General features: G+C 43.2%; 4 protein-coding genes across 6 annotated transcripts in view; 1 reads left to right on the plus strand and 3 right to left on the minus strand.

Moving 5' to 3' along the window:
* The first annotated feature begins 8,775 nt into the window (after positions 1-8,775).
* Positions 8,776-42,017, plus strand: rtn4a (reticulon 4a). 3 transcript variants are annotated; one of them, XM_038991973.1, is made up of 7 exons: positions 8,776-9,405; positions 31,859-32,066; positions 35,249-35,387; positions 36,862-36,931; positions 37,686-37,732; positions 37,884-37,942; positions 41,113-42,017. In XM_038991973.1, exons 1-7 carry the CDS (start codon positions 8,940-8,942, stop codon positions 41,156-41,158), a joined length of 1,035 nt encoding a protein of 344 aa, XP_038847901.1. In that variant the 5' UTR covers positions 8,776-8,939; the 3' UTR covers positions 41,159-42,017. The 3 variants fall into 3 exon arrangements, with proteins under 3 accessions (XP_038847901.1, XP_038847902.1, XP_038847903.1); XM_038991974.1 differs by lacking the exon at positions 8,776-9,405 and adding an exon at positions 27,305-27,554; XM_038991975.1 differs by lacking the exon at positions 8,776-9,405 and adding an exon at positions 30,287-30,355.
* Positions 42,018-44,712: 2,695 nt separating this feature from the next.
* LOC120045650 (echinoderm microtubule-associated protein-like 6) lies at positions 44,713-129,215 on the minus strand. The gene is made up of 41 exons (XM_038990568.1): positions 129,019-129,215; positions 104,956-105,115; positions 102,961-103,059; positions 102,091-102,159; positions 100,854-101,039; positions 100,338-100,473; positions 87,830-88,031; positions 86,642-86,779; positions 82,354-82,610; positions 80,502-80,714; positions 80,151-80,321; positions 79,759-79,865; positions 77,833-77,951; positions 74,011-74,197; positions 73,770-73,875; positions 73,478-73,571; positions 72,956-73,056; positions 72,451-72,653; positions 68,339-68,450; positions 67,879-68,006; positions 64,325-64,466; positions 63,991-64,143; positions 63,656-63,787; positions 63,461-63,549; positions 63,135-63,311; positions 62,784-62,988; positions 62,496-62,622; positions 56,405-56,483; positions 56,112-56,241; positions 55,891-55,989; positions 55,072-55,245; positions 54,679-54,887; positions 54,360-54,517; positions 52,307-52,421; positions 51,471-51,659; positions 51,078-51,250; positions 49,987-50,149; positions 48,018-48,121; positions 46,742-46,895; positions 46,508-46,608; positions 44,713-44,737 (listed from the first exon to the last, which is right to left on the minus strand). Exons 1-41 carry the CDS (start codon positions 129,213-129,215, stop codon positions 44,713-44,715), a joined length of 5,883 nt encoding a protein of 1,960 aa, XP_038846496.1.
* A 4,835-nt stretch (positions 129,216-134,050) lies between these two features.
* LOC120046604 (spectrin beta chain, non-erythrocytic 1-like) lies at positions 134,051-212,758 on the minus strand. The gene is made up of 34 exons (XM_038991976.1): positions 212,200-212,758; positions 194,591-194,742; positions 187,174-187,347; positions 173,738-173,829; positions 165,030-165,226; positions 164,050-164,162; positions 163,669-163,856; positions 163,020-163,137; positions 162,442-162,600; positions 161,804-162,106; positions 161,441-161,594; positions 160,320-161,190; positions 159,320-159,457; positions 158,450-159,206; positions 155,537-155,739; positions 155,138-155,228; positions 154,709-154,855; positions 153,957-154,220; positions 148,595-148,819; positions 147,695-147,784; positions 147,222-147,506; positions 145,955-146,085; positions 145,320-145,524; positions 144,848-145,222; positions 144,430-144,674; positions 143,147-143,285; positions 142,867-142,951; positions 142,512-142,708; positions 141,765-141,865; positions 141,405-141,459; positions 137,086-137,288; positions 135,810-135,983; positions 135,649-135,691; positions 134,051-135,461 (listed from the first exon to the last, which is right to left on the minus strand). The coding sequence occupies exons 1-34, from the start codon at positions 212,402-212,404 to the stop codon at positions 135,258-135,260; spliced, it is 7,083 nt and encodes a 2,360-aa protein (XP_038847904.1). The 5' UTR covers positions 212,405-212,758; the 3' UTR covers positions 134,051-135,257.
* A 67,787-nt stretch (positions 212,759-280,545) lies between these two features.
* LOC120045917 (acylphosphatase-2-like) overlaps positions 280,546-288,358 on the minus strand; it is a 13,306-nt gene continuing 5,493 nt past the window's right edge. The window contains exon 4 of the mRNA XM_038990844.1: positions 280,546-280,660. Coding sequence (XP_038846772.1) covers positions 280,546-280,660 — 115 coding nt within the window. The remainder of the gene's footprint in view (positions 280,661-288,358) is intronic.

The following is a 288,358-nucleotide window of genomic DNA, read 5'->3' on the forward strand; positions in this document are numbered from 1 at the left end:
CACAGTGTCCAGATGTGAAACCGGGGGGCTCAGTCCGTGGCAGGGGGCTGCCCCTCTGGGGCCCAGGGGATAAAGGCAGGGATATGTGGGACAAGGATGCGGGAGCGGGGAATACAGTCCGTAGCTCCAGGGAACCACGCGGTGACACAGGGAGGGAGCTGCTCTCTGGTGAAGGTGTGGGCTATCTCCAGGCGGTCCTGGAGTCTCCGAGCATACTCCGGCCCCAGGGGAACAGGAGGGCTATCCAGAGGCTGACCAAACGTCATCTCCGCAGGGGTGCGGATCTCTCTCCCCAGCATGAGGAGGGCAGGCATGCAGGAGGTGGAATCTTGGCCAGTAGAGCGGCATGCCATGAGAACCATAGGCAGGTGCTTGTCCCAGTCACACTAGTGTTTGGAAGAGACGATAGCCAGCTGTTGTCCAAGCATTTTGTTGAAGCGCTCCACAAGGCCATTACTTTGAGGATGGAGAGGAGTAGTGCAGGTCTTGTGCATACCCAGCCTCTCATACATGGTGGCGAACACACGGGACTCAAAGTTTCTGCCTTGGTCACTGTGGATGGACTCCGCAGCTCCAAACCTACTGAACATCTACGCTGTCAGGGCGTTGACGATGGTTTCTGCCTCCTGGTTAGGCAAAGCATAGGCTTGACCTGGCTAGATCATAAAGGAATAATTGTCCAGACAGTGGTTTGAGTTTACGAATTTACGGTTTATTAACCCAACTCCACACAGGCTACTGTTTGGCAATAGCCCAAGCCAAATAAATGAAAGATACCCTATAAAACAACCATGACCTTCTCTTGTGAAGACCAGACGTAATAGAGAGAACTTCTTCTTCTATGAGGTTTAACGGCGGTTGGCATCCAATTTGTTGCATTACCGCCACCTATTAGACTGGAGTACATACCCTACCATCTAACACGACACTCACTAATTTAAAAATTATATAAAATAAAATGAACACCACCCTACTCCACTAATTAAATGTATTTATTCCAACCTCATGCCATCATCCTGAAAGGATGGGACATCACCACTTAACACACCCTGTAACTCTTCTGATGTCAAGTCTCGCACAACCAAATACCTCTTTGCAGCTGCCACCACAACCTCAATTTTCTAAGACTTCCAATCCATCCCTGAAGTACAATTGATAACCATTGCTATAAATGTTAAAAATCCAATCTTACTGAAACTTATATCACTTTTTGGCCTATCCCTCTGTACTGGTATGTCTCTACTACTCTCACCACTCCTCCCCCTTAATCCATCTTCCTCTACATTCTTCACTACCTCAGCATATGACAACTTCTGAACTACTCTAACCCTGGAGAACCTCAACCTGCCGCTCTCGCACGGGACATTTCTGATCCCCAGCTCCATGGGCATCCCTACAATTAATACATTCCACTACTTTCCCCAATACTAGACATTCCTTTGTCTCATGCCGTTCTGAACATTTCTCACACCTTGGACCCTCCCTCCTACACACTGCTGCCACATACCCATAAGCTTGACACCTGTAACATCGTAATGTATTTGGCACATAGGCTCGTATAGGATAACTTATTTATCCTAACTTCACTTTGTCAGGCAAAGACTCAACTTCAAAACTCAAAAGAACAGACAATGACTCTTCTGTTTCCCCACTCTCATCACCCTGCCTGCATCACATCAAACGCCGAGCTTCACATACACCGGGAATCTTTCCCCTCAGCTGGTCAACTTTTATATTTACTGCTACCTCTATTATCACTCCTTTCATTGGTGCCCTTTTCTAGAGAATGAAACAATTCACTTTTCCTGCCCCCATTCGTTTTACTCCAAGCCCTCTGCCCAACAGAAACACAAACAATTATCACTAGACCACTTCTGGTTACCCTCACCGATTCCACATGAGTCATGACCTAACTCTTTTTTCACCCACCGTGAAAGCACAAATGGATCAGCCAAAAGGCAAGAGTCCACTTTTTCCATAAACTTCACTCCTACTGTCACAGACTCTTCTTTTTCCCAATCCTCGGTGCATACCTCGGTCTCAGATAACTTCACCGCACCTACCACCTCTGATACTTCACCCTCATGCATGTCCATGTATCCTCCTGTCGTCAGCTACCGAGGTAAAGATAGTTTCAAGTTGAATATTTAACGGATTTTCGCGCTTTCAAACCTCAATAGCTTTCAAACCACTTAAGCCACAGACTCCAAATAAGTGTCATTATGTTGGAAAAATTGCGCACAACTTTGCACACGTCTTATTTTCACGATTTGGACATATATTCGCTTTCCAGTGCTAATAAACATGTGGAAATGTGAGCAGCATTTTGTATTACTAGTTGAATTAGTTAGGGACATTGTAGAGTAAACAGTGTAGGGAGAGTAAACAAAGTACAAACTTTTTTTTACATCCGACCTCAACTCTATCCTCCTGATTCCTGCTTACAAGAAAAAAATAATGCAGGAAGCACCAGTAACTTAGTATAAAAAAGTGGTCAGATGAAGCAGATGCTAAACTTTTTGCTATCACAGACTGGAACATGTTCTGGGATTCTTCCGATGGCATTGAGGAGTACACCACATCAGTCACTGGCTTTATCAATAAGTGCATCGAGGACGTCGTCCCTACAGTGATTGTACGTACATACCCCAACCAGAAGCCATGGATTACAGGCAACATTCGCACTGAGCTAAAGGGTAGAGCGGCCACTTTCAAGGTGCGGGACTCTAACCCGGAAGGTTACAAGAAATCCTGCTATGCCCTGCAACGAACCATCAAACAGACAAAGCGTCAATACAGGGCTAAGATTGAATCATACTACACAGGCTCCGACGCTCGTCTTATGTGGCAGGGCTTGCAAACTATTACAGACTACAAAGGGAAGCACAGCCGCGAGCTGCCCAGTGACACGAGCCTACCAGACGAGCTAAATCACTTCTATGCTCGCTTCGAGGCAAGCAACACTGAGGCATGCATGAGAGCATCAGCTGTTCCGGACGACTGTGTGATCACGCTTTCCGTAGCTGACGTGAGTAAGACCTTTAAACAGGTCAACATACACAAGGCTGCGTGGCCAGACGGATTACCAGGACGTGTGCTCCGGGCATGTGCTGACCAACTGGCAGGTGTCTTCACTGACATTTTCAACATGTCCCTGATTGAGTCTATAATACCAACATGTTTCAAGCAGACCACCATAGTCCCTGTGCCCAAAAACACAAAGGCAACCTGCCTAAATGACTACAGACCCGTAGCACTCACATCCGTAGCCATGAAGTGCTTTGAAAGGCTGGTCATGGCTCACATTAACACCATTATCCCAGAAACCCTAGACCCACTCCAATTTGCATACAGCCCAAACAGATCCACAGATGATGCAATCTCTATTGCACTCCACACTGCCCTTTCCCACCTGGACAAAAGGAACACCTATGTGAGAATGCTGTTCATTGACTACAGCTCAGCGTTCAACACCATAGTACCCTCAAAGCTCATCACTAAGCTAAGGATCCTGGGACTAAACACCTCCCTCTGCAACTGGATCCTGGACTTCCTGACGGACCGCCCCCAGGTGGTGAGGGTAGGTAGCAACACATCTGCCACGCTGATCCTCAACACTGGAGCTCCCCAGGGGTGCGTGCTCAGTCCCCTCCTGTACTCCCTGTTCACCCAGGACTGCATGGCCAGGCACGACTCCAACACCATCAATACGTTTGCAGACGACACAACAGTGATAGGCCTGATCACCGACAACGACGAGACAGCCTATAGGGAGGAGGTCAGAGACCTGGCCGGGTGGTGCCAGAATAACAACCTATCCCTCAACGTAACCAAGACTAAGGAGATGATTGTGGACTGCAGGAAAAGGAGGACCGAGCACGCCCCCATTCTCATCGACGGGACTGTAGTGGAGCAGGTTGAGAGCTTCAAGTTCCTTGGTGTCCACATCAACAACAAACTAGAATGGTCCAAACACACTAAGACAGTCGTGAAGAAGGCACGACAAAGACTATTCCCCCTCAGGAAACTAAAAAGATTTGGCATGGGTCATCAGATCCTCAAAAGGTTCTACAGCTGCAACATCGAGAGCATCCTGACTGGTTGCACCACTGCCTGGTACGGCAATTGCTCAGCCTCTGACCGCAAGGCACTACAGAGGGTAGTGCGTACGGCCCAGTACATCACTGGGGCTAAGCTGCCTGCCATCCAGGACCTCTACACCGGGCGGTGTCAGAGGAAGGCTCTAAAAATTGTCAAAGACCCCAGCCACCCCAGTCATAGACTGTTCTCTCTACTACCGCATGGCAAGCGGTACCAGAGTGCCAAGTCTAGGACAAAAAGGCTTCTCAACAGTTTTTTATCACGAAGCCATAAGACTCCTGAACAGGTAATCAAATGGCTACCCGGACTATTTACATTGTGTCCCACCCACCACCCGCCAACCCCCTCTTTTACGCTACTGCTACTCTCTGTTAATAATCATATATGTATAGTCACTTGAACCATATCTACACGTACATACTACCTCAATCAGCCTGACTAACTGTTGTCTGTATGTAGCCTCGCTAATTTTATAGCCTCGCTGGTGTATATAGCCTGGATTTTTACTGTTGTTTTATTTCTTTACCTATCATGACCTATTGTTCACCTATACCTTTTCTGCACTATTGGTTAGAGCCTGTAAGTAAGCATTTCACTGTAAGGTGAACACCTGTTGTATTCGGTGCACGTGACAAATAAACTTTGATTTGATTTGATTCAATAGCTCATTGGTCATGTGACCTACTTGACTCAAACAAGGTCCAGAATGTCCACTGACTACCCTTCAATATTGCACACCCTTTAGATTGTCCATTTTCGTCTCAAAAGATTTTACATACATTTTTCTAAATGTAATATTTCAATAGCTCCTTGGTCATGTGATCTAGTGACTTCAAACAAGGTTCAGAATGTCCACTGAGTGGGCCTACACATTGCACATCCTTTAGTTTGTCCATTTTCATCTCACAAGATTTTACATGAATTCTACAAAATGTAACATTTCAATAACTCCTTGGTCATGTGACCTTGTGACTTCAGCAAGGTTCAGAATGTCCACTGAGTGGGCCTACACATTGCACACCCTTTAGTTAGTCCATTTTCATCTCACAAGATTTTACATGAATTTTTCAAAATGTAAAATTTCAATAGCTCCTTGGTCATGTCAATTACACACCTAAGAAGCGTGCAGTGGATATACACCCATATTGCATAACCTCTAGTCATGTCTCTTCTATGTTGTTGTACATTAATATTAGTTTGACAAATAGGGGGTTCAGTCCAGTGTTGTGTTCACCCTTTATTTTAATATTTATCTACAATAAATGGTCGTTCTACGTACTTATTTTCCCTGCTTTTTATTAACAGCGGTACACAATAGGAGAGAGACAGATAATATCTCCTTTCGTCGTTAATATCAACCATAAGGGAAAAGGGCAAAGTACGAGTGTCATGCTGTTAGTTGTCCAATGCAGGGATGGAGAGTGAGCTAGTAAGGTAGGCTGCAGTGGGTTTACTGGTCCATACATATACTGAACATGTAACCACAGTAATGGTGGCCAGAAAATCAATTGATAAAAATGTAATATTGACAAATTAAACAGAAATTGTAGCCCTTTAATCTTTTCCAACATGTCAACAGACACTTAAATTCAAATAAGTATGAAACTTTTCACAGTGTTAGCTTTCTCTTTATCCCTGGTTGATGTACATTTCACAGCCTCTTCAGTGTGGATGGGGTATAGCATACATTTTCAACAACAAAGACTGCACTTCCAGTTTGTGTTCTTTACTCTATTGAGCTATTTTGTCTTCATTCCTAGTTACAGCACATGGAACCACCGTTGGCATGCAAAACATTCAATCTAAAACAAAACAAAGCATAACATGTTATAAATAATATCAAATATCAATGCAGTATGACAAATTAGCCATCCATTGTGTTATATCATAAATTGTCTTACATGCCGTCACTGCTGTCAAAAGATTATAAACATGTTAAATAACGTTACTAACCCAGTCAGTCTTTGGGCCACATCCAGGTTCTTTATCAGTGGCACACATGAAGCAGTTGTTGGCTTTGTTGAACTCTGAAATCATAGGCATGAACTGAACATATGGCTGTCCCACACAAATACATAAAAATAAAGAATTTACATTTACTTTTAATTAAATGTCATTACATACCAGACATTTTTAGTATATCCTCAGCCATTTCTTTTCGCAGTTGCTCCATGTGTTTTTGAAGGTTCCATATCAATTTGGGAGGGGATGTTGGGGAAGTTCTGCGCAACTTCCTTAGCCATCTACGCCAAAAAATAAAATGGAGTTTTGACCTAATTGTCACATAACAGCGAACCATTCATTTTTGAAAATATAACTATCAAACCTGCATTACAAAGACTCCGCAGCTGAAGGTGACCTGCTGCATGGTGTGAGTTATTTCCCTTCCTTTCCACTTTATGTCCACCCAGTCGTCTTTTCCATGGCAGGATCTTCTCATTTTGAAGTATTCTCCTTTTTATGTAAACATAATGGAATTCTGATTAGTTATAGGCAAATGAATACACAAGCCAAATTTGTATGCTGTTTTCCTTATCACTATAATCTAGTAGTAATTTAGTAGTAGAGGTAATTTCCTTTATGCCCCATTCTACACACAGCCTAAATTATAGGCACTGAACCATTTACAGGACAATAATAATAGTAGCATATAGGATTCAACCCTATCACAGAGTAAATAAATGTCAAGCGTTTGTAGACTTTAAGAAAAAATTATTAAGTGTCAGTTTCATCAGTACGTGCTGAAAGAAAGTCCTATCACAAAGATCACAGATGACAGTGCCCAAATCTATGATAATAGAGAATTAATTGTATGTTTGAAGTCATTAGGTCACATGACCAAGGAGCTATTGCAATTTTACATTTGGAAAAATTAATGTAAAAACGTGTGGACTGAAAATGGACAAACTAAAGGGTGTGCAATGTGTAGGCCCACTCAGTGGACATTCTGAACCTTGTTTGAAGTCATTAGGTCACATGACCAAGGAGCTATTGAAATTTTACATTTTGAAAAATTCATGTAAAATCTTGTGAGATGAAAATGGACTAACTAAAGGGTGTGCAATATAAAAGGGTAGTCAGTAGACATTCTGAACCTTGTTTGAAGTCCCTAGGTCACATGACCAAGGAGCTATTGAAATTGTACATTTTGAAAAATTCATGTAAAATCTTGTGAAATGAAAATGGACAAACTAAAGGGTGTGCAACATAGAAGGGTAGTCAGTGGACATTCTGGACCTTGTTTAAGTCCAGTAGGTCATATGACCAATGAGCTATTGAAATTCAAAAATGTAAATAAATAATTTGAAATAGTGTGAGATGTAAATCGACAAAAAATATATGTGTGCAATGTGTGTCTGTGCCATCGGGTTAGCTAGAACCAGTTTTGAAAGTTTTAGGAGTAATGGTTAAATAGCTATTGAAATGTGAAAAATTTGATTTGTCACTATGTTGACGGTTCCTTACTGCTGTTTGTGGACTTAAGGAAGACTACAGGCAAATATCCGTCGAATATCCAACCTGAAACTGTCTTTACCTCGGTTCTTCAGCTCCCTCTGCTTACACTTTCTACCATTCTTCTTCAACTCACCCTCTTCTTCCCCCTGTCTTAGACTTCTTCTCCCTCTCTTTCCCCCTCCGTTTTCCAAGTATACGTCTCCTTGAGATAATACTGCTGCCCAACTCCTGACACCCATCTTGTTCTTGCTTTCTCTAGGGACTCAATTTCCCTTCAAGAGAGAGAACAACGGGTAAACATGGTCTTAACTTGCAATGCTCATTCCTCCTGCCAACCCCCAGGATGCCCGGCATCAGAACATTCCCGTGACTTGCAGACAGCAGGTTGATTGGCATGTCGGACCCCGCGAACACTAGGTATTGGTAAGTACAACACAACCAACTAATAGTATAACACACAGCTGTCTGTGCAGGTCGCTACAATACGTTTGATAAATAAACGTATGCACTGCAACTGGCTCTGCTATGCAATGCTGGAAGGCAAACGTAGGGTTTCATTGGAAATTAATGTAATTCTGGTGTACCAAAATGCCAAGCGCTGTAGGTGTGTTCAAAGCGTAAGAAGGGTTCTGCAGCGCCCCCTGAAAGATCAGGGAAAATATATACATTACTAATTTTTAAAAAGTAGTACGTAATTAGTTCTAATTGTCATGAATTACAAATTGCTATAACTTATTATGTGGTTAGCCTACACAGGTGTTGTAAGATCTGTCATGTGTAAGCAATAAGCATAGGAAAGGGCCCCCAGGCTCTTTGCATAGAAGAAACGTTGCCTGCAAAATAGTAGGCAAGGCAACAATCTCTTACGTGCTTCACCTCTCTTTGTTTTCGCTGTGGGCTTTAAATGGGGCTCCTGGCTCACGCCTGGGAGGCAGCCCAGTTCCAAACGAATGCGTGAATTTTTCACCCAGTATAAACTCCTCATACACATAACCCGGGCCAGATAATCGAATCCCCTCACTGTGCCAGGGTTGTGAAAGGGGTGTTAACAAATGCAGCGATTCCCCAACACCTTATTGGTCACAGGTGGCATCGCTCAGGGTTATTCGGTAGTTATTGGTCACTCAACTCTTGCTTTTCTATTTCAACATTCTGGTGAAGGGGCTAGGTGTAGTAGGCGACTCACACGAGCTATTCGGTTGTTCCGTGGCAGTGGTCGAGTCGTTCTTCTGTAACAGTAGTTTATTCGGACCCAAAAAGCCCGAGGGAATTCAACGAGCTTATTTTGTTTGTTGTTTTTTTGTTGAGTGTTCGTAGTTATTCAGTCAACGTGCCCTGAAAAGTACGAACTTTATCCGCAGACAACCGGTAGTTAACGTTAGATGGACGACGGTGAGCAAGTCGTATCGTCCACAACCGAAGACGAAATGAGTAGATACAGTCAATACGGTAATCATTATGGCAACAACGAGGCCACAGCTACATTTGGCGACGATGATATTGTAGACTTAGTTGGCGGAGCACATGATGCTATTGAGAGGCACAAGGCTTCGTACCCCGAGGATATAATTAAATTTAGGAAGGACGAGGAAGCGCTACTGACCACCACTACAGAGCGTGCCACGGCACAACTGACACACGACGAGGTGATTCCAGATTCCACTCCATCAGAGGAAGAGTTGGCAGAAATAATTCCAGCACCAGTGATTCTCAATTGTTTGGATGCAGACTCTTTGCCAGAACTCATCAGACCATATCCCCCGGCAAAAGCAGCTCCAGAAGAAGCAGGTCCAGTACTAGAAGCAGCTCCAGAGGAAGAAGCGACTGCGGCTCCTCCAGCACCACCCCGTGAGTAGTCAATTTAAGTATTTTAAGGATCATCTGGTTTTTAAATCTGTCTCTTGGTAAAGCGTTATTAAAATAGACGTTTCAGTACTTACTTGCTAACTTAATTGGCAATAATGTTACCGTTGACTGGTTGGCTAACTCATTTTTGGTAATGTTAGCTAGCGTATGTGATTGTGGAATTGATGCGGCAACATTCATAAACCATTTTTTGGAAAATATGAAATTGTTGCGCACGGCTCGAGACTGCATTGGTAGCTAGATATAGTCAGATACTCCACACAGACAGGCAGTGGCAGGCTAGCTAACTAACCATTCCGAAGTCCCCCCCTAAAAAAAAAAGGATGGTTAACTAGATAGCTGGCTTTGTAAAGATGATGCGGACCACCTACTTGACACATCAGCAAGAAGCTAGTGAACTGGCAGAATTGTACCACCTATTTCGACAATTTATTTAAACGGATGCATCGGTGCTGATTATTACATAACATGTAATGCCAGAGTATTTTTTTTAAATCCAAGAAACTAACAAATTGGCTCATACTAGAATAATTCTGACTGTCATTTTCCGACCTGGTTTGTGGTTGCGCAAACCAAGCTAGCAAGCTCTGTTCTGACTCAGTCAAGATGGCTTGGATTAGTCACAACAAAGGAATCTCATCTACAGTCGTCCACTCCCCTGTTTTAGTTGTTTATCCCAAAATACCTTAAGTGAACGGTAGCTACCTCGTGGAAGCAAGCATTTTTTATGATGGGTAACATTTTTCATCGCACGAGAAATTGGGTTTTCACCCCTCAAATCTCCCGATCTGTCAACCATTCACGCTTTTGGATAATGACGTGTTTTTACCTCATTCGGGTGAAGACAGACATTGTTTGAGAGCATTGTTATTGTATAACTTGGTTAGCGCCTTAGCGCACACGAATTTAATTTAAAATTTTCTGTTAGTATAGCTAAGCACTTTCCCAGACATGCGAGGCCAGACGGGCAGGGCGGGGTTGGGAGACCATTACAAAGACCTGGTTGAGTGTCATTCCATTTAATCGCTTTAGGCCCGACTATTGCCTAAGGACTAATATAAGCATACTTGTCATTTTGTAAGGGCAGACATGCTTTATATTCTATTTCGGTTTCCTGCAATCATTTGGAATGCCTTCTTACTGCAGGATAGATGGTGTAAAGGAAATGGTCCTACTGGCTCTGACGGGCCTTGTGGGTTTGCTCCCTCTGTTTTTGCTGTGATGTCTATTCTCGCTATCCTAGGAAGGGCTAGATGAGCATGCTTAAGCGTGTATAAATACAATCACAGCTGGATTTAGCTGCTACTAATGCACTGTATCACTTCTGACTTTGTGTTGGTCTACTTTTTAAGTTGGAACGTTAACACAGTGCTGTAGTTGCTATATGGTGTACGGTTAACTAGGCCTCCGTTTCTCAATCACGTGCCACACTGACTGTCGTTAATGTTACACCTACAATACTGTGCACCGCTCTAGTTAATAACTGCACAACTATAATGTCCTAGAATGACCCCTTCTCATATTTCATATTGACTTGTGACTAGAGGTAACATGGCGTTCATTGCAGTCTGTGCCATTAGCTTTCTTTGCCTCAGACATATTACATTTCATGGGCAGGTGCTGGCCTACATTTTAGGTTCAACGAAAGTGTTCAAGCAAAGTCATTGACTACTAGCCTATGCAGAACCGGTGGACAGAATTCAAGCAACATGGATTTCATTATAGCTAATGTTAATTGTCTATGGTTCAATTTTAGATGTACTTCAATGCTGTAACCTAGACTAGAGAAGTAACCGGTCTTTAAACTGGTGTAATCTGAATAATCAGTACGGTAATAAATGCAATACAAAATGCATTTGTAATGTGATATTTCCTGGCTTTTGAGGAGTGGATGCTTTTATTCTTATTTTTTTGTATGATTGGACAATGGTATTCAGAACCATTGTACGTTGATGGCAACTAGTGATTTTCAATTGTTGTATTCTTAATCATTGAAAACATGTTTTGCTTCTGTCCTATTGAAATATTCCAAGACATCTTTTTTTAAATATTTTTTTTATTTTTTTATATAAATTTTATCCCATTTTCTCCCCAATTTTCGTGGTATCCAATCGCTAGTAATTACTATATTGTCTCATCGCTACAACTCCCGTACGGGCTCGGGAGAGACGAAGGTCGAAAGCCATGCGTCCTCCGAAGCACAACCCAACCAAGCCGCACTGCTTCTTAACACAGCGCGCCTCCAACCCGGAAGCCAGCCGCACCAATGTGTCGGAGGAAACACCGTGTACCTGGCCCCCTTGGTTAGCTTGCACTGCGCCCGGCCTGCCACAGGAGTCGCTGGAGCGCGATGAGACAAGGATATCCCTACCGGCCAAACCCTCCCTAACCCGGACGACGCTATGCCAATTGTGCGTCGCCCCACGGACCTCCCGGTCGCGGCCGGCTGCGACAGAGCCTGGGCGCGAACCCAGAGACTCTGGTGGCGCAGTTAGCACTGCGATGCAGTGCCCTAGACCACTGCGCCACCCGGGAGGCCCTTCCAAGACATCTTAATCTGCAGGTTATTGAGAATATTGTATAATTTTGGTGACTTGGCTAAAATGGAGCTCATAGCGTTCAAATTGGGAGATTTTTGCTATTAAACGTTTCACATTTTGTTTAGATGGTCTTGATTTGAATTTGTGCTCTTTCTCTCTCCCCTAATGCTCTGCTTGGGTGTCTGTCAAGCATATGTCTCAACCAGTTAGGCACAAAAGCTGGAATCAAGGATTGAAAGAGGGATTACTATTTTCAAATACGTTGTCTAGGCTATTATATCTTAGAAGAGCCTGAACCAAATTTTTGCTGCTTAACCTTTTGCGAATTGGAATTATTGATTAATTTAGTTCATTAACTTAAAAAAATGTCTACTTGGATCAGAAAATGACTGCTATGCCTAATTGTATCAGTTATTTTGCCTTTTAAAGGTTGATCTTCATGCTGCTACATTAAGAAGTAAATTCTTCAGTCATTCTGACACTAATGACCTTTTTCCCAGACTTTGTTACATGCCTGTAAGCTATTCCCATCTTGTATGCTATAAGCTGCCTGTCTTTGCAGAGGGTGTCAGCAATGTTGCACACTGGGTGGATTTACGTTAGTAAAATATGTCTAGTGATAACATCAGATTTCCAACTTTTCTGTTTACACTAGCCTTGGATATGGGTGCAGCTATTAGCATACCATAATACAACGGGCACCGACATTTTCAGAGTCTATCACTTTCGCAGTCAAAAAGAAAGCAGAGATCTACCCCTCAGAGGGGGGAGGGAAGGGATAAGTCAAATCATGATCACAGTGAGCTTCAGGTTGGATAATCAGTGCATTCAAGGAACTCAAGCTCAGAAGTCAACGATTTCCAAGTTCCCAGTTATTTTGAACACTGCATTAGTCTCAACTGAGGGAGAGGGCAGCAGAGCGTTCCATCTCACGGTCCCTGCTCTCTCCTTCCTTTCCCCTGGTGAGACTGGGGGCACTGTCTTCCACCTGATGGTGAAACTCGAGTCACACCGCATCTGCCTCATGCACAAATTCATGTTGTTCCTATGACCAGAGAAAGTGAGAAAATTATTTGATATTAAAATAGACATTACATTTTTACATTTAAGTCATTTAGCAGACGCTCTTATCCAGAGCGACTTACAAATTGGAAAGTTCATACATATTCATCCTGGTCCCCCCGTGGGAATTGAACCCTGGTCCCCCCGTGGGAATTGAACCCACAACCCTGGCGTTGCAAGCGCCATGCTCTACCAACTGAGCCACACGGGACATGACATGATATTAAAATAGCTACTAATAATAAAAATGCAGGGCTATCGATACACTTTGCTATTCATTGCGGCGTGAGTGGAAAGTAGGGAGAAGCGCCTTTTGTAATGGTGTTGAATATAAACAGTGGCGGTGTTGAATAAAAACTTAGACATGAACGCACTCCTAAAAACAGCATCTCTTTGCTGTATTCTTTGACAGTCTCACTCTGGTCAGGGTTTTAAAACTTTGCTGTGGCCGGGGTAGTGGAAGCTGTAGGCACAACGATTTGACCTATCCGATTGGCCGACACAGTAGGCACTTGATTAAGCCCCATATCTCCCAGTCCGCAGAGGTGTAGTTTGTCCAGATGTAAAGCTAAGCAAAAATGACAACTGAATAATTAAAATACAGAGCTGTATTGTATACATAAAAGGTGAAATTATTTTATACAATCGCTCAGAGAACAGGATTATTTGACACCCCTGTTTTCAATACCTCACCTTGTGAGGATAATGGCACTGAGGCTTTAAATAAAATATTGTATGAGTTGGAGAACACATTGGGAGCGATCTTAGACCATTCCTCCTTTCAGATCCTTTGTCTGCGCTTATGGATTGCCCTCTTAAATTCTACTGAGCTAACATATGGAATTGTTTTAAGATGGTTATACCAAGGATCAATTAGCTATTAGAATTTTAGGACCCCTTTTTAGGTATCAAATACATTATTGGATAAAAATATAGATTTTTTTTGCCTTTACTACTAAAGCCCATAGTAATGGATTGAATAACGCATTCATAGATGGCAAAGGACAGTCAAACACACATGAGAAACAAGGTTTTGAACTGGCCTAAATCTAGGAGAAACAAAAAACTACCAAACAGAAGTTGGCACATCAACAGTACCGACTTCAGCCGAGTCTCCTGAAACTTGTGGATAGGGATGCAAACTAGTCACCTTTTGACAAAGTTCGCCATTTTGAATCCAAAATAGGTTACCTACATGATTTGTGTAGCTCCAATGAGAAGTTTTGGGGGGGGGCGATGACTTTGGATCACTACTGGCTGTAAGCGAACGAGAGATTTGCATTTGGAGCAATACTGGCTGTATCCAAGGCTCAGCCAATCGTTCACATAACAGAAGCAGCACGCGACTGAAGAGACAACCAATTTGCTAGTTACGTCATCAGCGCACGCTCTGGGAAGACGGCGGGAGAGTGGAAAGGCAGTTTGTGCTTCCCCTGAACGATAACGACGAGGTAGGTGAGAAGCCTGACCACGGAGACGGGTGTGAGAAGGTGATGACGTGTACTCCATGAGCTGTAACTGAAAAACAACTGGCATTTGGAAAGTTTGAGGTGAGGGTGGTGGAACAAGTATTCTTAAGGATCTTGCTGGCTGGCTCGAATTCTCCGTTAGCTAGCCAGAGAAATGTTGAGCCACGTTAGCCAACTTATCTGATCAAATAATGTTGTTTATGGTGTGAAAAGTAGCTGGTTAATAAAGTCAGTTAGCGCATCTGATGTTGTAACGTTACCTAACGTTAGTAACCTAACCAGTTCGCTATTGTATTAACTGGTAATGTTATATGACTCCTTGCCGTTCCACAAGTTATAACGCGTTAGTTGATTACCGGACCCTGGCAATCTGTGTGAAATGTTATCTCTAACGAACTAACTACTATCTGTGAGCTAATGTTTTCCCTCTACAGTGTATGGTTAATTTTCAGAATGAGAGAACTAGGTGAAAATGAGGCGTTGCTTGTTAAACAGTTAAGTGTAGCTGGGCCTGGCTTAAGCTGGATGCCACTATAGAGGTGAAAGGAACACCACACAGTTTCCTTTCTCACTTTTTCAATACAGTGGATAAAAAGGGGTATGCTAGGTGCTCTCTCTGCCTGAAAGAGATCAATTATGCCAACAAAGGGTATCATGATCTGCTGGCACATTGTAGAACAGATGTCCACAGGCAGAAAGTGTATAATGTGCAGTGTAGCCCAAAGATATTGCTTTTGTTGTGTTGAACTTGACAGTAACACGTGAGGGGGGATTATTACATTTTTACTCAGTGAATGTTATTTTTGCACATATGTAGCATTGTGCATAGTGGCCACTATAATAGAGTAAAAAATAGAATGCCTGTTTGTTTCATTCCAGTTCTATGTAAGATGTTTCCCCCCCCCCCCCAAGTGCTCCATTTAGGTTGTGTGTGTGTGTGGAATGGCCGCAAGCATTCTATTGTAAAGGCTGTCCATGGCTAACTGCAATATTAGTGTATTTTTTTTTCTCAAGACTTGTCATTTTGCAGTGAAGTCTAGGCAACAAATAACATTGGATTGCTTTCTTTACATTTTTTAGCTGTGAGTTAGGTTCACATTAACCACGTTTTATTTTACACACAGAGACTGGTTACGTAGATCATATTCTATGTTAAAACCTGCATTTCCCCCTAGCAGGGATTTTCTTTTTTACATGTTTCAGTGTGGGAAAATAGTCACCTTTTTGGGCCCGCACCAGTTTGTATCCCTGGTGGGGGTCGTAGAGCAAAACGTAGAACACCATTATGTTCGTCAGTCTCCCCTTATAGTTTGTAAGTCAAACTGTTCGGAAGCTACAGACGTTTACGTGAGCAGAGTACTTGGCCATATACAAGGGGTACTGAGTCGACGTGCAGGGGTACAAGGTACTTGGGGTAGCTAGGTACATATAACTAGGAATAAAGTGACCGAAAATGCATATGCTGCTACTGTTTACTGAGTCAAAGCTAGTACAAAAGGGTCAATGCAGATAGGCCGGGTAGTGTAGTACTATAGAGCTACTGTAGAAATTGTTCAGGTTCCAGACTTGGTCCATCGGTACTGCTTGCCGTGCGGTAGCAGAGAGCAGTCTGACTTGGGTGACTGGAGTCAATTGACAGGTTTTGGGCTTTCCTCAAATTGAAGAGGGCAGTCTAAGTGTAGACTAAGGGTTCTGTAGGGCGGAATGGTCTAAGATCATTCCCAATGTGTTCTCCAACTCATTAAACATTTTAGAAAAAGGCTGTGCCATTGTCCTCGGAAGGTGAGGTATTGACAACAGGGTTGTGAATAATTTTGACCTCTACCTTTTTTGTTGTTGAAAAAAATGACTTGTTAAACACAACCTCTTTCTTTGTATTAGTATTTTAGTATACAATATAGCTCCGTATTTGAAATATTTATTTTAGTCATTTTTGTTCATCTTTGACAAAGGTATCAATAGTTTCGGAACCCACTATGTGGGTGTAGATGTTCCCCCCACTATCTCCGGAGGTTGTGTGGCAGATCTCTTCAAGAGATTTGAATCTAGATCCATCTGTTTACACTACAGAAGCATCTCTCCTGGACCTAGTTTGTTGTCAAAGTAGTGTAGAGGCCCCATGTTAGGGTCTGTTTCACACTGTTGAAGTGTTAATTGTTTTCTCAGCTGCTGGCATTGTCCACTTCACACTGTGCTACTGTCTCTTTTTCAGATGACAATTTTCTTCCTTCTGCTGCGCCTCAACCTCTGATGCAATTCCCAAAAGGCAAGTTCTTTTTCCTGGCTGCCTTTGCCCTCCTGCATCTTCTCTTTAATTTCATGCCTTTTATACCTTAATTACATTTTGGCTGATATGCATGCGAAGTTTGTTAAAGGCCCAAATGCAGCTATTTTTATAGTAATGTCAAATTTCTTGGTAGCAATTATGTACCTTACTGTAATAGTTTCCAATTGTAAAAAAATAAATAAACCAATTGCCTTTTTAGCTACATTTACCACCTGGGGATGTCACCAGGCAAGCTGAAATTCCACCCATGATTAGAAGGTCCTGTGTAAATCGTTTATTCAACCAGCAACTATCAGGAAATAACACTGATCAAATTTGTTCACACTTTTACAGTGTTCATTTTTATCAGCTATTGTACAATATGATATAAAACACAGGATAACTGCACTTGGCCTTTAATAATATTTTACATTGCTTTTGCATTTAAGTAATTTAAAAGAAAGACTAACATTGTTTGTATGATCCTATAATGTGAATCCCTGTGATAAGTCCACTTACAGTAGAGAAGATAGAAGACTAACTTTACAGTTAAAAGTTTAGGTGATGATTCCCCTCATTGATTGCTCCCATAATTGGTTTAGCATCTTTTGGCATGCCAGTTGATAACTCTGAGATCACTGATGGGAAACACCACCTCAACTCTGCAGACTGCTGGCAGGGCATGCCAGGCATGGCTTGCTAGCGCTGAAGGAATGGAGTGTGTCTTGATGTATTGCATTTTCCCTCTTTACTCAAGAACTTGGGCAGAAGGGTGATTCCCCTGCTCCCATCTTCCCCCTCTCTCGCCTTCACTCTCCCGACTCTCTGGAAGACCTCTCTTTGTCAGAGAGTCCAAATCCAACATCTGCTCCATTGGGCTTCTCTTCTTGGCCTTCTACTGAGCCCCCCAAAATACTGACCAAGGATATGCCTTGGGATGAAGAGGGTAACACCAGATTAGGATTTAGTAAGAGTGATGAGGATATTGTGAAAGGGTTAGAAACTGCTACCTACACTCAAAGTAAATATAAAAAAAATTGCCCTGAGAGCGATGTAGGGTCCAAGTCTCTGTGTGGAGACAGTGGAGTGGTCTCTCCTGAAGAGCAGCTTTGTAGCTCAGTCAGGTCTACTACTCCTTCCCAGTCCCCCAATAATCCCCTGATGACTCCTGAATCTGACATTGCACCTGCCTCCTCTAACCCAACAGAGCACTGGGATTCTCCATTCTTAGCTTCTCAAGACAACCCCAGGGCCTCCATGGATACGTTTACCAAAGACTCAGCATCCAGAGGCTCCTCTGGGTATGAGCCAGATATGCTTGGCCAATCAGATGATGACTTAATGTTTAAGGTGAAGAAGAATCCATTCCAGGGCTTCTCCCCTGTAGCAGATGCTGGGTTCTCCCATCTTGGGGATATGACCTCTGACAGCCAGGCAGCTAAAATGTCTGAGTCCCACCCCAGACCTGGTTCAGTATGGCCGGGCTGAAGACTCACAAGATGGCAGCCCACCATCATATTATGATGAAACAAAAACGTATGAGTCTGTCAAGATGGCTGCGGACTCGCTCATGGAGCCATTCAATCAGTTCTCAACCACCCCAAAAGAGAGCGTGGACTCTACACTTCCATCTCTTCCAGATATCTTAAAGCCCTTCCCTCTGAACCCTGACAAAGTGGACTCGGGCTCTTCTGAAGGAAGCACTGAGCCAAGCCCTGCTCCTATCCGGAAGATGGTTGAGTCACCCACTGTCCCTGTGTCGGCCACAAATCCCTTTGCTTTCGATTCCAAAGCTTTACTGCTGAAGGAGCTGACTGAGGAGACTGAAGCAAGGCTAGCTGTGAAGGTGAAGGCTGAAGATGAAGGCTTTAGTGCCTTTGACCTCGTAAAGGAGGCAGAGCCTACACCCCATAGCAAAGCACCTGTCCAGATAGAACAAAAAGATTGGATGTTTTCCAGTCAAGATTCACCTCAAATTGTGAACAAATTAGAGCCTCTTAATTTCCAGACAAGAAAGACCCCTGAAGATTCTGATTCTGAGAGTCCGTCAGCAGACTCCCTGTCCCCTGTTCTGGAGGCAATGGCCAAGAATCCTGCAAGTTTCCAGGTGGAGTCTGAGAAGAATGACATGAAAGTGGAAGAGGCAGCAGAGGATATCTCTGAGCCGGAAGTGTCCTCTGAAGAGTTTGAGTTCATCGAGAGGCCCCTCAGGGGTGTAATCGATGAGTTTCTAGAAGCATTAGATAGCTCCAAGTTTGCGAAGGCAACAGAGTTTAGCATGGATGAAAATGACATGTGCTTAGGGCTGACGGATGTGGCGTCTGCAAATCTAGTCCCAGAAGTTCAGGAAGAATCTCCTAGTCAGCGCTCTTACCTCCTACTCACCCAGAAGGTTAAGTCAGACCTGGAGAAGGATGATACCAAAGGTCCCACCTCAAAGGCCCCTCTCATCCACTCACCTGTTCGCAAACCGGAGTTGCTCGCTAAGGACACAGGACCGGAGTTGCTCGCTAAGGACAAAATGGATCAGATGCCCAACCTGAGTGCTGAAGCAGGTAATTTCCACATGGAAGTTCACCAACAGTTTTTTGTTTTTGTTTTTATTGGTGCATCATTTTACTCTCCTTGGTTGTCATTTCCCTTTTTCCCCCCATAAGTTTTCACTTTTTCATCACCTTTCTCCTCTGCATTGTCCCTATTTTTATAGCATAAAAAAAAAAACATTTACAATTGGGTGCATGTGTTGGCATGATTTTGTTTTCATGATATTGGTTTTCATATTTTCTTAATTTTTGTGTTTTTGAATCCATCCTATTGATGTAGTAAGTAATGAATTTCTCTTGACTTCTCTGTGCAGAAACATAATACAAATGTGCAATGGGGGGGTGTTACAAAGAGATTATGTTAAAATTACATTGACACCACACAGTCCATTTTATAGGAAGTGACCTAGCAATGTATAATCCCATACCTCATTAAGCTATACAGTGCCTTCAAAGTATTCACACCCCTTGACTTTTCCCACATTTTGTTACAGCCTGAATAAACAATTTATTAAATAGAGATTTTATTTGTCACTGACCTACACACAATGACCCATAATGTCAAAGTGGAATTATTCTTTTTGAAATGTATACTTATTAATAGAAAATTAGGCTGAAATATCTTGAGTCAATAAGTATTCAAGCCCTTTTATGTCAACCCTAAATAAGTTCAGGAGTACTATTTTGCTTAAGTTGCGTGTTTAACATGATTTTTGAATGACTACCTTCTATCTGTACCCCATACATACAATTATCTGTAAGGTCCCTCTGTCGAGCAAGGAATTTCACACAGATTCAACCATAAAGACCAGGGAGGTTTTCACATGCCTCGCAAAGAAGTGTACTTATTGGTAGATGGGTAAAAATAAAAAAGCAGACATTGAATATCCCCTTGAGCATGGTGAAGTTATTAATTACACTTTAGATGGTGTCGCAATACAACCAGTCACTACAAAAATACAGACGTCCTTCCAAACTCCATTGCCGGAGATGAACAAAACCACTCAGGGATTTCACCATGAGAACAGTGATGAGGATGGATCAACAAGTGTTTACACTCCACAATACTAACCTAATTGACAGTGACAAGGAAGCCTGTAAAGAATATAAATATTCAAAAACATGCATCCTGTTAGCAACATGGTACTAACGTAATATTGCAAAAAATGTGGCTCAACTATTCACTTTTTGTTGTGAATACAAAGTTATGTTTAGGGCAAATACAATGCATTACTGAGTACGACTCCATATTTTCAAGCATAGTGGAGGCTGCCTCATGATATGGGTATGCATGTAATCGTTAAGGACTGGGGAGTTTTTCAGGATAAAAAAGAAAGGGAATGGAGTTAAGCACAGGCAAAGTCTTAGAGGTAAACCTAGTTGTCTGCTTTCCACCAGACACTTTCAGCAGGACAATAACCTAAAACACAAGGCCAAATCTAGTCTGGAGTTGCTTACCAAGAAGACAGTGAATGTTGCAGAGTTAACGTTTTGACTTAAATCTACTTGAAATCTATGGCAAGACCAATGATCAACAACCAATTTGACAGAGCTTGAAGAATTTAGAAAATAATAATGGGCAAATGTTGCACAATCCAGGTGTGGAAAGCTCTTAGAGACTTACCCAGAAAGACTCTCAGCTGTAATTTCTGCCAAAGGTGCTTCTACGAAGTATTGACACAGGGTTCTGTATGTAAATGAGATTTAGTTTTCAATACATCTGCTAAAATGTCTAAACATGTTTTCACTTTGTCATTATGGTATTGTGTGTAGATGGGTGAGGATCTATTTCATCCATTTTGAATTCCGGCTGTAACGCAACTAAATGTGGAGTAAGTCCAGGGGTTTTGTGCTTACATTTCAGCCGTGTAGTAATATTTAAATGCCTATCATTATTCATAGACATGCAGTATATCTTATGAACACCCTTTTTCTTTTTTTTCATAATACGCCTGGCTAGAAAATTAGCTGATCTACAATTAAATGTTTGATTCTTGCCAATTGGTTTGAATGGTACCACAGGGCCTGGTAAAAACTGCCTCCCATAGGAACAGTGTGGCAGTTAGCAGGCCTGACTGTCTTGCTTACACCCACAGTGATTTTAGTTTGCTCAGAGTTTTTCTTTATGGAATTAGATTATCTCTGTAAACTGTGGATTGCTGATGCTGTGTGTTGCCCAATGAGAGGGTTTGAAGCCACTGGTCGGCCATATTGGCACTCCCCAGAAGAAACATTCCTCCATAGAAATTAATGTAATTCTAGTGTTTCAATTCAATGTCTCAATGACACAATTACATGTATTTAAGTGGGGACAGTAAATCAAATTGAATTTGTCATTTTTATTTCACTTTTATTTAACCAGGTTGAGAATAAGTTCTCATTTACAATTGCGACCTGGCCAAGATAAAGCAAAGCAGTTCGACACATACAACAACAGAGTTACACATGGAGTAAAACAAACATACAGTCAATAATACAGTAGAAAAATATGTCTCTATACAATGTGAGCAAATGAGGTAAGGGAGGTAAAGCAAAAAAAAAGGCCATGGTGGTGAAGTAAATACAATATAGCAAGTAAAACACTGGAGTGGAAGAATGTGCAAAGTAGAAATAATGGGGTGCAAAGGAGCTAAATAAATAAATACAGTAGGGGAAGAGGTAGTTGTTTGGGCAAAATTATAGATGGGCTATGTACAGGTGCAGTAATCTGTGAGCTGCTCTGACAGCTGGTGCTTAAAGCTAGTGAGGGATATAAGTGTTTCCAGTTTCAGAAATTTTTGTAGTTCGTTCCAGTCATTGGCAGCAGAGAACTGGAAGGAGAGGCGGCCAAAGGAGGAATTGGCTTTGGGGGTGACCAGAGAGCTATACCTGCTGGAGCGCGTGCTACAGGTGGGTGCTGCTATGGTGACCAGCGAGCTGAGATAAGGGGGGACTTTACCTAGCAGGGTCTTGTAGATGACCTGGAGCCAGTGGGTCTGGCGACGAATATGAAGCGTGGCCCAGCCAACGAGACCGTATAGGTCGCAGTGGTGGGTAGTATATGGGGCTTTGGTGACAAAACGGATGGCACTGTGATAGACTGCATCCAATTTATTGAGTAGGGTATTGGAGGCTATTTTGTATCCTCGTCGAGGATCGGTAGGATGGTCAGTTTTACGAGGGTATGTTTGGCAGCATGAGTGAAGGATGCTTTGTTGCGAAATAGGAATCCAATTCTAGATTTAACTTTGGATTGGAGATGTTTGATGTGAGTCTGGAAGGAGAGTTTACAGTCTAACCAGACACCTAGAATATGTGGACAACTACAAATACCTAAGTCAGAACTGTCCAGAGTAGTGATGCTGGATGGGCGGGCAGTTGCAGGCAGCGATCAGTTGAATAGCATGCATTTAGTTTTACTTGTATTTAAGAGCAGTTGGAGGCCACGGAAGGAGAGTTGTATGGCATTGAGGCTCGTCTCGAGGGTTGATAAGTGTCCAAAGAAGGGCCAGAAGTATACAGAATGGTGTCGTCTGCGTAGAGGTGGATCAGAGACTGACCTGCAGCGAGAGCGACATCATTGATGTATACAGAGAAGAGAGTCGGCCTAAGAATTTAACCCTGTGGCACCCCCATAGAGACTGCCAGAGGCCCGGACAACAGGCCCTCCGATTTGACACACTGAACTCAGAAGTAGTTGGTGAACCAGGCGAGGCAATCATTTGAGAAACCAAGGTTATCGAGTCTGCCGATGAGGATGTGGTGATTGACAGAGTCGAAAGCCTTGGCCAGGTCAATGAATACAGCTGCACAGTAATGTTTCTTATCGATGGCGGTTAAGATATCGTTTAGGACCTTAAGCGTGGCTGAGGTGCACCCATGACCAGCTCTGAAACCAGATTGCATAGCGGAGAAGGTGCGGTGGGATTCGAAATGGTCGGTAATCTGTTTGTTGACTTGGCTTTCCAAGACCTTAGAAAGGCAGGGTAGGATAGATATAGGTCTGTAGCAGTTTGGGTCAAGCGTGTCCCCCCCTTTGAAGAGGGGGATGACCGCAGCTGCTTTCCAATCTTTGGGAATCTCAGACGACAAGAAAGAGGATGAACAGGCTAGTAATAGGGGTTGCAACAATTTCGGCAGATCATTTTTAGAAAGAAAGGGTCCAGATTGTCTAGCCCGGCTGATTTGTAGGGGTCCAGATTTTGCAGCTCTTTCAGAACATCAGCTGATTGGATTTGGGAGAAGGAGAAATGGGGAAGGCTTGGGCGAGTTGCTGTGGGGGGCGCAGTGCTGTTGACCGGGGTAGGCAGGTGGAAAGCATGGCCAGCCGTAGAAAAATGCTTATTGAAATTCTCAATTATAGTGGATTTATCGGTGGTGACAGTGTTTCCTGTCCTCAGTGCTGGGAGGAGGTGTTCTTATTCTCCATGGACTTTACAGTGTCCCAGAACTTTTTTGAGTTTGTGTTGCAGGAAGCAAATTTCTGCTTGAAAAAGCTAGCCTTGGCTTTTCTAACTGCCTGTGTATTTTGGTTTCTAACTTCCCTGAAAAGTTGCATATCACGGGGGCTGTTCGATGCTTATGCAGAACGCCATAGGATGTTTTTGTGTTGGTTAAGGGCAGTCAGGTCTGGAGAGAACCAAGGGCTATATCTGTTCCGGGTTCTAAATTTCTTGAATGGGGCATGCTTATTTAAGATGGTGGGGAAGGCATTTAAAAAAATTAAATATCAAGCATCCTCTACTGACGGGATGAGGTCAATATCCTTCCAGGATACCCGGGCCAGGTCGATTAGAAAGGCCTGCTCGCTGACGTGTTTCAGGGAGCGTTTGACAGTGATGAGTGGAGGTCGTTTGACCGCTGACCCATTACGGATGCAGGCAATGAGGCAGTGATCGCTGAGATCTTGGTTGAAAACAGCAGAGGTGTATTTAGAGGGCAAGTTGGTTAGGATGATATCTATGAGGGTGCCCGTGTTTACGGCTTTGGGGTGGTACATGGTAGGTTCATTGATAATTTGTGTGAGATTGAGGGCATCAAGCTTAGATTGTATGATGGCTGGGGTGTTAAGCATGTCCCAGTTTAGGTCACCTAGCAGTACGAGCTCTGAAGATAGATGGGGGGGCAATCAGTTCACATATGGTGTCCAGAGCACAGCTGGGGGCAGTGGCTGGTCTATAGCAGGCGGCAACGGTGAGACTTGTTTTTAGAGGTGGATTTTTAAAAGTAGACGTTAAAATTGTTTGGGTACAGACCTGGATAGTAGGACAGAACTCTGCAGGCTATCTCTGCAGTAGATTGCAACACCGCCCCCTTTGGGCATTCTATCTTGTCTGAAAATGTTGTAGTTAGGGATGGAGATTTCAGCGTTTTTGGTGGTCTTCCTAAGCCAGGATTCAGACACGGCCGGGTTGGCGGAGTGTGCTAAAGCAGTGAATAAAACAAACTTAGGGAGGAGTCTTCTTATGTTAACATGCATGAAACCAAGGCTTTTACTGTTACATAAGTCATCAAAAGAGCGCCTGGGGAATAGGAGTGGAACTAGGCACTGCAGGGCCTGGATTCACCTCTGCATCACCAGCTATGAGAATTGGTCGTCTAGGACGTCTGGAACAGAATAAAAGGAGCAGGTTTTTGGGGCGATTTAAAATAGCTTCAAGGTATGGTAGGATGTGAATACAGTGGAGGTAAACCTAGGCATTGAGTGATGAGAGAGAGATTGTCTCTAGAAACATCATTGAAACCAGGTGATGTCATCGCATGTGTGTATTTATATATATATATATATCAAGACAAGACAAGACAAGACAAGACAAGACCAAAGGACGTCTGACTGCTATGCCATCTTGGAAATGTAAAGGACGTCTGACTGCTATGCCATCTTGGAAATGTAAAGTGCTGAATACAACAAGTGTAGACCTGGGGGGGGGGGGGCAGCAAATGCAAATATTCTGGGTAGCCATTTTATTAGATGTTCAAGAGTCATATGGCTTGGGGGTAGAAGCTGTTTAGAAGCCTCTTGGACCTAGACTTGGTGCTCCGGTACCGCTTGCTGTGCGGTAGCAGAGAGAACAGTCTATGACTATGGTGGCTGGAGTCTTTGACAATTGTTAGGGCCTTCCTCTGACACTGCCTGGTATAGAGGTGGATAACAGGAAGCTTGGCCCAGTGATATACTGGGCTGCACGCTCTACCCTCTAGTGCCTTGCGGTCGGAGGCCGAGCAGTTGCCATACCAGGCAGTGACGCAACCAGTCAGGATGCTCTCGATGGTGCACTTGAAGAACCTTTTGAGGATCTGAGGACCCATGCCAAACATTTAGATCTTTCAAAATTATACTTTAAGGAAAATGTTTTAATGTACTATTTACAAATATGCATTAAGGCGTCTAATGGAGTGAATGTGGCAAAAACTGTGTGTACATACATACATACATACATACATGTGTGTATATACACATCTTCCCCTCCCTGGGTCCATTTATTTAGTTTTTGTTAAAAAAAATCCTAGCACTGCACAGCTGACTCAATTAACCAGCTCATCAAGCTTTTGATTATTTGAATCAGCTGTGTAGTGCTAGGGCAAAAACAATACATGCACCCATGAAGTTTGGGAAACCCTGATGGTGTGTCATTGATATCACCAAACTCTACTGTCTGGTTTTAGCCCTGGCTGAAAATAACAACTAGAGATATGAAACTGTACACCACCTTGTAGGCCCCATTTGCCTTTTGAGTTCCCATGTCCAGATAAACCTTACCCAGCTCAGTGAAAAGGGCAGTGTTGTAGCGAAAAATGTCCATATGTTTGGAAGGCTTACTGCACTGGGGCAGTGGCCTTCAGATTTAGTGTTTTATTTTGGTATTTTTGCATGACTGTTAGGTTAAAGGCTTTCATTTTAAGTATTTTTACAATGAATGGCTTAGTTTTACCTTGCTGGTTATTCACACCGAGGCACATCAGTAGAGTGCAGATATTTATCTGATTGGGACATTCCTTTGAGCAAGGCTGGCTGACACACAGACAGTGTGTGAGGAATCGCCCAATAAAAAGGCTCTGCCTGCATTGCGACACCAGCCGATGAAGAATAGAGCTTGTCAGCAAGTGTTCCCTTATTTGTTCGACTCGAAATGCAATACCATCAAACATCACCCCTGCCCTATCTCATTCGCAAAACCCCCTTAGTGAGATTGCAGGTTGTTTTGAATCCACAGAACTGTAGTAACTGACCACTGTATAATTAATTAGTCACCCATAGTCTTCAGTAGGACTACACCCATATGCTACAAAATGTACCTTGCACGGTACCTCCCATTTATCTAAATGACTCCAGCTGTAGTTCTGAGTGAATATACTTTTGTCAACTCTCTAAATAACTTGCTGAAAACACTTAACGCAATATAAATTATTTGAAACAAGAATGAGGAAACCTAGGCAGACTTAAGTGAAATTAGTGAGGTGCCCTCTAGTGGACTAATACAACAATCACCATTTTCTTATGCGATTTAAGACTGACTACTGATGAGGGTTGATTTGGTGACGACCAAATCATAATTGTTTGGCTGATTTTGATATGGTACACTGTTTGTGAAGATGGATTTTGACTCTGATCAACAGAATAATATTACATTCATAATTTAAGCGCAGTAATGGTCCGATTGGATGTCTGATGCTTTCCAGAGCATGGAGGTTAGATTTGAGGTTTTTGTTTTAATGTTACTTACCAACTTTTGGAGGCAATTCAGAGGGCATTTAAAATTAAGTCACAGTACACACTAGTGTCATTTTAAAGGTAGTGGGATAGTCTGTACTTGTAGTTCCTACAGAGACCGTTGGGTGGAGTCACCTACTCGCTGCTTTGTCATCCATGTGGGGATGAGAGGGAGGGGAAAAGCACATGTACATTTGCGCAAGGGGAGGGGGAGTATCAGACGGAGGTAGGGGGAGTGAGTTAGATGGGGAAGTTGCTGCGTCAGTGCTTTAGCCGTTCTAGGTGCCAGCAGACAGTCAGCTGACCTCAGTCCTACAGCCTGAGAGGAAGAGAAAAGGGGGAGGGAGGTAGAGAGAGCAGTAGTACTGCAGTCATCTCACAGGAGGAAGGTTTGGTTGTCCACTATCTTCTACCTCGGTCCCCGCACCCCACCCGCCTCCAGCCAAACACACCGCATGCTGTCTGGAATGCCCTGCTGATACCTACACAGTGGCTCTATCATGGAAAACGGGAAAACGGAAAATGGAGACACCCAGCCTCCACCACAGTGGAAAGACAAGGGTATTCCTCTTATTTTACTGTTATTTTTTTGTAGTTATTGCTGGGTTCTCTAGATGTATGTGAAATTAAAAGTAGTCCATTTGTTTTTAGAGGGTGGTTATTAAACAATGCACAGGTATTGTGGACATTCATAGTATGTAATTGGTAATCACTCTGGTAGTTGAGTGGGTTGTTTTGATATTGCTTGTCCCATCCAGCCATGCATGCCATTTGCTCTGAATGTGTAGCCATCCGTAAATTAATAAGATTGTTGGTAACCAGTGAAACTGTTAATGCCACACAAAAAAATCTAAAAGTTTCTCTGGATTTCTAATGTGTAATACACTATCCTAGCAGAAACTTTGGTAAGGGTAGCACTGACAGGAGGAAGTCTGTCCAAAGGTGCATGGTGGGAGGGGTGTTGGGCTAAAGTGACAAGTGTAATAGATGTCTAATGATTCCATGCTGCCTGGAGTTGACTCACGACTGCCTGGTCCGGTGCACCAGGGGTCTCTAACCCCTGTGACAAATTCTGCTGAATGCAGGACCAACCTTCAGCCCTACAGTCTGCTGACTAGGCTTTATAAAGGTGTATAAGTCCATTGTTCAGCATGTGCAAAAAAAAGTGTGTGCATAGTGGTTAAGAGCGTTGGGCAAGTAACCGAATGGTCGCTGGTTTGTATCCCTGAGTTGACTAGGTGAAAAATCTCTGTGCCCTTTAGTAAGGCACTTAACCCTAATTGCTCCTATAAGTCGTTCTGGATAAGCATGTCTGCTAAATTACAAATGTGTGTATGTATGGATTCACACTGAGCCTATGGCAAGCACCAGAGGAGCCATGTGGCTTATGGCAGAAGAGGTCTTCTGGTGTTTTCCAGGCCCAGTTGTAGCCATCTGCTTTCAGCTCAGACGGGACATTGTGAGGCTCAGGCAACCAATGGCACTGCTGGGACATCCTGCTGATTTGTCATGTGTGCTATTGCCGTTGCATCATTCTGGGATGCAGCATGGCAATTGGCACACATTGCAACAAAGGGCATTGTGCTTAAAGGGCCCCTGTCAACTTTATTTGACTAAATGGTATGTCATCCATTTCAGCAACTACCATCTGGCTGAGTGCTCCGTTGAGCATGACCGGCACTTGGATAGGGTATGGGTGTAGTAGACTACCAGCCTGAGTCACTCCAGTGACTAAGCAGTATTGGGCTGAGAGATTGTCTACATTAGTCTGTAACATTATGTATTAAAACATTAAAGGATGAGGGGCAGATGGCAGTGACATAACACTAAAGGGGCCAAAAAAAGTGTATAGCTGGGCAATGATGATGAAGTAGGATGTTTTCTGGCGTGCCCCATAATTAGTTTTAACAGGTAAGCATATTGTTAGATTATTTTAACTGGACATGATATGATGCATGGATTTCCATCCGACATGTGTTCTGATGTAAGAGTTTGAAGAGGACTCTTTCTGGCTAGGGCATTAAGGCTATGAACTCACTACCAGACAATTGTATTGGTTAAATATTGACCTACAGCTTCACATGGCTGTATGAAAGGCTTCCAATACATTGCAAATTGCCTGTGGTGGTCAGTTTACATTTGTTGGAATTGATATTTATTAAAATGTCTTTGTAATAAACTCCTGATTTTAGATTTGACCAGTTGTCAGTCATAATGATGCACTGTTGTGTTATATTGGTTAAGCTGGTCAACATTTGCAGTTAACGTTATGACTAACATTTTCCACACCACCTACTCCCCCATTTCCAATATTTTCATTCCGTTTTGAAACCAAATGACTATTACTACAAAGCTCTACCAGTCTTCCCACGAATAGTAGAAAAGCTCATTCTCATATTTGCATTGGGCACGTATTGAAACTTAAAACATAATTAGAAAGGGCTGAGGCGCTGCGCATAACGCTTCGAACACACCGACTGCGTCATTGCATCACTGCTGCATAACATTTTGCGCAGCTAGGCAACTATACTGATGCAGGTACCTTTTGCAAATGGTCGCATGCGGTTGGACACATGGAGGAGAGAATCATTTTCGCAGTATCCTCAAAACCGTGTCTTTTTGACACAACTGCTGACAGCTACAGGGACATAAACACAAAAAATGCTGCTTGGAGACAAGTGTCCACGATAGTAGGATTGCCAGGTCAGTTTAGTAGTGAGCTTGTGCTAGATGTGGCTAGTTAGCGTTAGCTAGCTAGCTAACCTAGCCAATGAGGTGTGTGTGAAAGAAATAGTCATACCACCTTCCTCAACGTTGGTCTCATTGTTGAAAGAGCCTACTCTGCCTATCTTGACTATTTATTATTGCATTTCGCTCCAAAACTGCATTTTGGAGGGAAATTATATTATAGGCTCTCACAATTAATTTGAGGATGTCATCGAATAAATAATATACTTGGCAAATAAATGAATAAAAAATGTAAAGAAATTATGCAATCAAACTGTTTTTATGTAATCCCAAATTTTTACTGAATGTGTGCAAAAAAAAAATCTACATTAATATTTTGCTACTTTCTGTCAAGTCCACTCATACAATTTGATGCATACGTTCGATTTATCGAACGTATGCACCACACAGAACGCACTGCAACTGCCTCTGCAACGCAATGCTGCAAGGCAAATGCAGCGTTCCATTGGAAATGAATGTACTTCTGGTGTATCGAAACGCAATGACGCAGTCGGTGTGTTCGAAGCGTTAATGAGTGGATCTTAAATGTACCTAGCAGGAAGTGAACACCCTTTCGCGCAGCTGAGCTAGTTAAGTGCTGGATGCTAGGAGGCTCAAGATGGATGCCGAACGGGGTAAGTGTTGTCATTCTCATGTGTACGATGCTGCCTTTACATATCACATTTATATTCGATTGTATCGCCTTTGAATTAACCAATTTGCCTTACCGACGTTACGGTGTGAGGCGAATGGGTAGGAATTGAGCTGTGCATGGCGCTATGCAGAGGCCCAGCTAGGTCAAACTGGACATTTTATCGTGATGGGGCTACGCTGAGAACTACATGGCGTCAGACTCATGTACGATTCAGTCATTTTCCTGTTTATCCATCTACCCCCGTGGATATTAAAGTGTTTACATGAAGGAGATGTATACGGAAGGACATTATTAAAACATGCCATGTTATTAGCTAACTATATGATGAGATTAGCGCAGTTGATATGCCTGGGCTATTTTTAGTTCCCACACATGCTAGTTCATGCTTACCATATGTACCGTAGACAGACTGAAAGGACGACCCCACCCCCTTCACGGTTGCACGTTAGTTATTATTGCTAGCAACATTTTAAACAAAGGGTCCTGGTGACGCAAATGTTGGGGCTAGCTATTAGTAACTGGCTAATATGCTAGCGAACTACCTATATTTAAACGCGATGTAGCCGAGCTATCCAGTTAAGCTAGCAGCTAACATTGGCGTTTGGGAGAAATTAAAAGCTTAGCGTCACCGCCTAAAAAGACACCCCACGAGCGTGGTCCATAAAGGGTCTGACATGATTCCTCACGAGAAGCATTCTTGTGATTTGACAGTGAAGTGTGTCCCTAGGCTGGCTAAAATGGCTTATGCTTCTTTTGATTCTGCTCCTGCGGTGCCTTTAGGCATTTTACCTGTTAACTATATGATCATCAATCACAATAATGCATCAGTCGTTGCTTTGGTATGAATCGCTTGATACGATTATCTATTTGGCAGAAACCTGTACAATTTTGGTTTTCAACTATATAAGCTCATTCATTACTTAAGCAATTTGAAATCTGGTAGCCTGCCAAGTCATTGCACATTGAAGACTCGAGCAATGCCCGCTTGCTGGCTAGCCTACGTTTTGAAATGCGTCTGCCAGTAGGAAATGGATGTCTCACATCTAATATTGTACACTGACGTGCTAGGAATTGCTGGTGAAACACAAGCATGGGTCTGTCCTGCCCCTAGCTGTCTGTGACCGGGTGGGGGTTGGCTAACGATCTTAAAAAATAACAGGTTTTAGGCCCGTGCCATGGCTATGAATGGACCTGGACCTAGGTGCATTACCTGCAGTGGTATACTGGTATTCCAACAGTAAACGAAACATGTCAGCTGTAGGGAACACCAGGGATTCCCGTTTTAGTGAAGTAGTGTGGCTAGTAGCTAATTATCTGCAGACAAATAATTAAGCAAATTAAATCGTTAATTTTTTCATAGTTTTATCCCTTCTCATTCCACCCCCACATCACCACCATAATCTCTTATTTTAATGTGTTGAAAAGAAGCACACTTAGTTTTTGTGTCCTGCAGCTATCTGACCCTGTTCTCTCTCTCCTGCAGTGGTAGAGCTCCTGTACTGGCGTGATGTCAAGACTTCTGGCGTGGTGTTTGGCGCTGGCCTCTCTCTGCTGCTCTCCCTGACACTTTGCAGCATTGTCAGCGTCTCGTCCTACATCGCTCTGGCGCTCCTCTCCGTCACCATTTGCTTCAGGATATACAAGGGGATCCTGCAGGCCATCCAGAAGTCTGATGAAGGGCACCCATTCAAGTTAGTAACCCACTTCTTAACATCAGTGGTGGAAAAAGTACCCAATTGTCATACTTGAGTAAAAGTAAATATACCTGAATAGAAAATTAGTTGTGACAGTCACCAAGTAAAGTACTACTTGAGTAAAATTATGAAAGTATTTGGGTTTAAATATACTTCATCCAAAGTAAAATGTAATTGCAAAAATATACTAAAGTATAAATGTCAAACCAAACGGCACAATTTTCTTTCTTTTTTGAGTCAACGGCACACTCAAACATTAAAACATTATTTACAAATTATCGTTTGTTTAGTGAGTCTACCAAATCAGAGGCGGTATGGATGACCAGTGGTCTGCTCTTGCTGAAAGTGTGTGAATTGGACCATTTTCCTGTCCAATTAGGCATTCAAAATGTAGGAAGTACTTTTGGGTGTCAGGGAAAATGTATGGAGTAAAAGGTACATTTATTTTCTTTAGGAATGTGGTGAAGTAAAAGATGTCAAATATAAATAGTGAAGTACAGATACTTTAAACTGCTAAAGTGGTATTTTTGCTTAAGTACGTTACACCACTGCTCAACATACACCATGATGTATTGCAGAAAAAATCCATATATTCTATTATATACATCATGCATGCATTAGCCTCAGCTGCTCTCTGGACTATCTCTTGTTCCAAAATCGCAGATTAAGATTCCTATACAGCAGAGTAACCTTGGCATCTCACATACAATTCCAATAGCCCAGCCATGTGGGCCAGTAGAAGAATGTAAGGCCATGGAACAGTGATCACTGTTCCAAGGCAGTGTTCCTGAAGTGTGCATCTTTTTTGCGATTATTCCATTTAGTCACTTCAGGAATTGAATTGAAGATAAATGACTGAATTGAAACTACACATGTTTTATCAATCATGCAATTTGAACATGATTATCCAGCTACTGGCTAATTTAAATTGGAGTAAAATATTGGCCTGATTAGACGATTGGGTTGCAGAAGTAGATGTATTCCCAGTCAAGGAGGGAGAAAGGGACATGTCTCTTATTTGAGTAAACATTGTGACTCTGTCGCACATAGAGCTGCTACTCTGGTTATCCCCATTCCTGGCAGTGGCTTAAAGCCTTATGAATTCTCACTAACCACTCATTAACATTGAATTATCTTGGTTTAAGATTACAGGGAATGTGACTGGTTCTCAGAAAATCATAACTAAGCCGGTCAAGCGTGGTTCTTGGCTTTGCTTTCTAAGAAATCAATCTGACGTGCAAAAAGGCCATCCACTCTCCTCGACAACCTGTAGGCTTCAGAGGGTATTGTAGACCCCTCGCCCATGTTTTGTGAATAACCTCGACACTAAGAAACAATTTAATTGTATTTGTTGCGTATACATTTTGCCGATGTTGCAGGTATGGCGAAACACTTATGTTCCTAGCTCTAACAGTGCACTAATAACAATACATGCAAATAAAAAAAGAATAGAAATATTAGAACAAGCAATGTCAGTCTGTAATGTATATGATGGTGTGTAGACATTATGGACACTATATTAATAGAAAAGAGGTGTACAGCAGTAGTTTAGGATGAGCCTTGACTAGAATAGTGTCGTGACTTTACTTTCATTAATCTGATGACTGTTATCTAATCAACTATGTTTAATTGTTACCCGGTTAAATTAATAATTTAACAATTAACTCATTAGGATATGGGGCACCACGGGAGCGGCTCTTTAAAGAGTTACAATCTCCCGAATCAACTCTAAAGGTCTTTACCTATCACATCCATAAACAGTTAACTTATTAATCATAACCTCGTATCATATCATCATTCTGAACAGTCGTAACCTTGCATCTGCAAAAACCCCAGCCTTATGATTCAGTACTACATAAATTGGTTTATTTACGAACTAAATGATAACACAGGATAAACATACACACTTAATACATTAGAAACGTGTCCCTAGCAGACTGACAACAAAATGGCTGCTTGTTACAAAAGACATGGAGGTCGAGAGAGGGACAGACATTTAACATTGTTACATTTAGAAACTACTCTCACTTATACTTTGCACACAACGCCACCCGCTTGGAGTAAAAAATCATGAATGTATTTACGTGAAAATCCTTGGTTTCTCTCGGTAGACAGGGCCTTGGAAAGGATGTTGGACCTCTTCGCTTGTAAGGCTCTGATTGTGCGAAAGGGGTCCCCACCAGTCTTCTACTGTTCTCCTCTGCAGTCGTCCGATATCCGGTGACTTGTCGTGTAATCCTGAACAGAACTACAGATTTTATTCTACTTCCATTCGCTCTGGAAGATGTTTCTTTGAAGATAATTCCAATGGGGTGATGAGAGTAGTGTAATACGATGATTTGAACACAGTAATGGAATGGTCCCACTTAAATGTGCTTTTCTAGATACTTTACTGAGGATAAGCTAATCAGCCGTACCAGTGATTGTCCGGGAGGTGACTATCGTCTCTACCTTGTGTTGAGATTGAGTTCCAACCACTTTAAATGTGAGCTGCAGCGCCACGTCTCTCTGGTCTGATGTGTAAATTCTTAACCCATTTTATACAGTTTATTCAAAAGGCCGGGTCTGTCAGGCTGACACGTTCTCTGACCTCACTCATGGGTGTGGCTAGTCACTGCAAAGTTGATGTAGAACTCTATGGCTCCTAAAATCATGTCCCTCAACAAACACACTTTTCATATTTCATGCACAACACAAGATGGACACTTCAGTGTATACTTTTCAAGTTACAGTATTTCCTTTAACAATTTTAATGACATCACAAAATAACTGAAACGTCACCAGTGTTCTCCAGATCGCCTCTGACCATTCCCCACGTTCTTTGTTAGAAATATTGTTCCAGTATTCGCTTTAGAATGTGTTAGTTTCCTCTGGAAAAGGTCTGTAACAGGCTCTTTCCTGTGGTGAAAATTGGAGAGGGAGATGCTGAAAGTTCTCCTTGATTTACAACCGGGTGTGAGGTGTTAACCCCCCACCCCCCCTTATGTGGCTGAAAGGGTCTGGTTGGAATTGTTCATTGCAACGCTGATCTGACCTATTTGGATCCTCACAGGACAGTCATGACAACAGTTTATACATATGTGGGTTAACTCCATTGTTGAATGATAACACACCTTGTTTAGATTCAGGATTTGTCTTGCAATATACATAGGCCCAGCTCATGTTTTGTGGTGTTGCAGGCTGTACCTGGATCAGGATGTGGGTCTGTCAGAGGAAACTGTCCATAAGTACAGCGACTGTGCTCTGGCACGGTTCAACACAACAGTCATAGAGCTACGTCGCCTCTTTCTTGTTGAAGACCTGGTGGATTCCCTCAAGGTAAGAATGCAAATGAAGATTTAAGCATGTAGGCTAACCTCCTGCATGGAAATATGGTGCTTGTTTAGGATAGGCTACATATTTTAGTATTAATTATATATTTTTAGTTGCTATTACTCAGTCTAGGGGGAATTTGACTTAACCTTATGGGAATGTTCAGGTTCAACCCCCCTAATAGCTACTGAAAACATTTGCCCTTAATTCTATGGTTGCGTACACATGTAAAAAGTTTGAGCCTTTCATTTTGTCCATGTACAGTCAGGCAGAAGTAGGTGACCCTCATTGTCTTAAGGGGGAAACAGCCTTGTAGAGAAGAGCAGCTGTTGAGAGCTATGAAGTTTCTACATGTCTGTCAACACCTTCCAGTTCAACCCCTGCCCTGTCTACTGCTAAGGCCACTCCAGACCCCTCCTCCCTGCATGCCCTGGCCCCTCTCTCTCCCCTCCCTCTTTGGTTCTAGCCTGGCCTCTTTTGTTAGAGGGTACAGTAAATTAGACCTCTGCCCATTCAAGAGCCATCAGCTACATTGATTTAGGATTATTAAGATTCATCAAGAGTGTCATCTATTTAGTCTGTGCCCTGTGGGCGGAGTGAAATGGTGACCTGGTGAACTTCTGCCAAATGTCGCAAATATACCAAATAAGGCACCACCATTGCCTTATTTATACATTTGGGACAAGGCTATAAATGGTTGTTGATATTTTGATTCCAGGTCAGATTCTGTTTCTTTACTAATTGATAATTGTCTGTCTACCTTGGATATCACTGTATAAGGATGCATGTGATCCTGGATTACAACTGCGGAGTGCCTAACATGTGAACATACCTAAGCTCCGTAGGAAGGAAAATGCAACATTTTGAGTGAAATTGTCATAGAACGGCTTTGCACCTCTGTCACTCGGTTGCCATAGTTCTCAGCGTTCTACAGATGCCTCAGCATATTGATGTCTGACAGATGGTTAATGCCAAGTCTTTCAGAACAGCGGCTTATGACTTCGTCAAATCTACGCGAATGGTCTGTAAATACGTTGACATTGCTAAAGTAGACTAATTAGTAGAAAACAACTTTGCCATCATGATGTCGTTAAGTTTACGATAGATGGCAATGTTGCCATGCGCTAGCAGAGCTCATCAGAAATGGCTAACAATGCCAACATTAGCTAGGTAGAATGTCGGCGCTCTCCCCTCAATCTTAGCTGAAGTTGTACTGCATCTAAAGTCTCTGGAGACATCACAATGATTACAGAAGCTTGTCTTACTAATTATTTGCCTACATTTTGAAATGTCATCGTGTTTCCAAGCCACAGTAATGCACTTCAGATAATCTTAATCGGCACCAATTGAGACTTGAGTAGTATGGTCAGCTGGTCTTAAAACGAATGTTCACAACAATATTGTGACAACATGCAACCCATGAATAGGCCTAGTGTTCTGAACAGACTGAAATAAAACCTGTCATTCTTCTCTCATCCAGTTTGCTGTGTTGATGTGGATTCTCACCTATGTTGGTGCCTTGTTCAACGGACTCGACCTCCTTATTCTAGGTAAGATACTTTTTGAAAAAGTTGAAAATTGGAAACTTAAGCATAAAGGCTTTTTGTGACATTTTTGACACTTCACTTCCACTCTTGCCTGGCTGGGCAGAGTTGCAGTTTAAACTATATATGTATTTTTATTTTTTTGTAATGGGCAGGCTTAGGTTTAGGCAATAACCCAATCAAAACAAAAAGCTCCTTGAATGTGGGAGTATGCCAGGCATATTGGGGTTATCAATTATGGCCTATTGTATAGATAGTAGAACAAAAATGAACGTTTAAGATCAGACTTAGTTTATAAATACTTTGCTACCATGACACACACCGACCCACTTTGTTCCCTGTTAGCATGTGCACATAGTAAGTACACAATCATGCTTTTGGGATACGTGTCTTTCCAGATTCCACAATTCTTCTTTAGTTGAGGACACTACATCAGTGCACTCCCTCTTGGTCCTTATCTTTGTAAGTCACCTTGATTTAGCACGTGTTTTATCAGTTTCTTTATTAAAATATTTAGCTAACTCTGACAGCAGGTAAAGCAAGGGGCTTTAGCAGCACACAAGTAGACTACAAATGCATGCTGGGCCGGGTTACCCTGACCTCGTGACGTGAGCGAAATTGGAGCGTGCGAGAAGGCAGACCCTCCAGCCTTTGGGAATTTCGCTCCAGTCAAATTGGGTGCTCTGCTCGCATACTCTGGTCTGTATACAGACATAGTGGCTGACTGACAGAGGTGTCAACCCTCTCCCCCTCTCTCCAGGTCTGGTTGGACTGTTCAGTTTCCCCATCATCTATGAGAAGTACAAGGTATGAGCCGTTATTTGCTGATAATGTATGAAAAATGTTAGAACTTTCACACCTCTACTGAAATGTTGATCAATTGACTTCAAAGTGAAGTGGAAGTTTAATGTTGTACCTACGCTTTTCACTAGAGTGATTTTTGTTTTGTGTATTTTAGGTACAGATTGACCATTATGTGGGGATGGCCAACAAGCAGGTCAAAGACATTATTGCAACGTAAGTAAATACTAGTTGACAAAATGTGACTAACTTGGCAGTGTTGTAATGCAAAGAAAAAATGTATAGGAAGTAGGTATCCAAAAATCTCTTTGAACAACCAGGTCAATTGCAGTCCTAAAAAGCTGTTGAAAAGTAAATTGTGGTGGATGAAATTGAAATATCTTGGCAGTGATGTAATGAGAGATGCATCTTCCAAATATTCGTGGGCGGCAGGTAGCCTAGTGGTTAGAGCGTTGGTAACCGAAACTAGTAACCGAAAGGTTGTGAGATCGAATCCCGAGCTGACAAGGTAAAAATCTGTTCTGCCCCTGAACAAGGCAGTTAACCCACTGTTCCTAGCCCTCATTGAAAATAAGAATTTGTTCTTAACTGACCTGCCTATCTAAATAAATAAAGGTAAAATATATAACAAATTCAAAAGTACAGTGCATTCGGAAAGTATTCAGACCCCTTCCCTTTTTCCACATTTTGTTACGTTACAGCCTTATTCTAAAATGGATGAAAAAAAATCCCTCATCAATCTACACACCATAATGACAAACCGAAAACAGGTTTTCAGATATTTTTGAAAATTAATAATAAATATTTTTGCTATGAGACTTGAAATTAAGCTCAGGCACATCCTGTTTCCATTGATCATCATTGATGTTTCTACAACTTGATTGGAGTCCACCTGTGGTAGATTCAATTGATTGGGAATGATTTGGTAATGAGCGCACACACCTGTCTATATATGGTCCCACAGGTGACATTGCATGTCAGAGCAAAAACCATGAGTCATGAGGTCGTCCGTAGAGCGCCGAGACAGCATTGTGTTGAGGCACAAATCTGGGGAAGGGTACCAAAAAGCGAGGTATGGACCTCGGGAGCCCGAACCATGAAAAACAGCCCCAGACCATTATACCTCCTCCTGACAGTCAAATCCACTAATCTTAAGGGGTGTCCACAACATTTGTATACATAGTGCATGTGTTGGGAATGGGACAGTGTTTGGCATGAACTGTTAAGTTCCAATGTCTCTCTGGCCATCAGAAAAATACAGAAATGAAAAAGCTTATTTTACATATCTACCTAGTTTTCAAATTTGACAGTATTTTATGTTTTGGAATAATTGGTTATGAATTTGCTTTGAATAGTTAATGAGCCTAGGGTGGCAACGTATACATTCTAAGTGATTTCAATGGGTCTTTCATCATTCAGATATTTTATACTGTTCAATTCAACGTCACCCCGATACTACGTTAAAAAAAAGGCATACTAGCCAAAGTCACAATGGCACGTGATCCAGACAGGCCTTTTAAAGTTCAATTGTTTTTTGCCAAATTGATTGTATAATGTATTAATTAATGCATACATTAAAATCAACCTATATAACAATGATTTATTTGAATGGTAAATCTCTATTGATAAACTGGGTAAATTAATCTAGCCTAGGCATATTCACAATACAGGTGAATGTATATTCAATAGGATGTGCATGCATTGAGTTATTTAGCTTGTTTTGGCTGATTTTCCATGGGGTGACAGAATGTTTCCCTTCCGTTTGGGACTTATTTTATTATACTCAACATTTGCGTAGAATAGCATTAGTCTTTTTATAAATGTGTACGCTGTGTCTTTTTAAGACCCATGACATTTACACACACCGCTCGAGGAAATATCTTGACTGGGAGAGATGAGGCGGGGTAGACTAAATTCATTTTTGGTGACGATCCGCTTCGAATTTGACAATATTTTGCATTATGATTTCAAGCAAGGTACTACTGGTATCTTTTTGCATTGTAAAGTGGTCTAAGGCACTGCAGTGCTAGCTGTGCCGCCAGAGATTCTGGGTTCAAGCCCAGGCTCCGTCGCAGCCAGCCGCGACCGGGAGGCCCATGGGGCGATGCACAATTGGCCCAGCGTCGTCTGGGTTAGGGAGGGTTTGGCCAGGAGGGATATCCTTGTCTCGTCGCGCACTTGCGACTCCTGTGGCGGGCCTGGCGCAGTACACGCTGACCAGGTCGCCAGGTGTACGGTGTTTCCTCCGACACATTGGTGTGGCTGGCTTCCGGGTTGGATGTGCATTGCGTCAAGAAGCAGTGCGGCTAGGTTGGGTTGTGTTTCGGAGGACGCATTACACTCGGCCTTCGCCTCCCGAGTCCGTACGGGAGTTGCAGCGATGAGACAAGACTGTAACTACTACCAATTGGATACCACGAAATGTGGGAGAAAAAAGGGGGGTAAACATTTTTTTTATTTTTAATAAGTGGTAACGTAGCCCAGACTCCCAGTGAGTGCAGTGGTTCCTCAGGACAGGCTAGAGCTAGCAATGAGTAAGTGCCCTGCACAGGGAAAGTTTGGGGCATGGCTAGAATTGAAACAGGATGCACTAAAGCTCAATTTCCAGTCTCATGGCAAAGGGTCTGAATACTTATGTAAAGGTGTTATATAAAAGTAAATTAGCTAAATTTTCGAACCGTTTTTGCTTTGTCATTATGTATTGTGTGTAGATTAAGGAAACATGAATTGAATCCATTTTAGACTAACGATGTGGGGAAGGGGTCTCAATACTGCCGAATGCGCTGTATAGCAGACTAATTCCGACTTGATCGTTTAAAATCCTGTGCCAACAAAGCAAGGAAATTATCTAATAGTTTTGAAAAAATGAATCTCCAATTGATGACAAATTATTGAAATCCCTCTGTTATACCACTGATTTAAACATTTTATTCACATTTTTATCAGACACGTATTGCATCATTTTACCATTAAAAGGTTCTGCAAGAATTCAATTGTATTATAAATAATTTACACAACATGCATACAGGAAGAACCCACCCCTTGTATTCAGAATGACTTTTCATTCAGAACCAGAATTTAATTACCCAAACACATAGCCACTTTATATTTATTTTTATGTACTTTGTAATATCTTCTAGGAACCTTTGGCTGGATTTGTATTATTACGGTTTTTTAAACTATTGGTGATGTCGTCGTACGTTATTTTTACACGTCTGCACTCCTGCCTACATAATTGACCCTTGTATGATAAAGTAGGCCCTATGTTGAATTGAGGTGTTTGTAGAAGGGTGTTTTACTCAGAATGAGCTCTTTCATTTTAGTGTTTTTTTTGTAAGCATATCAACATGGTTTAACTAAAGCTTTGTGCTTCTTTCCACTTTCAGGGTCCAGGCCAAAGTCCCTGGACTGAAGCGTGTGAAGGCTGACTGAAGAAAGAAATGCCGGTCAGTCCCTGAAGTCCTTTAAGAGGGTGGGAGGCACTGGGCGGGGGTGGTGTGTTTAAGGTGGTATGCAGCACTATTTTCAGAATTCCTTGTGTTCCCTGAAACACCCTGGATTATCAGTATTCTATAGCTCAAGTATTGCCACCTTTTGATGAACTAATTTGACTATACCACTATGCTATCTGGCTCAAAATGCTAGTTGGAATATGTTAAAAAAAATATATATATTTTAATCTTGCACTTGGACATTACCAGTGATGGATGTTGAAAGGAAATTGTGTTCCATGGGCTGGTTCATTTGTTCTTCGACGCAGTGTTCAGACAATTGGAATTGCTATGTCTTTCTCTTTTTTTTTGTAAGAGGGAGAACTTTGGAAACCTGAGTTTTTTTTGATTAAGTTGGTGGTGTTTGTGATTTTACTGTTTTATTGATTGTAGTTTCACAAAGCTTCTAGATCTCTTCAGTGGCTCTTGAGTGTGCTTGACACGATGTGTGTCATTGTGCTTGGCGATGGTCTAATACCAGCAGGGCGCTATTCCATAGCACTTCATGCTTCTGAGTATTTCTAGTTAGAAACATTTAGAACTTTAAAAAATTAGAGCATTTAATGATCATTTCAACTCATGCAGCTGCCTAGTTAAACTCTAACACGTTTACAAACAACTTAAGATGAAAAAAATGAAACTGTCTGTGGACCCTATCTAAAGCTGCAAAATTATGTAACTAACTTCAAGCATTGTTTATGCAAGTAATTGTGAATGTTACTTCATACAATTGTAATGTACTCTTCTGTTTGTGGAATGCATTGTGAAATATAAACAATTACAATAAAGCTTCTAGATGAATTACTGTGTTTATTTCTCAGTAGGCAAGATGGAGGGTATAGAAAAGTTAAAAAGCAAACACTTGCAGAAACTATAGCTCTGCCTGAACACAACCCTATCCAGGGCATGTTTTAAGTGCTTGGATGTCAACCTTTTTTGTTGAATAGGAATTTACAGTATACTCAATGCTTTTCTAACTAGCATGTAGGATGTTAGTACATAATGAATTGTCATTGTCTCAACCTAGTCTGAAATTACATTTTGTACATTTGAGTGATTTTAGCGGATGGTCTTATTCAGTGACTTAGTCCGTGCATTCATCTTAAAGGTAAAAGTGAAATGAAGAAGTCCTCAACTGGGGGCAGAGACGCTCAATATGCCTTTTGAGTGATGCCCCCTTCTAACCATTTGAGGTCTAATTATTCAACTTTCATTGGACAAATGATTACGATTTTTGTATACAGTCATTTAATCTTTCCATATACGTTACATCTATGTTGGCACACCATCACTTACAATAAATTGGTATAAAACAACCATTGTCATTCATACAATAATCTTGCCTCACTCTACAAAGATGTAATTTTGATTAAAAAATAAATTCATGCATTTGAGCATATTTTAGTAATTTACAATATGAAACAATATCTAGACAATCAGTCTTGTACAAAAATGAAATGACAAATGGGAACAGGAATCCATACTTTAAAGAATGCACATAGTAACAATATTGAGATATTGCTGCCACACTACTAGCTAAACGTTACAGTGAGATTGACTGACTAAATACAGCAAGGTGAGGCAAAGAGCTCAACAGCAGACGAACACCGAAGAATGGAAAGATGACCAGGGCTTGAGTAAGACTGCATAGTTGGCTTTGGTGTGACAGGTCACTCCTAGACTGTCTAATTTCACTTCACCTTAAAGCCACCCATTGAAGTACCACTGAAATCCCTTACTGGAAGTGAATCTTGATTAAAACAGTATTCTTCAGTGTATTAGATCTGAACATTCTTTTCACTATGGTTACATGGAAAAACATTTCACAAAGTGTAAGTAACATTGACAAAATAAGAATGCTCAATGCCATGTGACGTTCACAAGCTGAAAATTGAACGTCAGATCACTGAGTAACATTTAATATTTTCATTAGAGCTATTAACATACTATATTACATGTCATCATACTTTGGATGTTTATGCATTAACTTAAACAGCAAAGCAATGCCCTTTTCTGCATATTGAATGAGTAAAACTTTACAATCTAATAGCACCAGACATGTACAAAAATGATTTCAACTGAAATTGCAAAAAAATATAAGACCAGTAGAAATATTCAGAAAGGCACTTAAGTTTGATAATGTTCAACAATGGAAAAGGCTCTTTCAAATAAATTATGGGAAAACATTTTTTTTGCTCTACATTGGCTGGGATTCAATTCTTGAAGCGCTGTTGACAATGCAGAATTTAACCAAGCCTACAATTTCCGCGCACTGGAAATTCTTACTAACATAAAAAAAATCCACATCAAAATCCGTCTGTTTAATTAAACTAGATTTTTTGCATTCGTTGCGTCTCAATCCGCCGATATCGCCCTTCCGCATCTGCGGTGAAAGGTCGCAGAGCTAGAACGGTGTTGTCAGACCATGAGACATCCCGAAAATCATTCTCACAAAACGAAAATGTCTAGCGTCCGAACGGTTTAACCTACAAACTATTATGACCACTCTATTGAAAGTTGAGACAAAGGATGGTTTTCTCCGTTTTGCTTTAGGACGCTCACAAGACTCGTCTGAAGGACCCCGGTACCAGTTACAAAAATTAATGGAAGTATATATGGAGATAGTTTAGTGCCTAAAATAAGGGGGATAAATACATGTAAAAAATCATAATATATATATATATTGTTTCCTGATCTTTATGTCTCAGATTTTGGTCAGACACTTCAAAACAATCTTCCTTTAGATTTTTTGGGGACTATTTGTTGTTCACATTATTAAATGTGTTTGTTGGCAAATAGCAGTAATGCCAAATTCAATGTTTCATCCAATTTTTGTATATATTGTTTGGATACCTTAATGGGTCTTAAAATTAAAAATCTAATAGCTAAATAATCCTTGGTATTACCATATTAAAACAATTCCATATGCTATCCCCGGCTTAGACAGAGTTTAGACTTGAGGTTTTAAAGGTAATTTCAGCTTGAGCTGACATCTGCAGCGTTTACTGTGAATGAAATCTCCGCAAGCGCGGGAACATTGCCTTTAAAAGCCCCCTTGTCGACAATACGCAATCGGATTGAATCCCAGCCATTATCAATGGTTTAAATAAATCAATAGCTGGCGTGGCAACCTGTTTTCATGTGTCCTTCATTACAAGCAGATGAGAATGTAAACACAAATGGTAATTTCTTGTTTGGACAGAAAATCCACCATTTTCTAGTGGCAAAAAATCTGCTTCAAAGTAATTTCCTGTTAGAAAAGGAGCTACCTGCTCTGCCTAATGCTTAGACTTAATAGTACAGTGATTAGCGTATTGCACCCCATTCTCCCCCACAGGTGGATGGGGAGACATAGTTGCAGCATGTCAGGCAAAAGATTGACCGTAGCCAGACACTTGAGGCATTGGGATCCTGGCTGCATTCTTGTCAGAATCCAAGACTTACTGCGTTAGGCTAAGGAGTCTGAATGCATGGTTGTGGAGAAAAGACTCTGGTTTATAGGCATTTCCACACAAAGACACTGAAAAAGAGGGAGACAATACAGCAATCAGTCAAACAAAAAATCATAACTGAATCAGACCTGTCTGAAATCAGTTTAATGCAACTACTCATTGTAGAGTATCTACAGTTGAAGTCGGAAGTTTACATACACCTTAGCCAAATACATTTAAACTCAGTTCTTCACAATTCCTGACATGTAATCCGAGTAAAAATTCCCTGTCTTAGGTCAGTTAGGATCACCACTTTATTTTAAGAATGTGAAATGTCAGAATAATAGTAGCGAGAATGATTTATTTCTTTCATCACATTCCCAGTGGGTCAGAAGTTTACATGCACTCCATTAGTATTTGGTAGCATTGCCTTTAAATTGTTTAACTTGGGTCAAACGTTTTGGGTAGCCTTCCACAAGCTTCCCACAATAAGTTGGATGAATTTTGGCCCATTCCTCCTGACAGAGCTGGTGTAACTGAGTCAGGTTTGTAGGCCTCCTTGCTCCTACACGCTTTTTCAGTTCTGCCCACACATTTTCTATAGGATTGAGGTCAGGGATTTGTGATGGCCACTCCAATACCTTGACTTTGTTGTCCTTCAACCATTTTGCCACAACTTTAGAAGTATACTTGGGGTCATTGTCCATTTGGAAGACCCATTTGCGACCAAGCTTTAACTTCCTAACCAATGTCTTGAAATGTTGCTTCAATATATCTACATACTTTTCTTTCCTCAGGATGCCATCTATTTTGAGAAGTGCACCAGTCCCTCCTGCAGCAAAGCACCCCCACAACATGATGCTGCCGCCCCCGTGCTTCACGGTTGGGATGGTGTGCTTCGGCTTGCAAGCCTCCCCCTTTTTCCTCCAAACATAACAATGATCATTATGGCCAAACAGTTCTATTTTTGTTTCATCAGACCAGAGGACAACCTTTGTCCCCATGTGCAGTTGCAAACCGTTGTCTGGCTTTTTCATGGCGGTTTTAGAGCAGTGGCTTCTTCCTTGCTGAGTGGCCTTTCAGATTACGTCGATATAGGACTAGTTTTACTGTGGATATAGATACTTTTGTACCTGTTGTTTCCTCCAGCATCTTCACAAGGTTCTTTGCTGTTGCTCTGGGATTGATTTGCACTTTTCGCACCAAAGTACATTCATCTCTAGGAGACAGAACGCATCTTATTCCTGAGCGGTATGACGGCTGCGTGGTCCCATGGTGTTCATACTTGCGTACTATTATTTGTACAGATTAACGTGGTACCTTCAGGCATTTGGAAATTGCTCCCAATGATGAACCAGACTTGTGGAGGTCTACAATTTTTTTCTGAGGTCTTGGCTGATTTCTTTTGATTTTCCCATGATGTCAAGCAAAGAGGCACTGAGTTTGAAGGTAGGCCTTGAAATACATCCACAGGTACACCTCCAAATCCCTCAAATGATGTCAATTAGCCTATCAGAAGCTTCTAAAGCCATGACATAATTTTCTGGAGTTTTCCAAGCTGTTTAAAGGCACAGTCAACTTAGTGTATGTAAACTTCTGACCCACTAGAATTGTGATACAGTGAATTATAAGTGAAATAATCTGTCTGTAAACAATTGTTGGAAAAATTACTTGTGTCATGCACAAAGTAGATGTCCTAACCAACTTGTCAAAACTATAGTTTGTTAACAAGAAATTTGTGGAGTGGTTGAAAAATTAGTTTTAATGACTCCAACCTAAGTTTATGTAATCTTCCGACTTCAACTGTATAACGTAATTCATCTGACACGTGGTTAAGCCTTAACACAAGCTCTGCATACCTGGAGTCATGTCCTCCAGTGCTGATCACATATTTATCATCATAGGAGAAGCGAATGTTGGTCACGTGTGCCGAGTGCCCAAAGTAACGCTTGTGTTTGGCCTGCAGAGGATCAAAAGATGTATTAAACATTTGGAGCAGCCACAGCCAACAATGTCTGCTCTATGGATTCAGTAACTACATAGCTTAAAAAATATATCACAGTGATATTGTTGAGAGGAAGTGAAGCACTCACAAATTTCTCAGTGCATGGGAAGTCAAAGAGCTTGACCAGCCCAAAGTCGTCCCCGGTGACCACGTTGAGTCCGGTGTGGGAGACACAGGCACAGTTGACGTCAGCCTTATCAGCATTCCGTGGCCAGATACCCAGCACCTCATCTCCCAGGATACTGAGAAGAAATGAGGGAGAGGAGCCATGCTCAGACTGAAGAATATGCTGCACAAAACCACAGGCCTGCCAGTAAAATACTGAGATAACATTGTTCCACCACAGAATAGCCATTTTTGAGTTTCATCCAAGTCAATTGAATTACTATAGTAAATTTCTCTCCTCAGTAGTAAAACATATGTATACTATAGAAAGAAAAAAAAGGATTCCTGCATACTACTAAAGATCTCAACCAGACATTAGCTTGTTTCCCATTACAATGTGGTCTCAGGGCAATTTGTATTATTATGTACGTAAAGCAGTGAGACTTATTATGATATATTACGTTACATTATGGCGGTTAGGGGAACTAATGACAAAGGTTAGGATAACTTCCATAAAATGTTAGAATTTACGTAGCAGGTTAGGTGAATTGGGTTAAGTTTAGAATAAGGGTTAGCTAAAATGCTACAGTTGTCCCCGATGCGACTCGGAACGAATAGCCTTTGGATTGCTAGACGGTCGCGGATTACGCCCATCCATCCTCTCCAACCAACCTCCCTACTTTTGTTTCTGTCTAAAGTAACTATACTATTAGTAGATATCATACGTCTTGGAAGTGCTCAGAAATATGTAAAGTATGTTTCGTATGGCTCTGAGACCAGGCTGCCTAATAAGTATGCTACTGCTTATATGCAGAATCTATTTTTAACCCATTAACCTTGGGAAGACTGATGTTAGAGGGAGTTTGGGGTCTATTCATGAGAAGTGGACAGTGACAGCTGTGCTGCAGACAGTATTGATTGACCCCTATTATTCCATTGATCAATAACAGACACCCAAACACAACTACAAAACAACATGTCTGGGTGTGCCCCACATCCGTACGCAAACGTGCCCAGATGGCTTCAACGAGCCTAAAGCTCAAAAAAGTTGAACCAGCAATGTATTTGTATTGCTTTGGCTTCCCATATTGCAATGTCCCTACCAGAGTGAGCTGTTATGTGTAGCTCCCATTGTTGACGCAATCTCAATAGTGTTACCGTGCAGTGCTTGCGTTCTTTACTGAATATGGAGCTCAGTTTTGATTTTAGAGAGTATGTGGGTTTGATTGAATTCCAGTGACTACAACTAATCTTTCTACCTGGTCCAGGTGGCCCAGGTGATCCTGTCAATCACAGTCTGTTCTGTCACAATTTTCCCAGAAGGCATCTCATGCACCTGGCGCTTATAGTTTCCTGTGGACACCTGTAGACACACAGCCAGTGACACGTCAGAACACACACTCATGCATATGCACACACAACCTCTATCAGATGTCGTCATATTATATCACTCTGAAATCAATCAATCAGTCATCTATCTACCAGCACTGTCTGCACAGCTCAGTCTGCACAGCTAGGAAGGAAGAAAAATGTATGAACCAAAACATGGATTTAGGCTGTGATTCAATCAGACCGTGGGTTTTCGACAATGATTGAGCCGACAGATGCAGGGTTTACTGTAAAATCTGTGAACCCGGGGACATTGCCGCATTGTCAAAAACCCACAGTCGGATTGAATCCCGGCCTTACAATGAAATCGTAATGAGCTTAGTCCATTATATAACTTCAAATGGACTGGGAGGACCTTGGCCAACTATACTGGTCCCTCCCCTTCTGTGTCCTGCCTCTGTCCCTTCAAGCCACAGACACATTTGTACTTGTAATTGTACGCTGAGGTCAGGTTAAATTTAGCAGGCCAAGTCACCATCTTACCCTGTTTCTGATCATGTGCCAGTCACATCAACATTTCAGAAAAGGTGCAAGGGTCTCCATAACAGCAAGGAATGAGTCTATAGAAATACCTCAGATAGGGTTACTTTGTAGCATAATGATGCGTGAGGTTACTCTAGAGCAGCTCCAGACTACTGTTAAAGGTGCTACTCACAGGTTGGAATCTTTTTGTTGCATTGTTTTTCAGAAAATTTCCATAATATATCTGCCGCTAATAGTGGAATGATAGTGTTTCACAGTATTACTTACCCACCAGTGTTGTGATTGGCTGTGATGTTCGCCACTTGATTTCTCCCGCCAGAGCAGCATCTGTTGTCAAACTGGGAAAGCAGTTCTGACTTTGTGGCTGTGTTATCTAGTGGAAATCGCTCTGTCAATTCCAGGTTGCTAAAATTCGCTCAATTTCAGTTTATATGAGAAAACAAGCATTGAATTGTTTAGGGAATCATCATACCATCTAAATCGCTGTGAAATATATTTTCTATAGCAAAAAATATTGTTTTAAAGCTATTTGAACCTGGTGGACCAAAACCGTAGATACTTCCGGTTTTGGTCCACCAGCCTCAAACAGCAGTTTTGGTCCATCAGCTTCAAACAGCTGTAAAAACTATATTTTGTTATTGAAAATATATTTCACAGCGATTTAGATGATACAATGATTTCCTACACTATTCAAGTGGTAAAACTGTAGAATTTTTCCAAACAGGAGTGATTTTCACTAGATAACAAAGCCAAAAAGGCAGAACAGGTATCTCAGTTTGACAACAGATGCCGCTCCAGCGGGAGAAATCCATAGGTGAATATGACAGCCAATCACAACACTGGCAGGTAAGTAATACTGTGAAAACACCGTCATTCCACTATTTAGGGCAGATATTTTATGGACATTTCAAAAATTAAAATGTAACAATTAAAAAAATAAATCCTGTGTGTAGTACCTTTAACTAGAAGGGCACTTGGCTAACATGCCTGCCATACATGTGTGTCTAAATATAGGTTTTTCCACATTCAGTATGCTTTGAAATGGATATATGAGTGTCCATCATGGTGAGAACACACTGTGCAACATGATCAAATGGTCAAGAGTGCTGTATTAAACACAACATAGGTTGTAGATTTAGCTCAATTGGTTTCCACAATAATCAAATAATATATTGGTTTTTTTTACCATTCGAACATAATGACCTTGACAGCAAAATAACATTTAACTCATTCCACTATCTATTTTGTGTGGTTTTAGGACACATGTAGTGTCTATCGTTTATTTAACAACAACAGCTCTCAAGTGAATTATCATATTCAGCCTGTTTTTAAACTATCATGGTCAGTGTAGCATACCTCAATGAACATGCTGTCTGCAGAGAAGTCCATCTGGATAACAAAGCTGGAGATGTCCTTACAGTAGCCCACACGGTTTAGCGAGGGGCCCAAGGTAAGGTCGTAGAGGTCAACCGTACTCTCCACTGAGCCCACTGCCAGGAGGTGTTTGTCTGGACTGAACCTGAGAGGGTCACACAATAGACATAATATATATATAGACAGACATCCTCAGAGTTCAATGGTCATTGACTGGCCTTTAACTGAACCAATGTCATTTCAAATGAGTTTACTTCCCTTTTTTAGTGAAATCAGAATTTGAAAAATCCCTTTAATGTTGCTTAGTTTTTTCCTTGGTTGTAACCAAGGGTTAAATTGGGAATTCAGTGGTGGGGGGAGTCATATTTGGGTTGAGCCAGGGTTAAACAAAAATCTATGGTTTGAGTTATGCCAAGATTAAGCTTAGGGTTATGCCAAATCAGGGTTGTGGCTGAGGCAAGGGTTAAGGTTAAACCTAGGAGAGGGGGTGACCTCGACAATTTATTGTTAAAACATGAGGCTGCCTGGATCTTTAATTTAAAGACCCTTGCTCCCCTCGGTCTCAACGTTTATAGACACCTGTGTGTGTCCTTTGACACTAAATAAACTAGTGATCCGCAGTGTTTGTCATTATACCCTGATGAAGACAGCTTGTCTGTTGAAACGTTGGATATTAGGTTATTCAATTATTTCATCTGAGCTCCTAGAGTGTGCGGCTCTCCTATTATTTCTCAAGTGAACCGGGGTGTGGACATGAAGATAGGGTTAATTAAGGTAGTGGTTGAGGCTAGGGTTCAACTGGGATGTGTACATTAAGCATGGTCAGGGTTGTGGTTGAGGCTAGGTTTGAACATGGATGTGGACATGAAGCTAGGGTTAGAGTTGTGTTTGATGCTAGGGTTAGGGTTAGAGTTGTGTTTGATGCTAGGGTTAGCGTTACTGCCAGGATGTGGACATGAAGCTAGGGATAGGTATCTGGTTCAGGGTTAGGGTTGAGTCAGGAAGTAGACAATGGTCTAGTCAAAGTGCAAGAGCCCAGCTCCAGGTGGCTCCTATCTCTCCTCAGTTCTTGCCTGATGTCCTGTATGGCAGCACTGCGGTCTCGTTTCTTGGCCCACATCTTAAGTGAGTTGGTGAGGAGGATGATGAACTCCCCATTCTTCATGCCCACAGACACCATCTCCCCATCAGGACTGTAGCTGGCACACTTGGCTGGGTGGCCCAGGCTCACTTTGTTCAGCAGTTTCTATCAAGGAAACAGACAGCAGGGTTGAAGATAACAAAACATGAGACATAGGATGGTATGTGGCCATTCTAAGGCTAACTAAATACAGGTGCAAAGGAAACCAAGAACACAAATAAACTAATTTGAGATTCAAAAAAGTTTTCAGCGAATAAATTATGAAAGACATTCAATGTAAGTGCAAATGCAACTCAGCAGACCATAGTGTTTCTCTGTGCTGTACCTTGTCGGCCAGGTCCCATATGCGGATGGTTCCGTCGTCACTGGCGGAGATGAACAGGTCTTTAGAGGGGTGGGTGGCCAGGCCCCATATCTCGCCCTGCATGTGACTGTTGATCAGGATGTTGGACGCAGCGTTTTTCTCCCCCACCTCAATGATCTCACCATCCTTTGTGCCTACCAATATCTTACCCTGGTAGACAGGCACACAAGAAGGTTACTGTTTTTGACCCTTCAAAAACCCTAGTTGAAGCTATAGACGTAAAATAAACTTAACTTGACGTGAAAGACTGGTTCAAATAACATGTCACATCTCCCATAATACTACCGTAAAGGTGGCTAAAGCTGCTGGGTAGGCTATGAGCTTCTGAAGGTTGCCACAGTATGGGAAGAAAGCCAGCAAAGCCATTTCCAAACAAATGACTCAGCTATCTTTTTTCGATTGAAAAAATAAGTGATTTTATTCGCTGCATTAATACCTTCTCTGACCTTGAATATCCCAACTCTGTAACAAAATGTATGTTCTGTTGCAGTGCAATAAACAAGGAGCAAGTGTGTATGAAAGAGCACCAAATAGATTGTGCAGTTATAAAGGCCCAAAAATTCTGACTCAAAACCAAGTCTTATCTAATGTCTAATCATCAGTCTATCCAATGAGAAGATATTTGTAGCTGCAGATGAGAAGGTACCATTCTGTTTTTTAAATAATATAGCTAGCTAGTGTACTGTATATTTATTTCCAAAGGGAACTTTCAGGGAGTTATTTTCAGGTTTAACATTTGCTGTATGCATACTTATAGTCTTTCCCACTGGGGTGTGTGCTGGCTGTGCTGAACTCACCTTGCCTCGGCAAACGGACCTCACACACTCAACAGTCTGTCCCGTCTCAAGCTGGAACGCTCGGCAACGTTTCATCTCCTGGTCCCACAGTTTCACTGCACCGCCCTCCTTTGTACTGAGAAAGCATGTGCCGTGCACACACACACACATTTTACTAACCTTGTGGACACAATTGATTCCTGTTCAAAATCCTATTTTCCCTAACCCCTAACCCTAAACTGGGTCTGTGCCCCAACTTGGCCACCCCATTCAAAATGTTCTGGACACACCACTGAATATACAGTTGAAGTCAGAAGTTTACATACACTTAGGTTGGAGTCATTAAAACTCGTTTTTCAACCACTCCACAAATTTCTTGTTAACAAACTATAGTTTTGGCAAGTCGGTTAGGACATCTACTTTGTGCATGACACAAGTCATTTTTCCAACAATTGTTTACAGACATATTATTTCACTTATAATTCACTGTATCACAATTCCAGTGGGTCAGAAGTATACATACACTAAATTGACTGTGCTTTTAAACAGCTTGGAAAATTCCAGAAAATGTCATGGCTTTAGAAGCTTCTGATAGGCTAATTGACATCATTAGAGTGATTTGGAGGTGTACCCCGGGATGTATTTCAAGGCCTACCTTCAAACTCAGTGCCTCTTTGCTTGACATGATGGGAAAATCAAAAGAAATCAGCCAAGACCTCAGAAAAACAATTGTAGACCTCCACAAGTCTGGTTCATCCTTGGGAGCAATTTCCAAACGCCTGAAGGTACCACGTTCATCTGTACAAACAATAGTACGCAAGTATAAACACCATGGGACCACGCAGCCGTCATACCGCTCAGGAAGGAGACGCGTTCTGTCTCCTAGAGGTGAACGCACTTTGGTGTGAAAAGTGCAAATCATTCCCAGAACAGCAGCAAAGGACCATGTGAAGATGCTGGAGGAAACAGTAAAACGAATCCTATATCGACATAACCTGAAAGGCCACTCAGCAAGGAAGAAGCCACTGCTCCAAAACCGCCATAAAAAAGCCAGACTACGGTTTGCAAATGCACATGGGGACAAAGATCATACTTTTAGGAGAAATGTCCTCTGGTCTGATGAAACAAAAATAGAACTGTTTGGCCATAATGACCATTGTTATGTTTGGAGGAAAAAGGGGGATGCTTGCAACCCGAAGAACACCATCCCAACCGTGAAGCACGGGGGTGGCAGCATCATGTTGTGGGGGTGCTTTGCTGCAGAAGGGACTGGTGCACTTCACAAAATAGATGGTATCATGAAGCAGGAAAATTATGTGGATACATTGAAGCAACATTTCAAGACATCAGTTCGTAAGTTAAAGATTGGTCGCAAATGGGTCTTCCAAATGGACAATGACCCCAAGCATACTTCCAAAGTTGTGGCAAAATGGCTTAAGGACAACAAAGTCAAGGTATTGGAGTGGCCTGCACAAAGCCCTGACCTCAATCCTATAGAAAATCTGTGGGCAGAACTGAAAAAGCATGTACGAGCAAGGAGGACTACAAAACTGACTCAGTTACACCAGCTCTGTCAGGAGGAATGGGCCAAAATTCACCCAACTTATTGTGGGAAGCTTGTGGAAGGCTGCCCGAAACATTTGACCCAAGTTAAACAATTTTAAGGCAATGCTACCAAATACTAATGGAGTGTATGTAAACTTCTGACCCACTGGGAATGTGATGAAAGAAATAAAAGCTGAAATAAATCATTCTCTCTACTATTATTCTGACATTTCACATTCTTAAAATAAAGTGGTGATCCTAACTGACCTAAGACAGGGAATTTTTACTCGGATTACATGTCAGGAATTGTGAAAAACTGAGTTTAAATGTATTTGGCTAAGGTGTATGTAAACTTCCAACTTCAACTGTATCATCATCATCATGGACACAAGAGGAGAGTGTTAGCCAGTGGAATTCCAGATGTGATTTTGGTGCTATTTTGTGTTGTTGTTTTGGTTTGATAAGGAATGGTGTTTTAAGAGGATCATTGAGTGGGTCATCAGTGGTCATGCAGCAGTGCGGTACTCACGGCCTCTCCTTGCCCCCTGTGACGATGAGGCCGTCTCTCAGTGTGGTGTACATGGTGAACACTGGCCCGGTGTGGGCTTTAGCCACGACACGAAGCAGGAAGTGATCTCTCCACACGTACACATCCCCGTTTATGGCACCTGTGAATGTTAGGTTATTCTGGAGGAAGAGAAACCACACAGATAGGATCACAAAACTTCAAATGTATCTCAAATTAATCACAGAAAACATGGTTGATTATATTAGCCCATTAGTCTAGGGTAAATCAAATCCATTAGGGCAAATTAAAGAGTTTAGTTAAAAATTCTGTCAATACTCACAGCACCGAAGGCCACAGACAACATGGTCTGCATCCTGCCATCCTCCACTGAGCCCACCACTCCCTTTTTATACATGAGAGAGCCTCCAGCCAGTGTCCAGAACTTGATGTGTTTGATGCCAACAGACACAAACTGAGAATCGGAGTCTGGCCGGAACTCCACTACAAAGATCCTGTCTGGATGGCCTCCTTTACTGGTCACTTTAGCACCTGGACAGGGGAACACACACACAAGCACAAACACACTTCTAAGACCTGCTATTTACAGTTTACTGAATGATATCTAACAACATTGTTACGATTAATTATCACAAAAAATCCACTTATCACAGACCAATCTAAGCTGTAGCCTACCACCATCTCAGTGTATATTACCAGGGTCAGAATGGCTCACCTTCCTGCCAGCGCCACACAGTGATGGTGTGTTCAGGCTCCACCCCCACAGAGAGCAGCAGCTTGCCTGTGGCGCTGAAGTTGACGTAGCCCACCCCCTTAGTGTGAGAGCAGCGCAGGATGGACAGTGTCTGTTTACTCATTGCGTCCCACACGTGGATGGAGGGAGTGGTGCCTGCAGTACAGAGAAAAAGATCATACTCTGATCAAGTATATAGGGATGCAGCATGGAGCAATAAAGGCCAAATAATTGTCTGTAGTAGATAGAATGTCTCGGCAGAGTCTAGGTTGAATCAATATGGAACAATACAGAGGAATAATTACTGGACAAACTAAGGATAGAAAACAGAGGACAGCCCACTGGGAAAACTGTAGGAGAACAGCAAGGAAAGGGTAAACCTATAGGGTAAAACTGTAGAACACATCAGTACAAGGGGCAATCTGGAAGGCGTTTTACCTGGTAGGTCTGTCACTTCACCTGTGGTGTGTGAGCGATGGGAAATTAGGCAGCAAAATTACAATTGAAATCTAAAGTGAGTGCTTTATCAGATGCTGCTGAGGACATTATGATATAAAGCACCAATACAACTAATTTTAGCACCAAACAAAATGAAAATGTGCCAATGCAGACTGAACCGGTCACCAAAAATGGCCCAGAAAAATGAAAAGATGATAAGGCATTCAATATCTAGCTCTTTCTCTCATGTGCACACATTCAGCCCACGCACGAATGCTACGAATAAGTACATGCAAAGTACATAAACACAACCACAATCAAAATTAAATTAAACACGCTCATTCACAGCAGTACAGGACATACCAATCTGTCCTGTAGCGATTACATTTTTGTATTTTGGATGTTGATTGACGGTCAAACAGAGGATATCATCTGTATGTTCCAAGTAGAAACTCTGAGTCCCTGAGGAGAAATAGCATTAAACACAGAGTTCATCTTCATCTTATCATGTATATTCCTATATATCACAAGCCCTGAAGTTAATGTTGAGTATGGTATCCAAAAGTGTGGCCATGTAGCTGTACCGGTGGTGAGGCTGTGCACCATAGCCGTGGCTGCTGTGTGGAAGACAATGTCGGCGCCGTCGTTGAGGTAGTGAAGGTTGTTGCGACAATCAAAGCCCCTGAACCCAAACACGTGGTCCAGCACCAGGTCCTGAAAGTACACACATCACTGACCAATCACATCCCACTGTGCACCAAACCTTCCCAACACTGTTTCATAACAAACAGTGAAAATGTAACATGAACATGTAAAATAGGATGAGTACGACGTCAGAGTTATTCAGAGTTCACTTTAAAACCACTGTGAGACAAACCTCAACAAGCTTCTTCTTTTTGGTGATATTGTTCTTCTGTAGCTTCTCTGGTTGGGGAGCAGCTCGGCTAACAGGAGGCCTGCAGAGAGTAAACAGGTAGAACTGCCTCACACAGCTGATATATTGGACAAATATATTATCATGTTTACCACAGATCTTCAAAAAAAAAAACATTTCATTATAGGACACAGCAATGGCACATAAAGGATAGATTAGGCCACGTTCTAAAGAGGCTGTCTGGTCTGACATGAGGCAGATAGAAACAAAGAGAGGAAGAAATATAAAAGAGGGCACGTGAGAAAAAAAATAGGACCTATGGAGTAAACTGCAGCTTGAGCAACTCAGAGAACAAAACAGCTGCAATCAGTCATATCACTCTGAATAGAAACATTGTTAAGCAGTGCTACAGTATATCATTGCTTGTTCATCACTCATAATAACCTTACTGCTTATAAATACACAAACATTCAGTGTGCCCCATGACACTATAGATACTACACAATGTCTACAGACAGATTCAGTGCTACATACTGTATGGAATAAATTGCATACATCAAATTAAATTGTCCCATTACATTTTCCACATGTATGAATTTTGGCCAGCCGCTGCACACACACATATCACCAAGGTGACACATCACATTCACAACATCAACAAGCGTCAACTTTCACATAAGGATTACACTAATAATGACACATCACACCAGTTGGCTGAGGTTACATTTAACATGTATGGCAATGAGCCACAGAATGAAATTCCACTCAGTCAGTCTAGGAGCTCTGCACTGCCGCCTGCAGCACATGTACATCTGCCTCTCGGTGAGGCTTCCCTGTATTTCCCTCTCTCTCTGTCACCCCCCTTACTGTGATTGTTTTCAATAAATGTTTTATAAAATAAACAAAATCGCTTCATAGCAAAGACCAATTTCTCAAGTAAGAATTTTGCTAGGACTGTCTGGGAGTGGTCTGAGTGAGGAGGGGAAAACTGAAAACTAGCTGTTACTGGCAGAGAGGTTTGGAACTCTTTCTTATTGGTCTATTAACTAATTTACCAACTGGTGATGTCACCTGGCAGGCCAAAACTCCATCCCAACACAACAGGCTTAAACATTCAGGTGGTTTTTCAAACAGCTCTTACACTGAACGGGCATTAACATAATTTTCACAATATTATTACAATCGCAAAATGTGGAAATACAGTATATAGAAAACAGGAAAATCACTTGGTTGACTGCACTGGGCCTTTAAGGTGAGTGGAATTCCACCCTCCTTAAAAATTAAGTTATGGGATGTGTTGTAAAATTAGATTTCCTAGATGGTGTTGGTTACCACAGTGATGTGGCCTTGCTGAGACCTGAGGTCCATGGTCACACTTAGGGTTTAGCAGACTGACCGTGTTAAACATCTGACTTATATTGGGGTGTCAGGTAGCCTAGTGGTTAGAGCGTTGGTCTAGTAACCGAAAGGTTGCAAGATCGAATCCCCGAGCTGACAAGGTAAAAATCTGTCGTTCTGCTCCTGAGCAAGGTAGTTACCCCACTGTTCCTAGGCCGTCATTGAAAATAAGAATTTGTTCTTAACTGACTTGCTTAGTTAAATAAAAGGTAAAAATATCAATACTATTGATATCTGACACAAAAACACAGGGCCATTAGAGGAAGAATAGAAGTTATTGCTCCTAAACATTGGTTGTCAAAGGTTCACGGAAATCTGTACATGCTTCCGTGCGCACAGACAGAGAGTCTACAAATTAACAGAGAAACACATATTAAAGTAGACGTTGAGGTTAAAATCCCACAGGAGGTTGAACAGTGCAATGACGATGCAGAAGGATTAGTTATACAGCACCACCACTGTATGCATTTTGTATTTGATTTATTTATTAAGGATCCACATTAGCTGCTGCCAAGAGGTATTGATATGTTTAAACCACCGAGCTGTCTATTTAAATGACTAGCACACAGCTCAGACACCCATGCGTACCCCACAAGACATGCCACCAGGGGTCTCTTCACGCAGTTGTATTGTATAACTACAACCGTGTCAAACAGTTGCACAAGACAAGGTTCCAGGTCACTGGTAAAGCACTATAGCCCAAAGGTGATAGCTGTGATCACATACATACATAGTTTACACTCCTTACAGCTGACAGACACTACCGTTCTTCTCTGTCTGAACAGCACTTTATAAGCATTGTCTGGATGACCTTGCATGACAGGGAGTTAATATTTCCATCATTTACTTTCTCCGGTTTCATTCTGAAATCAGACTCCCTCTTCCCCATATGTTTTAACAATATTTTTGGTGACGGTGTCTACGTGCTCTGAAATGAGTTCAATCAGCATATCAGAGTGTAGCGTTGCCACATAACACCACAGATTGAATATCTGTACAAGTGTAGTAACTAACTCCTGCGGACTGATTGCAACATTTTTCATGCTGAGACAGGATTGTATGATCATACAGTGACATGAGTTTGGGACGTTGTCTAATTCCATGTCTCTATCTGAACAGAAAAAAAAGAAGATGACAAGAAGAATCCGCCCCCTGGGTGTGAAACTCTGCAGTCTGGATGCAGAGATGCAGTTGTGATCAGATGGGAACGAGATGAGCCGACTGTCACCATGCAGGACAAACATACAGAACAACAGAACATCACAGAGAAACAGAGACACACTTGGACCTGGAGCCACAGTTTACACACAGTGTGATAGACACAAGTAGCTCACTTTACCTGGATCCCCTTGAGAGCAGTGGACAGAACCAAGTGAAAGGTTTAGAGGACACAGGTCGGAGCCCGAGGGGACTCACTATACTACAGTATAGCTATAAGGCTCATGCAACAAGCAACCTGGAGAGCTATTTGACTGTCATTTTTGCCTGCTGCAAACCATGCTCTGACTGTTAGCATACTGTCAGCATGCCAGAAAGAGAGAGAGACTGCTCAGAGGAGAGGTGTGGAATGAGAGAGTGTCCCAGTCTAAAGAGCAATAAGGGGAGGGGGTCATACCCTGGGGTCCCTGTGCAAACTGTGCAATAGCACTCCTATGAGAGGGGGGAGGAGGGGCACAGGGAGAGAGAAATGCATCAGTGCCTCTCTCATCACCCAAGGGGTTATGGGAAAACAAGGTCCTGCGATGTCTGGGGCCCCACAAGAGGGAGTGAGGAAGAGAGGGGGAGAGACAGAATCAGAAAGAAAGGTCTCCTCCAGCACCACTTGGTAGATCATTACTGTACTCTTAGTGCTCTCTACACCCTAAAACAAAATATATTATTGTGATACAAACGACACAAAAATGAGAATCTGAAATAAAATGTGTTATTCATGCAATTCCCATGGCTTCATGATACTCAGAATTTGAGGAGTTTGAGCAAGCTGAGTGATATGAGGACCCATAGGCTATGGGAGGTTATGCCCATGGTCCAAATAAATATATGACTACAAAATGTTTCAGACCTGCCTCCTGTAGTACCATTATAGGACATAAATGAATAAACAAACACTTTTAAATTTACAGGTACATAGGTTAAAAAGGAATAATAAAACACAGATTTCTTTTTCTTCCATTCTGTTGAAATAACAACACCATACTCTATTGAATGTTAGATATTTTAGCTTCTGCCCACTCTACTACTATCCTTGTCCTGCCCATCTAAAGCCCTGTTAATAAACCTGGTTCTAAAATGCTTCCTTCGTCCTGCTCTTGTCCGTTTACACTTTACAATCAGATCACAATGTGTCTTTTAATCATCTACACCAGTCTAACAATGTGGGCACAATCAGAATGTGGACAAGATCAGGACAAAGGACGCGTGTTAGCACCAGGTATAAATGGGACTTAATGTATGGGAATACCACCCACATCCACATCCCATAGCTAGCACAGAATGTATGCATTAGGTCATACTTACTTGACAATGCCCTGCCTCCAAAGGAATGCAAGTTAAAACACAAGAGATATTAGGTGTTTCTGCAGACAGAAGTGTGCCCCAGAGTCATGGGGATCACAGATAGTAAGGTTGAGGGGACAAATCAGCATGTTACCATGGAGCTGACTAACCCCAGAGAATACAATCTGTTATACATTCATCAAGGACTAGGAACGCACTACTGAACACTCAACTCTAATGGTGTAGTAGACAATGGAGGCCATAGGGCAACAATTGACCCTATTAGCTATAATATCAGGGTTTGTAGTAACTGCATATCATTATATGCAATTACTGTTTATTGGTGGCTATAGAGAGAATATCTAGCTACAGTACTGCTTAATGGGGTTAGTACTGTACAAACATGCAACTTGCTGAATTAAGTGTACACAAATTATAAAGGGATTGATAAAATAATCATACAATTTAATTGTAAATCATGCAAAGTGTATACTGCATTGGATTTTTCACAACAATACTTCTACTTATTGTACATACCACACACACACAGTAGAGTATATACTCTATACAGTCTCAAAGCAACTGAGATCATACCAATGATACTGTTATGTATAGACCACATATCGGTATCATAGCAACATATATCACACAGAAGCGCCAGAGAGCACACCTGCTATACATGCACATAACATTATGCAATACATTGACTAGATTTCTACACAAGCCACAAATACATGCAATCTCATACTGTAAAACCACATAGATTATGATCCAAACACGTACATCCAACAATCCACAAATAGATGGACAACATATAAAACATGCACACAGCATACAATATCAACGGGCTACACCCACAATACATGCCCAGGACAATCCATCGTATCATAGCAACAGAGCTGACTAATATAGAGAGAGTATTGGAGAGAGAGGACACACATACACTCATACAGTGCAGAAAGATTACATGGAAATGGTGATAAAGATCTTTATATGTGCATAGAATAATGTCTCTTTTTGTAAAAAAATATGTTGGGTTAAGTAGTACAGATAGGTAGAGTAGTCTATAATGTCTATCAAATGATTAAATCAGGCCTCATACTCCATTTGAAATAGCCAAACATGGAAAAACACCCCAAGCAGCCTTCCCTTACTCTGCAAATGATGTCAGCTAAGCACTAAAAAGTCAACTCACTCTGTATCATAAAAAGCAAGACCAAATTCTATATCCATGTCAATCCTACAATGACCACCTCTGAGGCTTTACAAAAGGATAAATACAGTAGATGTCAGTTATACTCAAACAACACCAAGATGTATATTGATAGGTAGGAGGTAACTAAAGTTGTATCAAATGACAAAAAAAACAGGTGCAGTTTCCGTTTCTGACACCAGAGGGCTCTATAAGCATTCCTTTAAGCAATAAGGCCTGAGGAGGTGTGGTATGTGGCTAATATACCACGGCTAAGGGCTGTTCTTTAAGCACGACGCAACGAGGAGTGCCTGGACACAGCCCTTAGCCGTGGTATATTGGCTATATACAACAAACCCCCGATGTGCCTTATTGTTATTATATTATTTTAGGGCTCCTGAGTGGCGCAGTGGTCTAAGGCATTGCATCGCAGTGCTAGAGGTGTCACTACAGACTCTGGTTCGATTCCAGGCTGTATCACAACTGGCCGTGATTTGGAGTCCTATAGGGTGGCACACAATTGGCCCAGCATCGTCTGGGTTAGGGTTTGGCCAGGGTAGGCTGTCATTGTAAATAAGAATTCTTAACTGACTTGCATAGTTAAATAAAGGTGAAATAAATAAAAATATATAAACTGGTCACCAACGTAATTAGAGCAGTAAAAATAAATGTTTCGTCATACCCATGGTATATGGTCTGATATATCACAGCTGTCAGCCAATCAGCACTCAGGGCTTGAACCACCCAGTTTCTAATTAGAGATAATCATGGTGTTGGCTGCTGATGGCAGCCTGATTAGGATCAAGACATTAATACAGTCTTTTGAGGCCTAAAACAGCTAAAACTTGACAGTTTTTTAAAATTGTCACTGCTTCAGACTTTTTAAATTGTTTTAAATCTATACACTCAACACAACAGTCAGGAGCCAAGACACTCTCTAATGTTTAAGCTCTATCACTTTGAGTGACAACAACCAGTCCAAACACAGAAGCTGGCATGGGGGTGTACCTTTCCTCTGCCGACACCTCCTTCAGTTGCTGGTGGGGTTTGATGCCACACATGTCCCGGATGCTGACAGCATAGATCTTAGTGGTGTAGTCAATGCTCTTCTCCCTCGCCACATCACTGTCATACCCTACAGACACGCCCACAGGAATAGACTCAACCAATTAGAGCAGTTTGTGAAAAGTAGGATTTGATCAAGATAGCTTTGTATGTGTTTGTTGAGAATGTTGTATTAGAGTTTTGAGAGAAGATTGTACTGTATGGATCAGTAGTCTAAAGGCTGGCGTTTACCTCCGTCCTCCTCAATGTCATCGTCTGACTCCTCACTGTCCACAGGGTTCTCCCTGTGACACTCTCCGGTTCTCTCCAGGGCCCAGATCATCAGCGCTGTGTCAGCTCCGCCGAGCGTCAGTAGCATGGCATCATCTTGTCCCCATCGAACATTGGTTACATGGGCACTGTGACCCATGTACTTCTTGAAGCGGGCATACTGACCCTGAGGAGGGAGCAGACAGAGCCCACGAAAAAACAAGAGACAACATTCGACTTGAATCAACAACAGAGTCATGTACCAGCGTTGGGGTCAATTCCATTTCAGTTCAAGAGAGTAAAATTGAATTGAACATCTAGTGCCTGTCTCACCCTGGTTGGATAGCTGAAGAGCTTGAGGAAGCCAAAGTCATCTCCGGTAGCAAGCAGCTTCTTGTCTTTGGTGAGCGAGGCGGCGTTGACGTCTGTGATGTCACTGTGGGTGGGCCAGATCCCCTCACAGGTGGGGCCCAGGACACACGTCCAGGTAGCCCACTCCATCTTCTCTATCTGACAGGCGGAAACAGAAACATGAATGCACACACACACACACACACAGTGTTAAACACTGCCAAATGCTTTTATGGGATGTCAATTAATATTTGATGTCTAGCTGGGAAAAATTACAAGAAAATTGCAATCTCAGTTGGGTCTCTTACCTCAGCATTTCGTATGGTTTGTCTCTTCCCTCTTGGGGCTTCAAAGAATAATTGCTCTTTGGCACCTGAATTTACTTGCAGCAATTTACCTATAGAAAAAATAACAATCTCAGAATCAAAAGACAAAATAGAACTTGTGTCTACAGAGTACTAATGGGAATCCATGCTCTGCTTCCAATTACACCATAAACTCACCACGAGAGTCCCAGTCTATATGAGTGATATAGCTGGAAGCTCCTTTGCAGATTCCCACCCTCTTGCTGGACAGCACATTGTAGATATCCACAAAGTTATCATGAGAGGCCACAGCGAGGTATTTACCAGCATCTGAGGAGGAAGCCATAGAACAAATAATTAATACCTCAGCCAGGTGGGCGAAAATGCTATTCTGTGAAACCTCACTTCATATTTTAGAAAAGTTTAACTCAAATGAACCTTACTAATAAAATACCTATGCAAAATAGCAGTGTTATGAAATACAGACAACAATGAATGGACATTTTAATGATAAGTCAGTTGTCAAAGGTTACCTTGTGAAAACCTGACGTCAGAGATGGACTCCTTCCTGTGATGGAAGGACACCAGGTCCTCCAGGGTGTCAGAGTTCACCACCAGAAAACTACCATCATTGAGGCCCACCGCTAAGGCTTTCCCATCAGGGGAGAAGGCACAGCATCTTCCACCTGATACACACACACAACGCACACACACTTATACACTTCCAAAATGGAGATACAGACATAGACTGACAGACACAGAAACAGAAGGTGACACTGGAGTGCCTTATGTTTGTTGATGATCATGGGAATTAATGACTCGCTTAATGACTCATTAGTTGATGAAGATATCAACATTCAGCAGTACCTTTTTTAAGTTTGCGAACGGCCACCATGCGGTGGTTGGTGGAGAGCTCCCATATCCGCAGGGTTTTGTCGTCACTCACTGTGGCACATATGGGGAGCAGGGGGTGAGCAGCAAGACCCCACACCTCGCCTTCCATGTGACCCTGTATCCATAGCAACAGACGGACACAATCAGCTGTCAGTCAGTCAGTTGACATGCCCTGACCTACACCTAATCCATTTGACACACCTGTCACCCACAAAATCACTCGCCATTTTTCTCAGTACAATACATTGTGCTCATATTGAAGTGGGGTTTGAGTGAGAGACGGTACTTTTGAGACAAAACAAAAGCCCAATCGATCGCATCTCAGATAGCTGCAGTCATTTTACCCAACAACACATCCATACTGATCCTTCATAACCCATCCCTATCAGCTCTGTTCACCATGGCAACAGAGCACAGGTACCTGACCGCTAGGGAGTCTGGAAGGCTCTGACTCTGAGCTTTAAGAGTTGGGCCACACCCATAGGAGGGAACTACCACAGAGATACACTGACAGTCAGAAACACTCATACACACAGGTGTACACACACACACGTAGTCATTATACAAACTACAGTAACTGTCATCTACAATGCAGCACTACAGAGCAGGGATGGGAAGTTCTGCTCTTTTTACTGAATCAGATCTTTTCGTCTTGTTCAGTCAAAAGAACAAATCTTTCGACTCATTTTGTTCATTTGAGTCAGTAATGCCCAGAGCACGCAGGACCCGCTACCTGCGAACGATGAACTGAAAACTCGAAAGAGTCATGATTCTACAAGCTGTCATTTGTGACTGAGACTTATAAAAGCGTGCTTTAAACAATGTACATTTGTTGATTGCTAGGCATACAAACAAGAGCATTTCTTGATACATTTGAAACGAGGTCTAGTTGTGGCCGCAACTGGACTAGACTGTGAACGAGATCTTGGCAGAATGCATTGCTTGACTGCCGTGAGGGTGATAAGCAGAATATCGTTCGCGAACTGCAGCACCCAAGCAGCCCCCAGGCAGCACACCAAATGATTTGTTCTTGAGTGGAGTTTGTTGAGCAGAGGCTGTGTGTATGTTTTGGATCTACGAAGCTGTGTCCATCATAACATTTATTCATCAACTGATTGCATTCATTATTGCACCATGTGATCAATTAACAGTTCTAAACTTGTCTTTTTCTCAAATCTTATTGGTCACATGCTTCGTAAACAACAGGTGTAGACAAATAGTGAAATGCTTACTTACAGGCCCTTCACAACAATGCAGAGAGACAGAAAATAGAGAAACAATTGAAAAGTAAAACACGTAATAATAAAAGTGCGAGCATTGGTTTGTGGTGGTAAATAGACAGCTACGAAAAATACAGATGAAAACTCTCTTGGTAAATAGTATAGCCTACAACTCACCATGAGGTATTCTAACTCAGGCGAGCAGAACCTCGAGACGTCCTTAATATTAGAGATTGTGCACCAGCTGTCGTTAACAGACACACCCCTCCCCCCTAACCTTACCCAACGCTGCTGTAAAGTCTTGATGCATAGAAAAACCAGCTAGATGTATATTATCCATGTTCTTGTTCAGCCACAAAACATATGATATTTTCTTCAGGTCCCGTTGATAGGATAGTCTCGAACGGAGCTCGTCCAGTTTGTTCTCCAGTGATTGTATGTTTGCCAATAGAACGGAGGTGTCACGCCCTGATCTGTTTCACCTGTTCTTGTGATTGTCTCCACCTCCTCCAAGTGTTGCTTATTTTCCCCAGTGTATTTATCTCTGTGTTTCCTGTCTCTCTGTGCCAGTTCGTCTTGTAAGTTTTCAAGTCAACCAGTGTGTTTTTCCTGTGCTCCTGTTTTCTATTCTCTTTTTCTAGTCTTCCCGGTTTTGACCCTTGCCTGTTTTTCTGGACTCCGTACCCGCCTGCCTGACCCTTCTGCCTGCCCTGGCATCGAGCGAGTCTGCCACTCTTTACTTCTTGGACTCAGAATCTGGTTTTGACCTTTTGCCTGTCCATGACCATTCTCTTGCCTACTCCTTTTGGATATTAATAAACAACAAAGACTCTAACCATCTGCCTCTTGTGTCTGCATCTGGGTCTCTTATCTTATGTGCCCTTATAGTACGAACTGGCCATGACAGACCCAGCAGACTTGGATCAGCTCTGCCACGCTGTCTCCCTGCAGGGAGCCACTATTGGGAGACATGACAAGCTGTTACAGGACCTTCTGGAAGGGCTCCGTTCCTTGACGGAACGCCACGACCAAGGGTTTAAGGATATAATGGAGCAAATCAGGGAGTTAGCTCAGAGGCTGCCTGCCACCTCTGAGAAACCCCAACCACCCAGTATTTTTTTCCTATTAGTGGTGAGCTTGTACAGCCTATTAGTGGTGAGCTTGTACAGCCTATTAGTGGTGAGCTTGTACAGCCTACCCCGGCTCCCCGAGAACCCCGCCTGCCTGACCCTTCTGCCTGCCCTGACATCGAGCCTGTCTGCCACTCTTTACCTCTTTGACTCAGAATCTGGTTTTGACCTTTTGCCTGTCCACGACCATTGTCTTGCGTACTCCTTTTGGATATTAATTAACAGAGACTCTGCACCTGTGTCTGGCCTTGTGCCCTTATAGGAGGGTAGAGGCAGATTATTTATTCGCCTCTCTTACGCCGTCTTTTCCTTTTCCAAGTCTCTGGGATTAGGGCCTGGTCCAGGGTGAGCAGTATGTCCTGCGCCGCCGACTCGTTGAAGTACAAATACTAATCCAAATCGAAGTTAGTGATCACTGCTCTGATGTCCAGAAGTGTTTTTCGGTCATAGGAAACAATAGCGGAAACATTATGCACAATTTTTTTAAAGATCAGTGCAAAAAAAACACAAAATGGTCAGGAGCCAGTAAAACAGCAGGTATCCATTGCAGCACCATTCTTGGGTTGTTGGTTGGAGCAGGTCTCCTGAGCCGGAGGACTGCGTATTAACCCTGCTGTAGAATTAATTGCGGCCAGCAAGTCAAACGAACGACTAAAAGTCTCTCAGAAAAACGAATCATGACTCTCAAGTCAGTAAAACGAATTGTTCGCAAACTGCACATTACTACTACAGAGGCCATACACAAGCCTTGTGCACACAGGCAAGGAAAAAACTGTGACAGGTTTGACAATAATAAGGAAGAAGGTATTGAGATATTAAGCTATGAACTATTCCTCAACTGGGCTGGATAATCCAGAGGGGGAACACAGAGCTTTTCGGAGCCAGCCAAGCGGCAAACTGTTAATGCCTGCCTCAGATATGCAAAGATATATTTCCGACTGCAGTCCCTGAGTGGAGAACACAAGAAATAGGGAAGAAGCCAACAAATCCAGAAGCCTGAGTAGGTGGAGAACAGACAACACTTGAGGGCTGCTGTTTTACTGCAGGATGCTGCTGTAAAAATGTCTCTAACCCAAATTGGGAAAACCAAGTAGAATAAGTAAAACACACCACCCTAGGTGTTTCAGCTGTATGCACACACGCAGGCACAGGCACACACAAACAAACACACACACACCTGGACCAGCAAGGTCATGGGTCCACTCTTGTCGATTTCAAGTATTTCTCCGTTCTTGGTTCCCACCAGGATGTGTCCGTGTCCCAGAGTTATGGCACGGATGGAGGGGTTGTCCTCCAGGAGTAGCCCTGGGGGACGCACACAAATAGCACTGTAAAGACTTACAGTGCTAAGTCCTCCCAGATCGATAGCAGCAGATCCATGTGAAATATAACTGCAATTCCACATGAGGCCAAGAGATGGCAACACTAAATGTAGGAGGCAAAAGTGGTCAATGATGGTTACAGTATCTATTGAATGTTTATGGTCAAATTTCAAACACATGATGCTTCCTGATACAGGTATGTGCTTTACATGGTCAGTGTGAGCTTCAAGAGAGAACTACAGCACTTCTCAGACAGTGTTTCTGTATCTGTCATAGACTCTTTCAGTTACTGTAGGGCAGAGAGTGTTATCCTACCTTTAGATCCCGGGGAGAGGGCTGCTCTCTTGATGGCGTAGGTCTTTAGGCACCTCTCAAACATGTCGTCCCACAACTCCACCACTCCGTCCTTCCCACCTGTCACAAAGCCCTGGAGGGAACAACAGCAGAGGGACGTCACCCAGTGTACTCCAACTCTGACAACCACACTGAGGAAAACTTTCAGTGATGAGGGCCGGATGAGACAGGGGCTCTGACCTACACTAATCTTCTGCCTGACATCTTCTCAAGAGGTCTGTCTGAACTGCTGAAGTATGCTAGGGGGTCAGTTTGTCTTGAAACTGAGAATATAGTGTTGGATGATGAAGTGCATGAGGAAAGTATGGATGGAGGGAAGACAAATAAAAAATACTGTCTTTCTCTGACATCTTTCCCAACACACAGAAGCAGCTGGGAATTACAATTACTATTCTATTAGCAGGCAGGGCCTGTCAAGGATTTGAAGCAGCAGCAGCAACAACAACACATCAGGAATTCAGCGGAGGTCTCTACCAGGAATGGTCTCCCACATCCTCCTTAAGGCTACTTCTCTGATGAAAGGTTTCGGGAAAAGCATCACATATACAGTACCAGTCAAAAGTTTGGACACACCTACTCATTCAAGGGCTTTTCTTTATTTTTACAATTTTCTACATTGTAGAATAATAGTGAAGACATCAAAACTATGAAATAACACATATGGAATCAAGTAGTAACCAAAAAAGTGTTAATCAAATCAATATATATTTTATATGGTATATTCTTCAAATTAGCCACCCTTTGCCTTGATGACAGCTTTGCACACTCTTGGCATTCTCTCAACCAGCTTCACAAGGAATGCTTTTCCAACAGTCTTGAAGAAGTTCCCACATATGCTGAGCACTTGTTGGCTGGTAAAGCAGCCAACAAAAAAAGTGCCAAGGGAAGCCAGCTTGGATTTTGGCATCACTCCTATCAAATCCCATTGAGAGCATACATCATTGACAGAAAAACTTGAATTGTTGCATCTCTCTGTGTTGTTGTCCTCCGGTGTCTTGCTAGCTAAAATCGTCCCTTTCCTAAATTAGATGGAGATAGAGATTTGGACTTGTGATTTTACTTAATTCTCCATACTGGCCAATGATTATAACAGCGATTCTGATCCAACCATGAATTCATACATTGTTGTGCCCCTGGCCTGAGAGGATGGAAGTTCAATATGTAGCTAGATGTAGAAGGCTAATGTTAACTAGCTAACGCTGCCCATGAATGGAAGTTAGGCTAGCGAGCAAGCATTTTAGCCAGGTAGCCTTGGACAACAAAAAATAAAAGCGTGTACTGTATGACAGAGTGATAAACTGTTTCATTAACATGAAAGAGAGGAGGATGGCATTGGCGTTTCTCTACAAGTAGGGTGAGTCAGCAACACACACATACACACAGAAATCAGAACCATGGACAGCCACATGATATTTAGCTTACGTTGGTTGGACTAAATTGTTTTTTGTATCTTTAAGTTGTCCCTGTATTAAACTAAGCAGAGGTGATTAGATGATGTTGAAATGTTGAAGTTGAAATGGTGCTGGCATAGTGAAGGCAGCTTCTGTTGTCTTTGTGATCAATCAGCCTATGATATTATTGACCATTACCTGTTGTTGAAAAAACGTATGTGTTATGGCTTTTCAACCTCTGCCATATCGTGGATTCAGAGCTATCTATCTAATAGAACTCAAAGGGTTTTCTTTAATGGAAGCTTCTCTAATGTCAAACATGTAAAGTGTGGTGTACCGCAGGGCAGCTCTCTAGGTCTTCTACTCTTTTCTATTTTTACCAATGACCTGCCACTGGCATTAAACAAAGCATGTGTGTTCATGTATGCTGATGATTCAACCATATACGCATCAGCAACCTCAACTAATGAAATCACTGAAACCTTTAACAAAGAGTTGAGGTCTGTTTTGGAATGGGTGGCCAGTAATAAACTGGTCCTGAACATCTCTAAAACTAAGAGCATTGTATTTGGTACAAATAATTCCCTAAGTTCTAGACCTCAGCTGAATCTGGTAATGAATGGTGTGGCTGTTGAACAAGTTGAGGAGACTAAATTATTTGGCGTTACCTTAGATTGTAAACTGTCATGGTAAAAACATATAGATTCAATGGTTGTAAAGACGGGGAGAGGTCTGTCCGTCATAAAGAGATGCTATGCTTTTTTGACACCACACTCCAAAAAACGGGTTAAGCTGTAGCTGGCCCAAACAGAGCAGCACGTCTTGCTCTTCATTTTAATCAGAGGGCTGAGGTAAATACTATAAATACTATGCATGCCAGTCTCTCTTGGTCAAACAGATGGTTTCCAGGTGTTTGATGCCATTCCATTTTCTCCATTCCGGTCATTATTATGAGCCTTTCTCCCCTCAGCAGCCTCCACTGGGGCCCCTCCACCTATTCGGGATGCACTGTTTCAGTTTGAAATGACTCAATATTTTGGACAAAAATTGGACCAATGTAACTAAGGCTGAGAATGTCAATACAATAAAACTAGCAAGGGCAATGATCACAAGTCAGTCATGCTCATAACGTGGCTAATAGGTTAGTGTATCTATTTATGTAGCTATTTATTTAGCAAGCTAAAAACACAGAGCCTACCGTTAGCTAGCTAGCTGCTGGGAGGATGTCATGTCATTGGAGGAGTGGGTGAGTGATCAACTTTTTACCCTCATTGTTTTTCGGTGGCTACAGCTAGAGATGCAGGTGTCATTTGGTTAGCTAGCAAGAAATGAGAATCGTTTTGCTAGCTAGATAGCTATGCTGAACTGTCTGTCTCTATGACATTTACAATATTGTATCAATATTCAAATTCGATCTCCAGCTGTCCCATAGTAATGAACGTGTCGGGAGTCGGGATGAGACAGATTGGCAGGCAGTTTTTACCAGCCAGTCGAAATCATGAATCAGCATTATTTTTATGGATATATACAAAGAACTATCAATCGCAAACAGGTCAAACGGAACAAAGTGCAGCTAGTTTGCAGTCTTTTCAGCTTCAGTTCGAATGGATTGTGTTAGCTGTGTTGTTGGCTAGCTCCTCTGAATAACAGTGTCCTGACGAGAACGCACATTTTCTACACCAGGCGAAATCGCGCATCATTAGCACAATGTCATGGATGTATCCAAATAAATGTCACTAGAAAACAGCTTAAACAAACGCAAATGCTGACTTGACTGTAAGTTGGCCGTAGTTGGCTCGCTAGCAAGCAAGGTATAAGAACATTACCAGCCAGTATGGCTATGGAACATTGAGAATGAACGACTGGCTGGCGTCCATAGATATAGAACAAAAAGACTGAACGACTGGGTCGCGTCTCTGTCAACCGAACCGATTGAACGAACGACCAGCCGGCTTTGCTAGCAACCCTAGATTTGTGTCGGGACTGTATCTTGTGGAAGGATGAAATAGTATATATAAATTCATCAAAATAAAGTTTTTAATGAAAATATGTCAATCATTATTTGAATATGTTGGTAACCCGTTGTATTTAAGTGATAATGCCCTTGAAGCCGGTGTCTGGAGGATATATTGGCATGTTAGGCCAGAGACGAAGTCATGGGCCGGCAAACCGTGCCAATATATCCTCAAAACACCGGCTTCGAAGGCATTATTATTTTAGTCTGGGTTTCTGTACAGCACTTTGATATATCAGCTGATGTAAGAAGGGCTATATAAATACATTTGATTTGATTTGATTATCACTATTATTGTAATGTGAGATAATGTCTAGATGCTTTTTATAGTGGAGATTAAGTTTATAAATTGCCTGGCTGGGCTGATGAGACAGTGGATTGCACAGTCAGATGGAACAGAGTAAATAGGAATTTTAACGTCATAGATTTAGCCGGTGGTAACTTGTGGAATAGACACCGGCTGAAATATTTACACTAAGTGGGTGTTGGGAAGCCACTGAGTACAATATAGAGACGTTCCCAATTGTTATTGGTCAAAATGACCATGCAATAAAGATGATGATCTTATGATTATATTATGGTTATTGAGATCATGATTATAAGATTAGCAGAAACTAGTTGACCAACAGTTTGTTGATAGCAGACAGGGCTGATATCCAGTACAGAACCTTGTCTAGGGAGTACATGGCGAAAACAGGTCCGTCGTGGGCCTTGATGGTCTTCAGCAGCATGGGTTCCTTCCAGACATATATGTCCCCTGTGGCGGCTCCAGAGAATACCAGCTCGTCTGTCCGACCATAACACACGGACATCATCGTCTCCAGCTTCCCCAGGCTCCCAAAGATGCCTCGCTTGAACATAAGCCCCCCACCTTTAGAGACAGCACACCATTAGAAACTCAGGCATACATTAATTGATTTCAATAAACGTACCATGCCTGACAAGCTAAATAGTTGTTCATAAGAAGAATTACAGGGCGGATCACTTTCCTAAAGATAAAATAATTGTGTGAAAACACCTATGGAACTATATTTTTCTTAAGGGTAGCTTTAGTGTAGCTGATTTTTTCTAGTGTGAAGTAATTGGTAGCTTGGTAAACTATATTTTCAGAGTAGCTTCCCCAACACTGCTGATGGTATGAGAGAGACAGTCAGGGAGAACAGGAGGGCACACCTGTATGCTGCCAGAACTTGATGTGTTTGATTCCCACTGTGACCAGCTTGTCCATGAGGATAGGATTACACTTCACCACAAACAGCTTGTCTTTGTGTCCCCTGGGAATAACAGAGACAGAATTTCCACTTCACATTCTGTCAGCTCAAATACATAGAGCCCTAAGTTTTTCCTGGTCATGTAATGTGGTCAGGAAAAAACTCCTAACTGATTCTACACATGTGTTATCATTAAGACAACAAACCTGAGTCCAAGTAGAATTTGATTTCTTTCAAATACTTTGAGCACTTGATTGAGCCTGGATGGTCAGACTTTGAGGACTATACCATAAGTTCCATTGTGCCAGGTAAGCTCAATCAAGCGCAGCTAAAGTATTTGAAAGAAAAAATTACAATTTGAATCCAGCTTAGCTGAACTATTCTATAAAACCCTGTTTTTTAAATAACTCTAAATGTATAAATGCACACCCCCACTGATCACACAAATAGTAGCTATCAGCCGGTGTGAAAAAGCTTTTAGTACCTTGCGGTGGCCAGCTTCTCCCCCTTCCTCCAATCCCACACGATGATAGAGTGGTGTTCATCAATGCCCACTGAGACCAGGCTCTTCCCATCCGCTGCACAGAAACAACAAGCTACTCTTAGTTTGACATCTTAACAGACATAGGGACAGAACACCCATGGACAACACATTTACAAAATATTTTTAAAAAACTTAGGAAGCATTGTGGGCTTTGATCATTCAATAGGCTGGTATTGATATTACATTCTGATAATGACATAAGTTACATGCCCAGGACAATACATAGCCATACCAGAGAAATCAAGGGCACAAACTCCTTTCTGGTGAAAGCCCTTGAGCAGGGAGAAGCACTTCAGGGTTTGGATGTCCCACACATGGATGGCTGGGTCCCTGCCAACCTGGATTCATTCACAAAGAGGTGATTAAGATCAGTGTGAGAGAGAGAGAGAGAGAGAGAGAGAGAGAGAGAGAGAGAGAGAGAGAGAGAGAGGGGGAGGGAGAGAGAGAGAGAGAGTGTGATTGTACATGTGTACCTGTCCAGTGGCTGCATAGTCTTTGAGTGGGTGTACGGTCAGGCTGATGATGTCATCATCGTGGCCCAGGTAAAACCTCTGACTGTGTTGCTCTCTGTTGTAGACCACGCCCACCGCCGCCACATGGTACACCACCTCCCCCGCCTGGGTGTAGAACAGGTTGTTTCTGCAGTCGTAGCCGCGGTACCTACACACACACACAGACACACACACACACACACACACACACACACACACACACACACACACACACACACACACACACACACACACACACACACACACACACACACACACACACACACACACACACACACACACACACACACACACACACACACACACACAATTCTACTATATTAAGGGAAAAGCCACTTACAGTGCATTCGGAAAGTATTTAGAACCCTTCCCCTTTACCACATTTTGTTACGTTACAGCCTTATTCTAAAATGTATTAAAAAAATGTTTTTCCTCATCAATCTACACACAAAACCCCATTATGACAAACTGAAAACAGATTTTTTTTTTAAATTACCAACTGAAATACCTTATTTACATAAATATTCAGACTCTATGCTATGAGACTCGAAATTGAGCTCAGGTGCATCCTGTTTCCATGTTTCCTTGAGATGTTTCTGAAACTTGATTGGAGTCCACCTGAGGTAAACTCAATTGGTAGGACATGATTTAGAAAGTCACACACCTGTCTACATAAGGTCTCACAGCTAACAGTGCAAAAACCAAGGTATGAGGTCAAAGGAATTGTCCGTAGACCTCTGAGACAGGATTGTGTCGAGGCACAGATCTGGGGAAGGGTACCAAAACATTTCTGCAGCATTGAAGGTACCCAAGAACACAGTGGCCTCCATCATTCTTAAATGGAAGACGTTTGTAACCACCAAGACTAGAGCTGGCCGCCCGGCCAAACTGAGCAATCAGGGGAGAAGGGCCTTGGTCAGGGAGGTGACCAAGAACCCAATGGTCACTCTGACAGCGCTCCAGAGTTCCTCTGTGGAGATGGGAGAACCTTCCAGAAGGACAACCATCTCTGCAGCACTCCAGCAATCAGGCCTTTATGGTAGAGTGGCCAGACAGAAGCCACTCCTCAGTAAAAGTCACATGACAGCCCGCTTGGTGTTTGCCAAAAGGCACCTAAAGGACTCTCAGACCATGAGAAACAAGATTCTCTGGTCTGACGAAACCAAAATTGAACTCTTTGGCCTGAATGCCAAGCGTCACGTCTGGAGGAAACATGACACCATCCCTACGGTGAAGCATGGTGTTGGCAGCATCATGCTGTGGGAATATTTTTCAGCAGCAGAGACTGGAAAACTAGTCAGGATAGAGGAAAAGATGAACGGAGCAAAGTACAGAGAGATACTTGATGAAAACGTGCTCCAGAGCGCTCAGCACCTCAGACTGGGGAAAAAGTTCACCTTCCAACAGCACATCCCTAGACGCGTCCTCAGATCATGCGCAGACCAGCTGGCTGGTGTGTTTACGGACATATTCAATCTCTCCCTATCCCAGTCTGCTGTCCGCACATGCTTCAAGTTGGCTACCATTGTTCCTGTGCTCAAGAAGGCAAAGGTAACTGAACTGAATGACTATCGCCCCGTAGCACTCACTTCTGTCATCATGAAGTGCTTTGAGAGACTAGTCAAGGATCATATCACCTCCACCTTAACTGTCACCCTAGCCCCACTGCAATTTGCAAACCGCCCCAATAGGTCCACAGACAATGCAATTGCCATCACACTGCACACTGCCATATCCCATCTGGACAAGAGGAATACCTATATAAGAATGCTGTTCATTGACTACAGCTCAGCATTCAACACCATAGTACCCTCCAAGCTCATCATTAAGCTTGAGGCCCTGGGTCTCAACCCCGCCCTGTGCGATTGGGTCCTGGACTTCCTGACGGGTGGGCCCGAGGTGGTGAATGTAGGATACAACATCTACACTTCCCTGAGCCCCATCCTGTACTCCCTGTTCACCCATGACTGCGTGGCCATGCACGCCTCCAACTCGATCATCAAGTTTGCAGACAACACAACAGTAGTAGGCTTGATCACCATCAACGACAAGACAGCCTATAGGCAGGAGGTGAGGGCACTCGGGGTGTGGTGTAAGGAAAACAACCTCTCACTCGCCAAAAAGATCATCGAGGACAACATCCACCCGAGCCACTGCCTGTTCATCCCACTACCATCCAGAAGGCGAGGTCAGTGCATCAAAGCTGGGACCGAGAGACTGAAAAATAGCTTCTATCTCAAGGCCATCAAACTGTTAAACAGCCATCACTAACACAGAGAGGCTGCTGCCTAGATACAGACTTGAAATCATTGGCCACTCTAACAAATTTACTTTATTTATGCCACTTTAATAATGATGTTTACATATCTTGCACTACTCATCACAGATGTATATACTGTATTTTATATTTTATATTTATATGTACATATTCTTATTCCATCCCTTTACTTAGATTTGTGTGTATTAGGTATTTGTTGTGGAATTGTTCGATTACTTGTTAGATATTGCTGCACTGTCGGAACTAGAAGCACAAGCATTTCGCTACACTCGCAATAACATCTGCTAACCATGTGTATGTGACCAATAAAATTTGATTGGATTTGATTTGAAGCACACAGCCAAGACAATGTAGGAATGGCTGCGGGACAAGTCTTTGAATGTCCTTGAGTGGCCCAGCCAGAGCCCAGACCTGAACCCGATCGAAGATCTCTGAAGACCTGAAAATAGTTGTGCAGCAACGCTCCCCATCCAACCTGACAGAGCTTGAGAGGATCTGCAGAGAAGAATGGGAGAAAACTCCCCAAATAAAGGTGTGCCAAGCTTGTAGCGTCATACCTAAGAAGACTTGAGGCTATAATCGCTGCCAAAGGTGCTTCAACAAAGTACTGAGTAGAGGGTCTGAATACTTTTGTAAATGTGATATTTCAGTTTTTTTAATACATTTGCAAAAATGTCTAAAAACCTGTTTTTGCTTTGTCATTATGGGGTATTGTGTGTAGACGTATTCCATTTTAGAATAAGGCTGTAACGTTACAAAATGTGGAAAAAGTCAAGGGGTCTGAATACTTTCCGGAATGCACTGTATACTGAAACAAAAATGTCAATTCATTCCTTGACTGAGTGTCTGGGTGTTTCTGTAAAGCTGACAAGGGAAAATTACATATTAAGATAAGACGGCTATTGTTCTGAAACTGTGAAGGTATGATCCTTATCTAAAAGGTACTCCAAATAAAAGCACAGTTCATATGCTGTCTCTCCCCTACATGGCCTATATAAGAGAGTCTAATAAACCCTGCGTGGGGAATTTTAATCAAATGTGCGGCATTTATTTCATCGCTCAAACACTGAAAGACTTCTGCCTCCCCCACTGTGAGGTCTTTAAGTTTTACAAAAAGGAAAGGACACTGAGGGAGTATTAGAGCTGCTACAGGGAAGTATTTCATGTATCAGTAATGTTAACTGCTTCACACATCTTGAACATTTTTAGCAAAAATGATTTAAATACTACAGATTTGAAAAGGGATTTGCATATTCCAACAGCTGACACAGACAGGCCAATTTCAGAGAGAGAGAGAGATTGTTTCATCGCGATGGAAACACACGATTTCCTCTCAATTCAAGACATCTGTCCTTATCACGTCATTTCAAATGGTGGAGTGTCATCTCAACCAATTTGACATTGAAAAGATGACACCTAAAACACACGTGTGAGTATTTTTCTGATGAACACTCAGTAACACAGTCAAAATGAGACCCATAAGACCTGTCATAAGAACCCATTACCCGTGGACAAACTTTAGACGAAGAGCTTCATCTGGGCCTCTCTGGCGCTTCAGGGAGCCGACCTGCTGCTTCTTCTCTCTGCTCTGCTGCCTCAGCTGGGGAAGGTCCTCCTTATACACCTGAAACAACCACACACAGTCGTCCTTCTACACCTGTAACAACAACAGTCCCTCATATTGTACATCATGTCAACCTGCTATCAACCACTTTCCCCACAATCCCAAGCAGCTAAGGGTGACTAAATAACATGAATGGTGATCATGTTGACTTCATGCTCCTACAACACATTATATGTTTTACCGAACCATGATATGAAATACTACCAATGACAAACAATCAACAAATGCAAAGTGTTGCATGAGGACAAAAATTAAGTCTTAAGAGATGCAGGGACAATAATATTTTTACCCCACACTTGAAATTTTAAACAGGCAACTCATTGATCTGTCATGAAGCAATGTATCTCCAGAGCACACATGGCAGCGCTCCGTGTGGCACCAACCTGCATCGTCACGGCAACAAATGCAGATCCAGCTGCCAGTGGAGATAAGGTATGTGATGGATGCCATGGCAACCCAGGCGTTTTCCGACAAATAAAGTCTCAGTCAGCGCTGATCCCATACAAAGCCGCTGATAGGAGCACTCTGCTATTTGAATATATTATCTCCCCTTCCGTCCGCCTCGCTGCCTCTCTCTGCTAACATCAATCAATATCAGAATATCTCCACTCGGCACCTTCATTGACTTTCAGGATGCCTCAGGATCCTCGTATATGGCTGGAGCCATTCTGACTAACAACGGGCCATTCCAATTCAGATTACACTGACTAATGTGGGTTGTTCAAACAATTTATTCTCTCTCTGCCTCATCTACTGTAGGGTATTTAAACAGGGTACTGTTTAAGCCTTGAGTAGTGTGTTCTCTTGTCTCTCATGTTTTTTCCCGAACACCAGTTTAAATGGGGCATATTCTCCTCTCATCTCATTCAACTGTCATTCTCATATATAGATATAGTATCTTCATTCTCATATATAGATATAGTATCTTCATTCTCATATATAGATATAGTATCTTCATTCTCATATATAGATATAGTATCTTCATTCTCATATATAGATATAGTATCTTCATTCTCATATATAGATATAGTATCTTCATTCTCATATATAGATATAGTATCTTCATTCTCATATATAGATATAGTATCTTCATTCTCATATATAGATATAGTATCTTCATTCTCATATATAGATATAGTATCTTCATTCTCATATATAGATATAGTATCTTCATTCTCATATATAGATATAGTATCTTCATTCTCATATATAGATATAGTATCTTCATTCTCATATATAGATATAGTATCTTCATTCTCATATATAGATATAGTATCTTCATTCTCATATATAGATATAGTATCTTCATTCTCATATATAGATATAGTATCTTCATTCTCATATATAGATATAGTATCTTCATTCTCATATATAGATATAGTATCTTCATTCTCATATATAGATATAGTATCTTCATTTGATTACCCTGTTGTCGCAGATCATTTCCCTGTGCCGCAGGAAATTTAAATGAGCCTCGTGATTTACATAAATTCCCTAAAAACCCACAGTTCTCTTTTTCTCTCTAGATCTCACAACTAAACTATAGTCTATCAAAACAAATTTCTGATAAGAAATTATAACTTTTTAAATGATTTTATTATTTTATTACTGCGAACAAACTGGTCAAATTAAGATCCCACAACTGTACTGACACTCATTCTACATCATGTAAGACACTCTCACTGTTCCTCATATGGAACTTTCTCAATGTCCCTCATATCGTGTATCATCTTCAACCTGATTTTACCCACTTTCTGTCTGACCCATATAGGACTCCCTCCAGTGTCTGTAAGCTCCACACACCCACCTGTCGGTCGTAGTTGATCTGTGTCTCCTGCTCAATATCAGAGTCCAGCTCCGGGACATCAGACACGTCAGAGTCAGACTCCTCACTGTTCGAGTCTGCATGGCCATCTAGAGGGAACCGATACCAGGAGACAGTGGCAGCAAGCAAACGGATTTCACTGCTGCAACAATCACTCACATAGTCATTACATTGGCTTTTGACAAGAGCATGGCTATTGTGTACTGTAGTCACTCTAAGGTAGATTAATCATATGAAATAATATTTCATACACAAATCTACCCAAGAACAGTTCAGCACCAGCTCAACATGACAATATGGGGTCTCTCATTAGAACCATACAATACATTCTTAAATCAAACCTCCAGGTTCCTCAGGCTAAATACTGTACGTACCTTGTGGTATATTGGTCTCCAGTCCTCCGTTCATGACGCCCTCAGGCAGGAACTTCCACTGGAACACAGAGTGGTCAGCCCCGCCGGTGGTCAACACCCACTGCAGGTCGTGAGACCAGTGTACGTTGGTCACGTGGGCAGAGTGGCCAATGTACTTCTTGAATTTTGCCCCTGTTCACAACATCAGGGAAAGAAAAACTAGTCAAAATGAAATGAGAGAAGGGGAGTGTGTTCAACATAATTCCCTATCTCATCATTCTATATTTGCATGGGTACACATGTATTTTTTATTGTAATGACTCCAAAGTAAAAATGGCATGTTGCATATTCAGAACAAAGACATTTACTGACCTTTCTTTAGGCAGGGGAAGCGGAACAGTTTGACCAGACCAAAGTCGTCTCCAGTAACCAGCACAGCACTGCTGTAGTTGGCGTCCACAGAGTTGACGTCACTGATGTTGGTGTACTTGGGCCAGATCCCACTCACCTCTGGACCAATCACACTTGTCCACGAGCTCCAGTGGATCCCTTTTACCTCCTCCTTAGTGGTCAGGTGCTTCCCAACTTCAGGGGAGAAAAACAGGATGGAAGACAAACATTGGCAGGATGCATGTATCTTGTAAAACCAGCTTGTTGTGCGTAAATAATAGCACCTTTAAATAATGTTGACTATGTCACAACTCTACTAACCTAGCTGCTAAGGTTCTTAGCTAGAACTAAAAGGCAATAAGTTTACTCAACAAGTAGGCAAAGGTTACATAAACATGAGACTGAAGGTGTTAACAAACAAACACCCTGTTCCTGTGTTAATGAGGGGTTTAATTGGTGCAAGAAATAAACCAAATAGCAACGTAAACAAAGCCTAGAGCCGGGAGCCCTTTTCTGTCCGAAGCTTGCATCACTTGTGGAGCTCCTTTTTTAATTAGGGTCCTCAGCATGAATATTTGTGTATGTGTGTGTGTGTGTGTGTGTGTGTGTGTGTGTGTGTGTGTCAGTGCATGTGCATGCACGTGGTTTGTTAGTCTAACCCCCAGGGAAGAGGGAGCTATCTAGAATCCCTATGGGACAAGTGAAATTAGAAAATCTACCATGCTTCAACACTCGATTGACGTCATTCTATTATCGTAATTAATTGACTTTCTAAGAGAATATTCCCCTTGGCTTTTATAATTGCAAAATAATGCAATGTTAAAAAGACAGATAAGTGAAGCAGGAAACACAAATAAATAAACACATTGAGGTAATATGTTTGAGGTAAATGTAAGAAAGTACCAATTGATGTCAAATATTTTCCCTAATAAATAATAGGAAAATGTAGCAACCAAACAATGTTTTCCCCTCTCTCCTGTCTTCTCTGCAGCATCACCTGTTGCCCTCCTGACTGTCAGTCTAGACAGTCTGTCTGCTGACACTAAACACCCTGGAGCAACGCTGAGTCACTCACTCTGACAGGGCTTTTCACACAGCTCTCCAAAAACATAGTGTAGTTTGAGAGAGAGGTGTTTGTGCGTGCGTGTGTGTGTGTGTGTGTTTGTGCGTGTGTGTGCGTGTGCGTGTGCGTGTTTGTGCGTGCGTGCGTGCGTGCGTGCGTGCGTGCGTGCGTGCGTGCGTGTGCAGACAGTGGTTATGTAGTGACTGTGAGGTTTGTGTAGCTGTCTAGAGTTTTAGACAGTGCCACCTAGAAAGCAGCCTTGCCTGGGAAGAGCCTTGCCTTCAGACAGAACAGACAGAAGAGACAAATAAGAAGAAACCACATCGACGTTAAAGCCGGATGTGATGTGGTGATTGCTGCTGCTGGTGTGTGTGTAAGAAGGGCTTGTTTGGCGTGGCGCTAAGCTAGCTGTGATCCACCTTCGATTCATGGACCTAATTACTGTTTACTGTCAAGCTGATTGCTGTGTGATCTGTTTACGTGCCTTCTCCCAACAAGGAAACAAGAAACAGCTACATCAGATTCAATCACGGATAGTGTTCCCAGTAAGCTGAGATAATAGGAGTTATACCATGGTTATCATGGCCTAGTTCAGAGAGACACAGGGACAATTTTAAGTCATTATGAAGCGTTGCTTTTCTGCAAAGTGAGTCAATCTCAAAGTGACAGCAGAATCTGTCAAAAGCAAAGTCAAGCTGCCAAAGCACAACATTGTCACAACGTTGCCAAAACGTGGTGGCGGCTGGCGGCTGGTGGCGGTGATTCACTCACTTGGCATCCTGTAGAAGAGGCGTTCTCCCGCACCGTCGTTGCTCTGGAGGAACTTGCTGTCGATGGACCAGTCCAGGTGGGTGATGAAGCTGGAGGACTTGTTGCACTCGCCCACCTTCTTGTAGCGCTGTGCCACAGCATACACATCCACCAGGCCGTCATTGGAGCCCACGGCCAGGTAGCTGCCATCCGGAGAGAACTTCATCTCATGGATCACCTCCTTCCTGTCTTTAATGTGCACCACCTCCGTCATGTCCCTGGAAGGGAGAGAGGAGGGGGGAAGGAGGACGCGAAGGGGAGAGAGAGGGAGGAAGGATGAGAGGGAGGGAGGGAGGGAAGAGAGATGGAGGGGGGGAGAGAGAGAAAAGAAGAGTGAATCCCTTAGCTCTAGGCAGGAGGCTGGCTGGCTAGCTCATCTATCTAACCAACAGTGAGCAGCAGCAGATGGACTGGGCCCATTCATTGTCATAATGACTCTGAGGCCAGCTGAAACACTGAGAGGGAGCCTCGCCACTAAACTCATCTTCCTGCTGTCTCTCTCTGAGGAGTACGCATTACAATGAACCACCACAGTCTTATCACACCTGCTGCGCCCACCCAAAAGCAATTCCCAGACTTGATTAACTCATTTTTCATGGGTAATTTTAGATCGGGACATAATTATGTTTTTCTGTCTAAATTGCTCTCTGGTAATGTTAATGTTGGTACGATCACAAAAAGGGGAAGGAAGTATGTAATCACAGGACGTATAGACAGTGTGGCTTCGTATTCTTATAATGTGCTGTAATTGTGAATCATAGTGCCAGTGATGTTTGTCCCTTATCCTGACAAACTCCTAACGATTAGATATGGTGAACAGTAATCATAGGGAATAACCTATGGGGAATATCAATGCATACAGTGCAGTGTGTCTCAAACAGCTATATCCAACGATGAGGTAGATAAAAAGTAAAAGTAACACGTCAAACCCTTTTAAACGCACCAGCTCTCAGTCAAAATCATACAGCACAACACAGCCCCAGGCAACATAAATTCATCCAATCATAAAAAGCTGCTCCTAATGCTGTAAACCCGTTCTTTTCCGATAGACTAAATGCAAATCAGGAGCACTGTTCACTTCAAAGTGCAGCGTGAGGATTAGCCACTTCAAACCATATTGATTAACAGCACTGCGGACCAATTTACTATAACCTAATGGAAAGTGCCAGCATACCAACTGAATCTGCTGGGGAGTAAATTAAACTGGGGCCTTCAGTCAGGCTTTAAGTGATGAATTCAGCATCTCATTTGAAGGCTGTTAAAACCAGAGGTTTTGGCCCATGGCGCCACTGCAGGCTAGGTTGCATAACTTTATGGCCCTTCTTTACAAGATGTATCTGAAGAGTTTGATGCTGGAAATACTTTTGCCAGCTTTGCTATAATGCAAGTATTTATGAAAGCTAACTAACCAAAGTAAAAACGTTCCTTAATTTTCCTAAATTAAATTATCTTCCTAAATGGCCATTCGACCACTCTGTGAGCTTCCACTGGGGGAAAAAGCACTTAAGGTAAATTCACACGCTAGTGTTGCAATGTCATTTTTTGTCACAAAATCGGCGGCTCCTTGTAATACGCTCCGGGATTTAACAAGCTTTTGTATTACCTGAAAATTGAGATGCCCCGTATCATTCCTTCCGCAGCCGTGGGGGCAATGTAGTCGCTTGGTTCCTTGATCTGATCTATAGGCTATATAGGCTATTCATCAAAGTAGCCTATTTTGCATTGGTAACCAAATATAATCTCAGCGACTGTTCAAACAGTAAACCAAACAACACAAATCCACCCAAAAGGGTATTTTGTTTATAGGTAATAACAAGTGATTCCAGGCTATTGTGAAATGGTAGAAACTGCTGTAGCCAACTAGCTAGCCATGTGCTTTTTCTCCATGACCAAAACATGATGTTCTATTTTTAGCTGATATCATAATGAATACAACAGCAGCATATCAAACTGGGATACTGTTTTAGGTTACACCAGCAAGTATAAGAATATACACCACCGGTCAAAAGTTTTAGAACACCTACTCATTCAAGGGTTTTTCTTTATTTTTACTAGTTTCTACATTGTAGAATAATAGTGAAGACATCATACCTATGAAATAACACATATGGAATCATGTAGTAACCAAAAAAGTGTTAAACAAATCAAAATATATTTTATATTTCAGATTCTTCAAAGTAGCCACCTTAATGACATCTTTGCATGCTCTTGGCATTCTCTCAACCAGCTTCATGCGGTAGTCACCTGGAATGCATTTCAATTAACAGGTGTGCCTTCTTAAAATGTAATTTGTGGAATTTCTTTCCTTCTTAATGCGTTTGGGTCAATCAGTTGTGTTGTGACAAGGTAGGGGGGTATATAAAAGATAGCACTATTTCGTTAAAGACCAAGTCCATATTATGGCAAGAACAGCTCAAATAAGCAAAGAGAAACAATCATTACTTTAAGACTTGAAGGTCAGTCAACAAGGAAAATGTCAAGAACTTTGAAAGTTTCTTCAAGTGCAGTTGCAAAAACCATCAAGTGCTATGATGAAACTGGTTCTCATGAGGACCAGAGTATTGAAAGACCAAGAGTTACCTTCTGCTGCAGAGGATAAGTTCATTAAGAGTTACCAGCCTCAGAAATGGCAGCCTAAATAAATGCTTCACAGAGTTCAAGTAACAGACACATCTCAACATCAACTGTTCAGAGGAGACAGTGTGAATCAGGCCTTCATGGTCCAATTGCTGCAAAGAAACCACTATTAAAGGACACCAATAAGAAGAAGAGACTTGCTTGGGCCAAGAAACGCGAGCAATGGACATTAGACCGGTGGAAATTTGTCCTTTGGTCTGGAGTTCAAATGTGAGATTTTTGGTTCCAACCGCCGTGTCTTTGTGAGACGCGGTGAGGGTGAACGGAGGATCTCCACATGTGTATTTTCCACCATAAAGCATGGAGGAGGAGGTATTATGGTGTGGGGGTGCTTTGCTGGTGACATTGTCTGTCTGTCAATTCAAGGCACACTTAACCAGCATGGCTACCATAGCATTCTGCAGCGCTACGCCATCCCATCTGGTTTGGGCTTTAGTGGGACTATCATTTGTTTTTAAACAGGACAATGACCCAACACACCTCCAGGCTGTGTAAGGGCTATTTTACCAAGAAGGAGCGTGATAGAGTGCTGCATCAGATGACCTGGCCTCCACAATCCCCCAACCTCAACCAAATTGAGATGGTTTGGGATGAGTCGGAGCGCAGAGTGAAGGAAAAGCAGCCAACAAGTGCTCTGCATATGTGGGAACTCCCTTCAAGACTGTTGAAGAGAATGCAAAGTGTGTGCAAAGCTGTCATCAAGGCAAAGGGTGGCAACTTTGAAGAATCTGAAATATAACACTTTTTTGGTTACTACATGATTCCATATGTGTTATTTCATAGTTTTGAGGTCTTCACATTTATTCTACAATGTAGAAAATAGTAACAAAATTAAGAAAAACCCTTGAATGAGTAGGTGTTCTAAAACTTTTGACCAGTAGTGTATATATATATTTTATTATTATAACTCAGATTATTTCACATGCAGATGTGGGAAGCTAAAAAACTTAGCTAGCTTGCTATGTTTTTAGACAGGTTAAAGCCTGCTTGCCAGGCTGCCAGCTAGCTACTACTAGCAAGGGAAGATTACTTTTCCTTGCTATCACAAAATTTAAAAAAGTTAAATATGTAAATAATATGCTATCACCTATCACCTATCACCCCCTTGTGAATGGGAGTGGGACTGGTGAGGATATTATGTTACCAAAAGGTGTCTGCTGCTCCAAAAATCCCACTCCACCGACACGCGCACCCACGCACTAGATCAACGGAGTGAAGCTTGTAGTAACCTTTATGGTGGGTAATAGGAGATGCGTGAACTTGTAGCAGTAAAGGGGGGAGGTGATGGTCCTATACCCGATAGGAGAGTCTGTACTGAACACTGAGCTCTAAAGCAGATTGTGAAAGGAGTGCTTGTTGTACTAAAGATTAGTCTAGGGACTACAGGTGTGGTAAGTGGTGCCTGTATTTGGGAACTAAATGTGCAAGACAGTGCGTGCTGTACTGCACTTGCCTCTTGGGACTAAAGGAGGTAGTGATATGGAAGGTGGGAGTTTGTTGTACCTGACACTCGAACCTAAAAGTGTTTGTTTGTGGATGTTTTCTGTAACTGTGAGCTACAAACTGACTCTAGGGACTAAAGGTAGGTAGTGAAGGTACATTTTAGCAGTACCTGACTCGGAGCACGGTGAAGGAGCCGTCCTTCATGCCCAGAGCGAGCTGAGAGCCATCGTTGCTGAAGGCCACACTGCGGACTGCCTCCTCCATGTTACAGCGAGCTATCAGGGCATGGTCCGCCAGGCTCCACAACCTGAGAACACCACACATGCAGGCAGCCACGCATGCGCGTGCACACACACACACACACACACACACACACACACACACACACACACACACACACACACACACACACACACACACACACACACACACACACACACACACACACACACACACACACACACACACACACATGCACAAACACACAAAGGCACAAACACACACACACACGCACAAACACACACACACACACACAGTCATAACCAATCAGCACAGTTTCAGCTATGAACATGGCTTCTGTAGCCACACCCATTAGAAAGTATTAAGTGAAGAATATATCAGTAGCAGCTAAGTGACTAAGACAGATAGTTAGTTACTGCTGCAGGGTGAGGGCTTGAATTAAGGGTTACACTTTATTTTAACAGTCCGTAATAAACCATGTATAAAGCATTTACAAAAAGATTACATAACGGTTACGGTTGGGTTAGGTTATGTTAAGGGTTAGGGTTAGATAGCGCTCACTTTAGATTAGGGACTGCAAAAATACTTTACTTATGATTAATAGATGGTTTATAAATGTGGGCGTAATGATTAATGTATGGTTTATTAGGGACCGTTAAAATAAAGTGTTACCAGGCCCACAGAGAACTCTGTCTCTCCTGGTAGAAAGGGGTTGTGTGGCGTCATTATCAAGTATCTGTCCCCTGCACAGGCTGGCACTGTGACTTTTCTATAGCTAGCGCTGAACTCTGGGCTAGAACTGTCCCGGTTAGAAATGTGTAGAACAGTGTCTGACAAACTAAGGGCTGTCTGAAGGAGAGGAGAACCAGTGAACCAAGAAGGACGAGTAGTACTGCTGGTCAGGGTTCACTGAGTGTATGTAATTAAGATGAAAAGTCTGGATGAAGTGGTACATTAAAATAGAATGAACAGGGATGGTGGCCTGGGTAAACTGAGAAAGGATAAATTAGGGAAGAAAGCTCTGATGATAACTACTGGGTCTATAAAGATGTTAGTGTAAAGATGCTTCTGAGGGAGCTGATGTACGAGCTAAATTACTGCTGGAGTTAAGACTGACCGTACAGATCGGTCATCACTGCCGGTCACAGCAAGCGGTTTCTTGGGGTGGACGTCCAGAGCCCAGAGCTCTCCCTCACAGTGACCCTGCATGATGAGCAGAGGCTTGTCTCTGTCCCGAACCATCACCTCAAAGATCTCACTGTCCTGCGTCCCCGCCAGGATGCGGTCTGCCCTCCAACACACACTACGAATAGACAGCCCTTAGAGAGAAAGAGAGGGAAGAGGGAGGGGGAGGGATGGAGGGAGAGAAAAAAAGAAAGAGGGATAGAGAGAGACAGCGGATGAGAAAGACACCGCAAATAATGAATGCGCTGTCATGTAAAACAAAAGGGGATTGAATACAATCACACCCGTTCTTCAGCAGGTGATGAAGGGTAGCATCTAATCCATTTCATTGTGTATTACACTTCAATCCAGAGATAGAAACTATTACGTTCAGACAACTTTCAGGTGGCATGTTTTTCACAGAGTGATGTGTGACTAATACAGGTAGACTTTCATTTCAGGGGAGAGAAATGAAGTAGACAACTCTAGAGGGAGGAACAGATTGAGCTGCTACAGTGAAGGCATTTCAAGCAACAAGACATCAGCAAGACATCACCCAATGCCCCTCATTAATACTAAATTAATACATAAATAGTCTCTAACTCAGTCAGGAAAAGCACAGCTACAAATCCTCAGGCTCTTCCTAAAACAACACCTCACTAACATCACACGATATGAAAAATATATATAAAAATACATGGCAACCAGAAACCAGCTACAGCCAATATACAGATGTAGGATCTTAATTTTAGCCAGTTTGCTACAGCAGGAAAATAATCCTGTAGCAACAGGTAATGTGAATTATTATGTGAATTACAATTAATGTACATTTTTGTAGGGGTTGATAAATGTTTTGTTAGGGCAAATCAAGTCTGAAATTTCAAAATGGCAATTACAAATTTTAGAAGCCTTTTTAAAACTCAAATACACTACAAAAGTGATCAATTAAGATCCTACATCTGTATAGGCTAACGAAATACCTGGCAACCGAAACCAGTCTCATAATCTGTGTGTATGGACAGAATCCCTGGCAACCGGAGTAACATGAACTAGAGTTAATTGGCTGCACAATACACTTCAGCTTTGACACCCTGGGGGAAAAACCGTTTCTAAAAAGTAATTAATGTGGATTCTTATTTCAGATTTACTCTCACTAAAACTGATCCATAGTTAGGAATCAAACCTTCACTGGGACTCAAAACTTTCAAGAACAGAAGTAGGAAATCCCTTAACACGGAGGATACAAAAATCATTGGGAGCACTTTCTAATCTAGAGCCACAAGCTGTTACGAAGGTTTTTGGCATGTCTACTAATTTCTCAGATTTGGTCCTGCTGTACATACCTACACGTACACTACGGTCACAAGACGCAGGCCTTCTTATTGTCCCTAGAATATCTAAGCAATCAGCTGGAGGCAGGGCTTTCTCCTATAGAGCTACATTTTTATGGAATTATCTGCCTATCCGGTGGAGGAGATCTTCGTGGGATATACTCAGCCTTGTCTCATGGTACTAAGTTGGTGGTCTGTTGATATCCCTCTAGTGGTGTGGGTGCTGTGCTTTGGCAAAGTGGGTGGTGTTATATGCTGCCTGGTTTGCCCTGTCTGGGGGTATCGTCGGATGGGGCCACAGTCTCCCCCGACCCACCCCTGTCTCAAATTCTATGCTGCAATAGTCTATGTGCCGGGGGGCTAAGGTCAGTCTGTTACATCTGGTGTAATTCTCCTGTCTTATCAGGTGTCCTGTGTGAATTTAATTCTCTCTCTCTCCCTCCCCTCCCGGAGGACCTGAGCCCTAGGATCATGCCTCAGGACTACCTGGCTTGATGACTCCTGGCTGTCCCCAGGCCACCTGGTCGTGCTGCTGCTCCAGTTTCAACTGTTCTGACTGCGGCTAGGGAACCCTGACCTGTTCACCGGACATGCTTCCGTGTCCCGGACCTGCTGCTATTGACTCTCTCTCTCTTTACCGCATCTGCTGTCTTGACCTCTGAATGCTCGGCTATGAAAAGCCAACAGACATTTACTCCTGAGGTACTGACCCTGCTGGTCATCTATGAACGTTTGAACATCTTGAAGAACAATCTGGCTTTAAATGGCCATGTACTCTTATAATTTCTACCCGGCACAGCCAGAAGAGGACTGGCAACCCCTCAGAGCCTGGTTCCTCTCTAGGTTTCTTACTAAGTGTCTGCCTTTCTAGGGAGTTTTTCCTAGCCACCGTGCTTCTACATTTGCATTGCTTGCTGTTTGGAGTTTTAGGCTGGGTTTCTGTGTAGCACTGTAAAAAGGGCATTATTGTCACGTTCGTTGACGGAAGAATCAGACCAAGTACATCATTTTATTTGATGAACACTAAAAAAAAACAATAAACTACAACCGAACGTGAAGCTACATGCAGTGCAGAACGCAACTACACACAAACAAGATCCCACTAAAGGCTGCCTAAGTATGATCCCCAATCAGAGACAACGATAGACAGCTGCCTCTGATTGGGAACCATACCCGGCCAACAAAGAAATAGAAAAACTAGAATGCTCACCCTAATCACACCCCGACCTAACCAAATAGAGAAATAAAAAGGCTCTCTAAGGTCAGGGCGTGACAATTATAAAGACATTTGATTGACTTGTGTTTGGAAAAGATGGGTTGCCTGTTTTGCATGTTATTTTGACATTAATACGGGTCACATATCACTTTGCAAACAATGTAAATAAATAAATAATAGAGTTAATAAAGCTGCGTACAAACTTGGTCTTTTTTGCTTTCTTGAGTAAGGCAGCTCCAAAATGCAGGTGTTTCAGCCTAGCTCAGTGATTTCTGTGGTGGTGGGCAGCCAGCGGAAAATACGGAGCATAGCGGTTGGTAATGTTCTCTAGTTGCGCCGTGATTGGGTAATGTTCTCTAGCTGCGCCGTGATTGGCTCAGTGTTCTGTCACTCATGGGGACACTATGTCCCTGGCAAATCTAAGGGTAGAGCTCGAAAATTCAAGCCCCTTGAGTGCTACCATAGAGTTACATTAGAAGTGTCCATCCAAGAAGTCTCAAGGTCATTGGCCACAGATAAAATGATGTCAAATCATGTTATATCTACAGCAGCTTTGATTTGACTGTTTATATCAACATCATACTTTCACAAGTCATCATGAATCAAGTAGACAATCTACTGGCAAATGCTTTTTAATCCTTGTCATATGAAGAGAAATAATGAAGAGAAATCTATTGGTGCTCATTGGCCATTGGACATAAACACTACACAACAAGTTGGAAATCGCAAATTCAACAGTGAGTAATTTAGAAGGAATCAGTTGCTAACTGCAAGCATCACAAAGCAATCACTGGTCTGCTACTCAGTGGAGTAGGTATGTGGTCCCAAGTCTGAAAAAGCTTAAAAACATTAAACATTGGCCATGCTGTCAATCCAGCATGACTTCTGCCACGCTCAAAACAACTGGAAACTCAGAAATTAGAAATCTGACTTCAGTGAGTTCAAGACAACTGGGAACTCTGAAAATATGTTTTGAACGTCCATCCAACTCGGAATTGCAAGTCGGGAACTCTGGCCTCTTTCTAGAGCTCTGACCTGAAGATCACTGACTTAATCATGATTCAACCTTGTTTTTTCCCGAGTTCCCAGTTGTCTTGAAAGCACCATAAATCCAGAGAATGCCAGACTTTGATGACAAAGTTTGATGACAAAATTTGTCCATGAAGGACCGCCGCGCCACCTTCCTATTCAAGTGAGCACAGCACAACAAGGTGAGTCCAAAAATGTCTTGTATGCTGCTGCATAAATTATGTTATATGCCAGGGAGATATGTATACTCTAGCTAAGAAAGTAATACTACGTGTATGTTATGTAGTAAGATGTTAGTAGCCCATGTGCCTCACCCTAATAATTTGGTCCCTTTCCCCTCTTAATTTAGCCTGCTGTTCTGACTTGGTGGTGCACATGTAGCCTATAGCCTGTTTTAGAGAAATGTAATCATTGAATATTGTAATCATCATTGTCTGCTTATATGCCCCCTTTATTTATCCTACGGTTCTGAGTTGATGTACAGAGAGAATACTGTAAGAACGGCCATTGTTCTGAATTCTGTCGCTGTACATTTCAAAAGTGCTGAACAAATAGAGCGGCACGTTTTGCTCTTAATTGTAATCAGAGGGTTCATATAAATACTATGCATGCCAGTCTCTCTTCGCTAAGAGTTGAGGAGAGACTGACTGCATCACTTCTTTTTATAAGAAACATTAATGTGTAAAAAATCCCAAATTGTTTGCATAGTCAACTTACACACAGCTCTGACACACACACTTATCCCACCAGACATGCCACCAGGGGTCTTTTCACAGTCCCCAAATCCAGAACAAATTCAAGAAAGCGTACAGTATTATATGGAGCCCTAATTGCATGGAACTTCCTATCTCATATTGCTCAAATTAACAGCACACCGGGTTTAAAACCTGTTGAGGATAGAGGGCGCTATTTACACTTTGGGGGAAAATCGTGCCCAATTTAAACGGCCTCGTACTCTATTCTTGCTCGTACAATATGCATATTATTATTACTATTGGATAGAAAACACTCTCTAGTTTCTAAAACCGTTTGAATTTTGTCTGTGAGTAAAACAGAACTCATTTGGCAGCACACTTTCTGACCAGGAAGTGGAAAGTCTGAAAATGATGCTCTGTTCAAGGGCCTGCCTATAAATGGGCATGATACGTATGAGTATACATGCACGCCATACACCTTCCCCTAGATGTCAAGATGAAGTGAGAGAAGAAATGAAGTGTTTATCTTGGTCTGAGGTGGAATATATCCTCTTGGCACGACGAGTCATCCATTTCCTGTTTTCTGGAAAGCGCGAAGATGGACCTGGAATTGCCTTCTGAAAAGCCGTCGTTATAGGCGACTACTATCTCCGGCTTTGATTTTATTTGATACATGTCACAATATCATCGTAAAGTATGTTTTTTCAATATAGTTTTATTAGATTTTTGAAATTTATTCGGGACGTTAGGCGTGTTGCGTTGTGTGCCTTTGTTCAGAAAGAAGAGCTTCGTGCCACTTGGCCAGTGTGCTTGCTAATTCAAGAGGGAAAAACGATGTTCTAAATCCAAACAACGACTGTTCTGGACAAAGGACCCCTTGTCCAACATTCTGATGGAAGATCACCAAAAGTAGGACCCATTTTGTGATGCTATTTCATATATCTGTCGAACTGTATACTAGTAGTTTTGCGCCCAGGTTTTGGCCATTCTCTCGCTATAACATAAGCCTTATGTCGTAATGAAGATATTTTTAGAATTATAACACTGCGATTGCATTAAGAACTAGTGTATCTATCATTTCCTATACAACATGTATTTTTTTGTAATGTTTATGAATAGCTATTTGGTCAGAATAGGTGAGAGTCTAATAGAAATATCCGCACATTCTGGGAAAAAGAAGCTACGTTAGCATAATGGATAACCACTGATTTCAGCTCTAAATATGCACATTTTCGAACAAAACATAAGTGTATGTATAACCTGATGTCATAGGACTGTCATCTGAGGAAGGTTTATGAAGGTTAGTGAAAATAATATCTTTTGCTGGTTTATTCGCTAACGCTAACGTGCCTATTGCTATCGCTAACGTGCCTTGATGAATGAATGCGGAAGTGTGGTAGGCTATTGTAGTAAGCTAATATAATGCTATATTGTGTTTTCGCTGTAAAACACTTAAAAAATCTGAAATATTGGCTGGATTCACAAGATGCTTGTCTTTCATTTGCTGTACACGATGCATTTTTCAGAAATGTTTTATGATGAGTATTTAGGTATTCCACGTTGGTCTCTATAATTACTCTGGCTGCTTCGGTGCTATTTTTGACGGTAGCTGTGATGGTAGCTGCAATGTAAAACTGATTTATACCTCAAATATGCACATTTTTCGAACAAAACATAGATTTATTGTGTAACATGTTATAAGACTGTCATCTGATGAAGTTGTTTCTTGGTTAGTTTGGTTGGTTCTTGGTTAGTTAGGTTGGCTTTGTGCATGCTACCTGTGCTGTGAAAAATGTCTGTCCTTCTTTGTATTTGGTGGTGAGCTAACATAAATATACGTGCTGTTTTCGCTGTAAAACATTTTAAAAAATCGGACATGTTGACTGGATTCACAAGATGTGTATCTTTCATTTGCTGTATTGGACTTGTTAATGTGTGAAAGTTAAATATTTCTAAAAAATATTTTTTGAATTTCGCGCTCTGCCTTTTCAGTGGAATGTGGGAGGAGTTCCGCTAGCGGAACGCCTCGGCCAGACAGGTTAAAAAAAGAGATAAAGCAACACCTCACGGCACAACGCCTCTCCCCTATTTGACCTAGATAGTTTGTGTGTATGCATTGATATGTAGGCTACATGTGCCTTTTACATTTTCTTTAATGTAGTTCTGTCCTTGAGGTGTTCTTGTCTATTGATGTTCCTTATTATGTCATTCTGTATTATGTTTCATGTTTTGTGTTGACCCCAGGAAGAGTAGCTGCTGCTTTTGCAACAGCTAATGGGGATCCTAATTAAATACCAAATACCAAATTGTTGTATTGACTACGTCTGTCCTAGCACTCTCATTAATGTCTTAATCCAAATTACGTATTGCCTCTTATCCGCTCGTAGTTCCCTTCTGCCATTGTTTGTACATCTCAATTGTCAGTAGAAACCACATTTTGATTAAGCAAGTCAGCCATATCAGCAATGTTTTTTTAAAGGCTGTAAATGAGGCTGAATGAACTATTTCGCTACAAGACAAGGCTCCGCTGATAGCCAGGTGTAGCAGTGGTAAGGTGTTGAGACTGCTGTTGGGACAGCTTTATGTAGGCCCTAACAGTTTGTGGGCACCAATATACTGTTATTAATCAAATCAAAGTTTATTTGTCACGTGCACCGAATACAACAGGTGTAGACCTTACAGTGAAATGCTTACTTACAGGCTCTAACCAATAGTGAAAAAAAGGTATTAGGTGAACAATAGGTAGGTAAAGAAATAAAACAACAGTAAAAGACAGGCTATATACAGTAGCGAGGCTATAGAAGTAGCAAGGCTACATACAGACACCGGTTAGTCAGGCTGATTGAGGTAGTATGTACATGTAGATATGGTTAAAGTGACTATGCATACATGATGAACAGAGAGTAGTGTATTGTTTAGTGTTGTGTAGTGATGTGTAGTGGCTTTAAAAAAAATGTTTTTGCTCCACCAACATTTACATGTTAAAATTGCCACTGGTTACAATACTTTGACTGGCCAACAAACACCCAACAATGCCATTATCTAATCCCAGGGTGTACATGGTGTCTGTGGGGCTTTCAGATATTAGTATGCTCCACAGAGCTTTTCTCTGCTTTAACCACAGTGTAACGTTCGTTCTCCTCCTCGTCTGAGGAGGAACAAGGATCGGACCAATATGCAGCGAGGTATGATGACATAATGATTTATTTACAGAAAGACGAAGACGGAAAAACTCTTAAACAAACTACAAAACAATAAACGACGTTAACAGACCTGAACTTGTGAACATAAAACAATGAACGCACGAACAGGAAAGAACGGACGAAACGAAACAGTACCGTGTGGTGCAACAGACACAGACACAGCAACAATCACCCACAAACAAACGGTGTGAACAGCCTACCTTAATATGGTTCTCAATCAGAGGAAACATCAAACACCTGCCCCTGATTGAGAACCATATAAGGCTAATTAACAAATGAACCTAAACATAGAAACACATAACATAGACTGCCCACCCAGCTCACGTCCTGACCAACTAAACACAGCTAAACAAAGGAAAATAAGGTCAGGAACGTGACAGTACCCCCCCCCCCCCCCCCAAGATGCGGACTCCGGCCGCAAAACTGAACCTATAGGGGAGGTTCTGGGTGGGCATCTGTCCACGGTGGCGGCTCTGGCTCTGGACGTTGTCCCCACCCCACCATAGTCAATCCCCGCTTCCGTAGCCTCCGTAGCCACCCTCCAAATTAACCCACCTGGATTAAGGGACAGCACCGGACTAAGGGGCAGCTCCGGACTGAGGGGCAGCTCCGGACTGAGGGGCACCTCCGGACTGAGGGGCAGCTCCGGACTGTCTAATGGCTCTGGCTGGTCATGGTTTGCTGACGGCTCTGGCTGGTCATGGCTGGCTGACGGCTCTGGCTGCTCATGGCTGGCTGACGGCTCTGGCTGCTCATGGCTGGCTGACGGCTCTGGCTGCTCATGGCTGGCGGGCGGCTCTGGCTGCTCATGGCTGGCGGGCGGCTCTGGCTGCTCATGGCTGGCGGGCGGCTCTGGCTGCTCATGGCTGGCGGGCGGCTCTGGCTGCTCATGGCTGGCGGGCGGCTCTGGCTGCTCATGGCTGGCGGAAGGCTCAGGCTGCTCCTGTCTGGCGGAAGGCTCTGGCTGCTCCAGTCTGGCGGAAGGCTCTGGCTGCTCCTGTCTGGCGGAAGGCTCTAGCGGCTCCTATCTGGCGGAAGGCTCTAGCGGCTCCTGTCTGGCAGACGGCTCTAGCGGCTCCTGTCTGGCGGACGGCTCTAGCGGCTCCTGTCTGGCGGACGGCTCTAGCGGCTCCTGTCTGGCGGACGGCTCTAGCGGCTCCTGTCTGGCGGGCGGCTCTGAAGGCTCAGGACAGACGGGCAGCTTTGAAGGCTCAGGACAGACGGGCGGCTCTGAAGGCTCAGGACAGACGGGCGGCTTTGAAGGCTCAGGACAGACGGGCGGCTTTGAAGGCTCAGTACAGACGGGCAGCGCAGGCGGCGCTTGGCAGACGGACAGCTCAGACGGCGTTGGGCAGACGGGCAGTTCAGGCGCCGCTGGGCAGACGGCAGACTCTGGCCGGCTGAGGCGCACTGTAGGCCTGGTGCGTAGTGCCGGAATTGGAGGTACCGGGCTAAGGACACGCACCATAGGGCTAGTGCGTGGAGGAGGAACAGGGCTCTGGAGACGCACAGGAAGCCTGGTGCGTGGTGTTGGCACTGGTGGTACTGGGCTGGGGCGGGGAGGTGGCGCCGGATATACCGGACCGTGCAGGCGTACTGGCTCCCTTGAGCACCGAGCCTGCCCAACCTTAACTGGTTGTATGCTCCCCGTAGCCCGACCAGTGCGGGGAGGTGGAATAACCCGCACTGGGCTGTGTTGGCGAACCGGGGACACCATGCGTAAGGCTGGTGCCATGTATGCCGGCCCGAGGAGACGCACTGGAGACCAGACGCGTTGAGCCGGCTTCATGGCACCTGGCTCAATGCCCAATCTAGCCCTACCAGTGCGGGGAGGTGGAATAACCCGCACCGGGCTATGCACACGTACAGGAGACACCGTGCGCTTTACCGCATAACACGGTGTCTGCCCGTACTCTCGCTCTCCACGGTAAAATCGGGAAGTGGGCGCAGGTCTCCTACCTGACTTCGCCACACTACTCTTTAGACCCCCCCCCCAAGAAATCTTTGGGCTTGACTCACAGGCTTCCGTGCTAGCCGCGTACCTTCATAACGCAGGTTCCTCTCTCCGGTTGCCTCTGCTCTCCTAACTGCCTCCAGCTGTTCCCATGGGAGGCGATCTTTTCCAGCCAGGATTTCCTCCCATGTGTAGCAACCCTTGCCGTCCAAAACGTCCTCCCATGTCCATTCCTCCTTCGTGCGCTGCTGCTGCTTTTTCCACCGCTGCTTGGTCCTTGGTTGGTGGGTGATTCTGTGACGTTCGTTCTCCTCCTCGTCTGAGGAGGAACAAGGATCGGACCAATATGCAGCGAGGTATGATGACATAATGATTTATTTACAGAAAGACGAAAAAAACTCTTAAACAAACTACAAAACAATAAATGACGTTAACAGACCTGAACTTGTGAACATAAAATAATGAACGCACAAACAGACGAAACGAAACAGTACCGTGTGGTGCAACAGACACAGACACAGACACAGCAACAATCACCCACAAACAAACGGTGTGAGCAGCCTACCTTAATATGGTTCTCAATCAGAGGAAACGTCAAACACCTGCCCCTGATTGAGAACCATATAAGGCTAATTAACAAATGAACCTAAACATAGAAACACATAACATAGACTGCCCACCCAGCTCACGTCCTGACCAACTAAACACAGCTAAACAAAGGAAAATAAGGTCAGGAACGTGACACACAGACAGCCAGGCAGCCACTGCTCAGAACAGAGAATGAGAGGAGAACAGAGGAGCAGAGGAAGGAAAGAGAGAAGAACCTCATTGATTATACATGTGCCACTGATGGTTTCCTCAATTTAACAGGAGGCATAGAGCAAAAGGAATCCACATGATAATGCTATGAAGAAGGGGAGTTTACTAAATGTCATCTGTCAAAGGTTTAGATTTTTTTTTGCTATCTTAACTTCTCTATTCTGTTTTATCCATACCTCACAGTCAGACTCTCTCAGGCCCCTAGAATATAACCATCTTTTGTTTCTCTGTCTGATTGGACTAACATGGCCTGCTCTGGCTCAGATGAATGGAAATGGATGAGTGGCATATTTGATCTTAGCGGTCTCTCTCTCTGTCGGTCTCTCTCTGTCCTCTGTATCTGTTCCAAGTCAACAGATGTCAATGATACATCCACAGGGCCAGGCTAATAAATCATCATGGCAGGGCTCTCAATGAGCTAAACACACATCGGCCTCTATTAGGCAGCACAAACACACTGACTGAAGTGAACTACACATTATCCCTGGTTACAGTATTTTAACCCCTGTACAAATACATCAGTGTCTGGATCGACCTACTCACACACCTCTGCAACAGAAGCGTGGACTCTGACCCTTAAATCCATAGACAGCACAGTGCACACACAACCCTGTGTGCTTAGATGGATCTCCTCATAAGGACGTGCCTCTCATCCTCTGTCTCTCCATCACCCAGCTACCCTAATTACCCATCATACCCCAGGGACAAGCACAAACATGCAGACTATGACACGGTTTGATCAGCTGTGGCCCCGTGTTACTCTGACGTCCCCCACGAGCATGTGAAGGGCCGGCCTGCAAATGCACACAGCTTAGATTGTTTGTTTAATTGATGAGAGGGCTAACACTCACCAGCCATTTAGCCCCATGCTACCTTCACACCTGCTCCTGTCTGTATCAGTTAAAGTATCGAATACAGAATAGGGCTGGAAATTGCCAGGGAGCTCACGATACGATATTGTCACGATACATAGATGCCGATACGACATGTATTGCGATTTTTTCTATTCTATAATTGTGTTCGTTGTCCGTAGCTTATGCCTGCCCATACCATAACCCCAGAACTATGACAACAGTAAACCGCTCACCCACACAATGCCATACACGCTGCCTGCCATCTGCCTGGTACAGTTGAAACCGGGATTCATCCGTGAAGAGCACACTTCTCCAGCATGCCAGTGGCTATTGAAGGTGAGCATTTGCCACTGACGTCAGTTACGATGCCAAACTGCAGTCAGGTCAAGACCCTGGTGAGGACGATGAGGCACGCAGTAGAGCTTCCCTTAGATGGTTTGTGATAGTTTGTGCAGAAAGTATTTGGTTGTGTACACCCACAGTTTCATCAGATTTCAGAGTGGCTGGTCTCAGACCATCCCGCAGATGAAGATGGCTGATGTGGAGGTCCTGGGCTGGCATGGTTACACATGGTTTTGCGGTTATGAGGCCGGTTGGATGTACTGCCAAATTTTCTAAAACGACGTTGGAGGCAGCTTATGGTAGAGAAATGAACATTACATTTTCTGGCAACATCTCTAGTGGACATTCCTGCAGTCAGCATGCAATTGCACGCTCGCTCAAAACTTGAGACATCTGTGGCATTGTGTTGTGTGACAAAACCGCACATTTTAGAGTGGCCTTTTCTGGTCCCCAGCACAAGTGGCACATGTTTAATGATTATGCTGTTTAATCTTGATATGCCACACCTATCAGGTGGATGGATTATCTTGGCAAAGTAGAAATGCTCACTAACAGGGATGGAAACAAATTTGTGCACAACATTTGAGAGAAATAAACTATTTGTGCGTTTGGAAAATATCGGGGATTTTTTATTTCAACTCATAAAACACTTTACATGTTGTGTTTATATTTTTGTTCAGTATAATATCGTCCAAAATAATATTGCGATATGTTACTGTATGATCATGCATCACAGGTAGAGCGAACCAACATGGACATATCACATTTCATCTGTATGCAGTCGGGGTTACAAACTGCATAAGCACATTTTGACAAGCATGCAAGAAAGAGGTGAATACCAGAAAGAAATACCCCAAATAAATTGCAACTTTTCATGAGGCCATTGACTTTAAAGCCTCGTTGTTTGTAAGTCTTGCACTAACTTTAGCATCATTAGCTTATGCAATTGGCTTTTTAATTAGAACCATTATATATTATCACCAAGAGCTGGTAGTAAAACCAGGTTCCTGAGGCCTACCTTTATACCCCTGCTCAGCCTCCCGAAGGTCGATCTTGGTGATAGGCTTGAAGTCCAGATCCCAAAGCCTGACACAACCGTCACGTCCCCCCGTGGCGAAGCCCTCCTCACAGGCATACATGCTGAAGATCCCAGCCTACACACAGTGCAGTCAACTTTAGTCATCGGCAGGGGGATTATCAAACTGTTCTGTGCATAGAAAAAGGTACTTGGAAAGGAATATGATTTCAATAGGAATGTGGGTCATAAGTCTATTTCCGTATTGGAGACACAAAAAGGGGGCAAAATCATTATTTTCAATGCTTTTAAAGGCCTTAGAGATTTACAAAGAAGGTTTCAGGGTAGGGATGCAGAGGGAGGGAAGGGGAATTGAGTAAGAGGAATTGAGTTGCTTCAGTGTAGGGTGTAAGCGATTATAGGCATGAGAGGGATGGGGTTTAGCTGGAGCGGGTGTTTGGATGTCTGGAAGTGTACAATCAATGGGTCTTGAGAATTAGAGTGACATATTTCACTCACTCCATGAGCGGCTTGCACCGTGCGTAAAAGGTTCAGTCCTTTCCACACGTAGATATCCCCATTCAATGCCCCAGAGTATGTGACATCATCTTTAGCTGATGCCACACACAAAATGGTCTGTAGATCCCCCGTCTTCCCGAATATCCCCCGTTTGGGCGTCAACGCATTGCCACAGAGAGCCCAGAACTAGAGACATGGAGAGGGGGAAGCGAGTGAAAGAAGAAGGAGAGATGAGACAGGAAATGAGAGAGATGTGCAAGTAGGCATAGGTAGGGGAAGGAAAGGCCAAGCAAGATAATTAGAGAGGTGAAGAGAAAAGTGGATAAAAAAGACAATGGGAGGAGAGGTAGAGAGAGGAAAGAAAAAAGAACATAAGGTGGATAATGACAGGAAAGGATAGAGGGTAGAGAGAGAGAACATGAGCTCAGAGATCAGCTGCTGTCACAGTGCGTTTGGAGAACCGTTGCTCTAAATCACGACTGTTCATTTGCCAGCCTGATCACCTCAGGGTTGATAGCATGGGGCTTATTTCTAATAAAGCTCACAGCGGTCAGTTAAGAAGATTCCCTGTCCATGAAAGCTGTTTTATGGCCAAAAGGCACAATAGGCTCAACTATTTAGTTCTCATACCATAACTGGATATACATAAATATATTGATATATATATACAAACAAAACAACAAGAAAACCGATTGTCCATTGCTACTGTTTGTGAGGCATATGTATTTACATATTTATTGTAAACTGAGAGCTCTTCTGTAAGTTCAGTGTTGTGTGTTTTTTTGTGCGTGTGTGTGTGTGTTTGTGTGCTTGTGTGTACAGTAGGAGACAGCCCTTCCGGAGGGGAATGACAGAACAGATTACTGCTTTTGACTGAATAGAAACTGGCGTCCTCCAACTGCTCTTCACGCGTACCCATTGAAAACAATATGCCCCAGTCCCCCTAACACCACTTTCTCATTCTACTGCTAGAATATCTGATAGCGCCTACTTACTCCTCCACTGACAACATGTCATATTGTTTATGAGGTTGTTCCAAAAGCAGCTTTTAACAACAACCATATAAACGTATTACATGTTAAATAACTTGAATAGACTGATGCCGGCTGCACTGGGTCAGGGTAACCCATCTCAACATTGATAGCTCCTCATATGTTATTTTTGAACTTGGCTCAAAGGTAATGTATGGACTGACTGGACAGCACAGAGCATACTGTGTTGTTATTGTGAAGCTCACCTTTATGTGCTTTACCCCACAGCTCACCAGCCGGTTCTGCTGAAAGGGATCCCAAGATATATCGAAGATCTGAAAGACAGCCAAGCCATTAACACACATACATTTCCTCTCCTTCACACAGAGAGTCATGTCGCACACACACTGTGTACTCACATGTGTACTCACTACAACTGAATCAATACACAACACACACACTGTGTACTCACATGTGTACTCACTACACCTGAATCAATACACAACACACACACTGTGTACTCACATGTGTACTCACTACACCTGAATCAATACACAACACACACACTGTGTACTCACATGTGTACTCACTACACCTGAATCAATACACAACACACACACTGTGTACTCACATGTGTACTCACTACACCTGAATCAATACACAACACACACACTGTGTACTCACATGTGTACTCACTGCACCTGAATCAATACACAACACACACACTGTGTACTCACATGTGTACTCACTACAACTGAATCAATACACAACACACACACTGTGTACTCACATGTGTACTCACTACAACTGAATCAATACACAACACACACACTGTGTACTCACATGTGTACTCACTACAACTGAATCAATACACAACACACACACTGTGTACTCACATGTGTACTCACTACAACTGAATCAATACACAACACACACACTGTGTACTCACATGTGTACTCACTACAACTGAATCAATACACAACACACACACTGTGTACTCACATGTGTACTCACTACAACTGAATCAATACACAACACACACACTGTGTACTCACATGTGTACTCACTACAACTGAATCAATACACAACACACACACCCAAACGCCAACATGCACACAGCACACACAAACGCTTACCCTGTCTGAATGTCCTGTCGCAGTGGCCAGAACCTTTCCTTTCTTCCAGTCCCAAACAGACACTGTATTTTTGGCATCCAGCCCCACAGAAGCCAGCCGCTGAAAATTAGAAAAAGTGGAAACTATTCATTAATCTGCAAATAAAGGAGAGAGACTGTTTCTATTCAATGGATGAAGATGAATAAATCTTAATGAATGTACTGTAAATGGAGGCAAATAGTCATATTTTCATAATCAATTCATTTCTATGACGGGACATATGACAGAATTGTTCTATGTGACAGCTGCAGAGACGCAGTTCACAGGCAGTGCAGACATTTGCAGATAATACAATAAGACCTTAAAACAGCACTATCTAAAAAGCCTTCTGTATTTTATCACACTGGCTGTAGAAAGGAAAGGAATGCAAATTGTTTCCAATTAGTCTGGCGTCAATTACCATTCAGCGAGTTAATTGTTAATTACCCATTTTATGACTTAGACAAAGGAGCTAGGCCTTTAGGAACATTTGGACAACTGTCTCCGGGTGAATATTGGGATGACAATGAAACATTAGATAGAAAATAAATTAGACCTAAATGTAGGGATATTTCAGATTTGATGCTCCAATATAAAATAAGTATGGGCCATTCTACTGAGTACAAAAGAGAGGAGATGAATGCCAAATGTTAGTTGACCTAATGTGCTGTTGACTTTACAATGAAACGGTAATGTGTGTTTCCATTAATCAATACATTTCAGTGATAGAGAATACATTCTCTTTTCTTCAGGAAAACATGTTTTGTCATATTTGTGGTTTGCCACAACCATTCATCCACAAACCCATTTAAATCCCAACCAAACAAGACATCCATCTGTGTTATATGACATCACCCAGAGTTGTTTACCCGCTCTGCCCACAGGGGTTTCCAAGAAAACAGCCATCTAATGCATTTCAGAATGGAGCTAATAAAATGATAAGGCCTAAATGTCTTTATGATTGACTAAGGGTCTGAGGTAAACCTTGTTTACTGCCCCTCCCTGGTTGGTCTTCATTACAGTGTAGCAGTAATGTAGACTGGTGGCCAGTGGCAGGAGGTGATAAGACTTGTTGCATTAGTCCTGGTAGCATTAGCCATGGCTCTCCTCACCCACCCTTCCTCTTCCTCCCCCTCCCTCTCCATCCCAGACACATTCTTCACCAGCCGCAGCCTCCTCTGACGTGGCATTGCATTTGTCAACTCCAAAACCACAATGAAGGCAATGACAACAGCAGCCATTCCTCCTTCCTTCCTGCCCTTCCTTCCCTCCCTCCATCCCCTCCCTTTCCCCTTCCATCTTTCCTGGGTGTAGCCTACTGGTCTTGTATGGGGGACGTCAACAGGCTGCTGCTGCTGTAGGAGACTCTCATGGAGCCCCATACATCAAGCTAAAGGTCATAGGAGACTGGTGCTGTCCCAGCATTCCCCCCAGTAAACATGGGCCATCATGATTCATGGCAGAGCCGTATATCATCCCCAGCCTGCACAGTTACCCAGTAGGCTTCACTTCTCAGCAACCCACCACAACAATACCATTCCCATGGCTATATGCTATGTGAGATATAAGGCACATTTACATATGATATAATTAGGAGAAATCTATTAATTATGACCCTTCAATCTCGCAAATGATGGAGCATTCACATTGCTGTGTGTCAGAGTATTGTTGTTTTTCAGTCAGACTCAGATCATCAAACAGATTTGCCTTGGTAATAGGGTGATAGTACAGGAACCCATCCACTCAGAGAAAAGGTGGATGAGAGGTGTGCATGTGTGCCTGTATGCGTGAGGTGAAGTGTGTGTGTGAAGTGGTGCGTGCTTGGCTGTGTGTGTGTGTGTGTGTGTGTGTGTGTGTGTGTGTGTGTGTGTGTGTGTGTGTGTGTGTGTGTGTGTGTGTGTGTGTGTGTGTGTGTGTGTGTGTGTACGTCGTGGAAGCTTGCGGGCATGAGGTGGTGTGTGCGGGTTTGTGTCTCACCTGTCCATCTGCGCTGAAAGCCAGGCAGGCCACCCCATGGGAGTGTCCGTCCTTGAGGATAGAGATGGTCTGTACAGTGAAGGTGTCCCACACACAGATGTAGGGCTCCTTCCCCACCTGACCTGTTGCCACCAGTGACCTCTCAGGATGAACGGCAAGGCTGGAGAAACAGGAGAGGAGACATAACAGGAAATACCAACGCAAGAAATGTGGATTAAATATGTATATAACCTGTTGCTCTTTCTGGTTAAACCATGTGCTTGACTCATTGTTGACATTAATAATCATGTCAGTATACACAGTGTTTGATACTTTGTCGATAACCATTTTCAGCCATATGTGTACAATCTGAAACTCATAGGTTACAGACACCACAGTGGGTCATTGGTAGCTCCAGGCGCCAACCTGCCTCCCTCGTTCCCTTTCTCCATCTTTCTCTCTATCCTTCCCTCTCTCCACATGTTCCTCATTATCTCTCTCTCTATCTCCCCTCTCTCTTTCCCCCTTTCTCTCTCTGCCACCCCTCTCTCTTTATATCTTCATCTCTCTTTCTCTCTCTAGGGAGAGAAGGGTCCTGCTGAAGAGTACCCACAGGTCATTGTGCTCCTTTATGAAAGGTGCCCCGGTGTTCTATAAATACATGAGGTTAATGGCATCATTACTGGGGCCTGCCCGAGCGTCAGACATTAGTGTGTTAGTTGCATCAGCCACACAGGGTCAGGGATCATCACACCACCAATGGACTGGGGAGAATAGCGTGCTCAGTTCCGCTCAACACGGTGAGCCCTCTGTGACCTTGACCATGGACACCGTACAGAGGACAAGCGGTAGCCTACCAAACCGAGCCTTGGCATTGAAAATAGTCCAATCGTAAAAATGGGTGTAAAATTACAATTTCTATCAAGAGAAATAACCTGACACTACAAAGCAGACATGGTAGTACACACTACAAAGCACACATGGTAGTATACACTACAAAGCAGACATGGTAATACACACTGCAAAGCACATTTGCATGTCTTGCTTTCTCTTTCTCTTTCAACGCTTTCTCAGTCCGTGAATATCTTTCTCTCTCTCTCTGTGCTCAGTCTGACTGTCTCAGACTCTTTCATCTCAAAGCCTCTTTCTGCATGAAGCTCATGGCTGTAAATCTGGGCTTGGAGCTCTGCCTGGAGCTGAGGCTCAGCAGAGGAGAGAATGAGGAAGTAGAGAGGGAGGAAGAAGGGATAAATAAAGGCTGTGAGAAAAGCAATGGAGGTAGGGGGAGAAATGGAGAAATCCTCATGCAATTTGAGTGAGAGAAAGACAGAATGAGAGAGAGAGAGAGTTCAGCTCTACTCAGCTGACTGTCGGGAGGTTTCCCACACAGTATGGAAGCATGCATTCCCAGACAGTCAACATCCCAGCTGGCCCTAATATAGCACATGGGGATGAGCAGAAGTGCAACGCTAGCTGATGGAGATGGAGAGACTACGACATGAGGGCAGATTTGCCGGCTCATGTGTTTCAATGGGCTGTTGGGTTGCCAGGGTCAGGAGCAGGAGCAGAGGGAGTGCACGTGAAGAGATGCATCAGAAGATGCTCCATTCATGCAGTGTGTGATGGCAGCCCAGCCAGCCTGAGAGGAACTCACTGTACTGTGACTGTACTGTCACTGAAGGATGAACCTTCTGATTTATTGACAGCTACAATCATGATGAATGTGTTCGGGGTATTTAATGTTATGCATACAGTACTGTGCGGTTTTCAATACATTCTTTGATAAGTATGTACACTATGCCTTTACCAGTGGTTAGATTACATAAACAACATGAGCCAGAAAGAAAAATATGTATTTTAAAGAGATACCAACTTGTATTTTTTTCACTCCATAAAATAACATATGTAAAATCATTATGCATACAAATTATATCATTGATGAGATCATTTATTGTACTAATGCATTATTCAAAATGCTAGTGAAGGACACAGAGTCAGTCCCAGTGGGACCGGACTGCAGTATCGGACTCCCGTCACACAAACAAACAGTAATGTGACACTCCTCTCCTCTGCAGTGGCACAGGGAGTTCCCCAGGGGAAGGAAATCAGAGCCAGGCATCACTGCTGCCACAATAAAGGGATATTTAAAAAAAAATGAGGCAAAGCAATTAACTTTTTGTCCTGAATACAAAGTGTTATGTTTGGTCATTGTGGTGGCTAAGCACAGGCAAAATCCTAGAGGAAAACTTGCTTCAGTCGGCTTTCCACCAGACACTGGGAGACTAATTTACCTTTCAGCAGGACCGTAACCTAAAACACAAGGCCAAATCTACACTGGAGTTGCAAACCAAGAAGACAGTGAATGTTCCTGAGATGCAGAGTTACAGTTTTGACTTAAATCTACTTGAAAATCTACGACAAGACCTTAAAATGGTTGTCTAGCAATGATCAACAACCAATTCGACAGAGCTTGAAGAATTTTGAAATGAATAATGGGAAAATATTGCACAATCCAGGTGTGGAAAGCTCTGAGAAACGTACCCAGAAAGGGGTGTAAATGGTTACAGTGCATTCGGAAAGTATTCAGACCCCTTGACTTTTTCCACATTTTGTTACTTTACAGCCTTACTCTAAAATTGATTAAATCGTTTTTTCCCCCTCATTAATCTAAACACAATACCCCATAACGACAAAGCAAAAAGAGTTTTTAGAAATTTTAGCAAATGTATTAAAAATAAAAAAACATAAATATCTCATTTACATAAGAATTCAGACCCTTTCCCCAGTACTTCGTTGAAGCACCTTTGGAAACGATTACAGCCTCAAGTCTTCTTGGGTATGACACTATAAGCTTGGCACACCTGTATATGGAGAGTTTCTCCAATTATTCTCTGCAGATCCTCTCAAGCTCTGTCAGGTTAGATGGGGAATGTCGCTGCACAGCTATTTTCAGGTCTCTCCAGAGATGTTCGATCGGGTTCAAGTCTGGGCTCTGACTGGGCCACTCAAGGACATTCAGAGACTTGTCCTGAAGCCACTCCTACGTTGTCTTGGCTGTGTGCTTTAGGTCGTTGTCCTGTTGGAATGTGAACCTTCGCCCAAGTCTGAGGTCCCGAATGCTCTGGAGCAGGTTTTCATCAAGGATCTCTCTGTACATTGCTCCATTAATCTTTCCCTTGATCCTGACTAGTCTCCAAGTCCCTGCAGCTGAAAAATATTCCCACAGCATGATGCTGCCACCACCATGCTTCACCGTATGGATGGAGCCAGGTTTCCTCCAGACGTGACGCTTGGCATTCAGGCCAAAGAGTTCGATCTTGGTTTCATCAGACATAGAATCTTATTTCTCATGGTCTGAAAGCCTTTTAGGTGCCTTTTGACAAACTCCAAGCGGGCTGTCATGTTCCTTTTACTGAGGAAAGGCTTCCGTCTGGCCACTCTACCATAAAGGCCTGATTGGTGGAGTGCTGCAGAGATGGCTGTCCTTCTGGAAGGTTCTCCCATCTCCACAGAGGAACTCAGGAGCTCTGTCGGAGTGGCCATCAGGTTCTTGGTCACCTCTCTGACCAAGGCCCTTCTCCCCCGATTGCTCAGTATGGCCAGGCAGCCAGCTCTAGGAAGAGTCTTGGTGGTTCGAAAGTTCTTCAATTTAAGAATGATGGAAGCCACTATGTTCTTGGGGACCTTCAATGCTGTAGACATTTTTTGGTACCCTTCCCCAGATCTGTGTCTCGACACAATCCTGTCTGGGAGCTCTACGGACAATTCCTTCGACCTCATGGCTTGGTTTTTGCTCTGACATGCACTGCCAACTGTGGGACCTTATATAGACAGGTGTGTGCCTTTTCGAAACCATGTCCAATCAATTCAACTTACTCTAAACAAGTTGTAGAAACATCTCAAGGATGATCAATGGAAACAGGAGCTCAATTTCAAATTGCATAGCAAATGGTCTGAATACTTATGTAAATAAGGTATTTCTGGGTTGTTGTTTTGCTATAAATTTGCAAAAAAATGTATAAAGCTGTTTTTGCTTTGTCGTTATGGGGTATTATGTGTAGATTGATGAGGAAAAAAAATATTTCATCAATTTTAGAATAAGGCTGTAACGTAACTAAATGTGGAAAAAGTCAAGGGGTCTGAATACTTTGGTAATGCAATGTATGTAAATGTAATATTTTTGTATTTCATTTTCAATAAATGTGTAAAAATAAAAAGTCCAATGCCCGCCGGCGCCATATGTGAACAGTATGAGCTAATGTGAGCCAATATGTCTGATCTAACACACAATTCACTAACAACAACCAACCTGCTGACAGCATGGTTGCCTTGACAACTGGACAGCCAAGGACACAGGAATCAAGATTAAGAATGAAAGTCTAACTAGAGGTGAAATATCAGCAGACGTACACAACAAACCTCACCTACACATGAGCAAACCATCCTCAACCAACAAAATGTCCTACAAAATATATCCTTATGTAGCATACTGTTTTCTGTTAAGAACACAATATTGTGATAAATTGAAGAAGGGTAGGGTGAAGGTATTCATACCCCTTCACTTATTCCACATTTTGTTGCATTACACCCTGAATTCAAAATGGATTACATATTTTTTTCCACCTATTTCCACACAATACCTCATAATGACGAATTGAGAACATGTTTTTAGAAATTTGTGCAAATGTATTAAAAATGAAATTCAGAAATATCTCATAAATCTCAATACTTTGTAGAAGCACCTTTGGCTGTGACTACAGCTTTGAATCATCTTGGGTATGTCTGTATCAGTTTTGCACATCTGCATTTGGCATTTTCTTCCTTGCAGATTTTCTCAAGCTCTGTTAAGTTAGATGGGAGAGTGGCGGTGAACAAATCCTTCAAGTCTTTTCACAGATTTTCAATGAGATTCAAATCTGGACTTTGGCTTGGCCACTCAAGGACTTTCTGTTGGAATGTAAATCTTCGCCCCAAGTCTAAGGTTGTGTGCATTCTGAAGCAGGTTCTCAAAGATTTGCATGTATTTGGCTCCATTCATTGTTCTCTCTATCCTTACCAGTCTCCCAGTCCCTTCCGCTGAAAAGCATCCCCATAACATGATGCTGCCACCACCATGCTTTTATGGTAGATGGGTAATGAGCTGTGCCTGGTTTTCTCCAGACATAGCACTTTGCATTCAGGCCAAAGTGTTACATTTTTGTTTCATCAGACCACAGAATCTTTTGCCTTATGATCTCAGAGTTTTTCATGCGCCCTTTTTTCAAACTCCAGGTGTGCTATCATGTGCATTTTTCTCAGGAGTGGCTTTCATCTGGCCACTCTCCCATAAGCCCAGATTGGTGAAGTGCTGTAGTCGACGGTTGTCCTTCTGGCAGGTTCTCCCATCTCAGCCAAGGAACTCTGTAGTTCTGTCAGAGTGGCCATCCGGTTCTTGGTCAACTCCCTGACCAAGGTCCTTCTTGCCCAGTTGCTCAGTTTGGTCAGATGGCCAGCTCTAGGCAGAGTCTGGGCAGTTACATATTTTTTCAATTTCCCAATGAGACCACTATGCTCTTGGAAACACTCTAGAAGTTGTTTTATACCCTTCCCCAGATATATGCTTTATCACAATTCTATCTAACAGACAGTTCCTTGGACTTCGTGGTACAGTTTCTGCTCAGACATGCACTGTCAACTGTGGGTCCTTATATAGACAGGTGTGTTTCTTTCTAAATCATGTCCAAACAATTGAATTGGCCACAGGTGGACTCTAATCAAATTGTAGTGACATCTCAAGGATGATCAAAGGAAATTGGATGCACTTGAGCTCACACCTGTGCTCACTTTGTCATTATGGGGTATTTTTATTTATTTATTTATTTCACCTTTATTTAACCAGGTAGGCCAGTTGAGAACAGGTTCTCATTTACAACTGCGACCTGGCCAAGAAAAAGCAAAGCAGTTCGACACATACAACAACACAGATTTACACATGGAATAAACAAACATACAGTCAATAATACAGTAGGAAAAAAAGTATATATACATTGTGTGCAAATGAGGTAAGGGAGGTAAGGTAGTTGGATGGGCTATTTACAGATGGGCTATGCACAGGTGCAATGATCTGTGAGCTGCTCTGACAGCTGGTGCTTGAAGTAAGTGAGGGAGATAAGAGTCTCCAGCTCAGCAATGTTTGCAGTTTGTTCCAGTCATTGGCAGCAGAGAACTTGAAGGAAAGTGGCCAAAGGAGGAATTGTCTTTGGGGGTGACCAGTGAAATATACCTGCTGGAGCGCGTGCTACGGGTGGGTGCTGCTATGGTGACCAGTGAACTGAGATAAGGCGGGGCTTTACTTAGCAAAGACTTGTAGATGACCTGGAGCCAGTGGGTTTGGCGACGAGTATGAAGCGAGGGCCAGCCAACGAGAGCGTACAGGTCGCAGTGGTGGGTAGTATATGGGGCTTTGGTGACAAAACGGATAGCACTTTGATAGACTGCATCCAATTTGTTGAGTAGAGTGTTGGAGGCTATTTTGTAAATGACATCGCCGAAGTCAAGGCTCGGTAGGATAGTCAGTTTTACGAAGGTATGTTTGGCAGCATGAGTGAAGGATGCTTTGTTGCGAAATAGGTGATTCTAGATTTAATTTTGGATTGGAGATGCTTAATGTGGGTCTGGAAGGAGAGTTTACAGTCTAACCAGACACCTAGGTATTTGTAGTTGTCCACATATTATAGGTCAGAACCATCCAGAGTAGTGATGCTGGACGGGCGGGCAGGTGCGGGCAGCTATCGGTTGAAGAGCATCCATTTAGTTTTACTTGCATTTAAGAGCAGTTGGAGGCCACGGAAGGAGTGTTGTATGGCATTGAAGCTCATCTGGAGGTTAGTTAGCACAGTGTCCAAAGAAGGGCCAGAGGTATACAGAATGGTGTCATCTGCGTAGAGGTGGATCAGAGAATCACCAGCAGCAAGAGCGACATCATTGATGTATACAGAGAAGAGAGTCGGCCCGAGAATTGAACCCTGTGGCACCCCCATAGAGACTGCCAGAGGTCCGGACAACAGGCCCTCCGATTTGACACACTGAACTCTATCAGAGAAGTAGTTGGTGAACCAGGTGATGCAGTTATTTGAGAAACCAAGGCTGTTGAGTCTGCCGATAAGAATGTGGTGATTGACAGTCGAAAGCCTTGGCCAGGTCGATGAATACGGCTGCACAGTAATGTCTCTTATCGATGGCAGTTATGATATCGTTTAGGACCTTGAGCGTGGCTGAGGTGCACCCATGACCAGCTCGGAAGCCAGATTGCATAGCGGAGAAGGTACGGTGGGATTCGAAATGGTCGGTGATCTGTTTGTTAACTTGGCTTTCGAAGAAAGGCAGGGTAGGATAGATATAGGTCTGTAGCAGTTTGGGTCTAGAGTGTCTCCCCCTTTGAAGAGGGGGATGACCGCAGCAGCTTTCCAATCTTTGGGGATCTCAGACGATACGAAAGAGAGGTTGAACAGGCTAGTAATAGGGGTTGCAACAATTTCGGCAGATAATTTTAGAAAGAGAGGGTCCAGATTGTCTATCCCGGCTGATTTGTAGGGGTCCAGATTTTGCAGCTCTTTAAGAACATCAGCTATCTGGATTTGGGTGAAGGAGAAATGGGAGAGGCTTGGGCGAGTTGCTTTGGGGGTTGCAGGGTAGTTGACCGGGTTAGGGGTAGCCAGGTATTGTGTGTAGATGGGTGAGAAACAAAAGGTATATTTAATCAATTTTGAATTCAGGCAGTAACACAACTAAATGTAAAATAGGTCAAGGGGTATGAATACTTTCTGAAGGCTCTGTACACTATGGAAAGAGGCAATAATATAGTCAAGTGGTTGATGTGGCATCTCCAGTTTTTCAGAATTCTAAAAGGTTCTTGAAACATATGAGTCCTGCAGATGTGTCCCTTTCATAGCACACAGCAAATGGGCACATGTTAACTAGTGTTGATTTTTCTAGTGTTGATTCGAGAGTTAAATTAACACTCAGTGGTGTAAAAGAAACTACACATCACTTTGCAAGCCAGCATAATGTGACTGTATTGGGGTAAAACTAGGCCGCATCAAAAGAAGACCTTATGAAATATGTATTGTATTGTCTTAAATAATGTAATTGTAATGAAGTTATATTCACTCAGGATCTTGAAGGCAACAGGACCAAAAATGAATGAATGCAACAACCATGTCTCTGTCACTAGCAAACACAGTCATAGGTGGTACTGGTAACTCTAAAATCCACTCAAAAGGCACCACGGGAAATATGCAAATAAGGCATAAAACCCTACAGCAGGGCTATTCAATTCCGGTCCTGGAGGGCCTAAACATTTCCGGTTTAGAATTTTTGTATGGTTCTTCAAAGAACCATCCCATTTATGGTTCTTCAGACACCCTAAAACGGTTCCCCTATGGCATCGCTCTCAAGAAACTTATTTGGTTCCTACTTGCATCTTTATTTGGTTGTACCACACCACAGATCCAACCAGTTCTAACAGAGAAATATAAGTAACATTTTTTGAAGAGTTTCATTCAAAAACGAGATAAACATTTTCAGAAATGTTGGTAAATTGACATTAATAAAAAAATATATATTGTGAAAGAGATAGAGCTATTATTTTTTCATCTTACCATGACATGGGCTAGTGAAAAGACAGACATAATCTTGTTAGAAATATATTGGAAGATCATTTTATTTTAGAGAGACAAATAATCGTGTTTTGCCAATTCAAACAACAGAACTCCAATATAAAAAGTATCCCATTTCGGTTTTAAACAGTTACATGTAATAAAGTATCGATACATAAATAATTATACAAATATTCAATTTGATCAACATTATTGTGCAAATATCACATAGCCAATGTATTGTAGCCTATGCAGAGGGTGAGCAGTGTATAAAATGTTTTCTTTTTGGTAATTTAAGCAATTTTTTGAACAATTTTATGGGGGGTTACAGGTTTTTTGTTAGGATAAATCAAGGGAAGCTTTTTGAGTTTGATTATATACACTTTAGGTAATGATTTAAGGACTAATAAGGATATTGAAAGTCTGTCAGAATTAATTTGCCGGTCAAGGATGGATTTATTCCTATTGTTGGAGTGACACAGCCCGCTGTATGTTTGCAGCCGGTAGACTATTAGCCTAGGTTGTTTCCCTTCACCTGAGTGTCGCTGGATCTCTCCTTGTTTAGAATTGTTCCTCTTTAGTCCAACAGGAACAGATATCACAGGCTCCAATAAACTGTCAAAAGGATCCATACTCAAAAGTTCCACGACACACACGCGCACAAAGCCTAACATGACGCTAGCTAGCCAGCACAAACAGCTGAGAGTGGCAGCTGTCAATCAACACATCCGGCTGACTAAGCCAGGGGTTAAATGAATAAAATAGGGATCTGATTACGTTCCTAAGTGTGGAAAAAATATTTAGAGAAACTTACAATTGAACAGTCATAGAATGTTGCAGTGTCATGTAAATGTATCATAATGCAGAAACCTCAATAGCCCAACTCTCTAAATACATGGCTCTGGATATAGTGCATTTTAGTATGAAACAAGTGTCGGATATCACTTTTAGCAACAAAAAAACACACATTTTAAAGCACATCTAAAGTCAAATGTTTTAAAAGCATGAGAACAGCCATGATTCATACACATAGAAAGGGACCAATGAGCATTCATTTCAGATGAAAAAATGCAAATGTACCAAAATTGCGTATAAACTCTTCAATTTTCACTGATGTGATAACCTACAATCTCTTAATGACCTAAACAATAACCCTACATCTCACTGCAACCGCTCACCCCCCTCTAACAGGCACCTAGGTCTACTTAGCATTCACCTTAACACTCATCCAACCTACACTGCTAATGCATTACCCATCCACTCTACAACCGTACCACTCCTTCTTTCCTCTGACCCTTCCCTGACCCCCCACCCTGCTCGTGATGTCAGTCTGACTCTCCTGTAATCTTGCCCTCTCATAATTAGTGTGAGTTCCTCTCCTGGAAGCCTGTGTCCCCGGGACAACCACCATCTGCTCCACTAAAACAATAGCAATATCACCCCGGCTATTCATAGCTGCCACAAAATCAGCTCAGGCTAAAAACAGCAGAAAGGGACTCTGCCAAGAGGCTGGTTTTCACGGTAAAAAGCAATAACCCCATTTATAAATGATTCAATAGGGTTTGGAGGGCAGAGGGGAGATAAACAGAAGAAAATGAAATGATGCTTTGTTTGTGTTTCCTCAGAAGATTCAATACATCCCTCTGCTCCTGAGGAAGATGTTTGCCTTACAGCGATAGCTCAGTCAAGAGACAAAAAGACTCAAGAAACATAGCTAGACAAACTCATTGTGAAAAGGTATTCATTGAGCGTCATTCGTTGAGCACTGTACTAATGGCTACATAATAAAGAGTGCTGCTGCACGGGTACTGACCAAGACCAGACGGAGAGCACACATTACACCGGTTTTAAGGTCTTTGCATCGGCTGCCTGTGAGTTTCTATTGGTTTTTAAATCAATCCACGATTGTGCACCCCAATACACGTCAGACATGCTTTTAAGTTATGTACCCAGTAGGTCCCTTAGGTCCTCTGTCACTGGCCTTTTAACTACCCCAAAGCCTAGGACCAAGAGGCATGGAGAGGCAGCCTTTAGTTACAGTATTATGGCCCCAGCCTCTGGAATAGCCTGCCAGAGAACATAAGGGGGGGGGGCGAAACTTTGGACATATTTAAAAGAGACATTAAAACACCTTTTTAGCGTTGCTTTTCCTTAGGGTGTTTTTTTGTCGTTTTGTTTTTGTCAGTATTTTGTTTATTATCTTATGTTTGTTGTGTAGTAAATATTTCAGCTTTTATTTTCATTTTTTTTTTTTTTCGTTTTTTTTCTGTGAAGCACATTGAGTTGCATTCCATGTTTGAAATGTGCTGTAAAAATAAAGCTTGATTTGATTTGATACAGCATATTTTATACGAGGAGCAGGAAATATAACCGATTATCAATGGAAATTCTGCAATAAGGGGCATAATCTAAAACATTCATAGTCTCAGTTAATCTATAACGAGCACAATTCCTCCTTCGAACATTTTAAATCACTTAATGAATAATAGAACAATAAGTGTCTGCCACCACAGTGTTGGAAGGAGTACTGTAATTACACTGATATTATAGAGCTGTCAAGTTAGACAGAGCAAAGGAAAACAGAGGATCAGTCATTCTAACAAGACTCTCAGAAAACATTCATCTCAATACTGTATGTGATTACAGTATCTATGGAAAAAACCTGGGCTGTTATGACCGGCATGTTACAGACGTTTATAATGAATGGATCACACCACCTGCAAAGTGGATAGGATTCCCTATTAGATGTCACACCTAAGGTATCCAGTGAATATTCTAGTACTAGTGGAACATTCCTGATGGAAATACAGTCCTGTATAGCCTATTATTCTGTGCAATTTCAGCACAGCAAGATAAGCATCTCTGTCAGAGTGCTCAGGGAAGAACAGACACATTAGGATTTTCATGATCAAAGACCTACTTAGATGGTCTGTACTGTAGTTTGCTGGGAATGTCAACGTCAAGATTTGCCATGTACAAACCAACTGGAACCCAAGCTACTCCTCAGACACTCACTTAGGTATATTCACCTACTGTCCGGAATTCCGACCCGAGTTAAGCCTGTGTAAATGGAACGTAATTCCCCTTTTATGCACTTTCTCTCTCTATGCATATTCTGACCTTGAATTTAAGCATGAGATTAGCATGCTATTCACCCACTACTCGTTTGGTGTGGAGATCAAATAAATGAAGTGGCAGAGTTGTGTCTACAGATACGCCATATTCTGACCTTAACTTAATTTCCTCTGGTGTCATTATCCTGTGACAGGTATTCACAAGGCTGATCAGACTACATGCTTGAATAGGGCTTTTGACATCCTGTTACAGTACCTAATGAAATCCTACATACTTCAACACTATTACAAAAAGACGACTATCTCCATTGCTTGACCTCAGAGGCACGAAAGTTCAGTTTCCTCAACATCCTACAGCTTTTAACGAGTTACGACGGCTCCTTCGCTCAACCGTGAACACGCATCTTACACACGTGAATACCTTTAGATAAGCCAGAGCTTCTATATACAATACTTCATTATCTCATCATGGTCCTTTCTCATGGTGAGAGATCTGAAGTGCTAGTAGGATGGTCACTAGTATGCCCCCTGACAGACCACTCACTGTCTAACAACCATCCAAGGCCTACTGTTCTAATATCTAGGGCCTAGAGGGGCCCAGGGATATTTCTGACCTTGTGACCTGCCCAGGACAAATTGTAATTAGGGCCCTGAGATTTTCCTGGGTCATGTGGTCAGGAAGAATTCCCTTCATATTGTCAATAAAAAACTGGGCCAACACCATGAAATCACCGAGAGATACAGAGCCTTCAGAAGGTGTTCACAGCCCTTGACTTGTGTTACAGCCTGAATTCAAAATAGATTAAATAAATGTTTTCCACCACCTATCTATACACAATACCCCATAATAAAAGTGAAAACATATTTTTAGAAATATCTCATTCACAAAGTATTCACACCCCTGAGTCAATGCCCTGTAGAAGCACCTTTTGCAGCCAATTATTTATTTAAACAAGGCAAGTCAGTTAAGAACAAATTATTATTTACAATGACGGCCTACCCCGGCGAAACCCTAACCACACTGGGCCAATTGGGCGCCGCCCTATGTGACTCCCAATCACAGCCGGTTGGTATACAGCCTGGAATTGAACCAGGGTCTCTAGTGACACCTCTAGCACTGAGATGCAGTGCCATAGACCACTGCACCACTTGGGAGGCCATCACAGCTGTGATTCTTTCTGGGTAAGTCTCTAAGAGCATCCCATACCTGGATGGTGCAACATTTGCTGATATTCTTTTCAAAATTCTTCAAGTTCTGTGAAATTGGTTGTTTGATCATTGCTAGACAACCATTTTCAGGTCTTGCCATAGATTTTCAAGTAGGTTTCAGTCAAAGCTGTAACTCTCCCACTCAGGAACATTCACTGTCTTCTTGGTAAGCAACTCCAGGTTTAGATTTGGCCTTGTGTTTTAGGTTATTGTTCTACTGAAAGGTGAATTAATCTCCCAATGTCGGGTGGAAAGCAGAATTTCCCAGGTTTTCCTTTAGGATTTTGCCTGTGCTTAGCTCCATTTGATGTATTATTTTTTATCTTGAAACTCCCCAGTTCTTATGATTACAAGCATATTGATAACATGATGCAGCCACTGCTATGCTTGAAAATATGGAGAGTGGTAATCAGTAATTTGTTGTATTGGATTTGCCCCAAACATAAGACGTTGAATTCAGGACAAATAGTTAATTGCTTTTCCAAATTTTTGCCATATTACTTTAGTGCCTGGTGGCAAACAGGATGCATGTTTTGGAATATTTTTATTCTGCACATTTCCATCTTTTCACTCTGTCAATTAGGTTAGTATTGTGGAGTAACTACAATGTTGTTGATCCATCATCAGTTTTCTCCTATCAGTGACATTCATCAAGAAATCCCTTAGCGGTTTCCTTCCTTTCCAGAAACTGTGTGGGGTACAGAGATGAGGTAGTCTTTCAAAAAATTGCACACAGAGTGAGTCCATGCAACTTATTATGTGACTTGTTAAGCAAATGTTTACTCAATGTATTTAGGCTTGCCATAACAAAGGGGTTGAATGCTTATTGACTCAATACATTTCAGCTTTTCATTTTTTTACTCATTTGTAAAAATGTTGAAAAACATAATTCCACTTTGACATTATGGGGTATTGTGTGTAGGCCAGTGACAAAAAAAAGTAAAGGGGTGTGAATACTTTCTGAAGGCACTGCAGTGACATGATCTACAGTAAGCCTGTCTGAGATGGTGCATGAGCATGAATGAGATGCAAATTAAGAGTTTCATTCCAAAATGCTATATATCCATTTTCAGAAATGTTGGTAAATTAGCTTTATTTGTTTAAAGAAATTATGAAAGAGATTGGTGTGTTATTTCACTATCTAATCATTTCAAAGGGTTGTTCAATGAAAGACATGTATTTGTTTAAATATATAACTTCAGGAATATTAGCGTTTTGCAAAAAAACACATTTTGTAAAACCCATGAATTATAAATCTGAGAACAGTAATATTTTACATACATGAAGGTACCCATAAGCAATAATTTCTGATGAAAAACACAAATGTGAAAAATGTATGGATATAACGTTTTGCTAATAAACTCTTCAAATATTGAACAGGATATATTTGTATTTATTATGGACGTGTATGTATAGTGCGTGTGTTGTCATGTGTATGTATGAATATGTCTGTGTAGTACTGTGCGCCTCCCATAGTCTGTTCTGGACTTGGGGACTGTGAAGAGACCTCTGGTGGCCTGTCTTGTGGGATATGCATGGGTGTCTGAGCTGTGTGCTAGTCATTTAAACAGACAGCTCAGTGCTTTCAACATGTCAATACTTCTCACAAATACAAGTAGTGATGAAGTCAATCTCTCCTCCACTTTCAGCCAGGAGAGATTGACATGCATATTATTAATGTTTGCTCTCTGTCTACATCCAAAGGCCAGCCGTGCTGCCCTGTTCTGAGCCAATTGCAATTTTCCTGTCACTCTTTGTGGCACCTGACCACACGACTGAACAGTAGTCCAGGTGCGACAAAACTAGAGCCTGTAGGACGTGCCTTGTTGATAGTTCTGTTAAGGTAGCGCGGCGCTTTATTATGGACAGACTTCTCCCCATCTTAGTTACTATTGTATCAATATTTTTTGACCATGACAGTTTAGAATCCAGGGTTACTCCAAGCAGTTTATTCACCTCAACTTGCTCAATTTCCACATTATTAATTACACGATTTAGTTGAGGGTTAGGGTTTAGTGAATGATTTGTCCCAAATACAATGCTTTTAGTTTTTGAAATATTTAGGACTAACTTATTCCTTGCCACCCATTCTGAAATAAACTGTAGCTCTGTGTTAAGTGTTGCAGTCATTTCAGTTGCTGTAGTAATTGACGTGTATAGAGTTGAGTCATCTGCATACATAGACACACCGGCTTTACTCAAAGCCAGTGGCATGTCGTTAGTAAAAATTGAAAAAAGTAAGGGACCTAGACAGCTGCCCTGGAGAATTCCTGATTCTACCTGGATTATGTTGGAGAGGCTTCCATTAAAGAACACCCTCTGTTCTGTTAGACAGGTAACTCTTTATCCACAATATAGCAGGGGGTGTAAAGCCATAACACATATGTTTTTCCAGCAGCAGACTATGATTGATAATGTCAAAAGTCGCACTGAAGTCTAACAAAACCGCCCCCAAAATATTTTTAGCATCAATTTCTCTCAGCCAATTATCAGTAATTTGTGTAAGTGCTGTGCTTGTTGAATGTCCTTCCCTATAAGCATGCTTGTTACGCTGGTATAAAGGTTTTGGAGACAGGTGCAGGAATACATCATCTGGGTTTTTAATACACCCAAAACAAACATGGGTGCATGTTTATTAGTAACTGGGATAAGCAATTTCATAAATGTGTCAAGTGCAACGTCTGTTTGCTCCTCATTACACACCATGGACCAACAAATATTCTTTACATCAACAACATAGGAATCCCTACAAAACTTATTGTATTACCTCTTATACACTATATTAGGCCCAGCCTTTGACACATTGTTTTTCCTAGATATGGCCACTATATTGTGATCACTACTTCCAATGGATCTAGATACTGCTTTCAAGCATATTTATGCAGCATTAGTAAAGACGTGATCAATAAATGTTGATGATTTCATTTCTGTGCTGTTTGTACCTACCCTGGTAGGTTGACTGATAACCTGAACCAGGTTGCAGGCACTGGTTACAGTTTGAAGCTTTTTCTTTAGTGGGCAGCTTGATGAAAGCCAGTCAATATTTAAATCATCCAGAAAATATACTCTCTGTTGATATCACATACATTATCAAACATATCACACATGTTATCCAGATACTGACTGTTAGCACTTGGTGGTCTATAACAGCTTCCCACCGGAATGGGCATCAGGTGAGGCAGATGAACCTGTAGCCATATGATATGAATGTGTGTCTTGGCGGAGCAGTGTGTCAACAAGACAATCTATGTGTCAACAAAGTACATCATCGATGTGTCATCAACGCAATCAATGTTGTCATAATCACCCATGCAGTTACAATGTGTGTTTGTGAGACAGCTGGGCCCAGCTACACAGACAACCAATGGAATATCCCAGCACCTTTTATTAAATCATGTTTTAATATACTGTAACATTACCAATCATTATCAAGTCCAATTAACATAAAAGAAAACATGCATTACCACTGAGAGAAAATTCTATGACTACACATTTTCTTTCCCTATCCACCCACCTATTTTTCAAAGGACTCCATATTCTAGAGAGGCAGAGAGATGAGCCAGTAAAGGTCAGCAGCTCATTTGAAGTCTTCAGCTCCGTGAAATCAGGAGCACTTAGAGCCCAGCCTGGTGTTAATGGAGCATCATGGGAGCAGCTATCCGTCCGCCTCTGATCCAGTCATTAACCCTGATTAATGACACCCCCCCCCCCCCCCCCCCCCCCCCCCCACCCCCCACACACACAAAGACACACACCATCGGCAATCCGTGCCCATCTCCCAAACTCAGCATGCTCTTTCTAATAAAGCTGATATTGTGGTGTCCCAGTCAGCCTCAGTAATGTATGCAAAGGTCATGAGGAGGAGACAGGATGGGGCAGTGGTGGGAGAGAGGTTGACGGGTTCTTTGTATTTTCACTACTAGCCTTTTCAATCAGTGATACGACATAAAACAAATGTAATCACCCATGTCATTGCACTAGCGTAATTGAATGACGTCCTGGTGTAAGATTCCAGCTGGTTGATAAGTTGTAAAATAGTTGCAATAGCTTTTGACTAGGCTATATAAACATTTGGCAAAAAAAAAAAAAAAAAAGTCAATAATGATTGTCACATACACCAGATAGATGCAATGAAATGTGTTGTTTTACAGGTTCAGCCATAGTAGTACAGCACACCTGTAGCAAATTAGGGTTAAGTGCCTTGCTCAAGGGCACATCGGCAGATTTTCCACCATGTCGGCTCAGATAGTTGAACCAGCAACCCTTTGGTTCTAGCCCAACACTCTAACCACTAGGCTACCAGCCACCCTTCAAGACTAGACTGTGGAGTGTGTGAATGTAAAGGTCTAGTTTAAAGACTTGCTTGTCTGAGCATGAAAGGGCTGTATGAAAGTGTGGTTGTGACCCGGTTCTTCCTACTTCTGTCTGGCTGGCAGTGACAGATGCATCCGGAGCCGGGTTCTGCCCTGCAGCACTGACGGAAATGGGACAGCAGAGGGAGGACAGAGAACCAGAGCATGAGAGGAAGCAGTGGCACAGCCCGTCCAGGGCCAGGCAGGGGACGCCAGCCAAGGGTACGACACTGTGAAACACACCAGCCAGGGTCACAAGCACCAGTGACTTCCAGACAGAAAGACACATAAGAATAACTCACAACTGAACCTGTGAGTTTAGCAAGAGCTTTTTTTCTTCCCTTTTTTGATTGCCCTTTTGTATCTGCCAAGGGCATGCATGTCTGTATGTAGCCTCGCTACTTTTATAGCCTCGCTACTGTATATAGCCTGTCTTTTTACTGTTGTTTTATTTCCTTACCTACCTATTGTTCACCTAATACCTTTTTTGCACTATTGGTTAGAGCCTGTAAGTAAGCATTTCACTGTAAGGTCTACCTACACCTGTTGTATTCGGTGCACGTGACAAATAAACTTTGATTTGATTTGATCTCCATACGTTGGTATTACCTTAAGGATACAGCTGTTTAGATGGAGAGCATTCAAGAACCTGTTGACCTTAAAACCACTGTAATTATACATCATTTTGTACTGTGCCCATCACTGACTCCAACACTGGGTGTCTCTGTGTCACATCATACACAGTACCACAGCATGAGGGTAAAGGTAATCTCGGTTAACACGGAACTAAAATCTGTCGTAATTTGGTCAGATGTGTTTACGTAGTCTGTCCACAAGAGATTTGGATAAAGCCAACTACAATGGTGACTATTTTGTTGCAAGGGTACATGGGGAAAAGGAGATTAGGTCTGAAATAGTACTGAAAGTGGCTGAGTAATTCTAAAGCCTCTCATAGAGGACACTGGAGTGTGTCCTCTTGAAAATAAGAGTCCTGAGGTAGGGGTTAACTTGAGACCACGTAGCCAATCACAGTGTGAGGACCAGACTTCAATTCAACTTCAATTAGAGTAGGCAGCAGACAGACAGCAGCACATCCCTACACCAAGAAATAATAACGTTGAGCTCAAATTGGAAAAAGGAAACGACCTTAAGGTGCTGTGTGTATGTACTGTGATATTGAGAATGCATGTGACGTGTACAAGCCATGGAGCAGGGGATACATTATTGGTATTCCTATAATGACTCCCTAACCATCCTTCTGCAAAAACTTATCTGCCTGCATGGACACACACAAATGCACAGATGTGGAAACACAGGCAGGAGTATAGACACCATCTGCATGCACACACATAGACAATGACACAGGGACACACATACATGAACCTCATCACCCCCACCCACAAGCCATCTTTTCAACAGCCTGATACATTTCACTTTCAGATGCACTCAATGCAAACGGGTCAATCAATAAATCCAATCTATTTTATGTCCTTTTTATATCAGCAGTTGTCACAAAGTGCTTTACCGATACCCAGCCTCAGACCCCAAAGAACAAACAATGCAGATGTAGAAGCACAGTGGCTTGGAAAAACTCCTTAGAAGGCAGGAACCTAGGAAGAAACCTAGAGAGGAACCAGGCACCGAGGGGTGGCCAGTCCTCTTCTGGCTGTTATGGGTGGAGATTTAAGAGGCCATTAAGGCCTGTTTCAAGACGATGGTCCCACAGGATAATAACACTCATTTATTTACCTGTACATGTCAATCATATAAGCTCAATGCTTTCTCTTCCTCTTCATATTCATAGTTGAAAGCAATCAAAGTCAGTGGGGAGACTTCTGCCTCTGTTGAGATGATGCCAGAGGGTACTTCTAAAATAACTGCACCCTGTGTGAGTTCAAGATAGTCAAACTCCGGAAACTTGTGACTGTGTAAACCCCTTCAGCCTTCATGGAGCTGTGGCACAAAGTAGGTCTGATTTAATGACATCTTAACTCACTCTGGGTGAAGAGGATGTTGATCTTGAGAATGTCTTAGCAAAGTAACACCAAGGACAACATGAAAATGTTTCTTTACCTAACTGTAAAGAAGGCGTAGAGCAGGTATTCCCAAACCCCCAGGGGTACGCGCAATGCCATCGGAGGTACGCCAAATAAAAACGTGATTCATATTTCCTCAGCCACAGTGTGTTATATGTGCAAAAGTAATATCTCACAACTCGATGAAACCTTCACTCTTTCGCAGACATTTAGAAACAAAACATGCCAATTTGAAAAATAAGTCACTGGAGTTTTTTGAGCGAGAATTATGATGACTTTCGAGTAGTAAGCCATGTATAAAAGCCACAGATAATGTACCATTAATAAGAAGGGACTAGAAGCGTCTTATATGGTGAGCTACCGAGTAGCTAGGACAGGCAAGCCCCATACTATTGTGGAAGACTTCATTCTTCCTGCTGCCACGGATATGGCTGGGACAATGCTGGGGGAAAAGGCCAAAAAAACTATACAGACAATGCCTCCATCAAACAACACTGTTTCACGACGCATCAGTGACATGGCAGGAGTTGTTTTGAAACAATTAATGGCGCAAAAGCCATGACAGGGAGACATAGTGGAGTGGTAACGTGCGTGCAAGCAGTTGCTCCCGACGCCACTTGGGTACACTGCAGCATCCACCGAGAGGCTCTTGCTGCCAAGGAAATGCCTGACAGCTTGAAAGACGTTTTGGACACTACAGTGAAAAAATGGTTAACTTTGTTAAAGCAAGGCCCCTGAACTCTTGTGTATTTTCTGCACTATGCAATGATATGGGCAGTGACCATGTAACACTTTTACAACATACAGAAGTGCGCTGGTTATCAAGGGAGAAAGTATTGACATGTTTTTTTAAATTGAGAGACGAGCTTAAAGTTTTCTTTACTGACCATAATTTTCACTTGTCTGGCCGCTTGCATGATGACGAGTTTCTCACACGACTGGCCCATCTGGGTGATGTTTTTTCTCGCCTGAATGATCAGAATCTAGGATTTCAGGGAGTCTCCGCAACTATATTCAATGTGCGGGACAGAATTGAGGCTATGATTAAGAAGTTGGAGCTCTTCTCTGTCTGCATTAACAAAGACAACACACAGGTCTTTCCATCGTATGATTTTTTTGTGTGCAAATTAACTCAAGCTTACAATGTCAAATGTGATATAGCGAAGCACCTGAGTGAGTTGTGTGCACAATTACGCAGGTACTTTCCTGAAACGGATTACACAAACAACTGGATTCGTTATGTCTTTCATGCCCTGCCTCCAGTTCACTTACCGATATCTGAACAAGAGAAATTGCAATAAGCTATTCTGTGAAAATTGAATTTAATCAGAAGCCACTGCCAGTTTTATGGATTGGGCTGCGCTCAGAGTATCCTGCTATGGCAAATCGCACTGTTAAGACACTGATGCCCTTTGCAACCACATACCTATGTGAGAGTGGATTCTCGGGCCATCACTAGCATGAAAACTAAATACAGGCACAGACTGTGTGTGGAAAATGATTTAAGCCTGAGACTTTCTCCAATACAACCCAACATTGCAGAGTTATGTGCATCCTTTCAAGCACACCCTTCTCATTAATCTGTGGTGAGTTATTCACAATTTTCGATTAACAAATAAGGTTTTATATGTGAGATGGTTAAATAATGAGCAAAATTATTGATTATTATTATATTACTATTTGTGCCTTGGTCCTATAAGAGCTCATTGTCACTTCCCACAAGCCGGGCTGTGACAAAAACACACACTCATTCTTATGTTTAATAAATGTATCGTTTAGTGTGTGTGTGGCAGGCTTACAATTATGGCAAAAAACAACAATTGAGAGTGCGCTGACTCTGGTGCTAGAAGGGGTATGCAGCTGGAGGTTGAATGCTTGAAGGGGTAAGGGACTATAAAAAGTTTGGGGACCATTGGTCTAGAGCACAGAAAATCCATGTAGTAAAAGACCAGAAAATGGCCATTGACACACCACAGGGAAAGCTCTGATAGGCCCTTGTGACAAAGCCAAGCCAGTCCAGAGTAGATAATGTAATATGCTGTAATCACATTACAACTACATCCTGCAATTTACTGACGCATGGCGACATTGGTTAAATGGGTAGCTCAACTTGAAGGTAGTCTTAATGATGCTAGGTGCTAATTGTGTTCTTTCTTTCCTGTTAAACATTTTTCGGGGTATTTTGCCCACTTTTTCTCCCCAATTTCATGATATCCAATTACGATATCCAATTCTTGTCTCATCACCTCAACTCCCCAACGGGCTCGGGAGAGGCAAAGGTCAAGTCAAGCGTCCTCCGAAACATGACCCTCCAAACCGCACTTCTTTACACCCGCCCGCTTAACCCAGAAGCCAGCCGCAGCAATGTGCCAGAGGAAACACCGTTCAACTGACGACTGAAGTTAGCCTGCAGGCGCCCGGCTCACCACAAGGAGTCGGTAGTGATGCCTCATGCCTCAAGCAGTGCCTTAGACCGCTGCGCCACTCGTGAGGCCCCGTTTGGAGAAATCCGCAATACTTGTATATCACTCACATATTTTGCGATAAAACTTAAAGTATTTTAGGCTACATGGAAATAACATGAAGTAGCACATTTAACATGGTACATCAAAATAGGCTTTCCAGCTCTTTCCGAAACATGGGAAAGGTACCAACACTTCTGTGTAGATGAAGTTGATCTCTATACTGGATGTTATAATTAATCACATCCATTGATCATGCAATGGGGTCTCTCTGAGTTCAGGTTCTGGCTGTTTCAATGGTTTCCCAGAGCATCTGGGTCCAGTGCTCCAGCTACCCTCAATATTGAGTGACTGACATGTATGACTAGAGAATGTGTAACAGGCATAAACAAGTTTTAATGAACTATTCAATAAAAGTGCCTCACTAAACAAATCCACTATATCTAGATCTATATATTTCTGAAGGGGAGTAGGCCCAATTGTGTTACAAATCACAGGTTTTTTTATGTTCAGTCCTGGCCATGGAGACATGTAATAACTGTTCAACAGCAGGGAGTGTCCACTGAAAAGGCCTTTTATCAGAAATTATAGGCCCAACATGGATTTAATTAATCAATATGACTGGCGCAATTACAGACCTAATCCATCAATACAACGACTGTGATAATGTGTCTGCAGTAGAATGATTCCCTGACAGAGTGGAGAGAAATAACAGTGCACTATTTAAAACCTTTTCAACAAGGCTGGTAGCCTAGCGGTTAGGAACGTTGGGCCAGTAACCGAAATGTCACTATTTAGAATCCATGAGCCGACTAGGTGAAAAATATGTCGAAGTGCCCTTGAGCAAGGCACTTAACCCTGATTGCTCCTGTAAGTCGCCCTGGATAAGAGCGTCTGCTAAATGACTAAAATGTTATTGTAACCAAAGTGGATGGGGATGGATTGGTGTTACAATCTCACCAGTACTGTAGGCCTCAACCAGTTTGATTGTGCTCTGTGACCTGAGGAGGACTTTGCATTGACTAGCTAAGAACAGTGGCTTTGCAGTGAGCCTTGTAGTTTCAAGCATGACTGAGGACAACTACAGACCAGGGATGATCATGTTTGTGTTTGGGTTGTTACTGTGGTTTGCTGGCACCAGCTTGGCTTGCTATCGCTGAGCCACAACAAAGACCATCTGCACTGCCAGCTCATGCTCTCAAAAATACTATATTTGCATACAGAACCAAGAACTATACATTTCACACATCCCCCAGCCTCAACCTCTCTCCAGTGTGTGCTTTTACAGGGGGCACTGCTGCTGTAGTTGCAGGCATCCAAGGGAGACAAGAGCTTTTAAGGGACTTTTTGGCACTTGAATAACTATTGGAGTGAGGAACTGTGGGCCAGCTCCATGCTTTCAAATCATCATGGTGGCTGACTCAATGAGCAAGGAGCTGTCCACCAACTGGTGGCACTGAAATGGCTGTTTTGACATAGGTAGACGTGATGAGAGATCTAAGGAAAGTCATAGTACAAATAGTATGATCTCTGTGAATAGAATTCTTGCAATGACTCCCTCAGGTTATAGGCTCTCTGGACAGGCGAGGCTACACATTACATCTGCACAGTGACGGCTCACATGGCCACTGGACAGAGCAACACTGGAGTGATGCCATGAGTCAATTTATTGCTTTAATTAAGCAATTCATTGAGATCCACAGATTCAATAAAATGTGGATGTGATTTTGATAACTGACTAAGAGAGGGACCGAGGAAATGTTATGTTTTAAAGTTGATCAGCTATGTGAACCGTAGTCACTTAGCAACCAGCAGGTACTCTACCTTGCACCTTAGAGACTGCTGCCCTATGTACATAGTCAATGAACACTGGTCATTTTAATAATGTTAACATACTGTTTTACCCATTTTATATGTATATACTGTATTCTAGTCATGGATCCTCCTATATAACTACTGCTGTACACACCTTTTCTATTCATATAATATCCATACAGTCTTTACACACCATTATATATATAGGACTATATTTTTACTCTGGACACTGACATTGTTCATTCTGATATTTCTTAATTTCTTTCTTTTTACTTTTTGTATTATGTGTGTATTGTTTTGTATTGCTATGCATTACTGCACTTTTGGAGCTAGAAGCATCTAGCTGCACCTGCGATAACATCTGCAAATCTGTGTATGCGACAAAAACTTTGATTTGAATTTACACATATTTTACATTTGTGCGCATTTTGTACGCATTTTATATACTTGTTGGTGTTCTTTGACTGTAGGTAAAGCGATACATTCCAAGTAACACTCACCTTATAATGTCATCGTTGTGACCCAGGTAAAACTTCTGAGTGTGTTCTCTGGTATTGTAAACCACGCCGACTCCAGCCACGAAATAGACCACTTCTTTCCCAGCGGTGTAGTACAGGTTGTTTCGGCATTGATGCCCTCTGTACCCGTAGATCCATTCTAATCTCAATTGGCAACGCGGAGCAGTCCGATCCGCCATTATATTTGACAACTTGTTTGTTTTGTGAATTATTCCACTCTAAAGTAGGCTACACGACAACACGGACCGCAGACATGCATATGCAAAGTTCATGGAAAACTCACTGATAAAATTAGAAAAATCCTAACAGATGACATTTTCCTGTAGTCTAGGCTATCGATTTTAAAATGAATTCCCGCATTCTACAGCAGATGTGCACATTGCGTTTTGAAGAAACACCAGCAAGGACACGACACCACACACCTCAGATCTATTCATAATTTTTGCTTTTAAAAACTGTGTTGCCTGAATGGTTACTATGTTAGGCTACTCTTAGAGACTGCGAATTAATGCATTATTTTCATCATCATAAAAATAAAAAAAATCACTCTTACCATTATGTCTTACTAAAGTTAATTTACTCCACATTAAATGCTATTTTATATGTATTTAAAATGGGTTCCTTTTCAAATGACAACGAAAACAGAAGAACTGGCCAAATAAACAAACAGCAAATGAACACAACTGCTAGAGGATTCGGCTGCTGCTGAAATATAATCCGGACACTAATCCTCAACTGTAACACCAGCCATAGTTACTACGGTTTTATACAATTCCCAAGACAATAACTAACAACTAAACATTTTTATCAAACAAACACGTAGAAAAATAGGGCGAACATGCAATCTGTCTGTCGTCAATTGACAAATCTGGTTGAAGTAAATCCAAGAGTCGAAGTATTGTGAGGAATTACGGATTTTCACTGCAAATCACTCCGACAAGGTGCAAACTGTCTGACAGCCACAGCTGGTTCGCCGCTGTCAGAGTGAAGGCGCCCCAAAATGCTATTTATATGATAACTTCCGTGCAGAGGCAAACAATCTATGGGTTTCAAAACACAGTCGCTCACTGCGCGACTCCGTCGCATCTCCCGCATCTCAAATGGATTGATGAAAATAGGGATTCCGGGCGGCAAGCGACAGAAGCCTATTACTCATATGGGCGAATGACAGGCGATGCCTATGATAAACCGGGGTGGAAAACTGAGCAGAGGTCTAGTACTGTGTTATTCATTCCGTATTAATATTAATGTAGTAACGTAATGGAGACTTTCCCCATCAAGTATTTAGCGTAATATTTTTCAGAACAGCCCCTCTCTATTTTCGAAATGCTATTACCACGTCGCTCTGCGAGCCACCCCTGCCCTGCCGCCGACGTTAAGCGGCCAGCTGCACGGGTTTATGGGTATTGATGTATTTATGTCTGTGGCATCCCCTCTCTCATTGGTCCAAAACATTGAAAACTACAACTACCAGTCAGCAGTGCTAAAGCGCTATCCAAGGTCCTGAAGACCTAAAGAAACAACAATACATCGGTTAGCTATGAAAACAGAATGGCAGCTCTACGATCAGCAATAATTGAGTAAATTCATATGATAGAAATTTACTTTGATTTAATCATGAACATTTTAGGCCCTAATTAAAATAAAGGCATTACACTGAATAGGAACTGACTGAATCAAATAACAACTGATACATGTTTTTTTGTAACAAGTTGGATAGTAGATGATATTGGAGTTCAATCGCGAATAGGAAACTAAATTGGATGTAATAATTTAGCTTGAATAATATTAATATCAGGATTTATCAAATTGGAGAGAGTTGAACCAAAGGGAGTTCTCAACACACATGTGATACTTCAGATCATAGACAGATGCATTCTAGAACGGAATATCTATTGGATCCATGGCTCTCAAAACTGAACACCAGTAGCCTATGCTATATTTCTGTAAAAGGTTTAACAACCATAACCCCTTACTTATTATTCATATGCCCCTCTTTGACTGGGGCAGCAGGTAGCCTTGTGGTTAGAGTGTTGGGCCAGTAACAGAAAGGTTGCTGGATTGAATCCCCAAGCTGACAAGGTAAAAATCTTTAATTCTGCCCCTAAACAAGGCAGTAGGCCATCATTGTAAATACGAATTTGTTCTTAACTGACTTGCCTAGTTAAATAAAGGTTTAAAAAAAAAATCCCTTACATGTTTATATATGGAACAAGAGGTCTTTCTAGATGGAAGCTGGACTCTTGGAATGGATGTTATGTAGATTGTTCTCAAATGCTAAGTAGAGCATGCCATTGCCAGCCCCTTAGACAGCACGGAACGGTGACAGACTTTACTGGAGAGCCAGCGCAATCTACCGTGCCATTCTTAGGGCCTCACATAAGGGCTCTCTGTGAATATGTTGCGAGTGAGAGGAGGTGGCTGAATTAATATTCTTCTAGCACGCTAACAGTCATGTTCACAAAGACCTTGACTGACAACTCCCATGGGACTCTAGCAGCCTACCGATTCCTCAACATAGCAACTGCTCAAGGTTTGTATTACTGCTCCACCCAACCCAAGATCTGCTTGTGCTTAGCCAACTCCTCTGACATTTGTTGCCATGCACGCCATCAAGCATGGATGGTATGAGAATTATTGATTGGATAAAGCACAAAAGGAACTGGCTATACCCTATATACAGTAAGGTCCATTATTGGCACCCTTGATAAAGATGAGCAAAATATACTATATTAATAATTACAATACAAATACTGAGCTATATTGTATGCTAAAAAAAGGTACAATTATATTATTTTATACTAATACAATTGCTATTATTCATTTTATACAGTCTTTTTTCTCAGCTTTATCAAGGGTGCCAATAATTTGATCTGACTGTATACCATACTATGCCCCAACCAGCCTGACCATAGCAACAGAATAAGCTTCTATATCACTGCCAAGCCTAATCTAACGATGACAACTGTTCATGTTGTCATGGTGCTGGGAGGGAGACAAAGCACTTGTTATACTTCCTTATGGTTTATAATTTGGTTGATGGCCTAATGTTACTTTGTTATAATACATAATCCCCTCCCTCACTCCTCTAACCAGGGCATGCTGGGTGAGTCTGTAAAAACAAGAGATGTTCTATGTTTGTGGTTTATTTAATGCACTGTTTATGTGCAATCAAGCATCTAATTAAGTATTAGACAAGACTACTGTCTTGAATCCTGCCTCATATTCCTTGTGACTAGTAAAATATAAAATACTACAGATGCACAAAGTAATTGCATGTCACTGTTTGAATTGATGCAGTGGATAACTAGTTTCAAACTGTATTGATTTGTTGAGCACATGAATCCAAATGTGTATTCTTGCAGTGCAAGGTTTTTGATTGACAGGAGAAACTTGGTTGTCAGGGTTGATAGAATAGACCTATCTACACAGTGCGCAAAACATTAGGAACACCTTCCTAATATTGAGTTGCACCCCCTTTTGCCCTCAGAACAGCCTCAATTTCTACGGGGCATGGACTTTACAAGGTGTTGAAAGCGTTCCACAGGGATGCTGGCCCATGTTGACTCCATTGCGTCCCACAGTTGTGTCAAGTTGACTGGAATTCCTTTAGGTGGTAGACCATTCTCGATACACACAGGAAACTGTTGACCGGTGTGCCTGGCACCTACTATGATACCATGTTCAAAGCCACTTCAATCTTTTGTCTTGCCCATTCACCCTCTGAATGGCATACATACACAATCCATGTCTCAATTGTCTCAAAGCGTAAAACTTATTCTTTAACCTGTCTCCCCTTCCTCTACACTGATTGAAGTGAATTTAACAGGTGACATTAATAAAGGATCTTAGCTTTCACTTGGATTCACCTGGTCAGTCTGTCGTGGAAAGAGCAGTTCCTAATAATTTGTACACTCAGTGTACAATGAATGTCCTTGTGTGAAGGGCAGTCTGAGTTCTCAGTTTACTGGTACTCTTGCGCCCTCTTGTGATAGAATTGCTGACGGAAACGTCACTGCTCTCTCCAATACGAGAGACACGGGCGCATAGTCAAACTAATAACCTAAAAGACAAACAAATATATATATCCCATACTCCTGTCCCCTCAGGTTGGCTGTTAGATTACTCAGAGGTGATAGAAAACTCTGCCAATGGGGTTACTTTGATGTTTAGTAGCCAAATTATAATCTGTAAACACTTTGAGTCTTCTTTGTGGTCTCCTTTCCTTCATGGTCTAAGAAATATTTCTAAATTAAAGCAAAATGGTTAAGAACTATGGTCCGATTCTTTTACTCTCAGTTTTCATCATAGAGGATTCTCAAGCCTCACCCTAGCTAGTCTTGCAAGGTCAAACACGGTATTCTCACATTCGTTTAGAGGCAAGCTTCCCCCAAAACAGACAAACCTAAATCCTGATGTTTCTAGAGGGGGATAGAAGTGGTCAATTTAACAGGCCACCTGTAATCTCAATAATCTATGCCATTTTGAGTTTTAACATACCCGAAAATCAAAATCGGCACGCTAAGCCATTTTACCAAACTGTTGCCAATAGTGTTCTTTCGTCTCATATTAGAACAAATTAAAATGGCGTATTTGTATTTTTCCAGTGATATATTGTTTAGTTTTCTGCTAGCCTCTTACCCAGGCGCAAGGTGTCTGAGAACGAGATACGCGTTCTGCAGAAATGTTCAACACTGGCTGCAAAATCTCCATAACGCCACTAGATGCTGCACACATTTAGGGGCAGTCAAAAATCTATGTTGCCTAAATGAAGTGAAAGGACACATGATTTATTCTGCCATTAATTTCATTGTTACATAGAAATAGCTCTGTAATTGCTTGGTAATAGTGTTGTGTTTTTTGTTGTTGTTGTAATGAATGAGAATATAGTGCTTGCACTGAATGAGGCATGATTTCATTAAAATGTATTCAATGGTATAGAAGCAGTAATGACATGAGGAAATGTTGCTGATTTGGTGTGAAGCTGTAGTACTGAAAACACAAGAGACAGACGTCATCTTAAAAGCAATTTAATGGATTTGCACATATTTAACAGAGAGGGCAAAAGTCTACGGGTGCAGTTCCATCTACCTGTGACAATGGTCCATATTAAACTACATACCTAGAGGCGTCGCTATGGCAAACAAGCTTTCTCCCATCGTGGCATTGTTGATTGTGCAATATGAAGAAATATTTCATTACAATAGTTACAGTGACAGAGAAATGCACACTATTTATCAAATAGCTAGAGAATGTAGCAAAATAATAATATGCGGTGCTATAGCCAACAAGCAAGCGACCTTATTCCAGTATTTGCCTTAGAATCCACTTTTCTACTTAACAACAATGCTTAGTGTTTATTGTTTTGTACATCTAATTTTTATACTTTGTACTAAATATATTTTAAACATACATTATAATGCAACTCAAATACATAGGAAAACAATGTTTAATAATGTTTTGAAAAATTACAGAAATAAACCTTAATCTGTGTTGTAGTTCTTCATGGATATCCAACATTCTGACTGGTTTTAGTAATTTCTTTAGCCCGAGTAGGTATAGGATTACATTTTACAATATTATGATCTGTTCATTCAAATTAATGTCATACTATGTTTTCGGGGAAAAAAGTTAGACTATATTGAAGCTTATAATGGTTGTAGGGCTTGTTTATTAGTAAGTGAAATTAAACTGTTTTTTAATAGTTTGTTATACACAAGTTATACACACAGTTCAAAGCACCGCTGACTTTGCTTTTCAACTGCAGAAGAATGCAAGTCATCTTTCAAAGATAGCCTCACAAAACTGAGGACAGACCCTAGAAACTACATAGGATTACAAAAAGAACTGGGAAAAAACAACAAAAGCAACAAGTGAAAAGCAGAGATGAAAGCAGGAAAAGAGAGAGAGAAAATACAAAGAAATCTTAACTGGAAACCCTGTCTTGTTTTTCAGCGGCGATTTCTGGATGGTTTACAATGGCAGCTGCCCAAAGCATCAAATCTACCTTAACATAATTGTTCGTCTTTTTTTTTGTTCCTTATCTTAAAAAAGAAAACACCATACTGTGGTTGACCTCTGAGCCCGGCTGTTGGATTGTCAGGCACAGAGTGTGGAGTTTTGGCTCTGAGCTTGCATGCTGGAGTCTCGCTTTAAGAGGAACAGGAGCAGGGGAGAGAAGAGAGAAGAGGAATGGCATTGAAGGGGCTGGGGAGGAGGATCTACTTCTTTTTGCTGAAAAGGCTGAAGCGTTTTTCTTTGTCTTTCTCGCGCTTGCCTGGGCTGGATTCGGTTGCCAGGGCAACAGAGGCGGGCAAGGTCTGGGCTCGGCTGGAGGCGGGGGTGCTATGGCTGCTGGGGGTCATCTCGGTCTTATCAGAGGACGCAGCACTGGAGATGGCCTGCATCCACGAGTTCATCTCCTCCTGCGGCCCAGACGAGGATTTATCAGGACACACAACACAGGTCACACCAATACATCAACACTCAGACACCCACGCGATCCTCATAAGAGACAGGGACTAAAGACAGCAAAGGATACACAACATTCACAGGAGGAAGATAATCAGTCATTCATGCACAATGTACAAATTAAAAGCTAAGCAAGCTTACGTCATCTTTGGCTTGGAAGAGATACTCATTCCCATCTGTAGCTCTGTAAAAGGAAAATAAAAACTTGAGTAATAAGTCAAGCTAACTACTGTACTGTATGCAAGATCTCATCTTCTGATAATACAAGACACATAGGGAGCTATACAGCAAATAGTGCTCACTTCAGTTTGAACACATGCTTCTTCTTCTTGTAATCGAGGGCGATCTCACACGCAGCGTCCTTCAGGCTGATGGGGATCTCGTTGTGATAGGGGATGCCCTGGCTGGCACTCTTAATGTCTTTGTAGAAGCCCATTTCCCAGTTGTTGATCACACAATACACATTGTGCCAGGATCTGAAACCATAGGAAACACAGTTATCAGAGTCTGTTCAGCTAAATAAAATGTTGGCATTATTGTCAGGGGAAAGAATTTGGCTGCATGCTCCAACTTGCATGAATATGTCCAGTAAGCATACATGTTGACTCCCCAACGTATTTATTTGGACAGGGAAGCTAAAACTTTTAATTTGGCTCATTACTCCATCGTTTTGGATTTGAGATTAAATGTTTTATGAAGCGACAGTACAGAATGTCACCTTTTATTTAATGGTGTTTTCATATCTGTTTAGAAATGAAAGCACTTTATGTACTGTATCTAGTTCCCTCACTTGAAGGTGCATAAGTATTTGGACAAATGCACTTATAGTGTATCAAATTTAGTCAAAAGTTGAGTATTTATTCCCATATTCCTAGCACACAATGACATCAAGCTTGTGACTCTACAAATTTGTTGGATGCATTTGCAGTTTGTTTTGGTTGTGTTTCGGATTATGTCGTGCCCAATAGAAATGAATGGTAAATAATGTATTGCAAATGTTATTGTAAATAAGAAATGAGGATGGTACCATGATTATGGATAATCATGAATGAATTGTGAATAATGATGAGTGAGAAAGTTACAGATGCACAAAGATCATGCCCCCATGGTAGCATCCACATTAATGTAGAAGTGCTCAGAAACATATTCTATTCTTATTTACAATAAGCGACTCCAAAATTACACATTACATTATTTACCATTCATTTATATTGGGCAAAACATCCGAAACACAACCAAAACAAACTGCAAATGCATCCAACAAGTTTGTAGAGTCACAAGCTCAATGTAGTCAATGCGTGCTAGGAATATGGGACCACATACTAAACTTTTGACTACATTTAATACACTATAAGTGAATTTGACTATGTATCACCTTCAAATGGGGGGACTAGATACATAAAGTGCTTTCATTTCTAAACCGTGAAACAGATATGAAAATACCCTCAAATAAAAGGTGGCATTCTGTATTGTCGCCTCTCAAATCCAAAATGCTGGAGTATAGAGCCAAATTAAAAGATTTAGCTTCGCTGTCCAAATAAATGCTAAGGGGAGTGAATGTGAATTGTGTGTGTGTACCTGCTGGATGCCTTCTTGTTGTGACCCTCCCACTCATGTTTGCGGTGCAGGAGGCCTTCCATCTGGTTGGCTGGGGTTGAGTCCAGGGACTTGGCCGGGAGCGTGGCAGCCTGGCTGGGCTTGCCCTTGCGTACTGCACTGGGCGACCCGCCTGGGCTGGGCTCCGCCACCCCATTTACAATGTCACTTCCCTCCCCATTGTCCTGAGGTAGACAGAAACTAGTATTAGAGAAAGCTGGGGCTTGGTAGACAAAACACACAGTGGCGCTGGAAATCAGAGAGTTGGCTTCATGCATAGCAGGATCAGAGGCTGTGTAGAAACATTCAGTACTTTCCCTTTGATTGCTATATTATATCACAATGGCTTTAAGACAAGTAAAGTTAAGTAGAAAGGGATATTCTATACGACTAGGCCTACTCTATTGTAAATGATACCAAAATACATATTTTCATCCCAATATGTTTCCTCATTTCCATTTGATGAGTAAAAGAGCCTCTGGGTAGGTATTTGTATAAATCAAAACAATGCCATTACACCAGCCTCAAATTTTTAAATGTGCCTCAATTTCACAATTATAGCCCAGCTTCATCATAAGATGAATGGCACACACTGAACCCCAGAAGTGAGTGTTTGTACTATTCTTACATTATGTCTCAATCTCTGTGTCACCCACAGTGTCTCAGGTCTTAAGGTTCAGTGCCTGGAGTGAAACTTATCAAGTGTTTAACTCCATCTCAGTCTCTTTCTCACTCCTATCTCTAACCCTCTCACTCCATTTCTCCAACATCGAGTGCCATCTACTTGGGACAGTTGATTTTTGTGACTTCTACACTAACTTGACTCTGATCAAACGACTCAATCCGACTGATTCATCATGAACCTCTCTGACTCAATCCGAATCTTGAGACGAACAGCCTCTAAAATGACTCACAGTTGGATTCACTCTCACTTATAATAACTCACTGTTTGACTAACTCAGATTCCGACCCATCTAAGCATGGTTAGGCGGAGACTTTGCAGATGCAGTAAAAATCAATTTATATAGATTCTGAGAAAAGCTGGGACCCTACAGATTTAAAAGAGCTTTGGTTTATGGGATTGGTTAAAATGGGACCGGAGTCCAGCCGAGACAGCGAGAGAGAAAATTTCAAAGACATGCACAGATCAGGAGTTAAGACATGCACACCACATTGTCACACCCACACAAAATATTGTTGGAGAGAAAGAGAAAGCCAGCAAAAGGGAGATAAAGTCCAAAATAAAATCCCAAACAATTAACACAATTGCTTGAACTCATTATTCATTTTACGGTATCATTATTGTAAAGTGAAGGGGAATGCAAAATTGGCCAGTTAAAAGATTTTATCACAACACACCCACTCCAATTTGTCACTTATTACCCATTACTGAGCTCTTCAAGGCTGGACCAATCGTGGACACTTTAACTGAGAGCTTGCCAGACGATGGACAAATCCTGGATGCTTATACAGAGATCCTGCCATTGGTTGGACCACCAATACTGGACACGAAGGACTGCATCGCTGCCAGGTTTTGCACTGTTCGATTGGTGTAACATGGGACTGATATTTCTCACCACCTCTTTGTTAAATGTTCAGGGTAAAAGCTAAAATAGTTTTCGCTTGGGCTAACACTCATATAGGTAATCATATTATCAATGGTCACATCTGCACCCTCATTTTATCTCAAATATACTCTCCAAGCTTATAATATGAATCCAGTTACCTCCACATAAATACGTAAAGAAGTCTGATCATCTCAAAGTTTGATTACCCTGAAGGAGGATCACTTTGATAGCAGTAACTGTAGTTACCTTAGAAATTACCGTTATGCAGAACTACAAACACTAAACTTAGAATTGCTCAAACATTGATCTCTCAGTTTGGATGGGTGCCTTTTTACACCAAAGCAAAATACTGGAGATTTATTGTCAGAAGTCTACTGGATAAATTATATCTACAAGACAATTAAATTAAAAAAATAGTATGAAAAATCAATTACACTTTACTTGACACCCATGGTCATAACCATAACCACAGCTGACATAACCTGTCATAATATGGTCATAACACTTATGACAAGTGATTATGACTGCGTGTTATGACGCTGGGTGTCAAGAAAAGTGTTACCGAAAAATCTTTGAAAAAGTATTGTACATCAATGTGTATTAAACCACCCCAGGATGAAAACATAGAAAATACACAGAGAAAAACACAAAAACAGTGGGCACTGAAAGTGAAAGGTGATTACCAACATGTTAATGACATGCAAAACAATATAACCAACATAAGACATGAGGACAAAAACAGTGTTATTTTGTAGACGGCACAAGGACAACAAAAACCGGACATACATGGGGAGTGATTGACTAACAATGTTTTATTGGGGAATGTGCGTTAGTGGGTTGGGGATGCTGAAATGACTCAACGTGCAACATAACCAGGAATAAAATGAGGATCTGATGCACAGAGCTAACATGAAGAATGATATGAGAACAAGAAGGTAGGTACCATAGAACTACTGAGACCCAATGACCGGAATAAATTGGAATGTGCTTACACCCCTCTACACACACACGCCATGACTGGAACAACCATACAAACATAATTACGACAGTGAAGCATAGTGAAATGGTATTTGAGATGGTACTGTCTGACAGTGGTATAACATGTGTGGTATGGATGTGCAGGTCATGTAAATGGATGCATATCTGGGGCAGATAGCTACTTAATACTTTTGATTTCCTATTCTCTTGAATTTTATTTAACCTTTATTTATTCAGGCAAGTAATTGAGATAAAATCTAGTTTGCAAGAGACCTGGTTGATTTGATCTGGGGCAACTTGAAACCTGAGACTAAAGACGATTTAACTGCATTACTGAGGCAACGATTAAGCCATGTATTTTGTCTGTCAGTTATTCAGGTTCCACATGGTAAGTTTGTAAATAATAACGTACACAAAGAGTAATATCATCAGGGATGGAGATAGGAGGAGAGGAGTGTTGGGCTGAGAGGCGGAAGAGAAGAAAAACAGGGATAGAAGAGAGAAGGGAGAGAGAAAGAGGGGAAAGGAAAAATAGGGAATAAAGACTAAAACCTGACAGTACAGGGAAAAAAAAGTTTTCTATAAAGAAAAGATACGAGTGGTGGGGGGGGGGGGGGGGGGGGGGGGGGGGGAAGGAGGGCGTGTTCTTCTTTGTTCCCTTTGACACACACTTATATACACACCCACACACAAACACACTCATGCTGTGCTCATTCTCATTCTAGACTACGTAGTGCTGTAGTGCTTATGTGTCCCATACTGCGTTTCTCTGGTGTCAATAGGTCAATAGATCATGTCAATCTACTGTGAATACAATTAAATAACTTATTTTTTGGACCTTTTGCTCAAATCTCAAAATGTTCATTTTGGAAATGTTGTACTGCTTCTGAAATAGGGTTGCCTAACTCAAAAACGGTTTCATCTTCTTTCTACTTTCTCATTTGATCTCGGCCCAGCTTACATCTAATCAGTAAATACTACAGTATTTAGCTGCAGCAGTGGAGGCTGCTGAGGGGAGAACGGCTCATAATAACGGCCAGAACGGAGCAAATGGAATGGTATCAAACACCTGGAAACCATATGTTTGATGTATTTGATATCATTCCACTGATTCCGCTCCAGTCATTACCATGATCCCGTTCTCCCAAATTAAGGTGCCACCAGCCTCCTGTGAGCTGCAGCTAGCATTTATCAGCCGTCCTCAGTGGAGTGTTCGATCAGTATCAATAAAGGTACCAGTCCGTTTGAAGGAATATGAAGGTAAAAAGATGAAAGCATAAATAACTATACGATTGGACCAATTATTTTTTATCTAGTACCCTGCTACTGTTCATCTATGTTCAGTCCTGCAACATCCATGTGATAAAATAAGACAAGGTGAATAAAAACGACAATAAATGAAACTGCAATCAGCAAAGCTAATTTCCATTAAAATGCATTATGCAAATAAAAAATAAAAAGGAATAATCAAGATAGAATTAGTATAGTCTCCTGTAATGGAATTAGGATACAGCTAAATGGTAAATGAGGAATAAGTGTGACTAACTAACTGTCAGAACCATTGGTGGGGTGGGGGGGTGGGGGTCAGGGGTGGAGGGGTGTACAGTCCTCTCCCTGTGGTGGGGGCAGGGGGTTCAAAGGGCAAGGGAGGCATTGGGGGGTCACGGTCCAGCCCGCCCGCCTTTCTCGCCCAGTCCCAGTCCTGCGGGTTTGAAAGCTGGTGTACTTTTGGTAGGCTGGGGAGCGGTAACTAACCCGAGGGGAGTCCTGGTCCGATGGCAGTCCATTCAGAGACACCTGCTCACCCTCCCTGTAGGGACAACACACAGAGACACAACAGTAAGTCTCAAACATAGTGCAGGATAAACACACTGGGACAGTCATAACATACAGTATAGAGACAACAGTCAGTCTCCAACGCTGTACTCCAGTATCTATAAACACACACAGAAAGCTGTCAGCCTCAAACACTGTACTTAAGTCTTAATAAACACACTGGGTTAGTCATAATACCAGAATACAGCATGCCTGCTCAGTCTAAACACAGACACAGAGCAGACACACAAACAGACCAAACACATTATTTCAGTATGGTGCTCCAGGCTCATATCTTACTTCTGCTGTGGCGATGCAGTGTCCGTCTGGGACTCTGCAGGTGGGGGATTTCTCCTCCTCTCCTCCTCCTCTTGCTGTCTTCTCACTTCCAGTAACTCCATCTGCATCACGAACAGACACACATTAATGACAAACAGAATTTGTCCAATTGAAATGTAAACATTAAGTAATTTCATTAAAGGTGCAGTCAAAAACATGATTTTTCTGTGTTTTATATATATTTCCGCACTATGAGATTGGAATTATACTGTGAAATTGTGAAAATTATGATAATTCCCTTTTAGTGTAAGAGCTGTTTGAAAAGGTCGCCTGAAATTTCAGCTTGTTTGGCTGGGTGGATGTTTTGAATTGCCTGGTGACATCACCAGGCAGCAGTATACATTCATAGACCAATAACAAAGAGAGTTTGCCCTCCTCTCTGACAAACAGCTAGTTCAGGTTACACATCCTTCTCATTCGACTCCTCTCTCAGAACACTCCCAGACAGTCCTAGCAAAAGTCTTGCTTGAGAAATTGCATTTTGCTAAGAAGCTATTTTTGTTAGTTTTTTACAATTTGAATTGAAAACAATCACAGCAAGGTACTTCATTGCATTGGACCTTTACGTCACGATTTGACTGACAGACAAATGGGATGAGAGCATTGCAGATGGATGTCTAATCTAATTAAAAACAAAATTGATAGAGTTATTGGATGAATGGTTTAACTGACAGCCCAGTGAGTTGTGAACACCCCCCGTCCTCTCACCGTAGTCAGCCGTTCCAGCGCAGAGAACCGCTCTTCCCAGGTGGCAGCTGACTTCTCAAAGGCCTCGTGTCTCTTGATGAGTTTCTCCACTTCATCCACATTCTGACCCATCTCCCTGCTGGACAGGTACGGCTCCTGTCCCAGGAGCCACGACTCGGCCACACCCGCGTCCCTTCCAAACTGGTGCACCTCCAGAACTGGGCAGAAACACAGCTAGTCACACACCACGGCAGTAAAAAGTAATGGTGATACCTCTGGAAATACCAAGGGACTGTGGGATAATGCTCGGTGAGCCCCAAGGCACTACTCTTAGCTAATACTGTGCAACAGACTGAAAACGATTTGATAGAATTACCCAATCTAAGCCACTCCCATCTGTCCTCCCACTTGTCAATCATGTCTTTCCTCTTGTCTGTCAACTGTAGTAACTTCTCTTTGATCTGAAAATGGAAGGAAATTAAGTTAAACGAGTCTAAAAACACCATATATTTAATGACGCAACACAAAACCAGAGGGAGCCACATTTCCATCCGGAGACTGAAAGAAGGAGAATGGGGGTGAAGAAAGAAACAGAGAGCGGAGTAGAGAAGGAGGTACGAATCTGTGAGGGTGTTATGAAATTGTTGGCCCCTCACCTCCTCTAATGCGTAGTGTTTCCGTGCCAACAGGGACTTTCCCAGCTCGATGCAGTTGGTAAAGCTGTCGTTACGGGCGTCGATCTCAGCCTTGATGCCCTGGTGGTTGTTCATCAGGAGCTCCACAGATGACACGTCCCTTCAAGACACAACAATAACCCAGTTACACACACTGAACACACCAAGGTCCTAATGTCCTTTGGTTAGGTTACCTGGCGTTTAAATTACCCAAGAAATGCTGCTTACGTTGCTACTTACGATGCTAGCATATGTTTTCTAAAACCACATGTACATACAATCCAGACAGGATGCTGACACCCAGCGTATTTCAGTGGACTACAGCCTTCAACATAATGATGTTACAGGGTGGGTACCTGGGACCATGCTGTTATCAAACTAAACACTAGTCAGGATAGGGTGTCGTTCTCTCAGACAGTGGAAACAGAGCAATGCAATTGCTGACACAAACCAAGTCTCTCTCTCTCAATTCCCCTCGCCCACCCGCTTTTTTCCTCCTTCACCCCATTAGCCATCCATCTTTCTTCCCCCCTTTCTTTTCCTCCAGTATCTTTTTTTCCACTTCCCCTTACATCATCATTAGCCCCCTATGTCTGTCTGTCTTTCTCTTATCTTTTCTATTTCTGTCTCCTCCTATCTCTCTCCCCCTCTCTCTTCCTCTCTCCCTCTTCATCCGTCTCCATGGTAAGCTGCTGCCTGAGATTCAGCTGAGAGGCGCAGATAATGAAGGCCTTGTCGACCCTGGTGATTATCACAATTACAGCTGAAACCAGAGCCAGATAAGGGCTTGGTGTGCTGCTGTCTCCCTGAGAGGAGAAGACATCCTGGGACATTCATCGAGTATTGATACATTGAGTATTCACAATTTTCTGCAGCTGCATCTTCAATGGTTATAAAAAGGACCATCCGTGGGTGGCAATACATTCAGCTGAGCCTTCAGTTGAAAACCTGAGCTACACTACAGTGCCAGAGCTACAGCATTCATACAGAGGGTTGTTTCGGGTGAGCTAGTGAGGATAACTTCGTAAATAACAACAATCGGAACATTGAGGATTAGAAACATAAATCCAGACCTGAGAAAGTGTGATTACAGCGTAAGCTGCAGACCAAAAGCTGCTTACAGAAAACTACAGAGATTACTCACACCTTCTTTTCTGGCTTTTGTTGGGGAGTCGGTAGGAGAAAAAAAATGTGTACTGCAATAATGCCAAACTATTAAAAGAACCAGCCTGAGGCAAAACCGCTTCCCATCAGGTTCACGGTACCTGGGCTTCTCCTGAGCCTCGATTAGGCGGATGACGTCCTCCATCCAGAGCATGAGGTCTCGGACCATGCTGAAGAAACGGAACTTGTCGCCGGTGTCGAGCAGTCTGACCCTGCGGCCGTCACAGGCCTCCAGCAGTGTTCTCCAGGCCTCCAAAACCTCACCCTCTCTCTTTTGGATGTCATCAGCCTTGTCTCCGGCATAGGCAGACTGCAGGCGCACAGCATCCTCCTGCAACATCCTCACCTGGGGAGGAAAAGGGAGAAATATGGGTAGGCAGATACTAAATGTTGAGAAGTCTTGTATATGATCTGTGAGAGATTCACCTTATAGCTGCACATTTTGTTAAGGCTGTAGTCTAAAATCTGTTTTAGGCATTTTGGCTTTCTGGCTACGTCTCTCTGGTGTCATTGTCATACCTGTGTCCCCAGGGCTTGGATGTCGTGTTCAAAGGTGGTGTGCATCCTCTGCAGGGTCTCCACTGTGTTCTGGTCTCGGCCCAGCTCCTCAGGCAGCTTCTTGTGTTTGTCCAGGATGCGGTTGAGGATTTCCTTGGCGTCGTGGTAGAATTTATGCAGCTCGAAGGACGCCGCCAGGATCTGCGTGCGTGTGTCAATCAGCTCCAGCAGGTCGGCCCACGCCTCATTCAGCCCGTCCTTCCACTCGGCGATGGTAGCCGCGTCGGCGTGGCCCGAGTTGATGAGCTCGTCCGCCAGCTGGTTGACAGTGTCCACACGCTCTTGACCAATGTTGCCCGTGTCGCGAGCAAACTCACGGAAACGCTCCTGAAGCATCTGTAGAGGGAGATTATCACAGCAAAGTCTGAATGGACATATTCCGCAAGATACTCTGGCAACAAAGGAACATGGGTGGCAGGGTGGCACTACATACCGTGACATGTTCATAGTCCTGTCCCAACTCATGTGACCCAGCCACCACCTCCCTTTCAGCGATCCACTGCTCCAGGTCATCCACCTCCCTGTTGAGCTGAAAAAGACGGAACCTCTCGTCCAGCTTCCCCCTCCTCTCCTCCGACAGGTCCTTGAGCCCCGCGTACAGCTTATCCACCTGGGACTGACGCATGCCGATCCGTTCACTACACAGCAGGAGGAGGGAGGAGGAGGCAGAGAAGGAGGGGGTTAGGATATAGGAACTACATTATCCTATCCTCACTCTCTTCTGGGATGCTAAACTGTCAAGTGTTAAACCTCTGGGTGGTTAAATCCTACTTCAACTCAGCAGGAGTGGAGCTTAACCTTACACTGATCTAATGTTAGTTGTCTGGTACTGACTGACCACTCTGGGTTTAAAGGGATAGTTAGGATTGGCTCGCAAAACTACCTCTAACTTCCTTCATACTGTACGCGGAGACATAAAAATGGCATTCACGAGTTCATTGCCAAAATCCTGAACTATCCCTTTAACGTTCTTTAGTCTGAAATTGGTGAATAGGATCATGGATTCAACTTTCAATTTTCACTGGAGGGGATTGTTAACCCTGAGGATAAGCCCCTGAGGCCCCTCACCTTTCCGGGTGTCCGGCGGCCGTCAGGCCCCTGCTGGTCTTGGAGAGCTGGTGGACAGTCTCAGCATAGTCTTCCACAGCCTGCTCCAGGATCTGGTGCTTCTTCAGCATGGCCACGGAGCTCTGCTCATCCTACACAGAGAGAGTGACAGAGTCAAGGTACAGACGCAGACAGTGAGTATGAACAGGCACATACAATCAGTGTAGAGGACACAGTATTGACTAGAAATAGACTAGTCTCACAGAGATCCAGTCCTGTAGAAGGGGAATGTTAAGGAGTCAAGGACAAATGAAATGATGGCCTGGAAGACTTCTCTCTGCCTACTCACCTTTCACATCCAATACCACACAGCCCTCGCTGAATCTCAAATCATCCCCCCGCCCTTACCAACTCGCTCAGACGTCCCTCCATTGTCACGTGTTGCTAACACAACTCCCGAGAGTGGCGAAGGGATCAATAAACCCATCAACTTCGGGACACACTCCTGACTTGAATGATGCAATTCATGTTCCACTTTTAAATAACAAAACAAGCATGAAATTCAAATGAACAAATCCCTCAGTAACAGTTGAACATTTCATTTGGGAGGTATTTTGTTTGTTTTGTGTGTCATGTCTTGTAATCAGACACAAACAAACGCATGTGTCATATAATTAGGCACGTCTCTCAACTATTTTGTCTTTTGTTGGGAGCTCTGGAGCCTGCAACCTCGCTGGCTTGGTCAAAGAGGCTATCAGAAGTCTTAATTAGCTCCTATACCCTCTATATTTTTCACTCCTTCAGTTTTGGGACACTTATGCAAATGGAGGGCAAAGCATCAAGGAAAAGGGGAAGAATTGGGATTCAGCCTGTTTGCCCAAGTCACCCTCCACTGACTTCCTCATTTCACCTCGTGACAATGACCCACTTCTGCCTGGTAAACCAACAACTTACTGGGCAATGGTCATAGACCTAACTCTACCAAGTGCAGCAATACCCCTGGTACAGTATCAACCAGCCCTCCTATCCAGCAGCTTTGCCCTGTTACAAAAAAGCAGCTTGCCCTGTAACCAAACCCAATTTCCTATTCAACTTTGCCCCTACAAATGATCCATCCCAACAAAATACTGGAGCGCAACCCACCAGTCCTAACCAAAAGCCACTTTGTATCTCTAACGGCTTGCTACTCATCCTATCAGGTCCAATCACCCTCCTACTTCACATTCAAACCCCATTCTGATTGCTTATGAATAGCAATTTTAGCTTTCTGACCCACTGCACCCCTCACCTTGGCTTTCTCCTCTGACATCATGTAGAGCTCCTGCTCGCTCATCCAGGCCTCAGCCTCGGCAGCATCAAAGTAGTACTGCTGGGCCTTGTGGGCCTCCTCCAGGCGTCCATGGCGTTTGGCCGTCTCCTCCAGGATCTGGGCCCACAGGCGCCGCAGGTCGGCCAGCCGCTGGCGGATCCCCTCGCCGCTGGGGCTGTTGTCGTCATCCTTCAGCACCTGCTGACTCCGCTCAAAGATGTCATCACAGCGCGGCTGGTGGCCCTGGATCTCCTTTTGCAGGGTCTGGTGGGGGAGAGGTCAAAGGGCAGCAGGTCAGAATGATATCAGCTGCTTTAAAAGTACAGTGGTTATCTGGTACAGAAATAGATCTGTCACTGGATTCTAATGGTAGTACTGTAAATGCTAGGAGCTAATATTCTATGGATGGAAATACTGTTCAAGGTTCAAACTGATGGGAGTTTGTTTCTTACCTGGTTCTTCTTGATGAGTAACTGGACTGTTTGCAGGTTGTTTCCGTGGTCTGTAGATGTTGCCAGTGGCATTCTCTCTTCAACCCAGAGCTAAGAGGAAAACACAGAAATAGGTAGGAATACTTTTCGTGAAGACTGATGCATTGATGTAGCAAATGCAATGACAGAAATTAAACTTAACAACAACTAACCACTTGAAAAGCATGATTTGTGCAAAGAGTTCTTTTCTAAGCATTTTAAATGCAGTTGATGACATACACAGATGAGACACATCAGTTCCATTCAGAGACCCAAACCATTCATTTCAAAACACGTGGCCTGCTCCTTCTTGCCTGTATGAAAGGAGTCAATACAGTCATTAGAATAATAAACAGACCCTCACAGCTATGAAAGCATGCACCTGCTGCTACTCTTGGTGGCTGCCTTCCCTCAAAAGAGGAGAAAAAAAGACAATATCACTTAAATCACAAGGGAACTGCTCTGCTGTTCAGCTTCTGCTGCTATTCCACACTACCATAAGGGCAGGGATTTCACACAAGCACAAACATACTGTAGCCTATACACATTTGCATAAAAATACAATTAACATTTGCACAAGTAGGTTTACAGTACATCATCTCTTTTACTCGTTCTCTGAAACACACACGCGCACGCCCACACTGAGACAGACACACAGGCAGACAGACAGCCACACAGACAGACACAGACAGGCAGACACGCATACAGACAGACAGACAGGCAGACACACACACAGACAGACACAGGCAGACAGACAGCCACGCAGACAGACACAGACAGGCAGACACACACACACACACAGACAGAAATGGATCACAGAATCAGACAGACAGAAACAGACAGACACACGACTAGGCTAGATTAAAGGTTTAATGTACTTACGATCTCGTCCTCCACGTCTCTGTTGAACTGGTGGATCTCGCGGGAGGCCATGAGGTTTCCCTTCCTCTTCTTCAGTGGGTCTAGCAGCTGCTGGAACTTCTTCTCCACGATGCGGCGCTGGCCGTCCACCTCATCTGTGTCCTTCCCCTCCTGGCTGAGGACCTGGGCCTGGCTCTGCAGCTCCTCCACCTCCTTCTGACGCACCTCCACCTGGCTCTCCAGCATCTAAGGATGCCACACCAGGAGGAGTGGAGAGGAGAGAGACAGTCATAGCATGCTCTTTCTAGCTCCCTCTCTGGTCAACCCCCTAGCATGCGTTCCAGAGTTCTCCGTCTCGTTTGTGCTCTAGGAGTTTCCGGTCTCTCTCTCACAGATCGAACAAACTGTGGAAATGCACTCCCTCTCTCACATGCACACATTTTAGGTCTGGGTTACACAAAGGATACCATGGGTACACAATCTTTAATTACACAGTTATCCAATAAGGCACAGGGGGTGTGGTATATGGCCAATATACCACGTCTAAGGGCTGTTCTTAGGCACGACCCATCGCGCAGTGCCTGGTATATTGGCCATATACCACAAAACCCAGAGGTACCTTATTGCTATTATAAACTGGTTACCATCGTAATTAGAGCAGTAAAAATAGATGTTTTGACATACGTGGTATACGGTCTGATATACCATGGCTGTCAGCCAATAAGCATTCAGGGCTCAAACCACCCAGTTTATAATTGCTAATATACAATCAATATTCTCGACTGTATTTCTACCAAGTGCTCTCTGTTCCGCTCCATTTCTCTCTCTGTTTTACTCTGTCTCTCTCACACACTACACATCTCACAGACACCGAGCTGGCTCCTCCACACATCATGGCGAGGGAGAGATAACATAAGGGGGTGGGGGGGTGTATGTGAGAAGCATGGGTTGTTACATAACGTGGTTTGTCTGCTCACTACAGCGCCACTCGCTAGTATGAATAAACTATCTGCATAATAAACTATGAGCCAACACGGCATATGTGTGCGGTGTAGCTTATGCTGCAATTTTCCTAATTAAAGGAAAAGAGAAAACCTAATATCAGGCTTAACATTTCGCTCATCGTTTGGCTATGCAAGAGAATTTATCCTCAGGTCAATTATTGACATTGTACTTTTACCTAATATGAAACCATGATGTAAAATTATACAGAAATGTACCATTTACCTACACACCAATCAAAGGGAGAGGAAAAGAGCGCAGTCCTATATGGTGACATAACATAACCGTGGGAGACATACAATATTTCAAGCTCCAGCAGTACCAAGCTATACAGAGGATGCACTAGCAAACAAACAGCAGAGACCTGAGGACACCATTCCAACCTGGAGCTGAGCTCCCAGGCTTGAAAGGACAGACCAGGTACAAATTCAATTTGCACTAATGTGTGACGTAAAAGGGCTTTTGGCCCAACAAGCGTCCTCTGAAGCCCCCTCCTGCTGTTCAAAGACCATTCACTGGCATTTTCTACAAGAAATCTGCCTCCAGAAATAAAAGCTTCTCCCAAGTGGGTGTGACACCTACTCCCTTTGCCTGCTGCACTGCTGCTTGGATTCCACCTGGAGATCTGTTCACCGTCTGCCCTGGTTGTCTCCCACTGTCTGGTACAGGTAACTCCACCACACTCACCTCTCTCTCCCGAGCTTTCGCTCGCCTCCAGCACACACACACTGTTGGGGCGAGTGACTCTGAATTTAAAATGGCTGGACCCAAGTCGTTATATATTTTATTTTTTTCTTGTGCATTTTGCTATTTGCCTCATGACTCCTGCATACTTTGTTGACTACAAACTTTCTTTACCCAACCACAGACTGTTTGTTTCCACACTCGGGACTCTGACTCTCTATTGGTTACACAGACTTTTGGCCTCCCATCCTATTCTAACCACCTCTCGCCGGCTTTGTATTCATGTTACCTGATGAAATTGCTGTACAATATGACCTTGTTGCCATCTGATGCACATTCAGATGTCATAAATCAGCACTGCAGATCTCTCCCTGTTCTATGCCGTGCCTTGATTGTATTACTGTTGATGATATCTAGAAATGTGCGTGTACACCCTGACCCATCTACAGTTGCTACTCCCAATTCTGACTTGTGCTCTGATATCTGCTTCACTGATTTCTGCTTTCGTAAAAGCCTGGGTTTTCTGCATGTTAACCCTAGAAGCTTGGATCAATTGAAAGTGTGGGTTCACAGCTCCAATCCAGACGTTGGTCATTACTGAGACGTGGTTAAGGAAGAGTGTTTTGAATACTGATGTTAACCTTTCTGATTATAACCTTTTTCAGCAAGACAGATCTTCCAAAGGTGGGGGAGTGGTAATCTTTACCACCTTCAGTGCTCGGTTGTCTCTACCAAGTCTGTCCCCAAACAATTTGATTTGCTGGTTTTAAGCATTAAACTTTCAAATAGCTCTTTGTTGACTGTTGCTGGGTGCTATCGTCCTCCATCAGCACCGGCCTGTACCCTACCTGCCCTAAACTCTCTCCTGGCCCCTTACACTAAGTCTGAATTTGTCCTGCTAGGTGACCTAAACTGTGACATGCTTAAACCACCTGACCAAGTCCTAAAGCAATGGGACTCCCTAAATCTTTCTCAGATAATCACCAATCCCACAAGGTATGACTCCAAACACCCAGAAAATGCTACTCTCCTCGATGTTATCCTCACAAATAATCCTGATAAGTATCAGGATTAGGTGTTTTCTGTAATGACCTTAGTGATCACTGTTTTACAGCCTGTGTTCGTAATGGCTGCTCAGTGAAATGACCTGTCCAGATTTGTCATAGATGCTTGCTAAAAAACTTGAATGAGCAAGCCTTCCTTCATGAACTGGCCTCTGTAAAATGGTAAAGAATCAGCTTGATCCTCTCTGTCGAAGATGCTTGGACCTTCTTTTTTATATTTTCAGTGGTATTGTTAACAAACAAGCCCCCATAAAGAAAATTATAATTAAAAACAGGTTCAGCCCCTGGTTCGACCGTAATCTTGCAGAGTTACTCCACCTCAAGAATTGCATTTGGTGAAAGGCTCGGCACATGCATGCTCAGACTGACTGGCTCTCGTTCAGGCAAATGAGAAATAAGTGCACTCAGGCTATCCGGAAGTGCAAAGTTAGTTACTTTAAGGAGCAGTTCTCTCTCTGTGGGTCTAACTCCAAGAAGTTCTGGAAAACGGTTAAAGACCTGGAGAATAAACCCTCCTCCTCACAGCTGCCCATGTCGCTTAAAGTTGATGATGTGGTTGTTACTGACAAGAAGCACACGGCTGAGCTCTTTAAAATCACCACTTCATTTAATCAGGATTCCTATTTGACTCAGCCATGCCTCCTTGCCCGTCCAGCATTTCCTTATCTCCCACCCTTCTAATGCGACTATCCCTGATGCTTCTTCCTCTTTTTCCCTGCCCCGCTACAAAGTTTCTCCCTGCAGGCAGTCACTGAGTCCCAGGTCCTAAAGGAGCTCCTTAAACTTGACCCCAAAAAAACATCTGGGCCAGATGGTTTAGACCCTTTCTTCTTTAAGGTTGCTGCTCCTATCATTGTAAAGCCTGTCTCTCCTTTCTGGGGAGGTTCCCATTGCTTGGAAGGCAGCCACAGTTCATCCTTTATTTAAAGGGGGAGATCAAGCGATCCTAACTGTTATAGGCCTATTTCTATTTTGCCCTGTTTATCAAAAGTGTTGGAAAAACTTGTCACTAATCAACTGACTGGCTTTCTTGATGTCTATTGTATTCTCTCGGGTATGCAATCTGGTTTCCGCTCAAGTTATGCAACCTTAAAGGTCCTCAATGATGTCACCATTGCCCTTGATTCTAAGCAATATTGTGCTGCTATTTCTATTGACTTGGCCAAAGCTTCTGATACGGTAGACCATTCCATTCTTGTGGGCTGGCTAAGGAGTATTGGTGTCTCTGAGTGGTCTTTGGCCTGGTTTGCTAACTACCTCTCTCAAAGAGTACAGTGTATAAAGTCAGAAAATCTGCTGTCTCAACCACTGCCTGTCACCAAGGGAGTACCCCAAGGCTCAAACCTAGGCCCCACGCTCTTCTCAATTTACATCAACAACATAGTTCAGGCAGTAGGAAGCTCTCTCATCCATTTATATGCAGATGATAGTCTTATACTCAGCTGGCCCCTCCCCAGATTTTGTGTTAAATGCTCTACAACAAAGCTTTCTTAGAGTCCAACAAGCTTTCTCTACCCTTAACCTTGTTCTGAACACCTCCAAAACAAAGGTCATGTGGTTTGGTAAGAAGAATGCCCCTCTTCCCACAGGTGTTATTACTACCTCTGAGGGTTTAGAGCTTGAAGTAGTCACCTCATACAAGTACTTGGGAGTATAGCTAGATGGTGCACTGTCCTTCTCTCAGCACATATCAAAGCTGCAGGCTAAAGTTAAATCTAGACTTGGTTTCCTCTATCGTAATCGCTCCTCTTTCACCCCAGCTGCCAAACTAACCCTGATTCAGATGACTATCCAACCCATGCTAGATTACGGAGACATAATTTATAGATCGGCAGGTAAGGGTGCTCTCGAGCGGCTAGATGTTCTTTACCATTCGGCCATCAGATCTGCCACCAATGTTCCTTATAGGACACATCACTGAACTCTATACTCCCATGAAAACTGGTCATATCTGTATACCCGTCTCAAGACCCACTGGTTGATGCTTATTTATAAAAACCCTCTTAGGCCTCACTCCCCCCTATCTGAGATATCTACTGCATACCTCATTCTCCACATACAACAGCTGTTCTGCCAGTCACATTCTGTTAAAGGTCCCCAAAGCACACACATCCCTGGGTCGCTCCTCTTTTCAGTTCGCTGCAGCTAGCGACTGGAACGAGCTGCAAAAAACACTCAAACTGGACAGTTTTATCTCAATCTCTTCATTCAAAGACTCAATCATGGACACTCTTACTGACAGTTGTGGCTGCTTTGCATGATGTATTGTTGTCTCTACCTGTTTGACCTTTGTGCTGTTGACTTTGTCCAATAATGTTTGTACCATGTTTTTGTGCTGCTACCATGTTGTGTTGCTACCATGTAGTTATCATGTTGTGTTGCTCCCATGCTGTGTTGTCATGTTCTCCTGCCTTGTTATGCTGTTGTCTTAGGTCTCTCTTTATGTAGTGTTGTGTCTCTCTTGTTGTGATGTATGTTTTGTCCTATATTGATATTGTATTTTTTTAATCCCAGACCCCCGTCCCCGCAGGAGGCCTTTTGCATTTTGGTAGGCCGTCATTGTAAATAATAATTTGTTCTTAACTGACTTGCCTAGTTAAATAAATGTTACATAAAAAATAAAAGTACAATACCTGTTGTTTCTTGAGCAGGATGTTGACGCTGGTCAGATCTTTGCCGTAGTCGTCTGATTGGATTTGTCCATCCACTCCCACCAGCCACTTGTCCAGGTCGGCACAGCTCTGGGTGAACAGCTCGGCCTTGTTGGCGTCAAACAGACACTTGGCCTTAGTCTGGGTGGTGGACTCAAGGTCATCCCACATCTTATGGAGTGCTGCCAGCTTTTCCTTCACCATGGCCTCGGTCTCCGGCTTCTCAGCTATCAGCTGCATCCCGTCCTGGGATTGGGTGGGAGAAAACCATGTTAGGACATTATGGAGATAAATAGATCTACACTAATATCATTCAGAAAGGAATACACTGGAAATTCTTTCAATCTGACCTGAGCAATGTGACTCTGCCCACAATCACTCATGTATACAAGCATCAATACTGAACTTTCAAACTACTAGTTCTAGTCTGCAGAGCTATTGCGCTGATTCTGCTGAAAGCTTGTTTTGAAATTAATTCCACTGAACACGAATATAATAATAGCCAACGTGGTTGTTATGACTTAATCTCTCTGTATTTAGGACTAAAATATCCACAGGAGAGGGCTGTGCTCATCAGACTGGAGTGTTTTGGGGGGCATAAGCATCTTTACACAGGGGAAAAACACACCCACACACAGAGCTTAAGGGCACAGCGCACTCACGAAACATAAACAGGGAGAAGGCATGCAACGAAATTGTCAAAAAGATCAGACACCCATCATTTAGTCACTGACCTTCTCGATCTTGTCCAGCCACTCCTTGTTGGACTGCAGCTCGGCCATGAAGGCCTGGTGTTTGAGCCATTTGCTGTGGAGGTTCCTGGCTTCGTCGTACGACATGTCCTGAGCCGTGAGCATCTTCTCATTGATCCACAGGGACAGCTGCACACACCAGAGAGCCAATCAGTGAGACAGATGGACATACACAGACTCATCCACACAACCACAGCTTGGCACCATCCACAATTACTATAAATTCCACCTACAGTACTGTACTCTATAGAGCTGGTGGGAGGAATCAGTGGGTGTTCGGGTTTCCTTGTGTGTGAATGAAGTGCGGGGGCAGCCCTAGCTGGCAGATATGGGTGTTGTGCAGTGGGGGGCTGGGGGGAGTAAGTGAGGGGTGTGTTGTAAGGGTTTGGTAGGGGGCAGGTGGCAGCTCACCTCTTGGCAGTCCTGAAGGAACTTCTGTAGGTCTCTGTTATCCTTCAGCTTACAGAGAAGCTCACTGGCCGCCAAGCGGTTCTTCTTATGTCTACACAAACAGAAGGACAGGGGTTAACACGTGATGGATTTAGCACAGAGAGGTAACGGCTCAGAAACATATTTTTTGTGTATTGGTAATATTAACACCTAGACAAGTACTATACATACAATTTATTATATGCATGTAAATCTTCATTTTATGCATGTAATTCAGTTTAATCTAAGCACATAATATCGCTGCCATAATTATCACTGGAGTAAAACACATTCACAAGATGGCTACCACAAAATCAGCCCCAGTTCTCCAAATACAGAATAAATCTAAATGTATAGCGCTTTTTACAAAGCATTCAATACCTCTCATCGATAGAGTCCACTTTCTCCTGGATGCGGTCAGCGTTGATGTTTTTGTCACTGACCAGCCTGCGTCCGGTGTCCACCACGGCATTGATCTTCTCCTCGTTGGCGTCCATAGTGGTCATGAAGTCCTCCTGCTTCTTAATGGCTCCCTCTGCCCCCTCCAGAGTCGTGGGCATCTCAGTATGGGCCAGCACGTACTCCTGAGAGAGAGAGAGAGAGAGAGAGAGAGAGAGAGAGAGAGAGAGAGAGAGAGAGAGAGAGAGAGAGAGAGAGAGAGAGAGAGAGAGAGAGAGAGAGAGAGAGAGAGAGAGAGAGAGAGAGAGAGAGAGAGAGAGAGAGAGAGAGAGAGAGAGAGAGAGAGAGAGAGAGAGAGAGAGAGAGAGAGAGAGAGAGAGAGAGAGGGAGAGGGAGAGAAGGAGAGGGTAGTAGAGGTGTTAGTGAGTGTGCCATTCGACACTTGATCAAGAACAAGCAGGTGACTCTCGTATACTGTAGCCTACTTGTAGCATAGTAACAGCTGACATGGTGTTTCTCTCAGAAATCCTTCCAGAGGACTGAGCCCACAGAGGGTGTGTGCGTCTGATTGGCTCTGATGTGAGCGGCATTGCTGAACAGGGCGGTGATGTCCAGTCAGACAATGATCTGACTAATAGAGCCGTCTGCCTCTGTTAGCATCACACTAATAATGAGAGCGGGGTTCAATCCCTCGGCTAAACCACACAGGAACGCACGCACACCCTGACACATGCGAACACACACACCCACTTTCTTTAACAATTTGCATGAGAAGGAGGACATTATTTCACCAAAGTTGAGTAAACTCCAACAGTGTAATGCATGTGACGCAATCACTAGTCGCAGTATAAATCAAATGCTATTGGTCACATACACATATTCAGCAAATGTTATTGCGGGTGTAGCGAAATGCTTGTGTTCCTAGCTCCAACAGTGTAGTAGTATCTAACAACTCACAACAATACACAAAGTAAAAGAATGGAATAAAGAAATATGTAAATATTAGGACACGCAATGTCGGAGTGGCATTGACTAAAATACAGTATATACATATGTGAGATGAGTAAAGCAATATGTAAACATTATTAAAGTTACCAGTGATTCCATGTCTATGTATATAGGGCAGCAGCCTCTAAGGTTCAGGGTTGAGTAGTCGGGTGGTAGCCGGCTAGTGATGGCTATTTAACAGTCTGATGGCCTTGAGATAGAAGCTGTTTTTCAGTCTCTCGTCCCAGCTTTGACGCACATGTACTGACCTCGCCATCTGGATGATAGAGGGGTGAACAGGCAGTGGCTCGGGTGGTTGATGGCCTTGATGACCTTTTTGGCCTTCCTGTGACATCGGGTGCTGTAGGTGTCCTGGAGGGCAGGCAGGCAGTGTGCCCCCGGTGATGCGTTAGGCAGACCCTACCACCCTCTTGAGAGCCCTGCGGTAGCGTGCGGTGCAGTTGCCGTACCAGGCGGTGGGTAATACAGCCCGACAGGATGCTCTCAATTGTACATCTGTAAAAGTTTTTGAGGGTCTTAGGGGCCAAGCTTCACCACACTGTCTGTGTGGGTGGACCATTTCAGATCGTCAGTGATGTGTACGCCGAGGATCTTGAAGCTTTCTACCTTCTCTACTGCGGTCCCGTTAATGTGGATAGGGGCGTTTTGTTGACGTTGACGGAGAGGTTCATTTCCTGGCACCACTCCGCCAGGGCCCTCACCTCCTCTCTGTAGGCTGTCTCGTCTTTGTTGGTAATCAGGCCTACTATGGTTGTGTCGTCTGCAAACTTGATGATTGAGTTGGAGGCGTGCGTGGCCACGCAGTCATGGCTAAACAGGGAGTACAGGATGGGGCTGAGCCTGCACCCTTGTGGGGCCACTGTGTTGAGGATGGAGTTTCCTACCTTCACCACCTTTAGGCAGCCCATCAGGAAGTCCAGGACCCAGTTGCACAGGGCCGGGTTCAGACTCAGGGACCCGATCTTAATGATAAGCTTGGAGAGTACTACGGTGTTGAAGGCTGAGCTATAGTCAATGAACAGCATTCTGACATAGGTATTCCTCCTGTCCAGATGGGATAGGGCAGTTTTCAGTGCGATGGTGATTGCATCATCTGTGGATCTATTGGGGCGGTAAGCAAATTGAAGTGGGTCTAGGGTGTCAGGTAAGGTGGAGGTGATATGATCCTTGACTAGCCTCTCAAAGCACTTCATGATGACAGAAGTGAGTTCTACGGGGCGACAGTCATTTAGTTCAGTTACCTTTGCTTTCTTGCGTACAGGAACAATGGTAGACATCGTGAACAAGTGGGGACAGCAGACTGGGATAGGGAGAGATTGAATATGTCTGTAAACCCTCTAGCCAGCTGCTCTGCGCATTCTCTGAGGACCCGGCTAGGGATGCCGTCTGGGCCGGCAGCTTTGCGAGGGTTAAAACGCTTAAATATCTTACTCACGCCGACCACAGAGAACGAGAGCCCACAGTCCTTGGGAGCGGGCCGCATCGGTGGCACTGTGTTATCCTCAAAACAGGCGAAGAAGGTGTTTAGCTTGTCCGGAAGCAAGACGCCGTAGTCCGCGACGTGGCTGGTTTTCCCTTTGTAGTCCGTGATTGTCTGTAGATCCTGCCATATAAGTCTCGTATCTGAGCCGTTGAATTGCAACTTCACTTTGTCTTTATACTGACATTTTGTCTGTTTGATTGCCTTACGGAGTGAATAACTACACTGTTTGTATTCAACCATATTCCCAGTCACCTTACCAGGGTTAAATGTGGTGGTACGTGCTTTCAGAAGTCGCCTTGGACACTGTGCCACCCAGTCTATCCAACATATTATTTTGCTTAGTTCTCACTAACATGTGTGTGAGCCAAATGGAGTCTGTACTGTGTAATGTAATGTGATGTTACCTGGTTGTTGAGGAAGGCTTCAGCCTGCTTGGTATCCCTGAGGAACAGCTGGTGGGCATGGGACTGGGACAGCAGGTTCTGACGGTTCTCCCACATCTTGTGCAGCTCGTTCCAGCCTGTGTCCAGGGCCTGCAGCCTCTGCCTTAGGAACATGTACTGGGCGTCCGTCTGGCCCTGGGTCACCATTTCCCCCATGTCCCTCATCTTCTGGTAGTCCACTTCATAGTTTCGGATCTCGTTCTTGATGCCCTCGTGCTGCGCTAGCAGCTTTTCGGCCTCCGTCAGTGTGTTGGGCATGTCTTCTGAAGCGATGGCCGTCTGTGTCTTGGACAGCCATGACTGGAAGTCATCCAGCTCCCGGAGGAACTGCTGCAGCTTGCTTGCCTCGCCCAGGGACTCCTCACGGTTCTTCAGGGTGCCCTTCATCTCGTCCCACACTCCTGTGATCTCCCCCAGACGACCCATGATGCCCTGGGCCTGGTCAGGGTGCTCGGCTGCAAGGCGCTCCCCCTCCTTCCCCAGTTCTCCTAGCTTGTCCTCGATGGCGGTCAGGTCACGCTCCATGCCGGTGAGTTTGCGCTGCAGGGCCATGACCCCGGCCAGGTCATTGCCCAGCTCCTGGGTGGACTCGATCACCTTGGTCTTCTCGCGGATCCACGACTTGGTCTCGTTACATTCCAGGTGGTAGTTCTGTACACCCAGAGCTGAGTTGAGGGAGTCTTTCTTCAGGTCAACTAGGTCACGGAACTGGCTCCATCTAGAGAGATGTAGAAACACACACACAGTCAGGGAACAGTACTTTCCCACTAGAGGTTATTAACTGAGGTTAACTGTAGTTGGTGTTGAGGTTGATGTAGGGTGTTACTATACCTGGTGTTGAGTTTGTCCTGTTGGGCTTTGATCTCCTTTTCACTGGGGTGACCACTGTGGATGAGTTGCCTAGCAATCTGGTTCACCACGGCAACGCGGGAGGCTTGGCTGTTCATCTCTGGCTCCAGACTTTCAAACCTGCGAGGGAAGAGGGGGTAGAAAAGGGGAAGGAAGAGGAGGGGGAGGAATAGAGGGAGGGGGAGGGGGAGGATGATGGTGTAGAGAGGGGGAGTTAGAGAGGGAGAGGTAGAGGATTAAAGGTAGAAACGGTAGAGGTGGTAGAGGGAATGAGTGTACTGTACATAAACATATGGAAACAATGTAATCTTAATGTAAATCTCGTTAACATGCTTTGTTTCCAGCTGAACTATAATGTCATGTTCCAGTTGCCAGTATATCACACAGAAGCAAAGGCAATGAAACAGGAGTCTGGGAATGATTCCATGCGGCGCATTGTGAGTAAACAGTGTGGAGGGGGAGAGATCATTTCAGAGCAAAGACACACGTTAGAGTAAACAAGCCATTGAACCGCTGTCCAAAACACTTAGCAAACTGAGGACAAGTGCCTGTTTCTTCTCAGTGTGGGAAGACTTTAGAATGATTGGCTTTAAAACATTGTGGGCTCTGTTGTTAAGTGGAAAGTGAATTATAGGAGTCTAGTTCCCACACATTACACTAGCGGCCCACCCGTGCTTGCATAAAAAGTGTTAGTTTCACACATCCCTTTCACTGTGCTACATTCCAATGGCCAATCAAACCGCCGGGAGAACATTCATTTCATTCTAGCTGTGACAAACATACAAAGTTACTGCAAACATGATGGGAAATATTCTTACAACTCCTTTCCTTTTCAAAGTGGTTTCACTGAGGGAGTTATATGTCTACACAGTCTGCCTCAAGAGAATGGGTTGTCCTGAAATGATAACAGCAAATCTCCAAATATATCAACTGACATAATGCATCTGGACTGAATAAGCATGGTTAGGCTGAGTGTCTTTACCTGTGCTGAACCACTTCCAGATCCTCCAGTTTCTCTGGTATCTCCATACTGTTGAGCCACTGCTCCTTCTCATCGATCCACACCTCACAGGCGTCCGCCTCGCTGAACATCTTGTAGAGGGCCAGGGCATCCTGTAGGGCCTGCTTCCTCAGCCGGGTCAGCTCAGCCACCTCCTTATAGCGCTCCTCGATACCTGACAGGCGCCCCTGCACCTCCTCTGAGCCAGTCTGTTCCCCGGGCAGGGTTTTGGACTGCTCGTGCAGGGCGTCGATGACAGGTCGGTAGCCGGCGATCTCCTCGGCCACATCCTTGTGCTTCTTGACCAGGGCCTGGGTGGAGAACTCGTCGTGGCCCACGTCGGCACTGGACACAATGCGGAGAACATCCAGCATCCAGGCGTCGATGTCGTCGGCGTCAGCTTGGAACTGGTGCAGGTTGCAGGCCTCCTCCAGCCGGGCCTTCCTAACGGCAGATAGCCTCTCCAAGGCCGCCCACTGCTCCTGGATGTCTTGGATGCGCTCACGGATCTTGTCGGCTCCGAAGTGGTCGGCGGCCACCAGCTCCTCTCCCTGTTTGATGGTCTGTTGCAGGTGGCCGGCGCGGCCGATCATCTCATCCTCGAAGGCGCGGTGCTGGCTCAGCAGACGCACGGTGCCCGTCAGATCCTTACCGCAGTCCTCCGAGGACAGGATCTGCTCTTTCTCACGGATCCAGCCCTCCTCCTCGGCCATCTCCCAGAAGAACTTCCAGAGGCGGCGGGACTCCTCCAGGCGGGCGCAGCGCTCGGCGGCCAGCTGGCTCAGCTCTGCGTAACAGAACTCCATGTGGGCCACTCGGTCCCGGATCACCTGGGGGTCACAGGGCTTGTAGCCTAAAGAGGGGACAGGAACACATCACAATTAGCGTATCATTTAAACTGAGAATACAGGCTTTAACTGACAAAGATCAAGGACTTATTTTGCTGACAGGTGGCAGCATTGGCTTGGATTTTACAACAGGCTATACCATTTCAGGATACAATTAATCTCACATCTCTTTTATAGCCTACAGGTATCACCCACAGAGAGAGCATAATCACCTACCACCCAAAACCGACTGTAATCCCAGAACATGTTACTCACCCTCTGCATCAATGGCGAACTTCTGAGCGTTGTTGTTGACGGCTTTGACGCGGTCGGCCTGGATGGCAATATCAGCCTCCACCAGAGTGTGCTTCTGCAGCAGGTCCTCCACTCCCAGCAGGTGTTTCCCATAGTCCTGAGACAGCAGCAGCATCTGAAGATACAGGACACAACTCCAGGGTCAGGAAGGCCACAGGTTACTGGGGTCAATAGTGGGTAATGTAACTAAGAAATAGGCAATAGCTCTTACATCACAAATATGTGACTGAGTAAGCTACTGTATCAAGACAATTCTTACCCCACCATCCAAACAAAGTCCCCAATCTATCCCTCCATCATCATCACCAACATCATCTTCCTCACCTTCATCTCATCCATCCAGTCCATGATATAAAGCATCTCCTGGAAGACCCTCTGCAGGCCCAGGTTCATCTCCAGCCGGATGCGCCGGGCCTTCAGCAGCTCCAACAGGTACTCCCACAGACGCAGCACGTTGTCCTTCCTCGCTGTCACGCGCTTGATGTCATGGTAGTTCTCTGCCTCCAGCTCCTTGGCCACGGAGAGCACTGCCTGCACACGCTCCTCGTAGGCGCCGATGTCCGTCTCGATGGCCTCGTGCTTCTTGGTGGCGGCCTCCACCGCCTGCAGATCGAAGCCAAAGTTGTCCTGAGGGAGGGCGGAAGAGGGCGAGAGAAAGAAGGAGTGAGGAGAGTTACAGGTTTGTATCTAACTGCTAAGCAGTGGCATAATCTCCATCCAGTAGTTTATGTTTAAAGAACTAGCAGGGATATTAAATGGGTCAAGATCATGAGGATGAATCAGGGGAGTAAATGACTTCATTGTACATTACTCTGTATGACCACAAGGGTATGCTATGAACCAATAGAGTTAATGTAGACAATACAGTAGGAGTGGCGTCATTGTTAGTGTGTACCAATAGTGTGTGTGTATCAATGAGCGTGCGGCATTAGTATTTTCATGAGTGTATGTGTGTGTGTTACCTGTGAGACGAGCCGTTGGTTCTCACTCAGCCAGGTCTCTCTCATGGCGGCTTTGCGGTCAAAGCGGCGGGCCAGCTGCTCCAGTTTCTCCTGACGAATCAGCTCCGTCCTTAGCGCCAGCTCCCTCTCATGCTCTGACTTCTCCAGCCTCTCCCAGGCCTGACACACAAGCACACACACATACGATCGAGTAACGGTCACACAGGTGCGCCGTACAGAACTCTATGTACCTAATACATCTACTGTACTAAACCTGTTTTAACTTGTCTTATGGTCTTACCACACCGTCAAACAACTAAACCCACCTAGCAACTGCACCAACTAAATCCACCTAGCAACTAAATCCACCTAGCACAAAGCAAAGTAATCTTCCTGTCATCAACTATACCAAACTTACAGAAACCATGTCTATCTATTAAATCTATTTTAACCCACTGTCGATCAGCTTACCGCCCTTAAACTGTCTATGAATCACCTTAATCCATTCTAATTGAGGACACCACATAATGGGTTTCTGAGTGTATGTTTCGAGATAAGATAAGAGATAAGCCTGTTCTTTAAAGAGCAATAGGTCTCACCTTGTTGATGTCTGAGATGAGTTTTCCATCCCGCGGGATGTAGACCTTCTGATTGTTGGCCCTCATCTTGCTCTGGATGGTGAAGAGGAGAACCTCCAGGTTGCCTTTCTCAGTGAACCTGACAGAAACACAAACTATTTTAATGTTGAGCGTAAACCTTACAGAGGAGAGACTGAGTGGAATTTGGCTAATCTCCCTAATGGCTGGTGGCTTTTTTACTTTTGCGTTGAGCCATCCAGCTCCATCTGTCAACATAAAGATCAGCATTATTTTTTCTGCCCGTAGTCCACAGAGGGAGAGGTATTTTGTCAGCAGTAGGGGTGACATTGTTGCCTCTGTGGAAATGGTGTCAGAGTCCATTTCAACAGGCTGAAACATCTGTCTAAGCAAGCTTTACTTTTAGCCACTTCTCAGAATTAAAAAATGTAATTCTGAAAAAAAGCTCTGAATCTGATACAACTGTATATCAGTAATAGGGTACATATCTAGAATCCCTGACAGTTTCAGTTTAGTCCTTGGTGAGTCAATTCTGGGAATTTATACTGTAATGTTACAGTAAATTACAAGCTGCTGTGTGCAAAATAGGTGGAGGATATGGTGTAAGACTTTTTAATTCTGCCATGTAAGTGTGTGTCTGTGTGAGACTCACTTGGGCGGCTTCTCGACGGTACGGTAGGTGTTGAAGGCCTGGAGCTGTTGCTGCACCCCCACTAGGGAGTTGGCAAACCTGCGGTTGTTGAGGATGATGATGGTCTGTTCAATCCATTCCAGGAGGTCAGAGGCCAGACTCTCATATTTCTGAATCATGTTATCGGTCTCAATGGCATTGTCCAGCACCTGGGAGATGAAGGTGGTGAATCAGTATAACAGTACATACATTATATACTGATTACAGCTACATCGGGAGAAAGTTAAAATATAAGGCCTTGTCATAAAGTAAATGGAATGATTGTGCTTGGAGAAGTACAGGACAAGATACTTTGTTCTCTTGTGATCCAGGTTGTGGAAGATGGGAACTCTGACCCCTCACCTTCCCAATCCGTTTGCCCTCCACCTTCAGGGCCTTCATCTTGGAGAAGTAGTGGTAGTAGGTCACAACATAGGTGATGATGGACTTCTCATCAGGGTGGTCCACGCTGATATCTGTAAAGGTAACAAACACACGCACATACACGCACACACACACACACACACACGCACACGCACACTAAGAGTCAGACATAAATGGCTTTGACTGCCCCATGTTTCCCTAATCTACAGACATCAACAGAGGGCTTGGCTTCCGCGCTGCTCTGCTGAGAAAAATTGAATTTGAGGGAAAATTGATTTAGCAGCTATGTTTAGACGGAGGCGGTCGGGGTAGAGGGGCTGCTATGCTCGGAAGCGTTCTCATGCCTGCGTCTCTTTGTTTCCCATACTGCAGACCTCTGAGAAACAAACTGAGATCTCAGAACCACCGCTTAATAAATATTTAACACAGCCATTACTCTGCCACGCTTAAAAAGAAAGAGCTCCAGCGGTGAACATTGCCTTTCTGTTTGTACCTGTCACCCTCCTATAATGGGTCTATCATCCACCCGTTGAACTACATTAAAGACACAACCCAGAAGTAGCGGCCTGTCAAACTACACATGATGTGGTTTCTGTAAGTGTTGTACAGTAGTAACAGTTATAATATGGGATAATATGGCATTTTTTAAGGGCATAACTGGGTGTGAGGTGAAAATGTCTGGGTATAAATATACTGTCATAATGGCATATAACACTGGCAGATGCAGGGCTAGAGTACAGTATGCTTCAGCAGTGTAAGCACCTCCTCCACCCTCCTACTGTTCTGTACACTGTATGTGTTGTTTTCACCAGCCTATGGAATTCCATGACTATGTAAAACAGTACAGAGTCATGCGCCGATGAGTATATTCAGAGTGTGTAATGCAAATGAAGTATGTGTGTGTTCATGTTTCCATGCGTGTGCGCTTGTGTGTTTGCATGCGTGTACTCTGTACTTACCCTCTACGTCCAGTAGCTTGTGGAGGCCCAGGTGTTGCTCTGCCAGGTTGAAGGCATTCTGCAGGTTGTGGTGGGCATTTGACTTTTTCAGCTTGTCAAAGTCTATCAGGTCAGGTCTGTGTTTGTGGAGGATGGCGTTGAAAGCCATGCCATCCCTCCAGCTGGTGCTGAAGTTGTGAATGTTTACGTTGGGATATCTGGAAAACAGACAGAACACATAGGTTAGGGAAATAGAGCTCACCAGCTTGAAGTCCTACAAAACCTAAATGAGTTACCTCTGGTTCGTTCAGCCATTTCTATGGGGGAAAAGAATAGAGTTCTGGGATAAACGCCGAAAAATAAGGTCTGAGGTTAACACAGATTTAGGAGATCTTATACATTTTGTTCTATGAGATAATATCAGCCAGTTAACATGACCTTATGAATTATGAGGACTTTTGTGCTTTGTGATTTTTTTTATTTATTCCCTAAATGCTTCAAAATTCACAAAATGTTACATTAGCCGATCTCATTGAAGAAAACATATACACTGAACAAAAACATAAACGCAACATGTAAAGTGTTGTTCCCATGCTTTATGAGCTGAAATAAAAGATCCCAGAAATTGTCCACATGCACAAAAATATTATTTGTCTAATATTTTCTGCATACATTTGTTTACATCCCTGTTAGTGAGCACTTCTCCTTTGCCAAGATAATCCATCCACATGACAGGTGTGGCATATCATGAAGTGAATTAAACAGCATGATCATTACACAGGTGCACCTTGTGGTGGAGACAATAAAAGGCCACTCTAAAATGTGCAGTTTGTCAAAACACAATACCACAGATGTCTCAAGTTGAGGGAGCATGCAATTGGCATGCTGACTGCAGGAATGTCCACCAAAGCTGTTGCCAGAGAATTTAATGTTTGTTTCTCTACAATAAGTCGCCTCCAACGTCATTTTAAAGAATTTTGCAGTATGTTCTACTGGCTTCACAACCACGTGTAACCACGCCAGCCCAGGACCTCCACATCCGGCTTCTTCACATGTGGGATCATCTGATAGGGTGCTGAGGAGTATTTCTGTCTGTAAAAAAGCCCTTTTGTGGGGGAAAACACATTCTGATTGGCTGGGTCTGGCTCCCCAGTGGGTGGCCTATGCCCTCCCAGGCACACTTGTGGCTGCACCTCTGCCCAGACATGTGAAATCTATAGATTAGGGCATAATTTATTAATTAATTTCCTTATATGAACTGTAGCTCAGTATAATCTTTGAAATTGTTGCATGTTGCATAAATATTTTTGTTCAGTATAAGATCTCCTAAGCCTGTGTTTCACAGACCTTACTTTCGCATTTATCCAAAAACTCTACAGAAACTCCAGCATTTGCCCATAGACTTTGGGCAACGAGCCATGATGGAGTTAGTGTCAACAAAAAGACGCCATTACTATTGCTCTCTATGTTGCTTGTGTATGAGCCTACTGTTGACTCAACGACAAACTCACATTGTCCGTCAACATAAGTCTTTGATGGCAATTTGGAGAGACCTTTGTTGTTCTTCAAACATCTAATAATAATCTAATCAAATCTCCTGCATCCAACTCCCTCATCAATGAAACAGATGGCTTTTGAAAATGTGTTCCACCTACCGTATGTTCCAAATACAGTGGGGCAAAAAAGTATTTAGTCAGCCACCAATTGTGCAAGTTCTCCCACTTAAAAAGATGAGAGAGGCCTGCAATTTGCATCATATGTACACTTCAACTATGACAGACAAAATTAGAAGAAAAAAATCCAGAAAATCACATTGTAGGATTTTTAATGAATTTATTTGCAAATTATGGTGGAAAATAAGTATTTGGTCACCTACAAACAAGCAAGATTTCTGGCTCTCACAGACCTGTAACTTATTCTTTAAGAGGCTCCTCTGTCCTCCACTCGTTACCTGTATTAATGGCACCTGTTTGAACTTGTTATCAGTATAAAAGACACCTGTCCACAACCTCAAACAATCACACTCCAAACTCCACTATGGCCAAGACCAAAGAGCTATCAAAGGACACCAGAAACAAAATTGTAGACCTGCACCAGGCTGGGAAGACTGAATCTGCAATAGGTAAGCAGCTTGGTTTGAAGAAATCAACTGTGGGAGCAATTATTAGGAAATGGAAGACATACAAGACCACTGATAATCTCCCTCGATCTGGGGCTCCACGCAAGATCTCACCCCGTGGGGTCAAAATGATCACAAGAACGGTGAGCAAAAATCCCAGAACCACACGGGGGGACCTAGTGAATGACCTGCAGAGAGCTGGGACCAAAGTAACAAAGCCTACCATCAGTAACACACTACGCTGCTTTGGGGCTGTTTTTCTGCAAAGGGACCAGGACGACTGATCCGTGTAAAGGAAAGAATGAATGGGGCCATGTATCGTGAGATTTTGAGTGCCATCAGCAAGGGCATTGAAGATGAAATGTGGCTGGGTCTTTCAGCATGACAATGATCCCAAACACACCGCCCGGGCAACGAAGGAGTGGCTTCGTAAGAAGGATTTCAAGGTCCTGGAGTGGCCTAGCCAGTCTCCAGATCTCAACCCCATAGAATTTTTTTGGAGGGAGTTGAAAGTCCGTGTTGCCCAGCAACAGCCCCAAAACATCACTGCTCTAGAGGAGATCTGCATGGAGGAATGGGCCAAAATACCAGCAACAGTGTGTGAAAACCTTGTGAAGACTTACAGAAAACGTTTGACCTCTGCCATTGCCAACAAAGGGTATATAACAAAGTATTGAGATAAACTTTTGTTATTGACAAAATACTTATTTTCCACCATAATTTGCAAATAAATTCATAAAAAATCCTACAATGTGATTTTCTGGATTTTTTTTCTCATTTTGTCTGTCATAGTTGAAGTGTACCTATGATGAAAATTACAGGCCTCGCTCATCTTTTTAAGTGGGAGAACTTGCACAATTGGTGGCTGACTAAATACTTTTATGCCCCACTGTAAGTTCCAACTGACACCAAACACAATGCCTTTCTTTATTAAGAATCTGTTTAATTAAAGTGATTTTACCCTGACGTGTCATATTCTATTTGAAGCTGGGCATTAGCAGTGTTAGCTTTGTTAATGAGTGAACTGCATTATTTTGTTCTCTGAGAAATTAAGCTAATTTATTGCACCGAAATAGGCCATTTTAATTTATAGGATTCAGATAATATTCAATAGTTATAGTACCCAACATCCGATTTGGACCAAACTTCTTCCTACCAATGAGTAAGACATGTTGCCTGGCTGCCAGACTCCTTGCTCCGGCCAAATGCTATGCCACACCCACGGACGTTAGTTTGTTCTCCGTAATGGGTCTGGATTCAAGTACCTCCCTGACTCTTCACCGAATGCGAACACATTCGGGGCTGTCTGTTTGGTCCAGACACCGATGGGTTGGGCCAGAACACGTGGGTAAAGCGCCGGTTTGAAAATGTGCCATCGGGTTTGATACTCTGGTTGGTTAGAGAAGACAAACTTTGTTTTGTACAACACCCCTCATCACCACAAACAACTTCAATGATGGCAGTCTCAGACTAAAGTATGCAGCAAACGACAGAGCAGTAGAAGAATTTAGTGTGAGTTTTTAGTCTATAAAGACATGAGGAATCCCCAAAAATTGTCAAAAGCTACCTACGGACCGCACACACCCCATGCCAATCCCACCCCAGCAACCAATATACTGTATCGGTTCTCTACGTTTGACTATGAAGCTTCAGCTTGGAGTATTGCTTCTACATACTATATAATGTATTACCTGTGAATCTGGTGATGTTTTTTTCCCCTTGTTCAGAGAAATTAGTTATTGAAGTCACTTGCATTATTTACCATAAATAGTGAGAAAGTACCAGGTTTTGACACTAGATATACCGCCACACTCTTTTATACATTTTCCTGCTTTCTCGTGTCACAACATTTCCTTTGCAATTTTTGGTAGAAAACGAATAGATTCGACTCATGATGAAAATACATTGTGTGGTCATCCTAACAATTCAGGTCGTTGTCCAGTCCTCCATGAAAGCAAATCAGTTTGTCCTTCTTTCACGCTTAATCTGTGTCAAGGAAATGGCCCCTTTGCGTGTGGTTTATTCCCTTCAAAAAAGGTCTATATTAGTTACTATTGGACCATTCATGGTGAACAAGCAAACTACAAGGCTACATCAGTTCTAATGGTTCCAATATTATGGTCTCTAATGGTCTTCAATGGTAAAACCAGAGGTGTTGATTTGAGTCACGTGACAGATTGTGACTTGAGACATGACTTGGCTAAAAAGAAAAAACACTTGCCACTTGACTTTGACTTCAGCATCTATGACTCATGACTTATCTTGGACTTGAACTGCATAACCCAAGACTTGATTTGTCATCTTGTGCACTATGTAAGCATTTCTGTCCTTTATATATGAGTGCTGTAGGTTCTGTGTGTTCTGTTCTGTGTCTTAACCAATCAGATTCACGGAAATCACAGGTCTAGCAAAGCGTGTGCCGCTCCACTGATCTCCGGTATTTATTTAGCAAAGGTGATAACACCTCACTCCCGACATACACAAGCAAGAACTCTTCACAGAAATGTTGCAGCTGCCCTACACCTAAACTGTATGCGAAGAAAACAAGTAGATTTCTCAGTCTGATCAACTAGGCTACTGATAACTACTGCAGCTGCATAGGCTACTGCCAATGTGCCCTGTAACGTCTTGCCCTCTGGCCAGGGTAAACAAAATGTTAATGTTATGTAGCCAATTTATAGCCCATTTATTTGTGTTAGGAGAAAATGTGATCAAATTTGGTTTAGGCTATTTTCAATCTAGGGCTGGCTGGCTAGGCTGACCTTAATAATCCAAAATTATTAACTGAAAGTAATCAAACACAATACTGATTATATAAACACTGAGTTACTTTTGAATTGCAGTTGCATAGGCCTATGTGATGCAAACCTGCATACAGAAAGCTCAGCCCTGTGAGTTCTATTGTCCAATTGCAGTGGTTGTGTCTGTGTAAAGGAAAGTGTCGTTTTAAAATATAATTCATATTAACAAGTACAAGGCTGCTGCAGTTTGACAGGGTTTTCATCCCCCCTTGGGCCAGGAGTTTTTCCAGAATTTCTTTAAAACCATGTGACCTGTTTAGAACATATCTGTATACCTAGGCAGCAAGTAGTCTAGTAGTTAAGAGCTTTGGGCCATTAACTGAAAGGTCAATGGTTGAATCACCGAGCTGACTAGGTGAAAAAATCTGCAGATGTGCCCTTGAGCAAGGCACTTAACCTGAATTGCTCTGGATAAGAGCATCTGCTAAATGACTCAAATGTCAAATCTGGTCCCACTCCCATCATTGCCCTTATAAATACATTTTTACAACTACTAATTAATCACTGTCAGACCATATAGGGTCCTGATTTATACTTGGTTAGGTTTTCAGATTAGGAAAGGCTCCGGACACCAGGGAAAACAAATTTGCCCCACCACTCTGGGACCTGTGGTGCCACCTCTCCATCAGGGCTTCATCGGTCCTAAAAATTGTTGCATTACTTTTTCAAAGACTATGTTGGGGGGGGGGGTATTTTACAATTGATATTGAGTTGTGCTGTATTTAATGGTAAATGTCACTAACCACAATGCATATAGAGCAGTTTCCTGAAACCTTTATTTAAAAAAATAAGACTGCCATGCAATTATTTTATCAGAATCCCTAGTGATAGTCCCTAGCCCTTTTAGAAAACGGCCACTTGTTGGACTATTCAAGGAGAGTTGGGTTGAAGCATTAGGTTGCTAAGAGAAGGACGAACTGAATTGCTTTCATGGATGACCACACTATTTATTTTCCTATAGAGCCAAATCTAATGAGGCAAATCTATCTATTTAATAAACACAAGAGACCAGCAGAATGGATAAAACAGGTGTGAAAGTAGCAAGAACAGCATCTAGTGGTCAAAACCTGGTACTTTCACAGTATTTTATGGTAAATAATGCAAGCGACAACAATTGCATATTTTTCTGAACGGGGGGGGGGGGGGGGACCATCACCAGAATCACAGGCAATACATTTCATAGTATGGGGAAAAGCAATTCTCCAAGCCACAGCTTCATACTACTTGTCAAACACTGATAATGTATATTGGTTGTTGGGGTGGGATTGGCATGGGGTGTGGCAGGTCCGTGGTTGGCTTTTGACCATTATTGGGGGGATTCCTCATGTCTTACTCATTGGTAGGAAGAAGTTTGGTCCAAATCGGATGTTGGTTACTATATTTATTGAATATTATCTGAATCCTATAAATTAAAATGGCCAATAAATTAAAATGGCCAATTAGCTTAATTTCTCAGAGATCAAATTATATTTCAACAAAAGAATGTTTCACGAATGTTAATTGTATCTGTTAGTAACTACAGAAACATTTTCAGAACAATCTCAGATGGTGGGTGTTGAAATCCTCTTTCTTTTTTTTTTTTTTAGGTGGACAACCCTTCATCTGTTCTGCTTTCCGCCCTGTGCTCCTCTACAGATTCTCTTTAGTTTCAATGAATGAAATTAATTCAAATTAATCAAATCAATTGTGCTAAACACAGCATTGATCGTGAAATATCTTAGATGCTTTTCTTTCAAGGCCATGTGATGCCTGAGACGGCTGTGACTCACCCATAAATACTGGGACAGGCCAAATTGTTCTATATACACGACATGAGCAAAAGGTATGTGGACATCTCATTCCACAATCATGGGCATTAATATGAAGTTGGTCTCCCTTTGATGTTATAACAGCCTCCACTCTTCTGGGAAGGCTTTCCACTAGATGTTGGAACATTGCTACGGGGACTTGCTTCCATTCAGCCACGAGCATTAGTGAGATCGGGGACTAATGTTGGGCGATTAGGCCTGGCTCACAGTTGGCGTTCCAATTCATCCCAAAGGTGTTCGATGGGGTTGCGGTCAGGGCTCTGTGCAGGCCAGTCAAGTTCTTCCACACCGATCTCGACAAACTATTTATGTATGGAACTCGCTTTGTGCACGGGGGCATTGTCATGCTGAAACAGGAAAGGGCCTTCCCCAAACTGATGCCACAAAGTTGGAACACAGAATCGTCTAGAATGTCATTGTATGCTGTAGCGTTAAGATTTCCCTTCACTGGAACTAAGGGGCCTAGCCGAACATTGAAAAACAGCCCCAGACCATTATTCCTCGTCCACCAAACTTTACAGTTGACACGATGCATTGGGGCAGGTAGCGTTCTCCTGGCATCCGTCAAACCCACATTCGTCCGTTGAACTGCCAGATGGTGAGGCGTGATTCATCACTCCAGAGAACGCGCTTCCACTGCTCCAATGGCAGCGAGTTTTATACTACTCCAGTCGACGCTTGGTGGCTACTTCTGGAAACCCATTTCATGAAGCTCCTTGAAGAACAGTTTGTGTGCTGAAGTTGCTTCCAGAGGCAGTTTGGAACTCAGTAGTGGGTGTGGCAACCAAGGACAGACGATTTTAAAGGGCTTCAGCACTCAGTGGTCCCGCTCGGTGAGACTGCATGGCCTACCATTTCGCGGCTGAGCCGTTGTTGCTCCTAGACATTCCCACTTCACAATAACAGCACTTACATTGGACCAGGGCAGCTCTAGCAGGGTAGAAATACGATGAACTGACTTGTTGGAAAGGTGGCATCCTATGACGGTGACATGTTGAAAGTCACTGAGCTCTTCAGTAAGGCCATTCTACTGCCAATGTTTGTCAATGGAGGTTGCATAACTGTGTGCTCGATTTAATACACCTGCCCTCAAAGGGTGGGGCTGAAAAAGCCGAATCCACTAATTTGAAGGGGTGTCCACATACTTTTGTATATATAGTGTATGTTTCTCACATATACCCTTGATGATGTTGATATTTTCTATCACAAACTGTAGACCATAATCTGTTGACCAGACGGATGTTCCAGAAAAACCGATTATTGAGTTCGCTCAAATTCTGATTTGACAGATCTGGCTAACTCAGAATTTACAGTTCCAGAAAGAGAGCTTGACGTTTAGCCTGATCAGACACCATGGCAATGAATGCTCTGAAGCTATCTTGTTACCTCCTAGGTTAACTTGATTTTAGCCTGTCCTGGTGGATAAAGACAGGGATTCTCCGCCAATCAAATCCTTGTCCAACACCATGACTGGTCCCTTTACGGAAAATCCAATTGACATAGGAGCCTGCATTGTTTGCTGTGCATTACAAATGGAACGAATTACTGGACCTCGAATAGATCCTTTAGATCATTCTGAAGATCTTATTTTGCAATGGTAACCAATTTTTTTTAAATAATCAATCATGTATCTGGTCAACTTAACCTGTAGCAATGTAACCCAACACAGTTTCCCATTGACCGCTATACAAATGCTGTGTATTGCCTTGCGATTTTTTGCAACTGGAAGAAATCCCAGACTCACTTATCTGGTTAAGAGAAGCCGGATATGTTCAGGGAATCCTGAATTTGTTAAACCATCTTTCCGGAAAACCCCCAAGGATGTTTCTGAATCAAATCAAATGTATTTATATAGCCCTTCTTACATCAGCTGATATCTCAAAGTGCTGTACAGAAACTCAGCCTAAAACCCCAAACAGCAAGCAATGCAGGTGTAGAAGAAAACTTTGCGCTATAGTAGAATACAGTAAGCCTCAGGCTGGTGGTGGTGTAGACACTCACCCTGCGGTCTTCATCTGGCACCAGAGCAGCAGAGCATCTTTAGCCGACTTCTTCTCTTTGTTATCCTCCGTCTCCACTCTGATGTCCTGGATCTGTCAAGCACATATCAAAGAATACGGTCACAACGCCAGCCATCAGCAGGACCCAAAGACTGATCCTACCACTATTCCCACACACACACACACACACACACACAGGAATGCACCCACCTGCATTGAGTAACACAGACATAAACACCACTTAGCACTTTATTGATATACAAATGTAACCCTCTGGTTACTTTTTTATTTTTTAACAGGGACTGTATTATTTAATGGGTGCTGACATTGTTGCATGTTGGTCATATTTGGGAGACTGACCGGTTGCTAGGCAACAGTGTGAAAAGTGCGAGAGAAGACTCATGAAAACTACAAGCTATCAACATTTGCTAACTAGTTGTTTCAAGCAGTTTATAGTTGTGTAACTCACTCATCAGTGCAAATGAATGTAGTATACAGTTGAAGTCGGAAGTTTACATACACCTTAGCCAAATACATTTAAACTCAGTTTTTCACAATTCCTGACATTTAATCCTTGTAAAAATTCCGTGTCTTAGGTCAGTTAGGATCAACACTTTATTTTAAGAATGTGAAATGGCAATAATAGTAGAGAGAAATATTTATTTCAGCTTTTATTTCTTTCATCACATTCCCAGTGGGTCAGAAGTTTACATACACTCAATTAGTATTTGGTAGCATTGCCTTTAAAATGGTTTAACTTGTGTCTAACGTTTCGGGTAGCCTTCCACAAGCTTCCCACAATAAGTTGGGTGAATTTTGGCCCATTCCTTCTGACAGAGCTGGTGTAACTGAGTCAGGTTTGTAGGCCTCCTTGCTCGCACACACTTTTTCAGTTCTGCCCACAAATATTCTATAGGGTTGAGGTCAGAGCTTTGTGATGGCCACTCCAATACATTGACTTTGTTGTCCTTAAGCCATTTTGCCACAACTTTGGAAGTATGCTTGGGGTCATTGTCCATTTGGAAGACCCATTTGCGACCAAGCTTTAACTTCCTGACTGAAGTCTTGAGATGTTGCTTCAATATATCCACAGAATTTTCCTTCCTCATTGAGCCATCTATTTTGTGAAGTGCACCAGTCCCTCCTACAGCAAAGCACCCCCACAACATGATGCTGCCACCCCTGTGCTTCACGGTTGGGATGGTGTTCTTCTGCTTGCAAACCTCACCCCTTTTCCTCCAAACATAAGGATGTCATTATGGCCAAACAGTTCTATTTTTGTTTCATCAGACCAGAGGACATTTCTCCTAAAAGTACGATCTTTGTCCCCATGTGCAGTTGCAAACTGTAGTCTGGCATTTTTAAGGCGGTTTTGGAGCAGTGGCTTCTTCCTTGCTGAGCGGCCTTTCAGGTTATGTCGACATAGGACTCGTTTTACTGTGGATATAGATACTTTTGTACCGGTTTCCTCCAGCATCTTCACAAGGTCCTTTGCTATTGTTCTGGGATTGATTTGCACTTTTCGCACAAAAGTACCTTCATCTCTAGGAGACAGAAGGTGTCTCCTTCCTGAGCGGTATGACGGCTGTGTGGTCCCATGGTGTTTATACTTGCGTACTATTGTTTGTACAGTTGAACGTGGTACCTTCAGGCATTTGGAAATTGCTCACATGGATGAACCAGACTTGTGGAGGTCTACAATTTCTTTTCTGACGTCTTGGCTGATTTCTATTGATTTTCCCATGATGTCAAGCAAAGAGGCACTGAGTTTAAAGGTATGCCTTCAAATACATCCACAGGTACACCTCCAATTGACTCAAATTATGTCAATTAGCCTGTCAGAAGCTTCTAAAGCCATGACATAATTTTCTGGAATTTTCCAAGCTGTTTAAAGGCATAGTCAACTTAGCGTATGTAAACTTGTGACCCACTGGAATTGTGATACAGTGAATTATAAGTGAAATAACCTGTCTGTAAACAATTGTTGGAAACATTACTTGTGTCACGCACAAAGTAGATGTCCTAGCCGACTTGCCAAAACTATAGTTTGTTCACAAGAAATTTGTGGAGTGGTTGAAAAACGAGTTAATGACCCTACCTAAGTGTATGTAAACTTCAACTGTATATAATGAACATATAGTTGAGCATCCCCGATCACAGTGAGGATAGTGAGGGATTTATGGCTTGTACTTGTGGAAAGCCTCTCGCTAAATAGTAGAAAGCAGATTATTCAGTTGACGTTCCTATCGGTCCTAGACTACGGCTACATCATCTATATGAACAGCTGCCACTTCATTAAAGCCGTCAGATGCAGTTTATCATAGCGCACTGCGCTTTATTACGGGTGACCATTTTTGTACTCGTCACTGCATTCTCTACTAGAAAGTTGTTTGGCCCTCTTTGATGTCACGCAGGTTGATACATTGCTATGTTTTCATTTAAAAAGCTATTTTACAAAAAGTCCCACTGTACCTAACATCATTACTAAACTTTAGACATACGAGTTCCCACACCCGGTCTCAGGGATGGCTAACTCTGTAAATTCCTTTGGTCTCTACTGAGTTAACTAAAAGCTGATTTACCCTTCTTGCACCTTATTTGTGGAACAATCTTAAAACCTATCTAACATTTGATATTCTGGTGCCTCTATTGTAATTCAGAAAGCTGATTGAGGACCTTATTACTGATGAATGTGTTTGTTTTTGATGACTGTGTTTCTCTTTCTGCTTGCATTTTGATGTGTATTTTCTGTAATTTGTCATTCAGGGCTCATCTGTAAGAGACGTTGGTCTCAGTAAGACAAAATAAGGTTTTTATGGCTGCAGGGGCAGTATTGAGTAGCTTGGATGAAAGGTGCACAGAGGTGCCCATATTAAACGGCCTGCTCCTTAGTCCCAGTTGCTAATATATGCATATTATTATTAGTATTGGATTGAAAACACTCTGAAGTTTCTAAAACTGTTTGAATTATGTCTGTGAGTATAACAGAACTCATATGGCAGGCAAAAACCTGAGAAGTTCCACTTCCTGTTTGAACTGTTTCTGAGGTGTCAGATTTTCAACCAAGCTCTCAATTGAAATTACAGTGAGATATAGATGAGTTTTCACTTCCTACGGCTTCCACTAGATGTCAACAGTCAACAGAACTTTGTCTGATGACTCTAATGTGAAGGGGGGCCGAAGGAGACAGGAATGAGTAATCACTTCCACGAGCTGATCACGCATTCACCATGCGCCTTCACATGAGTAGGACGTCCGTTCCATCGCTCTTCTGAAGTCAATCTAATTCTCCGGTTGGAACGTTATTCAAGATGTATGTTAACAACATTCTAAAGATTGATTCAGTACATCGTTTGACATGTTTCTACCGACTGTTACGGAACTTTTGGACATTTCGTCACGTTATAGTGGAGGCGCTTTCTGACTTTGGAATTGTTTACCGAAGGCGCGAACCAAAGCTAATTGGACATAAATAACGGACATTATCGAACAAATCAAGCATTTATTGTGGACTTGGGATTCCTAGGACTGCATTCTGATGAAGTTCATCAAAGGTAAGGAAACATTTATCATGTATTTTCTGGTTTCTGTTGAGTCCAACATGGCGGCTAATTTGGCTATTGTTCTGAGGTCCGTCTCAGATTATTGCATGATTTGCTATTTCCGTAAAGTTTTTTTAAAATCTGACACATCGGTTGTATTAAGGAGAGGTATATCTATAATTCCATGTGTATAACTTGTATTATCATCTACATTTATGATGAGTATTTCTGTTGAAACGATGTGGCTATGCACTATCACTGGATGTTTTTGGAACTAGTGAATGTAACGCGCCAATGTAAACTCAGATTTTTTTATATAAATATGAACTTTATCAAACAAAACATGCATGTATTGTGTAACATGAAGTCCTATGAGTGTCATCTGATGAAGATAATCAAAGGTTAGTGATTCATTTTATCTCTATTTCTGCTTTTTCTGACTGCTATCTTTCGCTGGAAAAATGGCTGTGCTTATTGTGGTTTGATGGTGACCTAACATAATCGTTTGTAGTGCTTTCGCTGAAAAGCATATTTGAAATCTGACACTTTGGTGGGATTAACAACAAGAATACCTTTAAAATGATATAAGACACATTTACATTTACGTCATTTAGCAGACGCTCTTATCCAGAGCGACTTACAAATTGGAAAGTTCATACATATTCATCCTGGTCCCCCCGTGGGGAATGAACCCACAACCCTGGCGTTGCAAGCGCCATGCTCTACCAACTGAGCCACACGGGACCACACATGTATGTTTGAGGAATTTTAATTATGAGATTTCTGTTTTTTGAATTTGGCGCCCTGCACTTTATCTGGCTGCTGTCATATCGATCCCGGTAGCGGGATGCAGCCAAAAGAAGTCAAATAAAATAAATCCAAAATATAAACTTTCTCTGACTGAGAGGATCAACTGTAATCAACAGGCTGCTCTTTCTGCCTCTCGACCGTATGCTAAAATGCTGACCACACCGCTCGCGTGTTTTTAGACATTTTCATATTGAAAATGAAATACCTCATTTACATAAGTATTCACACCACTGATATGTTAGAATCACATGTTGCAGCAAATACAGCTGTGAGTCTTTTTTAAGTAAGTCTCTAAGATCTTTGCACACCTGGATTGTGCATCATTTACACATTATTACAAAAATTATTCAAGTACTGTCATTGCTAGACAGTGATTTTCATGTCTTGCCATAGATCTTCAAGACGATTTAAGTCAAAACTGTAACTAGGCCACTCAGGAACATTCAATGTTGTCTAAGCAACTCCAGTGTATATTTGGCCTTGTGTTTTAGGTTATTGTCCTGCTGAAAGGTGAATTTGTTTGAAAGCAGACGGAACCAGGTTTTCCTCTAGAATTTTGCCTGTGCTTAGCTCTATTCCGTTTATTTTTCCCCCCCAAAAAACTCTAGCATGCCCATAACATGATGCAGCAACCACCATGCTTGAAAATATGAAGAGTAATAATTCCATGATGTGTTGTGCTGGATTTGCCCCAAACATAATGCTTTGTATTCAGAACATAAAGTTAATTTATTTTGCAGTTTTACTTTCGTGCCTTATTGCAAACAGGATGCATGTTTTGGAATATTTTTATTCTGTACAGGCTTCCTTCTTTTCACTATGTCATTTAGGTTAGTACTGTGGAGTAATTACAATGTTGTTGATCCATCTTCAGCTTTCTCCTATCATAGCCATTAAACTCTAAACTGTTTTAAAAAGACACCATTGTCACCATCCTTCCTCTTCGCCAACTGAGTTAGGAAGGACGTCTGTATCTTTGTAGTGACTGGGTGTATTGATACACCATCCAAAGTCTAATGAATAACTTCACCATGCTCAAAGGGATATTCAATGTCTGCTTTTGTTTTACCCATCTACCAATAGGTGCCCTTCTTTGTGAGGCATTGGAAAACCTCCCTGGTCTTTGTGGTCAAATCTGTTTTTGAAATTCACTGCTTGACTGAGGGACCTTACACATAATTGTATGTCTGTGGTACAGAGATGAGGTAGTCATTCAAAAATCCTGTTAAACACTATTATTGCACACAACTTGTTTAGGCGTGCCATAACAAAGGGGTTGAATAATTATTGACTCAAGACATTTAAGATATTAATTTTTTATTAATTTGTAAAGAAATCTAAAAACATAATTCCACTTTGACATTATGGGGTATTGTGTGTTGGCCAGTGTCACAAAATCTAAATGTAATACATTTTAAATTCAGGCTGTAGCACAACAAAATGTGGAAAAAGTCAAGGGGTGTGGATACTTTCTGAAGGCACTGTATTATATTTCCTACTGGGTAAACTATATATTCTTCAGGGTTTATTACCTACTAGGTGGAAGCACTGGACAATTTTATTTATGGTTAGGCCCACCAAGTCCACACACTGATTTTCACATGCTGCCTGCTTACAGACCACATCATTTTCTATTGCCACACACCTAGATGCTACTGTAGGTTCAAACTGACATGAACTCCCTCAGAAGAGAGGGCTACAAATGGAGGCACTGCTGAGATGGTTAACAGGAGATCCTGAGATAATGGATGAGCAATGATTAAACAACAGGACTGTACATGAAGGCAGTGCAGTGAACAGTGAATATAAAACATTGAAAAGACCCCTATCATAAGGCCAGCTATTAGAGGCAATATCAAGCCATTTGGGAACCCTCTCATTTTAACAGCGAGTTCCAATAGCTCAGAGGGAAAGAGAATGGAGATGAATATGGAAAAGCTGACACAGTGGAGCCAGTGGGAGGACACTGATCCTATCAGGGCATTAATGGTTGTGGGAGTGGAGAAGGAGCATCAGATATTGAAGGGGCTTTAGATGCCTTCGAGTTGTTTGGGTTGCTTATAGTGAAACACTGTATGCAACATCCTCAAACCAAGTGGGCCAGTGTTTTAGTTAAGACGTTTATGGATCTCACTGCATAGTGTGTGCAAACTCTGGTTGAAGAAAAGGGCATCAACTGGCAGTTGATCTGTCTAGGAAATGTAGCTCCTCCCTCTCCTGAGCAAATACCCAACACCAAATTCCCCCCATGTCAGCACCCCGTAGTAAAAACAAACTACAGGCCTTCATGATGAGAGAGTGGATCTCAGATAGCAAGCTGAAGAACCTTGTAAAACCCCAAGCAACAGCCTCAAGACCTGAATACATCATTGAAGCCATGGGGAAGGTTCTGAAGGAAGCTATGACATCTCACTACGAGACCAGTCCGTACAGAAGACTGCAGACATTCAATGGCACAGTGTATATGCCCCTTGGGGAAGAGGACATAGACTCCTGGATGGAACAAGTAAACCAGATGTTGCCTGAGTGGCAATACTCCAACCAGGAGAAGAGAAAGAGACTCATCAAGAGTTTCAAGGCCCCTGCCCTGAGTGTGGCTACAGTGCTAAGAGCTAACCACAAAGATGCATTGGTAGAGGACTAATTGAACATACTGGAGCACACATACGGCACAGCAGACTGAGGGGAGGACCTCTATTACAAGTTTGAGGGCCTGCGACAGAAACCTGGAGAGAAGATCTCTGGTTTCCTCCTTTGACTAGAGAAGTCGTCACAGAAGGTCAGAGTGAAAAGAGGCATTGGTGAGTCCAGGGTCGACGTCGCACAAGTTAACCAGATCATCAAGGGAGTGATGTACAGCATTGATATCCTGGTGCATCTTCAACAGAGAGAGAAGAGAGGCCGCCACACATTTCCAGGTCGACTGCAAATGCTGAGGGAAGAAGAGAAGCACTCTCATAGAATCCCAGTATCCCAAGTCCAACCTCAGAAAGAGCCAACATCAAATGCTGGGGCTGAAATCAAAGCTCTCTGCAGACAGGTGGAAGAACTGAAGTCTGCCATAGCAGTAATGAAGGTGACCCTGGCTGAAGGCAACATCGAGGTTTACATGAAGTTCAACTCTGCTGAGAGGCCCTGCACTGTGCTAGTGGAACCAGCTGAGAGGAGTGAGCTGCCAGCTTCTGTCCTGATAACCAGCAGTGTGGTTACTGTTCCTGCTGAAGATGGCAGCAGCATAACTCTAAAGGTGAAGAATGAAAGCACTCAGGCAGTCACACTACAACCCGATCTCAAGATGGCCGAATTGCATCCAGTAGCTCACATAACCCACACAAAAGTTACCAGTAAAGAAGAAACCCTCAACCCTGACCTCCTTGACTTCGGCAACTCTCTGGTTGCCCCACAATGGAAAGAACGGTTGCAAATGAGACTGAAGGAATGGGCCAAAGTGTTTTCTTTAAACGAATAATAGGAGGTGGGCTGTGCAAGTGGAGTGGAACACATGCTCAGACTCACCAATGAACGACCATTGAGCGAGAGGTTCAGAAGTATGGCGCCCACAGATGTAGAAGATGTTCGGAAACACTTGAGAGAGCTGACGGACTGTCGGTCAGGGATCAAGTAGCTCTCCGTCCTCGACCATCACAGTGGCTATTACCAGATCCCCATGCGCCACAGTGGCTATTACCAGATCCCCATGCGCCACGGTGGCTATTACCAGATCCCCATGCGCCACGGTGGCTATTACCAGATCCCCATGCGCAAGGCCGACAAGGAGAAGACAGTGTTTATCTGCCCTCTTGGTTTCTACCAATTAGAGAGGATGCCTCAAGGAGTCACTGGAGCCCCAGCTACTTTCCAACTATTAATGGAGAAGGCTGTCGGGCTACATGAACCTCCTTGTGTGCTGGTCTACCTGGACAACCTCTTCGTGTTTGGGAAAACCTTGGAGGAACATAAGGAAAGGCTGATGAAGGTCCTGGACCAGAAAAACTCAAGGCCCTCCAGTCATTTCTGGGTTCTGCGGATACTACCGGAGGTTCGTGAAAGGATACGCTGTCCAGAAGTTATGCCCCCAAGACAAAAAATGGCAAGCCCATCACTCCCCCTGGAGTTACCTACCTAAAGGAGAAGGAGCTGTTTAGAGAAGTATGGATAGCAGAGTGTGAGAGAGCCTTCCAGAACATCATTGAATGCCTCACCAGCTCACCTGTGCTCGCATTTGCTGACCCTGAGAAGCCCTACGTCTTGCACAATCGACACCAGTCTGAGTGGACTGGATGGAGTGTTGTACCATGAGTACCCTGAGGGATGGAGACCAGTGGATTATGCAAGCCGGTGCTTGTCCAGGAGAGAGAATAACTATTCAGCGCACAAGCTTGAGTTCCTGGGGTTAAAGTGGGCCATGTCGGACAAGTTTCATGATTATCTGTACGGAGCAAAGCTCTTGGTGCGCACAGACAATAACCACCTCACCTACGTGCAAACCACTGCCAAGCTGAATGCCACAGGCCAGAGGTAGATGGCCACTCTCACCATCTACGAGTTCAAGTTGCAGTACAGGCTAGGGCGAGTGAACATTGATGCCGATGCCCTGTCAGGACGCTCACACATCAGTGCTGAAGAGGATGGAGACTGGGTTGAAATCCCCTCATCAAGGGAGTCAGAGCCATTTGCCGAGTAATGACTGCCAAAGTCTCTTCAGACAGTATCTCTAAGAGGGCAACTGTGAACATAGGAGCCCCGCCCGAGGCTGTCCCTGAAGCTTTCATGAAATTTACTGCTCTGAAGATGGATGGACTATCCTGCCTGAGTCCTGAGGATCTGCGATGCGCACAGCTCTGGGACCCAGTGATATCCACCGTCAGCCAGGCCCTGGGGTTAAGAAAGGAACCCTTCCTAAGCGGAAACACAAACCCAGAAGAAGCCTTTCTCCTGAGGTAATGGAACATGCTGTACAAGGAAAGGATGTTTAAATCCAAGGTCCCCAATTACAAACAGGTGTCAAATAAAAGGAGACAAGGCCGACAGAACAGAAACGTTTGATGACATGTCCTTCTGAGAAACTGGATGAGTTTGGATATGTTTTGGAGGGGTGATGGCTTGGATGGCCATGGCTCGAATAATCAGTCATCTGAGCCAATGGCAGAGCCATAGAGTTAATCCCAGTGACATTTAGCAGACTGCACCCGGTCATACAAGGACAGGACTTACTTCCTGCTCTCAGAGCTCAGTGGAGCAAAACTAAGGTAATTTTAGAGTAGGGAGGATGTTACACAGCTAAGATGGAGCGCATATATTAGTGAAGAAAAGGAGTCTGAACAGATTCAATGTAAAGTCAGTGAGCTAAGAAGAGATAAAGAAACCGCAGTGGGAGAAAATATAAATGTTTTTTGGAAGCTAAAGATAAAAAGCTGTAAGAGACAAATTAAGGAGCACAGACCTCGGAATGAGATGAACGCAAAAAACTCTACAGAAGCGAGCGGGCGGAGCATGCAGAGCGAGGCGGGTGGAAAGGACAGGACAGGCAGAGCAGTGACTGTATGCTAGCAGGATAGTCCATATCTCCAAACATCTTCCATAAGTGGATTAATTGGTCTAATTTATGGTAAAGCCTCAACCAATAGCTACCTCTTCCAATTCAAATGAGCTTGAAAGTTAAATATGACAACATTTTTATTGTTTTGTGTGAGTACAACCCCTGCGATTAAACGGCCAGTGATATCCACCGTCAGCAAGGCCCTGGGGTTAAGAAAGGAGCCATTCCTAAGCAGAAACACAAAGCCAGAAGAAGCCATTCTCCTGGGGTCATGGGACATGCTCACACAGAGATGGAGTGCTGTACAGGAACCCCAAGAACTCCCGTTCAGTTTGACAGAGACAGCTGGTCCTGCCCCAAGAGTACCACCATGCTGTCATGAAGTCACTGCATGATGATATGGGACTGGCCCAGGCAAGATTTTACTGGCCTCGCATGTCTCGCGACATTGAGCAACACTGCATGAACTGTGCAAGGTGTATCCATTGGAAGACCCTACCCCCATGGGCCGCTGAGCTAGTCAACATCACCCATGGAGCTGGTCTGCATCGACTTCCTGATAGTGGAGCATGACAGCAGAAACATCAGCAACATCCTCATCATTACATACCACTTCACCCACTATGCCCAGGCATACCCTACCAAGGACCAGCTTGTAAGCAAAGTGGCCAAAGACTTGTGGGAGAAGTTCTTTGTACACTATAAACTACCAACAAGAGTCCACTACAATCAAGGAAGATACTTCGAGAGCCGACTGATCCACCAAATGCTAACCCTTGTGGGGGTAAAGAAGTCAATAACCTCTCCCTATCGTCCTCAAGGGAACGCAAAGTTGGAACGCTTCAACCCTATGCTGCTGAACATGCTTGGCACTCTGGGTCCAAGCAGAAGTCCACCTGGAGCCAGCATATAGCTAACCTTGTGCACGCTTACAACTGCACGAAGAACGACTCCATTGGTTTCTCACCATACCACCTCATGTTTGTTTGGGAGAGAGTTAAGGCTACCAGTCCACCTGTGTTTCGGAGTGAGCCCTGATGGAAGCCCTTCAAGTGACTAACTGCAGTACACAGTCAAGCTCAAAGACCAGCTACATGAGGCGTACAACCTTGCGTGAAGTGCTGCAGGGTGGAAAAATGCTGCAAAGAAGGCTCATGTGGAGAAGGTGAAGCATTAAGACCTCCAGCCTGGAGTCCTCCTCCAAAACTTTGGCGTGCCCGGAAAGCACAAGATAGCCAACTGATGTAAGACTGAGCCATACCTCATCTCAAAGAAGCTCCCAGGCCTACCCACCTACCAGATAAAGCCGGAAAATGGCCATGGACCAGTGAAAACCCTGCACAGGAACCACCTGCTGCTCATTAGCCAGATAATGGAGCACACTGATCAAGAGGAAACTCTGCCAGCAAGGCCACTCCAAACACTGAGTTACAGGAGGAGGAGAACCGAACAGCCCACAAGGAGCGTTGCTATCCAGTCCCCATCCCCTTGTTGTCGGATGGATCTGAGGCAGAAGAAAGCAATTCAGAGGATGACCTCACCAGGCAGTTTCTAAATCTAGAGGCTACAGTTTTTGCCCCAAAACCTAAAGGAGCCACAGGAGATGAACTGGAGAGTGATCCTGAAAGAGGAAACTGTCCTGCCCTCCAGGTCCACAGTGGACACTCGGGCCATCCCAGAACTGCCAGTAGTTAAGCGGTCTTGTGATGAGTTAGGTACACCTCATAACCCTACTGTAATACACTGAGGTATATGGGTATTTTGCAGCATCTTTGGTATGAAAAGGGTAACAAAGGTGTAAGTAGTGCTGATGTTTTGAGAAGCATCCCTTTTTGGTTTTATTTTTCTTGGATGAAACATGGACTATGTTTACATGTGTATCTGTGTACTTTTACGATGACAAGCTCTGACATACTGACAATTCTGTGTATATATTAACCTATTTCATACGTTTGAGGTCAAAGGTGTAGGGACTTGTTGGGAAGTTTCTTTTGTGAGGGGTGTATGTAACCCCCTGGTTACTGTGTTGTTTTTTAGCACGGACTGTATTATTTACTGTGTGCTGACATTGTTGCATGTGGGACACATTTGTGAGATGGACCGATTGCTAGCCAACAGTGTGATGTGCTTGAGAGAAGACTCACAAAAACTACAAGCAATCAACATTTGCTAACTAGTTGCTTCAAGGAGTTACAGTTGTGTAACTCGCTCAACATTGCAAATAAATGTAGTATATAAAAGTACACCAGTATGTGGACACCCATTCAAATTAGTGGATTCTGCAATTTAGCCACACCCGTTGCTAACAGGTGTATAAAAATCGAGCATACAGCTCTGCAATCTCCATAGCCTAACATTGGCAGTAGAATGGCTTGTACTTAAAAGCTCAGTAACTTTTAATGTGGCACGGTCATAGGATGCCACCTTTCCAACAAGTCAGTTTGTAAAATTTCTGCCCTGCTAGAGCTGCCCTGGTCAACTGTAAGTGCTGTTATTGTGAAGTGGAAATGGCTAGGAGCAACAGCGGCTCAGCCGCGAAGTGGTAGGCCACACAAGCTCAAAGAATGGGATCGTCGAGTGCTGAAGCCTGTAAAAATTGTCTGTCCTCGGTTGCAACACTCACTACCGAGTGAGGGGTGGGGGGCGAGGGAGAGCTTTGCATGCGTTTCTGTGTGTGGAGTAAAGGTGGTCTAGAGTTGTTTTCCCTCTGGTTGTACAGGTAACATGCTGATAGAAATTAGGTAAGAATGATTTCAGTTTTCCTGCCTGTTTTCCTCTGGGTGGGAGTTTTCCTGTTTGCGTGGTATTTGGCCAATATATCACGGCTAAGGGCTGTTCTTACGTATGACGCAACGCGGAGTGCCTGGACATAGCCCTTAGCCGTGGTATATTTTGGCCATATACTGTACTACAAACCCCTGAGGTGCCTTATTGCTATTATAAACTGGCTACCAATGTAATTAGAGCTGTAAAAATAATTTTTGTCATACCCATGGTATACGGTCTGATACCACAGCTGTCAGCCAATCGGCATTCAGGGCTTGAACCACCCAGTTTATAACACCTACTAGGTGAAGGCACTGCACTATTTTATTCAAGGTTAGGCCCGCCCAGTCCACACTCCTTTTCACATGCTGTCTGCTTACAGACCACATAGTTTATTATTGCCACGCACCTAGATACTGGGTCCAAACTGATATGAACTCTGGTCCCTCAGAAGAGAGGGCTACACAAATAAACAACTAAAGCCACCTACTCACACCCACCCACATTCCTTGCCAGCTACTGTACATTTTCACCCTCATCTCTGGATTTAAGTAGACAAAGAAATGTGTATAAAATGAAATCCCTTTACCAACTGTGCACTCTCACATTATACCGTTTTTTACAAATAACCATTCAAATGCTCAAATAAATACTTGTTGAAAAAAGTATTTTAAATACCAGATACCCAAATACACATGTATTTAAGCCCATGTCTGATTAGCACATGAGAGAGCGAAAGCGTGCAAGAAAAGAGAGAGGAGTACTGGGTGGTCAGCTGACCTGGAAGCGGAGGATGATGGTCCAGATGAGGCCAAGGGTGAGGCGGTGGTTGCCGTCGACGATGTCATGGGAGCCCATGTTTTCTAGATGGACCCTCTGCTCCTTGAGGAACTGCAGGGCCTTGTCCACGTTCTCCAGGCAATGGATACGCATGCGCCCCTTAGTGGGCTTGGGCTGCAGAGGGGAAAGAAAGAGTGGGATAGATGGTATTAACACAGACAAATTACATTAGTGTCACTCAAACTCTTCATGTAACTGATATTCTACTGCCAACAATCTAAACGGTTTGGTTTTGTATATTGTAACTTGAGGCAGGACTCCCTGGGCTGATGACCTACTTAGCAGACTTATTTAATCCTTGAGGTAGGCAGATTTAGGATTTTCCTGTGTCTATTACACAACAACAAAATAATGTACATTATATACAGGGACATATCTATGGGAAATCAGTGAATGTTGTGGCTGTTGAGGAGACTAAATTACTTGGTGTTACCTTAGATTGTAAACTGTCATGGTGTAAACATTTAGATTCTATGGTTGTAAAGATGGGGAGAAGTCTGTCCATAGTAAAGAGATGCAGATGCTCTGCTTTTATGACACCACACTCCAAAAAGCAAGGCTCTAGTTTGATCTTATCTTGATTATTATCCAAAGAAAGACCTAGTTAAGCTGCAGCTGGCCCAGAACAGAGCGACACGTCTTACTCTTCATTGTAATCAGAGGGCAAACATGAATACTATGCATGCCAGTCTCTCTTGGCTAAGAGTTGAGGAAAGACTGACGGAATCACTTCTTGTTTTTATAATAAACAATGTGTTGCAAAATCCAAAATTGTTTGGATAGTCAACTTACACAGCACTGACACAAACACTTCCCCCACCAGCCATGCCACCAGGGGTCTTTTCACAGTCCCCAGGGCCAACAAATTAAAGGAAACGTACAGTATTATTCAAAGCCATGAGTGCGTGGAACTCCCTTCCATATCATATAGGGCAAGTGAACAGCAAACCTGGTTTCAAAAAACAAATAAAACAACACTTCACGGCACAAGGCCTCTCCCCCGTGTGACCTACTTGTTGTGTGTATGTACTGATATGTGTGTAACTGATCGATGTACACACGCACACTACATGTAAATGTACGTAAATTGTAAAGTATTTCATCTGTAATGTATTTTTCGTTATGTGTCGGACCCCAGTAAGACTGGCTGTCGTCATTGGCGTCGGTTAATGGGGATCCTAATATATCAAATACCCCATAATGTAAAAGTGGAATTATGTTTTTCAGAATTTGTACAAATTAATGAAAAATGAAAAGCTGAAATGTCTTCAGTCAAGTATTCACCCACTTTGTTATGGCAAGCCTAAATAAGTTCAGGAGTAAAAATGTGCTTTTAAGTCACATAATAAGTTGCATGGACTCTGTGTGCAATAATTGTATTTAACATAATTTTTTAATGACTACCTCATCTCTGTACCCCACATATACAATTATCGTAAAGGTCCCCCAGTCGAGCAGTGAATTTCAAACACAGATTTAACCACAAAGTCCAGGGAGGTTTTCCAATGCGTTGCAAAGGAGGGAACCTATTGATAGATTGTTTTTTCCCGTTTCTTTTTTACCGGACATTGAATATCCTTTTGAGCATGGTGAAGATATTCATTACACTTTGGATGATGTATCAATACACCCAGTCTCAACAAAGATACAGGGCTACTCATTTTTTGCTTTCAAATAGGCACATTTTTCTATTCTCTCCCCTACAACTCTTTCCCGGGTCCTTGGTGTACAAGATAAAGTAGTGCACTATGTTTTCCATCAATATACCCGGTAAAATAATGGTTAATAAACAACTCCAAGGGGGTCCTATAAAATCTGTGATTTTCCCTGCCAAAATTATGTTTTGTATTTTCCCAAACTATGGTCCCGGTTACATCTTTCCTGTTTTATATATTTTTTGTTTTCACTCTCAAAATTAAAATTGTTCATTTTTTGGGGTCTGGAAGAAAACTAAACATTTCATATTTAATTTAATTCACCTTTAATTGTGCATCTGGCCCTTTAATTGCACATCTAGCAAGTGAGGAATGTGCTAACGTGCCGGTCTACAATCTACAATGGTTCTGTACTGTTGCTGCTCATTTCATGGCAAAGTTTGCAAATAATAGATACAAATGATATACGCTAATCTGCCAGGTAAGCCTACTTTGCTGGTAACATTTAATTGAGAAGGTTTTGGGGAAAGTATTTCTGTCAACCCACAAGACAGTTATCACATCAACTTGCTACACATGGGTTGATTGACAAACGCACCCACCACAGACAGACAGATGGGCAATATTGCTGGATATTAATTGGCAGATATTGTGCTAGGTTTGGCTTTTTAAGCCAATAATGGCTAACCAGGGGTGGGATAATGTCAATGTGGCGTTGATTAGATAGTAGCTGAGAGCTTGCGCTGTCTGATACTTGTGAGATGTGTTCATGACAGTTTGCGATGGAACATCTGAAAATTGCTTGTACTTTCATAATTGTTTCGCGAGCTACGAGCTACTGGTAGCTTGCGATCAATCTGTTGGAGACCCCTGCATTAATGAACACCACTCTCCATATTTTCAAGCATAGCGGTGGCTGCATCATGTTATGGGTATACTTGTGATCTTAAAGGACTGGGGAGCTTTTCAGGGTGAGAAAGAAATGGAATGGAGCTAAGCACAGGCAAAATCCCAGAGAAATAAACCTGGTTCAGTCTGCTTTCCACCAGAAACAGGGAGATAAATTCACCTTTCAGCAGGACAAACTAAAACACAAGGCCAAATCTACACTGTAGAGTGTTGCTCACCATGAAGACAGTGAATGTTCCTGAGTGGCTGAGTTACAGTTTTGACTTACAGTAAATCTGCTTGAAAATTGCAAGACTTGAAAATGGTTGTCAAGCGAAGATCAACAACCAATTTGACAGAGCTTTATGTCTTTTGAAAATAATGAATGGGCAAATATTGTACAATCCAGGTGTGCAAAGCTCTTAGATACTTACCCAGAACAACTCACAGCTGTAATCACTGCCAAAGGTGATTCTAACATGTATTGACTCAGGGGTGTGAATACTTATGTAAATGAGATATTTCCATATTTAATTTTCAATAATTGTGCAATGTTTTCTAAAAACACATTTTCACTTTGTCATTATGGGTTATTGTGTGTAGATGGGTGAGAAAAAAGTTTTTTTAATCAATTTCGATGTCAGGCTGTAACACAACAAAATGTATAATAAGTCAAGGGGTATGAATACTTTCTGAAGGCACTGTATGTCCAGAGACAGGTCATCTAAAGCTTTCCCAGGGTTAGAGCCCATTCTCTATGGGTCATGACCTAGGAAGTACCCAGGGCCTGAACTTGTTGGGACAGCTGGAGAATACCAGTCGATATCTCCTCTGCCCAACACAAATAACACCAAACCAGAGAGATACCCATCTGGCACTTTAATGTAGTGTTCTGTGGAGTGAACTCTAACATGGAAATTCTACGCTTCATGAAACAGTTGAGAAATGGCGGCTGGCTTGAATTCAGTCGTCTGACTTGAGATCATTTAGCAGGATGTTGGTCACTTCCCCACTGTTTCGCTCTCAAAGATCTCATTGATAATTTCTGCCTTCCTTTCCTCCATCAAAGAAAATCAACTGACATTTTTCCGTTTTGTTGTAGTTTTTTTGCCTTACTTCCTCGAAACAGCCAAAAGAGAGGGAAGGACAAATTACTCATATTTTGAAGGGACCACAGTAGACTGCATTCACTGGGAGTGAGTTGAAGCCGTGGTCAGATCTTTCTCACAGCGAAGCCCCGTGAGCTCCCTCAATGGAGGATCTTGGCACGTTCCACTGGAAGTCACAAGACAGGGGGTGATGGGGGGGGATTAAAGTGGTAGGGGCTGTAATCGGCCTTAATTGAGTTTTGATTCCAGAGCTGTCTGGACGAGTCCATCAGAGAGCTGCCTTTCAAAAGCCACTGATGGTGAAGGGAGGGGTGAGGAGGGGAGGGGTGCATGAGCTAAATTGAGACATAGTTAATCAAACCCATCAGTGCTAACTTTGCTAAACCTCTCTTTTAGCGGCAATCCTGCCATGATAATTACTTCTCTCCCCTCCTTCAGCACAGCTGCTAAGATGGAAAAGTTCAGTATGAAGTTTGCTCTCTGACGTCACATGCGTAGTACTACTACTACTACTACTACTATAGTCAGTAATTATGTTTTGGTTTTGCCTTAATCTCTTTGACGCCAGTCTGGGCATAAGGTCTCCTAACCTAGCTTGGCCTCTAGCATTCTGTAAGCACTCGGCCTGTCTTTGTGTAACCACATGCTTTACTGAAACTTGCTTGGTGCATTGACTGTATAATTGGATCTGCATTAGTGTGTTTGTGGTACATGTAGGTTTTAAAATGTGTATTTCTGTGTTTGTCAGATGCCTGGGTGGATCGCTCAGTGTACATTTGTGAGTGTGTCTGGTAGTGTATATTTCCATGATGTTTCCATGAGAGACAACAGGATCCCTGTAACCCAATATATGTGAACCAGTCTGAAACTCTAGCAGAGCGTAAACCAATAGGACACGCTACTACTATCCACTTCACCCTTATATCTTTCTCTGCTCTATCCTCAACTGAACTGTTCATAACCTCTCCATAGTATACAGATAAAGACCATGACTTTACCAGGGCTGCTTTGAATACATTCTGTCCCAGAGGTGGAGAGAGTAGTTTAGGTGTGTCTGGTTTTATAAATGTTGACTCTGTAAGATATGACAAGGGAGTTATCTGTATATAGCGTGTAACATAGCTACATACATCAGAGTGGGTGAGAGTTGAGTGAGATAGATGGGTTTGTGGTTAGCAACAAAACCGACGCGTGGGCAACTATGGGGCAAACAGACTGGGTTGGCTTAGACTGTTGATAACATGTAAGCTATATTTCATCTTCAAATGTTTAAAGAAAACAAATACATTTGCACAATGAGCACTTGTTGTCTCTAAAAATACATTGTTACAGTTAACTAGCTAGAGAATTTTAACCATATTAGCATAGACGTGACATCAGTCAAAACAACTCAAAACAAGACATGGTATCAACAACAAGATAAAACAAGCTGAAAAGAGCTACTTCTGATTCCCCACAAGGCAGCTTCTTGTCATTGATGCTAGCCATCTGACCTTTCAGAATCATAACAATACACACCTTCCGGCCACATTGATGCGCACGCATCATTTTCATGAAGTTGTCAGCCAACCCGTCTATACTGCTATACCACAAACATAGCACAGATTAGCCCCGACATTCGTATGCTGTCCTTTAGACGACATAGCCACGTCAAATTGTATTGACGAAAACCTATAAAACGAGTAATTAAACAGACTTCAAAACGCAGGTCTCTGTTTGGCTTTCATACTTTATTCGCTCATCACCTGAAGCACGTGCACAAGACGGAAGTACATGCAGGCGAAGTATTGCAGGTGTTTACATGGTTTTGCGCATGTGCCAGGTGATAAAAATCTCAACGGTAGTACGAGCCCAAGAATGTACTTTTTTAGTCCGAGGACCTTACATGTTATGTTCAGAAGCGAATTGGCTCTGGCAGCCAAAACAGCTAAATACAGATAAACGGGAATGGATTCTCAGCTACTGTTCTAGAAATAAAGCCCTCTACTTTCATATCACATCAAAATAATTTCACAAATGCTAAATATACAATTACTGTATCTGTTTTAACCGGTTTTAACACAGTTGCAGGCGACAGTATCTTTCAGTTACAACACTGTGGCGTTCTTATTCTGTTACACACAGTTGGTCGGAGAAACAGATGGCTTATAAGTACTCCTGTGGATACTTTTTCTCAAATTCCTACTCACAAAAGGACAAACCGATCAGACAACTGGTAGAGTAAATAGAAATTAAATTATATTCAACATTCTTGTTTGTGAGAGGAAGATTTACAGTCCAAGTTCAACTAGTAATTAAACTACATTTTGCAGAAGCTTTGTGGTAGTTGAACTAAATAAAAATCTAGGTAGTTTTCAGTAGTTAATTACTTTTTTGCCATGTAGCGTGTAGCTAACTCTTAGAACTACACCCTACCCTTTTCCGCTAATATAAAGCAAAATATGGGTGAAGTAGACAAGAATTATAATTTTTTTCATCTTTAGTTAAGTAAACTATATTTTTCTTAAGGGTAGCTTAACTTCTTTCGTTGTTATGTAGATGATAGTTTGGTAAACTATGACTTCAGGATATCTTCCCCAACACTGCTGATTTATCATGCAAAGCACAAATAAGATTGTAGTAAGAGAAACAACTATGACTACAAATAAATACTATTTCAAGTTGAAAAATACAGGTAACTGACAAAATAATGGAAACACTTGAGAAAATGAGGGATACAAAGTATATTGAAAGCAGGTGCTTCCACACAGGTGTGGTACCTGAGTTAATTAAGCAATTAACATCCTATCATGCTTAGAGTCATGTACAAAAATGCTGGGAAGGCCATTCTTTTTGTCATTATTTTGGTGACCATGGCTATGCCAACATAGGATGACAATGCTCCCATCTGTCACGCCCTGACCGTGGAGAGCTTTTATGTCTCTATTTTGGTTTGGTCAGGGTGTGATTTGGGTGGGCATTCTATGTTCCTTTTTCTATGATTTGTATTTCTTGGTGTTTGGCTGGCTGTGGTTCTCAATCAGAGGTAGCTGTCTATCGTTGTCTCTGAGAACCATACTTAGGTATCCTTTTTCCCACCTGTATTTGTGTATAGTTGCCTGTGAGCACTACGTTGGCGTCACGTTTTCGTTTTGATGTTTGTTGTTTTGTTGGCGACATATTACAATAAAGAAGTATGTACGCTCACCACGCTGCACCTTGGTCTACTGTTTCCACCTTAGACGATCGTGACACCATCCATAGGGCACGAGTGGTCACAACGGTTTGATGAACATGAAAACAATGTCAACCATATGCCATGGCAGTCTCAGTCACCAGATCTCAGCCCAATTGAACACTTATGGGAGATTCTGGAGCGACGCCTGAGACAGCGTTTTCCACCACCAATAAAACACCAAATTATGGAATTTCTCGTGGAAGAATGGTGTCGCATCCCTCCAATAGAGTTCCAAATACTTGTAGAATCTATGCCAAGGTGCATTGAAGCTGTTCTGGCTCGTAGTGTCCCAACGCCCTATTAAGACACTTTATGTTGGTGTTTCCTATATATTTCCTATACATATACTGTAGGTTTAGAACCCGGGGGAACAGCATTTTAACATTTGAAGTTTGTTTAAGGTGAATTATTACTCTATATGTGACCTGGAAATCCAAGCGAAACATATTACGTGCCATGTAAACCAGTCTGACGGTCTGTCTACGTACCAGTTTCTCCCCAGAGAGAACCTCCAGTAGTTTGATGAGCATGCGTCCATCTCTCAGGTCCATATAGAGGTCAGTGATCCTGCAGGACACTCTGGCTAGGTGGGAGTTGACCCACTTGGTGAAGGTCTTCTTCTGCACCGCTTCACGCTCATCTACAGGGAGGAGCAGAGAGAGAGAGAGATCAGGGGTTAAGTTTTACTTCTGCATTCTACAATGGTAACATATTCACCAGGTTATCATCTGGGGGGGTAGAAGGTGTGTAACGTATTTTACAGTTCAACTAACGTGTGCTCTTCTTTAGAGACTGACACACACACCCAACATCCTGCTATGATTAAGTTCTGGGCACTCAGAAAAACAGCGGCACAATATAGGCTACGAAGCTAACACTCCAGCTGTGCAGCTAACAGAGTAGAACGTGAGGGTTTGCAGGCCTCAGAAACAGCACATTCCACTCATCCTTCCTGTTTATGCCAGGTGTCCCTCACTTTCCTGGGCGGAGGGTTGTTGGTCTTTGTTACTGTTCGTCTTCTGTTGAAAACATACACCAAGGCGTCATTGTTCTTGGAAGAACTGTGTAGGGTGTAGCTTCCTCTGTCTAAGAAGTACAATGTAGATACTGTAGCTAGCTAGCTAGCTAGCTGACTTCTCTTTCACAGCAACAGAGTACTGTAAATATCAACATTTCACAGGCCAGGTGGGTTCTTAGTAAACATACTTGAATGCCCAATATGTTTATTACAATTGTTGTCTGAAACAGTCTTATTCGTAAACACCATCTTTAAATAGCCAGTCTTGTTTGCACAAGCTAAATGTTGTTAGCATAGCTGCAGTTATTCTCACAGAACGACTATATTCCTAACATAATGGTCTTGCTGCCAGATAGTCTTCTGCACATACTGTAGGCCAAGTGATATTTGCGCTGGTCTCCAGTCTACTGTACATGCTATTCATGCGGGCTAGCTGCTGCTAGTGTTGTTAGCTGGTCATGTTCTCACAGGGTTGTTCTAATGTAGTGTTCCCATGCACCCTTACAAAAAAGGATTGGCGTTTTGAAACTGCAGTAAAAGTGCAGTAACTGCAGTCGAGTGTGGTATTTTGGACGCAATAATTGCAGAAAACTGCAGTGTATTGTAGTTGAACTGAAGTTATACTGCACTCTAACTTTAGTTACACTGACAAATTACTGCAGTCGAGTGTGGCATTTTGGACGCAGTATTTTCAGCATACTGCAGTTATACTGCACTCTGACTACAATCTTTTTTCGTAAGGGCAAGGCAGGTGGTCTGGCCCAGTCTTCTCATCCTACTGCAGACCCAATAAACATCAGTCACAACGTAGTACAGGAGCCAGGTCCAAGAGAACCAGCTGCCCCGGTCAGCCCATACTGTATCTGCTGCATTAGCCATGAACATCATCATGACACACACACACAAACAGTCTTGTTTTACAAACCTTGTGGGGACACACAATTGATTCCCATTCAAAATCCTATTTTCCCTAACCCCTAACCTCGAATCCTAAACCCCCTAGAAATATCATTTTTCCTTGTGGGGGCTCGGCAAAATGTCCCCAGTTGGTCAAAAAAAAAAAAAATCTGGTATAGTTAAGCATGTCCACACACACACACACACACACACACACACACACACACACACACACACACACACACACACACACACACACACAGTGTGCCAACTGACGTCTCCGCTTCACAAGGTATTCCTCATATGAACTCAAAGCCTGTTGTCATGGAAATCTGGCTTTGAGAGGACGTTTCACAACCTCCCTCCATCAGGGTGGGTCTCTCTCTCTGTCTCGCTGACTGTGAGAGATGACACCCGTTAACAAAGTGCACTGATGCACTTTCCCTTCCAGCTCCAGCCCAGCCGTTAGCTCAGAGGACATTGCGACATCACAGCGTGACCAGACTGCTAATAAAGCAGCAGCATGACTGTGATATCATGTAGGTACCAAACAGCACACTGTCCAACAGCCTGACAGCCGGGTCCCAGAGATAGTAGATAGTGGCCTTTATGAGTCCCAGTGCCCAGGGCAGAGGCAGATGGAGGCGACGAGACAGAGGGAGCTGTGTGCCCCACTGTGGGGGCCCGTCAGAGCATCACAGAGACAATGAAGCCAGTGTTCTCTGCTCTCCATCATACCACGCAAAGCAGCATCAGATGGCATCAGGCCTTATCACTGACTAGACTAAGTAACATTCAGCTCCTTCACTGTGACACGGGCTGCATGGTTAGATCATGTCTATGTGGCCTCAGAGGGGCTAGGTTAGTTATGACTTTGGGAATCAGGAAAAGGCTTTGGAAATCAGGATGGGGCTGGATATGCTTAGCAGCACATAAGATACCAAAAAAAAGGAACAGAATGAAAGGTAGCTTCAATAACAAAACAGTAAAGTGAAATAGTCCATTCACAATATACATTTTGCTTTATGACACATGACCCTGTGTTCTGTTCAATGTTCCAATTACTTGTTGACACAATCAGCTGCAGTTCAAAAGGGCATCAAATGTCTAAAATAAATGTGCGTTCTAAGGCTGAGATAGAGACGGATGGAGGATATGGGTGGAGCTGGACATGTCCTGAGTGTCTGTAAACAGGGTTTCCTGCAGGGGAGAGCATCTGGCCCTCACAGCAGAGCCCAGGAAAGGGAAACCCTCGGTCAACAGATATACACACGCTCGCATATATATACACACACACACACACACACACATACAATAACTCATTATCTCAACCTGCAGCTCTCTGGCTCTGCAGAGTACAAACAGTAACCCCCTCGGACCACAATCCCGACAAGCAGTCACAGACCACCATCACAGACCACTGATCAAGACCCACAAACCACAAGTCTACCAAATGTTCAGACCACTGACCAGACCACAATCTGTGGACAGCCGCTATGCTATGCATGATGTCCTGATCACTGAACTGTGTGCAATCAATGTCAACTCCTTACATAAAAAATACCTCAAAGTTAAATGCTAAGCATCCTATTAGTCTGCCAAGACCAGAGTTGTTTTACTATGTGTGACTGTTGAAAGGCAGTGTTAAGTTAAAAAGCCAAAAGCAGTAATACAGTAGTAATGTAGACTGTATAAAAGTGTTAAGAATATTATGTAATAGCAATACAATGCAACGTCAAACTATCATCAGGCCTGGTAGTACATGGCTCTATTACCTGAGAGGCCAAGCCAAGGGAAAGAAGGAACTAGGAAAGAGAGATAGAGTTTGACGGTGAGATAAAAGACAAAATGACAGAGATGGATGTTGTCACATCCTCTCTCTGGCTCCTCAGTAGATGATTCTGGAATTAGTGTGAGGCAGCCGGTGCACTCACACAGACACCGAATGTAAAGGAGGCACGCTAGTTTTCACAGGCGTCTGCAGGGCCTTAGGTGTGAATGTTGAGCATTTCTGTGAAACGGCTCCAAAATGGACTGAGGTAATTAACAAAAGAGTTGTGAGTTGGACAAGGAAAGGACGTTTAAGTCCAAGGTCCCCATTTCCAAACCGGTGTCAAATAAAGAGAGACAAGGCAGACAAAACACGACCGTTTGATGACACGTCCTTCTGAGATACTGGATGAGTTTGGATATGCTTGGGAGGGGCGATGGCTTGGATGGTGATGGCTCGAATAACCAGTCATCTGAGCCAATGGCAGAGCCATAGATTGAATCCCAGTGACATTTAGCAGACTGCACCCGGTCATACGAGGACAGGACTCAGTGGAGCAAAACTAAGGTGATTTTAGAGGAGGGAGGATGTTACACAGCTAAAATGGAGCTCATACATTAGTGAAGAGGAGTCTGAACAGATTCAATGTAAAGTCAGTGAGCTAAGAAGAGATAAAGACACTGCAGTGGGAGAAAATATAAATGTTTTTTGGAAGCTAAAGATAAAAAAGCTGTAAGTGACAAATTAAAGAGCACAGACCTCTGGGAATGAGATGAAAGCGAAACACTCTACAGAAGCGGGCGGGCGGAGCATGCAGAGCGAGGCGGGTGGAAAGGATGGAACAGGCAGAGCAGTGACTGTATACTAGGAGGATAGTACATATATTCAATCATCTTTGTTGATAGCGATGTTGCGTTTACATAAGTGGATGAATTGGTCTAATTTATGGTAAACCCTTAGCTACCTCTTCCAATTCAAATGAGCTTCAAAAAAAAGTGAATTATGACAACATTTATATTGTTTTGTGTGACTACAGCGCCTGTAATAAAACACAAACACAGAGAAAAGTTCACATTGAGTGAGGCGTCAAAGCGGATAATCAGCCCGACCCTCGATTGGGTCATTATAATTCAAAACAATGCATTCTAAAATAAATCACACGCTTTGTGTATAAGCCTCTTTGTAGAGGCAGTGATAGAACAGGCTAGCCCACTCTGCTGATTGGCTACAAATACTTTCATTCTGCTAGGTAGTCAAAACCCCCACGTCTCAATGTCAAGAGAGGCGTCTTAAATTACTCAGTGGCTTATCAATAATGCTGAACCAACAGCAGGGCTATTCCCAAAGTGGCTGTAACACACTGTCTGTGTGTGTGTGTGTGTAGGGGCAGCCCCATTTAAAGCAGCACATTGATATGCGGGGTCCTCTTTGGGTCAATACTAAAGCTCACAGACACAGTCATGCATATTAGAGGTCGACCTTGACCCCGGTGTGGGGAACAAAGGTTGCCTCCGGCTATACTGGCTGGGCTGGGGTGTGGCCACATGGCTGAAACAGAGACTTGGCCAGGATATCTAGCTAGTAGCTAACCCCCTCCCCTCTCTGACTGTTCTGCCCACACAATAACTCTATACTGTACTATACACTCTACATGTGACTTGATGTACACTTTAAAGCCAACCTCTTCAACCTCAGGAGGCTGAATAAATGTGGCTTGGCCCCTAAGACCCTCACAAACTTTTACAGATGCACAATTCACCGCCTGGTACGGCAACTGCACCGCCCGCAACCGCAGGACTACCCAGAGGGTGGTGCGGTCTGCCCAACACATTACCGGGGGCACACTGCCTGCCCTCCAAAGCTGGGGCCGAGAGACTGAAAAACAGTTTCTATCTCAAGGCCATCAGTCTGTTAAATATCCATCAGTAGCCGGCTACCACCCGGCTACTCAACCCTGCACTTTAGAGGCTGCTGCCCTATATACATAGACATGGAACACTAGTCACTTTAATAATGTTTACGTACTGCTTTACTCATCTCATTTGTTTATACTGTATTCTATTCTACTGTATTTTAGTCAATGCCACTCCGACATTGCTCGTCCCAATATTTATATATTTCTTAATTTCATTACTTAAATTATATATTTGTGTATTGTTGTGCATTGTTAGATACTACAGCACTGTTGGAGCTAGGAACACAAGCATTTTGATACACATATTTAGATGTTATTGCGGGTGTATGTGACGAATAAAATTTGATCAGTGTTGGGGAGTACTGAACTACATGTAGTTCAACTAGTAATTTAACTACATTTTGCAGTAGCTTTTCAGTAGTTAACTTTTTGCAATGCAGCGATGTAGCTAACTACACAACTTTTTTTAGCAAAAATGTAATATTGGTGAAGTAGGCAAGAATTTCCTTTATTTTTCGGCATCACACCTTCCTAATTTTCACTTAAAAACATAGTGTGTGTGTTAAATAGGCTAAATTACACATTCTGTTAACATTTGACTCCAGAGTGATCTGTCTTGCAATTAGTCTATGACATTTCAGATTTAGATATGATAATATACAGATGAAGTCGGAAGTTTACATACACTAAGGTTGGAGTCATTAAAACTTGTTTTTCAACCACTCCAGAAATTTCTTGTCAACAAACTATAGTTTTGGCAAGTCGGTTAGGATATCTACTTTGTGCATGACACAAGTAATTTTTCCAACAATTGTTTACAGACAGATTACTTCACTTATAATTAACTGTATCACAATTCTAGTGGGTCAGAAGTTCACATGCACAATCAACTTAGTGTCTTTAAACAGCTTGGAAATTTCCAGAAAATTATGTCATGACTTTAGAAGCTTCTGATAGGCTAATTGACATCATTTGAGTCATTTGGAGGTGTACCTGTAAATGTATTTCAAGGCATACCTTTAAACTCAGTGCCTCTTTGCTTGACATCATAGGAAAATCAATAGAAATCAGCCAAGACATCAGAAAAAAAATTGTAGAACTCCACAAGTCTGGTTCATCCTTGGGAGCAATTTCCAAATGCCTGAAGGTACCACGTTCATCTGCACAAACAATAGTATTCAAGTATAAACACCATGGGACCACACAGCCGTCATACCGCTCAGGAAGGAGACGCGTTCTGTCTACTAGAGATGAACGTACTTTGGTGCAAAAAGTGCAAATCAATCCCAGAACAACAGCAAAGGACCTTGTGAAGATGCTGGAGGAAACCGGTACAAAAGTATCTATATCCACAGTAAAACGAGTCCTATATCGACATAACCTGAAAGGCCGCTCAGCAAGGAAGAAGCCACTGCTCCAAAACAGCCTTAAAAAAGCCAGACTACAGTTTGCAACTGCACATGGGGACAAAGACCGTACTTTTAGGAGAAATGTCCTCTGGTCTGATGAAACAAAAATAGAACTGTTTGGCCATAATGACCATCGTTATGTTTGGAGGAAAAAGGGGGAGGCTTGCAAGCCGAAGAACACCATCCAAACCATGAAGCACGGGGGTGGCTGCATCATGTTGTGGGGTGCTTTGCTGCAGGAGGGACTGGTGCACTTCACAAAATAGATGGCATCATGAGGTAGGTAAATTATGTGGATATATTGAAGCAACATCTCAAGACATCAGTCAGGAAGTTAAAGCTTGGTCGCAAATGGGTCTTCCAAATGGACAATGACCCCAAGCATACTTCCAAACTTGTGGCAAAATGGCTTAAGGACAACAAAGTCAAGGTATTAGAGTGGCCATCACAAAGCTCTAACCTCAATCCTATAGAAAATTTGTGGGCAGAACTGAAAAAGCGTGTGCGAGCAAGGAGGCCTACAAACCTGACTCAGTTACACCAGGTCTGTCAGGAGGAATGGGCCAAAATTCACCCAACTTATTGTGGGAAGCTTGTGGAAGGCTACCCGAAACATTTGACCCAAGTTAAACCATTTTAAAGGCAATGCTACCAAATACTAATTGAGTTTATGTAAACTTCTGACCCACTGGGAATGTGATGAAAGAAATAAAAGCTGAAATAAATATTTCTCTCTACTATTATTCTGACATTTCACATTCTTAAAATAAAGTGGTGATCCTAACTGACCTAAGACAGGGAATTTTTACCAGGATTAAATGTCAGGAACTGTGAAAAACTGAGTTTAAATGTATTTGGCTAAGGTGTATGTCAACTTCCGACTTCAACTGTATCATAAAGTAGTTTGGATGTAGTGAACTACTATTTCAAAGTAACTTTAGTTAACTAAACTATATTGTTCCTAAGGGTAGCTGTAGTGTAGCTTAGTCTTTTCCAGTGTGAAGTAATTGGTAGCTTGGTAAAATATATTTTCTTCCACAACACTGCATGTGACACTTTCACCCTCAGATAAAAAAAAACTGAACGAATAAAATATTGCACAAGTTCCTGAGGCATTAACAAAGGAATTCAAAACAGAGTTAAGAGAGACAAAATGTCAGGAAGCTTGTCTGCCAGTCCGGCTCCCTCTTTCCAGAAACATACAGTACCAGGGAAAAGTTTGGACACACCTACTCATTCAAGGGTTTTTCTTTATTTTGACTATTTTCTACATTGTAGAATAATAGTGAAGACATCAAAACTATGAAATAACACATATGGAATCATGTAGTAACCAAAAAAGTGTTAAACAAATCAAAATATATTTTATATTTGAGATTCTTCAAAGTAGCCACCCTTTGCCTTGATGACATATTTGCACACTCTTGGCATTCTCTCAGCCAGCTTCATAAGGTAGTCACCTGGAATGCATTTCAATTAACATGTGTGCCTTGTTAAAGTTAATTTGTGGAATTTCTTTCCTTCTTAATGCGTTTGAGCCAACCAGTTGTGTTGTGACAAGGTAGGGGTGGTATACAGAAGATAGCCCTTTTTGGTAAAATACCAAGTCCATATTATATCAAGAACAGCTCAAATAAGCAAAGAGAAATGACAGTCCATCATTACATTTAGACATGAAGGTCAGTCAAGACGGAATAACTTTTCAAGTTTCTTCAAGTGCAGTTGCAAAAACCACAAATCGCTATGATGAAACTGGCTCTCATGACGAGCGCCACAGGAAAGGAAGACCCATAGTTTCCTCTGCTGCAGAGGATAAGTTCATTAGAGTTACCAGCCTCAGAAATTGCAGCCCAAATAAAAAACAGACACATCTCAACATCAACTGTTGAGAGGAGACTGCGTGAATCAGGTCTTCATGGTCAAATTGCTAACAAGAAACCACTACTAAAGGAAACTAATAAGAAGAGACTTGCTTGGGCCAAGAAACACGAGCAATGGACATTAGACCGGTAGAAATCTGTCCTTTGGTCTGATGAGTCAAAATTTGAGATTTTTGGATCCAACCGCCGTGTCTTTGTGAGACGCAGAATAGGTGAACGGATGATCTCTGCATATGTGGTTCCCACCGTGAAGCATGACGGAGGAGGTGTGATGGTGCTTTGCTGGGGATATTTATTTAGAATTCAAGGCACACTTAAACAGCATGGCTACCACAACATTCTGCAGTGATAAGTTATCCCATCTGGATTTCACTTAGTGGGTTTATCATCTGTTTTTCAACAGGACAATGACCAAACACACCTCCAGGCTATGTAAGGGCTATTTGACCAAGAAGGAGAGTGATGGAGTATTGCATCAGATGACCTGGCCTCCACAATCCCCCAACCTCAACCCAATTGAGATGGTTTGGGATGAGTTGGACCACAGAGTAAAGGAAAAGCAGCCAACAAGTGCTCAGCATATGTGGGAACTCCTTCAAGACTGTTGGAAAAGCATTCTAGGTGAAGCTGGTTGAGAGAATGCCAAGAGTGTGCAAAGCTGTCATCAAGGCAAAGGGTGGCTACTTTGAAGAATCTAAAATAGAAAAAATATTTTGACTTGTTTAAAAAAATGTTGGCTACTACATGATTCCATATGTGTTATTTCATAGTTTTGATGTCTTCACTATTATTCTACAATGTAGAAAATAGTAGAAATCAAGAAAAACGGTCCAATGATACTGACGCCAAGGGCAGCTCTCTGCAGCTGTGTATTTGGGGACAGCCAGGCCATCGGTGACCGCCGGCTAACCAAGTCACAGGAAAACACTGTCACATTGTGTCTTACTCACCAGAATACAGAGCTAATCAACACTGCATTGTTTCATATAACAACAGTCTGTAGGCTACTACAGCCCGATGTAATGTCCCTTTATGACCTTTTCTGAAAAGTGATTCCATTGCCTTTGAAATGAGCTGGCAAAATCAGCATCTGTATCCTAGAATTAACTCTTTCTCTAGGTGTGTTAACACCTTAATCCTGAGGCAAAGAGAACTATAGCCTATTTGTGCCCCATTCAGCTGAGATCCAGAGTGAGAGAGGGATGATGGAGAGAGGGAAGGGTGAAAGGATGAACAGAGGAATAAAGAGGTAGCAGTGACGGTAACTCAGGCTAGCAGCAGCCTAACAACTTCACGCTGGTTGTGGCGCAGCACCCCAATGCCACATGTCCCAGATTGTTGTTAGCAAACTGCAGTTTAATTTTGTCTACATCTGGTTGGGAGGAATTTGGACTTTTTCCTGGAGACAATTCACCAAAAACACACAAATACCATGCACCAAAATAAACATTACGATACGGTGAGACATTCAACAAAATTAAATTCTGGCTGAGGCCTTTGGTGGCTGATGTCATTCACAGTTGCCTCATCCTATGGTGGCTGGGGCGGTAATTGAAAGAGATGTGGACTGCAGGTCATACAACTGTTCAGCTACCAACACAAAGTCTACATGTACTGTACAGTATGTGTGTGGAAAAACTGCATGTACAATTGGGAATTCTGTGTGGCACTGTCCTGTTGAAGATAGCTGTGCAAATGACACAAGATGGATGAAAGGCTTCAGATGACTCCAGCTAAAGCATACACAGACAGATGATCTGTATGTATACACAACCCTGCTTGTCCAGGGAGCGCAGATTTACACATCACTTCACTCTCCAGTCAGGACACAGCTGTGTGCCCCTGCATTCACACCAAGTATACAACCACTCACCCCTGGGGTTGTCCTCCCAAATGTTTCCACCCTGCCTCCCTCTAATGTAGGCCACATTGTTTCACTTATAAATCTGTAATTTCTCAACTTCCTGCTCAGTGCAAGGTGCACACCCAATACCTGCGAGAGAGGGAGAGAGCGGTTGAAGGACAAACAAGGAGGAAAATGGCTGCCACAGTGTCAGTGCCCTTTCTTATGGGCCCACACATGATAGCTGGCACACTGTGTCGAACAGACAGGCACCTCAACAGTACCCTAATTTACTGAACAGGGACATAAAAACACCCACCAAAAAAATAAAAACCCAGAAAACATTTTCCTATCGGGTTATGTCAAGGCTGGTCGAGCAGTATGTTTCCCTTCATTGTATTAGTACAGAGCCAAGGGGAGAGTTAGAGAGAGAGAGAGCTACAGCTGTGTGGCCTCACAAGGGAGATATCATTCATGTTAGTTTATTACTCAAGTCATACACTCGGAAACCCAGTTGAAAAATGAAACTGTATGATGTGTTTCCTGTATAATCTTCCATAACCACATCTGTGAATGTGAACTTTGTTCATAATTTTTGCAGCCTGTTTCTAGAGATGACTATTCACTCACTCATTCAGAGAAGAACCTACAGTTACAGATATGACTATCTGAGAGCACAAAGAGTACACGATTTGCTTAAGTGCACACATTACTGTCCATTTTTGTATCTAAAGCTACAGGTAACTGCCAAAATAAAGGAAACACTTGAGTAAATGAGGTATACAAAGTATATTGAAAGCAGGTGCCTCCACACAGGTGTGGTTCTTGAGACAATTAAGTAATTAACATCCCATAAGAGGTGAGGTCACGAATAAAAATGCTCAGTTGCCCATTATTTTGGCTACCATGGCTTGAAGAGATCTCAGTGACTTAGAAAGAGGGGTCTCAAAGGAGGTTAGGGGATCTAAAGGGAGCGTGTTTGTCTCATTCACCAGATCTCAACCCAATTGAACGCTTATGGGAGATTCTAGACCGGCGCATGAGACAGTATTTTCTACCACAATCAACAAAATACCAAATTATGTAATTTCTCGTGGAAGAATGGTGTCGCATCCCTCCAATAGAGTTCCAGACACTTGTAGAATCTATGCCAAGGTGCATTGAAGCTGTTCTGGTGGCCCAACGCCCTATTAAGACACTTTATATTGGGGGTTCCCTTATTTTGGCGGCCCAACGCCCTATTAAGACACTTTATATTGGGGGTTCCCTTATTTTGGCAGTGACCTGTATGTGTTTGATCAAACACAGTCACACAGAAGACTGTATACTAGGTAGTCGCTAAGAGTAAGACAAGCCTTCTGACGTAGTAAAATAAAATAAAAACATGACGCTGTTCACAGGGAATCCGGCGCAATCCTCAGTGTGACAATAAATACTACGCGCAATGAATGAATCAAACTTCAAGCGCAACAAGCTAACGTTCTGAACAGAACCAAAATATTTAAACTGCTACATAATAGCTCAGATATGTCAACTTTTTCCATTCTTGTGTTTTAAGAAGCTCTGAAATCCTGCAATCATGTGGAACATGAGCTGTTCAGGAGATATTGGAGCTGTTATTCTGTTTAACGAATCAGCCTTGGTGTAGTGAGGAGATGGCAGGCAGAGTCAACCACAGCGGAGTCATGAAGTCATATGGAGAGTAGGAGGGAGAGGAGAGGTGCAGGGCACATGCTAGTCATTCTCTCTGTTGCTTTAGGCATAGAGAAGAAACTCCAAAGCAAACAAATTCACTGAGCGTTAAAGAGAAGCTTTCGGTCCTCATCTCAACCTCTTTAGGAAGGACCAAGAGGCTTTTAAGACCTGATCTATATCACCTTTTACAGTGAACAAAAACAGTATATATATAGTTCAGTCTGCTGCTTTGGATATTACATTAGGTCGATAGGTTTCACATATTGGAACTGGAGCTCATTCTGACTTACAACCTAATGCTATGGACTTCCACTAAAAAGGTCCACTCAATTTATTGGCAGTATTACTGATAATAAACATAACCCAGGTATGAAATGAAGTCTTACAAGAAACCATGTTTCCCCTTATACAGAGGCCAAGGCTGTGACATAAGGGTTGGTGTGTAGGTGCTATTCTAGGAGGGGTAGAGCCCACAAGCCTGGAGATAGAAAAGCTCATTATATCAAACATCTGTCTTTAATAAGAGAAGGGGGAGAAGAGAGAGGGGGAAAGGGTGGGGTAGATAGAGGGTGGAAGGTTGGTGATGTGCTTCGAAAACTAGAAGCTTTCTGAGACCCTCTTATGTCAGACACACATGCAACTGACGCTCTCTCTCTTCCAGCCACACCCTGTAGCGTATTGGGGAGACATGCGGACAGACAAAGACAGACCAGCCTGGTTGGCTTTAGCCTAACTCTGTTCACTCTCGCATGACTGTTATGAAGACTAACACAAACAGGGCTTTGGGCCATTTGACCTGGATCGTATAACATATCTAAACTCACATTCCCAAAGCATCCGGACCCAAATCCCATGCTTCTGTGCCTTTCACCAGGGTGGAATGTGGGCTCACGCCCCAGTACTTACCATGACGTTCCCTGTACTGATAGTGTGGATACCTTGCCTACACATGTACCAAGACTCAACACTACTAAATTAGTTTATTTTCCTCACAACACTAAACGCCAAGGTTCTTGATACAGAACGTCATGTTGAGACAAACATCTTCTATGGCTGTAACAAATCTGCCTTTGCCTACCAGGGCTACTCAGCTGATCAGCCTGCCTCTCTCTGCTCTGCTGGAGTAGAGGTTTACCCTTGACTGGCCAACTGTTGCGATCTGAAAGAGGTGACCTGCACATGTAGCGACATTTCAGTTGATTGTTGAAGCCGACCTTTGTTTTGAAGGAAGAAAATCAAACAGTCTGTTTGTTCTCTGACCGCCCTGTAAGAGAACAGGCAAGCCCAGTGTGTACCTACTATTAATCTCCTGGCAATGCTTTATCTTAACAAATGCTGACCACTTTCAGTGTTTTACTGTAAAATCTTCTTGTTAGCAGAATGAACAAGAAAATGTAACACACAATGTACCGTTGCAAGTTCATTTACATTTCACAATGTCAAATTGAATGTAGTATTGGTGAAAATAACCAAAGAAACTATAAGTTATGCAAAGACACAGAGTTAATTTTGAAACCTCAGAGAGAGTGTGAGAATGTACACGGGCAACATCTGAAAACGAGCACATTTAAACTGGGAACCGGGACACCCCACTGTCCATACCCATCCGCTCCAAAACACACTCAGGGCCAAGCATGCCTTTCACAACCAATTACATTTGACAATACTGATACTATCCCAATCTGCTTGGCTTATTTTCTGCTGCCTGGGTCATTTTCCCCCTTGATAGCTGGATGAAAGAGGCTGCCTGTCATCTCAGCATTCCAAGTCTCTGTCACTCCACTCCCATTCATAACAGTCTGGGCCACACTGCATTGGCCTGGAGTTGATAGGCTGATACAATCTCCATTGTCAGAGGGATCCGGAGGCCCCTGATGGGTTTTAGGGGGTTCCATGCAGCGTGGCTCAAGGGGTGTAAAGTCAGTTTCCTACAAGGCAGACATGGCCTATCACTCATTTCAACAAGTGTCTCACCCTGTGGACTTTCTCCAATCAGAGAGTTGTGAATTGGAGCCAAGAGCGGAACAGAGGCAATGTTTCCCCTATGTGCATTTAGCTAAATTGTGGCCACCACTGCAAAAAAAAAAATATTACAAAAATAAAAATAAAATCGGGATGGTAAAACATTTTCAGTGTAAACTTAAACCACTAAAACTAGATATAAAGGATGTCGAAATATAATGGAGCAACAATAACCAAAAATAAAAACTGAGAATTTAAAATTCCAATGTTTGAGTCACTCAGATAACGTAAGAACATGGCATAAGCCATGGCAAAATGTGTAGAATTGCAGAAAATTAGCTTTGAAATTGCAATTCTTATCTCGACTTCATTACATTTAAAAAAATAATAATTGTAGGAAACTAGCTTTAAAACTGTAAAATGTTCTCCCCCCATGTCAAAATGTGTAGAATTGCAGGACATTAGCTTTGAAACTTCAATTTTTTTCTCAGCCCCAAGACAAAATGTGTACAATTGCAGGAAACTAGCTTTAAAATAGCTCAAGTTTGTCTCTGCGGACAAGAGGAGGGAGTCTAAAACTGCACCATTGGCCAACCAAAACTACACAGGTAGGCTACATTTATCTGATACCTATACCTAAACTAAACATGTTGGCCTGTACTGTGTAGCTATGCCAACCTGCACATGTAGGCCTGCACACTGTAGCTACGCCAACCTGAACCTGATGGCCTGAACTGTGTGGCTATGTCTCCATCACACCCATATGGTGACATTATGTTTGATATCCATACAGTCTACAGCCCTTTAGAGCATTTTATGTCTTTCTTCCCTCCCAGAAGACATCACTATCCACACATCTCCCCTAGTGCCAGTACTTTCATTGCCAGATAGACTTCTGAGGTCATATGATGGATAGAAAGATGAGGAAAGAATTCAATGCAAGCATCACAGCATAGTGTTTTTCTTTTTACCACATGTGATTTTCTTCTACCTCATGTTTGCTAACCAGGGCCTCCATCATCGCTGTAATGGTCTAGGTCATTTATGGATGTGCTGGTGGCCATTTTTAAATGAAGTTATAAGAGTGCCAAAGATCGGAGTCCTCCTATTCTCTGACCAATCAATCATACCAAGGCTGGTGGGAGACCAGACACAAGGACTGCCCATTTCATCAGGTTGGTATAGTCTCCCCCTCTTTCCCTCTAGCTCTTTCTCTGGCCCTCCTTAACCTTCAGCACAGCTCCAGGAAACGCAAGATTTACACTTTCCACCGAGCTCATGTTACACCATCTCGAGTCCAGGGAGCATAAAGAACTGTGTCACTATGGCCTCCCAGACATTCCAACCCTACACATCCACCCAGATGGACATATAATGTGGTGTGAAGTCTGAAGACATACTACCACCTGTGAAAGATGTACTACCACCAGTTAAACACACGTCACTTGACAGATATTCTGTTTTTCATTATAGTATCATTGCGGCACAAATCAAAAACACATTCAGCCAGACTTGGAACCAAGAGCCTCCTCTTCCCTCTGCAACTATTCGATATACAGTACAATCAAAGCAGCACAACAGGTATGGTTTTCCACTGAGTCATTGATTGAATTGCACTGGGAATGCAGCAATGACTGGCCCTTTCATAAAGATGCCAACTCCCTTCCTCTTTCACCCTGTCTATTTTAGAAGAGTTGTTTATTCATTCATCGTGGCCCCTACAGCACACAGGGGCAGTACAGGAAGAGTCTGTCAGTGGTCTTACCAGGCTGATAACTGTCTTGCACCAAGCAACAGTTAGGCGCTAGAGCTGACCCATAGCCAAATGGACTGGCCTCAGAAACCAGACCCAAAACAACAAAGATTGGAATTGTCTGTGAATTTATCAGTGCCTTCATGTCCAGTACTAAACACCAAAGTGGGTGCACACAGAGAGCTTATCATAAGCTAGTGTTCTCCATGCTGGTCCCAGACAGAAATATGTAGCTGAATGGGACAATAGTTCATTGGGTCAGCACCTTTCTCTGGCACACTTCTCTGTACAGAGAAAGCTAATGCAGAAGACCAATAAGCGACAGACCAATCTGCCACGTTTCAACACTACGTTATCTCAGCGATGCCACAATACTTGGGCGGTATCCCTCCCTGTCCCATGTCTCTGTGTGGAGTGGCTGCAGTGATTCATATTAAATCAGGGGAGACTCAGTCAGTCTCACAGTGACATTGGCTCGTAACAAATTATTCGTCACATACTTCGTAAACATCAGGCGAACTGTTTACGGACCCTTCCCAACAATACAGAGAGAAAAATAGAGAAATAATAGAAAAATAGTAACATGAGGAATAAATACACAATGAGTAACGATAACAGAGACGCCTCTGGAGTCATGGGTTCCATAGGGTGTCTGAAGAGGTTCAGAGGCCTCTCTGACACTAGCATGCTAATGAAACCACAGAGGAGACTGCCAGGAAAACGTATCATTCACTAATACCTCATCTCAAAGATATTTCATTATACAAGCTAATAAAGTATCGCAATATCTCAATATCATAAGTCAACACACTCATTCATTCCTGGCGCCTGCGATGATGTACCTGTCTGTGTGTACACGTACTGTATAATGCTGTTTGCATGAGATTGTGTGCCCCCTGCTTCAACTCAGCCCTCGTGCTCCAGTTGTGACTTCCTTGTATTTCACAGCTCTGAGCACAAGACAACAACCAACCCTCACAGGATCCCAGTCAATAAACAGCATCTTGCCCACAGAAATAACAGATGTCAACAAATGATCGGAGGCCATACAAGGCTTTGTTTGTAACGTAGAGTGAGACATGACTTCTGTCTCAGCTAAGATGAGGAGTCGTGTTTTTTCTTTAGGTTTTGCCCATGAGAAAGGGAACGAGAGCAGCACTGACAGACCCAAACATACACACACTTCAATGAGCAGGCAGGGCTGTGGAATGCAGGCAGACTGCACGGGACAGATAGAGGGGCTCAAATGCTCTTCCCTCTGTTCGGCGCATGCTCAGTGGAGCGTGCTCCATCACAGCCCTCTTTCATCCTCTAATGTGCTGCGAAACAAGACAACGTGAGACTCCTCCTGTCTGGTTAACAACTCCACAACACACCGTCTAACAAGGAGCAATGCCAGGGCTCTCCTCCTCTAGCACCATGCTGCTTACAAAGCAACACAGGAGAACACCGCCCCTCCCACTTCTCTTCTCCTGCTATTGTCGTCTTGGAACAGCCAGTCAGCTGCAGCCATGCTGTCTGGTCTGAAAGGCACATTTTAAAATGTCTCTTTCCTTTTACCCCATTGTCTCCCTAAAAAAGTGTCTCTGTACACGTGTAGCTGATATCCAGTCTTCCTCTTTTCCCACCCTGCACTACCTCATCAATATTTCATTAGGTGATGGATGTCATTGCCTCATGATCCCCCAGCCCTCTCCCTCGTAGGAATTAGAGGATGCTGCGACCCTCTCCTATCACTGACAGACAATGCAAAACAAAGACGGGAAACCTTACATCCCCAGGCATCCTGAGATTCACAACTGCTTCCCGACACCATGAAATCATATGTCTTTATGAACCGGAAACTACAGACACTTCCCGATTGTCAGCTATCATCGACTAGCTTTAGCGTGCATAGCAACGCTGGTAAACAAAGCCCTGGGCTCTGCTCTGCCTTCCTCCCTACTTATCTTACCTTGCAGCTGCTTAAAACGGCCTTCGAGCTGGTTGTAGTTGAAGGCAGCCTGTTTAGCAGAGTAGCCCGGATCAGGGCCGGGGCTGGAGGCAAGAGAGGGGCCGGGCCCAGAGGAAGGGGACAGGGGCCCTGGGGAGTGGGACCCTGGAAAAATAGGCCCTGGGGACAAGGGGCCAGGCATGCTGGTTGCCCTCTGTAGCTCCATCAGTCCAGTAGAAAATAAAGGGCTGGAGAGAAGAAGGGTTCACTGGTCCCCCTCCTTCTAAAAAAGAATGTCCAGTGGTGGTCCCTGTAAGAGGTTAGCTGGGAGAGTCCCTCTCTGGGTGATCGTGCAGCAGTTAGCCCCGAAGTGAAATGCTGGCTCAGCAGCACCGCAGCATCATACTCGTCTCAGTCTTCTGTCCTCCCTCCTCTATCATCCACCCATATTCACACAGCACAAGCAGCTTGCTGACACTAACACGCACAGTGAGAACGATAAAGTGCTGCGTTCCAATATGGTAAAAGCCACATGGAGAGAGGGAAGCAGAGAAAGCACGCTGGACTCTGTACTCCTGCAATGAGCGGAGGGCTGCTCAAACACTGCACACCTTTTACAAACCTTAGGGAGGGGGGAGGGGGGAGGAGCCAGCAACCTGGAATTCCTTCAGCAGCCACTCACAGTCCTTGTGTTCAGTGGTGATGTCACAGCCTCATTACCAAAAAGGGGAGTGGGAGGGAGGAGCAGAGGGGAGTGGTGGGCTGTACCAAATGGAAATAGAAAGGGGGAGGGGGAGACTTGGCCATGACCTTCCCCATTTCTAACTACATTTGTTATTTTAAGAGACAAAACATCCCCTAATATTTCACTGATGTGTAGACAGGCTCATGCACACAAAAAACGAACTTCCTGACTGTGTAATACCAGCACGTCCTGTTAGAGTTCACTGCTAGCCCCCCCACCCTCACCGCTTCACATTAGTGTGTGGGCCTTACAAAAATGCACTGGCTTTTGAATGGCCAGACAAAGCCAGAAGAATAAGGAGCTCTCATAGTGAGCTCTGTGTAATAATATCCTAGACAGTGAACCGGACCCAAAGTGCAGGCAGGTCTCCCCAGTCTTCTCTCCTTTCCTCTCCTCTTCATTATTTAGCCATGTAGTCCACCTGACCCACCGCTTGAAGCGAGGGGTTATTAGATAGAGCACAAAATAAGCCTTTTATTTATCAGAAAAACAATGAATCCCCATTTACTCCATTTTTCCTGACAAGAAAGCACTCTTAAAACATTTACAATAGTTAGACTAGTCCAACAGCACAATATTCCCACCCATCTGAAAACCCTTTGCCGGAAAGCCCCCCTTTTACACCATTTCAAAGCTGGTCTTTCTTAAATTCCAGGCATTTTATGGTATGGAATTTCTTCACTAGCTTTAAATGGAAGGCATGGCTTTTAGGGGATAAAAGGTTTCTACTTCCCAAACCTCATGTGAATTCAACCCCGCCGGGCCCATTACTCCTGGCAATGTATTTATACTGTAACATATCTTAACATTGCTGTGTGTTTTCACAGGGCAGTCAGTCTAATGTGATTATACGCACTGAAAACCATTCCAGGTTTGAGCCGAGCCAGCCTGGCATAGCATGGCGGGGGAGGCGCTTCCAGATTAGGTTTTATATACAAACCCTTTGAAAGTTGGGTGAGTGTGGTATTTCTGTGCTGTAAAGAATGAGTGTGGGAGGTAAATGCACGGTGATAGCTGAATGAGCAAGGTAAACATGAGCAGTGAAAGGGGGCTGTTTATAGTAGTCAATAGTGAAGTGAAAACAGCTGAATGTCTGAAGGGAAAAGAGTATGGACCAAATGAAAAACTCCATATGAACTGCCCCAATTTCCTGTATGGTCGGAGCACAAATCACAAGGCCTCCTCGTGAATCCCCTCTGGAGCTCCTCTTCTGAATAGTGTGTTTGAGTGGAACATTCAGTTCAAAAAACATCCCTCTCCTCTCCACTGTTTAACTTAAATACTCCCTCACTTAAATAGCAGAACCCTCATCTGAAACAGTTTCTATATTATCTAATTAATGCATGCAAAAGCAATATCTCACTACTTACAACAATGTCCCATGAGGATGTTGCAAATGCTTTTTCACAAAGATGGTCCAGTGGTTTAAGATTCACAGTGGGGGGGGGGGGGGGGGGGGACCATGTGATCTTAGTCATAACCCGCCAACCAGGAGAGTGAAGCAGTGAAATATCACTTGACAGCCACTCTCTCTGGCATGTGCTACACGACAGACATGCCTCTACAGCCATTGTACTGTAATCCACAAGGACAAAAGGGAAAACAATGGCGCACAAGCGGCGACAAAAGAAACTCATTATGCTTCATTATAGATGCCACAAAGTCAATCAACCAATGTGTTACTCGATAAGAGCCTTCCTTTTTCTTTTCTGATAACTAAATGCTTCCTTAAAGATGGTACACCAGAGACCTGCTAAGGCACAGACTCAAATATACAGGCACTCCACAAAAGCCCATACATAATCTAGATTAGAAGCTACATGGGGACAGCCATGAGACAGCTATGACAGGTGGAGGTGGTACGAAGCCAGTGGGTTGCTAAGAAACCTGGCCCTGCTGGCACAGTCTTCACTGGGCGCCACAGTGGTGCGTTAAGGACACAAACTTGTAATCGTGGAGAATTTCACAACAGCACTCCGTTTCATCCCTGTCGAATGAGAAGGACATTCTTATGAGTTCAGCTCCTGCCAGAAAGATTGATGAATATCTTTACTGAGCCAGAGTCAGAGTCCACTCCACACACATTCTTGTCTTTCTCTTATATTTGGGACATGATACACCCCCCCAGACCTGGGGAGTCTGTCTGAGTTGGTGGCTTCCTGTTTTAATGTGTAAATGTTGGAATGCAGAGAATGTTAGGAGCAGGGGGGCTTGGGGTGGATGCTCAGCAGCATAAAGACTCTTTAAGATGGGAGGAGAGGAGGCTGCCATGGCTAGTTTTATTTATTTACACGTCTTGGCTGGGCCGGCTTTTCAGAATGTGGCGATTGCACTCCTCAACTCCACAGCCATTCCTGTGACCTCCGCACTGGTTATTCCTGGACTTTCCAGGGTCAAGCAGAGCGACGTTTACCAGAAACACAGCAGGGATACTGCCAAGGTTACAAACAGGTCAATACACACAAATTGAAAGGGTGTAAAAAAAATCCACAAACACTCTTACTGGAAACCAGCATCCCGCAGTGCAGACTATCTTAGCAAGTGAAGGGGGTTCTTCATGACATTATTTACCATCGCAGACAGACATTCATACACAAACCTCTTGGCTGTTGGGCGTATTCTCATACTGTACACTACTGTACATACCATACCCTAATTTGGGATTAGCTCCAAACTGAATATGTACTGTTAGCCATACATACACACTCCCTTGCTCCTTCCTTCAGTGTAAGGAGATACAGATCTGTTTCTAAAGGGATCAGTGCAGTTAGCCCCAAGTGGTTTTATATTTGCCTACCTATCATATGCACACTGTGGAGGTGAATCACACCAGGCCATACGCACTGTTCAGGAGAAAACTAGCCTGTGCCTCAGGAAGGGGCATCAGTTTACACCATAGACTTGATTGGTTTACACAGACATGTTAGTGTGATCAAACACAAGACCTGGCACCTCCTAAGTCATTCTGTATCCTTGAACAGCATGGTTTAGTGTGGTGGCGGGGTGCATTATGTAATGTATTTATTTATTTATTTTTATTTAACTAGGCAGGTCAGTTAAGAACAAATTCCTATTTTACAATGACAGCCTACCCCAGCCAAACCCTCCCCTAACCTGGACGACGCTGGGCCAATTGTGCCCTGCCCTGCCCTGCACTGTACAGCTGACCTTAACTGGAACTGTTTGGCAACATTTTGAGAGGTGATTCTGAATTGAAGATTTTACTTAAATACAGTAAATGCCTATAAATACATGTTTCACCACACTGGTGAGCTCTCCACAACTAACAATGTGAGAAAATGGCAATATTCCATATTAAACTGCTGACATAGGCAGAACCACACTGCTTGGCTGCCTAACTGATGATGAACGCCTCTGAAAAAAGGGGCAGGCATGTGTGAGTGATGTAAGCGCAGTCACCTCCATTAAGAGACGCCAAAGGAGCAGAATGCCATCGCCACTGCAACGTTAAACTCACATCTGGCCAGCAAATGCTAAGAGGGAGCAAGGGAGAGGGAGTGAGAGAGAGTGAACGAAAGAGAGAAAAAAGCAAGAGAGGGTAGGGCGGAGAGAAAGGGTTTGTACTACACAAACATCAGGTCAGTATAGAGATGGAGTACATGAATACATGACTGGTGCAGTAATCAATTAAATCAGATCTGCTTAATTCCAAAACAGGGGAAAGTAATAATACCACACAACATGATAACCGGTGATACACGAACAATATACGTCAGAACCTAACAATACAAATTATGCTATATACAGTATTTAAACAATAAGGCCCCAGGGGGTGTGGTATATTTAAGCAATAAGGCCCAAGGGCGTGTGGTATATGGCCACAGCTAAGGGCTGTTATTATGCATGACAGCCATGCTATATTGGCCATATACTTCAAACCCGAGGTGCCTTATTGCTGTTATAAACTGGTTACCAACGTAATTAGAGCATTAAAAATAAATGTTTTGCCATACCCGTGGTATACCACGGCTGTCAGCCAATCAGCATTTCAGAGCTCGAAACACCCAGTTTATAATGGCCAATATACCATTTCTAAGGGCTGTTCTTATGCACGACCCAAAGCGGAGTGCCTGGATACAGCCTTTAGTCATGGTATAATGGCCATATACAACAAACCCCAGAGGTTCCTTATTGGTATTATAAACTGGTTACTAGTAGTGGGCACCAATATCGATAATTCTATATGATATCAATATCGTTTGATATCGATATGACTGAGGCATGTCGTGATATCGTTTAATACTTATTTTACCCGCTTTCTACAATCTTTTGTAAAAAACAAAACGCACCGGCATTTGCTGCCGCACTCGGCGGATAACTAGCAAAGCAAAGACAAAGCATGGGTTCACCAATGAGACCAGCTCACTAACTTTAATACAACAAAAAGGTTGTCAAAATAGGCAAGACAATAAATACTTTGGTCCACAATGTATTGCATGTTTCATATTATGATCAAAAATATAGGCTGTATCCAGGCACTCCGATTTGGGTCGTGCATAAGAACAGCCCTTAGAAATGGTATATTGGCCATTATAAACTGGGTGGTTCGAGCTCTGAAATGCTGATTGGCTGACAGTCGTGGTATACCACGGGTATGACAAAACATTTATTTTTAAAGCACTAATTATGGCAAAACATGTTATAAACTGGTTACTGAACAAAAATATAAACACAACATGCAACAATGTCAAAGATTTTACAGTTCATATAAGTACATCAGTCAATTGAAATTAATTCATTAGGCCCTAATCTATTGATTTCACATGACTGGGCAGGGGCGCAGCCATGGGTGGACCTGGGAGGGCAAAGGCCCAACCACTTGGGAGCCAGGCCCACCCACTGGGGAGCCAGGCCCAGCCAATCAGGGCTTTATTACAGAGAGAAAAACTTCTCAGTTTTATCAGCTGTCCGGATGGCAGGTCTCAGTTGATCCCGAAGGGGAAGCAGTCGGATGTGGAGGTTCTGGGCTGGCGTGGTTACATGTGGTCTGTGGTTGTGACACCAGTTGGACGTACTGCCAAATTCTCTAAAATTACATTGGAGGTGGCTTACGGTAGAGAGATTAACATTCAATTCTCTGGCAACAGCTCTGGTGGACATTTCTGCAGTCAGCATGCCAATTGCACGCTCCCTCAAAACCTGAGACATCTGTGGCATTGTGTTGAGTGACAAAACTGCAAATTTTTTGGGCCTTTTTTTGTCCCCAGCACAAGGTGCACCTGTGTAATGATAATGCAGTTTAATCAGCTTCTTGATACACCTGCCAGGTGTATGGATTATCTTGGCAAAGGAAAAATGCTCCCTAACAGGAATGTAAACAAATTTGTGAACACAATTTCAGAGAAATATGCTTTTTGTGCATGTGGAACATTTTTGGGATATTTTATTTCAGCTCATGAAACATGGGACCAAACATTTCATGTTTCGTTTATATTTTGTTAAGTATACATACATTTATTTATTTCTCCATGAGTCAACCGCCCTCACATGCTAGCTAACTAGCCAGCTAGCCCACAAACAGTTATAGAACAAAATAGCAGGCAACAAACAACTGCTGGTGGAAAAATTATTCACGAGCTAGATAGACAGCTGGAACATTGTAAGAAAGCAACTTTGTGCCATGTATGTATTCTTTACATTATTTCTGTTTATGCTTGTGCACATATCATCTGGTTTTAACAAACATGTTTGTAGTTAGCCAACTTGCTTTTCTTTTTTCATCTGCTTTAGCTAATGTTACCTAGCGACCCTCAGCTAGATGGTAGCTAACTAGCTAGCCAAGTAACGTAAACTCACTCACTTTTGTACATTGCCTTGGTCCGTACAATTGACCTTATTTTAGCCCCCAAAAAACGCAATACTTCCAAATCAACTGTAATGTCAATACCATTGTAAAGCACAATTTCTCCCCTTTCAAACAAAATTAATGACATGACCTCCAAGCTGCCCGTTTCTGCATAATTCAAGGCAATGAACTCCGTCGGGTCTTTTTAAAAATGGCGGGTGGAGAAGCGAAACTAATGCGTGGTAGTGAGAAGGAGAGGAGATGTGTGGGGAAACTGCTTTTTTTCACTCGATCTGTCCAACTTATCACCTTATCGCCTCTAATATGTAAATAAAACACTATAAAGAGTTTATATAATGTGTCATTACATACCTATTTGAAGGTTTGTGTCGAATTTGAATCGGGTTTTTAGGGCAGTGCTAAAGTGATCTTCAGAAGTAAACAGAGGCTTTGAGAGTCATGATCGCTTACAGTGATGACGCAAAAAATGACTAGGTATCCCCCCCGTACCCCCGTCACTGTCCATTTCTTGTTTTTAAACAATGAGAGAAGTGCTACACCTGGTGGAGAGAGATTGTAAGACAGAAATAGTTGCTTTATGCGTGCTGTACGTTACGGCATGACACGTCACGATGTAACGGAGGGTCAGTTTTTTCAACTTTTCTCCAATACTATAGAGCCATTACCATGTCGATCAACGCTTGAATAGAAACGTAGTTCACTCCCCAGATTTTGAAGTCAACACAGTCGCTACAGTCCCATTCGTTTTCTTTGCTGCCTCGTTTGAATGTCGCGGTTGCGCACATTTGTACGGAATGGGGTGAGTTTATGTTAGCTAACGTTAGTGACCAGCCCACAAATCAGTGGTGGAACCCATCCGACAAAATAGCCAGCTAGCACTTGGTAAGACATATGGATATTTGTACCATATATATATTATTTGCATTATGTGTAGTTTAAAGTAACTGCCCAGTAAAAATCTCACTTTTAAAAGTTAATATTCTTTTAAGTCATATCTAAAGAAATTTGTTGACTTGTTCTATACTGGTACTATACTGACCAAAGCAATAATTGGAGAAAAATATAATTTAAAAAAACAACTCAAACTTGTATCTCAAACAGAACATTGAAAAAAGTATTTATATATCCTCATGGAACATGATGTCTGTAACGGCAGCCTTCCTCCTCTTCAAGAGAAGAGAAGGTGTAGCAGGGATCGGACCAACACGCAGCGTAGCCAGTGCTCAACATGTTTAATGATGACGATAAACGTGAACACTTAACAAATAACAAAATAACAAAATGTGGCAAACCGATACAGTCCTAGCTGGTGCAGAGAAAACACAAAGACAGGAAACAACCACCCACAAATCCCCAACACAAAACAAGCCACCTATATATGATTCCCAATCAGAGACAACACAAAACATCTGCCTCTGATTGAGAACCATATTAGGCCAAACATAGAAACGGACAAACAAGACACACAACATAGAATGCCCACCCAGCTCACGTCCTGACCAACACTAAAACAAGCAAAACACAAAGAACTATGGTCAGAACGTGACAGTACCCCCCTCCTGAGGTGCGGACTCCGAACGCACCCCCTAAAACTCAAGGGGAGGGTCTGGGTGGGCATCTGTCCGCGGTGGTGGCTCCGGCGCAGGACGAGGCCACCACTCCACCATTGTCTTTGTCCCCCTCCTTAGCGTCCTTTGAGTGGCGACCCTCGCCCCCGACCTTGGCCTAGGAATCTTCACCAAGGTCCCCACTAGATTGAGGAGACAGCTCAGGACAGAGAGGTAGCTCAGGACAGAGAGAAAGCTCAGGACAGAGAGGTAGCTCAGGACAGAGAGGTAGCTCAGGACAGAGGGGCAGCTCCGGACTGAAGGGCAGCTCCGGACTAATGGCAGCTCCGGACTGAGGGGCAGCTCTGGGCTGAGGGGCAGCTCCGGGCTGAGGGGCAGCTCCGGGCTGAGGGGCAGCTCCGGGCTGAGGGGCAGCTCATGACTGGAGGGCAGCTCATGACTGGAGGGCAGCTCATGACTGGAGGGCAGCTCATGGCTGGAGGGCAGCTCATGACTGGAGGGCAGCTCATGACTGGAGGGCAGCTCATGACTGAAGGGCAGCTCATGACTGGAAGGCAGCTCATGACTGGCGGGCGGCTCTGGCAGCTCCTGACTGACTGGCGGCTCTGGCAGCTCCTGACTGGCGGTCGGCTCTGGCAGCTCCTGACTGGCGGGCGGCTCTGGCGGCTCCTGACTGGCTGGCGGCTCTGGCGGCTCCTGACTGGCTGGCGGCTCTGGCGGCTCCTGACTGGCTGGCGGCTCTGGCGGCTCCTGACTGGCTGGCGGCTCTGGCGGCTCCTGACTGACGGACGGCTCTAGTGGCTCCTGACTGACGGACGGCTCTAATGGCTCGGGACAGACGGGCGGCTCTGACGGCTCGGGACAGACGGGCGGCTCAGATGGCGCTGGGCAGACGGATGGCTCAGATGGCGCTGGGCAGACGGATGGCTCAGATGGCGCTGGGCAGACGGATGGCTCAGATGGCGCTGGGCAGGCAGGCAGCTCAGACGGCGCTGGGCAGACGGGCAGCGCAGGCGGCGCTGGGCAGACGAGCAGTGCAGGCGGCGTTGGGCAGATGGACAGCGCAGGCGGCGTTGGGCAGACGGCCGACTCTGACCTGCTGAGGCGCACAGTAGGCCTGGTGCGTGGTGCCGGAACTGGTGGTACCGGACTGGAGACACGCACCTCAAGGCTAGTGCGGGGAGCAGGAACAGGGCACACTGGACTCTCGAGGCGCACTATAGGCCTGGTGCGTGGTACCGGCACTGGTGGTACCGGGCTGAGGGCACGCACCTCAGGGCGAGTGCGGGGAGAAGGAACAGTGCGTACAGGGCTCTGGAGACGCACAGGAGGCTTGGTGCGTGGTGCCGGAACTGGAGGTACTGGGCTGGAGACACGCACCATAGGGAGAGTGCGTGGAGGAGGAACAGGGCTCTGGAGACGCACTGGAAGCCTGGTGCGTGGTGTAGGCACTGGTGGTACTGGGCTGGGGCGGGGAGGTGGCGCCGGATAGACCGGACCGTGAAAGGCGTACTGGCTCCCTTGAGCACCGAGCCTGCCCAACCTTACCTGGTTGAATGCTCCCCGTAGCCCAACCAATGCGGGGAGGTGGAATAACCCGCACTGGGCTGTGTTGGCGAACCGGGGACACCATACGTAAGGCTGGTGCCATGTACACCGGCCCGAGGAGACGCACTGGAGACCAGATGTGTTGAGCCGGCTTCATGGCACCTGGCTCGATGCCCACTCTAGCCCGGCCGATACGTGGAGCTGGAATGTACCGCACCGGGCTAAGCACACGTACAGGAGACACCGTGCGCTTTTCCGCATAACACGGTGTCTGCCCGTACTCCCGCTCTCCACGGTAAGCACAGGAAGTGGGCGCAGGTTTCCTACCTGACTTCGCCACACTCCTCTTTAGCCCCCCCCCCCCCCCCCCAAGACATTTATGGGGTTTCTTCTCGGGCTTCCAGCCACGCTTCCGTGCTGCCTCCTCATACCACCGCTCCTGGGCTTTAGCTGCCTCCATCTCTTCACGAGAGCGGCGATATTCTCCAATGTTAGCCCAGTGTCCTTTACCCTCCAAAATTTCCTCCCATGTCCAGGAGTCCTGTGTAGTGGGCCGCTGCTGCTGCTGTCGCTGCTGCCCGTTGCTACGCTGCTTGGTCCGAGTTTGGTGGGTGGTTCTGTAACGGCAGCCTTCCTCCTCTTCAAGAGAAGAGAAGGTGTAGCAGGGATCGGACCAACACGCAGCGTAGCCAGTGCTCAACATGTTTAATGATGACGATAAACGTGAACACTTAACTAATAACAAAATAACAAAATGTGGCAAACCGATACAGTCCTAGCTGGTGCAGAGAAAACACAAAGACAGGAAACAACCACCCACAAATCCCCAACACAAAACAAGCCACCTATATATGATTCCCAATCAGAGACAACACAAAACATCTGCCTCTGATTGAGAACCATATTAGGCCAAACATAGAAACGAACAAACAAGACACACAACATAGAATGCCCACTCAGCTCACGTCCTGACCAACACTAAAACAAGCAAAACACATAAGAACTATGGTCAGAACGTGACAATGTCATCTCGCTAAGGATGACGACCTGGCCAACCAGCAGCCTAGAGAAGGATGAGCTGGCCAAATCAGTGGTCTACAAGCTCAACTCTCTCCTACAGTTCAGATTTGTTGCTAATCGGACAAAGACGGAATGGGCACAAAATGTATAGCTAGAAATGTAGCTACAGATTTGGAATAGTGGTACAGCTAAATTAGTTTACTCCAATTTAGGTCTAGCTAGCTAGCCAGTCAGTTTGCTTGTTCAAATTTGGAACAGTTTGAGCTCTCATCACATGACAACAACTATGGTGGCTCATAAGGAACTGAAACCACGTTACGATGTGATATAACATTTTTTTTAAATATATGATATTGATCTGAAAAAAATGCAACTGATTAGGCTTGGGCGGAATACTGTATATTCCATAAACCGGGGTATTTTGAAATACCCACAGTATGATTTTCCACTCACCCAAAAAAAACATATTCACAAAAATGTAGTTGAGCCAGTCACATGTCATATTTGTTTACAAAGAGCACACAGAGCAAGCAAACTGAAGTTTAATGATGTGACAATCCACTGTTGAGCAGCGCAAGAGAGGTGATCAAGTTACACTGGAAATTCACTACTATTGTTTGCGATTACAGCATTGAGTCTTCTTGGGTATGACCCTACAAGCTTGGCACACCTGTATTTGGGGAGTTTCTCTCATTCTTCTCTGCAGATCCTCTCAAGCTCTGTCAAGTTGGATGGGGACTATACTGCACAGCTATTTTCAGGTCTCTCCAGAGATGTTTGATTGGGTTCAAGTCTGGGCTCTGGTTGGGCCACTCAAGGACATTCGGAGACTTGTCCCAAAGCCACTCCTGCATTCTCTTGGCTGTGTGCTTTGGGTCGTTGTCTTGTTGGAAGGTGAACCTTCATCCCAGTCTGAGGTCCTGAACACTCTGGAGCAGGCTTTCACGAAAGATCGCTCTGTACTTTACTCCGTTAATCTTTGCCTTGATCCTGACTAGTCTCCCAGTCCCTGCCGCTGAAAAACATCCCCACAGCATGATGCTGCCATCACCATGCCAGGTTTCCTCCAGATGTGATGCTTGGCAATGAGGCCAAAGTGTTCAATCTTTGTTTCATCAGACCAGAAAATGTTGTTTCTCATGGTTTGAGAGTCTTTAGGTGCCTTTTGGCAAACTCCAAGCGGGCGGTCATGTGCCTTTTACTGAGGAGTGGCTTCCGTCTGGCCACTCTACCAAAAAGGCGTGATTGGTGGAGTGTTGCAGAGATGGATGTACTTCTGGAAGGTTCTCTTATCGCCACAGAGGAACTCTGGAGCTCTGTCAGAGTGACCATCGGGTTCTTGGTCACCTCCCTGACCAAGGCCCTTCTCCCCCCCAATACTCAGTTTGGCCGGGCGGTCAGCTCTAGGAAGAGTCTTAGAGGTTCCAAAAGTCTTCCATTTAAGAATGATTGAGGCCACTGTGTTCCTGGGGACCTTCAATGCTGCAGAAATGTTTTGGTACCCTTCCACAGATCTGTGCCTCGACACAATTCTGTCTCGGAGCACTACAGACAATTCCTTTGACATCATGGCTTGGTTTTTGCTCTGACATCTGTGGGACCTTATATAGACAGGTGTGTGTGCGCCTTTCCAAATCATGTCCAATCAATTGAATTTACCACATGTGGACTCCAATCAAGTTGTAGAAATTATCAATGGAAACAGGATGCACCTGAGCTCAATTTCGAGTCTCATAGCAAAGGGGCTGAATACTTGCAAAATTGTCTAAAAACCTGTTTTCACTTTGTCACTATGGGTATTGTGTGTTGATTGCTGCAGATTTGTTTTCTATTTAATCCATTTTAGAATAAGTCTGTAACGCAACACAATGTGTAAAAAGTCAAGGGGTTTGAATATTTTCCGAAGGCACTGTACATAGTCTACAAAAAGCAACTCAGACAGTGACACAAGCTACTCAATGGGGATAAGAGAAAAGCAGGATTTACAATACATATGGCCCAATAACAAGAATACAGCCATTATCATGAATGAAAGACCAAATAAGTGAAAGTCAAAGAGCCGGAGAAGCCATGTTGTGGTGCTGTAGTCCCCAACAACTCCTGCATATTTAAGAGGCAGGTGAATTATTTAGTTAAGTGGAACACTAGCATATTAGCCTAGAAACCAGTGAACTACGGAGCCCAAAAACAGACCTACAGCTATGATTACAGCACAAACACAGTGCCACCACGAATACTACTGGGGGTAAAAGGGGAACACCTCAGCAGGGACATACTGTAGTAGGGGGGTACTGTAGGGGGGTACAGTAGGTGGTCTCTTTTCATTGTCTGGGTGAGCCCAAATACCGCATTGTATTAAGATGTAAGAAGGGCATTATGGAACAACAACAGTGCCACATAGACCTTAGGACAGGAGGATATGGCTTTATAATGGCCATTCTAGCTACAATGCTTCATCTTAAAAGGAGGCAGTGGCAGCCTGTGTGTGTATACTTTTCTACAATAACACAGGGCTTTGGCCACTTACTGTACGTTAGTATATTTATTTTCTGTACAACATAGATTACCTGGCCCCAGAGTTAATCCTCATTTTCCATAATTAAGTATTCCTCGTTAACGGCTATTCTGTAACTCTGTGTCCACTAATCCCCTGTTAATCTTCACAGAAGTACCTTATGCGGTCCAGAGACAGTGGACATACTCACCTCAATGACATTAAAGCCTAATGATCCCAATTAACAAGCAATACAGCTTAATCATATGTATCACAGAAACTTAATCTGATTAGATCAAGAGAGTAGCTGGAGAGTTCAATTGGCTCAAGAGTAGCCAAATGATAGGCTGAATCCAGCCTGACCCTATGAGGAAGTATACATCACTGTGACATTTGTAACCCATTTATGCAATAGAAGAAGCTTGTGCTGTGTCAGTTGGGGCCAGTGTTGGCCCCTAGTGTTTAGTTAGTTTATGACCAGGCAGTCGGGTTGGAGCAGGGGACAAAGTTGTTTGCGTATCCACCGTAGATGCTTGAACTGTGCTGGAAAGGACAATGTAAAACAGTATATCCATGTGTAAGATGGTCCTCAGATCCAGTAGTGTTGTAGTTCTGGTGCCTATGTAACAGTATAACTTTATTCCGTCCCCTCGTCCCCTCGCCCGAACCCTGGCGCGAACCAGGGTTCCTCTGCACACATCAACAACAGTCACCCACGAAGCATCGTTACCCATCACTCCACAAAAGCCGCGGCCTCTGCAGAGCAAGGGGAACCACTACTTCAAGGTCTCAAAGCGAGTGACGTCACCGATTGAAACGCTATTAGCGCGCACCACCGCTAACTAGCTAGCCATTTCACATCAGTTACACCTACCTGCCAAGGCCTTGATGCGGGAGCGTTCAAACAGCCTGGCCGAGCTGTTTTCGTTGTCCCACTCGTCAGCATCCCAGCGGTTGTTGACAATGTCGCTGCTGTACTGCTGCTGCTGCTGCTGCTGCTGCTGCTGCTGCTGCTGCTGCTGCTGCTGGATCTCCATGTGGTCGTAATCGGCGGCTACAGATGTCATCCTGACCCTTCAACTGTCACACTGCCACACATCGGCCACTTCTCCTGAAGCCCTGTGGACACAGAGGAGATGATGTGTTTAGGGAAATGATCAGGCGTATGATGATATTACATAATCAACCAAGGGTGTGTTAAATCAAGCAAATGTGCATTGCTATTCCAACTACATCCTAACATTAGTCTTTAATCTCAAGCCCTAATTTTCAATGATTATATTGTACTGGTTATAGAGATTCTGACCAATTCTGTCCAAATTAGAAGTAAGTTGTCTCCCCCTAATGTCTCAAACAGCTTGTGTGAATTTGTAAAGCTTGTTTACAGTACCACCTCCTGGTGATAAAATGTAACTACTCCAATACATAGAATAAAGCTGAATTCTCATCTGTTGGCAATGGCAGCAACTGTGAGGCTCCATTACATGCTGACTGCACTGGCCACACGCGTGTCCGCATGCACCATCGTGTGTCCTCATGCACCATCGCGTGCATGTTGATTTTGTCCATCCACACCAGGCCCCCAGTGTCCGCTCTGGAGCGTGAAGTCACAAACTCTGTTGGTCGTCTACTGCGTAGCAACCTAGTGGTACCAAAAGCCATGGTCTATCCTAAAAAGCCTATGTAAATTCGATCACCAGAGTGACCAAAAATAATAATAATTGAAGGCTGTTTTGGACTGTAAAATTAGTTTATTATGATCAAGTACGATCCCCATGGTCAATTATTTTAAAGTTAGCTACAAATCGAGACATTTAATTAAACAGTGATGCATTCTAACCACTTAGCGGATTTGGCTGTTTCAGCCACACCCGTCACTGACAGGTGTATAAAATCAAGCACACAGCCATGCAATCTCCATAGACAAACATTGCCAGTAGTATGGCCTTACTGAAGAGCTGAGGGACTTTCAATCTGGCATAGTCATAGGATGCCACCTTTCCAACAAGTCAGTTCGTAACATTTCTGCCCTGCTAGAGCTGCCCCGGTGAACTGTAAGTGCTGTTATTGTGAAGTGAAAACATTTAGGATCAACAACGGCTCAGCCACGAATTGGTAGGCCACAAAAGCTCACAGAATGGGACTGCTGAGTGCTGAATCGCATAGTGCGTAAATATCATCTGTCCTCGGTTGCAACACTCACTACCGAGTTCCAAACTGCTTCTGGAAGCAATGTCAGCACAATAACTGTTCGTCGGGAGCTTCATGAAATGGGTTTCCATGGCCGAACAGCCACACACAAACCTAAGATCACCATGTGCAATGCCAAGCATCGGCTGGAGTGGTGTAAAGCTTGCCGCCATTGGACTCTGGAGCAGTGAAAACATGTTCTCTGGAGTGATGAATCACGCCTCACCATCTGGCAGTCTGACGAACGAATCTGGGTTTTGCAGATGCCAGGAGTACGCTACATGCCCCATTGAATAGCGCCAACTGTAAAGTTTGGTGGAGGAGGAATAATGGTCTGGGGCTGTTTTTCATGGTTCCGGCTAAGCCCCTTAGTTCCAGTGAAGAGAAATCTTAACAATACTGCATACAATTACATTCTAGACGATTCTGTGCTTCCAACTTTGGGGCAACAGTTTGGGGAAAGCCCTTTCCTGTTTCAGCATGACAATGCCCCTGTGCACGAAGCAAGGTCCATGCAGAAATGGTTTGTCCAGATCGGTGTAGAAGAACTTGACTGGCCTGCACAGAGCCCTGACCTCAACCCCATCAAACACCTTTGGGATGAATTGGAGCGCCAACTGCGAGCCAGGCCTAATCGCCCAACATCAGTGCCCAACCTCACTAATGCTCTTGTGGCTGAATGGAAGCAAGTCCCCGCAGCAATGTTCCAACATCTAGTGAAAAGCCTTCCCAGAAGAGAGGAGGCAGTTATAGCAGCAAAGGGGGGACCAACTCCATAATAATGCCCATGATTTAGGTATGAGATGTTCGACAAGCAGGTGTCCACATACTTTTTGCAAAGCTTGCGCATGCAACGTGGCCGCAGAGGTTTGCATATTAGGCTCATTAAACTCAAGTTGGCTTTCAGAGCACCTATAAAACAAAGTTAGACAAAAGAGTTTAACACAATCTGGCCAACAACACTATTGTAGGACACAGCACACACAGCATTTTCTAAACTATGCTGGTAAACATGAAATATTCCTCAGCAACATTTCATACAGATAAAATCAGAGTATGACTGTAAAAAAAAATCATGTTTGAAGGGATACCTTGCTACAGTCCAATGAAAAGTCCCGCTGCACCACAAAAAAATACAAATCTTGCAAATAGTATACACCACATCTAAAGTATACACCACATCTAGTACCCAGTACCCACCACCATTTTTAGTACGTTCCACCCAAAAACATGCTCATTACAGCCTTAGCAGCCTGTCTTGTTCTCCCTCTGCTAGCCCCTGTGTTCTGCTGCAGTCAGACAGTCATTGGCCAGACTAAGTGAATCAACTCAGCTCATTTCAATGGGACAGGCCAGTGTTTGCCTGATGAACTCAGCAAATCGTCGAGAGGAGAAGTCTATCTGAACACCAACAGTCAGCAAACATTGGACAATGGTGCTCTGGCTAGTGTAGACTGTCTGAGGGCCAACAGAGCCGCAATCATAGAGAAACACACACACACACACACACACACACACACACACACACACACACACACACACACACACACACACACACACACACACACACACACACACACACACACACACACACACACACACACACACACACGTCTGAAAGTGTGTCAGGACATGGACTTAGGAGGGGAGGAGACTGCATGGTGGCGACCAGCAGTGGCAGTGGAAGAGATTAACACGAAGACTCAGAGACAGCACAGCAGAATGGTATCTAGTGGTGAAAGCAGCACACCGTAAATGATGCTGAATACCAACAGCACCTGTCTTGCAGTACTTAACCAGACCACCTGGGGAATCAACCACTATCGATGGTTGAGAGCTATCGAACCATGACCGGGATCACTGGTGTGGGATAAGGGCTATGGATTTTACAAATCATTCTTCCATACAGTGAACAATGTTGTTCTCCACATTTGCTAGATTGCATGAGAGCGTCTGCAGTATGTAATGGGTTTGGCTCAGGGGTAGTATGTCTGGATACTCTAATTCTAAACCTGCTTCACCAAAGAGGCTCAGCCCCAGCAACGCATCATCCTCACACCCCCACCGACATCCTCCCATCCTGTCACTCTGATGATGCAGGGAGATGTTGTGTTCACCCACTGTGTGCTGGGTAAGACAGAGAGATGGAGAGAGAGAAGAGAGAGGGTTGGTCTGCTGTGACTGTAGGCTATAAAGGGCCGGGATAAGATACAGAATCTAGATGCTGGTGTGTGTGTGTGTGTGTGTGTGTGTGTGTGTGTGTGTGTGTGTGTGTGTGTGTGTGTGTGTGTGTGTGTGTGTGTGTGTGTGTGTGTGTGTGTGTGTGTGTGTGTGTGTGTGTGTGTGTGTGTGTGTGTGTGTGTGTGTGTGTGTGTGTGTGTGTGTGTGCGCGCGCACACATAAGGCAGTAGATGGATAACAGGTCGAAAATATATATTTTTAGCCTGTGTGGTAGAGGAAGGTGAGCACCTCACAAGAGACAGAAAGAGGGAGGAGAGGAGGAGAGGATAAAGGGAAGGCGAGAATCCATTAAATACCTATCTATGGACGACCTTCAACAAATTGTACCTCGGCTTGTATCCATCCATCATCCTATTACAGACTACAAATATCACCCATCTTACAGGTCTACAGAGGATGTATTCATTGTCCATGACAGTGCACTGAACACAGACACAAAACATACAGACATTGATGGTACTGACACTGACATGCAGAGATGACGTCATACACCAAAAAACAAACATTCACAAACAAACAGTAGAGCAACATTCCATCCTTTAAATCAGGGCTAATCCATACCAACTGCTGACTCATTTCACTTTCAAAGCCTCTCTTCTTGAGGAGGGTAATTTCATCATTCTCTCCTACCCTAAGAGCGACACACATTGTGCCTTCTCTGAGCACAGGCTCAACACGAGCACATCAGGGGTCAAATAAACTGATCTGCAGACTGGCACATCGATGTATAAATAAAAGGAAATGTAAAAAAGAGGTCAATGTTGGGTCAATATGAGCCTAGAAAGCAGGACGCTGGCATGGGGATGATTGCATCATCAGAATATGCTTAGCATTTTTCATTGTTTACATTGAACCCAATGCTACTTAAGAACAGGGTAAAAAAGGGCCCACTTTCTCAATATTTTTCTTAAAGCTGCATGTGTGGCCAAACACAGATCAGCAATACTTTACAATAACTTATTGCCATTTAGTTACAGCTGTATTGGATCCACTCCGGCTCTCGTTTTCAATTTTGTGCTGCCTTTCTCTAAATTATTTCTCCTTCACCTTTTCACGTTTTCTCTTTTGATCCAGTGCCATTTCTCTCTCCAGTCTCCTACATAGAAACATTTCAGTGACTGTATTGAAAAGGGCCTTTATCAAGATCGAACTAAAGATCTCCATGGAAACCAAACAGACAAAAGCCTTTGTTGCAAACTGAAAATGGTGTTCCATCTCGGCCTACTCCATAAGGCTGCCAAGCATAACACAAAGGCAGGTCCAAAACAATCTTATTTTACAATTTACTTGATCAAGAGATAGGAAAAGAAAAACATTGATTGTTCACATAGGAATTGAAAACCAATGAAGGGTTAAAAACAAACATTTCAGTCAAAGGGTTTTGTGAAACAGCAGACAATTTGTAGTTTTATACTATACTCTAGACTAGAGCACTTATATTAACTTAGTTTGCTATTCATTTGTAAATATATCATCGTCACAGCCTGAACCTCTGAAAACAGGGATCGGATCTACAGTGCCTTCGGAAAGTATTCAGACCCATTATGCTATTTTTTTTTTTAAAACCTCAATATACACACAATACCCCATAATGACAAAATGAAAACAGGTTTTCAGAAATTTTCGCAAATTAAAAAAAAATGTGCATAAGTATTCAGCCCCTTTGCTATGAGACTCGAAATTGAGCTCAGGTACATCCTGTTTCCATTGATCATCCTTTCTCCATTTTGATTGGAGTCCACCTGTGGTAAACTCAATTGATTGGACATGATTTGGAATGGCACACAACTGTCTATATAAAGTCCCACAGTTGATAGTGCATGTCAGAGCAAAACCAAGCCATGAGGTCAAAGGAATTGTCCGCAGAGCTCCGAGACAGGTTTGTGTCGAGGCACAGATCTAGGGAAGTGTAACACAACATTCCTGCAGCATTGAAGGCCCCCAAGAACACAGTGGCCTCAATCATTCTTAAATGGAAGATGTTTGGAACCACCAAGACTCTTCCTAGAGCTGGCCGCCTAGCCAAACTGAGCAATCGGAGGAGAAGGGCCTTGGTCAGGGAGGTGACCAAGAACCCGATGGTCACTCTGTCAGAGCTCCAGAGTTCCTCTGTGGAGATGGAAGAACCTTCCAGAAAGAGAACCATCTCTGTAGCACTCCACCAATCACGCCTTTATGGCAGTGGCCAGACGGAAGCAACTCCTCAGTAAAAGGCACATGATAGCCAGCTGGGAGTTTGCCAAAAGGCACCTAAAGACTCTCAGACCATGAGAAACAAGATACTCTAGTCTGATGAAACCAAGATTGAACTCTTTGGCCTCAATGCCAATCGTCACGTCTGGAGGAAACCTGGCACCATCCCTACTGTGAAGCATGGTGGCAGCATCATGCTGTGGGGATGTTTTTTAGCGGCAGGGACTGGGAGACTAGTCAGGATCGAGGCAAAGATGAACAGAGCAAAGTACAGAGAGATCCTTCATGAAAACCTGCTCCAGAGTGCTCGGGACCTCAGACTAGGGGCGAAGGTTCACCTTCCAACAGGACAACGACCCTAAGCACACAGCCAAGACAATGCAGGAGTGGCTTTGGGACAAGCCTCTGAATGTCCTTGAGTGGCCCAACAAGAGCCCAGACTCCCCATTCAGCACTGTATACTTTGAAGAGACACTGGTTGCAGTTTCCGGAATTTCTCCAGTTTCCTTCTATGTCAAACCCAATAGCAGGCTCAGAAAGCTCTCTCACTGCAACCTCTCTGACATCATCCACACTAACCAGGTTTCCATTCAACCATTTCATGCGGATGAATTACCTAACGCATCAAAAAAGTCACGACCAGGCTGATGGACACAGGAAATGCTGGTACATATTTATAAATGCCGACAGACATTGTTTGTTCGACATGGAGTGATCTTTTTGTGTCTCTAAAATTAATTAGGTGGCGGTGGAAATGGCGGAGAAAAACATTGCTAATAACCATCCTATTTTAGTCAATTTGTACTCCTCATTAAAAAAGGACTCCTCATTAAATCTGCGTATTGCTCCAAAGCTCAGCTGTCCTGAGTCTGCACAATATGTTGTGTAGTTCTCCCACTACGTCTCGGGAAAGCATGCAGTTTATTAGGCTACAGATGAAATTAATTATTAACTTCACAGGGTGGTGAAAGTGCACACACACAAAGGAGTTTGACGCTCCTTTCCAATAAATATTGAGGGTCTTATTCTGGTGACATGATGATCGATGATTGGCTGCCATTTGACAAATAAAAATAATCTCGGTCTTATCCATAATAATCTCATCATGTAGGTAGCCTACCCGCACTGTATCTGCCAGCTGTTGGCTAGAGCACACGTGCCAAGACCAGAGTGGTCACATTTGTGACAAAACCATCACTAGAGTTGAAAATGCGATGGAAACCCATTTAACTTGTATTTTTTATTCAGTACATGGGAATTTAACCGCAAAAGTTATTTGTATGTGCACTACGTCATCACGCACAGACTTTTATCTGCAATACATTTGCAGTATCTTTTTGATACTGTCGCAAAGCAAACTAAAAAGCAGCATTCCCCAAGTGAGGATGGCTTTCACTTCAGCAGTAATAAATTCATGAACTTCTTTGAGGAAAAGATCATGATCATTAGAAAGCAAATTACGGACTCCTCATTAAATCTGCGTATTGCTCCAAAGCTCAGCTGTCCTGAGTCTGCACAACTCTGCCAGGACCTAGGATCAAGAGAGACACTTAAGTGTTTTAGTACTATATCTCTTGACACAATGATGAAAATAATCATGGCCTCTAAACTTTCAAGCTGCATACTGGACCCTATTCCAACTAAACTACTTAAAGAGCTGCTTCATGTGCTTGGCCCTCCTATATTGAACATAATAAACGGCTCTCTATCCACCGGATGTGTACCAACCTCACTAAAAGTGGCAGTAATAAAGCCTCTCTTGAAAAAGCCAAACCTTGACCCAGAAAATTTAAAAAACTATCGGCCTATATCGAATCTTCCATTCCTCTCAAAAATTTTAGAAAAAGCTGTTGCGCAGCAACTCACTGCCTTCCTGAAGACAAACAATGTATACGAAATGCTTCAATCTGGTTTTAGACCCCATCATAGCACTGAGACTGCACTTGTGAAGGTGGTAAATTACCTTTTAATGGCGTCAGACCGAGGCTCTGCATCTGTCCTCGTGCTACTAGACCTTAGTGCTGCCTTTAAAACCATCGATCACCACATTCTTTTGGAGAGATTGGAAACCGAAATTGGTCTACACGGACAAGTTCTGGCCTGGTTTAGATCTTATCTGTCAGAAAGATATCAGTTTGTCTCTGTGAATGGTTTGTCCTCTGACAAATCAACTGTACATTTCTGTGTTCCTCAAGGTTCCCGTTTTAGGACCACTATTGTTTTCACTATATATTTTACCTCTTGGGGATGTCATTCGAAAACATAATGTTAACTTTCACTGCTATGCAGATGACACACAGCTGTACATTTCAATGAAACATGGTGAAGCCCCAGAATTGCCCTCGCTAGAAGCCTGTGTTTCAGACATAAGGAAGTGGATGGCTGAAAACGTTCCACTTTTAAACTCGGACAAAACAGAGATGCTTGTTCTAGGTCCCAAGAAACAAAGAGATCTTCTGTTGAATCTGACAATTAATCTTGATGGTTGTAAAGTCGTCTCAAATAAAACTGTGAAGGACCTCGGCGTTACTCTGGACCCTGATCTCTCTTTTGACAAACATATCAAGACTGTTTCAAGGACAGCTTTTTTCCATCTACGCAACATTGCAAAAATCAGAAATTTTCTGTCCAAAAATGATGCAGAAAGATTAATCCATGCTTTTGTTACTTCTAGGTTAGACTACTGCAATGCTCTACTTTCCGGCTACCCGGATAAAGCACTAAATAAACTTCAGTTAGTGCTAAATACGGCTGCTAGAATCCTGACTAGAACCAAAAAATTTGATCATATTACTCCAGTGCTAGCCTCCCTACACTGGCTTCCTGTTAAGGCAAGGGCTGATTTCAAGGTTTTACTGTTAACCTACAAAGCGTTACATGGGCTTGCTCCTACCTATCTTTCTGAGTTGGTCCTGCCGTACATACCTACACGTACGCTACGGTCACAAGACGCAGGCCTCCTAATTGTCCCTAGAACTTCTAAGCAAACAGCTGGAGGCAGGGCTTTCTCCTATAGATCTCCATTTTTATGGAATGGTCTGCCTACCCATGTGAGAGACGCAGACTCGGTCTCAACCTTTAAGTCTTTACTGAAGACTTATCTCTTCAGTGGGTCATATGATTGAGTGTAGTCTGGCCCAGGAGTGTGAAGGTGAACGGAAAGGCTCTGGAGCAACGAACCGCCCTTGCTGTCTCTGCCTGGCCGGTTCCCCTCTCTCCACTGGGATTCTCTGCCTCTAACCCTATTACAGGGGCTGAGTCACTGGCTTACTGGTGCTCTTTCATGCCGTCCCTAGGAGGGGTGCGTCACTTGAGTGGGTTGAGTCACTGACGTGATCTTCCTGTCTGGGTTGGCGCGCCCCATTGGGTTGTGCCGTGGCGGAGATCTTTGTGGGCTATACTCGGCCTTGCCTCAGGATGGTAAGTTGGTGGTTGAAGATATCCCTCTAGTGGGGTGGGGGCTGTGCTTTGGCAAAGTGGGTGGAGTTATATCCTTCCTGTTTGGCCCTGTCCGGGGGTATCATCGGATGGGGCCACAGTGTCTCCTGACCCCTCCTGTCTCAGCCTCCAGTATTTATGCTGCAGTAGTTTATGTGTTGGGGGGCTATGGTCAGTTTGTTATATCTGGAGTACTTCTCCTGTCTTATCCGGTGTCCTGTGTGAATTTAAGTATGCTCTCTCTAATTCTCTCCTTCTCTCTTTCTTTCTCTCTCTCGGAGGACCTGAGCCCTAGGACCATGCCTCAGGACGACCTGGCATGATGACTCCTTGCTTTCCCCAGTCCACCTGGCCGTGCTGCTGCTCCAGTTTCAACTGTTCTGCCTGCGGCTATGGAACCCTGACCTGTTCACCGGACGTGCTACCTGTCCCAGACCTGCTGTTTTCAACTCTCTAGAGACCGCAGGAGCGGTAGAGATACTCTTAATGATCGGCTATGAAAAGCCAACTGACATTTACTCCTGAGGTGCTGACTTGCTGCACCCTCGACAACTACTGTGATTATTATTATTTGACCATGCTGGTCATTTATGAACATTTGAACATCTTGGCCATGTTCTGTTATAATCTCCACCCGGCACAGCCAGAAGAGGACTGGCCACCCCTCATAGCCTGGTTCCTCTCTAGGTTTCTTCCTAGGTTTTGGCCTTTCTAGGGAGTTTTTCCTAGCCACCGTGCTTCTACACCTGCATTGCTTGCTGTTTGGGGTTTTAGGCTGGGTTTCTGTACAGCACTTTGAGATATCAGCTGATGTACGAAGGGCTATATAAATAAATGTGATTTGATTTGATTTGATGGTGGAAAAATGTGCAAATTGTTTTATGCAGATTTTAGAATATTCACATGAAAATCTGTCGCCAATTGGATGGAAACCTAGCTACAGTCAGCCTCACTTAAAGCTTGAGTATTCCTGATGCTTTAGAAAATCCAGCCACAGGATAGTATTCTGCACCCACACAATCTGCCTTAACAATACCATACATTATTACCTGCCCTGAGGTACACAGCTGGATGGATCATTCACTACGCCCACTCAAACATCCTCACTGTACATTGGATTTTACTTTATAGATGATGACAGCTCTACTTAGTCACACGTATACATTTCAAGTTTTCACATTCACGCACATAGGATTTTGCTTTTGGGTTATTTTATCATTTTTACTCCCATTCCTAGGGGAGACACCCACACGTATATGTGTAAAGTCTGAAAGCGCATCATTAGAAGCTTAAGCAAATAAATTCACTAGCACATATCGCCCATACAAACACATCCAGTAATTGTACACTCCTTCAAGCTTTAGATCATACAACACATTTTACCTCACTTCCTCTCTCTACATAGCTACTACAGGGGATTTCCATGTAAAAAGCTCCATGAGCACTAACATCAAATCAAATGTATTTGTCACATGGTTTGCAGGTGTTAATGCAAGTTTAGCGAAATGCTTGTGCTTCTAGTTCCGACCATGCAGTAATATCTAACAAGTAATATAACCTAACAATTTCACAACAACTACCTTATACACACAAGTGTAAAGCAATGAATACGAATATGTACATAAAAATATATAAATGAGTGATGGCCGAACGGCATAGGCAAGATGCAGTAGATGGTATAGAGTACAGTAAATACATATGAGATGAGTAATGTAGGGTATGAAAACATTATATGAAGTGGCATTGTTTAACTTCTTGTGGGCAGGGGCCAGCATTTTCACTTTCGGAAAAATAGCATGCAAAAATTCAACTGCCTGCTACTCATCCCCAGAATATAAAATATGCATATTATTAGTAGATTTGGATAGAAAACTGTTTGAATCATATCTGTGAGAATAACAGAACTTATGTAGCAGGCAAAACCCTGAGGACAAACCATTCAGAATTTGTATTTTTTTGATGTCACTGTCTTTTCAATGTTTTTTTTTAGAGACACCAGATTTCTAATGGACTTGCTTGCAGTTCCTACCGCTTCCACTGGATGTCACCAGTCCTTGGAAATTGGTTGAGGTTACATTTTAACACGTTTAAATGTTTTACTCACGTTGGCTACAGTGAAGGAGAGCCCGCAGGTTTTGGTAGCCGGCCGTGTCAGTGGCACTGTATTGTCCTCAAAGCGAGCAAAAAAGTTGTTTAGTCTGTCTGGGAGCAAGGCATCGTGATCCGCGACGGGGCTGGTTTTTCTTTTGTAGTCCGTGATTGACTGTAGACCCTGTCACATACCTCTCGTGTCTGAGCCGTTGAATTCCGACTCCACTTTGTCTCTGTACTGACACTTAGCTTGTTTGATTGCCTTGCGGAGGGAATAGCTACACTGTTTGTATTCGGTCATGTTTCCGGTCACCTTGCCCTGAATTAAAAGCAGTTGTTCACGTTCAGTTTTGCACGAATGCTGCCATCAATCCACGGTTTCTGGTTGGAGAATGTTTTAATAGACGCTGTGGGTACAACATCACCGATGCACTTGTTAATAAACTCGCACACCGAATCAGCATATTCGTCAATGTTGTTGTTCGCCGCAATGCGGGAACATATCCCAGTCCACGTGATCGAAGCAATCTTGAAGCGTGGAATCCGATTGGTCGGACCAGCGTTGAACAGACCTGAGTGCGGGAGCTTCCTGTTTTAGTTTCTGTCTATAGGCAGGGAGCAACAAAATGGAGTCGTGGTCAGCTTTTCCAAAGGAAGGGCGGGGCATGGCCTTATATGCGTCGCAGAAGTTAGAATAACAGTGGTCTAGGGTTTTACCAGCCCTGGTAGCACAATCCGATATGCTGATAGAATTTGGGGAACCTTGTTTTCAGATTAGCCTAGTTAAAATCCCCGGCTACAATAAATGCAGCCTCAGGATATGTGGTTTCCAGTTTACATAGAGTCCAATGAAGTTCTTTCAGGGCCGTGTCTGCTTGGGGGGGAATATACACAACTGTGATTATGATCGAAGAGAATTCTCTTGGTCGATGTGAAGAAGTTCATAAGAGCACATCAAATTTGGGATCAAATGAAAGCTGAGTCTATATTTTTGAGAAGTGCAGCTATATACTGTAGGCTATATAGTTATACAGTGCCTTCATAAAGTATTCATACCCCTTGACTTATTCATAATTTTGTTGTGTTACAGCCTGAATTCAAAATGTATTAAAACATATTTTTTCACTCATTTACACACAATACCCATACTGACAAAGAGAAAACATGTTTTTAGAAAATGTTGCAAATTAAATGAAATACAGAAATATCAAATAAAGGTTAAATAAAAAATAATAAATCTACAATGTTTTTTATCCATCCTCAGTTTTCTCCTATCACAGCCATTAAACTCTGTAACTGTTTTAAAGTCACCATTGGCCTCATGGTGAAATCCCTGAGCGGCTTCCTTCCTCTCCGGCAACTGAGTTTGTTAAGGATGCCTGTATTTTTGTAGTGACTGGGTATATTGATAAACCATCCAAAATGTAATTAATAACTTCACCATGCTCAAAGGGTTATTCATTGTCTGTTTTTTTTACCCATCTACCAATAGGTGCCCTTATTTGCGAGGCATTGGAAAACCTCTCTGGTCTTTGTGGTTGAATCTCTTTGAAATTCACTGCTCGACCGAGGGACCTTAATTGTATGTATGGGGTATAAAGATGAAGCAGTCATAAAAAAAATCATGTTAAACACTGAAGCTGCCCTTCAGTCCGGAGTTGCCCGTCAGTCCAGAGCCGCCCTTCAGTCCGGAGCTGCCCCTCAGTCCAGAGCTGCCCTTCATTCCGGAGCTGCCCATCAGTCCGGAGCTGCCCCTCAGTCCAGTGGGGCCATTTATTAGGGTCCCCAGTCCAAGGTCGGCGGCGAGGGTCGCCGCTCCAAAGACGCCACTGAAGCGGACTAAGACTATGGTGGAGTGGGGTCCACGTCCCGCGCCAGAGCTGCCACCGCGGACAGATGCCCACCCAGACCCTCCCCTATAGGTTCAGGTTTTGCGGCCGGAGTCCGCACCTTAGGGGGGGGTACTGTCACGTTCTGACCTTAGTTCTTTTGTTATTTATTTGTTTTAGTATGGTCAGGGCGTGAGTTGGGTGGGTTGTCTATGTTCGTTTTTCTATGTTGTGTTTTGCGTTTGGCCTGGTATGGTTCTCAATCAGAGGCAGGTGTCATTAGTTGTCTCTGATTGAGAATCATACTTAGGTAGCCTTTTTCCACCTGTGTTTCGTGGGTGTTTATTTTCTGTCTTTGTGTATGTCACCAGACAGGACTGCTTCGTTTCATTCTCGTTTATTGTTAGTTTTGTTGTTTTGTTCTAGTATTCATTTTCATTAAACGGCATAATGAATACTTACCACGCTGCACCTTGGTCCTCCTCTCTTTCTCCCAACGACGAAAGTTACAGTTTCACAAGTTTGGACAGCACAGTAAAGTAGAGGTCAGTACAAAAAAGTACAGTAGAATTTAGCACAGTAAAGGACAGTAGAGTATAGGTCAGTACAATACAGTAATGTAGAGTAGAGTTTAGTACAGTACACTAAAGTAGAGTACAGTATAATTTACTGAACTCTACTCTACCATGCCGTACTGTACTCTACTGTGCTGTACTGTGATGTCTAAACTTGTGAAACAGAGACATCTATGATTAGTACCAAATTTGGTCTTGTTTGAGGGTTGGAGCTCATTAGAATAATAGCCAGTGTGTACAATAATACCCAAACATGCAAAGAATGATATTACATTTTTCTACCTTTGTGTACCTATTCAGCATACATCACCATGAAGAGAATGACTTTCATAATTATGCATTTCTGTATAGTACAGATTAGGGACCCATGATGTCATTCTGTTACTATCGTCCTGTTACCAGGTGTTAATCCACTTCACTTATTATATAATCAAAAGAGATTTCATATCATAGCGGACACCTCATTCTTTCTGCAGACATCTTTAAATCTGAATTCAGAGTAGATATTTAACTGGTTTTTGTAAAGCGTGGTCACAAACTGTGGAACATTTTACCGTTCTTTTGTTACCGAAATTTACTTCTGCACTGTTCTTCGAGTAAATGTGTTTTTGAAAATTGCTTTAAAAAATGTAACTTTACAATCAAGGCTTTTTGTTTGTCATACTTTTAAAGGGAAAAATGTGAGTCTCGGCGTCATTTTGTTACCGTGGAATTGCCCTACAGTAAAACACTGACTAAATATGTGGGTCATGCTTGTCACCTGCTTTGGCACAATCTAGTCAAATGAGACTTTCCCATTCATTCTGACAGAAGAGGAAAACTGTCCAGAGCTTTTCAGAATGATTCAGTGAATGGTTCTATCTACAGCATCTGGGCTATGTTGGACAGCTGTTGAGTTTCATCAAGATCGCTTGGAGAAAGACAGTCCAAGGTACACAAACAGCACTTTGAAGTGAAAGAGTCTCTGGAACAGAGTGTCAACATTCTTAGCGCAGCACGCTAACCCTTCACTTCATAGTATGACGAAATGAAGACTATGTTACCCTTGGCTCCTGAGAGACAGGGAATTTCTCAAGTCAGTTGTGGACACATCATTCAGGCTTGTGGGGCTATTCTATACAAGCTATAAGCCACTCCTGTAATATTTTTTAAGGTGAAGCCTACCCTACACCAGTGCCCAGATAAGGGAGGCTAACTTCAGGACATTACCTATTCTGGTCAAGTTCCAGGATCCACTGTGGAATGCCTCCAGTCAATTTACAAAAAATCTATCCAGACCATAATATGCATTATTTGATAATAATGTATACCATATAAAAGGAAGGACAGGTCCAAACTGGTGACCCTAAGGCCACAATAACATCTGGGATATAGGACTATAGTGTGAAGGAGAATTACACCAGACGGTCAGACACTGAAGAGAATAACATAATGACACCAATAAAATACCAAAACCTTGGTCACAAGATATTTTGGGGGTTTTCCATGTCAAACATTCCAGCCTGGTTATTAGGTTATCCAATAAATGGTCAGCTAATGTCTTAAGCAGTTGCTATGTCTTTTGTGATAAAGTCTAAAATACATGTCCGTTTCTGTCTGAGAGCTGAATGTCTACTCTGAGGCTTATGTAGGCACAATAACAGAATTCACCAAGGAATAGCAGTCACTTATAGATAACTATAAGCAAGATGGAGATAGATGTCCTTTTCTTAACTCCTATCGAAACACGTTGACATAGAATGTTCATGTGTCATACAGTGCCTTCGGAAAGTATACAGACCCCTTGACTTTTTCCACATTTTGTTAGGTTACATCAGTCTAAACACAAAGCCCCATAATGACAAAGCAAAAACAGTTTTTTAGAAATTTTAGCAAATATCACATTTACATAAGTATTCAGACTCTTTACTCAGCACGTTGTTGAAGCACCTTTGGCAGAGATTACAGCCTCGAGTCTTCTTGGGTATGACGCTACAAGCTTGGCACACCTGTATTTGGGGAGTTTCTCCCATTCTACTCCGCAGTTATTTTCGGGTCTCTCCAGAGATGTTCGATCGGGTTCAAGTCCGGGCTCTGGCAAGGACATTCAGAGACTTGTCCCGAAGCCACTCCTGCGTTGTCTTGGCTGGTTGCTTAGAGTCGTTGTCCTGTTAGAAGGTGAACCTTCGCCCCAGTCTGAGGTCCTGAGCCCTCTGGAGCAGGTTTTCATCAAGGATCTTTCAGTACTTTGCTCCGTTCATCTTTGCCATGATCCTGACTAGTCTCCCAGTCCCTGCCGCTGAAAAACATCCTGCCACCACCATGCTTCACCATAGGGATGGTGCCAGGTTTCCTCCAGACGTAATGCTTGGCATTCAGGCCAAAGAGTTCAATCTTGGTTTCATCAGACCAGAGATTATTGTTTTTTATGTTCTGAGAATCTTTAGGTTCCTTTTGGCAAACTCCAAGCGGGCTGTCCATGTGCCTTTTACTGAGGAGTGGCTTCCACCTGGCCACTCTACCATAAAGGCGTGATTGGTGGAGTGCTGCAGAGATGGTTGTCCTTCTGGAAGGTTCTCCCATCTCCACAGAGGAACTCTGGAGCTCTATCAGAGTGACAATCAGGTTCTTGGTCACCTCCCTAACCAAGGTCCTTCTCCCCCGATTGCTCAGTATGGCCGGGCGGCCAGCTCTAGGAAGAGTCTTGGTGGTTCTAAACTTCTTCCATTTAAGAATCATGGAGGCCACTGTGTTCTTGGGGACCTTCAAGCTTGCAGAAATGTTTTGGTACCCAGATCTATGCCTCGACACAATCCAGTCTCTGAGCTCTACGGACAATGGCTTGGTTCTTGCTCTGACATGCACTGTCAACTGTGGGACCTTATATAGACAGGTGTGTCTTTCCAATTCTTTCAAAATCATGTCCAATCAATTGAATATACCACAGGTGGACTCAAATCAAGTTGTAGAAACATCTCAAGGATGATCCATGGAAACATGATGCACCTGAGCTCAATTTCGAGACTCATAGCAAAGGGTCTGAATACTTATGTAAATAAGGTATCTGTTTTTTATTTATTTAATACATTTACAAAAATGTCTAAAAACCTGTTTACGCTTTGTCATTTTTGGGGTATTCTGTGTAGATTGCCGATGATTTTGTATTTATTTAATCCATTTTAGAATAAGGTGGTAATGTAACAAAATGTGGAAAAAGTCAAGGAGTCTGAATAATTTCTGAAGAAAATCTGATAGCGGGACAATGTTTAAACTGTTTTTATTTACGAGCCAATAATTGTGTCAAACTAAGAACCCTCAGGGGACACTCATACTCATGATTCTTAACAGGCATCATCTCAAACACTAAGAGTGATTAGGAATTGTGTCTGGGCGACTGGGCGGGCAGTCCTTCAGTGACCTAGTATGCCTCTGCATGGTGATTATTCACTCTCCACAGCTCCCATGGTGATCCCATGGTGCTGGCGTCAGGGGACTGATAACAACCTCCCTTTGTGGCCCCGCAGAGTCAAACCAGAGCCTGTCTGGAATCAAGTCAGTCATTCACTGGCTTCCGGACACCTCTGCAATGTCATGTGCCGTAAAAGAATGTCAGACACACCGCAGTGACTGTCCCGGCCGAGAGGGGAAAAGGGAGAGGGGGTGTGCCCATGCCTTTGGAAACGGAGGTAATCCTAAGTACATCCAACAGCCAATAAAAGAAAGTGCACACTTCTCAATAGTTCCAGAGGCCAATCATTGGAAGTGCATTGTGCAGTATTGTCACTCTGAAAATGACATCATTGACCAGACAAACTCTGCTGTAGTATTTGCCTTTGGTGATAATAATACAAAATCTATTATAAAGTCTTTCTGGACAATATAAACATCAAATTGCACAATACAGCCCTCATTGAATACATTGATTCATTAATTCCCTCTGCTAATAAACTGAAATATGGAGACTGATTTTCCACTCCCTCCCTCCTCCCTTCTTCATATGAGGATTCCAAGAGATGAGAACATGTGGCAGTGAGACAGTGAGAGTGCAGCGAGGGCCACAGTGGGACCAGTGGAGTGGAATCGAGGGGGCCACACGTCATCACCTCATTAGACTGAGTGCCCTGAGGAGCCTACAGGGCCGTGTCTAATGATCCAGTGATATATGGGATGTGTGTTGGAGCCGTGATAAACCTCTTCAAATATTACGAGTGGGTCTGTTTTTTTAAATAGCTGGGTATATACATAAGTACTTCAATGGATGTTGCCCAGATTATTATAATATCTCCAGTCTAGCCAGCCCAACTGTGACAGTCAGCCTGGAGAAGCCTCATAACGAACCAAGGCTACGGTCTTACTGAACTAAGTAGAGGGAGATTCTCACCTGACGAGGGCTCAGCCAATCATATGAACCCAGAGTGTGTTACCATGAAAAAAATATGTTGATGTTAGTGTGTTTGTGCAAATCAGATGAATGCACAGAAAGTATTCGGTTGTGCCGGTCTCCATCGTGTTCATTCATGTTCAGTTCAGATAGCACTCATGTTGGTCAACAGCACTAGCAATATTACAGTAGTCTCCTGGTAAATACACTCCTGCTGTGTGGATGAATTATGAATAAAGGCCTGAGTGTATGTGGGGGTGGGGATGTGTGCGTCTCTCATGATCAATAGCAAGCGTGCACTGAGGAAAACCGCTCTCTGACCTCCCTTCGTCCGTAGTAACACAGTAGGCTTTATTCAGAGGAAGACAGATGTCACACTATTGGATCAGCCACAGCATCTAGTCACAGCTTACTGGGCTTCACTGTGGAGGTGATGGTAGAGGAAAACCCTTCTCATAAACAGCAATAGTGAAATAAATGAACTATTTTCCTTTTCCATTAATAAAATGAGTTTCATCAACACTGACCTAAGGACAGCAAGTGACTATAACAGGCAGAAATACATTGGCCTATAGATTTTATAAGTACAGCAGTATCAAACCAGTACTTTCCAAACCATAGCAGTTATTTTCAGTACCATTATCGGATCTGATGGGCATGTTGGTACCTCGTGTGCAAGTTCATGAGGGCAGAAATAGTCTACCACATTTAAATAGACTTTCTGGTGATTAGCATACTTTTTAGCCAGTAGTTCTCAAAGTAGAGGTCAAGAGCCAAAATGGGTCCCTAAAAATTGCGTACTACATCATCTATGTGCAGATATGTGCAATAAGTGATTGCTCTCCCTCTGTCTGCTGTGTTACTGAGCCGTTGGGCTACGTCATGGGATAATGCTGGCGAGACCTGGGCCAGCTTTATTCTTTCATTGTGCAACTTGTCAATGTGCATCTTGCTAGCTGTCACCAGAGAGGAAGAGGTGAAGCGAGAGGTTTTACTCTGCCCAAAATCTATCCATGAAAATAAGACCATGAAGTGAGGAATATTTGTATGGTCAATGAGAGATTGTCAAATTTGGTCAACACATTTTGTATTGCTAATTTTCTACATGGACTTATTTTATTGAATAGAAGTTTTGTAATGGTTAGGTTGTTACAAATTCTTCTTTAAGCAATAACTTTTTTCTTGACACTCTTCTGTAAAGCCCAGCTCTGTGGAGTGTACATCTTAAAGTGGTCCTATGGAGAGATATTCCAATCTCCACTGTGGAGCTTATTCTTTCCATTTTTTAATAATGGATTTAATGGTGCTCCGTGGGATGTTCAAAGTTTTTTATATTTTTTTATAACCCAACCCTGATCTGTACTTCTCCACAACTTTGTCCCTGACCTGTTTGGAGAGCTCCTTGGTCTTCATGGTGCCGCTTGCTTGGTGGTGCCCCTCGCTTAGTGGTGTTGCAGACTCTGGGGCCTTTCAGAACAGGTATATTTATACTGAGATCATGTGACACTTAGATTGCACACAAGTGGACTTTATTTAACTAATTATGTGACTTCTGAAGGTAATTGGTTGCACCAGATCTTATTTAGGGGCTTCATAGCAAAGGGGGTGAATACATATGCATGCACCACTTTTCCGTTTTTAATTTTTATGAATTTTACTTCACCAATTTGGACTATTTTGTGTATGTCCTTTACATGAAATCCAAATAAAAATCAATTTAAATTACAGGTTGTAATGCAACAAAATAGTTAAAACGCCAAGGGGGATGAATACTTTGCAAGGCACTGTATCTGCCCTCTCATTGGCTAGAATGGTCCCACCTGATCTTGCCTCCTCCCTTCAATCTTTGAAGAAGAATTTCCATTGTTAGAGCAGTCACTTGACTATCTTTCCAATATAATAGACAATCTTTGCTGTCACTCAAAATGGTGAGGGCCTGAAGTTTATTGGCTGGAACTCGAATTGCTAGGGGCTGGCCCGTGTGGGCCAAGCTTGCAGTACTCAAAATGGCGCCACACAGCTTCCAGAAAACAGTCGCTTTCAAACTAGGGATTTCATGGGTAATTGAGGTAAGACAGTATATCTGCTCATAGATTATGCATGTATGAAGTACACATTGACACATCCAGCCCAAACCGAGAGGTTTAAAAAATACTTGCGTAGTTGCCAAAGTTCCGGGAAAGTCTCTTTAATCAGAAAGGTTGCCAATATATTGATGCACCCCTATTGAAAGCCAAAACTACATAACCCTAGCCAGTGCACAGGCAGAAATAGTGCATATTCCAGGCACACAATGGTCTGGATACCATTACTCTCCCACCCACTCCCCTCTCAGAGTACAAACACTCAAACGTTAACTCCCTCAATGCCCTGTTGCCAAAAACCTCTCCCCCCTCTGTCCCAAAAACAGCCACTCCTCTCCATGCATGGGTGGGGGACAGGGAGGGGGGGGGTAGGAGGCTGGCGGCGGGCCACAGGCTTTAGGGATCGAGGGTCTCTGAACCTAGAGCCTAAATAATATAACCAGACAGAAGGCAAAGTCATTAACGGTTAATGTCCACAGGCGCAGCTGAGAGGAGAATAGAGGAAGGGTAAGAGGACAGAGAATGCCAAGCAAACAAAAGACAGAAGGATATGATATCTCCCTTATGCTATACTTCTGCTCCCTGCTAGCTGATTGGCAGGCAAGGTGTCTACAGCACTAGTCAGTATCAAAGCATACCTTAGTAAAACCTCCCATCCAGGAGTCCATTTAGGTGGTGTAGCAAAAGGGAGAAAGAGAGGGAAGCTCAGGGCGGGCACTCCTCCAGCCCACCAGCACATCTCTCAACACTTGACGACAACGTATTTTTGTGGATCTCGGCCACTTTCATGTTACGCCTGGTATGCCATTAACCCAGGTTTAACAAATGAGAGGATAATCCCCCTAACAGAAAAACCTTGTGGTACAGTAAATAAACCAGGCATTAAAAGCGACCATACGTCTTCCAGTTGGCTTCTGGTCTGATATCAGGCAAGATGAACAGCTGGGTAACTTTCACACTACTGAGGCGGGTAACTGAGACTTTGCCAAACGCACTGTGGATATTTCATTTCAGAAGAGCGCTTCCCTGTCCTGAATAATAAAAGGCCTGTTTAAAGAAGCCGATGCCAAATACGTTTAATTGAAGAACAAGGTTACATACAGCACAAACATATATATCAGTTCTTTGTCTGATCAAAGAAAGGAAATATTCTATAGCAGTTCCCTGGTCAAATTTAAACAATTTTAAAAGCAATTAAGGCCTGGACAAGATCACTAGTGAAAGAGATCTGACATGAAGAAACCAAGACCCTCATATCCCTCCAGCCAGGTAACGCAGGCAGATCTAGTTGAAGTTTCCCAGATATACAGATTTGCACAAATCTGATAGAGAATTAGTCCTCAAAATAATTCCCTTTCCCCAGCACAGGAGAATAGAACCATTGACAGTTTTGCGCTTTACAGATGGCTCGATTCACAGCACAGACGCGTCAACTGTGAACAACACATTTCACAAGGTTGTGCAGCATAACCTGAATTAAATTCATTGCTGCTCATAGGCTTGGACTGAAAAAGGTTCATTAAATAAAACTATAATTTGGGAGAAAATAAGGCCCAAGAGAAATAAGACTGATGACCCAAAGCATCTCTCCTTTGGTACAGTCCTTCAGTCCAGCAGAGGAATGACAAAACACTGGGCAGAAACGCAGCGCCGAAGTCAGAATGGCAACTATGAACAACAATAGCGATAGCATGATGTCAATGATATAAAAAGTAGTAAAAAACATAGAAATACTGTTTGTACAGCTTAAACTACTGGTGTTTAGCTTCTTATGGCTGCAGGGGCAGTATTGAGTAGCTTGGATGAAAGGTGCACAGAGGTGCCCAGAGTAAACGGCCTGCTCCTCAGTCATAGTTGCTAATATATGCATATTATTATTAGTATTGGATAGAAAACACTCTGAAGTTTCTAAAACTGTTTGAATTATGTCTGTGAGTATAACAGAACTCATATGGCAGGCAAAAACCTGAGAAGTTCTACTTCCTGTTTGGATTTTTTCTGAGGCTGGTAGATTTTCAACCAAGCTCCCATTGAAATTACAGCGAGATATGGATGAGTTTTCACTTCCTACGGCTTCCACTAGATGTCAACAGTCAATAGAACTTTGTCTGATGACTCTACTGTGAAGGGGGGCCGAAGGAGACAGGAATGAGTCCACTGCCATGAGGTGACCATGCTTTGACCACGCGCGTTCACGTGAGAGGCAGCTCCGTTCCATCACTCATCTGAAGTCAATGTAATTCTCCGGTTGGAACGTTATTCAAGATGTATGTTAACAACATTCTAAAGATTGATTCAATACATCGTTTGACATGTTTCTACTGACTGTTACGGAACTTTTGGACATTTCGTCACGTTTTAGTGAACGCGCTTTGTGACTTTGGAATTGTTTACCAAACGCACTAACCAAAGTAGCTAATTGGACATAAATAACGGACATTATCGAACAAATCAAGCATTTATTGTAGACCTGGGATTCCTGGGAGTGCATTCTGATGAAGATCATCAAAGGTAAGGGAATATTTATCATGTAATTTCTGGTTTCTGTTGACTCCAACATGGCGGCTAATTTGACTCTTGTTCTGAGCTCCGTCTCAGATTATTGCATGGTTTGCTTTTTCCGTAAAGTTTTTTTGAAATCTGACACAGCGGTTGCATTAAGGAGAGGTATATCTATAATTCCATGTGTATAACTTGTATTATCATCTACATTTATGATGAGTATTTCTGTTGAAACGATGTGGCTATGCACTATCACTGGATGTTTTTGGAACTAGTGAATGTAACGCGCCAATGTAAACTCAGATTTTTTTATATAAATATGAACTTTATCAAACAAAACATGCATGTATTGTGTAACATGAAGTCCTATGAGTGTCATCTGATGAAGATCATCAAAGGTTAGTGATTGATTTTAGCTATATTTCTGCTTTTTGTGACTGCTATCTTTCGCTGGAAAAATGGCTGTGCTTATTGTGGTTTGGTGTGACCTAACATAATCGTTTGTAGTGCTTTCGCTGAAAAGCATATTTGAAATCGGACACTTTGGTGGGATTAACAACAAGATGACCTTTAAAATGGTATAAGAAACATGTATGTCTGAGGAATTTTAATTAAGAGATTTCTGTTGTTTTGAATTTGGCGCCCTGCACTTTCACTGGCTGTTGTTATATCATCCCGTTACCGGGATTGCAGCCATAAGAAGTTAATAACAAACAAGAAGCCAAATCAAACTGTAACAGAGAGTGTTGACCAATTGACAAATTGGTCACCACTGCCTTGTGGAGGAATTTGGGAAATGGTTGAAGGGAATGCTGGGAGATTTGGCATCACCTTTGACCTTTTTAAACGTGTTGGCTGGAGTTTTACTGTTCTCTATTGCCAGGGAAGGAGAGTTGTGACCGGTCGAGTGGGACTCTGGCAAATAGTATATATTCAGTAATAGGGAGAGGCAGAATTATGCAGTAATGAAAACCATACATCAACTAATCTCAAATGAACAAGGCATCCAGACAGTTCAGCCCATACAGACCCAGAGGACTGGAGCCCTGCCCAGCATTTTATGGCAAATATGTCACCATGGAAACCTCATAAGCACTTTGGCTGTTCTTGGGGACTAGCCAAGCCCGCCATACACAACTCCCAAAGTGGGGCGGACATTTTGTGGTTAATGGGAGTAAGGGCCAGTGATGGGACGTTTAAATGGAGGATTTAGGATGGGCGGTCTTGTTTTGAATATCCTCTTTTTTTCCAGCTTAACGTTGTAGCTTAGCCACACGCACACAGCAAGAGGACGTCCACAATGTAAATAAACAGTGAACCTGTCACGGTTCATGTATCCACTGCCTCCCTCTCTCCCTCTCCCTCTCTCTCTCTCTCTCTCCCTCTCTCTCTCTCTCTCTCTTTCTCTCTCTCTCTCTCTCTCTCTCTCTCTCTCCCGTGTTTGTGTGGGCGTGGTTCCCAATCTCGGCCTGATTGTCTGCGCCAGCTGGAATCACTTATCTTCCCTTTATATGTTCTGTAACCAGTGTTTCTTGTTGTCAGATCATTGTTACTTCCCTGAGGTTGTGTCGTGTGTCTGGGCTATTTCTCTCGCCGCCCTTGTGTGGATTATCTTCTGTGCTTCTTCCTACCCATCCGGACACATTCCCCTGGATTTCTCAGCACGCTATCTGCGGTATATGCGCCGTAGTCCCTGGGTCGGATTCCGTCTGAGTACAGTCTGTCTGTCCTGTTGCTGCTGTAAACTGTATTCATTAAACCATCGTTGCTTGCATCTTGCATCCGCCTCTGTATTGTTACAGAATGATCTGACCCTCACCATGGATGCAGCGAGTTCAACGAGTCTGACCGAATTCATTTCCCGCAGTATCACGAGAATGGATCAACAAGAGGAGAACATCTCCAGCACAGGTCGGGCAGTACAAGCCATTGTGACGCAGGTATCCCAGCTGACCCAACAATTACAACATCTGAGGGGTCTCGCTGCGCCACCTACACCGGCAGTTCAACCCGCCCCGCCAGAGCCGGATTCCCAGCTAGAGCCACGGCTACCGACACCAGAGGGTTATTCAGGTGATCCTGACTATTGCAGAGCTTTTCTTACGAGATGTTCCATGCATTTCTCGTTGCAGCCACGGACCTTCAACCGTGAACAGTCTAAGGTAGCATTCGTACTCACACTGCTATCAGGCAAAGCGGCTCTTTGGGGAACGGCGGTGTGGGCGAACCAGGACCCATGCTGCACCTCTTTCCAGACACTCTCTGAGGAGATGAGAAGGGTTTTCGATCGGGCCGTGGCGGGTAGGGAGGCGGCCAGACTACTCGCTGACCTTCGCCAAGGAGACCGTTCAGTATCGGAATACTCCATCCAATTCCGCACTCTGGCCGCAGAGTGTCAGTGGAACGAGGAGGCGCAGTGGGACATGTTCCTGCATGGGCTGGAGGACCGGATCCAGAAGGAGATTTATGTTCTGGACCTTCCCAGGAGTTTAAATGGACTAGTGGAACTAGCCTTGAGGGTCGACGCTCGTCTGAGTCGTATTGGCCGCCGAGCATGCCCTAACAGACCGTATAACGACACGGAGGGCTGGCATGCCAGCGGCGGGAACACGGCCAGTTCAGCCTCCGCTCACGAACCCATGCAGCTGGGGAGAGCTCGCCTCTCCCGGGAAGAGAGGGAGAGGCGGAGATCCCAAGGACTCTGTCTCTACTGTGGTAGAGCGGGCCACTTTATCCACTCCTGCCCGGTAAAAGATCAGGCCCGGTAGTAAGTATGAGGCTACTATCGGGTGGTGTCATCACAGAGAAGACCTCATCATCTACTCTCCTCCCGGTAAGACTAAGATGGGCCAACCACACGCACGACACCCAAGCCTTACTGGACTCAGGAGCAGAGGGTAATTTTATGGACTTCAAGCTCGCTCACAAACTCCAGATTCCTATCACCTCACTCACGCACAAGATATCCGTCAACGCTCTCAATGGTCAAGAACTCCCCAACATTTCTCACACCACTGAAACTATCACACTCATCACTTCTGGCAATCACACTGAGACACTATCATTTCTACTCATGAACTCACCCCTTGCACCAGTAGTTCTCGGCCACCCTTGGCTCACCCAACACAACCCCAGAGTTGACTGGGGTCATAACTCTATATCCATGTGGAGTAACAAGTGTCTTGAGTCCTGTTTAGTGTCTGCTTGTTCATCTGTGTCTGATTCTGTGTTTCTAGAGGAGGCAGTGGATTTGTCTAACGTGCCCGTTGAATACCTCGACCTGAAGGAGGTGTTCAGCAAGTCCCGTGCTGCTTCTCTTCCTCCGCATTGTCCCTATGACTGTGCAATAGAATTATTGCCAGGTGAGTCTCCGCCTAAAGGCAAGTTATATTCACTCTCTGTTCCTGAGAGGGAGGCTATGGAGAGATACATCTCTGATTCTCTGGCCTCTGGATTCATTCGTCCTTCCTCTTCTCCAGCGGGGGCGGGGTTCTTCTTTGTGGGGAAGAAGGACGGATCTCTGCGTCCTTGCATTGATTACCGTGGGTTGAATAACATCACAGTGAAGAATACCTATCCCTTACCGTTGATGTCCTCAGCCTTTGAAAGGTTACAGGGAGCATCCGTGTTCACTAAGTTGGATTTACGTAATGCATATCATTTGGTTCGCATAAGGAGGGGGGATGAATGGAAGACCGCGTTTAACACCCCCAGAGGGCACTTCGAATATTTGGTCATGCCTTTTGGGCTATCCAACTCCCCAGCGGTTTTCCAGGCACTCGTCAATGACGTGCTGAGAGATATGATTGATCAGTTCATATATGTTTACCTGGATGACATACTGATTTTTTCTTCTTCTCTCCAGGAACACGTTCAGCACGTCAGACGAGTGCTTCAGAGGTTGTTGGAGAATGGACTTTTTGTCAAGGCGGAGAAATGCATTTTTCATGCACAATCCGTTCCATTCCTAGGTTACATCGTCTCGACTGAAGGTATTCACATGGATCCTGACAAGGTTAAGGCTGTGGTGGATTGGCCAAGCCCAGATTCCCGTAAGGCCCTACAGAGGTTTCTGGGATTCGCCAATTTCTACCGGCGTTTCGTTCGCAACTTTAGCCAGATAGTCGCTTCTCTTACCGCCTTAACCTCCCCCAGAGTGACGTTCAGGTGGTCCGATACAGCCGAGGCTGCATTCGCCAAACTCAAGAGCCGCTTTGTTTCGGCCCCCATCCTCATAGCTCCCGATCCCTCGCGTCAGTTCGTGGTGGAGGTGGACGCTTCAGAGGTGGGGGTAGGTGCGGTACTTTCCCAACGTTCCTCTTCTGACGACAAGATGCACCCTTGCGCGTTCCTGTCCCATCGGTTATCACCTGCGGAACGCAACTACGACATTGGCAACAGAGAGTTGTTGGCAGTGAAGTTAGCACTGGAGGAGTGGCGCCATTGGTTAGAGGGTTCGGGGGTACCTTTTATAGTTTGGACCGATCACAAGAATTTGGAATATATCAGAACCGCCAAGCGACTCAACTCCAGGCAGGCGCGGTGGGCACTCTTTTTCGGACGTTTTGACTTCTCTCTCTCGTATCGCCCGGGTTCCAAGAATGTCAAACCCGATTCCCTTTCTCGCATTTTTGACCATTCCGAACGCCCATCCACTCCCGAGTGCATCCTACCCGGGACCCTAGTGGTCTCCACACTCACATGGGAGGTTGAATCGAGGGTCAAAACGGCCTTAGAAGGGGTAAAGCCTCCGCCCGGTTGCCCGCCTAATCGGTTGTTTGTGCCGGAGGGGTGTCGGTCCGATGTTATTCGGTGGGGGCATTGCTCCAACGTAGCGTGTCATCCAGGAGTCAGCCGCACTAGCTTTTTGGTTAAGCAACGCTTTTGGTGGCCACTGATGGCTCGTGACATTCACAGTTTTGTCTTGGCTTGCTCGGTTTGTGCCACTGGGAAGACTTCTAATCGACCTCCAGATGGGTTACTCCAACCGCTGTCGGTCCCTTCGAGACCCTGGTCCCACATCGCGCTAGATTTTGTTACCGCCCTCCCGCCCTCCCAGGGCAAGACGGTTGTTTTGACCGTGGTGGACCGGTTCTCGAAGGCGGCTCATTTTATTCCCTTGCCTAAATTACCATCTGCCAAGGAGACAGCGGTAACTGTCGTGGATCACGTCTTTCGCTTACATGGCCTGCCTATGGACGTAGTTTCTGACAGGGGGCCCCAATTTGTGTCCAAGTTTTGGCAAGAGTTTTGTAGGTTACTGGGAGCGAGTGTCAGTCTGTCTTCAGGGTTTCATCCCCAGAGCAACGGTCAAGCGGAGAGGGCCAACCAAGATTTGGAGAGAGTGTTGCGATGTTTGGTTTCTAAGAATCCCTCTTCCTGGAGTCAACAACTCTCTATGGTTGAGTACGCTCACAATTCGTTGCCAGTAGCAGCCACGGGTCTCTCTCCGTTTGAGTGTAGTTTAGGTTACCAGCCACCTATCTTTCCCAGTACGGAGTCCGAGGTCACTGTTCCCTCCGCTCACGCTTTCATCCAGAGGTGCCGTCACGCATGGAGCAGAGCCCGTGAGACTCTTCTCCGGGTGGGGGCGCGCACCAAGGCTAAGGCCGATCGCCGCCGGTCGAAGCCTCCGGTATACGTCGTTGGCCAAGGAGTGTGGCTTTCTACTAAGAACATTCCACTCCGATCCGTTTCGAACAAGCTTGCCCCCAAATTTATCGGCCCGTTCAAAGTCACCAGGATCATTAGTCCGGTGGCGGTCCGGCTCAAGCTTCCTCCGGCGTATAGGAGAATTCATCCTACATTTCATGTGTCTAAAATAAAACCTGTGTTTCAGGCACGCATTAACCCGCCGGTCCCGGTTCCCCCGCCGCCACGACTTGTTGATGGGGAACCCACCTTTTCGGTCAATCGTATTTTGGACTCTAGAAGGAGGGGACGCGGCATCCAGTACCTGGTGGACTGGGAGGGTTACGGTCCGGAGGAGAGAAGTTGGGTACCTGCTAGGGACATTCTGGATCACTCCCTTATCGATGATTTCAATCGACAGGTAGATTCGCCTGGGAACGCCAAGAGGCGTTCCTAGGGGGGGGGGGTATTGTCACGGTTCATGTATCCACTGCCTCCCTCTCTCCCTCTCCCTCTCTCTCTCTCTCTCTCCCTCTCTCTCTCTCTCTTTCTCTCTCTCTCTCTTTCTCTCTCTCTCTCTCTCTCTCTCTCTCTCTCTCTCTCTCTCTCTCTCTCTCTCTCTCTCTCTCTCCCGTGTTTGTGTGGGCGTGGTTCCCAATCTCGGCCTGATTGTCTGCGCCAGCTGGAATCACTTATCTTCCCTTTATATGTTCTGTAACCAGTGTTTCTTGTTGTCAGATCATTGTTACTTCCCTGAGGTTGTGTCGTGTGTCTGGGCTATTTCTCTCGCCGCCCTTGTGTGGATTATCTTCTGTGCTTCTTCCTACCCATCCGGACACATTCCCCTGGATTTCTCAGCACGCTATCTGCGGTATATGCGCCGTAGTCCCTGGGTCGGATTCCGTCTGAGTACAGTCTGTCTGTCCTGTTGCTGCTGTAAACTGTATTCATTAAACCATCGTTGCTTGCATCTTGCATCCGCCTCTGTATTGTTACAGAACCCTCCTCAGCAAAATACACTTCACACATAAATCCGGTCTCTGATAGCACACGGAAGGGCTCAGCGCATTGCATAATGGGCTGCTGAATGTTCATGTGGAAAGTGAAAACACATTTACAGGAAGCTCCTAATGATCATCTGAATTGTGTTTGGGATCTTGGCTGCTTCATCTGGCTCCACTGAGGCGGAACAGTGCACCACGCTGAATGGGAGCTTTGCTGAGAGACCGGTTGGGACAAGAGCAAGGGAAAGGACTCCTGGGAGCTATATCTGGGGAGAGAAATAATGTTGTGTTGAAGCTACAAGTCTGTCTAAACTCGTTGTAAACCACAAACTGTCAGCAATTCTATCCATAACAATTAAAAATACAGTTATTAATGCTACTTTAACGACAGTCACTGAAATAACACTCATTGTCTTGCATGGAAAAGGGATTCTTCAAATTTCTCACCACTTTAGTCAGGAAGTGAAGGGTGCAAATTTCCATTCGTCTGAGATGGGCAGGAAGCACTTGAAACAAATGTGGTCAAGAGGACCTGTCAGAGCTCAAGATCTCTTATCTCCCTCCCCACCTAAATGAGGAAAGGTAACGTGGCTAACTTCATCCAATGCAAACTGATATGGATGCATCAAGACATCCTAAACATAAGTCAATATATAGCAGGACAACCCAGCCAACAATTAACTACATGCAGGCTTGCAAGTCAAGGTTGACAAATGTTCACATATGGAATCACAGGTAGAGAGAGTGTCTCCCCTTTCATCTTTTGGTTTCTTATGAGCAGTCATAACACTTACCCACTGTCTCCATAAACCACAAGTCCTACTTTTTGGGAAAACAAATATTTATCTACAGTGCTTAACTTCACCTGACTTTGACCAGCCACTGGGAGGCCATATTTTGGATTAGACCTCAGGTTTTAATAACACTCCCACGCTGCATCTATCTAGCAGTTCTCTCTGTCTTGATTACATTTTCTTGGCTTTTGAAGCTTATCTCAGACATTTGCACTTCAGACAGCACAGGTTGTTCACATCTCAGACCAGGGTGGGACAGTATTGGTGCACAGCCAAGGAAAGGGGAGGAAGAACAAGATCCCATGATTGATTACCTGCTTAGTGTGGCTTCCAGAAAGTTCAGCAACTCTCATCACTTATCCTTTACTAAAATCTTTTGTAGCATCCCTGAGACTCTACACAAGCTATTTGTAGCCATCTATTAGTAATATATTTATTCTGTGTTCAAATCTAGGCTGTTACTGGTCAGCAGGTATCTGAATACTGCAAGGCACCGATGATTTTATTCATATTTGTTTATACAGTAAGGCATTCCAATGATTGTATAAAACTGATGGAAAATGGGCTCAAGAAAAAAAAATGTTCTTCCCATAAATCAATCATGTTGAATTAAGTCACTTTATAAAATCAGAAATTATCGAAGGTGCTTAGTATATAAGGACTATACACTGAATATACAAAACATTAACAACACCTGCTCTTTCCATGACATAGACTGACCTGGTGAATCCAGGTGAAGCTATGATCCCTTATTGATGTCACTTGTTAAATCCACTTCAATCAGTGTAGATGAAGGGGAGGAAACAGGTTATAGAAGGATTATTAAGCCTTGAGACAATTGAGACATGGATTGTGTATGTGTGACATTTACAGGACAAAATATTTAAGTGTCTTTGAGCGGGGTATGGTAGTAGGTGCCAAGAACTGCAATTGGGTTTTTCCCACTCACCAGTTTTCCGTGTGGATCAAGAATGGTCCATCACCCAAAGGACATCCAGCCAACTTGACACAACTGTGGGAAGCATTGGAGTCCATGCCCCGACTAATTGAGGCTGTTCTGAGGGCAAATGGGGGGGTTCCTAATGTTTGGTATGCTCAGGGTATAAAGTACACTTTTGGCAGCACCAGTGGGAGCCAACGCATTCCAAAATTCCTCCAATCCCCTGCCATATCTGTTATATATCCACAATGGATTTACACAGGCTTTCTGCAGCACGTCTCCCATTATATTACCACCTTCCGCAGCTACGTACAGAGCAGAGAACAGGAAGAAAACTCCCCTGAACTCCACCCTCCCTACAGTATGTGCTGTAACTCCTCCATAAATCTAGGAGGGTCATAGCTGAGCACTGAGTAGGTGCACGCACATACTCCAGCATCCTCAGTTTGTTCCATCAGTGAAGCCCTAGGCAGATCGACCGTCGGCATGCAAAGCTCTGGACAGATTGGAGAGCCTCCAATGAATCCATCACATCTCACCTTTCATGACTGCCAGGGCATCTTGGACCATACTGCTGCCGCCCCCCCCCCCCCCCCCCCCCCCCAGTGCATTGTGGGATGTCATATTACTCTATTTAGATTATATACGTGAGTCTCTGGGCATGCTCACATCGCTCAGTTATTAGAGCAGAGCTGCACGGGAACTCAGCTGGGTTATCGGGTTGTCAGTATCCAGCATCACAGTGGAAACCAAGACCATGAAACGGGTAGTCCTTGGGAATCCCCAGTTCTCGTTACTCTCAGCTCTGATGTCAATCTCCTGCTGTGACATTATTGGCAGGTCAGCCAATCAAACAATCTCCCCTATCTCCTGGGCAATCCAATTCTGGGTGGCCACTGTGAGCCATGTGGCTGAATGATGTGTACAAGGACACTCTCCGAGGGTTTTGCCAGTGGCCCCCAGTTTTTTCCCAACATGCCAAGTGTATCTTTGGGAAAAGAATACTCCAAGGGAAAATCTCCTCAATACTCCCTCTGCACAGCTCATCCCCCAACCCCCCAAATCCCACAGAGCCCCCAGCCTTTGTAAAAAAAATATTAACCAGGCACACAATCATCCACAAACACAGGCACATTGAAAAACAAGCACACAGATCTCCAAACAAACACGTCATATGAAGGAGTATCTGGATGCAGCACTGTAGTAGGATATTACAGTACAATATTATTTCGGAAAAGATTCTGCCATTATGCTGGTCAACATATGCAGTTATTCCAGGGATCTCTAGCCCTAAGGCTGTAGAGGAGACAGGGCTTTACAGGATCCAGACAGCCTGTGTGTTGAGGCCATCAGCTGCTTTGTCATTATAACAGTATATTATTGACAATGGCGAGGCCCAACAAGTACTTTGCTGATCCTGTGATCCTAAGGGTGAGACTGGCACAACTTCAAAGCTCACAACGACAAGTACACATATCACACACACACACACACACACTACAGGGGGACTAGGCTCTGAGGGGAACAGGTCAATTAGAGCAAATCTCAGCATGACTCCTTGATAGTAAACAGTTTTTCTAACCCCTGAAAGACAAAGGTTAACTCACAATGCTTCAAACCACAGCTAGGGACAGATAGTAGCGAAAGGTTGAACTGACCCAAGATTACTTCATTAACAGCCAACAAGACAGGGACATTCACATACTGTTACTGTGAATAAAGGAGAGGAAAAGGCAGATAAAAAGGGAAAGGAACAACCCCAGTCCAGCTGCAGCAGAGTTTAAGACCCTCGCCTTATCCCAGGGGGACGTCTAATCGCTCATTTCCGTAGAGTCATTCTGGGGCGCCGCCTGTACAGCTAATATCCAAAACAACCTCCAGAAAGCTCCTCCATCTACAGTGCAAGAAAAAGTATGTGAACCCTTTGGAAATACCTGGATTTCTGAATAAATTGGTCATCAAATTTGATCTGTTCTTTATCTATGTCACAACAATAGACAAACACTGTCTGCTTAACTTCTTATGGCTGCAGGGGCAGTATTGAGTAGCTTGGATGAAAGGTGCACAGAGGTGCCCATAGTAAACTGACTGCTCCTCAGTCCCAGTTGCTAATATATGCATATTATTACTCGTATTGGATAGAAAACACTCTGACATTTTTAAAACTGTTTGAATTATGTCTGTGAGTATAACAGAACTCATATGGCAGGCAAAAACCTGAGAAGTTCCACTTCCTGTTTGGATTTTTTTCTGAGGTGGCAGATTTTCAACCAAGCTCTCATTGAAATTACAGCGAGATATTGATGAGTTGTCACTTCCTACGGCTTCCACTAGATGTCAACAGTCAATAGAACTTTGTCTGATGACTTTAATGTGAAGGGGGGCCGAAGGAGACAGGAATTAGTCACCACTGCCACGAGCTGACCATGCTTTCACGATGCGCGTTCACATGAGGAGGACCTCCGTTCCACCGCTCATCTGAAGTCAATCTAATTCTCCGGTTGGAAAGTTATTCAAGATGTATGTTAACAACATTCTAAAGATTGATTCAGTACATCGTTTGACATGTTTCTACTGACTGTTACGGAACTTTTGGACATTTCGTCACGTTATAGTGGACGCGCTTTGTGACTTTGGAATTGTTTACCAAAACGTGCTAACCAAAGTAGCTAATTGGACATAAATAACGGACATTATCGAACAAATCAAGCATTTATTGTGGACCTGGGATTCCTAGGACTGCATTCTGATGAAGTTCATCAAAGGTAAGGAAACACTTATCATGTATTTTCCAAAATGGCGGCTAATTTTATTATATTTCTGAGCGCCGTCTCAGATTATTGCATGGGTTGCTTTTTCCGTAAAGTTTTTTAGAAATCTGACACAGCGGTTGCATTAAGGAGAGGTATATCTATAATTCCATGTGTATAACTTGTATTGTCATCTACATTTATGATGAGTATTTCTGTTGAAACAATGTGGCTATGCAAAATCACTTGATGTTTTTGGAACTAGCGAATGTAACGCGCCAATGTAAACTCAGATTTTTTTATATAAATATGAACTTTATCAAACAAAACATGCATGTATTTTGTAACATGAAGTCCTATGAGTGTCATCTGATGAAGATCATCAAAGGTTAGTGATTGATTTTAGCTATATTTCTGCTTTTTGTGACTGCTATCTTTCGCTGGAATTTTTTTTGGCGCCCTGCACTTTCACTGGCTGTTGTCATATCGATGCCAGGAGAGGGATGCAGCCATAAGAAGTTAAACTAATAACACACAAACAACTATACATTTTGATGTCTTTATTGAACACACCTTGTAAACATTAACAGTGTAGTGTGGAATAAGTATGTGAACCCTTGGATTTAATAAATGGTTGACCCTCCTTTGGCAGCAATAACATCAACCAAATGTTTTCTGTAGTTGTGGATCAGACCTGCACAACGGTCAGGAGGAATTTTGGACCATTCTTCTTTACAAAACTGTTTCAGTTCAGCAGTATTCTTGGGATGTCTGGTGTGAACTGCTCTCTTGAGGTCGTTCCACAGCATCTCAATCGGGTTGAGGTCAGGACTCTGACTGGGCCACTCCAGAAGGCGTATTTTCTTCTGTTGAAGCAATTCTGTTGTTGATTTACTTCTGTTTTTTGGGTCATTGTCCTGTTACATCACCCAACTTCTGTTGAGCTTCAATTGGCGGACAGATAGCCTAACATTCTCCTGCAAAATGTCTTGATAAACTTGGGAATTCATTTTTCCATCGATGGTAACAAGCTGTCCAGGCCCTGAGGCAGTAAAGCAGCCTCAAACCATGATGCTCCCTCCACCATACTTTACAGTTGTGATGAGGTTTTGATGTTGGTGTGCTGAACCTTTTTTTCTCCATACAAGTTGTTGTGTGTTCGTTCAAAACAACTCAACTGTAGTTTCATCTGTACACAGAATATTTTGCCAGTAGCGCTGTGGAACATCCAGGTGCACTTTTGCAAACTTCAGACGTGCAGCACTGTTTCTTTTGGACAGCAGTGGCTTCTTCCGTGGTGTCCTCCTATGAACACCATTCTTGTTTAGTGTTTTACGTATCGTAGACTCGTCAACAGAGATGTTAGCATGTTCCAGAGATTTCTGTAAGTCTTTAGCTGACACTCTAGGATTCTCCTTAACCTCATTGAGCATTCTGCGCTGTGCTCTTGCAGTCATCTTTGCAGGACGGCCACTCCTAGGGAGAGTAGCAACAATTCTTAATCTTAGGTCTTCTGAGATCTCTTTTGATTGAGGCATGGTTCACATCAGGCAATGCTTCTTGTGAATAGCAAACTCAGATTTTGTGAGTGTTTTTTATAGGGCAGGGTAGCTCTAACCAACATCTCCAATCTCGTCTCATTGATTGGACTCCAGGTTAGCTGACTCCTGACTCCAATTAGCTTTTAGAGAAGTCATTAGCCTAGGGGTTCACATACTTTTTCCAACTTACACTGTGAATGTTTAAATTATGTATTCAATATAGACAAGAAAATACAGTTTAATCACACTATGTCTGTCTATTGTTGTGACTTAGATGAAGGTCAGATCAAATTTGATGACCAATTTATGCAGAAATCCAGGTAATTCCAAAGGGTTCACATACTTTTTCTTGCCGCTGTAAAAGAGGTACTGAGCAAACACTGGGTTTCACACTGACTTTACCATTAACTCTTTCATGTCACCCTCTATCAAAGCCTCTGAACTCAAAGCAGAGGGGTTTGGACTCTGTTTAAATGTAACTGTGTCGAAACATCTCATGAGCTCAAAAATGAAAAAATAACAAATGTATATTGGTGCTTAATTTTAATTTCCTTATGTTGACATTATGTGGGGGTGTTTGCAGAATGATTCTTTAGAGAAAGAACAGATTATCAAAGAGTGTATGTCTCCTTGGCTAGCGTTTTACTCCCACTCTATACCATTATCCCAGAGCTGCTACATGTGGGAGTTTGTAGGGTTTCAGCTAATGTTGTATGTAACAGACACGCCTTTGGCCACATGAAAATCAAATTAAAGTAATCCCAGTGAAGGTCATGTCGCATCTCTCTCTCTCCCTCTCTAAGCAAATAGTTTCCCATCAGCAAAAGGCAAAAGCCTGAAGGTTAATGCAAAACATTCACAACAAATAGGGCTGCACAATTAACGATGCATTCTCAAACCGTTATATCATTTCTGCCAGTAGTTTTGAAAGTGGGGCTCACGAGCCAAAACAGCTACCCATTTTTTTGTGTACTACATCATCCATTTCGTGTGGTATGTTACAAATCGAATTTGTGCAATATGTTATGAATTTTTTTGTGCTTAAGATCCCAGAGTGAGTGTTTAATGAAATTCATATACAAATCACAGCATTGACATGTGCAATATCGATATGGCATGCATTATTTTGAAACGCCACTCAGCCGTCTGTTTTAATAGTTTCCTCTGTCGCTTCTCTCCTCTGACCAGACACACCAAGCCTTGCCCCCTGTCTCTCAAGCAGCGCAGTTCCTCCTCCTTGCTGTAAGATTCAACAGAATGATGCTGTATTTCACTTTGCTTCTTAATATAAGGGCTGGATTCAATCAGTATCGCCAAAGTTCAGTGTTGTAGCGCGCTTTAAATTTAAAAGGTCATTTTCAATTGAGCCGACATATGCAGTGTTTGCCGTGAATGCAGTCTCTGCTAACACAGGAACATTGCCTTTAAATGTCAATCTGGCTACAAGACGCGGAACGTCGGGGATACGGATTGAATCCTAGGCCTAGGGCCATGCACACATAGGTCCTTGGGTGTGCACACAAAATGTATTCACACAAACTGCCTGGGTCCATAAGTGAATACATATGACTGTGATGTTTTACATTCAGACCCAAACCCATTGAAAAACGGTAGCTGTTTTTAATTGAGCAGTAAAACTAATTTGGGCCAGCACCAAGCTCCTGTCCAGCCACTGATAACCCCCCCCCCCCCCATCCTGTCAAACATCACACATTCCACAACCCAGGCCTCTCTACACACTACCACTACCTACTAAGACACCATCACATTCCAGAATGCCCACTACAACACCATTATCTTCATTCAACTCCCTTCTGATTCCATACAACCCATAAATCTCACACACACACACACACACACACACACACACACACACACACACACACACACACACACACACACACACACACACACACACACACACACACACACACACACACACACACACTTCAACAGTAACAGTGATGCTGCATAATCTTCCAACAGGTTGTTTAGAATAGATGACACCCAGGGCACAGCTGTAGTAAAGTCAGAGAACACAGACTGGCCCAAGCTGAGGTCATCCCTGGACCTCTCATAACTCTCTGTGACTAGAACTTGAGGCAAAGCAAGATCAGCACTGGACATGTTTTACATGCCTCACTTAGGTTCTGGGTCCGGCACAGTGTAAACAGAAAGAGGAAAATGTCCTGTCTTGTGTGATAAAAAGGTGGTGGCGGCCTGGGAATTAAACTACATAAATGGATGCCAAAGAGCCTGATGTAAAGGACAGGAGATGAAAGGGAGGTAAAAGGTACAGAGGAAAAGAACATTGAGAACGCTTTCAACCATTCATTTCGATCTCTCCATTTATACAGACAAGTCCACAAGAGGCGAGAGAGAGAGAGAGTCTCCATCGAATTAACTAAAAGGGCAGAAAAAGAGAGAGAAAAGGTGGGGGCGATGCTGAATACCTTCCCGGCTGAAACAGAGTGGTCTATATTTAGCCAGGACTGTGCTGCTGGGCAAACGCACTAGTTCTCTGTCGCACTATTCCATTTCTTATCTGCTGGCAGCTTTCCAGCACATGCCTCCTTTCCCCTCCCCAATGGGGCTCGAACCCACTTACAGAATTGTGGATGAAGAGCCAGAGAGGATCCCACGAGGCAAGGTCATGCCAGCCTCCACAGCCATTCTCACCCAGAGGAGAGCACTCAGCCTGGGCTGCACAGCACAGCTGACCAGGGGTCCCATAGATGGAGAGGCTAGAGTGAGGCTATGGAAGTCAGTCCAAACCCACTAATGGGGAAACCAAACCCAAACTCACAGAGAAATTCTGTGTTGGATTGACTTTAAAGGAGATATGTGGAGATGTACAGTGCATTCGGAAAGTATTCAGACCCCTTGACTTTTTCCACATTTTGTTACATTACAGCCTTATTCTAAAATAGATTTTCCTCATCAATCAACACACAATACCGCATAATGACAAAGAAAAAAATAGGTTTAGAAATTTTTGTTTTTGTTGAAGCACCTTTGGCAGCAATTACAGCCCAGTCTTCTTGGGTATGATGCTACAAGCCTGGCAAACCTGTATTTGGAGAATTTCTCCCATTCCTCTCTGCAGATCCTCTCAAGCTCTGTTAGGTTGGATGGGGAGTGTCGCTGCACAGCTATTTTCAGGTCTCTCCAGAGATGTTCGATCGGGTTCAAGTGTTGATCCACTCCTCTTCAATGGCCGTGCGAAGTTGCTGGATATTGGCGGGAACTGGAACACGCTGTCATACACGTTGATCTAGAGCATCCAAAACATGCTCAATGGGTGACATGTCTGGTGAGTACGCAGGCCACAGAAAAACTGGGACATTTTCAGCCTCCAGGAATTGTGTACAGATCCTTGCGACATGGAGCCGTGTATTATCATGCTGAAACATGGCGGCGGATGAATAGCATGACAATGGGCTTCAAGATCTCGTCATGGTGTCTCTGTGCATTCAAATTGCCATTGATAAAATACAATTGTGTTCACTGTCCGAAGCTCATGCCTGCCCATACCATAACCCCACTGCCACCATGGGGCACTCAGTTCACAAAGTTGAACTGAGCAAACCAGCAAACTGCTCGCTCACACAACGCCATACACGTGCTCTGCGGTTGTGAGGCCAGTTGGACGTACTGCCAAATTCTCTAAAACAACATTGGAGATGGATTATGGTAGAGAATTTCACATTAAATGTTCTGGCAACAGCTCTAGTGGACAATCGTGCAGTCAGCAAGCCAATTGCACGTTTCCTCAAAACTTGAGACATCAGTGCCATTGTGTTGTGTGACAAAACTGCACATTTTAGAGTGGCCTTTTTTGTCCCCAGCACAAGGTGCACCTGTGTAATTATTATGTTGTTTAATCAGCTTCTTGAAATGCCACATCTGTAAGGTGGATGGATTATCTTGGCAAAGGAGAACTGCTCACTAACAGGGATGTAAACAAAATTGTGCACAACATTTGAGAGAAATACGCTTTTAATGTGTATGGAACATGTCAGGGATCTTTTATTTCAGCTCATGAAACATGGGACCAACAATGTTGTTGATCCATCCTCAGTTTCCTCCTAGCACAGCCATTCAACTCTGTAACTGTTTTAAAGTCACCATTGGCTTCATGGTGAAATCCCTGAGCGGTTTCCTTCCTCTCTGGCAACTGAGTTAGGAAGGATGCATGTATCTTTGTAGTGACTGGGCGTATTGATACACCATCCAAAGTGTATTTAATAACTTCACCATGCTCAAAGGGATATTCTATGTCTGCTTTTTTTTGTACCCACCTACCAATATGTGCCCTTCTATGCAAGGAATTGGAAAACCTCCCTGGTGTTTGTGGTTGAATATGTGTTTGAAATTCACTGCTCGACTGAGGGACCAGATAATTGTATGTGTGGGGTACAGAGATGGGGTAGTCATTCAAAAATCATGTTAAATACAATGTATTAAATACGACGTATATTGTGACTTGTTAAGCAAATGTTTACTCATGAACTTGTTTAGCCTTGCCATAACAAAGGGGTTGAATACTTATTGACTCAAGTCATTTCAGCTTTTCATTTTTTATTTATTTGTCAAATATATTTTAAAAAACATTTCATCTTTGACATTATGGGGTATTGTGTGTAGGTCAGTGACAAAAATCTAAATGTAATCAATTTTAAATTCCGGCACAACACAACAAAACACAACAAAATATGGAAAAAGTCAAGGGGTGTGAATACTTTCTGAAGGCACTATAGATAGTAGGTTACACTGCATAATAAAACAATCCCTAGTAAGCTAGTGTTTTATTTGGCAATAATAAACTGGTTTTATGCACAACAACTTTCTATCCAAGCTGGGAGTAATGCAGGTTTAGGTAGGCTATACAGGACAGTTGTATATATATTTTTTAAATCTATTGGTTGCTGATTAGTATGCTTTTGTATCAAAAATACATTTTACAATCTGCAATGTTTGAATTTCCAGGTTTAATTATGAAAAAGTAATTACATTATTGCCACGAGACAGCAGTCTAAAACGCAGCCTTGAGGCACTATAGCTTTGTGAAATGTTAGGCTTAACATGAGAAAATAATCACCCAATAGGCCTACCAATAAACATTTATCCATTAGCTAAAGCAAAGCTATAGGGTACATGCCCTGGCACCACAGAAAGCACATCATCGATTTCATAGGCAGTCGCATAGATATGTCGCAATTTCAGCACCATGGACAGTGATCAGTAGTCCATACGTTGAGTGCCTGTCGGGCTGATGGATTCAATTTTATTAAAAAAATTTGGCAGGGGGTTCCGAAGTCCAAAGAAACTGCATTAGCCAGTGTCTGCACTAAATACTGTTGCAACACATACTGATCTGGTTTATATGTAGAAAACAAGAGAAGATGGAGGCAAAGACAGCGAGAGATAAATGGAGAGATACAGTCTTTGATCATTCTAATCACAGTCATACTCATACTAGAGCACAGCGAACCATAAACTATCACCAAGGGTTCACAAGTAGGCCAACGGCCTATGATGCTAGCCGTCCTAACAACTGAGCAGAGACCTATTGACGTGTAGCCTATGCGCATTACTGTTTCCTCTTGGATGGCTTCATGGAGCAGTATCCCATACTCTAAATGGGTATAACGGGTTTGTGAAATGGTGTGGTAAATATTAATATTCAATAGCAAGAGGCCCGCTTACTCCCAATAGTGATGCTGCAGCAGAGCAATGATTTAAGACCGAACTGCATCACGACAGTAAGTGCAAACCGGGCGAGCAAAGCCCATGGATGTCTCATAATCACAAGGCGTTCGTAACCAATTAAAATGCCTCAAAGCCCACTTCGCTCAATATAGAGACAACCCCGTTTGGCACCAAACTGTGAAGATGTGAGGCAAATGGGGGATTTTGCCACCAAATGGTCGTTTTAGCAGTTCGGGTGTGATTTAAATTGTGCCAATGACATGAAGTCGCTGAATGTTTTTAACTCGACACAACATCAAAGGGTAGCCTCGAGCCACATGTAGCGGAGAGCACTGATTAAGATGTGACATATGTCTACAGTGATGAATACGTATCGCCTATAATATCTTATACATAATGGTTTCAAGTTATCAATATATAATTACATCTAGGCGCCAATTCAATATCATTACGCACAGTTAATATAATACATTCTATGATTTTGTTTTGAATGTCACAATTTCAGTTTGGTTTGAAATCAGCGTTGCGATCTGTCTACGTACAGGGCGACTACGCCTGCGTCTCTTCAAAAGGCAGTAGTCTCCTGTGTGTATACCGTTATCTATACACGCTTAACCCTCCATATTAACATGGCGCACTTCTGTGACTGCAAAGTGGCTAACTGATTCATAGAAGCTCTGAATGGCCTTTTCAAAAACACTATGCTGCACAAATACAATATAAATATGATAGCGTTCCAAGCAAAAACAACTTATACAGGGTAAATAGAAGAACAGGAACCAACTTCAACGTATGATTGCATCCCTAGCAACGTTGATATAAAAAAAATCTGTCCCGTTTCCATATTTTTGCAACTGATGCTAGATACAATGAAACAATTCTTCGCACGCTAATCTGCGCATAGTTTAGATTAACGAGAAGAGCACCAACCCAATAGACTATCTCAATAAAACAATCAAACTTACCAATCAACAAATTCGCAATGAACTTCACCGCGGAGAAGCCTGCAAACAGCACGAAGCCTGAGACTGGACGACCAAAACGTAGGATCCTGATGGAAGAATCCTCTCCACCTCCTTTGCTGCAACAGCACTGCCAACTGCAGCACAATCTCAACAATGGGCGGAGATTTCGCCCGCAAGGTCTCATTCACACACACCAAGTGGGTTCTACGCAGCGCTACTTCGTCAACATCTCTCCACAGGCGTGATTTAGGGTATTTAATTGACCTGTTTGAAAATAAAAGTAGGATTTATTGCGGTCTATATCGCTATGCTGCCACTGAAATTCAACCCTGCCCTTATGTTCGAAAAGGCTATATGCCACACGAGTTATGCTCAATTTCAGTGGGGGTTAAAGTAGACAATTGTCATACTTGAGTAAAAGTAATGATACTGTAACTTAAAAGAAAATGACTAAAGTAAAAGTCACCCAGTAAAATACTACTTGAGTAAAAGTCTAAAAGTATTTGATTTTAAATATACTTTTGTATCAAAAGTAAATGTAATTACTAAAATATACTTAACTATCAAAAGTAAAAGTATAAATCATTTCACACTTATTTTAAGCAAACCAAACGGCACCATTGTTTGTTTTGTAATCTACAGATAGCCAGGGGCACACTCCAACACTCAGACATAATTTACAAACGAAGCATGTGTGTTTAGTGATTCTGCCAGATCAGAGGCAGTAGGGATGACCAGGGATGTTCTCTTGATAAGTCCATGAATTGGACCATTTTCCTGTCTCACTAAGCATTCAAAATGTAACCAGTACTTTTGGCTGTCAGGGAAATTGTATGGAGTAAAAAGTACACTCAGACAAAAGGGTGCTATCTAGAACCTAGAAGGATTCTTCAGCTGTCCCCTTAGGAGAACCATTTGAATAACCCTTTTGAGTTCTACGTAGAGCCCTTTCTACAGAGGGATCTACATGGAACCCAAAAGGGTTCTGCCTGGAACCAAAAAGGGTTTGCCTATGGGGACAGCCGAAGAACCCTTTTGGAACTCTTTTTTATAAGAGTGTAGTGAAGTAAAAGTAAAAGTTGTCAAAAATATAAATAGTAAAGTACAGATACCCCCAAAAACGACTTAAGTAGTACATTAAACTATTGACCACTGGTCAATTTGACCCATATAGTAAGTACAGTAAGTACACCAAGATCATAAATATATGGTTTTAACCTCCCAAAATGTATTTTCCAGTAGCTGGGAATCACAGGAAGATGTTGGAGGGAGGGCAGCCCATAATAATGGCTGGAAGGGAGTAAATGGAATGGCATCAAACACATGGAAACCAAACATATTCCGCTCCAGCCATTACAATGAGCCCGTCCTCCCCAATTACGTGCCACCAACCTCCTGTGCCGGGAATGACCTCTTTCATATGCTTTTTCCCCCTTTGTTTTTAGACCCAACTGTTCAAAATGTTGATCAAAACGTTTGATTACCAAAGTCGTAAATCAATCAAATGATGACATTTAATGAAATGAAATTTTTAGCAAAAGTTTAGCCAAACTTCAGATCTGTCCCTCGGCCTCTGAACATCACAAGGATAACATACTCATATCCTTGTGATCATCGTGGTTAGACCTTTACTGCACAGAAAACCATTAGTCTCTAGCACAAAGGTCAAGGTCAAAGGACAAATTGCATGTCAAATACAAGTCAACTACAGGTCAAGTACAGAGTAGTGTTTTTGTTGTTGTCGTTTTGTCGTTTTACAAGGTTATTACCATACATAGAGGACTAGATGAAGGGTCATGGTGGAATTTTCTTTGCTAAATAGTATTTTAGTGATTAAAAACTCAGTTGCGGGTGAAATTGACATGTTTAAAGGGAAGGGTTAATTAAATGTATCATGTTACATACATTTATACCAGTTGAGAATTATGAAACTAAATTAAATCAGGACTGGTAAAAGCTCAAGCCAAAGAAAATTGTGTGAGTACTAAAGAGTCACCAGAGTCGACCCATGGAACCTAAAGAGGCCGACACATTGGAAATACTTTGTGGAAATTCTTGAAAGATTCCATGTTTTAATGATAAATTCAGATGTAGATGATGTTTTATAGAGAGATTTTAAAATGGCGTGTTATAGAAAAACCCCAAAGGAAATACAGGCAGCCCAGAAGAAAGATTTCCAAAAAATAAATCCAATTATGTCTCTAGGAATTAGCTTTCTTGTTTATTCTACATCAAAATAGAGAGACATTAAACATATTAGAGAATGTTTAGCCATCATTTTAATGCATTAAATGGTTATAGAGAGAACACTGAAATCCTAAACATGTGAATGAGGTACAGGTACTGTAAAGTAATGGACTGTGTCTCAGAATCCGTTTAAGGAAATTAAACACTAGCCACTTTAATAATGTCTCCGTATCTTGCATTACTCATCTCATATGTATAAACTGTACTATATACTATTCTACGGTATCTTAGTCACTTTAATTGTGTGTAAATATTGCATCACCCATCTCATATGTATATATCGTACTCTATACTATGCCACTGTATCTTAGTCCAATGCAGCTCTGACATATATGTATATATATTCTTAATCCATTCCTTACTTAGATTTATGTGTATTTGGGGTATATGTTGTGAAACTGTTAGATATTACTTGTTAGATATTACTGCACTGTCGGAGCGAGAAGCACAAGCATTTCGCTACACCCGCAATAACATCTGCTAAACACGTGAATGTGACCAATACATTTGATTTGGATTGGATTTTTTTGACACTGTACGTGAAGCAACTCTGACACGGTCACAAGAAGCTTTCAAGATTCCCACCATATGTGTTTTGTATATCACAAATACTGTATATAGAAAACTGTTAAAAATAGTCATACAAAAGTATAACAACTCAACAAATGAGTCCACTGGAGGAGTACAGTGTTTGTAGCCCAGCTGCTGCTGAGTCAGTGGTACTGTGACACACAGGGCCATAGGCCTGGTGTCAGCTGGAGGTATTACAGCAGGAGAGTTGTGTGTTTGTTAATGCTCTGTATGGGGTATAGCTCTGGACCCCCATTTTCTAATTTTCTGGCTCAACATTTTCTCACATCTCTGGTTCTGATAAGCATACTTTGCTTCCAACATCTGGAGTTGAGAAAGCTTGGGTCAGGACGTCCCGTTTCCTCACATGGGGCGTGTGCGTGCATGTGCACGCTGAAGGGTCTGAGTGGACAGGGTCCAACCTCTTTACATGGAGTGAATTATATGTAGTCTGTTAACGTGCCTTCCCTTCTCTGCAGTAACTTATTCAGACATTGTCATGCTCGTTATGTATGTAAAGTATTTTCACATCATTTACAGTAGGCCTACTATGCTTTCAATAAATACAGAAGGAAAGGTAACATTTGCAACTCATCTCTGTGCTAGATCGAAGTATGGTTGTCATGACAATGTGTTTACCAGGAAAAGCCATCTTGGCTGTAGTCCTGGAACTGTCCAGCAGGCAGTATATCGCCCCTCCTGCTGTGGAGTCAGTGACAGCAACACTCAGACAGACAAGTCATTGTTGCTCTGTGGTGGATGTTGCGCTCACTGTGGAAGTAAGAGTAATCCTAGTCCTATGGCCTCACAGCTGGATCACAAAACAATGCAGTAATTGCAACCAGACAAGTCCATGCTTAAGTCCATTTGAGGACCACTGCTTTGTTGTTGTTACTATACCTTACCACTTGGTTAATACAAAAAGGATAGTGATCATATTTAGAAATGAGTCTCCTTGAGTTTTCTATTTTTTGACACTTTTTTTATACAGTGCATTCGGAAAGTATTCAGACCCCTTGACTTTTTCCACATTTTGTTACGTTACTGTTAAGATAATTTTGTTCTCAATGTTCATAAACTGAACTTCAATTAAACTACTCTGTCTGTTACTAAGAATTTGTAAGGTTCTTATTGAAATGAAACAGACAGAGGCCAGTCTATAATAGTCAGCAAAGTTTATTTACGAGAGCGCTGCTTATCATTTCCTGTATATTGGTTTACATACCTCACATTTTGTCATAAATGTCCCTCCTCCTCTCAGAACCAATGACAATATAGTTCACAAGGCTTCTCCTTCTCATACATTGTCTGCCACCTGTTATACAATCTACTACAAGCCCAAGGTATCTCCCATCCCTGGTTGGGGACAGAATGTCCTGAAAGGAACACAGTAGTACAGCTTGTCTGCCGATAGCTCCTCTTATCATTTGTTTCACACTTGCACCCTGCTTACATACTAAAAAGGAACAAAAAGTCCTTGTTCTAATTCTGACTAAAACTACACACATCGGATTTAGATTTATGATTCTAATAAATGTCATACAATCATACAGTGACAGGGTAGAATTCTGTTAGTTATAGTTCTACGTTAAATGTATACATCATTTAGTCATTATTCATAAAATGCATAACAGTTACAGCCTCATTCTAAAATGTATTAACGTTTTTCACACTCATCAATCGACACACAATACCCCATAATGACTGAAATATTACATTTACATAAGTATTCAGACTCTTTACTCAGCACGTTGTTGAAGCACCTTTGGCAGAGATTACAGCCTCGAGTCTTCTTGGGTATGACGCTAAAAGCTTGGCACACCTGTATTTGGGGAGATTCTCCCATTCTTGCCTGTAGATCCTCTCAAGCTATTTCAGGTTGGATGGGGAGCGTTGCTGCACCGCTATTTTCAGGTCTCTCCAGAGATGTTCGATCAGGTTCAAGTCCGGGGTCTGGCTGGGCCACTCAAGGTCATTCAGAGACTTGTCCTGAAGCTACTCCTGCGTTGTCTTGGCTGTGTGCTTAGGGTCGTTGTCCTGTTCGAAGGTGAACCTTCATCTCAGGTTTTCATCAAGGATCTCTCTGTACTTTGCTCTATTCATCTTTCTCTCGTTCCTGACTAGTCTCCCAGTCCCTGCTTCCACAACCATGCTTCACCGTAGGGATGGTGCCAGGTTTTCTCCAGATGTGACACTTGGCATTCAGGCCAAAGAGTTCAATCTAGGTTTCATCAGACCAGAGAAGCTTGTTTCTCATGGTCTGAGAGTCCTTTAGGTGCATTTTGGCAGACTCCAAGCGGGCGGTCATATGCCTTTTACTGAGGAGTGGCTTCCGTCTGGCCACTCTACCATAAAGGCCTGATTGGTGAAGTGCTGCAGAGATGGTTGTCCTTCTGGAAGGTTCTCCCATCTCCACAGAGGAACTCTGGAGCTCTGTCAGAGTGACAATCAGGTTCTTGGTCACCTCCCTAACCAAGGTCCTTCTCCCCTGACCTTGAGGGGGTCCCAGAATTCACTCTGGCTGAATTGGATCTGGTCAGCTTAAGGAGGCAGCAGCGTTCATGATAACAAAGAGTATTTCCATTCAGACACCAGACTGTCATGATCGTTTGTAGAATTAACGGACCAAGGCGCAGCGTGCGTAGAGTTCCACATGTTTAATTAAAGAAACTCACCAAAACAATACAGAACAAAAACGAAACGTGAAGTCAAATGCCGTGCAACTGGCAACTACACACAAACAAACAAGATCCCACAAAAACCCAGTGGAAAAAGGCTGCCTAAATATGAACCCCAATCAGAGACAACGATAAACAGCTGCCTCTAATTGGGAACCATACCAGGCCAACGTAGACAAATAATAACCTAGATAACCCACCCTAGTCACACCCCGACCTAACCAACATAGAGAGTAACAGGATCTCTATGGTCAGGGCGTGACACAGACACCATAGTGAACAGGCACCGCCATGTTTGTTATGAAACGAGAGACTGTGTTCTGTCCAACAGCAAATAGGAGTGAATAGGAATTAAACATCACCCATGTCAAAGCAATCGATCAAACCAACCTAACACAGGGCTGATTATGCCTTTCTCTAGTCTGAACCACATTACTAGAAAATTACTTTGCCTTAGGTCAGACTTGAGAGAGAACAAAGGACTACTCCATTTTCCACATAGTTTACAGCACAGAAAATGTTCAGTAATTGCTCCCAGCTTTGTTTTTGCACCATAGACTTAGATTAAGCAAAATACTGTATATTCAAATGATAGCTCAAGCAAGGTGACAATATATATTCTCAGCTTTACTAATACCGCCCCCACAATGAAATCACTGTAAACTGTTGATACAAGAAAGTTGGCCTTAGCCGGGAACTTTTGTAAGTTGCCTAGCAACCGTTTCCTCTCAGCACACTCTTAACGACAGGTGAAGTGATGTGTTGACGATGTCCGCCCCCGATGTATGGTAATATAGAGAGAAAGGTAAAAACATAGATGGTATGGATGGATAATAATTGGTGTCATTTTGAGCTTAGTGTGGAGGCACTGAGAATGTTTGGTCACTGGTAATGAGGGACTCATAGAGAGAGAGAAAGGACTGTGTTTTTGTGGTCATGTTGAGCTTCTGTCAGCCAAAGCAGTGAAATAATGGGATTTGGTTGGAAAGTCTAGCATAAATCGGACTCATTCCATAAGCAATGAATCAGAGCAGTGTACAAACAGTACAGAGTGAGGGGGAACTTTCTCAATATTTTGACACCACTAAGTGATGCCCTGCTTTCACGTGTTTTGTCCCTTCCTGTCCTCCCTGTTCACCCACGACTGCGTGGCCAAGCACGACTCCAACACCATCATTAAGTTTTCTGATGACAAAACGGTGGTAGGCTTGACCACCGACAACAATGAGACAGCCTATAGGGAGGAGGTCAGAGAACTGGTTGTGTGGTGCCAGGACAACAACCTCTCCCTCAACGTGAGCAAGATAAAGGAGCTGATCGTGGACTACAGGAAAAGGAGGGCCGAACACGTCCCCATTCACAACGACAGGGCAGTAGTGGAGCTGGTCGAGAGCTTCAAGTTCCTTGGTGTCCACATTACTAATAAATTAATCTTGTCCACACACACAAACACAGTCATGAAGAGGGCACGACAATGCCTATTCACCCTCAGGAGACTGAAAAGATTTGGCATGAGTCCCCAGGACCTCAAAAAGTTTTACAGCTGCACCATCGACAGCATCCTGACCGGTTGCATCACCGCCTGGTATGGCAACTACAGAGGGTAGCAGGACCTCTATACTAGGCGGTGTCAGAGGAAGGCTCAAAGACTCCAGCCACCCAAGTCATAGACTGTTCTCTCTGCTACCGCACGGCAAGCGGTACCGGAGCGCCAAGTCTAGGTCCAAAAGGCTCCTTAACAGCTTCTACTCACAAGCCATAAGACTGCTGAACAATTAAACAAATGGCTACCCGGACTATTTGCATTGACGCCCCTGCTGACACTGCTGCTACTCGCTGTTTATTATCCATGCATAGTCACTTTACCCCTACCTACATGTACATATTACCTCAATTACCTCGACTAACCTGTAACCCTGCATATTGACTCGGTACCGGTTCCCCCTGGATATAGCCTCATTATTGTTATTTTATTGTGTTACTTTTTTAAACTTTAGTTTAATGAGTAAATATTTTCTCAGCTCAAATTTTCTTAAAACTACATTGTTGGTTAAAGGCTGGTAAGTAAGCATTTCACGGTAAGGTCTACACCTGTTGTATACGACACGTGACAAATAGCATTTGCTTTGATTTGATTTCTTCTACCGCTTAAAAAGATATAGCACAGTTTTCCAATTAAGAGTCAGCATTGCCATTGAGTTTACCCACACAACAATATGACCAATATAACTCTTTGTGAGATATTCATCAGATCCTAGCTCCTTTATTATGTAGCAGCAGATTGCGACGCCCTTTTGTATGGAGTGCTAGGAGATAGAGAGACAGGATGGAAACTTCTAGTTGCTCTGAAACCCTTCCACATGGTTTGGTTACCATGGCCACTGGTGCGAGTTGGCTCTGTTGGTTGCCGTGGAAGTGGCCTGTGTGTGAAGTGGAGGAGGAGAAAGAAGAGGAAGAGAGAAGAGAAGAGCAGAGAGAAGAGGTCGAGGGGGCAGATATTCTACGCCTGATTTCAGACGTGGCGCAGCGCTGAGTGAAGAGAGTGGGTGGTCTGGGTGCACGGTGTTGCTCCACTCTGATCACTCCTCTCCTCTTTTCTCTCTCTGCCTCCATCCGCCTGCGCTTGGCTTCAAGCCAGTGGGCATTTGATGGCATGACAGTGGAATATCACTGCATTACTCAAAAATAGAAACAAGATGATGGTTGATACATTTACTTACAATATAACTAAAATATATGGCTGAATATAACATAAATACTGGTTCTATGTTGGAGCTGGTTCTATGTTGATGTAATCAGATGGGGGGCTTTCAGTGAGGACCTTTGACAGAATGACTGGTAATGAAATACTGGCCCTCAGGCAGCATGGCTTTGTGTCAGTGATGGCGCAGACTGTGGGAGACTAATAAGCATGAAAGCCAAACACTGAACAATGCACACAGTCAGACACTACTGAACTACAGAGGGTTTCTCGATGGTGAGGGGATATAGGGCTGTTACTATAAACATATGCAACAAGTTGATCTCCTACCTGATGGGCTAAAGACTGTCCCCTTGTTCCTTGTATAGCTCTTCTTATATAATAGTGTTTTGTCACATTTTATAGTATGTGAGTAGGAGGATGTGTGGGCTTTTTTGTTGTTGTACGTACTGTATGTGAGAGCGGGTATGTTCACAGTCCTATTTAGTGTGTATTTAGTGTGTGCGTGTGTGTGTGTGTGTGTGTGTGTGTGTGTGTGTGTGTGTGTGTGTGTGTGTGTGTGTGTGTGTCTGTGGATGGGAAGTGTGTATTCCTACACTGTAGCCACGACACAAGCAGCAATGTGCCCTTTTCTCCCCATTAGTGATGGATAGCTTTTTCCAGAGAGGAGAGTTGCCACTGTACTGTTTCCATGTGGGAGCACCACTGGTGGCTATTAACGTACAGTTACAATACACAGCCTGTGAATCAATGACACACCGCTGACTCATTGTCATGGAAACGCCATGACTGGGATAAATACCACACCACACAGACAAAGGCTGAAGACCGCGTTGAATGGGGGATTGCATAGGTTATGTAACTGTAGCGGATTGGGGCCTAAATGAGTGGTTCTCTAGTGGTGCATGTCCTATTCACATGGGACATAAATCCACTGCTTTTGGCCGCCTCCAATCAGAGGGCCTCCTCCTTTGTCCTTGCAGAGGCTCCAGTGAGAAAGGTCCTGGGAATGGGTGGCATGGCAACACACTCCGCATCGCACCCAGCCTACTCACACTGGGAGAGAGAGGGTACTGAGAACATCATAAAGGTGGTGTGTTTTGGACTGATTTACTGAGCATTGCAATATATCAGGGACAAACACTGTACCGTAGAAAAGAATGGACAGACAGCTCTTTAGACTGAGGAGTTATACACTGACTGTACAAAACAATAGGAACACCTTCCTAATATTGAGTTGGAACGCCTTTTGTCATCAGAACAGCCTGAAATCGTCGGGGTGTCGAAAACGTTCCACAGGGATGCTGGCCCATGTTGACTCCAACGCTTCCCACAGTTGTGTCAAGTTGGCTGCATGTCCTTTGGGTGGTGAACCATTCTTGATACACACATGAAATGGTTGAGTGTGAAAAAGCCAGCAGCGGTGCAGTTCTTGACACAAATCGGTGGACCTGTCCTAGCACCTACTGCCATACCCCGTTGAAAGGCACTTAAATATTTTGTCTTGCCCATTCACCCTCAATGGCACACATACACCATTCATGTCTGAATTGTCTCAAGGCTTAAAAATATTATTTAACCTGTCTCCTCCCCTTCATCTACACTGATTGAAGTGGATTTAATAAGTGATATCAATAAGGGATCATAGCTTTCACCTGGATTCATCTGGTCAGTCTATGTCATGGAAAGTATAATGTTTTGTACACTCAGTGTATAACATACTATTATGAGTGGGTGGAGAGCATCTTGTGACTGAACATTGAAGCATAAGTGAGACTTGTGTGGGTGTGATGTGTGTGCACTGTTGGGGTTATCATACTGCTGTATCAAGAAGTTACCTTGGTCAGTCTCTCCATTCCATCCTGTTGTTAAGTGGCCATTACACCCCCGTTCCTAAGTGTAGTAATGGACTGGAGGAAATGGGACTGCTTAGGCTACCTGGTCACTTTAAGTGTGCCACTGATCTGTACTATATGAGATCCTGTCTGAAGGGGGGGGGTGGGGCGTGGGGGAGACTAAAGGCTTTTATCCAATCATCTGAGACCAGGAAAAAACCTTCACATGAGGCTTCAAAGGGCACTTAAACAATTAGTCATTGACCAAGAAGCCCCCACTTTCTAAACCTGTCTGTCTGTCTATGACATTAAACAGCACTGCCCCTATATCATAATTAGATAAAGCACTGCCCCTATATCATAATTAGATAAAGCACTGCCCCTATATCATAATTAGATAAAGCACTGCCCCTATATCATAATTAGATAAAGCAGTGCCCCTATATCATAATTAGATAAAGCACTGCCCCTATATCATGATTAGATAAAGCACTGCCCCTATATCATAATTAGATAAAGCACTGCCCCTATATCATAATTAGATAAAGCACTGCCCCTATATCATGATTAGATAAAGCACTGCCCCTATATCATAATTAGATAAAGCACTGCCCCTATATCATAATTAGATAAAGCACTGCCCCTATATCATGATTAGATAAAGCACTGCCCCTATATCATAATTAGATAAAGCACTGCCCCTATATCATAATTAGATAAAGCACTGCCCCTATATCATAATTAGATAAAGCACTGCCCCTATATCATGATTAGATAAAGCACTACCCATATATCATAATAAGATAAAGCACTGCCCATATATCATAATTAGATTAAGCTAAATCTATAACAAGCATCATTATCCCTGGAGGGGTCCTGATAGGTTCATATGAATGCTGTAAGGACTGTAGCCTCCTGCTGTGTAGAGAGGCTCAGGTACAGTATGCTTCTCTCTCTATGAGACAGTATTCCCATGCAGAGCAGTAGGAGACTCTGGGCTCAATATTGGATCATAAGCCCTTGGGTTAAATCAAGTTTCTCTGTCAGATAAGAGGATTTTGCCCTGCTCCTGCTCACATGGGGGATTTACCATCACACTGCATGCTGGGTAAAAATCAGACCTGAATGGATGTTGTTACTCAGGTAGACTTGACTGGGTGATGACGAGATGGTGTTGTCACAAGGCAAGGTAGAGAGTGGTCAGGGCAGGGGCAGCTGGGAGTCAACAACATAGTGTCGAGAGAGAGAGAGAGAGAGAGCGAGATGATTTGTGCGAGAGAAAGAAGGTGCAAGCGCCATGGAGATAAACACACACATAGGCCTACGTGTCTAATGAACCGAAAATCATGCAGATGCATGCACGCGCACTCACACGAACACACACACACACACAAGCATACACACCAGTTGAGGTTGCTGAGGGGAGGACGGCTCATAATAATGGCTGGAATGGAGTGGTATCAAACACGTTTCCATGTGTTTGATGCCATTCCATTTAATCCATTCCAGCCATTATTATGAGCCGTCCTCCCCTCAGCAGCTTCCACTGATACACATTAGCAGACACGCACACACACAAACTGTAATGGGTTATTCAATACTCCTGACTTGGCCAGTTGTGTCTTGGCAACTCAGCATGATGGTGCAGTCTGACTGTCTGGATTTCTCTGTGTTTAATTGGATTAGGTAAACAATCACGTGACCTTACACAACATTATTCAGGACCAGAGGAGACCAGGTAGGAGAGACACAGTAAGAGGCTCTATCTTAAAGGGACAAAAAAAAAAAGATATTTTGTCCCTTGTATTAACTATTTAATAGTGCATTTGTATTGAATTCTAATAACATCGAGCTTGAATGGTTTTATTTATTGCATTACATGTTCAGAAGAAAAGCATTGAGAATCTGCAAAGCACATAGGCAACATAGATTTTTGACTGCCCCTAAGCACAAAGCTGCCTGACAATATATGCTGCTCTGCCAGCCTGAATGTAACATTCAAAATGTTCAGACGGGGAATGCATTTATGAGAAAAAGACAACAACTTTTGGATGAGCAACTATTTGGATTAGCTTCTACTTAAAAAAATGTCACACAATTTCAAACTGTCTGCATAATAGATTTAGGCATCTCAAAAAATCTTGACATTTATTTATGTATTTTTCAGAAAGGTTGGGAACGAAACAATGCATTTAGAAACATAAGGTGGTACCCACAGAGACAGTAGGTGACATTGATGTGGTAAAGGTGCGGGAGAGGGTGTGGTTAGAGTGGCGTTGGATGAAGGGAGTTCCTCAGAAGCGTGTCTTGAAGCCAAAGAGCTCCACCTTGTCAATGGATCTCTCATTGGAGAACGAGGCTCGGGTGATGCGACAGCTGGGACTCCCCTCCTTACTCAGCCACACCTTCCTGTGCCATTAGAAAGATAGAGATGTTCTGTTATCCACTACCCTCATGTCAATGATGGTCATTTTTTTAGGCAACACACTGCTTCTGTTTCCCATAAGGAATGATCACTCTGCTCTTTTCTTGTGTTGGCTATTTTCTCTAATATAAGCTACTACATGATCTGTTTATCATCTCAACCGCTAACCATGTTCTCTATAGCTTGGGAACATACATTCCATTGCTAAAATTAACTTTGAGAGTTTGAACACGCTCTAGACAGCAGGGAATCTGAGGTTTTCTGGAGACCCCTCTGTTCAGCAAACAGTTCCAAGGCCAAATAAGGCTTGTCACATGTCAGATGGACAAAGGGAATGCAGGCTTTCTAAGAAAGCCGGCCAACCCATGTGGGTGACACTAGATTGACTGTATCCGCTATAATATAGTCCCTCCTATCCCTTGCAAAACTGGGATTTTTGTCATCTGGTAAACAGCTGTGGGCATTCACTAAAACTTCAACCTCTGTTTCAGCCGACTGGTAAAAATGGTTCAGCAACATGATCCTAACTTCTGTCAGCAAAGACAAATGATTCAGCTATAGCCTGAGTCCAAGCCCCAGCCAAACTCGGTACAGTGCATAGGAGGCAGTTTTTCTTGGCACCATCTCTAGTGTTCTCTATGACAAATGACTTTGGGAAAAGCACAACACAAACATAATCAAGTAAATTGAATTGTATAACTCAGCACTGTCTTGAGTCGAAACCTCAGTTTACCATGAGACATGCCTCAGTGAGGAGCAACAGGCAACATGCTTACTCTACAGCATGTAGGTCAAGCCCTGGAGACTGAGGCCCTGTCACTCAAGTCGCTGCATGGCCGATATGGGATACATTATTTCCTAGTCTGTGTAGATTAGTGGAGAGATTGTAGAGGATCAGTGCGCCACATGTGGTCATCCTGAAGCACGGTCTGGTGCGATGGGAGTTCGGTCAGATCACAGAGACACAACGCAATAGCTGCCCATAGCGTGCCGGCTGACCGACAGCTGCCTCAATGACAGAGAGCGAAATGGAGGGAGAGAGAGAGAGGGATGAGGCAACATCTCCATCTGCATTCTCTGCTCCGCTCTGCTCTAGTGTCGCACACAGCCCACAGACTGCTGATTTGACAGCAATCACAGGGCTTAGAGGTTAGCTCTAAGTCGCCGTTGCATCAGGTAAATATTCATCTCCACTGACTTCACTCTGCAAAATAAAATGGAGTATTGAACCCAAAAGAGTATGAGCATAATGAGGGTTGTCTATCTACTATATGATGTGTCTGTGGCTATTTTCCTTGTTCAAAGCATTTGCTCTTCTTGTCCTGGTAATAGATGGGCATTGATGTTTTTGACTCGTAGGTTGAACCTCTCAAGCAAAGCTACCCGCCAGTCCACCCCCTAATAAGTGAATTATCCCAATTTAGAAGCACATGACCGTGTGAACTGATTTAATAAGCACATGAAAAGAAAAACAATGTGGTGTGTGTCACAGAGAGAGAAAGACAGAGCGAGCGACGAGAGAGCAATGACTGTATTAGCTGCTATAACAAGACCTAACATTGACCATTTGATGGTGGGTTGATAATAATGGCCTGGTCTCTGAGTGAGCACCACCCACTGCATCCTCTCTGCCTGACTGCCTGACTGACCAGGCCTCTAGAGGAAAGGACGTTTCCTTTTTCCCACACACTTGAGGAAATGAGATAACATAGACCAGTGTATGGGAAGGAATTCAATGTGTTTTAAACAAATGTTCTGCTGCAGAATAAACTAAGGCATTGCATTGTTCCTGGAGAGCAATCTGGAGCAATCTTAACTGGGCCTGGCTGGCTAATGGCTCTGTATGGTTTATAATGAAGTTGGACTTCCAACACTGCCAAAGTTACAAGTTTTTTTTATCGCTTTGGTACTATTTTCACAAGTACGTGGTAAAATTGAACAACTCTTAGTACAAAACTCAAAACAGATCAAAACTTGAAGCATATTTTCAATTGACTAAGTACAACACAAAAACAAATCACACAGTAACTTTTTCACCAAACCTAATTAGTTATTTCATCTGGAAAAACCTTTCACAATGCAATGTTCACAATACATTTCATATGATTCTCTTCTCATTTGTTTAAAAACATTTGACCATCTCTTAATCCAATTGCGCTTAATGGTTAAAATCACTTAACCATTTGGTAAACCTATAGATTTTAACTGGTTTGTCTACTATATATGGATTTAGAGAACTACAGAAATAAAATGTGTGTTTGTAAAGTATAAACACCTAAATGTGGCCTCCTAATGGGCTCCCGAGTGGCGCAGCGGTCTAAGGCACTGCATCTCAGCCCTAGAGGCGTCACTACAGACCCTGATTCGATTCCAGGCTGTATCAACAACCGGCCGTGATTAGGAGTCCCATAGGGCGGCGGACAATTGGCCCGTGTTAGGGTATGGCCGTGGTAGGCTGTCATTGTAAATAAGAATTTGTTCTTAACTGATTTGCCTAGTTAAATAAAGGTTCAATACAAATAAATACAATAAAATGACATGTATGATACATGATAACCATAGATAATAACCACTTGTTATTGCTAATTGATTTCACATAGGGGCAACCACAATTGGCCACCATATAAAAGGGTGTGTGTAAACACTTGCACTTTCTTTCAACATGGAGCAGGATAGACAGCAAGGGAGAGGAAAAATAAAATAGCTCATGGACAAGGGGCCCCTCAGAGAGGTGGACATGGGCCCCGTCAAAGAGGTGGACATCAGAGAGAGGGAGGCATACGGCAGGAACTGTTGTATCTAATGAAGTCCGGGCCATCGTTGTTGATCATATGGTAAACAGAGGCCTTACCATGGCAGAGGCCGCCCGATTAGTTCACCCCAATCTGAGAAGATCAATTGTCAACATTTCGTCAAGAAAACAGGTAAGTCTGCAGGATGTGCACTATGCTTTCTCATTACATGTACAGTAAATGACATTGTAATGCATGTAAATTCACAAAACATGTTACAGTATGATCTATTGACAGTATACACTGTTCTACCCTCAGGATTGACAAGACCCCATGGATGTGGCTGTGTGCTGACCGACCATCTGAAATCGAGCAGGCCATTAGGGAGCACGATGACACCTTTGCCAATGTGGCATCCATCAGCATACCAACAATCATCCGCTTTTTGAAGAGGCACCAGGTATCTATGAAACACATTTACCTGGTGCCTTTTGTGAGAAACAACGATAGGGTGAAACAACTGCGGGCCGAGTATGTTCAGGTACAGCACTATATACTGTACTGCTGTTACTATTTGACGCACATGCTACTTCACAATATCATGTTGGAACTATACTATAAAAAATATATATATATTTTTAGAGGGTGATGGTGCTTGATGCTGCTGTGAACCATCACAAGTATATCTTTGTTGATGAAGTGGGCTTCAACCTGGCCAAAACTCTGCGTCGTGGGCAGAGCCTCATCCGCCGATGGGCGACCGTTCAAGTGCCTGGACAACGTGGGGAAACATCTCCATGTGCGTAGCTATCTCTGAAGATGGTGTGGTAGGACATAGGCCATTACTTGGATCCTACAAAGCTGCACACCTCATTGTTTCTCAATGAAATTGATCAGGCCTGTCAAGATGAAGGGATCACCGATGTCATTGTGTGGGACAATGTCAGATTCCAACATGCAGAGGTAGTTCAAGCATGGTTTCGGGCCCATCCCCGATTCGTGACCCTTCACCTGCCTCCATACTCTCCTTTCCTTAACCCAATTGAGGAATTAGAGGTGTAATGTATACGATTGCCATCCCCATGAGTTTGCCACCCTCCTTCTGGCCATGGATGAGGCATACGACGACATCAATGCAGACCAATGTCAAGCTTGGATTCGCCATGCCAAAAGCTTTTTCACACGGTGCATGAACAACATTCACATTGCTGTGGATGAGAATTTATGGCCAAATGCTCAAAACAGGCTTGATGCAAATGAATGTGTGCTAAACGTTAGGTTGTATTTTAATTTGTCGAATTTAATTTTGGACATTTGATTAGACAGTACACCTACTTTGCAACTGAAATAAAAGTAACAATTAGCTAATTGCCAATGTCAGGCTGGGTCTGTAGCTAGCTCTATTTGGCATATTCCATAATAATAAAAAAATATTTGTTAGCTAGCTAGCTTGTAAAGTGGCTAATTAAAGTAGCCTAACTTTTTCCTGTCTAGCTAAGCAGCTAGATAGCAAAGATAGCAAAAACCAGCTTACAAATGGTGCTCAAATTCTAATACAACTTTGTTTATCTAGCCTAGCTATAGTTTGCTATATGACTTTTGGTTTTATATATTTCAATTAAATAATAACGTTTGCTTACCTTAATAAATAGAAAAATAACATGCTTATTGGTTGGCTATTTGCAAGTTCAACTACTGTCCTGTTGCATCGCCATAATGGAATGGCAGTTGGGTTTTGAATCAGAATGGCAGTTCAAATTTGAATTGACCAAAAGGTTCTATCTATAGAGCCTTTTTATCTATGAGTGTATGCTTTTAGTTTGCAACAGCAGAGCTTTGTATGAACCTTGCAGTTTGCCAATCCGACATTGGCAGCAATGTTGCAAAATGCGAATTCGATCTCCCCCCTGGCAAAGATAGTTAATGGTGTCGGATGTCAGCTAGCCATTTTTCTGACCAGGTGAAATTATGCAGCATCATTAATGTGGACATGAATGTCAATGCAAAATAGCTCAAATACATTTTAAGGGAGCTAGTTAGCTGTAACTTCAGAGTTTGATTTGACTGTGTTAGCTTTTGTTAGCTGTTGTTTGCTAAAATCCACATTACATTCAAGGTTATTTGCCTTCACTGGGTATACAGTGTCTACGGAAAGTATTCAGACCCCTTGACTTTTTACACATTTGTTACGTTACAGCCTTATTCTAAAATGTATTAAATAAATAAAAATCCTCAACAATCTACACACAACACACCATTATGACAAAGCAAAAACAGGTTTTTAGAAACACCTTCTTTACATAAGTTTTCAGACCCCTTGCTAAAAGACTCGAAGTTGAGCTCAGGTGCATCCTGTTTCCATTGATCATCCTTGAGATGTTTCTACAACTTGATTTGTGTCCATGTGTGGTAAATTTAATTGATTGTACATGATTTGGAAAGGCAGACACCTGTCTATATAAGGTCCCACAGTTGACAGTGCATGTCAGAGCAAAAACCAAGCCATGAGGTCGAAGGAATTGTCCATAGAGCTCTGAGACAGGATTGTGTTGAGGCACAGATCTGGGGAAGGGTACCAAAAAATTTCTGCAGCATTGAAGGTCCCCAAGAACACAGTGGCCTCCATCATTCTTAAATGGAAGAAGTTTGGAACCACCAAGACTAGAGCTGGCTGCCCAGCCAACCTGAGCAATCGGGGGAGAAGGGCCTTGGTCAGGGAGATGACCAAGAGCACGATGGTCATTCTGACAGAGCTCCAGAGTTCCTCTGTGGAGATGGGAGAACATTCCAGAAGGACAACCATCTCTGCAGAACTCCAACAATCAGGCCTTTGTGGTAGAGTGGTCAGACAGAAGCCACTCCTCAGTAAAAGGAACATGACAGCCCGTTTGGAGAATGCCAAAAGGCACCAAAAGACTGAAACCAACATTGAACTCTTTGGCCTGAATGCCAAGCATCATGTCTGGAGGGAACATGGCACCATCCCTATGGTGAAGCATGGTGGTGGCAGGGACTGGGAGACTAGTCAGAATCGAGGCAAAGATGAATGGAGCAAAGTACAGAGAGCTCCTTGATGAAAACCTGCTCCAGAGCACTCAGGACCTCAGACTGGGGTGAAGGTTTACAACAACCCTAAGCACACAGCCAAGACAACGCACGAGTGGCTCCGGAACAAGTCTCTGAACGTCCTTGAGTGGCCTAGCCAGAGCCCGGACTTGAACCCGATCGAACATCTCTGGAGAGACCTGAAAATAGCTGTGCAGCAAAGCTCCCCATCCAACCTGAAATAGCTTGAGAGAATCTGCAGAGAAGAATGGGAGAAACTCCCCAAATACAGGTGTGCCAAACTTGTAGCGTCATACCCAAGAAGATTCGATTGCAATCTCTGCCAAAGGTGCTTCAACAAAGTACTGCGTAAAAGGTCTGAGTACTTATGTAAATTAGGATATTTCAGTTTCGTAGTTTTTATAAATTAGAAAAAAATTCTAAAAAATAGTTTTTGCTTTGTCATTATGGGGTATTGTGTGTAGATTGATGAGGGGGGGAAATGATATAATCTTAGAATAAGACTGTAACCTAACAAAATGTGGAAAAAGTCAAGGGGTCTGAATACTTTCCGAAGGCACTGTAAGTGTATTTCTTAATGTGAACTGTAATCTACTGTAATTTACAGTACTGTAGCATAGTACTTTTAAGGCTGATTTGAAACACACATCTTTAATTGTTTGCTATTGGATTAACTGGTAGGTAAAATTACTAAATTGAAAAGATGTCATGTTGTATTTTGGTGATTTAACCAATGTTTCACTCAAAATCAGTCATCGTTTATTCATTTTGATTGTAAACATCAGTCACCACACAACCATTGAGTCAAAATATGTGTATTGTGAAATGTAATGAGAAGAATGGATGCTTTACAAGTGTGACCAGGGTGGAATTTTGTGAAAATGTACCACATACTTGTGGAGAGAGTACCAAAGCGATTAAAAACAGTATCAAAGCGATTCAAAACTAACAGTGCCAGGCCAGCTAGACCATTTCCTGCTTAAAAGAACCAGGGTGACACAGTATAATAAAACAAACTATGTTATGTTAATATGTATGGATTATAATGTGGGATGGCTGATTCGAACTGTACCCTTCAATTGTAGCCTAGTCTTCCAATTGGTGAAATACTTTACATTTCAGGATTTAAAAAGAGCAACAAGCAGCAGGAAATCTTATGGAATGTGCATTTGATGTAAGTGAGAGTTAGCCATCTGTGGGAGTGGCTGATACTCTGAACACAGCCACATCCCTGATGTCAACATGCTCCCAGCATGAACGCTTGAAAGTCCCTGAGCTTATGGGAGGAGAGCGCAGGGGGAGGGAGCTCTAGCAGGAGGGGATATACTGACCTCATATGTACTGTTCATACAAACACAATATCGCCCCTCTGTAACTTCTGAATTCATACACAGAGGAATTCCTCATGGGAGAGCGTAGGTATGGTAGGGTGTGTGTGTGTGTGTGTGTTTTCTAAGGGAAGTGTGTGTTCTCTGAGTGAGGAATGTGAAGAGGGTATGAGATGAGCAGTGCCAGTTCTAGAATTGTACCTACATGGATTCCTTACTGATTGATGGATGTTTGTTCACTAAGAGATAAAGCATCCTAAACAGCAGCTTTATCCAAAACCCTTCCAGAGGAAATCTTACCATTGGAGTTGGAGGAGGTCAAAATGAAACATCTGGGCCAGTCTGAGCTTCATAATAGGCTGAAAACCCCTGTCCCCAAACAGTCATCAGCCCAACAGCTGCATGCAGTGCATTACACATAGCTGCAGTGAATAGGGGGCGTAGTGGCATTCCTATAGAGCTTTAGAGAGGACGAAGGCTTTAGTTGGGGCTCCATCAAAACAGGGCTAAGAGGGATTAAATGGGCCAGAATCCAGACCATCTGTGTCCCCGCCGT

Source organism: Salvelinus namaycush, chromosome 4 (genome assembly GCF_016432855.1).
Source record: "Salvelinus namaycush isolate Seneca chromosome 4, SaNama_1.0, whole genome shotgun sequence".
NCBI classification, from domain to species: Eukaryota; Metazoa; Chordata; class Actinopteri; order Salmoniformes; family Salmonidae; genus Salvelinus; species Salvelinus namaycush.

What these genes read in the sequence shown, in the direction of transcription:
- LOC120045650 (XM_038990568.1), bottom strand. Translation starts at nt 129,215, where the DNA reads ATGGCGGATCGGACTGCTCCGCGTTGCCAATTGAGATTAGAATGGATC. An exon ending in TTCACCGTGCTCCGAGTCAG is followed by an intron (nt 82,611 to 86,641) that starts GTACTGCTAAAA and finishes TCTCCCTTCCAG; the next exon opens with GGACATGACGGAGGTGGTGC. An exon ending in TTGTGCCCTTGATTTCTCTG is followed by an intron (nt 73,572 to 73,769) that starts GTATGGCTATGT and finishes GTTTCTGTGCAG; the next exon opens with CGGATGGGAAGAGCCTGGTC.
- rtn4a (XM_038991973.1), top strand. Translation starts at nt 8,940, where the DNA reads ATGGACGACGGTGAGCAAGTCGTATCGTCCACAACCGAAGACGAAATG. An exon ending in TCATCTATGAGAAGTACAAG is followed by an intron (nt 37,733 to 37,883) that starts GTATGAGCCGTT and finishes TGTGTATTTTAG; the next exon opens with GTACAGATTGACCATTATGT. An exon ending in GTCAAAGACATTATTGCAAC is followed by an intron (nt 37,943 to 41,112) that starts GTAAGTAAATAC and finishes TTCCACTTTCAG; the next exon opens with GGTCCAGGCCAAAGTCCCTG.
- LOC120046604 (XM_038991976.1), bottom strand. Translation starts at nt 212,404, where the DNA reads ATGGAGCTACAGAGGGCAACCAGCATGCCTGGCCCCTTGTCCCCAGGG. An exon ending in CGCTGGAACGGCTGACTACG is followed by an intron (nt 141,866 to 142,511) that starts GTGAGAGGACGG and finishes TTCGTGATGCAG; the next exon opens with ATGGAGTTACTGGAAGTGAG. An exon ending in AAGCATGTGTTCAAACTGAA is followed by an intron (nt 135,692 to 135,809) that starts GTGAGCACTATT and finishes TTCCTTTTACAG; the next exon opens with AGCTACAGATGGGAATGAGT.